General features: G+C 39.9%; 1 protein-coding gene across 21 annotated transcripts; it reads left to right on the top strand.

Annotated features, from left to right (window-relative positions):
* Positions 1-562: 562 nt before the first annotated feature.
* ABLIM1 (actin binding LIM protein 1) lies at positions 563-213,029 on the top strand. Of its 21 annotated transcripts, XM_030030507.2 has the most exons (26): positions 78,899-79,063; positions 79,204-79,302; positions 96,949-97,083; positions 112,615-112,798; positions 115,391-115,500; positions 130,450-130,576; positions 131,752-131,845; positions 155,348-155,435; positions 160,078-160,136; positions 163,123-163,185; positions 165,610-165,657; positions 169,869-169,946; positions 172,800-172,955; positions 177,748-177,783; positions 179,061-179,190; positions 188,472-188,576; positions 190,905-190,952; positions 193,260-193,406; positions 195,617-195,708; positions 195,844-195,940; positions 198,120-198,181; positions 198,488-198,548; positions 200,132-200,139; positions 201,409-201,483; positions 204,517-204,597; positions 205,923-213,029. In XM_030030507.2, exons 2-26 carry the CDS (start codon positions 79,287-79,289, stop codon positions 206,034-206,036), a joined length of 2,214 nt encoding a protein of 737 aa, XP_029886367.1. In that variant the 5' UTR covers positions 78,899-79,063; positions 79,204-79,286; the 3' UTR covers positions 206,037-213,029. The 21 variants fall into 21 exon arrangements, with proteins under 21 accessions (XP_029886368.1, XP_029886352.1, XP_029886353.1 ...); XM_030030508.2 differs by lacking the exons at positions 78,899-79,063; positions 79,204-79,302 and adding an exon at positions 563-686; XM_030030492.2 differs by lacking the exons at positions 78,899-79,063; positions 79,204-79,302 and adding an exon at positions 64,314-64,631.
* Positions 213,030-214,390: the final 1,361 nt, after the last annotated feature.

Genomic DNA, 214,390 nt, shown 5'->3' on the forward strand with positions numbered 1-214,390 from the left:
TGCTATGCTCCGCTGCTGTTCGGTGGGTGAAGTTGTGCCACAGACTTCAGTGTCGGGTCGTAAACGAGCTGAACCGCTGTCGAACAGCCCTGGCAGCGATTTTAGCAGAAGACCCGTCTACCCAGCGCTCGAAGGAGCAGAAGGTCTGGCGGTGCTTTCCCTGCCGTTGCTTTTGCAGCCGGCGCGACTCTCCCCGAGCGCATCGCCGTGCCACGACGCTCGCCCTGCAACAACACCCCGCCTGTCACATTTCCCTAACGCCGTCCCAGCGGCCGGTATCGCCTTATTCCCCTTGCCCGCCCCCCCCCCGCCGCTCCCAGCCCTCAGTCACGCCTCACCGGAGCCGCTGCGGCCGTGGCCCCTCCGCCAGCCCTGCCCCCGCCCCGGCAGGCCGGTCCGCGGCGGCACGCAGGGACACGGACGCGGACACGGACGCGGACGCGGACGCGGACGCGGACACGGACACCCGCGCGGGCTCGCACACGCACCGCAGGGCGCGCAAGGAGGGAGCGCGGCGGCGGCGCGGACCCGCCCGGCCCGGCCCGGCCCGGCCCAGCCCAGCCCAGCCCAGCGCCGCCGCCCCCCGCATCGGCCGCCGCGGCGCGGAGGGCGCAGGGCGGTGCGGGCCGTGCTCTGCCGCCGCCGCCGCCGGAGCTCCGCGGCCGCCTGAGCCATGTCTGCCAGAGGTGGGTCTCCGTCTCCGCCGCGCCGGGCTCCGCGTCCCTGCGAACGACTTGGGCGCGGGCGGGGGAGCCGCGCTTGACCTTGCGCGCCTTGCCGTGCTGCAGTGCCCCGCTCGCTGCGCTTGGGCGGAGGTTGGGGGAGGCGAGGAGATTTTTTTTTTTTTTTTTTTTTTAATTTTTTTTTTCCCCCCACCCCGGCCGGTGCCATTTCGCAGCCGGGCCGTGGAAGGGGCTGCGGAGCGGGCTGCAGCAGGGCTTAGAGCCGCAGAGGAGCATCCTTCGGGGACGGGCACCCCGCCCGCCGCACCTGCCGGGCCAGGCGTGCTGACCCCGCTTCGCCTTTCGCCAGCGCCCGGGGGGGCCGGTGTGGGGGGGGGGGGTGCCAGGGAGGTGCGGGGGTTTGGCGCGGTTTGAATGGTGAGGGGAGCGTGTGTGGGCAGGGGAAGGAATAGGGTGGGGAGGGTGGGCTGAGGGTCGGAACTCGGTGGCCGTTACCGCTTAGGAAACGCTAACTGGTCGGTACTGGTGCGTCTGCAAGCGCTAGCGAGGCATCTGGCTTGTCCTGTCATTTGTAAAGGGAGTGCTCCTCTTCGGGTGTGGTGGTAGATCCAGTCGTCAGATTACACCTCTGGTGGACATTTGCATCCGGCTTGAAATTAACATCTTGAAGTTTTACTTCAGATTTGCATTTGTTTCAATAACGGTCTAGACTCGTGTAGCCTTTGTCCTTTGCGTGCGTTTGTGCGTAGGCTCTGACTCTGCGTTTGGTAATTCTCGGCTGGAGACAAACAGATCAACCTTGTTGACTGCAGATCCTGTCTTGTCCCAAACTTCTGCTTCCAGTATGAGAAACTGATGCAGGTGTGGCCCAAAGACTGGTGCTTTAGTTTTTTTTATTATAGTTAGTACCAATTAAAGGGCTGGAGGCATAAAGTTAAGCATTTTCTGAACGCTGTCGTAACAAAGCAGAAATACTTGTAAGCATCTCCTGAAGAGAAGAAATTATCTGCACAATAATGACAAGTAAAAACACTCCCTGGTTATCTCTGAATTGAAAAAATACTTTGTAAAAATTATGCATTAGAAATTAACAAACCCCTGAATGTAGGGATACGTCCTATTTGTTTGTCCCTTTATTTCTCTGCATCTTCATGTATTAAATACTGCTCAGCATGGACCAGCTCTTTCATTTGCTTGGATTCCTGTTGATGTCCAAATGAGCTTCGTGCACACGGAAGGCATTGTGTGACTGCTGAAAGGTTGTCAGCATTTTGTGGTTAGGACCATATTCCTAAAGCATCACGCCCATTCCAGATATAAATAATAAATGGTGTTAGAGCAGCATAATTCTTCGTGGCACAGTAGAATTCTTGCTTTAGGAAGAAATGGACTGTATTGGTCTCCAAAGAATCAATTTCTGGAAGAACACTTAAGTATATTAGCGTCAGTGGTGTGCTAAGGCTGCATTAGTACTTGTAGGGAAAACCCAGCAAAGCTTTGTAAGGTGGATTAGATTTGTTGTCTTCAAAGGGGTACCTGGATTTGAGGAAGCGACAAAAAAAACTGCAATTTCAGCTTTGCAGATGGCTCCCCAAAACTGAACCACACAGAATGGGAAGCCAGGGAATGTTTCCACTGGCCATATTCCCTTTTCCTCCCCCCCATCCTTCTTTCCTATTCATCTGCACAACACATCATCTTTGATGCCTGCTTGATTCTGCTGGAGAGCTGCCTGGAGATGAAGAGTGAATTCTTTCTCAGGCTCTCCTGTGCCATCTAGTTTTTTCAGAGTAATTAATTGGGGAGAGAGAGATTCCATAGGACTTTATGGAAGTAGTGAAGAAGATTCATGAAAGAGATTAAGATATTCATTTCTATCAATATCTGCTTTTCAGTTTTAACAAATGGACTTAATTGGAAAATGTGTGTCTGTGCAAGTAAATACTCGGTACTGACCAAAGGCTATTTGTGTGTGAAGCAGTATACACCATTGTTATTATTAACCATTTTAAACACTGCTGCTGTTAAAATCTTATGTATGAACTTTTACACACTTACGTGGTATGATGGGTCTTCATGAGGTTACTCACGAGAATGTAGCTCGAATAAGAAGGGAGTCTTTAAGGGATTAGGGCTTTGTTCAAATGTCAGATACGGACCCTTTGCTTCATGGAAGGCAGATTACCTCATGCATATGCAGTCTCATTAAAACCACTGTATCATGAGGGACTGCATGCTCAGCGAATATTGATTGTTAATACTTTATGTTGTGTTAGCTGTCCAAAAGGTGATCATTATTATTCTGAATGCGTCAGATACTTGGAGCTGTCTGCTTGTTGGTTATATACCAAGCATAACAAGAATAGCAAAAGAATTAAACATTCACCTGTGCCATTTTTATTACTAAACTGCAGAAGATATTCAAGGGATAGTAAAAAACATCACAATATTATCAATGTGCAGCTCTATTCATCTCTTTTGCTCCAGGAGGCAGCATGGTCTAGTGAACTGACTGCAACAGATGACAGAAGAAACTCCTGAAATCCAGCGGTACTTCTGTACTTTTGGACCGTTCCTTTTAACTCTTCTGCTCTAGTACCCTGTTGCTGTTTAACCAAAACTACCCATATAGTCAATGACATTATGACAGATTGTAAGTCAATACATAAAGTATAACCAATAACACAAATTAATGTAATTTTGCCTTAAATAGAACTCCAGATGAAGAGTTTTATGCTTCCCCACTTGTACAGTGGAAATAATGGTAGCTAACTTTCTCAGAGGGGTTGCTGTGAGGACTAATGGTTCACATGTGCTTTAAGATGACTTTTCTGAAATTTTCCATTATTTTCTTCCACCCTTCACAGACTAGCTTGTTGCAGTCCTTCACACCTGTCCCTCACCTCTTGCTGTTATGAAGGTGTAAGGTCTCTAACATTCTTCTGCTGCTTTCCTCCTAGTACAGCTCTAGCAGATGTTTTGACCAAACGCCAGGTGAAGCAGCACAGACATGTATTTGCAGAAGCTTGAACAAATAATAATTTTGGAAATCTGGTGATTGAACTGGAGCTGAAACGAACTTTGAAAATCCCTTTTCACTTCTCTCTTAAGTTGGAGTCCTTCCCAGGGCACTCTCACGACCTGCTCTGCAGCCTGTTGGGATCAGTGGAGAGCTGCTGTTGACGTCAGTCGGGCTTTTCAATTTTGCAGTTTGCAAAAGGCTTCATATTCTACTTCCAGCTGTTGTTAAGTAGTTGCTATTGGGACTCATACATGACTGAATTTGGGTGTTGGAGTAAGCCTTATAGATTGTTGCTTACCTAAGGGCTTGTTTGCAGAGCTGTAAATTCTCTGGATGAAAGACATTTTTCTAAAGCCAAGTATAACTGTGACCTACTTGTGCATGTTATCTCAAACTGCTTAAAAACTGTCAAAACTACTTGTTATCATGAAGGTCTAAGTTAATGGAAAAATAGCTTTTTTTAACTGTTACAATCTTCAGTTATCCTAGAGCAAACAGGCACAAATAGTACTGTTTGGTATGGTCAAATATGAAGATCTTTGCTAAAATTTTTTTCTAAATGTTGAAAGAATTAGCATGAGCTGTATTAAGTCCAGTGGGCAACTTCTTCAGGAAAACAAAGGCATGTAAAATAGGAGGTTTGCCAATAGTGGTGTCTTCTCAGCCTTTTTTTGTGCCATAACAAAAATCACTGAACTTTGACAGAAGCCAGTGTTAAAGAAATATTATTGCTGTCTAATATTAACAGGTTGTACTGTGCCACTCTGATGCTGCAAGTGTGGGTGTTGTAGAGAAGGTAATTACATTTTTTAGCCCACTCAGTAGTCAAAGTAGTAGGGTTGTTTAGCTTAAGAATTTATTTTATACTACAATCCTTGTCTTTTCCTATTTGATTTTCTAACAAATGTAGATCGAACACTTCTCATGTCAGACAAATAAATCACCGTAACACTGGTGAGAGGGAGGTTTTGTCATCATTTTACAGGTGAGACAAGAACTAAAATGATTTTTTTCATTTCCCTGAGTCCCAGAGCTAGGTCAGAACAGGGGAATTTCTGCCTTCTGGACCTCTTCTCAGGCTCCTAATTTGTTCTTACACAAGTTGATGATCGATTTCAAACAGAAGGTGATAAACTTCAGCTCATTATGTTTTGCTCTGGTAACAGTTCTTTCTTCATCCGCACTGTGCACGTCATTTGATTGATCCGTCTCACAGTTGTGAACTTTTGTGTGAGAAATCACAGATTTTTCAATGAGAAGTTTACGTACTAAATCTTGAGCTGCTACGTATTCTACCAATAACCTTTATTTTTCTTTTCCAAATTTTCTTGTACTCCTCAGATAGCTGTAGACATGGCTGCTGCTGCTGGCAGTGATGGTTTTGGTTGAGATCTATGCCGGCTGGTTTAAAAACTAGCTGCTGGGAGCTTCTGGTCAATGTTTTATTATGGTCTGTGATTTTCACAGTAATCTTACTCATATCTAAAGGAACCAGCCACTTAAGAGGTGGCAATATTGTCTGCCACATATTTTCTGAAATCTATTGCTGTGTTCCTCTGACTTGTTGTCAGAGGTTTTTCTTTCAGGCATGTAATAACATCCCTAATTTGTGGTTTAACTAGTACGTGGCTATTACCAAATGCTCTCAGGCCAAGCGACCTGAGGAGTGGGGCAGTGTGAGCTGGCTGGACATTTCCTTAATTTTAGAAGTAGAGAATTTTAGCATGTTTGGAGTAGTTAATTATTGTAGCTTCAAATGCTTCCAGTCCTAGTGATTTCCGTTATCTCTGTAGCCTGAAGGAGCATGTTCCTGGCAGGGTTCGGTGCTCTGCAGCATTACCTGAGACAGAGCTGTGTGTGCAGTCATGCCAACACAGCTGTTTCCCACTTTGAATACCTATACAGTGCAGAATTTGGAACTGACTCTGAAGGTTTTTCTCTCCCCAGCTTTTCTCCTGAATTTCTTCAGTACTGATTTCATACTGTTATTTAATCCTATCTGTTTATTTCTTCCAAATACAAGTAATGACCTACGTTTTTTTCTTTAGTTACTTGTTTTAGGGCTTGAACCTCAATTTAGTGGCTTGCGTAGCTCAGGATCAGCACCTGGATCATCACTGCAAGCTGTACTTACCTGCACATGAGAATCAGTAGCTGCAGCCGAATCTTTAGGCCTGGTAGAGCTTTTGTTTTGATGGGGAAGAAGAATATTTTACTGAGGTATCCGACTTAGACAGTAGTATCTGTTTTAAGTTGCTCCTTTTTAAGTTTTGCCTCTTCGTCCCGTCTTTTTTCCCCTCAAGAAAGCTTAGTCTGTGCTGTTTAACTTTAGTGATTAATGAAAATTAGTCCTGAATGCGTGGAAAAAGTTGCATAGACTAATGGCAACAACAAGAGGAAACTGGGACAATGAGGTAGAATCTATTTTAGATGCATGGCTTTGAAAGGAATTGCACAGAAGGAAAATAAGCATCAGCTTATGGATGGAAAAGCCAGCAAAATTGCTTTTAGTCAAGAACACCAGAACCTCATGTGTTTTGTGGTCTCTGAAAACAATCTTTTGGGGATTTCTTCTTTTTTTTTTCTTCCTTTACTAGGTTTGAATTGAGTATTTTGAATTATTTTTAATCTAATCTGTGAGTAAAATGAAAACCACACATGGTTAGTTCATGTGACTGGTGTGGTATTTCTTAGTTTTGCAGTATAAAGGCAGGAACACACAGCGGAAAACAGCCTTTGGTCTGTAAGTTCTGAGACCAGCAAATAGCCCCTAATTTTTTTATCACATACTGTTTAGGCTACAATGTCTTTATAATTAGGTGTTCGTCATTAAAACCCAAAGAAAACTCCTAGACATTATACAGTAATAGGAGAAAAAACCTCTGTGACACGCATTTTTTTATATGCTCAGCCCCTATTGTGGCATGTTTTCAGAAAGAACTTGCACTTTTGGAAGCTCAAACCCAAGTAAGAGTCCCAGTCCTGTAAACATTATTGAGCATTACATTTGGTATGTTTACCAGTCCCATATGTTATGTAGGGAAATCCTTAATTTGTAAACAAGACAGGCTTCAGCAGGGTGCACCTGTGATGGAGGAGTTTTACATTCTCCTTTTCCCATTTGTAAGCTAGAATTAGCGCTTTGGTGAGTCAGTTTGTTCCATGTAAACCATGAAACATGGCCACATCCACAACGCAGTGCCTGCTGTTCACGTGCACACGTTGGAGTTAGACTTAAATTCAGCATGGTGCTGATTCTGTAGAGCTTTAGTGAGAGCTGAATATGAGCTACCTGTCTGAGTACCTACCCAATTTCTTGTGTGCATTTTGCAGCCTGTGTTGACTTCTGTGCTGTTGTGAGCAGTTTGTTGCGGCCGGTCTCAACAAACTCAGTTCTGGTGATGACTATGGTGTAATTACATAGCCTTGGAGTTACTTCCCCATGGCTAGAAAAGATAGCATGCACTTCATGTTTGTTGAAAACTGAATCTGTTCTTCCGAACTCTACGTTTTTGAAGTGGAAGGAGGATCTGTTGTCATCATTGTAAAAAAGACTGATGTGTAAAATGTACGATGAGCCAGGGTGTTCTGTGGCACCAGTATGCTCTCTGCCTTCAGAGAGGAGGTGCTGGGGTTTTCCTGCTGTGCTGGTAGGATTACGGCGAGAGATGCACAGGAGAGATGCCTGCTCCGATGCAGCTGTGACTGAGGGGAGCTCTGGATGGAAGCATGAAATAGGAAACATCCAGGAGACAATGGTCTCAAAGGGGAGGCAAAAGGTTCTCTTTTTCCCCTGTGGTATATTTGCACCACCACATTAGAGGGTGGTGCAAGAAAACTAGTCCAAGCCAGCCAGCAAATTGTGAGGTTCTGACTCCCTGAAGCCTTTATACCTTTAGCTCTTTACCTAGCCTTTAGCTCTTTTTGGAGCATGCTGAAAAGTGCAGTTTGTGTTGCTGTTCATTGATGAAGCCAAGGATGTCTTTTTCTATCTCATGCTCATAGACTTTTTTCTTGGTAACTCATTGGCGTGGCAATTAGCAGTGATCCTTTTGGAGATAGGTCAGAGAAGTGAGTGGTCTTATCACAGTGGACTTTACAAGGATGGCATGATAAGAAGTTCTGGTTTACTGCTTCCTTACTAATAAAGATATTTTATTCTGTTTCTGGAGTGGCAAAACAGGTCATGTATTGTCATAGAGGTGGACACAATCCAAAGTGTGAAGCTGAAACAGTTTCTGTAACATTTTTTTAGTACTTATAATTCCCTTTGCTATACCTGGAACCTCAACTTAGTAATTTCTAATGTGCTCTCATTTTAACTACTGTTTCCTCCAGTGTAAGTCTTGTATGAGTAAGGACTGGGATTTCACTCAATGAAAAGATTCTGCTTTAATTACTGTTATTATAAAGCTGATTTTGTTTCTATCGCATCAGGCTGTATGAGGCATCTTTGATCAACAGAGAAGTCAGCAAAACTGCTGTTCAAATTACAGTTTCTTTTTAACCAGTGATGAAAGCTTTCATTTTATTTTTAGCATTAGAAAGTCTGGGAGACAACCAGGTTAGGTAAGAGTGGAAATCTAGTTAATGATAAAAGGCATATAGCTAAGAGGGTATAATAACAGCTCTGTAAAAGATGTTCCAGCTCTAACTCTCTGTGACCCTACACATACAGAAAATGCAAAACAGTTTATGCCAAAATACTGGCTTTCTCTGGTGTCCTAGGTTGCCACTTCCATTAATCTACATTTGTGGAAGAGTTGGCTTCAATAAAGACTGTGTAAGGTGAATGAATTTCATAGAATTAAGGTGTAAAAGAAGAGATGGATTTAGGACTTGCTCCTTCACTGAAGATAATAGTAAATACCTTATTCAGTGGAACAGGAGTGTAGTTGAGCTGATGGTCAATAGACAATGTAGAAATCAATTTTTTTTTCAGAATGAAAACTAAAAGGAGAAACCCCCTTTCTTCTTGAATGAGAGCACACCTGAGTGAAGCATAAATCTAAGCACCTTTAAAATTAGGTTTAGTTGCAAAAGGAATTGTGCTGAGTATTATCTGTGAAGTAATGTTTTATGCCTACTAATGAAAGTCAACATAATGTAAGTATACTAATTTTCTCTGCTGAGGACTTTCTTCATGCCAGTCAGAAGGGTGTGTACATGCATGAACAGGCTGTGCCGAGCTGTGTGTGAATGTCTCAGTTCCACAAAAAGGAGATCTGCAGTTGTCTTGTTTATAATGAGCAGAGCTCTAAGACCTATTACCTTTCACTGGCATTGTGCCCAGTTTTATTTTTTTAATCTTAATTTCACCTGTTCTCATTAATATCCTCTGCATATGAATGTAGATACACAAGACATGATTTGAATGTTTCTATGGCTTTCTGCTGCTGTTGTATAATTTTCTCTTTTATTGTCCTAGTAAGCCAATAAAACAATTAAATGATAATCGGACAATCTATTAAAAACCTGTGGCATATGTAAACAAGAACAAAACTTATTGCAAGAAGACAATATTGTTGTATAATAATGTGGTTATCCAAAACTGTTTCTTCTACTTTATGAGCTGGAGATAATCCCCAAATTATCTAGTCCAGACTTTGATCTAAGGAGGAATAATAAAACTTTGATCATTGTTGAATTGGCAGCTGCTATAAAAAGCCTATGTCATATTTCTCTCGTAGTTACACTGGCTAAATCCAAAATAACTGATAAAAGAATCTGGTGATGGAAGCTTAGGGATGCTTTCTGACTCGACCTGAAGTAATCTCTGTCCAAAAATGTCTATAAATATTTTTTTTCCTGTTTTTTCTTGCCAGATGTTTTGATATTTGAGATGAATGACAAAATTGGTTTGTGTGCTTAGATAGGCAATACACATTTGGAGTCTAGTGTTTCAGAGAAAGAGGCTCTGGTTAACTGATTATGTTCATACATAATATGATTAACTTACAATAAAATTCTGATGCCATTATCTTGCTTTCTATCTTTCTGAAAATGTCATTTAAAATTTAAAGATTTTAAATGGCTAATGTCTGTGACTGTATTATAGTTACCACAGTGATAGGATATTTCTTTCCATGCTTGCAACATAGTAAATATTTTCCTACACCTTTGTGTGGGAAACTCTGCTTGTGAGGTTCTTCCTTCAGAGTTGCAGCTGGACAGTGGCAATTTTTTCCAGGTTTAATGTTTTAAAACTTGAAGGAGAATGTAAAAAAAAAAAAAAAAAAAATCGAACCTTTTATTCCTCATAAATTGGGATTTTTAAAAACAGCAGAATTGTAAGGATCAACAAAGCTGACAGACTCATATAGTTTCTTTGGTACTTTTGAATTTCTACCCATAATACATTCAATAAGGAAAATGGCTGAAAACTGAGACTCAAATGGCAGTTGATTTTAGGATCTTCAATGTATTTTGTATATCTAGATGTAACATGACCTTAGTCCCTAGGTAATGCAGGGGTTTTTCAAATCTGTGTGGCAGGGGTGTTGAGAAGTTTATGTAATGTTTGGTATGGTGTTTCAAGAGTGAAGTGCCGTGAAAGGGCTACATACTGTTCTTCCTTTGGCCAGGCTGGCATGGCACTGTGCATTTGGCTTGTTCTGGACAGTGTGTGGTGGTGCAGAAGTTCAGCAGGGCAAGAGTCAACCTTCCCCCTCTTTTGCTTCGAGTTTTCTTGCTGGCTGGCTCCCAGCTTGATGCATGCAGATAATCTGCGGATCTAAAGCTTTCTTTAATAACACTGGTCTTGTGTTTTGGGCAGTAAATCCTATTGAGTTAAACATGTTCAAATTTAGGTTTGGGATATTTTGTGACTTTTTGCAATAGCAATTTCCCCCTCTTTCTCTTGTCCTCTGATGGCAGCATTTGTGGATACCGGGAGTTCTCATTTTTCCTTCCTGCAAGGCACGCAGGCTGAGCAGACCAGTACTATAAGATGCACTTTATTCTCTGTCCATTATTGCTACTCCATATTTATCAAAAGCAAAAAGACTATGTGCCTGAAGGGGGATTAAGAATCCTACCATCTTGCTATTTATGATGCTGAGGAGGTATTTTTAGTCGAAGGTTGTTGGCCCCGCTGCCCAAGGGAGCGGCTGAGAGAGGGTAGGTCAGGAGGCAGCCAGCTGAAACTAATGAGTGCTATGGCTGGAACTGCGGGGAAGGGGTAACCCCAGCAAAGATCCCTTTGGTGGTCGTGTGCGTGCGTGTGTGTGTGCACATAAACAGGTCTGGAGTCTACGTATAGAAAACAGCTAAAGAAACTATAGTCGCCTGTGCTCACTGCAGCCATGTGAAGGAGGGGAGGAGATGAATTCATGCGATGTTCCACACAATTCCTCTTCCTGAAAGATTATCGGAGTTACGTGGAATGGTTTCTATATGATACTCGGTTTCCGTAGCTGAACCCTACCTCCAAATGTACAGGTCCAGCAAGATCTGTATGCTGCTAATACAGATTATGACTCAGTTTTCTAAGGAAGTAAGGTCGAGACTGAACCTTGTTCTGCCCTTGTTAAATTTGCTTCCTATGCTTTCTTCTGGAGATTGAGAAGTCATGAGAGCAGTGGGTGAAGGAGACAGTAAGAGCTGTAGAGAGTGGAAGAGGAATAGAAGGGCACCTGAGAATGGTGAGCAAAAGAGACATATTTAAAGCAGAGTGAGGCAAGAGAGAGTGTGTGGAAATCCTTCTCCAAGCTGGTATAGAGGCAGAACTGATACAGACCAGAACTGATGCTGAATCTAAAAAAGATTGAGAGATGGGACTAGAGAACATTTGGAGAGTTACAGAAAGGAGTTGTAAGTGTTCTGATGTCAAAAAGCTTTTTGTTTTTATTTCTTTGTTTTTTGGACACCCCAAGTAGCCTTGCAGTCAGTTAAGAGGAGTGTGTGCTGGAGTAACTGTGCATACAATTGCTGCAAATATTTTTGTGATTTTCTGAAGGAAGCAGAGGGAAGTACTGGCTTGTAATTGCCTGAGGAAAAACTCTTAACTGCCTAAAAACTCTGAACGCTTCACAGACTGATCTAGGAGCTGGTGCACTGCCAGATCCTATTTTTAAGCAATTAGGTTTCTCTCTCAACTTTATGAAGTTATGCTTCTCTAGCAATATCACACGAGCGTAGGGCCTGGAAAGGGAGGGGGGAGCACGTGTGCAAGCATATGACTTTTCAGGGGAAAAATGTAAAACTGAGTTTGGTGCCATATTTCCATGTTTGCATAGCAAAGAGCTGATCTTCTGTGAAACTGAACAGCTCCAGCCCTGGTGCGTTTCCATCCTGCTGAGTTACACAGTCTGTGTTGCTACTTAAAAGTGGAATCTGCTGTTTTCCTTGAATACATAGTTAATTCTTTTCTACTAATGCTTTCTTTGCACTGCAAGTTGATGTTTCAAACAGAAGTATTAAGAGATTTCCTAGGGCAATTTGGAAACCCCATCAGCTGGGGCATGTAAAGAAACTAGAAAGCACAAGGCCAACAGAAGTCCTGTGTTAACTCACTGGGAATGGATTAATTACGAGATCAGCTACAATGTGTTTTTGATTTCTGACGTGTCTAAAGAGCCCCACTGATGCAGCCAGAGCTGATCAAAAGTGTTTTGTGAATGTAACAAGTAGGTTTTCTATTGCAAAATACACTTCATGTAAATGAAATTGGGATGACAGAAGGAGAAAATGAAGTCCACAGGAATCACTGCTGCTACCTAAACACTAGTAATGCTATCAACAGTCCCAAACTTAACAGTTTTAGTCAGACTATATCTTCCTTCATGCTGGCAGGAAAGCTCAGTTTACGTAGTGTGTTCTCATTTTCTGATTTCCAGCAATAAATGTTATATCAAAAGTGTGGCCAAGGGACCACATAAGGGTTAGAGTGTCTGAGATTTTTCCAAGTTCTAGGATAAAAAAATGATGTTTTGACACCAATATGGGAGAGTGTTGGTCCATTTAAAATGCATGTTAGTGTGCCAGCTCAGAATTTCTTTCAAGTGTGCAGTTCTTAGTAAAGCATTCATTGATGTTTCTTCCCCAGTCTGTACTCCAGAAAAAATACTCATCATGGACTGAAATAGTTCTTGACTACTATTAAGTTTCATTTTCTGCCCCACCCCTTAATTTCTGTAATGTGAAATAAGTCAGTAGGAAATCTTTAATTCAGCTTTTCATTCTGTCCAACATTATTTACTGCTAATATTTATGGGTTCTGTAAGCATGCTACTCTTAATATTAATAGTTCATCTTGGGAGTGAAAATGTTTAGCATCAAATTAATTTTCCACTAGGAAGTGGAAGTTAAAAGCCTTTCTAAAATGGTTATTTTCCTCTTTTACATGTCTTGAAAATGTCAGGCAGTACTGTTGGTTACACTTGAGCATAGTATTCTGCAGTATCAGAGGGTGAGACACAGCAATTTGATCTTTCCGAATGCTTCAAAAATTAATCAGCATGCCTTTTATTTCTGATCTATTTCTTGCCTGAATGACTGTTTAGAAACTGCAGTGCTTATTTTATGGGCAAAGAATATATTGACACAAAGTCTTTTTTGGTAGCGGAGCTCTTTGAAGACGAGCTATACTCTCTTGTGTTGTGTAAATCTGGAATAACTGTGGAGGCCAGCAGAGTAATTCCAGTTTTGTACTAATCAGAGAGATGAATTGGTCAGATTTTTGGTAATGATATGAGGTAGAGGAAGACATTGAACAGAGGAATGGTTGGTAGTGACCGTTCATCCTGCCTTGAGGCGGGAAGAGGCACACAGCTTTTTCAAGTCCCTTTCTCCATTAGTATTTTGTAACTTCTAGGGTTCTGTGCTATGGGATGTACGGGTTTATTCAGCTGTGTTCAGTCTGAACCCCTATTTTAGAGACTTTCTTTAAAACAAGTTTTTTTTGCATGTTCATTTGAATATGACAGCAGTACAGAGAGCCTCAACAATATATTGTTACTTAGAAATTTAGATGATAATGAAGACGGTTATACTTTGGCATGTATAAAAGAATGTTAATTGTATATACAGTGACTCTTAAGCTACATGAAGCTGAATAAGTATTCCCCCCATTTGGAAGTACAACGGTAGGCAGTGTGATCTATGGGAAATGGTTCATCCTGGCAGTTACAAGAGTCTAGGTAAAGTCGGTATTTCATCCACAATCTGCTTTATCTGATCTAGGACATGCTAGATAACATGCTATCCTAGAAGGAAGGTGTGAAAATTACTTTTAGCTGTTTCTAGACTGTTATGACTGATGTCAGATGTAGGTTAGTGCAGGGAAGACAAGTTGTATAAAACTGGAAATTGATCTTGCTCTTAATGAGTTCCAGTTCTGTATATTAATCAAAATATTGCAGTCTCTTCCTCCCTCTCTCCCTTCTCCCCTCCAGGCTAAACTCTGCTCTGAACTGAGTAGAATTCTCTTGCCATCCTGGCAGCCACATTGGAAAACTCCTGGAAACACGAGGAACTCTACAAGTTGTATATGCATGTATATAGATGTTTTTATTCAGTTATTTGTGATCAGCTGCTGATGATCATAATTTCTGGGTTAGCTGAACCACAGGCAAGTGCCCTTTTTTTTTGCTTGGTGCATAGTTTGCTTTCTAGTCATGCCTTATCTTCTCTAAAGAAAGTGCAGTATCTGAGTATAGTTGTTATTTAGTTTTAATACCTCTTTGGAATAGCTTGTGTGCCAGTAGAGGCATGGAGGTCTTACCCCTAATCTAGAGCATAGTGGCTTTCTGTCTTGGAGGACATAAACACTGTCGGCAGGATGAAGAGAGCTGAGACGTTGTTCAGTAGCTAGGGGCAGAGATTTATTGCGTGTTTTCATGACCTTTGCATCTTTTCATTACCTTTTACAAGGTAAATACCTTGTAAAAGTGAGTTACAAAAGGGAATGCAGTGTGTTGCATTATGTTTTCTGATGCTGAATTCGTGGTCCCTCTTTGATTTCTTCTGTATTTTTTTTATTTTTTTTTTTTAAGCAGAGATTTGGCAATTGCTGTTTTTCAATTTATTTGACGTTTGGCCATCTGGAGCTGAGCAGAGCTTTAGTCACACACGTTAGCTGTGTTAAGTGGAGCAATGTAGGATCTAGGGGCCAGATTCAACTCTAAAGTAAGCCCAGTAGAATTAGAAAAGTTACATCAGGATTGGACTGGGTCTTTCAAGTGGCTATTTGCTATGCAGGTTACTGAGAAATTTCACCTTGTTTTCTCAGCTCTGAGGAAGCTTGGTGTGAAGATGCCTGGGATGCTTGGAGTAAATTCCTGGGCAAGTAAACGGAAACCAGTCAAATAATTTCCAGTATTTTGTTTCTATCCAAGTTAAAACAAATAATAAGTACTTCTCTCGGTAATGCTCTGTAGGGCACTTGGGACCTGCTAATGTCCCAGAGCTACTGCTTACAGAGCCTGTGCTTTTAGGCTGCATTTAGGGTGCATCTTATTCCTTTGATATCTCCCCAAGCCCTGCATTGCTGTGGTTCTCTGCCCCAGCTTTTCCAGGAGTGGCTCCAAAAGCAGAAGAGAGTGAATACAGCATTATTAGGTGGTTGAATGATTTACTGCTGGTTTGTGTGTTGACTATGTGTACTGGGTACAGGGGATGGTATTGGATTCAGTGCACAAGTTCCCTTATATAACGGTATTTCTATTTCCTTGACAACGAGACTGTCAACACCCTTCTGGGCAAAAGTGTATATTCCACAAACGTTATGATTGGTGAGGTTTCATCCTTCCATGATTGTGATGTCCAGCTTCCTTCTGGGTCACATGAACAGCCCATAACCAGTTTTTGTACCTCCCGTAACAAGGCAGCGATGGGCCTGTGTCTCCAATCTGCTAACTTTAAAGAAGCTTGAATTCTTGTCCCTTTTATGTTAGGAACCTGAACCCTTTGATATCAGTTGTGTGTTTCAGGTGTATCTCCATGTGAGGAAGAATATTACTTTCATGACACTTTCCTTCTTCTTGCAAGTTGGCCTTGTGAGTGTTTTGTTAGGACCAGAAAGAGATTGTCAGTGTTTCTTGAAGGCAGATATCAAGGCTGAGCCTGGTTAGGAGACTGGAAATGGTGCCACGTACAGCAGTATGAACTATTGCTGTTGCTGAACTCCAGGTATGCAGGAATCAAAGCCACCTGTTGCTCCAGTCTACAGATCAGGGGTGCAATTGTAACTTGGCATAAGACATGGCATAAAATCTTTAATTGAGATAGTTTGGGTAACAGTACAAGGGAAGTCACAGTGGCTCGAGTTTTAGGAAAGGACCTATATGTTTTGGTTAATAGCCTGAGCTGAAATCCATACCACTGCGACTTAATTGTTGTTAGTTCCCAAGCTTCATATGCATTTGGGTATGGCTGCTGCTGCTGTGGTTATGCTTTTGATGTGGTTTTAGGCAAGCCCCTGAGATTCATTTCAGAATTCCTCTGTACTTTTTGGTTGCATTCTTGCAAATTTCTACCCAGTATGCTGCCCAGCCTGTCACTGAGTTTTTCTGCATGTGTGGCACAGCTGGACAGAACGAAAACCAGCAGGATTATAAATGTATATAGCTTTAGGTGTTATCTTTATTTTGTCAACATGCAGTCTGGCTAACACTTAGTGACTTCCTTTCCTCTTGGCCTTTGGTTTCTCTGCTGAAGACAGCTGCTCACAAACAGCTGTGTTGGTCCTTTTTATAAAGCTTTGAGGATTAGTGATTTTAATGCACAATACAGTAGAGGAACTTTGTTAAATCAATGCTCCCTCACTTGGTGATCAAGCTCTTTAATCATTAAAATGATTGCCCATAGTGGTTTGCTGCCTTTCCTGATGTCCAGAAGAGCAGTTCTAGGCTTGACACAAGTGCTACTATTCTTGTGCGGATGAGCTGTGGGCTGAGTCTAACCGCTGCCATTCGGTGGGGTCAGGAGCTGCAGAACAACTTCCCTTTCAACAGCTCTGAGAAATCCTCAGGCAGATTGTAGAAGCTGATCTGCAAAATCACCTCACCTGTATTTACAGGACTTTCAGATTTGGTATAAGAGACATGGTTAAGACGTGCAAATTATGGGAGGTGAAGTATCACGTAGCCCACATACAGAATCACTCAGTGAGAAAACATGCTTACCCTTGTGCTAGTGTTAGTGAAGTTCATTGTAAAGTGTCCGGTTAGCAGGCATTTCCTGAGACTTGCGTGCACCATCATAAATTTAGTTGTCGGAAATCAGACTGGGTGATTGTAGATACCTTAAAATCAGTGAATTGTGGAATGAAAATAATTTGAGACAGCAGTCATGGAACACATTTTGAGCATGACCTCTCACCAGCATAGCCATCAGCTGTCATCTATAAGTTGGTCTTTTCCTTTGAGTGCAAACTTGTCATGCCAATCTGGTGAACAGATTGAAGACTTTCCTCAGTGCTGCCACTTCTCTCCTGCTCTGTGATTCAACATACCAGGTGTCAATGGTTAGTGTGATCTATGATGGCAGGTGCAGCTCATGATATAGGAGAGGATGTATAAGATGAAGCCATTATATTCAAGGAGGTTAGAAAGCACAGATGATAGCATAACCTAGTAAAGCTATGTTGTTCCTTCCCTGTTATCTAGTCCAGCACGCTAAGCATGTCTCCCATTACCTAATCCACAGTGGTGCTGTCTCATTTGTGCAAGAAGAACGTTAATGATATTTGGAATAGGCTTAAGTAGGATTTAAGTGTCATGCAGATGTGGGCTAATCCTTTGCATGGGATTGCAGTCAGCCTTTTCTGCAAACACATAGGTAGCCTTTTTGCTCAAATGTAGATAGGTCTGAAAATCAACAGTTTTGAATTACAAATGCAAGTTCTTTTTAAGTCCACTTGGTAGCCCAGGGAGCATTCCAGTGTCTCTGACACACTGTCCTGAAAAGATGTAACAAGCACTTACCACAGCATTTCGTGATGCAAATCTATTTCTAGTTAGGTGTCATGTGATGATAGAGAAAAAGAGGGTTTTTTTTCTTTGAACAGGGTAAGTTAAAAGACAAAATAAAGCTTTCCAGCTTTACTGCTTTAAAAGTAAATATCATCAGGAAAATCTCTGTAAATACATTTTTGCTGTTACCCGCCCAGTCATAAATTGATATACCAGATGATCAACTTGGAGGAAAAAAAGTACAGGATAACTTACAACCAGAGGCTTGTATCAAGGCTACATTAGGGAGCAAAATAGAGCAGGTTTAAAGCTGTGTTTGGATGACCTTCAAATCCCATCTGCAGATTTCTTTTTAGCTTCAAGTTTCAAATGTCAGCTGCAAGTAGATCATTGCACCAGAAACACTTAGGCAATAAAAGATCAAGGATGTCCTCTCTTTGCATTTGTTTTAGAGGAGAGAGAACTGTGTTGCCTCATTAGGAACTGCTGTCTGGGGATAAGACTGATGTCTCTGGGAGGAATTGGGAAATCTTGCACACTGGGTTGATGCATTAATCAAGGGTGAAAATGGGAGTATCTGCACTAGGTAAAACAAAAACAGTAAAAATCCACCATGTTATCATATTATAACATACTGCTTCAGTCTGGTGTTTGGGTTTTATGCTGTGAGGCATGAATATCCATGGCTAAGTGCTGTAAAGATTTGGAGAGTGGGGGAAGAAAGCCAAAACAATGCTAGGGTATAGTTAAGTATATTTATTAAGCATTATGATCTCTTGCCTCCTTGAACTACAGAATTTACCAACAAATCCAAAAGGCAGACTGAATGGAAAAATCTCCCCTCATCTCCCATTTTAGTTCTGGACTTCCCTCTTGTGCTTTCATTGCTTACATGAAAGAAATGGGGATAAAGGGGAAGTATAAACAAGGCACTGTTATTTTACAAGCAAAACCTTAGGTCAGAGGTTTCTGTCGGGCCAGGACGATCCCCGAGTCCAGTAAAAACATACTGAGCCTTAGCTGCCTCCAAGAGGCATTTGGCAGAACTGAAGGATTGCTCAGAGAACTAAGAAGCTGCCCTGAAGTGCTGTAAAAGCTTCAGGAGCTTTAATTGTTACCACTGATGTCATTCAAGCCTGATTCCCACTGGAACTTCCTCTGTGTTAATTATGGTCCTGAGGATGATAACTTGGCAAACGCAGCTGCAGCATTGCTGTTGCATCAGTTAATTAATCATCCAGGCTGGATTGGAGAGAAGATGTGTTTCTTTACTCTCATTATAAACAGCTGTAGAGAAATGGAAAGGTTTTGATGACTGAAAGTCCCTTTTCAGCTGTGTTATGGAGTGAGAGCTGTGGGATCCTAATACTAGTGTGCAGTTGTCATATGTTCATGTTTTCAAAAGCATGGTGGTGCTTTTTCCCAAAAAAGAAATATGAAATACATCAAACTCTACAAAAGCAGCTCATCTGTGACTCCTCAGTACAGCTGTAAGAAAAAGCTTTATGAATGAAATTAATCCCGCTTTAATAACATTTTTTAAAATAACTTTAACAGGTGAAGGAGACAGATCATATTAGGAATAAATTGAAAATACTTGGAGTGGCTTTCTTAGGCAAATGTACAGAGATTATTTCTGGGATGGCTTTGGGAATAGTTTGCCTGCTCTGGTGATGTTGAATTTCACTGCAGGATTGCTAGTCTTTCCTGAGTGCTGCTTGCTGACCTGCTACTTGAAGCAATGCAAACATCTGAGGAATACAGCTCATAGGATTCCCTAGCAAAGCCTCAGCTGTAAGAACGTGGCCTTTGAAGTGACCTCTGCCAGTTCGCCCCTGCAATGATCTGACTGTCTCTTTATCTGGTCCTGTTAATCATAAGGAATATTTATGGAATTTGTTGTCTGAAGTGCAAGGAACGTTATTTCAGCTAAACTTTGAAGCTAATGAGGTGACATGTATTTACATTGCTGAACTGGGTCACTCTTTTTCTTTGGGAAGTTTCCTTCTGAACGTGCTTGGGAGCAGAAGTAACACTTTTCTAACACCATTATTTGGTTGTTTAGGCAGATAAAAGCCTCAAGCTGCTTTGTGTAATGTGCCTCACACATCCTCATGTTGGCTTTTCCTAAGGCAAAAACAACTTCCAGAAATGTCCACAGAGATGTGAAATGATTATTTTGGAGCTTGTAAATTAAACTAACTGCACTGAAGACATGTTCTTTGTATGTGGTGACAGGAAACAGTGATAAATATGATGACAAATTCATAGCGATAAAGATATCCTACAATCTGTAATTATGTTCTTCCTCGTTTGTTAATTAACTGATTTCCATGGCATTCTTGTGGGGAGGGGAGGGCTGTGTTTTATTAGTAGGACAGTGCAGAATTTGGTTTGTGTCCAGTGATTATTCAGGACAGGCTTGTGGCTAAAATAGCGGTCTACAGTGTCTGTCCTTGGGAGCACACCTAAGCCTGGAGTGACCTTCCTGTTACTACCTGGGAAAACCTCTTGCAGTGCCCCGTGCTTGGAGTATTCTCCAGGATGTACTTAATCATGCTACAGATGACCTGCCTTTGTAGGGATAAATTAAAATAAAAAATGACCTGACATCCTGCCTCGTAGGTTGCTGTGAGGTATCTGCTGGAAGGGCCCTGGTATCTGCTGTTGCAAAACCAGTAAGATTTGTAGGAGATCTGTATTAAGTGCAGGCTTCCAAAAAGGTGTTAGGGACAGCTGGTGCTGCATTTCGGGAGCCTCTTGTAATCCAGAGCTAACTCAGGAATGATCCGTTTGCAGCTGTATTGCTTTAGACGTGACTTTCCTTCGAAACAGCAAGTGTAATTTCAGTGTTTTAAGATGCACATGATCAAGGTCAAGATACTAAAAATAAAAAAAAATATGAATTTCCAAACCATTGTCCCTTCTTCGACACTAATCTGATCTATGAAGGCAGTGATTTTCTCAGTACTATCTTTTTTGTTTTTTTGCTTGCATCCAGTTTAGGTCACATGCAGTGAAATGGTATTTTATGACTGAAGTACACCTGACTGCTCTTGGCTTCACTCATAGGGTCATAGGGATTTTGACAGTGATACGTGAGAGAGCGCTTGCCCAGCAGATGAAGAGGCTGAAGATACACACAGTGTGAAAATGCTGCACAGATTGCTTCCTTTGGAGCGGTCAGGCCACCTCAAGAGCCTACAGCTGGGTATGCTCCATGGTGGTCCTTTGCCTGAGCAGTGTGTGGAACCATCGGTCATGGCCAAAAGTGTGCTGCCAATCGTGTCTTTATTCCTGCAGTTGTGGGTTTTTTTCTTTCAGGGTTTTTTCCACTTGCTGTAGCCTAGTAGGGAGGATTGACCATAAAAAGCTTTTCCTTTTACTCCTTGTTTTAATCTTTTATTGTAGGCTACTTCATGGTGTGTTGTGATTCCCTGCATTGAAGTCTGAAAATGTCAGTTGCTGAATGGAGAAATAGTTTTAGTCATGAGATTAACAATTACTGGCTTTTTTAAAGATCTGGATTTTGATTATCAGAAATATACTTACCAGGAAAAGTTTGCCTCATGCATTTAAGAATTCATTACAGAAAATTGGGGAGGAATAATACCATTTTGCTAGTGTCACAAGGTTTCATTTTTGAGGAAGAACAAATGTTTTTGGAAACAAACATGATTTCAGCTCATTTAAATCCATTAAAGCCATTTCCCCCCCACCACCCATTTTTAAAATTGTAGAGATTTCCTTTAACACTAGTTGAGTTGAATTGACCTATCTAAGGCAAGCATTTAGTTTGGGAAATACTTTTTTCTTTGAGGAGACTGACACTAATACATTGACACATGACTGAGGTGGCATTTACGGTGTCTGGTCTGAATGGTTGCTGAGGAGTAAAAAGTGTCTTTCATCCCAAAAGATGTATGACAAGGCTGATATATTAATGTTCGTAGGTACTTTTTAATGTTAATTGGAGAGAAAGCTTTGATGATTTAACGTGGAGGAGATGCTTATTTTTTGGGCAACTACTGATAGATAAGGTGAATCTTGCTCTAAAAAAATGCTTTATATTATTAGACTCGCACTGGGAAGCCCAGTAAGGCTGGGGTGAATGATGGGCATTGTGCCGAGTACCATTTACACGCTGTGAAAGACCAGTGCCAGAGGACTTGCTAATCTAAATAGACAGCAGAAACAGAGAAACAGTTTGTAGCCTTTACTTATTTACTTGTATTTACTAATAAAGCAAGCTATGTAAAGCTTTTTTAATAATTTGGACTCCGGTGAGTTGTTGTAAAGGGGCTGGACCAGCAGGCAAATTGCCAACAGTTCATCAGAGAAGCACAAAAAACCACAGTTCCATCAAATGGATTAACCACGACATATATTGTAGGTACATGTAAGATGCTGAAAAATGAGTGACAGACCCTGAATCAAGTTAATAAAATGCACTTTGGATGGCAGAGCAGTGGATTCTTTGTTGCAGATAAAGGGAGAGGTGCCACTTCTTTTCAGGGAGCGCTTTTAACCGGAGGCACGTGCTGGTGGCGTGCTGCCTTCGCAGGGTTGCGAGGTAGGACTGCAGTATATGTCTAGCACGTTCTTAACGTTGGCCCTTACAGCCTGCTACATAGAGAATCCATGTAAAACCAGCATTTTTAAATCCATTTCTTGACTTTATTCAGATCAGAACGTTGAAGTAAAGCTGCACCTTGCATGATCTTAGCTCTAATGTACCTACTGATCTTTAGCAAGGCCGTTAGAATCACAAGATGTAGGAAATCTGTGGTCTGAAACGTATTTTCCACAAAACCTGAAACCGATGCACGGAGGCCGTTTGCCATCCTCAGACGCTGACCACAAATTAAGGTCGCTTCGGAGCTACGTAAGCATCGAGGCTGTCAAGTTCTGCCAGCAGAACGGGCAGTAGAAGGCACTTCGGAGCTGGCTGCCCGGCGGGCCGGCCCCCCTTCGCCCTCAGGCAGAACTTCTGATGGGCCCGGGGCTGAAGTGAGGCCGGCACTGACGGGACGGGGGGGCAGGTCAGGGCCGAGGGGCCGAAGCGGAGAGAGAACGGCCAAGAGGCAGAGACAGGGAGGGATGGGGGGGAGCGAGGGGGAACGGGGGGCGGGCGGCGGGCGAGGAGGGAGGGCGCGGCGGGCCGCGGTGGCCGGCCCTTCTTCGGAAGGAAGGGGTCCCGGTGCCGGGAGCGGGCGGCCGTCCTCGGCTGGGATGCTGTTCGGTGACCAGGCGAGTCGCAGTGGTGCGCCCACACGCCGCGGGGGAATGAAGGCGGGAGGCCCACCGGTGGAATGAGCGGCTCTCCAGGCAGCGCCTGAGCTTCCCTCTCAGCTTTCCTGCAGGGCCCCACCGTTGATGTTTTCTGCCCTCAAAACCGCAGCCGTGTAGTTCTCAGCTTTTTGGTGGCGTTCGGCTGACGCCGGTTATGCCTTTTTTGCATAACCTCTTGTTCTTCCCGCGTAGTCACCTGTTTCCTTGTTCACCTGTAATTTTTCCCATCTTCTCCAGATACGCTCATCTAAACCACATAAATTGAATTTTCCTCACCTAAAAATAATTATCCGAAAAGATGTTGGGGTACGGTCTATTTTTTATTAACTCCGTTTAAAAAGATCGTGCATTTAGATCAGAAAACCAGGTTTAGAATTGTTTGGATCTCTGTTTTCTGTTTCATAACCACAGCTATGATGTTTGTTCTTGCATACTCTTATGACATGCCTCGAATAGATAATTAATTTTTTTTTCCTAAGTAGTTTGTGATTTTTATATGCTAGTCCCTTCATTGTTCTAAGATCATTGGGTTCTCCTGGTTTGAGCACATACACTGAACATAATGTGCCCCAGGTTTGGTGGGAATTTCCCATTTTGTACCTGTATCCTGCTCAGCTTTCTTCCTGTATTGCCTGTGTGTTCAGCATGGGATGTTATTGAAAGTTGCGGTGAAGGGATTCTTTAGATACTAGACTGCACATACTGACCTCTCAGAGTGTTGGAGTAAACTTTCTGACTGCTCTTTGCTGGTTCTCTCTCTGGTTACTCGGAATAGTCGTTCAGGGTTGAGTGCTTACCTGGTTAAGTGTGGAGCCTGCCCGCATCAGGTTTTTTTCACCATGGCTTTCATTGCAGATGGTTTTTGCATGTTTGTATGCCTCCTCTGTGTCAATCTGCAAGGCTTTTGGATCTCTGGAAGACTGTAAGTAGTTCTCTTAGTTCACCAGATTTGGACTTGTGACACTAAATAGTTGCAGTCCAGTGGTTGTATTTTCACTCAATTTGATCACCTTGCTTTCATGCTGTTCTAGTGTGTAAACAGTTTATCCCTTGGGAACAAATGAACATCTTTGCTGGCAGTTTGTTTGTAGATACCAATCTGATTGGCATTAGCCATCCCAGAACTCCTGTGAGATAGTTTTGCATTCCTAGCTATAAAATGGGTTTGAATGAGAGAAAGGTGAAATGACTTAATGGCAGCTGTCAGACATTCTTGTGTCCAAAGGAACTTGCTGCCTGTAATTCAGTTTCTGAAGTCTTGGAGCTGCATCTACAGGTGGCCTAGCCCTGGAGCAGGTAAGCTTTGGTCTTTTTTGACTCCAGACATCATAGCATTGTAACTGCACTGTGTGACCTCCTTGGAGCACCTCCATCCTTCCAGGTGATGACTCTGGAATTATAGGCTTCACCTGTAAAAGAAACGGGCAAGTCAGTTCTTCTAGCAATAGGTCGATTTTATTTCACAGTGTAGTAGGTATAAGGAGAAATTTTAGGCCCTACAGATCTTTGCACAGTGTTTCACAAGTTCAGTCTTGGTGTGGGGAGTCCACATCCCAGGTAATTTTTCAGTTGTGCTCCCTCTCTGACTCTCCCAACTCCTTTAATCACTTTTCATTTCCCTTGGCAAAGGAGGTCAGTGTCCTAGGGCAGGAGTCATTTTCTACAGCACCTGTGTTTCTTTCCAGTTAACACTGAAGTGTCAGGGTGAGTAGTCTGCCTGGCTGGGCTAGGCTGATACCCTCAACCTTTCCCTCAGTTGTGAAATTGCACATGCTTCCAGGGGAGAGAGTAAGGAAACTGCAGCGAACCTAAAATGAAACACTAGCACTGTGCTGAACTTCCCTATCCTTTACCCATTGAGTTGGGCTTTCCTTTGCTGAAATAGAACTGAGGCACCACATAATGTCATACTGAAGCAATAGGGTGGGGAGGGTATCAAGGTACTTGCATCTCTGTTGCTGTAGTGGTATTTTTTTTCCTTGTTATACTTCCTTTTTCCTGTTGCTATTCTTTGGTGTAATAAAAGCAGCTGGTCTTCAAACAGAAAAGAAAAATGTTCACAGAGTTTCAATAAATAATTTAAAACAATTACAGGTTTTGTTTGGATCTATGTGTATCCTGTTGCTACTGCTTGTGGCAGAGAATAGTGTGAGAGGGATTGTTAAAATCACTTATATTGCTTTTTCTGTTGTCAGTGAGCTGGTGGCCTGCTGGGAACCTTTCTCACATGCCCTCAGTTCTGTGTTATGGGAGAGAAGCAAGCAGTATTTTTTTTGATCTCTCAGTTGGTTAAACACTCTGGCATGGGTGGTATCCCTTTTCTCTGTCTTGCAGCCATTTAACAGTAACTTGTTCTTTCATTCCTCTCAGCAGTGCAGTCTGGAAATCTCCAACTGATTTGCTCTATTTTCCTGCCAGTGAGCAATTTCAGTGGCAGTAAGGGAGCAGGTCCCTCTTTGTTTTGGGTAGAGAAACTTAAACTGCAAGACAGTTTCACAGTAATATGTTACATAATACTGCGCAAAGTGAAAAGTAATTAATGTGGAGGTGGAAAAGATACCCTTACTACTCAGTGCAAAGCCGGCTTTGCCTTTCCGACAAAGATAGTTACCTCCTACCTCATCATTTCCATGAGAGGCTCTCTCAGAATCCCAAAGATAAGAAAAAACAATTGGAAAATTGTCTTTTAATCTTTAGCAGAATCTGGCAATACATGCAAGAGGTTGAGGCTATATTATTCTGTCACCTCAGCTGCTTAGTATTTGGAAACAGTGAGGAAATAAACAAGTGAAAAAAGACCCAGTACCCCCTCCTCAAGGCTGCAGAATTCTACATTTTTCTTCAGACCAGCCACATTCTCATCTTCTGCTGCACTGGAGAAAATCTGAAGTAACCTTATGAAACTAATGAATTTTCCCAGTATGGCTAAAATCAGTGTCGCAGTGTATGGAACTTAGGAAAACTTCAGTCTGTCTACCTGCAGTTACTATTGAGTTACCATTATTATCGCAGAGGCTGAACAGGTGATGCTCTCCTGAAGATGTTCCCTGCCCAAGAAATGATAGGACTGCTCAATATTCTCTGTTACACCCTTTCTTAAGTGGCCCTTCATAAAGATTTGTTTTGCAGCAGTCTCAAGTTATATGAGGCTATGATAACAAGAACAGAGTCTGGCTAAACCTCCTAACTGATGCTCATCTGACTTAGACAATGTATAATCATAGATTAAAAATACCCAGAGTTGGTTACATCCTAAAAATACTCTTCAAAGTTCTTAGCAGTTGTTACTAGAAATAGTTTACTATTGGCTAGGAGGTACAGTAGACGCTGAAAATATAAAGACTAAGTTTCATTTTTTCTCTTAAATACTCATCATGACTTGAATACTCTGTGTTCAGATTAATATCTTTCAAGCACTTGCTCTTCTTAGGGTGCTCATAAGGACCAAAGGGACAAGTAAAAGGGGGTAGGGAATGTGGCGTATAACAAGTACTGTTCATTTATATTGGTTGGTGATTCAGGTTTTCCTGGAATATTTTGCAGTTCTGATTACTTCATCTTAAACTAAAGAGAGTTCAGAAACAGGAGACTAACATGATCCATGCTGGAAACACATGATGAAAGACTAAACCCCCCTGGGATTATTGTCTTAGGCTCCATTCTTCATTCCCCTTCTGTGTCATATCAGTAGCTAAAATTATAAATGGTATAGAAGAGATAGATAAAGACCATCTATTTTCTTTCCTTTTAACAAAAATATCAGGGCACTCAGTTAAATACACTTCATGGGAAACCTGCAGAGGGAAAAAATGAGAGTGCTTGGTTAGACTTTGAGACTCATTGCAATAGGCTTTTGATGAAATCAAGAAATTAATGAAACAAAGTAAGAAATTGAGTCTGTGAGACTAATCTGTCCAAATGCCTAGTTTTACTGACATTAGAAAATCGCGGGTTCTGAAGTCCTGAGTATAAGGTGAGGGGGTTATACACTATCTTAAGAGCATTTTGAGACTGAAGAAAGCAAGGGAAGGTGCTATAGCTGTATTTGGTATTGCATGTTTTTTTAAGTTAAGAATATGTGCTAGCAAACAATTTTTAGATGCCTGTACCATGACGACCCCTGGGCATGGCACCTGTGCTTCTAGGACTGTTGAAATCTGAGCTGCATTTCTTTCTGAAATAAATCCCCAGAGATGCAGTTGATCAGGCCAGTACCTTTTCTACAGATTGCCAGTCCATATTATCCCCTTGAGTAGTCTTCATATTAGCTTTCTTTGTGGAACCTTGAAAACTATGTAATTGTCTGCATCACAAGAAATGCAGTCCTAGAAGTGTGTTTTTCTGCAGAAACACTTTCTGTGTCCTTTTAAAAATTCAGAGTATTGTCAGTACGATATTTTTTTTTTTTGTCTGAAAAATTCTGTACGTCCTTTGCTTTTCTTTTTAAAGTTTGAGGCTTTGCCTTTCATTGTAAGAACTTTAAAATCCAGAAAAGCTGTATATTATGTATTTATATAGTATTTACTTTTTTTAGAACAGTTTTTTCTTCTGTGATTGTTCCCCCAAGACCAAATTAGTGTATATATTTTGTAAATGTCACTCTTACACAATTTTTGCCTTGTGACACATCTTTTAAAACGTGTTATGCTCTTCACAGGTGTGCATGTTCTGAAGACAAATGCAGTTTACTGGTAGACATCCTATAATCCTCTCAGTTGCCAACCCTCTAAATTCACTAAAATAAACTGTATTTTGTGGAAGTCGTGGCAGAAAGTGCCTTTTGTATACAGTAAAAACAGATGATGGCAAGCATGCTAATGACCTTAAAGAACATATTGCTCAGTCAGTGGTTTTGGAGTATTCTGAAGGAGTAGCAGCATTAATCTTGTTACCACCTTCAAATTACATTCACCTTTTGCCTGTGCAAAAGATGCTTCTGTTCGCAGAGCATAGACATGTTGTGGACACGTGTGGACATGAATGTGGTGTACTTCGCATCTGGATCTAAGTGGTTGAATGTGCTGTTAAATGCCTGTTGTACAGAAGTCTACAGGCAGCTGCATTTGCCCAGTGATTCCTCTTCATGCAGGGGCTTTAGGAGTGATGGTACTGCATGGAAATGGGATGCACAGGCTAAGAGCTTATCAACTGAAAGCTTGTATGCCTCCTGGCACTTGGTGGCAGTCTGAAGTGTGTCTTGGCAGTTGGTGAATTCTTCAGTCCCCTCCTATGTCTCCTTTCTCTTTCAGTGCAACGGGGAAGGTGCGCTCCAAACTTTAACTTAAATCTACTAAGATTAGGAAGCTCAGCAAGCCCACCTTTGGTAGTTGCTGGTACTTTGAAACGGTGGTGCCTTCATTCTGTTAGTAACATTTAAGAGTTGCTCATGTAAGGATTCTAAACTTCCACATGCCATCAAATGAAAATCAACTGTGAGCTTAGCAGAAGAAAATACAAAGTGTATTTCAGTTACTTATATGTTCTTCTAGAGGTTAAATCTTCATGGAATTATGTTGTGTGAAACTTAGTTTTAGAAACTTCCTTTTAGCTACTGATCTGTACATATGATAATGTTTGCATCTTATGTCAAATAATTGATGTTGTTAATACTAGCGATGAAATGAACAGGCTTGGAAATGTTGACTTGCCTTTGATTTTGGAAGTAATTTTTATGAATCTAAGGGGCCTAGAATTACAGACATGTAAAGCAGACATACATTTTCCATAATTTCTTATTGACCTTTGTTTGATAGAAGGGAGAAGAGAATAATGTTTTTTTCTGGACTACTTCTGATGCAGAATTATTTATGTATTCTTTTCATTCCTCTTCCCTAAACACTGCCCAGTGTTCTGGTTTTTTTTTTGTTGTTGTATTATTTGCTTATATATAAATTACAAGTATGGTTAGATTGCCATACTGTTCTAGCCCAGGGAAAGCTGCCTTAGTGGCAGATAATGCCAAAAGATGACTTCTCAGCTAGCAAAATATTTGTAAGATTTGGGGCACTTTAAAAATAATTAGTTAAGTTTGTAAAGCTCTCTGGGATTCATTTGGGTGAAAGAGTACAAACATTACATCTGCCATCTGTATCTATTCCTTCTCATTGCAGTTTGTTTCTAACTTTGCAGCAGAGTAGAAGCTTCATGAGAGCTGGGACCACGGTAGACATGCCTCATTACAAGTAGCTGCAATTATCTAACTTGATGTTCTGAATAATTGTTCTCTATAGTATATTACAGTAGGTAATCAATAACATCTTATCTGTTCCTGTTTTTAAAAATATTGAGATTCTGGTTTTTAAACCATTGCGTTTTATTTCATATTGAAACGAGAGTAAGAAGATTACCTTCTTTATTTTTGCACCTGCATGTAAATGAATAGCATTTCCTTTACCAATTATAAAAGGGATTTGGCAAAAGGCAGACTGTACAGTAGCTGCATGGTTAGGTGACAGATTAGACTGACATTAGGAAGATATTTTATTTTTTAAAATTCTTTTTTTGTTTTAAACCTTGTATCTGAGTAATCATCAAAGTCATAAATGAAAGAGGCCTAAACTTTCCTGGACTCTTTACAGCATGGACTGCATAGATGTACAAAACTTACGACAAAAAAGCATTTTCTCTTTTAAAGAGAGTAAGCTTCCCCCGGTATTTTTTTTTCACTGTAACTGCAGTAATTTTTTTCCATTTTGAAAGTTCAAAAGCCTGTGAGTTGTGAAAATTGTGTGTTTAATAATTGTCTTTTTGTTTTGAAAGCTATACTGTGTTACTGCGGTATAAAAACCAAACAGAAAGAGCAGACACCAACGTTTTACTATATAGTTAAGTTTTACAAAGTCACAGAAGCAGCCAAGGTAAAACCTTACAATTCATGTAGGAGAAACAATGCATAAATAGGCAAATAGATGGGGTCACTTAAGGAACGGAAAACCGGAAAGGCCTAAGAATATTCCCCTGCCTCTCATCTGTCTGGTTAAATTAGGCAGACATTGCTTATGTGGCTTTGTATCTGTAGTGCCTATGTTATTTTATCTTGTCTAGAAAATTCACTTGATGAGTGAAGATATACAAGTTTAATGCCAGATTTATAAGACTTTACTTTCTGCTCTTAGAATTCCCTTGCTGTTGCCCCACGGAGTTACCAGAATGCCTGTAACAGGGAGGAGAATTAGACAGTTGTCAGCATCACTTTTCTTCATTTCAGAGCAACTGGCTTGCCATTGTTGATGACTGACTTCTCTCTCCCATTTAAAAAAAAAAATAAAATTGGTGTCTTTTAATTAAAAGAAACGCAGCTTGCTTTAGTCCATCACTACTGAAGCATATAGCTGCTATCAAGTGTGCAGTGCTAATATATCTATAATAGTATAGCATGGGGCTGAGAGAATACGTATAAGCCTGTGTGTATTTTCTCCAAAGATTTCAGGGTATTTTGCAGGATTTAGATTTTAATATTGAAAGCTGCTTTGGACAAATTTGGGTACTCTGGTAGTTGGATACTGCAGTGACAGTGCTATATGAAGTTGTAAGGGAGTAGAGAAGAGAGCGACACTTCACAAATTAAAAAGCTGGAGTACTAAAGAGTTTAAGTAAATACTTGCAAATTATATTTCTGTCAGTATGTGAGTTTTTTTGCCTTGAATTTTGATTTAACTGAAATGGAATGGTGGGGATGGGTCTTTTCTGTCCCCGAAAAAAAATTTTGAAAAACACTTGGCTAATTTCTTTAGGATGCCTATTAAATTTGGGTACCATAGTTTTTGGGTGCTATTTCAGATAATTAGAATTTGATTTTTGAGAGGTGACACACGGACTGTCTTTAATCAGGCAAAGCAAGAGGTTCAGTAATTTGCCTGGAAATTCTGTTTTCCATTTCTGTTGGCATGCCCATCTTGTTCCTTTACCACGCTGCATTGCCTTTTATAAGCAGTATCATGGATGGCCTCAGAAATATGAATATGGTGTTATATTTGGTATGCTTTCCAGGCAGACTTCTCATACAGTCCTATATAAACATTCATTTACAGAAAGTCCATACTTGGTTTAAACTATTTTCTATCTATCTGGATCTGTCAACCTTTTTTTCTAAATAAATAATTCCTATTCAACTGAAACTGTCTCTCAGAAATATCTTAAGATGAATCTGTACCTGTGAGCAGGGTTGCTTATCAGCTTCACCTGAATGCTTGCTGAATAGCGATAAGGTGAAAGGAAGAGCAACATCACATATGTTTTCCTTAATGCAGATATACCTGACAGTCTCCCTTTTTGCCAACGAAGGTGATAAGTACAACTGAGTTTGAATTTGAAATTGATAATAGCAGTAGTGCTTAGAAGAGCTTTTAGAATTTGAGACTTACTAGTAAATTACCAATGCAAGAGTGGAGGAAAATAAAACTTACTGTTTTCTCTTGAGGCCTCGTCATGACAAATAGCATTTTAGTTTCCCCAGGCTTGCTTCTTTCCTTCCTTGTTTAGTCTTTTCAAGAGGAGAAAGTTACCATAAAGTACTGGCGTCCCAAAGCCAGTCAGTCTGGAAGCAGTACTTCTAACAAGTGTTTGCCTGCCCATTGACAAGGCTAGAAATACACTAGAATAATAAACAGACGTGATAGGGGAAGGAAGACATAAAATTCACTCCACTACACAGAACACGTTACTCTGAACTTTTTGTTTTTAGCTCTCACCAGGAAACCGCTGCAAGTAAGGAATATGACGGATACTTGGCCTGTCGATACTGACATTGGATATTTGTCAACTATGCTTTAAAAATTTTAGAGATTTTTGTCTTACTGTTCTCTGTGAATCTCTTCTATCATAGGTCTCATCACCACATCGCTTCTCATGCAATTTTTGTAATGTAAGGCAGTGTCAGACCTGACTCATTCTTGAATAGCTTGGGCAAAGGTGAAAAGGGATGGCTGCCTAGACTTCTGCGGGGTGCAGTCTTCTGCCTGTGTCAGGGCTGAGATGGCATTGCAGTGTATCTGTGAGCTCATTGGGAAGGTGCTGTTTGATACCTTGTGAAAACAAGATTCTGACTGCACTGAAGCTCCTGAAACCATTTCAGCAATCCCAGATCAAATTTTAATGAGGTAGTTTTTATTTGTTTTCCTAATCCACCTATATCTGCTTGCTATATTTTTAGATGTATCACTGAATAGTTTACTTTCTAGATGTGGTAGGCTCTGGTTACTTCATTATGGTACTTTCCACTTCTTGTCTCAGTGTTGCAAGAAATTGTTGTATTCCATGGAAGGGACAGCTTCTAGTCTTAAGCATTACAGTTTGCTTATACATTTATTGCATGCACCACTTTGTTCCCTGTTGTTTTGTTACAATTTTACTGGTAGAAGTTATTCCACACAAGACTGTCTTCCTTGAACTTGTCTCCATTAGGCTATGGATTTGAATGCATGCAGGTAGAACACTCGGCAAAGTGACAGGTCACCTTCGTTCCTAACCTCTTTTCATCTCTGCTTTTCCTCCTTGGTCTATTTTCAGTGGCTTTTTTGTCTTGAAGGGGATGGGAGTACCTGCACGTTTCTGAGAGTCAATATTTGACCTCTTTTCATTTTATGACAAAATGTAGATGGACAGTAAAACAAAGAGAAAAAGTTGTTCATGGTTAAAAGTAATTCTTTCAATCATGCCATGAAGTTCATAGGCTTCAGACAATCTGCTGTGGTCTCAGGGTATGGATTTACCCTCAAGCAGTACTCTCCTACTACTGCATTTGCAAGTCCTATCTCTGAATGTGAAATTCCTCCTGCTCACAGAAGTGGGAGTTCTGTGTGTCAGGACTTTGTATCAGCCTACTTCATATTCCACTAAAGATTGTAAAGTTCTTTGAATTCTTTGGGACAAATGGTGCTACGTGTGTAATTCAGAGGACAGTGTGGATGGATGGCTGGTGTGCATTCTGTAATGCAGCATAAAGTTTGGTCTCTTCCTCCTTCATCTCCTGCATGAGTGTTACATAAGAACTTTCAGGAAACCTACAATTAAAGAAGACAAAGCACTCTTAAGGTTTTATAGGTTTTTGTCAGTCTTAGTGTTAGACCTAAGGCACGTAAAAACAGCCATTGTTTTCCAGTGCACATACATTTTAACATGTGTGAGATAGAAATGATGTGCCCAAGATTCCTCAAAAAGTCTGGCAGAAGTGGGGTTTAAGCTCAGACATCTTGGATGCCATTGCAGGCTTTTTGTTAACGCCTCCTTCTTGCTCTTCCATGCTTCACTCTTGCTGCCTTTCCACTCGGAGCTATGTACTGGTAATATTGGCACTTCCACAACAACGCATAGTGAAGTAATGCTGAAGACACAGAGAATCAGAATCACCCCCTCACACTTAAATACACACACTCAGTCATGCATGCATATTGCAAACCTATAGTAATTTAAATAGGTCGCAACATAAGGACAAATTCTCCTGGGTTTATGCTATTTCAAGTTTCACTGACAGTACAGCTCAGTCTCTGGGGTCCCAAAGGTTTACAGTCATATGAATTTCAAAGTAACTGGTGAAGCCTGCAGTTAACACACTACCACCAGGCTGATTTTCTTGAGGAAGTCAGTGTCACACTGATTTGATCACTGGAATGCTGCTCAACTTCTCCAGTGCTCACTGCTTTACAGATGCATAGGGGGTAAATAAAGATTCTTGGCACATACAAGAAGGCTACTCTTCCAATTAGGCAAAAAAGTTGTCTGACTAACTCTGTTCTTTTAGTAATGCTGTAAGAGGGTAGAAGGTGACTTAAAAATTGTGGTCCTAGGGAAGACGTGATATTTGAGAAAGTGGGGAATACTGCTTACAGCTTGTTGTGGAAAATATTAGGAAGATGCTTGGCAAGTAGTGCGAGTTTCTTCTCAGCTTGTTTTGCCTCCCATCTGTCTGCTTGACTTTGTTCCACTCTGCAAATGTAACTTCCTTGCATTGTCAACTGGTGAAAGGGTGTTTGAAGGAAATGGTTCATAAAAACTTCATTAAAGGTTTAGGGGGAAATGGCAAGAGCAGTAAATCTGTCAAAACGGGTTATTCCTGTCCCCATATGAGGCAGCTGGCAACCCGGGTTATAAGGAAAAGTCTCAGTGCTCAGCAACTGCTACCTGATCCTTGAGCCTATTTCCAGCTCTGAAGACTTCTGTAAAATGCAGGCTGTTTTGGTTCATTTGCTTTGAGCTCCTTCGATAGTCTCTGTATATGGTCTGCACTTGAGGAGAAGCTGAGGGCTGTCAAGTGTAGCTCAAATCACAGCTGGCGTCATCCACAGCATTCAGCTGTGATTGCCTTTGGAGTGAGGCCTGACAGATGCGTCATTTGCCTTTGCTGTTTTTTCTGATGTGAAGGCATGGGACCCTGTCACTTCTGACACCCTGTTTTCATTGTCCCTCACTGACCTCCAGCCACAACCTAACTTCTTCAGGGGACTGGGGGTGGAAGAAAGGCAGCACCTAACTATTGCTGTGGTTGCTCTTCTGGAGTACACAAGGCTTTTGCTGCCAAGTATTCATGGGAAATACTAAACAATTCCCACTTTTCTGTAATGCTGTAGTTGCAGATGGTAGCTGGGTGTGCTGTCCCACGTGTATCAGTATAATCACCAATACAAAACCAGCTCTGGTAATGGGATTAGGAGATAGTGAAGTTGGATGACAGAAGGATTTTAGATATGACAGATTCATCAGTTGTTGGCTGCTCCTGTCATTGACCCGAGACCTTCTTGGGGAGTTACAAGGGCTCAGAAACTTTTGTAGATGACAGAGCCCTAGAGAAGCAGCTAGAATATATGAATGGAACAGCAGAACTGTTGTGTCCAGGCAACCCAGTGGCAATATATCACTTCCAGATATTACTAGGATATTTTCCCTTTATCCAAACCAGTGAGTTTTACAGCCGTGGTTACTTTGGTGTTAGAAACAAGGACATAACAGCCTTGGGCGAGAGCATGTTCTGTTACAGGGGGTTCACAGTGTAATGACCAGGAAGATAATGCAGGAATGTTTGTTTCTTTCTGTTTGTTCTCCAGCCTCATATTTTGACACAGTCTGGTGGAGAGACATAGGAACAATTAGTCCAAATTAAATAAAGAAGTGAATTCAGAGTTGAAGGCGCTCTTATTGATCTTAATTTATTCTTGTAATGAGCTAACTGAAATTGATTAAGGTCACTCTTACTTATGAACGAGAGTGTCCACGAAAGGCTTTAAAGTAGTTTCTGTAATCCATTTCAAAAGTTAATTTGAATTAATTTTCTGAAATGTCTGCAGGCAGAAAACCCATTACAGTCTGTGTGTAAAGACGGCAAGCACTCAAAAATAAATCTACCTGGCTACATGTCCTCAGTGCCACAGTAGGTAATTATTATAAAGAGCGAGACACTGCAGTATCCCAGTGGGTTGCAGGCAGCACAGTATTACACCCAGTGCCATGTCCCCAGTGTCCAAGTCTCTCCTCTGTGCAAAACTGTTGCCTCGAGCCTGCATCAGGGACTAAGGACTCCTTCTAAATCTGATAGATTTTACCCACCTCCTACTCCCAGTACAGTAATTTACATTTGCTTTACCCTGGCTCTGATGTACGCCACCTTCACCCACAGCTGAGAGAGCAAGTCTTTAAACACTTTTTCCAACACTTAAGCCAGAATTATTCTGTGGTTCAGCTGCTGGGTGAGACTAATGCCAGGTTCCCCAAGGAACAAATGCACCACCTGGCCAATGAGCTCCAGTTGTCTGGCTCTGTGCCTTGAGGGCTTCCTGTACTGCCAGATCTTGCCAGTTAGTCCCAGCATGTAATTTTTTTGTTGTCGCTGCTGTTCTTATTAGTGACTCAGCCAAGATTGTTTTGAAAAAGCAGTAACTCCCTTTTTAAATTCAGGAAGGTTGTGAAAAATGAGGAAAGGATGGGTGCATGGGAACTGCTCTGAGCTCTTTGTAATGTTCCCTCTAAATTACAGCTGGAATATCACTCTTAACGCTGTGCCTGTGCCACTCTGCCACATGGAAAAATTGTTTGAGAATATTCTGACACACTCCTTTCTCTGCAGGTTGAAGTAGGATGTTTGTTTGAACACCTCTTCAAATTCAGGGCCCTGTCATACGATATTATTAAAGGATTGTGGTGGTCACAGGCACTAATTCAGCAGCCCAGGAGATCCCTTTTATACTTGGAGCTGCCTAGAAAAGGCCTCTGCTTTTATCGGGTAATTCTAAGGGATATGCAGAGGTGTTTTTTTATCTTCCGTCTTATCAGATGCTAAGTGCATTGGCTTCCCAAGAGTCGCTGTCCCTTGCTATTGAATTGATTGTTTCCACAATAGTCCTGCTGTGGAATATGACAGTAATGAGATACGCTGCAACGAGATGGTGCATTAGGATGGCAAATAAAGAGCTGGCCTCCATTGTTATAGGCACTACCAAGTCATAAAATACTCTACCTTAAAGCCTTGCTTGTGAAGCTGTAGCTACACTGGCCTAAAGACAGCCCATGCATAGAGTTACATATGGAACTTGTCCAGAAGCTGAAGTCAGTGTAGACTGTGGCTGCCCGCTAATTAAGTTGTTTTGTTACTGCAGTGCTTGAGATTTGTGCTGGCAGGCTGTCAGCAGCTGCTGCGTGCCCAGCAGTGGTCCAGGCTGGTTAATGCCTCTCTGCTTCCTAGCATTCTCCCAGAGCATGGTGGTGCTTGCGTAGGTGATTCTCATACTGTTCTGAGGACAGCTAAATCTTCTCTCATGTGTTTCAAAGGCAGAGGCATTTGTCCCCAGTCCTGGAATAGATACTGTCATCTCAGAACATGGTGCTGTTTTTTCTAGTCCTCTGGCCGGGCAACCAGGGACATAACCTGGAGGTCACTTGGACTGGCAACAATGCAAGCTTGTTTGTCCAGCCCTAGTTTGTGAGTCTGTGATTATTTGTTTGCAGAGACCTTACTGCTCCAGTGTGCAATGGAAAGCAGTTTAAGTGGGAATTCATTTAAGGAAAGATTTGGAGCCATCTTCCCCAAGAGTAGTTTTTTCCTTAAATAGAATTTTTTTCTTCTGAGCTGTAAACAAGAGTTGTTGCTACCGGCAGGTCTGGAACATGCATTTCAGCTACTTTTAAATAAGCATCTGTATTATTTAGTTCTAGCAGTTATTTAGTTCTAGGACAGTTAATTACCTCTCCAAGGCACTGGAGCCATTTAAAATATTTCCAAGGTATTTCTAACTCATCTCCCATCAGATTGCCTTACGATAGTTTTATTCATAGTGTGCATTTAAACTTATGAGAAGATGCCTTTAGATTTTGGTGTGTGTGTTTGTGTTGGAAAGGAGCAAGTATTCTGATATGGTAGAGTTGACTAGGAAGCAGTGCCTTCTAGAGATCCAAGATTTTTCATTGGCTTTAACTGCATTATATGCTTGAAGTTTTTTATTTTTTAAAAAACTTCAGTGGGACAGAAACACTTAGGCTTTTTTCTGGTTTTAGTGTGGTTTTACCCAAAAGTAACACTATTTGCATAGAGGAGCAATCTTTTTAATTTCTGACTGTAAAATGTGTATCAGGACATAGGTACACTGATTATTCCCAGGATTAGATTTTTTTCTTTTCTTATGTGCTTATAATTGAAGAAAGATAAGAATGACTTTCTGTGATGACCCAGCTCATTTGTTCAGTTTGGAAGCTGCTTGTACTCTCAAATTTGTTAAATCTGACTTTTTGGAAAATGGGACTTTCATTCTAGAGTTCCAAGAATTACTGCTTTGCAAATTAGTTGATGATAATAGTGAAGAGTATGTCTATATTTGCCAAGACAGATGACTAGGAAGTGAGGGGGGAATTGGTATGGTCAGATCAGTTGGAGATTTTAAAAGACAGTTGTATAAGGTATTGTGGTGCCTCTTGGAATAGGATACGGGTGGCCTGGAGATGAGGAAAATGAAGTCTCTTATCTTTTGATACAAAATGACCTCTTTTGAATATGGAGTCTAAGACTCAATATGGCATTTAAGTTTTTTGGTTTGTTTATATTTTTTTAAATTGATAAGTAACACCATAGTTTTTTATTATTTTAGTGTTTCAGACTGATGAAAAAAGAATAGTAATTGTAAATTTAGTCCAGAGATCACCAGGATAATTTTCTTGTCACTGCAAAAGCATGGGAACTAAATGCACCTTTAAGTACACAATAAAATTAATCCTAGCAATGAGCCAGAGTTTAAGATTAAAAATAGCATTTGATCTGAAACTGAAAATAGTTCTGAGCTGGAAAAATTAGTGACACTATAATAAAGCTATCTGGCAACTGAGCTTCTGAGAATATGTGATCCATGTAAAGGTGTCTACGTAAAAAGGATAAATGCTCAGAGTGGAACAAAGGATTTGTGTTTCCAGTGTAGGTGTCTGTAAGGTATGCGTTATCCAGCCTTTCAAATCTCTGATCAGAGACACGTACTCTAGATGGAATTTGTTTTGAACTGCCTTCTTTGGCAACACAGTTGACCTTGAGTTAGGCGTCTGATTCCTTTTAGTGTACATAATCAACCTGCTAAAAGGCCAAACGATTTGTTGGGTGGGGTGGTTTTTTTTTCACTTTTGATTTGTCATGGAACAAATGTGAAACTCATGATAAAAATTAGTAGAATTAGTGTGTGGGTGTCATCAGTGTGCATAAATTGCTGACTAAGTGCTCAGTTAAATGCCAGCTAAATCTCATTGGCTTGTATTAATTTTTGTTCATAAAATTGTTCCATGGGTTCTCGGATGCCAAAGGGTAGAATTGTTTTCTGATTCATCTGGGATGGATGGCTAACTATAACAGTTAATTCTTTAAATAGAAGAAGCAGACCACATCTTAGCTGCTTTCTGTTCTTTGCAGGAGAGTGGATTAATTAATAACAAGAGAATGAGGTGTTAAAAGGCCTTGCTGGTATCCCTTTAGTGAATAAAATAGGGAAAAAATGGACAGAAGGAGTAAATTGTTACTAGTAATACAGGGGAAAGGGAGGAATTCCCAGTTGGTGACCCAAGTGTTGATCGTTTCCATTTGGGATGCATGCATATGAATACCTTGGGCTTCTGAAAAGATGATGCAGCTTTTCGTAGTTTCACCCAGTGGTGATCACCCTTTAACTTGTTCTGTCTGGACTTTGGTGTCTGTAGCAGGGGTAAAGCTTTGAACTTGAGTGTGCTTGCTATTCGCCAAGCCAGCATAGAAAGAAATTGATCTCGCATAGCATGTTTGTAGTCAACCCGGGGGTTATGGACCAAATGGGTGGACTACAAGGTTTGTGAAAAACTGGCTAGACTGTCAGGCTCAAAGTGTCAGTGTTTTGAAGTCCATCTAGCAGCCTGTGACAAGCAGTGTACCTCAGGGCTTGATGCTGGAGTTACTGCTGTTCAGCATCTTCATCGGTGATCTAGATGGTAGGGCAGAACGCCCCTGTAGCGTGTTCACAGATGACCCTGGGTTGGGAGAAACAGTCGGTGCACTGGAGGGAGAGCAGGGCTGCCGTTCAGAGGGACTTAAGCAGTCTGGAAGAATGGGCCAGCAGGAAACTTGGGACGTTGGGCAAAGACAAACGCGGTCTTGCACATTGGATGGGATAACTGAGCAGACTGGGAGCAGCTGGCCAGGTGGCACCTTTGCAGAAAAGGACTAGCAGGTCCTGATGGGCAGGTTGAATTTGAGTCAGCAGCGTGCCCTTGTGACACTGTAAGCTTACTGCAGAGCAGAGTAAAATTTACGAGGTTTGCAAGAAGGTAGCTGGCAGATCAAGGGAAGCAATTGCTCCCCTCTGTTCAGCACTGAGGGCTTCCTCTGGAATGGTTTCCAGTTTTCTTCCAGTTTTACCCCCACCTTCCTGTGCAAGAAGGATACTGACAAATGAGCAATGGCAGCGGAGTGCTGATTAGGGATCTGGACCTTGTGGCCTACGTGGAAAAGGTGAAGGAACCGGCTTTGTGTGGGCCTGGGGAAGAGATGTCTAAGGGCAGATACAGTTGCTGGCTTCAGTTACCCGAATGGAACCATGTTTACTATATAGCCCCCTTCCCCAACTCTCCCTTGTGCATAGCAAAAGGGCGGAAGACAGAAGTCACAAATTGCACCAAGAGAAATTCCAGCTAAATAGAAGGAACTTTTTTTCACAATGAGTGTGTCTGAGCTCTTGATAAGATTACCCAGAGAAGTTGTGCAATCTCTGGAGATTTTCAGAAGTTGATGGAAGAAGGCCCTGAGCAACTTGATCTGGTTTTGAAAGTAGCCCTGCTTTGGGCAGAAGATTGAACTAGAGATTTCCAGAGGTCCCTTGCAGCTTGACTTATTCTGTGATTTTCATTTAAGACTCTGGGATTCTGATGGCAGTAGACTGCTGAATGTAGGGGCTGCTGCCCTTCAGCGATCCAATCCGCACACAGTGGCCTGCAGTCGGTAGGCACAGGCTGTACTTTTTTTAGGCTGAAATCTTTTCATCCTTACTCATATCTTAAGAGACAGTAAGGATATCAGTGGGCTGCTTGTAAAATAAAGCACTAGCCATAAGGTAGAATCTGACACCAGAAGAGTTTCAGTATTCACATAAGCCATGATCTTCTCCATCCCCCAAGCATTGCTCTTGCTTGTCAGGGCTCTTGCTTTTAAACTCTGTCCTCCTGATGGTGAATGACCAGACAAATGAGTGATGGTCAATGTGAATTTCCATATCTTTGGTCTCTTGTCCCACATGTAAGTCCTGACCAGAATTCTGCTTACTCTAGCAGAAAATTTGGGCAGAACAGAGAAAGGAGTTGCACTCAGATGACCTCTCTGTGCTCCTACTGTGTGGTTTATAATGTGTGGGGCACTGAGTAATAGGAATAGCTATGCGGAACTACTGGTTAGATATAGCAGGTAGCAGTGAAAATGGTTCTCATTTTCCATCCTTGGAAACACAGATAATAAATAAATAATAGAACTGCTGATCCTGCAAGGCATCCCTTATGCATTTTAACTAGAAGCAAATGCCATTGCCCTACTTCTACAGAAAACATGCAGGTATAAAAGCGTGTAAATGTGAGTGTAAAAAAAGAATAAATCGCCCTTTCTTTTGACTTAGCAGGATTAAAATTGATAGAGGTTGTTACCAATTTTAATCCTACATATTTCTGACTGCTTAACTTTACTGCTTATTTGTTAGATAAACTGAGTGCAGATACTCCTGAGGTCTGTTATGCTAGCAGTTTCAGTTTTCTTTGCATACCATAACAAAATAAGAACAACAACAAAAAAACCCCAAACATTATTTACTTAGATTCACTAGTGGTTAACAGCCTGATATTTCCAGTGAGGCTATTGACTAGACAGGTGTTGAATTTAAAGTTGTAAAACCCCCTTTTGTTTATGTTTCTGTATCACCTTGCTTTAATCACTGTGATAAGAAGTTTTCTTGTCATGGAGCCACATCTCATATGTAGTAATTTCAGTGGTAATAAAATTTTAATGAAAGAATTTTTAATATAGTCCAATAGGCTGTGATAAAAATTGCCTTGCAGAAGAGAGTTACAAGGCATCATTTGAATTCTTCCAGTCTTCTTGCCTATCAACTGTGCTTTATACTTAAAGCACATGGAGGTCTATAAAAGCCTTTAGCTGTTTCAGATTTGCCCCTTCTAGCAGATTTTTGAGCCTTGGACTTCAGATATATTGGTGATTTATCTAAGCAACAGTTATCATAGAGATAATTATATTTTTAGTTGGATATGTTGTTCATTTGTTCTCATTTTTAATATTCCCATCAGGCACATCTGTACTTAAACAAACAAACAAACAAAAATGAAAAACTGTCTTGTGGGTTCCTGCCTAGAGTGTTCTAAGACCTCTAGGTTCTCTGTCTGGCTTTGCTGGTGATTTGTGGTATGCAAATTTAGAGTAATTAATTCCTTTCTTTCTATGTCCTCATTTTGTCTCCTGTCCAGTGGTTATCTCACCTGTTCAGATTTTAGTTGGTACAGGAACGTTACTATGTTTTTTACAGATCTTAGCCCAGTAGTGTCTTACCCTCAGTAGAAGCCTACAGGCATTATTGAAATAAAAGTGAAAATGGCTATACTTCTTGTTTTTTTCCTGAAACAATGCTGGAAATGTAGAAGATGTCAACTGAATTGAACACTCATTTGAAGAAATTCTTAAGGACAGAACCTAACTATTGGTTTGTTTTTTTTTTTTACTCTGGGTACAGAGTGCTTTTGACCCAACTTGAGCCACCAGAACAGCTTAGTGCAAGAGTGACTGATAAGGGGTCTTTTTTTGATGTGGTAATATAAAACAGGGCAAATGAAATATGGACAAATTCATAAGCTTGAATATTTTTTCTTGAGAAATTACTAATTAAGCTGCAAGAGATTACAGTTCATACATGAGTTGTAAGGTGGACAAGAGAAACATAGAGGTCTGCTAATGAAGTGTACTGGTGACAGACATTTGGGAGGTATATTCAGTGTCAAGTGGGGATTAGCATATTGTACAGAGGGGTTTAGGGCAAGTCATAGAAAAAGGTTGAAATTCAGTTTTACTAAGTAAGAGACCTTTGTGTGCTTGGGGACTAAGAAGAATGAATTTTGCTGTATGGTAGGAGTTTACCGGGAGTGAATGACAGCAGAGAAGAATGTTGATGCCTTGTTTGATGACAGGATGGTGGTGGTTAGGTCTCTAAACAAGGATGTGTTGCTTCAGCCTAACAAAAGAGAAAATGTACCTGTTAGGACATACATCCAAAAGTAAATGACGCTTGTGAAGGGAGAAGAGCTATTTTAACTAATGGATGATGTTGTCGCAAGAAAAAAGTTTATGAACATCCAATTAACAAATTTAGTATAGGAGCTAGAAGAAAATTAATCCCTACACCAGCCTTCCAATGGAACTTGTAAATGTTACATGTTTTAAGTTGGAGCTTGATCAGGTTCTGTAAGGAGTTGTGTCAGCTTGTGATTGCTGACAGCTAAATGTGATACACTGGAAAGTTGTGTCCATTCCTTCCATCTGGATATGATATTCTTCTGCTCAGTGCCACACCTAAATTTCTTATAAAAAAGAACAGTGAAGTCTTCATTTTAGAGATTGCATTAGCATATTCTTTTCATTCTGGCAAAGGATGTAGTATCACAAAGACACTGGTAAATTAAATAAACTTCCATTTTAAGGACTCCCACCAGGTCATGTGGGAAGCCAGCTGCTGAGAATGGGCATGGTCTCAGATACCCGTATTACTGAATATGCTCATGTCCTCATTTATCATGTCACAGACTGAGGAGTTCCTGAGCTGACAGTCAGGTGTAATGTATTGTACTAAAAATCCTGACACAGATAATGCTGCTTGTGTTAAGGCTGAAGAAGAACATTTGCAATATTGACTTCTGCTTATCACTGTTTATGCTGTGTGCTAGTAACTTCTACATTTTCATGCAGGTTTTTATAGAGAAAATTGTTTTTACTTCCCTGTTTTTCTGTGTCTCTTTGCAGAGCATAAACAGAACCCTGCCTCACTCTGAACAATGCTCAGAACGTAAGAAAAAGTTTTCACTTGACATTAAAGAAAAAAAGTGGACAGGAAAAATGGAGGCACTGTTTAAACTGTCCTCTCTTAAAAAAATGCTGTTGTGCTTGCAATGACGTACACTGAAAGTAGTCTTTTGCATTTCTGGTCTGTTTTAGCTTGCTGTAGCAAACATTCACTTGTGCAAGATGCGTGTGTGAGCATCAGGAGGTTTTCTTTCATGCACAGTGCTTACAGGCCTAGGCTTTATTATAGTGTAATAGAGACCAATTTTTTGCTTTCTGACAATCTTTACAACTGTTAGTCATTGTGAATTAATCCTTCAGCCAGGCCTTTCATTTAGGTCTTAGCTGACTTCTTTGAGGGTTGAGTCCTCCTTGAAAAAGTCAAGGATGTAAATATTATTCTGCCACTGGCAGAATGTAAATCTTTTTCTTTTCCTTGAGAATTGTTTGGCAAGTGGATCACAGTTGCAACCAACCTGTATCAAAATTAGGACCATTCAAAAAAATCTGTAGTAAATTTTTCAAAGGCAATGACTGAAACAACAGATCAGGATTTCAGTACTGTAGTACATAATTTAGTAACTCCCCAAAGTTGAAGGAAAAAAGATGGCAAGAAATTAGGGTTCAGATTGTCAGCTGCTCTAAACTGATCCTCCACTAACATCATCTTTCTCAAAGAAGGTGGTTTTGTTTTTTAGTATCAGGGAGCAAAATCAACCGTAACTAGTTGAGGATCTGGCCCAAAGTTATTTATTGTAAAGATCTGTTAAATGCCAGCCTCTGATGGTACTAAAAATCACTCTTTAAGCTTAACACACTTCTGAAAGAAAAAAACATTTGCTTAACCAACAAGATGCCAATAAAAAATGGAATGATAGAAAAATTAATTAATGGGATGATTTTAATAGGTCCTATTTTGTTTCTTGGCAACAGAAAGCATATGACAGTCAAGTGTCTGCCAAATGTTTTATCTTCATGTTATCCATTTGTGATCCGTTGCCTGGCGCCTGAATTAAAAGCCAAGTCAGGGGAAAGCAGTCAGTATCAGCAAGTTCCCAAGCTGCCTTTGAGTGTGGAAAAGCAGAGGGAGGTTGCACGTTATTGTAGCTTTGCAAACACTTAGCTTAGCTTAAGGAAAGACAAAGTTGTTAAGTAAATCTTTAAATGAAGTGTAATGGGAGACTGCCATTTTAGTCTTGGAAACTATTTAAAGCTCAGTGTATCACAACTGAAATATTTGCATTTCTTGCAAGCGTGCTTTGAAATCCCAGTAGAATTGACTCAGCCTCCTTCCTTCCTTCATGGATATGTTGGGGACCATGCAATTTACTCCTTCTCTTTGCCTTCTGATAATGATTGTAAGGACAAGGATGTCTGGGCTTTCTCATCAGGGCTGTCACTAGCTCAGTGTGTGACCTCAGAAAATAACTTGGCGTCTATATGGGTGGAATTTGTAAAACTAGCTGCCTAAAATTAGACATCTAAAAATAAACAGCTTGTATTCTTGCAGATGTAAACTCTTGTTTCAGATTATTTTGTTGGAGAAATTTAGCTTCTGTTTGTTTACCTGTAAAACTGAGTGGTGTTGGGAGGCATGATAAAATATTCTAAAATCTTTGTGCAGAGAAAGCATGTAGAGAATGATTCTTTATTTTATTTTATTTTTTTTTTTCCTGAGGATGTAAGAATTTTGGCCTCAACCCAATCAAATCAGCAGGTGACAGGCTTAAAAGCAAAAAAAGCTGTTTTGGAATTGTTTCTTCATATAGCACTGGAATACAGGATGGAGCTCACTACTTCAGAGTGTAAAGCAATGAAAAGGAGGGAGATATTCCAAAAGGAATTTGAAGAAAATATAGAGAATGGGTGCACTGGTAGCTGTTAAACACTGATCTGGAGGCAGTCTCCAGCTAAACCACCATTTTGCTGCGATCTAGAAGGATCGCTCAATATTTGCCCTGGTTCATATGCTTTTTCCCTTAAGCACTTCCTCTTGACTACTAGCAGAGGCATTGCAGGTTTTAGATCTTTATTTATGCCTTACCTAATTAAAATACTGTACAAGTTAATTAATGTGTTTCAAACATTGAGATCATCAAATGAAATGGATATGCAAGAATTTCAAATGATGTCTGAAGGGGTAGGGAAGGTCTTTATCTAACTACAGAGATTCAGTGTTCTGCCGTTGGCCCAAATCTCTCTCATAATGAATTTATCTACAGGCTGCTGCACTGGATTCTAGAAATGTCTGGGTACTAGTAGTTCTGTATTAATATAGGCCTCCTTTTAAAACCATGTGACAGTTTACAAAATGCTCTGGGATACATTAGGATGAAAGGTGCATAAATACATGTAAAATGCTATAATTAAGATGCAATTAGCAATGCACAAGAAAGGAGTGTTTGCCTGGCTATACTTTCTATGTCTATAAAGTTTCATTTTCTGGAGCACAGAATACATAGCATAACACTTGTTCTAAATGGTTACATTCGAAAATAATTGCTGTGCACAAGCTCTGGGGAAGTTACTGTAAATTCATTTCTGCCGTGAGACAGAGGCATTGACAGTGATGCAATAATTTCACAGGATAGGGAAAAAATTCTGGAGGAGTCACCACTGGAAACTGTAAATGAGAAGAAGAATTACTAGCAATCAGGAGTCTCAGCCTAGATCAGGAGGTGAGGGAAATTGTTTGCTGAAGTAACAAGGAAGAGTCTACTTGTAATTTTCCTCCTGTGATCTGTTGGTTCTGCTGCCGTCACTTAAGAACCAGCTCTGGTGAAAAGGCTGTGGCATCCGCAGAAACTGTGTAGGGGCATTTTCTATTATGTGGGACTTGGAGTGAGAAGAAATAAGGAGATAAGCTATGAAGGAACAGGGTAAGTTAATTTCCTTTAAGAAGAGCTTAATGGTCTCCTTTAAAGTCTCTGTCTTTTTTTTCTTCTGTGGTTTTGTTTTACTTTAAATAAATAATTGTCTTTAAACAGAAGGTGTAATGGCTAGACCATTGGGTTGGGATTCGTGAGACCTAGACTCAGTTTCTAAGCTGGGCATAGAGTTTTCTGGTTCTGGACAGATCACTTCTTTTGCCCGATGTTTTCCTCATCTGTAGTATGGAAAGAATATCTCAACAGGTAAAATCTTCCAGGGAGCAGGCTGAGCTAATACGGTCTAATGTTGTCTAGGAGGAACTGCTTTTAAAACTTGAAGGAGAAATTGTGATGCCTTGCGTGTCTCCCGCTAGACACAACAGGAATGTGCTGCCTCATGGATCCATGGCTGTCTGAAGCAGCCGATAACATTCTTAATTAGTAGGTTTTCCAATAGTAGGTAGTTTGTAATTGTGGGTGCTTCTGTTTGGGTTACATGAAGTCTGGAGGGAAAAAAAGGCATTAAAAGAAAATGAAAAGCACACAAATGAACTCTTAAATTTAAGAAATGTCAGATTGTTGGTCTGTGTAATGGAGTCATGGAGAACACTGTTGTCTTTCTGTTCGGCTGGCACCAGTGTAGTTCTGCATATCCCTTGCAGCACGGGGATTGATTATTCTCAGTCACTTTGTAGGAATTACAATAGGCCTGAGAACTCTGTAAGCTAAATCCGATGGAATTGCTGGAGAACTAATAGCCAGCAAGTCTCCGCTGAGCTTTAATAGCAAACAAAAACATCTCTCTGCTGAGCATACTAGACTGTAGTATTTCAAAGTCTTCTCACTTGGCGAGATTTGTGTGGTTTTTTTCATGGGAATAACATACAATGTTTATGACAGCACACTGGCAGATTTCAAATTCTCCAGAGCTTCTGGAGGCCAGACCTTCAGCATTAGGAAACGTACAGAAATTACTGAGGAGAGACACAGGGCTAGTACAATGTGTGAGAAGTGATCACTTCTTACATGGTGTACTAAACTACTAGGTATGGTCAGTTAATTTAACATAGATGAAAATCAACATATAATCAGTTGTATTACAGAGGTGATGTGTATATGCATACATAGCCATATAGAAGACTTAAGTTAGTATGTGGCTCAAATATAGCGTCTAATGCTGTAGCTACTAATAATACATAGCTAGTGTGAGTGTCATGACTTGTACAATATGTAGATGTATATTGAATCATGCTCATCTTCTGTCTCTTTCCTCTCTTCACTTAAACAAAAAAGATATAAATGTGGTTAACTGCAGAAGTCACACTGGCACACTCCAGGAATGTGTCTCTTAAAGAGGACAGAAGAACCTTATTTCTGGACCCGCAGAGCTCCTCTTCACAATTGTATCTGAGACAGATACACAATATGCAATTGTATCTAGGAGCAGAGTAAATAAAATAAATAAATGCTAGTGGTCAGCACTTCCTGGGAATATAGTGCTTTAATTTTTTTGTCTGTAGAACAGGAATAATTCTATCTGCTTACCACATCAGAGTGGCAGTAATGGTAATTAAAGTTTGGAGTGCTTTGATTATTAAAAAGAAAAATGGGACAGAGAGAAAGCAGTGTTTCTGATGAGCTAATCATTTTCAGTCAGGCACGTTAAAGTCCAAATGGAGTGAACGCCCTGTCCTGCACTCCACTTAATTTGGCAGCACATAAAAAGTATAAAGCCAGAGGAGGAGAATGCCAGACTGAGAATAAAGGTAGAGAGACCAGATTTTGTGCCTGTGTTTACATTTGTCTATGTGTCTGCATGAGTGTGTATTTTTAACAAGCTGGCTGAGAAGGTGACAGTTCATTGTGGGGAAAATGAAGTCAAGAGTTCAGGAAATTCAGGATTTAGTGTTTGAAGCAGGGAATTAAAAGTAGTTGGCCAAAATTTGGCTGGAACCCAAACCCAGGAACACAAAAGTTTTTGTATGTTTCTGGCATCTTTTCATAAATGTTTAGAGGAGAAATAGTGTATTTTATTCTCTAAAGTGAAATCTTAGGGATAAAGTGGTATTCTTGTTACAGCAGCATCTCTCAGTCCATAATAATGTACAGAGTACAGTAAGTGTGTTCTAGAGAGGGCTTCAGGTTGCAATTTGTCAGCTTCTGCACCTTGTTTTGGCTGCTTTTCAGTCTCATTTCCTAGGACGTGAGGGTTATACAACTGCTCTGTCAGCCTTCCCTCTCTCCTCCTTTCAGGGAAACAGAACTTAAAGATAATAACCAGTAGTTGGAGTACAGGAGAAAGATGAGAGAGTGAAAGAAGAGAGAGTGCAGTTTAGAAAGTATGGGTGGAAACTGAAGCTACTGAAGCAGTTAAAAGGAAGACAGCTTAAGGGTTCTGTGGATGGATTTAAAGGACATGGAGAGGAACCAGGAAAGCAGACAAATGGAAAGGAACTGAAAGTATTTCTGGGAACGGTATTGCCAGGAGGATGTTACATGGAAGTAGGGCAAACCCGACGGGTGTCGAGACACAAATCTGTCAGAAAAAGAAAGATTCATTAATTCAGCTGCTCATGGAACAGTTTGTCTCTGGATATGTACAACTGCGTAGAAGGAAATGCCTGGAAGTCTACACTTAAGAGTCAGCCTAATTGCCTCTGTCCGGGTGGGGTGTTGTGGGAACCTGGGGAAGATGCCTGGGACTTTGGCTTTCCCTGCTGTAAGTGTGTGTGGAAAGTGGTAGCAGTGTTCCTTTGATCCCCATCTTCCACAGGCTGTTACTCTTTTGTTTGCGTGCAATATATCCAAAAAGGAAAAGCAGTGGAGTGGAGATGACACACAGAGTAAAATAGAAAGAAAATATCTCAGGACAAAATCAAGTCTGTATTTGCCGTCAACCTTTGAGGCTGGTTAGGATCCTTTTGTATGAAAAAGAAAGTCATCAATAATATTAGCTACTTTGAGATGGTCAATACATTGGAACATGTCACTGTTTGAAAGACAACATACTGTGGTCCTGATGACTAATGGAATATCTAGAGGAAAATACTCACTCTTCCTTTAAACTGTTTGGGAACACAGACACACCTATTTTGCTTGGGCCACTCCCTTTGGTACTGTTCAACCCAGGAAACACTAGGAGTAAAGCCATAAAGTGAGCCACCTCTGAAGGATCTCCGTTGTTCCTCCAGCGTGTCATCTGTACTCTGAAAGGCTGTAGCTTTTGAGGTCCAGAAACATTACTGCCCGAGAGCACAAATGGAACTAGAAATACATCAGAGCTCCGCAAACGGCAAAGGTTTGTCCTGGGCTATAGCTCTGCAATGTAAATCTCTATTGATAAATTACATAGGTTAAGCCATCCACAGGGCATTAGTTCTTGGAATTACAAAGGAAAACAGGCTGAGGAAGTGCTACTGGACTGAAATTGGGATGTTTGTTGATAGAGCAATTTCTTTATTTTAGTATGTTTTTCTTTACTGATTTAACAGTTAAACACCTTCCCAGCCTGGTGTATTTTGTGAACAGTGGACTTTGTTACATGGCTGAACAGTGTGTGCATGCATCCCTGTGTTTCTCCCCTGGACTGGATTTTTTCATATAAGGAGCAGAGCACAACTCGGTGGCATTAAACAGGCTTGTTATCCAGCTCTGACTCCATGTGTATTTTTGTGAGAGGTACTTCACTGCTCTGTTTTGCATTTTCTCTGTCTTCTAGGTAAAGATGACGACAGCGTGGTATTGCTGTGGGGTAGGTTCTGTATAAAGAGGTTTTAGATTTTCATAGTGGAAGATGGCATAAAAGTTCAAAGTATTGTTAATTAATGCTTTGAATGAAAAGCTGATAACTGACCTGTTTTAGGGTGCTCCCGAGGGCAGCTTTTAACCTGAGGAAACGTTGTTGTACAATCAGTGACTTACTGACTGAGCACACCTACCACTTCTTGGCTGTCCTGCAACCGTCTGTCACTTCTGTTTGCTTTCACAGAGAGGCAGGCAGCAGGGTGTTGAGCAGCTGTTGCTGGTGAGCAGCACTTTTCCCATGTTCAAAGGTGCTGCAGGTATGACTGTGCAGTACAGAATGCCAGCGTGTAGCAACCTGCAGGGAGTTACTAGGAGATGAGACTCAAAGCATTTTGCTTCTCAACACCAAAAGCACATTCAGGACAGTTTTGGTGGTAAGTTACAACAAAGTGATACAAAGCGGATATACTCTTTGCATCCAAGAGGTATGCAAATCTTAGTTTGCTTAGTAAACATTTCTGGTTTTGTATACCACAATCTTAGAAAAAGGTGGGGGAAGAGGTGTAAGCATAAAAAGATATATTTAGCTTTTTTGGTAACTCAAGTGTGGGTAGTTGCTTTCTCTGTTACGCTTGGACAGGTAAATAAACCCTTTGGATACCGATTTGACTTAAGGGGTTAGCTGGAAGAAGTAAAGTCTTATTTTTTTCTTTGCATTTTCTAATCCAATATTTGTCACTTAAAAATAATGTCTTACACAGATATCATCTATCTTTATGAGTCTGGAGCTTAAAAAAAGTGCAGGTAGACATACTAAGGAACTGTGTAAATCTCTATATGAAAAGTATCACTTTAACTTAAAAAAACCCCCACAACCCAAACTCTCTACCAACTGTTTATAACAGCAAAAAATTATTTTTCCATTGCTAATTAGTCTTTGTAGGCCAAACACTTAACCTAATGTTTAACTAGGTATAACAGTTCTATTTCTGTTGTTTCTCTCAATGCGTGCTGACTTCGCTGTGCAAAATTACTTCTTTTTCCCTCCTTATTTCTTTACTATTTTATTTTCAAAATACTATTTAGGATTTATTACATTAATATAAATTAATCTCCACAGAAGTACAATACCATAGCATTTGGTTAAAATCAGCTGTTTCTGTATTGTTGTTGTGATGTGGGAAACTACCATATCATTATGTGAACGTAGTGATCAAATGAACATTTTTCCAAGGCCCGTGGGGATTCATTACAGTGAGGTTGGGCTGAATATCTCCATTCCTGACCAGATATACTGAGAATTGGATAAGTCTTGCTTATATCTCTGCCTGCTTTGGCTGGTGCAGGTGACCTCTTGTGCGGATATGGAAATCTCTTCTCACTGTTGAGTCCTAATACATAAATTCCTGACTGCCACACTGATAAAGCACAGGAGAGAAGATTGATTACTTCTCCCTGCTACTCTGTAGGCGTTTGCACTTTCTCTTCCCTAGTGTTAGGAGGAGGTTTTGAGTCTAGCTCTTTTGAAATCGAATATATAGAGAGATACTTTTGGGGATATACGTTTGTCATTTCATTGAAGTGGATAATGAAAACAGATTGTTTTGTTTTACTTTTGTTTTTTATCAGTTTCACATGCTGGCTTTCACATTCTACAAAAGTCATCCACTTATTCTTTTTGCCAGCTGGCTATTTTTTGTTGGAAGGCCTGACCTTATTCTGATAGTAATCCAGTAAGCAGCTGGAGAACTGAAATTTTTTACTTCTTCAGAATCAATTAATTGATTCTAGGAAAAGTACTGGGAAGGTTTGGATTCCAAAGAAAGCATAAATGCGGTGGGAAAAACTCAATAACAAACCAATCAGAAAACCACTAGAAAACAATGTATTATCTTGTAATTCATTCATAGTTAAAAAGGAAATAACTGGAAGCTGCCAACTAGTTTCAGTCTGAAAATATGCACAACATATGTTTATAATATAAGGTTCTCTACTGATAAATCCTGTGGTGGTCAGCACCTGTTTTAACTGATTCATCTGAAAATATTGCTTAGCGCTACTAGAAGTTCATCAATCAATTTTTATTAGCACAGCCTGACAGATTGGCTGGCTTGCCTACTTTCTTTAGTTGTTGTTGTTTTGCTATTCTCAATTGCAGAACTATTCCTAAATCATACCAGGGTAAAACTCCTACCAAAAAATTGAAGATGCGTAGAGAGCGTTAATACCAGAAGGGATGTTGAAGCTGAACTGCATGGAAAAGGGATTTTCTTTTTGGTCATTTATTTGTGTCAGTGGTAAATCTGTATATTAAACAAGTACCACAGTGGTAATGTCAACATAAGTAAAAGAAAATTAAGCTTTGCTCTACATTGAGGGAGTGTTTACACTTAAAAAAACCCCAAACAAACCAACCTCCTAGCATGTGCTGGTAATAGTTGTTTGCACACTACCTAAAGAATCAGACCTCCCCTTGTGGAGTAACTGTCTAGCTGCAACATTTAATGTATCTTAAGTACCAGGAAGTCTAGTACTTAAGTACAGAGTCTGTATGTGATGATGACTAAGAATGCAGCAGCAGATTCTCTCTCAAAGATGGCCAGGGCCATCTTGACTTTACACTATGTTTTAGTTACGGTTTATTTAGAAAGAATTAAAAAAACCACACTTTTGTTTAAAGTTCACCTCCTGGAAAAACTACTTTTGTTAGTAGCCCACGACACACATGACCTTAACTGGCAAAACCAAATAACCTCAGTAGATGGCATTTGGTCAAGCAGTGGCAGGATAAGATCAAGAAATTCTTGCTGAAGAAATACTGCTGTAAATTGTTGTGGCAAATATAATATGGTAAATAGCAATCAAGCAGTCGACATAGTGGTCTTAGATTCTTTGTAGCTATTCCATTTGACTCATTCACCATTCCTGTAGTTTATGATACCACTGGAACGATTTTTCCCAGTATTGTAAGATCTTATTTCCTACCTTCTATTCTAAAATTGTAGCTTGCTAGATGCCAAACCACTTCCACTGCAGGATCAAGACTCTTGATTTAGTACTATCTTTGGATAACTCTCATAGGATTTGATAGGCACAGCTTCACAGTGTTTTACATGTCAGGGGAGTATCATAAGATAAGGCCTGTTCTGTGTTGAGTGGCACTGGTAAAGAACAAACCCAGCTGTACCTGTTGTCAAGTCAAGGACATGTTTTTCCTTTTTAATGTCCTGTCAGCTTTGGAAGTTTGGTGTGTTTCTCTGACTGTTGCTTTTCCTGTTGGTGCCAGATTGCGGAGCTTATTTGAGTAGATTCTTCTTAACTATCAAGAAAAAACAAGCAAAATGAGACCATGGGATACCTAAGAGGACCAAAACCTCAGTTTATCGAATGCCAGTGATTATATGGTATGTTATATGTCATTTTCTGTCATGAATAAATTGAACTACATTCTGAGCCTTTCGTCTGCCCCATCAATGTATTTTCAGATGTGTCCAGGCCTCATTTTTGCCTGTACAGAATGTGATCCCTGTGTGAGAAGTGAGCTGCTCATAGAGTCATAATTTTGCTTAACTGACAGTTTCTTAGTTTTTAACATGGCTCTTGATCACTTGTGTGTGTGCGTGCAGCTGATTTAACCAGAAGATAGTGCTGACCACAAGAGGAGGGGTTCAACAGTGCTGTAGGATTTATTTAATTACAAAACAAAGATTAGCCAACACAGCATATTTAAAGCTGCTTTTAGAAGGAATGCTGGCAGTGGATGAACTGATCTGATGTCATTTCTGGCATCCTGTAGCAGTGCCATACTTTCCACTTTGTAGAAAGGTAACTTCCTATTCTTAGTTTTGACAGACATGGACAAAAAGTTTCTACTGGTTTCTGGTAGGAACTTAAATTAGTCTTTATGGTATGCAAAGGAATCTCTTTTAGGGCTTCACTGAAGCTAGGAGAGGGCAGTATGACTGCAAAAAGTTATCCTTTTAGAGTTATGCCATGCTCCAAGAATGGCTATGATATTGGAGACCTTGAGGGTTTGATGCAGCAAGAGAAATACTTAATTTTTCTTACGATCATGTATGCTGGTTCTACCTCTACAGTAGAAGATCCACTGTCAGGAGAGAGTGGGGAGTGTTAAAGATGTTCAGAAAGTCCTGCAGTGATCTAGAGAAGACTTTCTTCTAATATAATTCTTTGTTCAGTGTTTGAGTGAAGTTGCTGTGTATATTTCTGTAATCATGTGACTTGTCAGGAGAGTATAATAATATCCAGGTTTTTTTAATACATAACAAGAGGAGTGGTGCTTTCTTCGATGTCATGCTTGTAACATATCGCTCTTTATAAAGGTACAAGAAATAAACACAAGGATTGAAAGAAAACTGAGCTTTCAACTTTGATCTCTTTGCTTCCCAACTTATTTCTGTCTCAGTTACTATCAAGTCTACATTGTGAAGAGAATGTTACAAAGAGTTTCTCCTTTCAGCTGGAAGAAAAATGTCAAAGTTCAAGAAAGGAAAAGTAAAGAAAAAAGTCTGATTAAAGGAATTACATTTATCTTGAAGGTCTTTGCTAACTTGAAGCTACCTTTGTGATTGTCTGGAAAAGCAAAATTAATATGAAACACAATGGGGAGCTATTTTAATGAACCATCTCTAGCTCTTGAGGCCTCTAGCTAATATAATTTAGTTTTGATTTTTTTACTTATTTTGATTGTTGTTCTTTAAGTGGTTCCTTACAGGCTATTACAGGCTGAACTGTTACATAGTAATGACCACAACTAAGTAGAAGAAAATTAAAAATTTTAAATGTTTTTCCACAGTACTTACTTGCTTCTCAAATATCTGTTTAAATAAAAGATGCCTAAACATTGCTGAGGAGTAGAAAAAAAACAGTTTCCTACTGAATATCTGAAGGACTGCCAGCTTCTGCCAGGATCCTTTTTGCTAATTATTCCCTAGAGTGGCTTAGGCGTCTCTTTAACTTCAAGCATAGTGCGCGGCCCCACGGAAGTCGTGGGATTATTTATAAGCTTTGAGATAGGCAAGCACTTGAATTGTGTTATTGAGTCAGTTGTTCAATCATACAGAGTCTTGGGGGTGCAGCAGTTTTTATATTTATATTTCATATAGCTCACAATATCCTACCTATAAAATTGCATCAATTGTCAGCAATTGCAGTTGGTTTTTTTTCCTACATGTAAGTAAAAAGGATTGGTTTTGCTGTAAGAATACAGGGTGCAGTGTTCTTGACATTATAGATCAATAGATTAGCCTTGTGCTGCCAGGAAATAAAATGCTGAGCCACCTCATCTTGTAATAATGCAATAGACAGATCCATTAATGCACACACTGTTATTTTGTGTCTGAGAATAGTCGAGGACAGAGATTTTTTTTTTTTCCCATGACTAGTCTGAAATAAACATTGGAATTGATAAAGTAAGGTAAATAGCCTTTGGTTGAATCATGCCTTTCGTCATAACCTGATAACTATGCACTCTTCTAGTCACAGCAACCAGAGTAACAGTCATTTTGCTTGTTTGGGGCAGAATAGCTAAAAATGGAATTTTCAGATCAGAGAATATGTACAGAATTAGTTATGTCAGCCTTATCTGGTAACATGATTCTCCAGGGGAAATGAGCACTTTTAGCGTTAAATAAGGGCTGCAATCTATTGGAAAATCACTTAAGAAGTATGGTAATGAAGTTGGAAGGTAATTAAGATCAAGGAGAAGCACTCAGCTATGCTTTATATGACCTCTTTTTTTAATGCTGACCAGTTACTCCCTAGTGTTGTTATCTGTGGTGCTTCTGTAGTTCCTATTATCGTAGAATCTTAAAACTTCGGTCTTTAATGTACCTATAGTTACAGATCCCTTGGGGGTGGTGGGGGTAGGGAAGCGATATGGGAAATGCAATGGAAGAGGTTAAGGGAATTGCTCAGGGACGAAGAGCAAGTCTGTAGCAGAGCAAAGGCTTGATGTTTCTCAAATCCCAGGTTAGCATTCCAGCCCTTCTATCTTACTTTCTTACTATTAATCTCACTATTTATTAATAATTTGAATAATTGATTACGGAAGCAGATACTTTGGTAGCTGTGATGGCATTAAATGCTAAAAATGGATTTCAGCAAATAGTTCTGCTGCTTATTTAAATAGAGTAGAGTAGGATCTCCATAGGCTGTTCTGGATATGGCAGTAATTCATCTGGGTGTTGGTGACATTCTTCACTAGTACTTGCCTTAAGTGTAGCATCGTAACCTGAGGCCTTTCGTCATTAACAGGAAAATAAATTGGCATTGCAGGTGCAGTGCCACAGAAAGTGCACTTCATTTCTGGGTAGTGGCAGTAGCCAGCCACGAACAGTGCACAGTCGTAAATGGAATGGAGACCTTGGTCAAAAATTGCCTTTAGGCATAGGTGTTAGAAAGCATGGACGCTTCAAGATTCAGTAAATGTAATTTTTTTGTTTTGTTTTGTTAAAGGACAGCTATAGCCAGAATTGATTGCAGAATTCATTTTGCGTGAAGATCAAATGATGGAAAGGGAGTGATGAAGCCGCTTAGTTTGGTTCCTTTGGCAGATTGAGGTCCAGTTCTGAATATATGAATTTTCAGCTTTCTGCCTCCAAAGACACTGCCCATTTTGTATCGCAGGTGGGGATTTAGTTGTCTCAGCTTTAGCTTTAAACGTGGTAGAAGAAATAATTAAAAAAATGAAACTGGATAACCTTCATAGATACCAGCTTCCTGCAGAAGGTAGAAAAATCATTTGAGAAATCTGTTGGTAGATTGTAAAAATGTTTCAACTGGTGAGTTTGGGAATTACAAGGAAAGTGAAAAGTGGGGCTTGTTTTTTTTTTTTTTCTTTCTTCCAAGTTTCACAGAACAGTAATGTGCAAAGAGTTAGTATTTTGTTTTATGTTAGTAAAATTGAAGTTTCTTGCTTTTAAATAAGCTTAATAGATGCTTTTTAAAAACAATTTATGTTTGTTTATTTGCAGTATTGTTAGTGGATTATGCAATACAGAAATGATGTAGTTATGAAACTGATTTAAACCATTCTGTCATTTCCAGTGGGTGTGTATCTGATCCCTGACAGTGGCCAATACCTGATGCTTGAAGGGAATGTTTTAAGGCTTCCAGAGGTAGTAGGCAGTACTTTGCTAACTGACATTATTGGGTTTTTTTTTCCCCTAACATCATTTAAATATTTCATTTTGTGATTGATTTTTCTGTGTACTATTTCAGCCCAGCTAATAATTGCACATGATGGTAAATGACTGGTGTTGCTCTCTTTTGTCCAAGAAAAAGACGATTAGATGTAATCTCAAGCATATTGTTTAGATATTTTTGTTTGTTTAATCTTTATGTGCACTGCTTCACTGAAGGATAAACTTGGTGGATGCTGGGTTTAGGGAAGTGAGTCAGATTCAATTTCTGAATGTACAGCAAAGGGAAAAGCATTCCCAAGAGCTTGTTATGCTGCCTGTCCAGCTTTTCAATGCACTGCAAAGCTGGTCTTTTGTTATCAAAGGCTCATGTGCCATGAAAGTTATCATACATAGTTGATAACAGGAAGCTGAGCACAATGCTTTAATTCAGCTGAAAGATTTTGCAAATGTCATCAGTTGGGAAAGGAAATTGTCACCATGTGGTCTTAGTTAAGTCTGAGATAGAAATGTAGTTGTGTTTTCTCTTGTGGTTTTTCTTGGTTGCAAATTGTAATGGAAGAATAAAGGGCAAAGCAATGTTTCATGTATGTTTTGGAATGGACACCAAGAAATCAATACATAAATTAACATGTGCTTTCTTATTCTGAATTCGTTTAGCAAAATAGTTTGTGCATGCAAATCTTGCTGTTAATGTATAAAACTGAGATCTAATTTGCGTTGCGCCACCTCAGGAGGTCCCCAGATGGGTTTTCAAAGAGTTGGTGTTTGATGCAGTGTAAGATGATACAAATGTAGCTTCATTTTATTCAGACTTGAACTTGCTACTGCCCTTTCATACAGACATTCACAGACTTCATGGACTTGACAGACTTCATAACAGTTCTTCAATACTGTGTTTTGCATGCGTGTCCTGCAAAAACAGGTGTTTTTTCGATGGAATTTGGCTAATGATGAGTTGAATGTCAGTTCTAATAGCAGTGAAGAAAAAAATCTTGACTTGGCAGCTTAATAACAAGCCTATATGGGAGACTTGTGCTTAATTGAGTTGCTCAGCTGAGTTATAACACAAATCGTTTTACCTTAATATCACTTCAACCTGAGTTAGCTGTTTTCAGTAAGCCACTTCTTTTTTGCCAGTATAGAGATGCCCTGTGGCTTTGTGGTCTTTATATTCCTCTGGCTGTAGGCAGTAGTGTACGTTACCTTATAGAAGCTTGTATGGGTTGAAACCGGTAAACTAACTTGGTAGAGACCTGCAGACTGTAAAATCCTTATCTATGTGGATCCTTCATAGCCTTTAGCACAATAAAAGATACCAATGCCCCTGAGTTCTTTTTTAAATATATCTTATGCTTTTATAGACAATAAATTGTTGAAGTAATATTAAATATTAATAACTAGGCTTTTCAGTCTGTTGCGAGTAAAATTTACATCCAGATGTACTAGGACAGATCTCTTTTTAAAGTGTCTACTTAGTAGTAACAGTGCTTAATATGGACATCAGCAGTCATGTGATCTCTACTAAATATTTTTTCATGCGTGGATATGATCTTAGTGAGGAAGCAGCAAGCGTTAAGTGAATGGAGAAAAAACAAGTGTGGTGGACAAGGAGCAAATCTGTTTATGAGGAACACCTATTCTTCACTGGTAATGGTCACCTGAGTCAAGAGAGTATAGCCAAAACCATTCTGCAAGTATTTAGCTAAGTAGGTGTCATTGATTGTGTGATTTGTAGTGGATTTTCTTATGCTTTTTCTCCCCTAGTTATTCTGATAGCACTCTGCCTTTGTCTCTGAAGAGCAGAACAGAGACAGGTATGTGTGGCCACTGCAGCTGGCCCGAAGCAGGACCACTAGAGTCAGTTCTCATGTATTTTCTTCTCAGCCAAGATAACAGTGAGATTAGATGGGCTTCATGCTCCAGTGAGTGAGCTGAGAAAATACCCTCTTCCTGTTGCTCCTGGCTGTGGTGCCTTCGTTCTTCTGAAATACATTGTGCTAGAAAGTACCGGAAAATATGATGATGCTAGTACCTTGGCTTTTTTTTTTTTTTCAGTCCTCAGAAGATATATAGCATTGAGGAGTGGTGCATGGTAATACATGATGAACTAGTGGTGCTCTTATAGCAGTGGATATGTCTGCTTCCTGGAGTACGTTATAACACATTTCAGTAGTGGTGGTAATTCTGTTTCTGGATTTGAGCTGGGTGAATATTTTAAGTGTCTCACTGGTCTGAGCATAGTCCCAACAATATTTCCCCTTGTGCAGCAAGAGAATGGATTTTGTTGCAATTTGAAAATATTTTCTGTAAGCTATTGGAATATAGTAAGCTGAAGTACTTTTTAAGGACTAAAACATGATTACTTCAAAAGCCACAAAGTAGCTTTGCACTACCGGTTTTTAAAGCTCAGCAAATTTTATGTAGTACCTGAATTATTAATGGAGATAAATGGGAAGAGGAAGCTCTGTTGTTTTATCAGTCTCAAGCAAGTAGTTGGTTGACTTTGCAGAGAAAGGCAGCTCCTTCTGAAGCAATGAGTGAACAGGTCCTTGGTGAGGAACCCTACAGTGAGAATGGCTTGTGTCAGTATGCCCAGAAGATGACTGCCTGTTTTGGACATTTAGGTAAAAAAATTAAAGATGTGCATGTGGATTTTTTGGTCCCCGTTATGTGGATGAAGTGTTTTCTGAAGTTTACAGTAAACAGCTAAGTGTTTTGTACGTCAACCTGCAGTCTTGAGTAAGTAAATTGTGGTGTCAAAAGTGAAAAAGGTGTGAGTATGGAGTAATGTTACCACATGTAGAAAGCTTTTGTTTCTTTTTTTTTTATCTGTGTGTGAACTTGAATGTTAGAATGATATTTTGCTCTCTCTCTTGCTATTTTAGTTATTTTATAGCTTGGATAACTATAGTTCTTGTTATAAACAGGCATAGTGCTTGCTCATTTTTCATTTATCTGAAGGGCCCCTTTTTTTTTTTTTTTTTTTTCCTTTCTCCTTACTCTCAATATCTTTGAGAATTCTTACATGGGAGAAGAAGATAATCCTGTCCTGTCGCCTTCGACAGGTGCATGAAACGTTATTTGGGGCTATCTACCTGTGCAATAAATGTGTTACCCTCTGAAATGGTATGAGGGAAAAGGGAAATTTTGTTTTGTTTTACCTTGTTTTCTGTTTTTATTTTGATTTTTCTTTGCAGGTAGGTTTTGCTGAACTAGTATGACTGACTTCAATTTCTTGGTTTTTTGGTTGGAGTTTTTATTGCTTTCAATGCAAGAATAAAGTCACACTGAAATGCATTTGCAGGAAGTTTAATTCTGATTGCAGAAGCAATTAAAGACAACATTAATGCACTACACATTTCTGCCCTTTATTTAGCTGAAGAGCCAGTTTAATCCTCAGTGTTGTTTGGGAGGATGGAGGGATATTTCTTCTACTATAATTTTAGCCCTTGATGTCTAATTTTTGCTATTATTCAGTGCCTGCTATTCTGTTGTGCAGTTTATTTGTGGATTGCAGTCCAATTTTTGTTACTTCTGTTCTAGTAGTGTTAATACAGAAACCTCTGTTCCTGGTTGTATATGAAACACATATATGTATTTTTATCATCCGGACAACCAATTGGTTTGGTGAATTCAGAGGGAATTGAATAGGAAATGGTCTTGAGATGGCTGCAAATATTTATAAATAAAATATTTATGAAGTTGGGAATGAGATAAAATATTTAAAGTAGCTAGTCTGCCTAATTTCTGTGTCATATCTAGTCCCTTGTGAAAACTGTCAGTCTGGAAAGTGTCCATACCTCAAACTGTGCTCTGTGAAGGCTCGAGCCCCCAGCACTGAATACTTGGGTTAGGCACGGCTTTGAATTGGCAGTGATTTAAAAATATTTTGCTGCTTGGCAGATACTGAGGAAATTTCCTCAACACTGCTGGGTTGGATGCCCTGGATTCCTGAGAATGTCTTTCAAGAAACATAAGGCCAGGGTTGTGCCCTTGTGTTTTCTGCCTTTTTCTTTTCTCTTCAGCAAGAATATGAGAAATCAATCTTTTCCACTTAATCGAGTGCTTGACTTAAGTGGTAGGAGATCGCCACTGTCTTTTTGATTCTGGCTAAGGCTGAATCCCAGTGCTTGGTAACAGCGTGTTGTACAAGGCTGTCTCAGGCCTTGTCCTTTACTTTGGACACAAGGATCTGACCCTCGGAGCCAGCTGCTCCAAACAGCCCTTCGTCTGACGTGGGAAGCCACTGTGACGCTTCCCGGACTTGTTTTGCTTGCTTTTACTTCTTGTCCTCTTAAACTATGTATTAACAGGATGGAGGCTCTTAAAGGCATACCCTGTACTTAAAAACCACTAACAACAAATCATATTGCTTTGTGTTGTAAGCAGCAGCTAGCATGTGGTCTTTGAGACTGTAGTTATCAGACAATGACAGCAATAGGCAGGGCTGGAAAGGGGCATCATTAGAGGAGTCACTCTCAGAGGAAGGAGGACCTTATTTTTAATTAAGCAGGATGCTTCTGCAGTGACATGTTAGGATCACTAAACGCTAGTCTAAACTGAGCTGCTGCCATAGTCCCCCACCAATCTCATGTGTCTTGCTGGCAGAAGGAGACTGGATTGCACTTCACTATTTGCAGTAACATTGGACCCTTCTACAGAGGTCACAGTCTGACTGCTTCTGTAGTGGAGATACTGTGGGAAAAGGGCACTGATCTCTGCTGCCTCACAAGCTAACGCTGGAGTTGCTGTACCTGAAGAAGTCGTGCCTGCCAAGTGCAGGAACGGATGCCTGCATGGGTGAAAGTGGGTTCAGCCTCTTGTGCCTCTGCTCTGCCCTTTCACCTCTGTCACTTAGTGGCAACTCTTCTGGGCAAACTGCGAGTTAACGGAGTCGACAGAGGCTTTATACAGTTTATATGGTGTTTGATTATGTGGGAGAAGACTGCGGTTTCTTCTGACTACTGCTGCACAACAGATCATACAGGTTTAGTACTTACTGCAATAGCTGGTGTAACGACTGTCTGGGTGAATAGAGCTGGAAGGTTGGAATTGGCATGGCTACAACAGAAAACCGGCAGTCGGTCTTAAACCAGTGCATTCAAACTCCAAGAAGGACAAGCTTTTCTTCTAGGATTTAGGCAGCCCAGCTGTAGCAAATGTTGCAACAGTCTGAAAAGTTACTGCAGAGCTCACCTTTCTGCTCTCTGAGGATTAACTTGTGCAGCAGAGTTAATGTCAGGGCAAAGTGTGCTTTTGCGTCACCTACCTCAAAGGGCAAAGTCCACCTTGATGTGTTGGTGAGGCTGGATAGTTGGCACTGCTGTTGTCAGATTATCAGCAATGTCACCGATTATCCAGCAACAAATGATACTCTTACACTAAGCTGAGAGATACTTGTGTTAGAGTGCATCCAGCCGTCTCCTGTGAGTCATCCCTCTGCTTTAAGCACAGAATGGTGATCCACCTTCAGCTGAAGTGGTAGAGTTTCAGAAGATCTGTCTTTTCCACTGAGTGACTGTGGTGTGCAGGTCAGTAGGTTGTGAAATCTGGGCGAGATTGAAAAATTGCTGCAAAGCTTCATTTCCTAGGGGGAATACTTAAAACATAGCATTTGCTGAGATCTCTGATCTGATAGAAGATACTCTAAGGCAGAACTCGAATAGCTGTATTTATTGAGCCTGCTCTTCCTCAAATATACATTAGCATCACCCCATTAAAATTAGTACAGTGGTGCAGATTTATTCTGGCTTTGTCTCACTGTGTCCATGATTGATTTTAAAACCTAGGAGAATGGCTGTTTAGGGGGAACTTTGATTTTGGGCTTGTTTTCAAGATAAAGTAGAAGTTGTACTACTTGAAAAATAAAAAGTAATTGACCTCATAGGAGGTGTGTAATAATACATGATCAAAGTCTGGATTTGTGAGATGATAGCTTCTCTTTAAAATAGTAAATAAAGCAGTCTTCTCTTCAAAGCCTGTCCCCATCTGTAGATAGTACTTGAACTCTGGGTTTTGAGGGAAGAATTAAATGAGTTTCTCACTGTGCTCAGTAAGCCTATTGGTGGTTTTTTTTACCTTCTAATTTAGCAAAAGCCTTACTGGAAGCAGTGCAATTATTACACCAGGTCATTTTGCAGCTATAGCTAACTTCTGTACGTTAAGGGGAGTTGAAAGCCTGGGCCAAACACTGCGCAGTTGTCTCTGGGATTTTGGCTGAGTAAAGAATCTGAAGTTGTCTCTGAGCAGGTCCTGGTCTGAGGTCTACCTGTAACTTTCTCTTACAGATGATGAATGTTGTTTTAGGTTGGGGTTGGTTTTTTATATCTTTCGCTTTGGAATTTCCTGTGACTTTCCAGTGCCCAGTTGATGATTAACTCTGCCTTTACCCAGGGAGAAATATTCATTAGATGATTAGATTAGCAAGTCACTGGAATTGGATTAATGTAAATACTTCTTGTAAGTGAAGCAGGAAGGGTTGGCACAGTGTCTGCAAAGCTTCTCCTGGCAGCCACACAGGAGAGTGGAGAGGAAGAGCATAAGCGAACCAATCCTTAATAGTTAGAGGAGAGCTTATGTGCTTTTGTTTGGAATAGGCAGTGAAAGCTGCAGAAAGGATTTCTCCAAAGAAATCTGCTTATGAAGTAGTGCTAGCCAGCCTTTGTACTCTCCTCAAAAAGGAGGACCAACGTGCTCTACCTTTACTATAACGTTTTTGCCGTAGCTCACGTACAGACCTGGCATGGAACAGGGGCATGGTAGATTAAATGCACAGATGTGCATTTGTAGCTTATGATGATGATTCTTCCATAATAAGATTTTTGACAAGCAAGGTTTTTTGACTTTAAACTAATCCTCTTATATAACTCAGTTACGTTCTCTCTCTTGTCCTGAATATTAATCTGATTTTCAGATACTCTTTATGGTTTTGCTCCTGATTTTTGCATTCCCAGGGATGAGTTGCAACTGATTACAATAGTTTTAGATGGCAGTCACCTGATCAAGCATACTGTCATAATCTCTTGAAGATAATCACTAAAAATATATCTTTCTTAATCTGCTTTGCTGGATAAGAGAAAAAGAGAAGGATTGGTAAGGGCAGTGTGCCCGTGAGTAGTAGACTGACTACATGCACTACAGGTTGCTTTCCCTAGCTTCTTCCAAATAGAAATGCCGTCTTTCCCCATCTTAAACAGCTTTAGGAAGCTGTGTGGATCAAGTAAAACTGAAGAATTGGTGCTGGAAAGGGTGAAATTCCGAAATTCAGTCAAAAGGATGTCAATTATTGAGGATGGGGATATTGCAGAGGTCTTGTATCTCATTCCTAAGCAGAGCTTGCTGAAGCAACTGCCCTACTTGAATCCAGATGACTACTACTTATGCGAGAGGTTATTTGACACTCCTGAAAATCTGGGTAAGTGAGGACTGGCATCCGATCTTGATTTTTGGTTGAATAGGCTAAATTGCTTTACGGTTAACTTATTTTTTGTGTAGCAGCAAGATGCTTTATGGCAGCAAGTGTGCTCAGGTGTGGAGAAATATTTCTGACAGAGAGGAGGGAAAGAAGAATAAAAAGCCAAATTAGAATCTGAATAGCAAAAGTACTTGATGGATATAGGTGCAGCTCTCTCTACATGGCCGTCCTGGGACAAAGGGGGCCTTAATCTGCAGAAGTACTCAAGCTAGAAAAATACCTTTTGAAAGCACAACATCCTGTGGTAGTGCGTTCCAGAGTTTTCCTATGGGTTTTATGAAACTATGTTCCCTTTTGTTTGTTTTAAACCTATTGCCAAGCAGTTTCATTTGAAGTGGCCTCATTTTTTAATTGGAAGTGGTGATTAAAAGTCTGTGTTCACCACCTTCTTGTCACTTGTGAGCTTGTTAGAATTCTATTGTATCTTTTATCCAGGTACCTCCTTTTCTAGGATAAGCAGTCATAATTTATTTAGATGCTCTTTGTGCAGGAGCCAGTCCATGCCTTTGATTATCCTTTTTACCTTCATTTTTCTGATTCTACTATAACCCTTGAAAAATTTGGGAATAGAACTGTATTCAACATGTAGCATAATGTGGGTATATGTACAGAGTCATAACAATCCTTTTTGTTCCTCCCAGTAGTTCCTAAAATTTGGTTGGTTTGAATTAATATTGAACACTAGTTTATTCCTTCATAGAACTATCTTAAGGTGGGAGGACTTATAACTGGAATTCATCAGCTTAACTGATTTGTTACAATCCATTAAAAACATAAAAAAAAAAAAAAAAAAAAGTTTTTTTGGAAACTCCAATCTATGAAATTGGCTTTAAATGTTAATCTGAAACTTTCAGATAAATTTCAAAGATACTCTATTCCAGGACTTGCTTTATGGACCTCAGTTTTGATAACCCAAACTGCTTATGTGCTGGAATTTTGCCTGTACTTAGCAGATTGAGAAAACTGCTACATACTTGTCACTGCCCAGCTCCTCAAAATGTTAATACTGAGTGATTGTATATGGTAGGCAAGTATTTTTCAAAGATCTGCTTTCAAGTTTGTTTGTCAGCACCAGATAACACTTTTTCTTCTGTGCAGATAGCTTTTTGCTAGTCAGCTCTGTACCAAATGAACTTAGAACTGTAAGAGTAATACTGGCCAAACCCATATGCTGGGTTTGGATAGTTACTGCTTCTGAGTAATCAATTATTTTAAAACTAAAATGTTAATTAAGGTATTGCTAAAACATGAGGCAAATATATAATATGGCTGTGAACCAGAAAAAGCAACTATCATTCTGCCTTGCCAGCCTCCCCAGTTGGTATTCTGGAGAAAACTTCTACAGACAATTTAGGTATTTTTATAAATCACAATTTAGGATAGAAAATTAATTGAATGAACAATGACCAGCTATATGATCAATCCATTCAGGACTCCAAAGAAATTCTTCGCCATTGTAGCAGGCTGGGAGCCACCTTTTTGCACAGGTGCAATTTTCTTCTAATTTATATAGGGCTCAAATCAATCTAGAAATCTGCAGTTTTGCAGTTCTTCACTCATTTGTAAGCAATCACAAAGATAGTTGGACAGGTTCTGATTACCATTATGCTGCAATAGATAATTCAAATAACCACTGGGGCTTTTTTTCCTTTCATCCTACAATTTGGATATCCTATTCAATAGGATGTGTATTGTGGTCCCGCATTCCAGTGCCATGAATAATACTAGCTGAAAGGTTGCAAGGTGTCTGGTGTCTCAGCTTTACTTAAATTACAACAATTGGAATCAGAATCTCACCTACTTAAAACAAAAATAGTGGAATGATTATTGAAAACAGACTGGTTATAAAAGCTGTATGTGACTTTAAGACGCAAAACGCATGAGTCTGTCTCTTAGGCCATGTGCCTGCTTGGGGATTATGGTGCCTCAAGTACTACAAGATTTAGCAGCTTATATACCCTCCTGAAAGACAGTTTGCTGTCTGTATTTGGCTTTACAGACAGAGATTAGAAATTACCCTATTAAAGGCATTTGGAGACTCACTGAATATTTTCCTTGCTACTCATCAGTGGAATCATAACCATCAGGAAAGGCCCATATTTTAGGTTTTTGGAAGGTCAGGAATTATCAACAAGTGCAGAGCTATTTAATATTCAGGAACTGAGTCTCACCAATTTAACCCATGACTTGGTTTTACTTAGCACTCATATCATGAAATTCCATCCCCTTCATAAGAGGAATGTTGGTGGTTAAACTCATCAGGTTAAATGGTGGCGTGATACTGACAGTTAAAAGTACTCTAAACATTGAAGAAAACTTAAAAAAGAGGAGTTCAAAAGTGACTTTGAATCACTGAAAGGACCCTCATTCTGCATTGCCCTTGAGTTCATTTGGCCAAGGCCTGATGAGCCACTTTCCGTCCCGTTTCTAGGGGAGGTGGTAAGGGACTGATTACCACGAGAGGGATTGCCGGCCATGTGGTTTGCTGCAACAAAATCTATCTTAGCCTAGAAGGCCTGGTTCAGCACATGGCTTTGGTTCTCTGGAAGCCAGAATCTGATACAAAGGATTCTGTGGAAAAATGTCTGATACTCAAGACTAGCAAAAGTTGAAAGCTGGTTGCAAAAGAGCAGTGGAATTCTAGAGAGAAAATTGGCTTGGAACTGCGTGATGTTGCTTCTTGTATGAGATACTGTCATCTGTTGCGTGTACAGGTGACACCTTATGCACTCCTCCTGGATGCGACAGTGCTATACACCTGAGGGAAAGGAGATATATACCATATTATCTAACTGACCTCATGTATGAGTTTAGTAACTGTTTATATAACAGTCTTAATTTAAAGCAGCACTTGTGAGAATGACTGCTTCTGTTGGATTAGTTAGATGTAAAGGAAGATGGAAGGAACCTGAGAGGATGAGAAAGGCATGGGGAGAATCCAGAGAGCATGAAAACAGCTCAGTGGTGAGCCAGGGAGCAGACTGGACTGGTGCAGGAAAACTTATGAAGGCTGAGACCCTATTTACTCTTCACTGGGTTAAAAACTGGCTGGATGGCCAGGCTCAAAGAGTTGTGGTGAATGGAGTTAAATCCAGTTGGCGGTGGGTCACAAGTGGTGTTCCCCAGGGCTCAGTATTGGGGCCAGTTCTGTTTAATATCTTTATCAGTGATCTGCACGAGGAGATCGAGTGCACCCTCAGTAAGTTTGCAGAGGACACCAAGTTGGGCGGGAGGGTTGATCTGCTCGAGGGTAGGAAGGGTCTTCAGAGGGATCTGGACAGGCTGGGTCGATGGGCCGAGGCCGGTTGTATGAGGTTCAACACGGCCGAGTGCCGGGTCCCGCACCTGGGTCACAGCAACCCCACGCAGCGCTACGGGCCTGGGGAAGAGCGGCTGGAAAGCTGCCCGGCGGAAAAGGACCTGGGGGTGCTGGTCGACAGCCGGCTGAATGTGAGCCGGCCGTGTGCCCAGGCGGCCAAGAAGGCCAACGGCATCCTGGCCTGGATCAGAACCAGCGTGGCCAGCAGGAGCAGGGAGGTGACCGTCCCCTGTGCTGGGCACTGGTGAGGCCGCACCTCGAGTCCTGTGTTCGGTTTGGGGCCCCTCACTGCAGGACAGACATGGAGGTGCTGGAGCGTGTCCAGAGAAGGGCGACGAAGGTGTTGAGGGGCCTGGAGCACAAGTCTTGTGAGGAGCAGCTGAGGGAACTGGGTTTATTTAGCCTGGAGAAAAGGAGGCTGAGGGGAGACCTGATCGCTCTCTACAACTGCCTGAAGGGAGGTTGTAGTGAGGTGGGTGCTGGTCTCTTCTATCAAGTAACAAGTGATAGGACAAGAGGAAATGGCCTCCAATTGTGGCAGGGGAGGTTTAGACTGGATATTAGGAGAAATTTCTTCATGGAAAGGGTTATCAGGCATTGGAACAGGCTGCCCAGGGAAGTGGTGGAGTCACCATCCCTGGAGGTATTTAAAAGACCTGTGGATGTGGTGCTTAGGGACATGGTTTAGTGATGGACTTGGCAGTGTTAGGTTAACGGTTGGACTCAATGATCTTAAAGGTCTTTTCCAACATAAATGTTTCTATGATTGTTTTGCTCTCTACAGCTTCATGAGGAGGGCAAGTGGAGAGGGAGGTGCTGACCTCTTCTCCCTGGTATCCAGTGATAGGACCCGTGGGAACGGTTCAAAGCTGCGCTAGAGCAGGTTTAGACTGGACATTAGGAAGTATTTCTTTACCGAGAGGTTGGTCAGACACTGGAACAGGCTTCCTAGAGAGGTGGTCGATGCCCCAAGCCTGTCAGTGTTCAAGAGGCTTTTGGACAATGCCCTTAATAACATGCTTTAATTTTTGGTCAGCCCTGAAGTGGTCTGGCAGTTGGACTAGATGATCATTGTAGGTTCCTTCCAACTGAAATAGTCTATTCTATTCTATTCTATGAGAAATGGGAGTCTGGGGAGAAGAAGGTCTGATTTTTCTGTGTGTATGTTTGCAGGGAGGAGGGGTCCAGGAGATGAACATGGTGATGTGAGGGAAGACACAGAGGTAGGGTGTTCTTGAGAGGAATGGGCTTTGCAGATTTAAAGTAAGAGGTCCGATTATAAAATACTAGCTGCAGCATAAACATTTGAATCTTTGCTCAATGTTTTACCTCTAAGCTCCGACACATCAGCTTGCTTGCATCAGTGGAGTTTTCTTGCTGTGTTATGGCAGGAAAGCTAGCCCCCCCAGCTAGGGAAATGAACAGGCACTGTTTTGTGCCCCATTGCTATTTTCCATTCTTAATACGAAGGAGTGCCCAAGAGCGGGCAGTCTGAAGACTGCAGTGCCTGTTGTTACCTGGACAGAAAGGAGGACGGCACAGATGGAAAAAAAGAATTCTTATTTTAATCTTTGGTCTTACCTGCGGATGGTATTCATAGTAGCTCCCCACAGAATGTGCACTTGATGTGACCTACAGCCATAGGATTTTAATGGTGCTGTGTGAACTTGTCAGGTGTCCAAAGCTAAGCAATCTTGAATGTGGCGAGTGGTGATATGAGAGAGGAAAAACCAGGTTCTGTTGGCATTGTAGTAGGTGGTACTCTTCAGATGCTGAGAGGTGCTGAACAGACTGTTCATGTACTTCAGATAAGGTGGTTCTTCTTTTTGATAGCTTTTCAAATTGATTCCTTCAAGTGAGCGATCCCTCCTGGCCTCAGTCCCTATAATTTTTTTTTTTTTTATAATGCTGACTTATATGATTGAATAGGGAGCATGCTTTTGAAGTCTGTGGTAATCCAGGTTTAGGAGCGTTATGTCATTCTTCTGCAGGACAGTGTCTCAATTCGGAATAGTCCTGATAGGTCAGCTAGGTGGTTTGAAATCATGCAGTTGAATTTCAGTGACTAAAAGTGTAAAGTGTTGGACTTGCACAGATAAGAAATGGAAATAACTAACACTACTCCAGAAAAGTACATGGAGGATAATGATACTTATCACAATGTAAATATAGATCAGTTGTAGAATACTGCTGCAAAAAAAGCTATTCTTTTTCTGGGATGTGTTAGCAGGAGATATGTATGGCAAGGTAGATAATTTTTCTCTGTTTCTCTTACTGAAGAGCACTCTGCTGGATACTGTCTCTAGGTTTGGACATTGCATTTTGACAAAGATACTGATAAATTATAGGGAAACTAGTAGAAGGCAGAGAGAATAGTGTTAGGAAAAAAGACTTATGAGAAAAGATCAATAGAATTAGGTTTGCTCAATCTAGAAGAGTGGAGATAAGTGAGGGATTTAGTCAGTCTTCAGATGAATAAGGGGTTGTCAAATGGAGATGTGTTCTGCATTGTCCTGAGAAGCACAGACAAATATGCTTGTGAAAAATACTGAATAGTGGTTTTGTGTTTGAGTAAGAAATATAGCTGAAACTCCCTGTCTGTGTTAGGCCCTAATAATCTTTGCTTCTGTAAATATGCAGAGTTAGCTTGATTTTTTTGTTTTTTAATTAAATTTAAAAAGTAATCAGTTAGGACCAGTTCTTCATCCTCTGCCCATTTGCAGTATCTCTACTCCAATTTCATCGCTGCCACATTTTCACTTAAAATATTTGAACATTTAATGTTGTCTTAAACCTTGGCTTCCTCTTTCAGATTTCCATTTGCTGTGGGACAAGTTGTTGCCAGTGTTCGAGATCAATCCGAGCTAATTTGCTTTGTAGTACATCAGCGGTTTAGCTTTAATCTGCATTAACGTAGCGTGGTTTAGAGCAACTGAATTCACCTCTGTAGGGCTCACTGCTCCCTCTCTGCCTAAATTCTTTGTTATCTGTTATCCAATAAACAAGAACAAAATTGCAGTTCCTACTGTTATTAGATGCTAGCAAGAAAGATGAGCTAAATCAGCTTTAAGTAGAAAGAAATAATGACAATTTTGTGGTTTCCTCTGTGGCTATGTGCATAGGCAGTAGCAGTAGTGTGAAGGTCGTTAAGGGGAATTGAAGCAAAGATCTCACTTGCTCTGTAACTCCATAATACTGATGGGTGCAGGTGGCTCTGACTGGAAGGAGCATGTTGTGGCTACACATCCCCCACTGTTGTTTACAGGGAGTCCTGCTTTTGTTCTGTATCTGATTGAAACTTCCTCTCCTGTGTCCCTCACTTGCAGTTGTATAACCTCGGTGTTTTAATCAAACAACCGAGAGAGAAATGCAGTCCCCTTCCTGGGCAGGGTTGAAGCAGGACAGCAGATGTGGCTTGCCCTCCACCGCTTCAAGTGGCAAGACAGCGGCCCCTCTTCCCAGAGCCACCTCAGCCTCTTGCAGGCAGGCAAAATACAGGTAAATCTGAAGTGGAAGCTGGTTTCAAGCTGAAGAAGTTCTAGCCTTTCTGCCAGTGAGTAAAATACTCGTGGCACTGGATGGGGAAAAGAGAAGTAGAAATTGCTATTTCTTCTCCTCTGAAAGCCATTCCTTGGGCCTGCTCTGCTTATCCCAAAGGTGAAAAAGTGGGAAAACTTCAGAGGAGGGAGAAAGGCATAGGAAATGGCTGTCCTCACTCACTCCGACTTTGACTTTGGGGCATGGAGGGAGTAGAATAGGAGAGAGAAGCTTGGTACATGGCCTTTTCCCTCGCTTCATCCACTCCCATACGTCCTTCATGTACTGGTTGAGGAGAGGATGAATACTAATTGGTGCTGGCTCCTTCTCCCTTATGTCTGAGAGGTGGGGGTACCACGAAGTATACTTTTGTATACAAGGACCTTAAAAGGGGCTTTTAGTTTGAGAGATTTTTTCAGTAAAACGGCAAATAGTTAATGGGAGGAGAAGGGAAGAAAGGGAAGCAGGAATCTTCTTCACCCAGGTGATGCAGACAAGGTGCAGCTGAGAGGGAAAAAAAGATAGTGTAAGAATGGGGGAGTGTGATTACAGTTTTTGCATTATCCTGCTTTTCATTTTTCAGTTATTTTCCTTTAAGAGCGGGTCTTTATGGTGGGATGCAAAAATACTATGGTACCAGGGAATGTTTATCGCTGGTTTGTTAGCACGTGAATTAGACAGTGGAGCTGTCTGTGCAGTTTTCAATGTAAAACATAGAAGCATTAAACTGTAAAATGCAAAAAAATGTAAACCCAATTAGCTTATCAGTATACATCAATACTTGGAAGGTTCAATATTGTTTGTTTATCTTTTATGTTGGCAAACTCTCCTTTAAAATATGTGACTCTTTCCTTTGGAGCAGAGGCAGTAAGCCATCCGGTTTGGTGTAAACTAACTGTGAGCAAACCTTCTTATGGAGCAGCAGCAGCAACAAAATAGCTTTTGTAGTTATCTTTTAAAAATTCCAGTCGGTGCGGAAGTTGGAATGAGTTATGCCTCCTCTGTTTTGACTATCAGTTTGTTGTATATCTGCTTAATATTTTTATGATGATCCTACTACTGAAACAGCAACAAATAATTTAAAAAAAAGCTTCAAAGTTATAAATCTTTACATGCTGAAACAAGTGACCTCCCTAGCTAGCAGATAAAATCAGAGCCACTAACAGAAAAGTTCCAGAAGCTGGAGTGAGGTGATAAAAAAAAATTTGTTGTAAAAGCTTGTTTGAATATATGAATATTACGCTATGTAGCCAAGTTGTATTTACTTGGAAAGCATATTTTTATCTTTTCTTTGAGGTCCTCTGTGGTTCATTTGATAGGACACTGGTCTAGGAAATAGCTGTTGGGAGTGAGATACGTTTTCAGGACAGATTTAGGTGCCTTTTTTAGAGTCCTATTTATAGTTTAGTATGGAATCAGAAGAGGAGGAATTTGTCATTTGGCACAGTGAAAATTGGTTAGTCTAGTTTAAATGTAAGGGTGGTATGTATCTAGTGTCCACATGATGGGTTGCCTCATCTTCAGGGATCATGGACTTGCATTGTTGCATGCTTTGCTGTATGCTGTATTGCTGAGGCATATGCTAAAGGTTAATGCTTACTGAGATATTCTGTCACATCTCTTGAGATTGCAAAACGAACTTGTTTCTTTTCTCTGCAAATTAACTGATTGGGTGGAAGCTGCTTTGATCTGGTGTTTTACGGACCTCTTATAGAGAAGCTCTTTAGACTAGTGAGTTTTACTGCATTCCTGCTGATTTCACTGAGTCAAAACTCCCAAGACAGGCTGTGGGGGTTATTCTGCAGAGTTAATCCAATTCTGAAGTGGATTATCAATATCAAATCTCCTTAACCTTAGGCATGCACAGTAAAGCATGACACTTGCATATATGCTTTCCTGTTGGGGATCCCTGCCTTCATGCAAGTTATTTGAGGTTTTCAGTAGTAACTGTGGTTACTGTCAGTAATGGTTACTGACAGTACACTCATATTTTTATCAGCAACAGTACTGGTTGTGGTCATGATTTGGATAGATGAATTCAATTTATAGCAGGTGAATAGTGATGATTTTATATGGTAGTTTTAAAAAAAAAATTGCTGCGTTTAAACCACTATCACTACAGCATATTACTGTACTGTATCTCAGTTCAGTGCCAGGGGTGTGTGCATAATGTAAAAGTTTGCACAGGTGTTAAAAAAGCATGATCTCCTTTCTAAGGATTAGCAATAGCATAAGCAGTTTGGAAGCCAGTTGTGGTATCAATAATATAAATGTGTTCAGAGGTAAATGTTTGTACATACCTACAGTCAGAAGATTACCCATCAGTGAGGTTTGTATTTTTGGGACCACTGCAAGGAAGTATAATGTAACCATCTTGTCTCATCTGTTTCTGAAGATGATCTGGAGGTTTCAGGTGCTTTTTACGTAAGCATGTGTTTTTACAGGCTTCTTAATGTTTAGAGCAAAGCCAAGTGTCCTTGTTCCCTTACTTTGTTCTGCAATAAATTAGATGTTGCTCTTACTGTTCTCTTTGTATTACCGTTACACAGAATAGCAGCCTACTAAGAAAATCTTGATTGCAAGATCCTCAGAAAATCAAATTTTGTTTTAAGAAATCCAGACCTCTTAAGAGATCAAAACCTGAGAAATGTTTTATTCCTGAGGAGTCTAATTTGAAAGAATATAAAATGGTTCTATTAAAAAAGCACTAAACCCCCAAATCCTGGCAGATCAGAATGAATATACTGTGTAGTTTCCTGAATCAAGTGATTGATGTATTTGCTAAATTTTAATTTCATTTACTCTAAATGAATGATGACACATGATTGTAAACACCAATATTACAGACTGATTGTATTCAAAATAGCATGACACAGGCTACAAAGAAAAGCCTGGCATAATGGAAAAGTTGTGGGTAGGACGCGGGCCATCAGGCATTATTTGCTTGAGGATCAGTCTTATCAGTAAGGGTAATGGGATTATCTCAAGATGTAAGATTGCAGGACCGTAGTATGTCCTAAGAAAGAACCATATTCCTCTCTGGTGGGTCTGTGTATGGTCCTCCAGACCGCTTAAAACTTGTGAAAGGGCAACATAGAGGGTCTGAGGTGGTGAGGTCAGTCTGTGGGGCCTTCATAGCTCCCTAACATTCTGCTCGTTCCACACAGGGCAGCGTGGTGAGGAGATAGGGTTAAGGAGAGGTTGGCAGCCTAAGACAGCTGCGCAAGCTGCAGTATGAAGTCATTACGGACCAAAAACTGTGTGGAGGGTATGGAAAGGCTATAGGATGACTGCCATAAAGGAACTTCCCCTGCAGCTTGCCTGCAGGCTTGGGAAGACCGGTAGATTTACTGAGGGGTACTGTAAGAACCTGGAGAGACAGAAGAGCAACACATGCAAGAGCAGCCTTACTAAAAACCTTATGTTTTCCTTCAGGAGCAAACACCCAGCTCTTGCACTTAGTATGGGGAACAGTTTTGTCAGGCACAGGCTGAATTCCGCTCAGCAGTGTGCCTGGGTGAATCTGAAAAACTCCACCGACGTCATCAACTTTGCCCGAGTCGGTTGCCTGCCGCCTTTTATACTACAGTCCTTAAGAAGCACTGCTGCTTGAGCTGTTTTCAAAACATGGAAAATGTGTCAGTTGTCCAAGTGGCTGAGGGAGAGGCATCAGAGGAGCAGATTGCTGGAGCAGGGTATGTTCAGGAGAAACAGAAGCCAGGAAATACTTAATCGTATAGCTTTTGAGAACGCTAAAACTGGAAATTGTAGGCTTTCCTGTCAGGGCAGTGGGACCACTGCTGGGTCACAGGTCTTTTGCAAGAAATCCCACGTTGACATTATTGATTTTCCTCTGAGCAGGCACAGTTAAGTCAGGATAACAATTAGAGCAGGTCATGAGAGCGCGGCATTTCCTTCCTGGAGAAGGGAGCATTTTGCAAAATGCCATAATCAAGACTTTATATAAGTGATAGCTCTCAATTGACCTAGGTTTCGTAGTGCTTAAGATGTGGAGCCTGTGGTGGCAGGCTTTCTTGTCAAAGCTGTTTGTGCCAGGCTTTTTGCTGGAAGCAAGGACATTAAACAGAGGGTATTTTCCTGGATGTTATTTAATAGAACTACTTCTCCCCTTTCCCTTTCTGTTTTCTAGCAGACTGTTTCCTTCACTGGTTGATGAACAAGAGGTATCAGTCAGTTTTAAAGAAATTGTATAAAAACTGTGCACTGATACTTCTAAGCTGTGATCTCATCTGTGGAGAATGAGAGCAAGATAAAAATATGAAAGCCAGCTTTTAAAATGAGAATAACAAATCTTAAGTCATGGCCAAAGTGCTTAGTATCTTACACAAACTTTTTCAACATTATTAAGGTACAAGAAAAAAGCAAACCAAACTGGTTTAACTCTTTCCCTTTGTGGAGTGATCTCAGTATGGCTCTCATGCCTCCTGCTGAATGCACAGGATATTTTTCACCAGAAAATAACAGTAACGTAAGCATGTTGTTTAGCTATAGAGTACTCATTGTGACTCTTCCACCTACACTGTGTTCAAGGGAGATTATCTATTTAATTTATACAGTGAAAAAAGTTATTTAAAGAAAAAAGGTTATTTTGCTTTCCTTTAAAATACGCATCTCTAAATAACAATAAGTACCAGGGATTTGTTTCTAAAATTGCTATCTATTCCTCTTTCATCTCCAGTTTAGGATATCTGAGTAGATTCTGAATTGGTCAGCAGGGTAAATTTTAGTCTTCAGGCTTAAAACAATAAGATTAAAACCAAAAACCATCCTGGTGTAAAAAGATTTTATTTACAATACCAGCATCTGCTCTTTGTATCTCTTTACTCAGGAGTAAATTACATTTGACTCCTAAATCTCCAGTATAATTTACTGCAGCTTGTATTTTTAAATTTATTTTTATGTGCATGCTGTAGTTTTAACGTTGCAGCTTTCCATGGCTGAATGATGTGAGGAAAGGCTTCTATTCAGCTATGGGTGAGATGAGATACAGCAGTGCTAATCTCTAGCACATGTGAAAAATGGAGGTAATGAACTCAGAGAACAGAAAGTCCAGATACCGGCAGGCAGCTTCTGTGTCAGCAGCTGCTGGAACAAAAAATGAATGATAATCATTGCAAGCCTTTTGAGGTTGTTTGAGGATCACAGGAAGGGGTTAACAGTATCCATGTGTGTGTATACATAGGCTGTGCTCTGCACATCAGATCAAATATTTATGAATGAAGGTCAGATATGCCCCTTTCAGGAGGCTGTCCCCTAACTGTTTACAAAATACTGTTTGAAAAAGAACACAGCCAGGTTGAGTTACAACCCGACATCTCTAATGTGTCAGAAATGTGACATAATGGATTATGCCTCAGTGTTGGTGGGGTTCAGCCTGGCTCCCCAGTTGAGCCTCACATGCTATTAATAGTAACACACTGAGTCATAGAAGCAAGAATGTCAGACTGCCTGAGCTGTGCTTCTCTTACACGTTAGACTGCTAACAATAGAAAGCCAGCCTAGATTTGTTAGAATAGAATAACTATTTTTTTCCATGCATGTGCCTGAATCTCTGTCTCTCTTTCTCTCTCTTTTATTTATTAAAGAATGTCACTGAATAAGAGAGATCTTTCGGGTGAGGCAGACTGGCTTGTTTAATTTCTTTCTGTTGTTCTGGGTGGCATTTATAGAAAACATTTAGAATTTATTTACTGCAAATATTTTTAACACTGCGTGCATGCTCTGATTTTTTTTTTCCAGCAGGTATCAGCCATCTGCTGCTCTGTCTGGCTGATGCCTACAGCTTGTTTCTTTACATTAATTTCTCTCTCCCTACATATAGTAGTAGCATTGAGAAGGAATTCCCTTGTGGAGGTGTGAGCTCCAGCTCAAGTCCAGCCCTCAAAAAATAGGGGTTCCTCTGACTTTGGGCTGAACATAGCTTTTGCTTTAAGGTGCAGTATAAATGTCATTGCACCTCCATCATATAACCCAAAGCACATTTTGCACTGAGTTGTGGTCAAGTTGAAGCTATAGCCTAATGAATCTGCCCATAATCTAGCCCAGAATATCTTTATATTTGACCCAGCTCTCTACTACTGAGGTCATCTCTATCTTGGGCAAGTCAATTCATTTCCCTTTGTCATTTTCTCCACCCCTAAACCACAAATACTAAAATTTACTGTCCAAGCAAAGGCATGACGGCATAGGTTGGTATCTGTGAAGTCACTGGTAGCTAGCTAAAATAAGGAATGAAGTCATTTATAAATAAGGGAAGTGTGGCATATAGTAGTAGTGATAGAGGTTCCCCAAAATCTTGATACAGGCAGTATATACATATTAAAAATAATACATATTAAGTGGTTTTTAATGGGCATTCAGGGTTTTGATGAATCATATTTCCAAGCTTTTATTCATAACTGTGAATAAACATATGCTTATAAAAGAAAAGCTTTGTTTCTCACCTGTCTCTGACCTGTATCTTTTAATAGAAAACAGAAATATTCTGAATCTTGCTATAAAATGATGAGACTTGACAATATGGTAAAGGGTTGGTTGGTTTGTTTTTTAACATCAGCTCACTGACCAGTCCTTTCTCAGGTAGAGTTTAGTGCCTGGAAAATATAAATTGGGAGTTCAGTTTGCCCAGATCCAACACTGGTGCTTTGTCTTGTTGGGGGTGTGTTGGGGGGTGAAATTCATGTGTAAGTGATGCTGTTTCAGTACGGTACTCTCTTCTCAGTTCCATGAGTACTCATGGCTGTCATCTCAAAAGGAGTAACATAAGAGGAGTTGTAGTTTACAATTATTTGGTATTTCAGAATACAGCGCTTACCTTGACTCACAGCAAAAATTTCATCTTTGGTACTCCCTGGCTATGCTTCTAAACCCAGGTGCTCACTGAGTGGTGACAGTTCTCATTTTTATTATTTTTATTGTTATTTCAAGGTAGTGAATAGAGTCAGTATTCCCAGTTTGCACAGATTATATGTTACTGTCTTCTGTACTATGGTCAGAAGGGACTGAGAGACTATTTATTAGCATGCTTTGTGGTCTAGTAATTGGCATTTGGTAACAGCTTTAAAGTAAAACCAGGAGTGGATAAACAGTGCTCATCACAGAAAAGCCACCGTGCCACAGCCTGCCTCAGCACTTGCCCGTGTTCATCTTGTATTTCCCCTCTTGATCCTGGCTCAGTTTGGGTAAATAAAATAATAGGGAACTCATAAATACCACTTTAGCTTTCTGTTTGTGTTTGAACAGCTCTCCTGTTCTCTCTCTCATCTTCTCGCTTGCAGTCTTTTGCCAGTCATTTGGGAGCAAATTACATTGCCAGCTCAGTTCTGCGAGGGCAGAGGAATGCAAGGTGGTGTCAGTGGCTGGAAATTAGGGACGGTGGAATTCAGCATTTGTTCCACAGCAGCAGCTGTAGCTGGTTGTTTCAGCACAAGAGGCAGAGTCCGCAAGCAGGGTATGAGCTGCCATTAGCCATAGGAAAAGACCACAGTGGAAGAAGGTAAGAGGCACAAGAAGAAAAGAGTCAGTGACGAGCAATTGGACCTGATCAGCTCTTGTGGGAAATCCGACTAAGGAAGATAATTATCTGGAATAAGCTGCTTTTTTTTTTTTTTTTTTTTTTTTTTCAATCCACCTCAGCCAAACACTGCTGGAAAAGAGATTGTGTTTAAATTACTTCAGCTAATTCTTGCTGCTTCCACTACGAAGAAAATTTGTTTGCCATGGTGAAAGAAAAAGGTAATTATGTTTATTGATGGACTGGAACTGAAATGACCTAACGTGCCAGCCATAATCACCTGAGGTTTAAACCTTCAAATTTAAAATGAAGCATGCTTTGATTGACAGTTGCTGTTTTCCTTTCTATAAAAGTGATGTGCCAAAACCTGCAGTGGATTGCATTGATTGTCTTTGTACCTGTTTTAATAAGGGTAGAATCTGGAACACACCTAATTTAGTGTGTTTGCACAGCTGGGTTCCTTCTGTGTGTACGTGTTTTTGGTTTTTTTTTTTCATGTGATTTAACCCAAATTTGCTGTTGACTGTTTTGTACCTGTATTTGCTACAGTTCAAAGAGCTTTGACCAATGAAGCAGTTAGCTTAAAATTTTAAAGATAAACATTGATAAATTCAGCACGTCTGGACTTGAGAGGGTCATAATTTACCTTTTAATGAAAAAATGGATTATGTGAGATTTTGCATAATGTTTGAATTTTGCAGCAGTAAATTAGATATTAGTTTCAGTTACCTATAAATAACGTTTTAAGCCTCGTACCGAAGCATTTACTAGTCAAAGGATTTAGAAATGTTTGTGGGGTCTTTCCTTGCAGCAGTATTGGTCTGTATCATTTATTGCATTATGAAGATGTGAAATACATTCTGAATTGTATTTGAGTAGTGGATTGGATGTGGTTTTGGAGCATTGCGTTGTCACAGATATATTCAGACTTAGTCTCTGTTTTGTGAAGAGGATGATCTGTGTTCTTTACTTTCGAGGACTCTGTAAAAGATAATGTGGGATAAATTCAAACTAGGGAAGAAAAATAAGTAGTAGTAATGTTGAGCAAGAGTGAGCAGTTTTTCAAGTCTGAACACCCACATTACGATTTTTTTTTTTTTTAATGCTGTAAATGAACTAAATTGAGTGAATTTAGCTTGACAGATGTTTGGATTGAAGAGAGCAGGACAAATGCCTCGATAGCCTTCCATAGTGTGTCAGATGTATCAAGAGAGTTATAGTCATAACCATTATACAGTCTACTGATAATTTTTGTTAATGAAAAACAGTGGCCCAGCATAGATAGTATTGGCTACTTAGCAGATTTGAGATCCATTACTTCAGATTTACAGGATCTTTTTCATAATGTTAGTGGTGAACTGTTGACCTGCTACCGGTATCAAGCCATACCGGGGATGCTTAACTAGCAGTTTCACTCCAAATCCTTGAAAGTGCAAGTTTCAGAATCATTTGAATCAACTATGCCACTCACCTTTTCAGAAAAGTAAGTGTATTATCATTCAGCTTATAATTGTTGCTTGTTTTCTAAGATACATTTTAAAATTGAGCTGCAGATTTTCTTGAAGTGTACATAAAATATGTGTACCCTTTTTAGCTGTGCATTCAGTTTTGATCCTTTGATACATTTCTGCTCTCCACCCAGCTGATGCTCAGTTTGTTAGGCTCCCTGTGTTACATGGGGCTGTACCTTAGCAGTACTCTGTAAATACAATTTTAGCATCTTACACCATGAAAGGTGTCCTATACCTGTAAGAAAATGAAAACAAGCCCATCATTTTTATAAAAAATGCGAGGGAGAAAACCTTCTGGAATAGTGTGAAAAGTTGACAATAAGTGGTTGAAAATGTGCAAAAGACTTGTGTTTAAATTGCTTCTTTTCCCCCTCCCCACCAAGTTTAATGCATTATTTACAATGGGTATTAATATTGATGTTGGATATAATTATTTTTTTCTGTTCACACAGATAATGGACTATAATAGGACTATAATATCTAAATGCCATCTTTAATTTTGTTGTACAATTACTGATATTTCATATCTCATGGCTGCAGAATGAGAAAGGGTAGTATCTGTTTAGTATTTTGCTTTTCTACCTTATTGCTTTCAAATAATTTCTCCAGCAAGGTTTTGCTTTTTATTATTTGTTTCTTTTGTTTCTTCCTTGCTTCGCCCTCCCACCCCTTTAGTGAGAGGTCAAGAGTTACTGCTGTGTTGAAGCTGCTACAAATATCACTGTCTAGAGTGATACTCTTGCAAAATGCAGGCCAGTATAGTACAGCTGGTACCCTCCCTTCTAGCCACTGCTTGAATTGCTGTTTGAAGAAGCTGAAAATGCATTCAGTCCAGTGTCATTTCATAAACATGTTAACTGGTCACTGGAGGGGCTGGTTTCAACTAGAAAAATGCAATTCCAATTCACTGAATTGCAAAATGGTTAGTAACAGTTTTTAGCAAATTAGCATGCTTCATTATGCTCATATTGTAGAATGATTTCAGTGTCTGCCTGGTTAGTTCATACACAAAAAAAATCCTGAGGCCAGGGTGTTTTCTGCTGACACCAAATGGCGCTTCCTAAATTATGTCTGACTGATACCACATTTTCATGTCTCTGACTGTGTATTTATCTATTCCCAATTACGAGCCCTTATTATCTAGTAACTCCGCTAAATTATTGTCACTGTGTTGCATCTAAGGGTACTTTCTCTCTTTATATCCTTTAACAGAAAGAAAGTTTCCATATGCATGCTGTCTTATTAGTTCTCTTCTGCAATTTAAAACCCATATTGAATTGTCTGCATTCTTAGTGCTTCTATGTTGAGGTTGATGTGTGAATCGTGAGCCTGCTATATATATAAGTGTTGTAGCTTCATTTTTACCTCCATTAGTTCACATGAACTGAGGATTTGGCCCCAATTCTTCATTTCTTGACCAGTTGATAAGAAGGCTGTCCTAGCATTCACATGTTAGTCTGTGAAAACCTGTTGGGAATCAGCTTTGTACCTTTGGAGTGGATCATACATGGGCAAACCTATGAAAGTGGATTAGTATCAGTTCATGCCAAACTTCTCCATGCTTGGAAGGATAAGAGGAGAAAAGATGAAGGTTTGAGGATTTTTTGGATTAAGGAAGCAGGTACAGAGGCTTTATGATTTCTGTTCTTCACATACTGATTCTGTTGAAAGGTAGGTGCTGGCACCTACTGGGTACCAAGTTGCAGTAAGCTTGATTGTGTTTCCATGTTCTCACAACTGTCTCTGTGGGTATTCACTTGGTGCTGGCTTTCCCAGTAAGCAACACAGAAGATGTAGTTCACCAAAGTGTTAACATTTCCTGCATCGTTTGGCCTATGGTCTACTTCAGTCTTGCAGAGAGATTTAGTTCTCTGTTGTTTTTTCTTCGTACTTTTGATAAAGCATGATACTGATACCCCTTAAGGTTATGACCAAGAGGACTGTTTTTATGCTTGGAGTAGCTCCAGTCTTGTCTTCTCTTCCATGCCCATATTCCAAGAGCTCCAAAGCAGCTTCTAGTCTAACTTTTTCTTTTGTTGTAAATGGAACTGCTTTATATGGGATTATCCTTGAAGAGCATGCAAAATGTTACCTATGTGTTAAGTTAAAGGTGTTCTCTCTCCGGAACACTATCTTTCCAGTGCTCTGTGTATTTGCAGTGTGAATTTATTCCCAATGTGAATCAAGAAAATGTTGAATAATGGGATTTGAGTCCTGACACTGTCTCAGTGTCATGGTGGTTAATGAAACATAGTCTTGATCTGAACTCGATGACTTTGGAACTTTTAACCCCAGGTGACCTGGGAAAGTCTCCAAGTTTGTTGCTTTTGGAGCACATGACAAGATTACGTAATCACACATCGGCAGGGGGAGGACAAGGGAGTTTTATTTTCTTTTTGCTTCGGTTTACTTAGTTTTAAATTTAGTTCTGCTTGACAGTTTCCTTTTGGGGCTGGACATTTGGGGTTTTGTTTTGATTAAGTCAATGTGCTACCTTGTACAAGCCACAGAAAAAGCATTTTATAAATATGCATAGTTGTAGATGTTAAAAAAAATACTCTTAAAGTACTAAACTATAGAACAGTTCTGTGTTAGAGACTCTTAAGGTGACCTTGGGGAAGTAATTTGATCTCTCCTTGTGTTAATCTGTAAAATGAGGATAAGAACATTCCTCTTGTCTGCCTTGATTATTTGAATTAGAGGTCTTTGGAGCAGAGAGTTTCTTTTACTTTGTTTCACAGCTATGACAAGGAAATCTTAGTCTTGGGAGTTAACTACTTCCACTTGTACAAAAAAAAAAGAAATCCAGTGGTATGTGAATATCTTATAAACATCTTACTACTTTTTAAAATCAAAACAACTGTAAAGGGATTATGTGTTTATTGGCAAATTTATGGTCTTGCTTGTTCTGTACTTTCTCCTTCTAAATTTATTTTTAATATTAGGTTTCAAATTGCAGTTCTGGTGTGCAGCATTGATACTGAGAGAAACAAAAATAACGAAGGAGGTGCCAGCTCAGGCACTGCATGTTTGCTGGAGGTTTGGGTTTTTTTGTTTGTTTTTTTTTTTTTTAAATAGCACTTAGTTCACATGAGGGTATGAATATTCATATCTGAAGAGTCTGGAAAGCACAGTGTGCAGTCCTGTCATGCCCAATGGCTTCCCATGTTTCCCAGTAGTGAAATTCCATACATTCCTTGCATCCCAGCTGCGGGTAGGAGCCAGATCTCTGAAGTACGATGGCAGCTATTTTATATTGAGAAATGGGAGAACTTTTGCTGTTGATCTCACTGGAGGGGAGGGCTTAGTGGTTTTAGTCATTAAATTTGAGACCACAGAGTTCATGGGTTCAGATCGCGGTAGAGGCAGTTAAGCTGTTCCTCCATCTGAAACAGTGAGTGTTGTGGGCCAAAAAACCCAGTTTTGAGTAGGGGAGATTCAATAAATTTAATTTATTGGCAATTAATAAACTTTTAATTTCTGATTCTGGAGTTGAAAATAAAAGCAAGCAAACACATGCTTGGAGAAACACACCTTGGCTTCTCTCTGGACACTTCTTCCCCGTCCTGGTCTCCAGTCCCCATATGCTATACATTATACTCTGTACCTTTGGTGAAGCGAGGGTGGCACAGGAGACTGGAGTCAGTGCATTGTTGTTCCTTTCATTTTGATGCTTCTTTTTTCTTACTCAGTTATTTCACCATGGGTTCCTTTGCTGGCCACGGTCCTTTTAGAGTCATACCTCCTCCTGAGTCTCCTCTCTGTCCCTGCTTGGGGCAGCTAGTTTGCCTCAGCATTTCTTCTGCCGTGCTGGCTCTCTTGCCCTGGCATTGTTTTTATTTCTCCCTTACCTGTGCTTTGGTGTCTCTCCTGCTGTGGCATTGTCTCCTGCGTCTCCTCCATTCTTCAGCATCTCTGGTGCTCTGGCATCTCTCTTGCGTCTCCTGAGTGTCTGTCCTTTCAATGTTTACTGCCTGTTTTTATGTATAGGTTTTTGCAGAGGTGCTATTTGCTTCTCTGGTTCTGTTTTGATGTGCAATGAGTCCATTTTGTCCATTGCCGAGCTGGCTGGAACCAACTGTGACCCGCACACTGCAGTCCATGACCACCTCCTACACAAGTCACCACTGCAGCATCCTCACTACCAAAGCCCTGCTGGTTATGTTGAGTATGAGTGAGTAGACTGCCAATTATGTGGTTGGTTTTCTTGGATGCAAATTCAAAAGGCAAGGCTTTTAAAGATAGAGTCTTGGCATAGTGAAATTGTACATGTTTAAAATACATTAAGCTAGGGCAAAGAAATATTTTTTCCAGAGAGGAGTTAGGAAGCTTGGTAGGAAAGTACTTGCGAGTTAGGACAATAATTTGGCCTGCCACTGTAGGAGAGTCAGTTCTTTTTGTGGAAAAATTAATGCATACCAGGGGAAAAGACCAAGTTCCACTAATCAAAATGTGCTTGCCCTTTGAGTGGGAGAAGCCAGAGAACAGGATTTCGTTGTTTCTGGGGGCAATCCATAACTAATTTAAAAAGGATTATTCATAACAAAGTTGGTTTTCCACCTAGAGAACAGTCAGTATCCCCAAAAGGATGATTAATCCTTGCCTTCATTGAGCCTGGATAGCTTTCAGGCTAACTAGGGATCTGGCTGAGGAGAACACTTAGGCATTGTCTTAAGCTTATTCTGTTCAGCAGAGTATCTTGTTGAGTCTAATTGAATCACTGGGATTTAAAGCTAAGTAAGTGCTTCAGTGTTGTCTCAAAGTTGGACTCCATTTTTGGAGGCTTTGTGATATTTTTGCAGCAAAGTCATGTATATTATTAGTGGCAGTCATTGTGTTGTATGTTAGCTGCATTGTTGTGTAAGAGACGAGAGAAATAATACTGGCTTTTATATGGTTTTATCATAAAGTGCTATAAACCGAGAAATGATAGATGCCTTCAGTAGCTCAGTCGTGTATGTTATCTGTTATTATATTCCATATAGACAGAAAAACAGAAGCAGGAAAGCTGAGGAATCTCCTCAAAGCTGCAAAGTAAGGGGCAAGTGCTAAAATTAGGGTCAAATCAAGTAATGCCAGATGTTCAGAAGTGACATGTTGTTGCATTTATGCTATGTGAGAGCCTAATATGCAAGGTTCTATAAACAGTGTCAGTGGGATAGCTCCCTAATTCCCAGCGCTGTTAGCACCAGTTTGATATCACAGATGTTAGTATAATCTACATGGCAGTATTGTGGAACTTTGTATTAGTTCAGGATCTGGTACAGAAGCAGGATCTTAAAATAATATCAAATTAAAGAAGTGATCCAAATATAAATGCAGCCTTGCAGAACAGTGAGGGTTATCTTTTAGTACTGCTGAGTCAAACGAGTCAATAAATGGCTTGTTTGTTCAAAGAAGCTGTTGCATTTGTTGGTTGGGGTTTTTTCTCTCCAAAGGCACCTCAAAACAGTATTTGATGGATTTGAGAGCATCTATTTGCTATCCAGCACTTGAAGTGCTAGCCAGAGGAACAGACTATATTCAGGAGGACTGTATCAGTCAGTGCTTTCTATATGATAGTCCATTTACCGTATAGTGTTAAAAGTTGATAGACTTTCAGAACACACCGTTATTTGTTGTTGAAATAATATACCCCAAGGAATTTACTTCTACGCTGCAAATGTTTGTAAGGTCTAGGTGCCAACATGGGCAGTTAACCACAGGGCAGGGCCTCTGAAATGTCAGGTTTATCAGCTCTGTACATGGCAAACTATCCTGGGAGTCAGGAGCCACGTGAAGAGTTATGTTGCTCATGAACGTGGCTGTCTAGTTTTACTTTAAGGCTGCGTAGCTCAGTCCTTAGAAATGCCAGAAGTGAGGGTGGTACTGAATGATGGGCATTTACAAGATCCTTGACTGAAGGGGAGATTCGAAGTGTGGGTGACAGAGCTTCCATGGTTTAAAAACATGTTTTTAGAGGACAGGTCTCTGCAAGGTTCTTGCACAAAACCCTTGGTGAGTTTGCTGGTGGTAACTGAGGGGAGATTTTCCTACAGATTCTGTTTTGAAAGACCTTTATGACAGGCCTATTTCTGTGCAGGCTTTCCCTTATTTTTCATACACACATCAAACTGCAGCAGTGATACATCATTATGAAGATACCAATAGCTATCTCGGAGACCACTGTCTTAAATAGGTCAGTGGTCCTCCTCAGATAATCTCAGGGTAAACAGCAGGAGAATTGGTTTTTAAAATTAGCATTTTTATATCAACTTACCTCAAAAGGGAATTTAATTCCTTTTACTGTACGAAATACTTTTGGCAGCCTCAAAAAGGAAGCATGGGGGAACTCTAACTAGAGTTTGCTGCTGATGATTGAAATCCCCACGTGGGTTGCTGTTAAGGTAGCTAAGAGGCCTGTTTGACATTTGAGTGCTATTAAGGGTAGCTACTACTCATCAGTAAGCCGGAATTTCCATGCTGTCTGGAAAAAGCAATTGCTTTTTCTGCTAACTTCAGCAACTTGCTTTCGTGCAGCCTTGAGGATCCTTGAGGATTTTGCAGTGAATAGTTTGACACTTCCGTTTATTCATTGTTTTGAGTAAGATTTTGATATGGGCATCAAGTGATGTGTATGAGATGGGTGCTCAGAGTATTCTTAGGAGCTCTTGAATTTCTCACTACTGTGAGAAATTACTCACCTGTCCTATGTTAGGAAAAAAAACCCAAACAAAATACTCTCTTGAAATAGTGACTGGATCTTCCTGTGTATGGCTGGTGTGTTGAAGGCATAACTCAAAATTATTTTACCACTTACCAGGCTGATAAAGAGTTGCTACATGTTACAGACTTGCAGATGTTAGGTGTGAGAAACACATGCTTAGCATGATCCTCCAACTCCTTCAGGAAGGAGTTTTGAAGGGTGAATTGACTATCTTGAAATACTGTCCCTTACTAAGTCGGCTGAGTAAGTAAATGCAGAGAACTTTTGCAGGTGTGATGAAGATCAATAAGGGTGTTCTCAGAACATTAGATAAGACAGTCTGGGTTCACTATATTTTTATCATGCAATTTGTATCATGATCTGTTTAATGAAAAATTACTCTGTACTAATGTAGAAATATGGCAGACTAAATTCACTTTATGCTTCTTCCCTTTGGTTTGCTAACCACTCATCAGTAATCCATCTGTTAACAATCATGTTGAGTAATGCAGTTTTTGATTCAAAGACTGGCTTAGCTCAGTCAACATTTGTTTCACCATCATCTGTTTCACAGCACGTCTTAGCTTGCTGCATACTTCATTAAAACATTAGTGCCTTTTCATTACTGAAAATAGTTTTAAAACTGCCTATTGCTTTCCCCGTTTGAGTTTAAAACAACTCCTGATCATGCTCGTTAACAAGCTGTTCATAACTCTTCTTTGAAAGGATTATGATTTTTCTTAAACAGTAATTGTCATATATGTCATGTAAAAAAAAAAAAAGGAATAATTTTGTCAAGTCATTTTGTTTCTACAGTATAGATGTTACAGAATGTGCTCTTGTTCACCTACCAAGTGACCAAAGGCAAACGTGTGGACAGACATGGTAGAAGTCATTGTTGCTCAGCAAATGAAGTATGGTACTGGTGCTGTTTTAGAGAATGACAAATTCTTCTAAATAAGCTCTGATGCTTTTGTATTGAGAACAGTATCAATAATACTGCTACAGTTTAACTGGATTGTAGAACTGAGTTAGCCGTAAGGTGTGTTTGTACCTGACAAACTGAGAAGGCGCTCAGGCTCCTGATGGGTTTGAAGCAAGAGTAGAATATCCCAAGGTGCCTAGGTAGTCGGGCATAAGTGCCTACTGAAAACCAGTAAGATTTATGCTTTGTCACTGAGAAACTGTGAAAATTGTACGCTAAAGCTATAGAATACCAAAATCTGTGGTGTAATCCTCAGTATGTCCAGATAAGGTTATAACCCTTAAGTAAATGTAACCAAATTTTCTTAATCTCTCCATCGCCATCAAAAGCATGGTAAGCTGGATCCATCAAGCACATTTATTTTAATCACAGAACAATCCCAAGATTTATTCTAGGACACAGACTTTTTGTGTATGTTGTAGAAGGTGATCACTTTTCAGATAGGATCAAGCAGGTGCTGGTGTTAAATACTTCCCTTAGTACTGAAACATTCATATGCAGAAATCTTTATAGGGCTGAGGCCTTAGGCCCTGATCTTGCAGGCTGTTCTGTGGGGAATTGATTGCAGTATCAAAGCTCTAGATAACAGAAGAGGGGTGGGAGAAGGGTAGAAAACAGCAGGCAAAATATAGAGAAAATATAGCAAAAAAGCATGTTTCCAATTGTGTTTTAAAACTATGAAACATGTAATATTTTTTTCCCCTGCTATATTTTAAAGCTCATTATTTCCTAGCCTTTTTACACATATGTATGTATGTGGCACAAAGCTTTTTATTTTTCTTTGTAAATAACATAGGAGACTTCTCACTTTGTTTTCAAGTTACAGTTGTTAATATTTTGGGTTATTACCTGACACTTTTCTCTCTAAATTTTTTATTTCACTCTGTTAGCTGCATTAGTTCTATCCATATGTTATGCATGCTTACAAATATTTAGGACAGTATTTAAATACTGGCTTTCTTATTTAAAATAGTGTATGTTTCATCTTTTCTTTTTAAAACTTGATTTCTGGTATTGAAATCTTTGCATCCTGTTTTTGTGCAAATTAAGTTTGATATCTTTACTTACAATATTTTCTCAACTGTTTTCTTATTAACTACCCTAACCTATCATCCTAGTTTAACTAGCTAAACTTGTTAATGTCTTTATAGCTTATTTTTCCTTTTAAAGAATCTATTTCTCAAGATAGCAATCCAGCCCATTTCTAGGCTGGACATGTGCCTTGTCCTCTGCTTAGTGTTTTGTGAAAATCTTTTAGTTGCTACAGTACCTGCCAAGAGGTTTGGGCATATGTGGAGAGAATTGATACAAATCTGTTCATTACTAGGTTGTAGTCAGCCCTACCTCTGGCCATGAGGTGCTATTTTGAGGATAGATATTTCTGGTGTACTTTGTTTATTCTAGCGGAAGAACTATGGCTGGGAAGCATACATTATGGTGATAATTGAGTAGGATACATAAGAAAAGTGTCAGTTTTTCTTAGGTCTTCTCTTTGTTAAACAAGTAGAGAATAAGACCAGAGACAAAGGACTGGGGGATTAGTAGTACTTCTTTCTGGATCTAAACCAGAACAGACATTGGGCTATGCTATCCATCTTTACATGGCTATCTCGTATAATCCAACCTTCTTTCCTTCACTGTCCTACTTGCTAAGCTTTAACTTTCATCCCACCAGCAACCCATAAAAAGGAGTGTGAGTTAACATGGGGGAGAGCAGCTGGTGCCTTGCCCTATCAGTATGAATGCACTGGCCAGCTACTATGCTCTCACATATATGTGTGACCATCATGTATCACCATGATTAGGGCACTAGCTTCTATGGTGCCAAAAGAGATACTGTCCAGCAGTGTTCTGATTGCTACTGTGGTCCTGTTTGCATCTGCTGTTTTCAGCAGCAGGCTAACTGTAAGGGGAAAATAATAATACTTTTATGGAAAATACCAGAAAACATTTTAAAATTATGGCAAATAACTAGAAGTTTAAGATTATGTTTTCCTACCCTTTTAAAAAATAGCTACTTTCATTATATGTAGACAGCGAAAATAGTTTTAAGACAAATTGGCACACTGTAGGAGTGATACAGATAAATTTACAGGAAGAGAGAGTTTTAAAATGATTCTTCAGATTATTTGAATGGCAATAATAAGAGCAAACTACAGTCTAGGATTTTGCCTTAGGCTTTTTCATACATGTGTAGGCATGCAGCTTATTAGTATCTCTTTATGGGAGTGCCTCCTTCCAGGATATCCTGGAATTTCTGAAGATTCCTGTCTGATACCTGTGGGTAGTGACTGCAGTAACTTCTTTATCTGTCCCTGACAGCTGGGAGGTTTGATTTCAGTCTCAGTCATGGTTTGGTCACCTTAGCTGATAGGATTCTTAAAGATTTAAGATTCAAGAACTGAGTCTGCAGATAAGCAAAATGACACTGCATTTTTCATCCCTTCTTCTTAATAGCTAGTTCAGTAACTCCTCAAGGCTCCACTGTGCTGGGCTTTTCCTCAGAGAGTGTACGGGCTATAGACGGACAGGCTTTACAAACCAGAGGTTACAGACATTCACCTCTGCGAGAAACACAAAGGATGGGAGAAAATTACTTCTTCTCCTCTCTTTACAAAGAGAGCACGGAGAAGAAGTGATAAGCCAGATCTGGTTCTTGAACTTGATTCTCTGGTTTCTCTCTAGCGCCTTTCATCCCAGAACAGCTTTTTTCACAGTTTGTCGTCCTGTGCACAGTGCCTACCTGCCTACCTCTGTCCTGTCCCAAGCAAGCAGCTGCCGAGCTGGAATAACTACAGCCACTTGACAGCATCGGAGGCTGAGGGAGTTTTGATTCTGAAACCTTCAAGTTTTGAACTTCAAATCCTGTAAATTAATTTAAGAAATGATGGCCTCCAAAGCCATATCAGGTATTACGGAGAGAGGTGGCAAAGAGCGCTGTGGCCTGTAGGAAGATTTGGTTGCATTTACTGTCTTGGCAGTCTCTAGCACAGTCATTTTACCTTCATTCCCAAAACCAGTAAGGAGTGAGGAAATCTAAAACAGACTAGCAAAAAACTATGCAGTAGTTTCACACTGTTAAATCTTTGCTTTATTTTTCCTTCTTAATAGTCTTCAGCCAAGAAAACACAGCAGCCAATTGAAATTTAGCATTTCAGAGCGTGCTGTCTGTATTAGGCCACTTTTAAGATATAAAGGACACGGCTGTGAAATCCTGAGAGTCCCCTTGTCCATCCTGCTATGGGCACAGCATGATCTCAGTGCTGTGCAAAAGAGCCAAGAGGTTGTGGAGCTAGAAGTCACAGAAGTTATATATCCCAGCATGAAGTTTGAAGTTACACCTGCTACAACATGGTTAGAGTTGACTGAACATAACTCCAAGTTTATTTGTGAAGGTAGGCTTGCAAATGTGAAAATGACAAAAATTCACTTTTTAAAAGAACAATAGCCCTCCTGTTTAAATTTAGACGAAGCTGCTTTTTACTTTGGTTTAGAGCAGAACTGAACCCAGCATATTTTACTGTGACCTCTGATTTGCAGCATACGCATAGCAAGGCGTTTCCCAGAAGCTTCTTTCTGACTTCCAATAAAAAGCTGAAGTATTCTGTGGCTTGCAGCAGAGACATGGAGTCTTGCCAGCAAGAATCTGCAACTAAGAGTCACTTAGCCTGAGTCTTTGGTTTCCTAACAGTTCTATGTTCAGGGAGAGAATCATCAATAAGGGAGGCTGCAGTATTTATTTTCCTTGTTTCCTTTTATTCAGCAACTGTTGCTCTTCAGGTAGTTGCTGTAATTTCCATTTCAGAAGGGCTTGGTATGAGTACTGCGCTCCTTTTTCTGGCTGATGCAGCAAAACATATAATTGCTCTTAAACCTTTGTACAATGGTCTGCTCTGCATAAAGCACCACTGACAGGACAGTATTAAACTTTGCACAGCAAATTAATTCCTTCATTTTGCTCAGAAAGTGCCTTAGGTTTCTCATACAAACATTGGGTTGTTATTGGTCTTTTCTATCTCTTTTTCTTTTTAATTGTTTATTTTTCTTTGCAGATCTGAGATTATTTTGAGATGTTTTGATAAAATGCAGTAACAAGTACTCTCAAGCTGGTAGAGTTGCTTTGAATTTACATCGATACAGTGCAGTTGCAAAATTTAATGAAAGCAACGTTGCATGATTCACAGGGGAATGTAAGGAATGACAAAAATCATGGTGATATGTCTATGGAGTGATGTTAGCACAAAGCAGTACTCCAGTGACAAAGACTGTCTTCCTCATAGAAGAAGGTGCTATTGATGTTTGGGTTTTGGTTTTTTTTCCCTCCTTTTCCCCCCTGAATTAAACAACATAATCCAGACTTTCCAGTTGTCCCAGTCAGTGAACATGTTACTCTGGGTAAATTGGATATTTAATGGGACATTGATTTGTCTTATTGGAAACCCAAATGAGCTTAAGAAAGCATTAATTATTCATTTAAGCTGGTCTTGTAAGCAAGAGTGGAAGTTTCAACCTAGCTTGTCTTGAAAAGTTCTTCTGTGTATACCTCATGTTATACATCTTTACATGGCTCACCTTTACATATCTCATGTATGTTCATTAATAAAGAAAACAAAAATGTCTTCAGGCAGTGCCCAGCAACATTGCAAGTTAGAACTGTTATGAGGCAACCTGAAACTTTGGAAATTTTTATTGATGATCTTTTGTAATTAGTCTCCATAAAATTGTAAAGACTATGACAACTTAGACTTCTATAAGTACTGTAGCTTTCATAGTTAATCTTGAAAAGTGCTGAAGGAATAAAAGTAAGACTAAATATTCAAAGAAATTGTTGCATCTGTTTGATCTGTATGCCTGCTTCCAGCACCCCTTTGTTCAAGTGTAGACACTGCACTAGTTTAACTAGAGCCAGTTTAAAAAATCAGTTCACTTAGTAGCCTAGGTGCTTTTGATGGAATGACATTTGTTTGAAACTAGATCCATTGTGTTAGTAGGTGTTTGCAGCTTGCTGATGTGAGCTAGAATGATACATTGTGTATAATCTTACACAAAGAGATCCATGCACATCATTATACTGGTTGGGCTAAACTGATATAAAATCACATCTTGACTTAATCTGACATGTAGACAAGTTATCAGTTCACATCAGTATACTGGAACTGGTGAATACTTGACTTGTGTTCATATTGTACTACCCATGCAGTAAGTGTGTACTTTATGGTATGAAGATAATTGTGAGCCTTAGTACTGAACCAAGAATGTGTTGCTCTGGTAGCATCTCTCCCTCAGAAAGTTGTTAATTCATGTTCTTTTAATTTGGAAGATGGTCATGGTGTTAATATATTTGGATCTGAAACTTCATTAAAGGCAACACAGCTCCTCAGGTTAGTGTTTGTCCACTCACACACTTTTCAATGAATGCTGCTTCCAGAAATATGGCAGGTGTGGAATATGTAATCCGTCAGGACTGACTTACTGTCTTAGGTACTTACGCGTCTCTTGCCATCCCAGTGCCCGGGAACCTTGTCATCTGTATTTATTCTCACAGTGGGGTAAGGCTAAAAGTGCTGTTACACCTGGTTTACAGGCAGGGGCACTCAATACACAGAGAAACTAAAACATTCAGATAACCTGATTTTAAGCTGATAGGTTACAGGCTCAGAGACTTAGCTGAACTTCACTGTCTGACCTTAGTCCTTTAAGAGTTAAGGGCATGCCATGCAAAGAGCCCAGATATCGGTTGTGAAGCAGGAATTGGAACCTGGGTTATCCAGATCCTGAATTAATGTCCTGTCACTAATTATACTGGCTAGAGTCTGTTACTGTCTTAGTCGTGATATAGTTTCCTTACTGCACCACTGCTGCTGGTGCATAATGCCTGAGAATATATCCTCTAGCATGCAGTTGATATTGGGAGGGTTGGAGCAGGCAGAGCCTGAAATAGTTACTGTCTCAAGATGTGAAATCCTTGTAAGGAGGTGAGCCTAGCTCCTAGCTCAGGGTTTTCAGACCCAGAGGAGCTCGCAATTTACATGTCCAGTAAACTGGTTGGACTTCAGCCACAAACATTTAAATAAGTTGCTTGTAAAGGTATTTGTCTTCCTTTTTCTTTAGTTCCCTGTTCTGTCGTCACTGTTCTCTATAAAGGGTCACCTCTGCCACTGAGAAGCCTTGTGTGTATTGCATATATCCAAAGGAAAAAGCTTACAAGCAATTCCTTGCAAAAGTCAATTACTGAATCTTGACCTACAATGCCAGATTGAGGCCAGTAAGACAAGCACCGTAATTAGCTTCACTTAAGAGATCAGTCTGGAAATAGCAACTAGCAGTATTTATATTCATTTAAATGGCTGTAAAGGCAGAACTGGAAAGAAGTTGTATCATTGGACCAGTCTTGAAAACATTTATCTACTCTCTAGTAAAGAGCAAAAACTTGTCTTTCAGATCAACAATGGAAGATCTGGATGCTGTCATGCAGAATATGTTAGGGTGTCTTCCACATGTGAGTTTGAGAGAGCAGAATCTTGCGGGTACAGATTTCACACTGCAGCATTTACAACCTAGAGAGTGTTTGTCCAAATCCTTGATCCAGTTCCTCATTTGAGCAATTTTAAAAATTCTGTTACCTTTTCTTCAGTTGGCATCAGGCCCATCTCAGGCTGTCTGGATCTGAGAGGGAATTTTCCTCATAATAATTTAATTTGCTAGCAGTTGTCTCTATGTTTGTCTCTTATTTTCTTTCTTTCTTTCTCATTGCATAAACTATGTGTTTCCTTGGTTACAAGTTAATAGTTAATACTCTTGTTTGGAAGAATAATAACTTCCACTCCAGAAATAGTATTGCACTGCAGACTATTAGGTGAGGTTCACTCAAGGCAAGGCATTTACTGGGCTCTTATTTAAATGGAGCTGCTAATTGAAATACTGGTTCGTATTGCCAGCTGCATTCTGTTCACCAGTATGGGCTGAATAACTGCTCAAGGGAAATAGTTGAAATGAGGCTAGCAGAGGAGGAGGTATTCAAAACTTTGAGCTTGAGTAGAAGAATTCAGCCATTTTCTTTGAAGACTGGGGGGGGTGGTGTATGGGGGTGAAGATCAAAATAGCAGCTGCCATATTAGTTTGGCTAGACTTACAGCAGAAATTATTGCTTGGAATATTTGTTATCCTCTATTCTTGATGCTGTTACTCCTGTAATCACATATTAGGCTTTTTTATTATTAATCTTGCATTTATATAGTGCAGAATGATGACAGCATTTCTTCACTAGGTCATTTATAAAGGAGAGTAATATGGAAGGACTTCATGAAGCGATGGGGCTTTTTCCCTAGAAGTTCATTGAGGAAGGGGAGGAAACTGGTGCAGTAAATATGAGCAAGGTATCTGTTATGCTGCTGCATAAGCAGTAACCTGAAAAAAAAGCACAATCCTGGCTAGGGAGATGTTAGGAATTGATCAGGAAAGGAAAAGAGTTCCAGAAAAGATAAAATAATGAAGATGATTCCCAGTGACAGTGAGAGTAATGTATGTGTATCAGCAGTCAGTCCTTTGCAGGCCAGGAAGAGCAGGACAGGAATGGTATAAAGACAGAGGCGTGGGTAGAGAGGTATGTTTTCTCTGAAATGTTCTGATGAGCATCACTAGTTTGAGAACAATATTACAAGGAGGACAACTTTCTACTGCTAGAATGGGATGTGGGAGGGAGGTTTGAAGGAATGTTGTTTTGTTCAGGAACATTCTGGGTAATATTTTCCACTTCAGACAGTACAGCTGAGACTCAATCTTGCTCTAGCTTACACCCATGCATTTCTATTGGGGCCTCAAGCTGCCACAAGACACATCTGAAGAGAAAGTAAAACGCTTTTTGCGGAAGCCAAATGTGGAGCAATAAAACTTTTACTACGACAATGAAATATACAATAAAGCTGACACAAACCTTTCCTGTTCCTACCCAAGCTCTGCTCAGGGCTGTGGGATAGCTGATCAATTACCAGCACCTGGAAATTTGTTTCCCTGACTATATTGCAGATGCTTTGGTCATTTCTGTCTACTTACAGTATCTCTAATTTGCAGGCAGAGAGTTGTTTCTGCTAGAATTAATGGGAGTAGAAACAAATAATGTTGGCTTCTTTTCTCTTCAGATGTGCTTTCCCTGTGTTAGGTATGTGCTGTAGCAAAATGGGGATGTTTGTAGTTTGTATTTAATATAGTCATTTGCATGCAAAGTCAGGCTGCCTGGTTCATCTGGTTTCCCCAAACATGATTTGGAATTGCTTTCCTTTCATTCTTTTTGCTTGGATTGTATTCTTTCTTGGATTAAAATAACCCAGTTCTTGTTGCCTCTTGTGCTCATTGAATGGTTTGCACACACTCATGTTCTTGGAAAGAAAAGCTTAGGTATTCTGAATGCATAAGTACTCTGGCACTGAAACTGCAGAGGCAATTTTTGCTCGTCTTTCTGTGGCAGCCTCAGTGGAAGGAAGTAGTAGCTGATGTGAATGGCTTAAACTACTGGTTTATGAAAAGGCTATATTTAAAAAAAATGGTGGTGACTTTTTAGATCAGCGTAAAATGTGAACAGATACATTTGTATCGTGATGAAAAGTGTCTGAGAACACAGATTTATGTGTGTACAGGAGAAAGTACTCGTTTTGTCTGGGTTTAATTTTTTTTTTTTTTTTTTTTACAGTGGCCCATCCTCAGGAGCCTCACCACCCCTCTGAAAAGCCAGTCATCCACTGCCATAAATGTGGGGAGCCATGTAAAGGTGAAGTACTCCGTGTTCAGGCCAGACACTTTCACATCAAATGCTTCACCTGCAAAGGTAAGACCTCGATATTCTTCTGTTAGAAATGAGTCAATTTGCGCAAATGCACCTTGAACCAGTGATGAGAGGTCACGCTTCCTGCAATTGGCCAATTACAGGATATTTTTGTTGTTCGGTGTCCGAAGAATTTGTGGGCAGGAAGGGTAAAGAATGGGGGGTGAAATGGCTGAATAGCACATGTACAAGCAGCAAGGTGAGCAGCACCACATAGAACAAATTCAATATGCAAACATCTATGATTTAATTGAAAGGAAAGGTTATATGAGGTGTTTGATTTGGGGAGGGGTGTGATAAATTTGCCACCACTAGAAGACTCAAAATAGCACATTCTGGTCTGAATACTTATGCATTCATTCCTTTTCTTTTCTACTGTTCACTGGGTACAAGCTACACAATAGATAATTATACCTGAAAGAGATGGGGAAAAAAAAAAAATCTTGGCTCTTTTTAATATTATTTTCAATTTTATTTGCTTCATACAGTTCTATGTAAACAGTCAGTTTCAGATATTTCCCAAATAGTAAATTAGGCCATAATTAGACTCTGGCTGCTTTGGTGATTTTTTTTTTTTTTTTCTGTTTGTTTGGGAAACAATGGAACAACACTAAACATCCAAGATGAAGTGCTTTATGGAGAGTCACAAAAGATAGGAAGACAAAGTATAGCCCTAGCAGCCACTCAGAAATCCAGTGTAAATATTTGACTTGGTTTCAAATGTTGTGTTGTATGTATTTCCTGTTATTTTCATATATGGGGCAAGAGTATGTTTAGATTATGCAGTGTGATGGGGTGAAAAGGAATATAGCATAAGAATACTTAAGAAATTTCTGTCTTTTTGTAGTTTTTGTTCTAAGTGCTTTTTCAAGGATTTGAATAATCTGGATAATTATTTTTTTAAACTGTTAATAGCAACCACTGCCTTTCATTAGGGATAGTTATGAAAATTAAGTTCCTTTTAACTGAACTGATTGCTGAAAGTAAGTACCTGCCTTCAAAAAAACCCACCAAAAAACTGCTGATGGATACTGACGTCCAAGAGAAACACGCAGGGTGGTCTCAGAGGAGTATGTGCTGGGGCGAGGGGGAGCCTTAGCCACACGTTTTAGGAGAGGTGCCTTCAGCGAGCGAGCAGTGCAGAGGATTGTTACAAAAGGGAAGGGAGCAGGAGACAAGGGATATCTGTAGCAGCCATGCCGATACCGTGTCCCTCAGAAAAAGCCGAGCTGGAGCTTCTAAGCTGAGTGGCCGAAAAAATTTTCTTTACTTGCTTTTCTCGTGGTTCGATTTTGCCTAAGTTGGAGAAATAGCAGTATGCGCGCTGACGCGCACACTGTGTACATGAGCGTATCTGTACATACTTGTGTGCGTAAGTATATGCATACACGCGCAGACGCGTACTGGGGGCCTCTGTTTTGCTGGGCCTCCTCTTCCTCGGTGTGAGCCTCCCCCTCTCGCTGGGTCTGCGCTCCCTGGGCCTCCCCTCCCAAGGGCTGGGATTCTCCGGGCATCCCACTCTTTTCGGCCTCCCGCCCGCCGTGGGCCTCCCTGACTCCCTAGGTCTCTGCCTCCATGGGACCTTATCCTCTCAGCCTCCCACCACTTCAGGCCTCCCTGTGTGAGCCTCCCTCCCTTTCTGGCTCCCCCTCGCTTGGTCTCTCATGCTTTTGGGGCTCCCTGACTCTCTGGGCCTCCCCTTCCATGGGCTGGGATTTTCTGGGACTCCCAGTTTTAGGGAGGGCTCCCCTTTTTTGGAGCCTCTTTCACCGGGGGGCTCCACTTGTGAGCCTCCCACTCGCTCAAGGCTTCACTGACTCTCTTGTTCTCAGCCTCTGAGGGCTTCAAGTCTCTGAGCCTCCAGTTTTTTGGGGGGCCTCCCAACAATTTTGCGCCACCCAACTCTCTACAAGCCTCCGCTGTGTGAGCCTCCCGTCTTTTTATTGGCTTGTCATGCTTTCGGGCGTCCTGCTCTTTCTGGGCTCTGCTCCCGCCCCACCCTGCAATGGGCCTCCCACACACACTCATCGGTCTCCCACTGTGTGAGTCTCGCCCCTCTCACTGGGCCTCCCCATCCGTGGGCTGCCATTCCCTGTGCCTCTCCCTTCCTTTTGGCCTGGGCCTCGTAATCTCATGGACCTCCACCGTGTGAGCCTCTCCCTCCCTCTGGCCCTGCCCGTCACCGGGCCTCCACTCTGAGCCTTGCCCTCAGATATAAGTATCTCTATATTTCTATATTTGTATTTATATTTGCCTGAAAGAAGTAAGAAAGCTGCATGGCGGGCAGCTGGGTTCCTGGCAGAGCTTTGTCTCCTGTCAGGAGAGGCCTCCTGTCAGCCCCAGTTCTGCCAAAGGGTTCTGAGGCTTTGGGTTGTGGAGCTGCCTCGGGAATGGGGAGAGCCCTGCCCGCTCCTCGGAGCGAGGACCTGAGGGGCTCTCAGCAGCTCCGGCTCATGCCACTGAGCCCTCTGACCACAACAAGGACTCACTGTGGCTTTTTACAAAAAAGAGGCTTAATGAAGTGTTAAATAATGGTAAAACTACTTTTTCTGAAATCGTCACCTGTGAAGTTGGGCGTTCTGAAGCAGGAGGCAATCCTGACTCCGTCATGCAGTTTCTGTTTAATGGACAGCAATACAGTTGGCTGAATTAAGTAACCATAGTACATAGAATGACAGGTAAGAATATGGAGAAATACAGAGTCCTGCGTGAAACAAGGGAAGAGTTGCATCTGTACAACCAGTGTATGCTGCCTTCAGTCCTAGCATAAAGTAGGATAGATACAATTGAGGTGAATGTGGTGGAGCTGGTGCCAAACATGGAGAAAGGTGCTGGAGTAAATCAGAGTAACTGAGTAACTAAAACAAAGTAGCAGAATCTATACTATAGAGCTTTTTGCTTCCTTTAAAGCCAAGTCATCTTTTCTGAAAGTCCATGTCTAGCATGTATACTGCAGATCCAGATTTTGAGAAGTGCCTCAAGCCTAGTGCCTGAGTTTCAGTTACATTTTTCATGTTCCAAATACAAGTGGAATAGTATAGTAGTGTGATTGCTGTAACTCTGTTCTTCTGCTTCCTAAATAGATGGGATATAGCAGAAATTAGAAATACCTGTTTTCCTATGTTACTAAAGTTTTTTTTTAAAAAGTCACTTGGGTTATTTGCATGCAATGAACGGCAAGAATCTAAGACATTCTGTGTTTGTGTTACCTGTGGTTTTTAGTTAAATTCAGCTAGATAGCTCAAAAAATACTGAACTTTCTCCTGGACATTGATGTCTTTCATATGTGTCAAACTGGAATGGTATCAGCCTATCATGGAAGGCAGAGGGGAGCACTACGTGCACTGTTCCTGAAATGCTTGGGGTAATGGAAATGCATCCGTCTTTCTGTATTACAGTTGCTGTATTTCAGGCAGTACTTGGTCTTGTATAAGCCCTAAGCAGTTCAAAACCAGCAACAAGTTGTTTCTTTTACTGTTTCTACCCAAAGTGAGTCGTGGTCTCAATTTACAGAAGACACTGGATTAGGGTGTTTCCAGCAGCAGACCAGCTGAGACCCTTTGAGTCATGACGAAGAATGGTAATTCAGGCCAGGCAACAAACAGCATGCTTGGGACCTCCCGAAAAAGCAAGGGAGCAGATGGAATAGGGGTCTGGAATTGCGCTCCTCCTGATGCACCCAATTAATCTTGCTAATTTTGGGGGGTCTAATTTCTTCTTTCACTTGTGTTTTAGTTACTTAGTCATACACTGCTTTTGTGCTTTGACTATTCTGTTGCAAGGCTGGGTTTACAAGGATACTCCCCTGCCCACCCCAGGGCAGTATCTAAACTTGTTGTGGCTTCTGTTTATGGATATATTTCCAAGCTGATGACAGTTTAATATTCTCCAATATTATTGACCTCATGACTGCTTGCATGAAGATCACCAGAGAAAGGAGAGCTGTAGAAATACCTCTCTCTGATAGAATTGAAACTGATTTTTATCATGAGCTTGTTAAGGAAACTTTTCGCTTGTGGAAGCTGACTGGTTGCATATGTTCACTTATTATTTAGGAGAGGGGGGGTAACAGTGTAGCTTCTGCCTGTTTGCAGTATCTGCACATCCCAGTTTGAACTGAGAGGGCCAGTGCTGAATCTTAGATACTTTTGCTGTTCAGTCAGTCTGCGCCTTATTAGTTGGGTTTGCCAGCAAGTGAGTGTCATCTTTTCTGTGTCCATTTGTCTTTCACTGAGAGAAAGGAAAGGGGTATGTATAGGAGGTTGCTCCAAGTCCTGTTTCAAATCTTATACCTAAGCTGCAGAGCTTGTTTATTGTTGGCCTCTCATATTTAAGTGAATGCAGTTTTTGTTTAAACCATATAGTTATTTACTTATATTGCATATTGTCTGACCATATGGTTCATACAAGTGGGACACAGATGTTCAAGTAATTTTTTTTTTTCCTCTTAGTCTGATGGGTTTTTAATCTGACATGACTGTGACTCTACAGGAGATGGAGTTAGACCCCCTCAGTTTATACAGCATGTTGTTAGCTAGAGGAAACAACTGATACTGGGACCAGAGCGTATCAGCTGCATCTACAGGTGGCTTGGTTGTCTTTCTCCTTTCTGTATACTAAAGTTTGCTCTTGAGACTTCAACTCATACATCTACAGTGTGAAAGACTTGAACAAGCTTGTATTTGTCTGACTGCTGTCATACCTCCTGGAAATGTTTAAGTTTTTACCCGTACACTTGGTCTGATAGTCTAGTGAAGATTTGGAAAAAATCCATTCCCTCATAAAGCTGTCACACTAGTTGTATAGTAGCAGAGTTGCAGTGTTTTCGGTGTGATCCTGTTCTTACTTTGCTCTGTATGAGATTCCTTTTTTTTTTTTTTTTTTTTGTCATCCATGCTATCAACTTTGTGTTTACATCATACTGTTAAGCGTATTTGATATGATCATAATCCTGCTTCCCTAGGTTATGTCAGAGACACATAGGCCCTCTGTGATTGCTTGGCATGCATGTCAGTGGTCGTTGTTGCACTGCAGGCACATGGTGACTTAAGCCTCCATGCTGCATCAGCCAGCTCAGGACATGCTCATGTGTCATGTAATGTGATCAGACGGTCATCTATCCCTGTAGTTTGGTGCTGCGTCCATCTCTAGAATCTTTCTCAGAATAGAGAATAACTGCTTCCTGACAAAGATGACAAGTAAAACCTCCACCGATTGATGGGTTCCCATACCCCCATGATAAGATGCAGCTAGCTGTTACTCTCTGCCTGTTGAGAACCAAGTGTATACAGCTGGTTTGTCCTATCTGCCTGGAAAGGCTGGCTAGTTCTATTTGTGGCTCCAGATAAGAGCTGATCAAAAAACAAAGAGCTGAAAATGGTGTGGCCTGTCCCCCAGAAGGTGAGCTCTGCTGGCCTCCTGATAGGCAAAGAATCTCAGGCAGTCAGCAGCTGACTTGGAGCTGGAGTTAACAAGGGAATGATGGACAGGGGAGGGATAGGAGACATTTAAGAGTGCAGCTCCAGGAGCACTGTTCAGAGCGGTTGTCTTTGGCTGTGTTATAACAAAGTCACTTACCTTGCTAAGGAATTACAGTGTGTTACAAATGCAAGTTTAATTGGATTCTGCATTACCTCCAATTGTAATAAATAAGTCTTAATTTCTATTTTACCAGGAGCATGCTACTCTTACATAGCAAATTGCTAATGATTACCAGGCAATGGAAGCAGCAGGCTGAGAGGAGGGAGGGTTAGATGAGGAGGTTGAAGGGAGAACAGACTAAGCTGGAGACCTCATTGTTTTACTTTTTGTCTTTAATAAGCATTGACATTAACAAGAATGAATTAGTAGCTTATAAAGAGGTAAAAAAAATTTCTTGTAAGCATCTATGTACATGAATAACTTTTCTGGAAAAACTAAGGCTATTCACTGCAATGTCTGTTACATATGTAAATGTGTGTGGGATCAGGCCCTAAATTAGGATGTGCATGAGCAGAGATTTTAATATCTCCATTTAAATTTTGATCTGATACAAATGAAAATTTTCTGTCATTGTCAGTTGATTACAGTTCATTTTACCCTATTGCATGTACTAGGAGAGGAAACTTTGAGGCTAGCAAAATTGTTGTAATAAGACTTTATTATTAAGCCTGTGATTCATCCTCTGGGTTAGAGGGAAATGCTGTTTCAATACACTGTATTGCTTAACAGAACAAGCCTTAAGCTTTCATAGTAACAATGTAAAAGTTTACATAGCTTGATTTTGGTACATGTAGAGATTGGTTGCATTATCTTAACAAGGTAAGGTAGTATTTGTGGTAGGAATATTTCAAATAGTAGACAGTGTCCCTGTTCTTGATGTCAAATATAAATTGGAAAACATAGTTTGCTTCCATGTGGTAGCCTAAACTAAAACAAAAAAACCAACTCATAAATAAGTAATCCTGCCATGAGAATATGTATGGTGTCCTAAAGTTTTCTAGTCCTCACTATGTGGCATAAATGTCTGTAATGTGATTAGGCTATGCCAGGTGGAAATGCTTCACTGTGTATGAATGTTTTACATACTATAGCGATATCAGATATCAAAAGGCAATTGCCAGCTAATATTCTTGGTAATTATAAGGCAAAGCCAAGTCTTGGCATACAGGAAGCATTCCACAAACCCAGAGTATCCCACGGAGAAGAAACTTTTAGCTTCTATTAAAGCATTGTTATAAATCAGCATAAAGCAGTTTCTTAATTATGGAACAAATGTGCTCATTTTCCTCTTTTGAGTTAGCTGTCTTTGAAGCTTATTTAGGAAAGCCCCACATCAATATGTACGTCCAGGATCCTTTGTGGTATGTTTAGGTTCCAGGCACGGGTCTGTTTCTTTTATGTGTTGACTTTTCCAAGGCTACAGCATCTGTAGTTCAATGAGCTTGACAGGGAAGGGGGAGGGTTCCTAAGTTTGGATTTTGGGATGCTCTGTAATCTTTGACTTTGAACTGGATCTTCCTCCCTTGAAGGACTGGGAAGAAGTTAGGGTCATGTAAGCAGACACTGTATCAATAGGCTGGAATGTGTTTTAAATCATTAGTTCTTTGACCTTTGATCTGTCATCAGATTCCTTCAGTGGCAGCAGGAGGAGGCTGCAAACTGGCTGCTGGGTAGTTAGTGCTATTAATAGTTAGGTGTCAGTGGATGGAAAGTTTATATATGAGGACATTCTTGTAGTAGATATCCAGTGCAGTGTTTGAAAAGATCTCTGCATTACCACAAATACTTCTGACACAGAGACTGATCTGCGGACACAGTATCTGGTGGATAGAATGTGCTCCTTCCTGAGCGTCAGGAAATTATACGAGATCCCCTGAAGCTCTGAATCACTGAACCAAAGAGCCTTCTTCATCTAAAAGCTCTCCAGGCTTGTAATTCTCTTTCAATACACCATGGTACTGCTTGCCAGCTTGTGAACTTCCCTTTTCAGCTTGGTTATTGAAACAGCCTTTAACATTATTAAGTGTTTTGATTTTTCTCAAGAGTGTTTGTATTTTCATTTTTTTTCCTAAACCTGAGTATCTTGGCTTTCATTTACAGAAAAGGGCATTTCTAGTCATTAAAATAGAAAACCTTGGAAAAATGTGAACCTGAAATGCTCTAACAAACAGCAGAATACAGATAAAAAGGACAGAAATATTACAATATCCTGGTTTGGACCATCAGGACTTTGGGGATCTGACTCAAGATCTTGAAGGATTACAACTCTGCATCCTTTACCCATGGTAGAAAGTCCGTGGAAGGGAATGAGGAAGAGTCAGTTGAGATTTTAAGGGTGAAAATGAAAGAGAAGTACTTGTTGCTGAAGAGATTAGTACACAAATAAGTGAAAAAGCAAAAAGGGGGTCATGCTGTTATCTGTGCGCACAGGGAGACCTAATAAGGGACAGTGAGAACATGTTTAAGGACAGCAAATCAGGCTAGAACAGTTTAGAAAATCCAGGGAGCAATGGGATTCTGCTGTTCCTGGGAAGCGAACAGAGGTTAAAATTTCTCCCGTGACAGGAAATGGGATTCAGATGTGAATTTATGCATTCAGGTAGCTTGATATGAAAACAAGCCTCAGTCGCAGCTGTGAGAGTAACTGCCATTTCTGTAGTTGCATATCTTAGCTGCTGTGTCTTGAAGCCTGTTCTTTTTCTTGCAGTGATGCTTATTGGTGTGTCACTTCAGGTTCAGGTGAGGGCCTGGGAAGTTTGCTGTAAGACAGGCTGGTTTCCTGCAAAATGACCCTAACCCTCCCGTAACCCATAAGCAGCAGGGAGAGCTCTGTCTCATTAGTGGTAGTAGCCTTTGGGATGGCAATGGGCTGTTTCAGAGGTGCAGCAGATTTTAAACTATATCCAACCCCTTGGCAGCGAAAGCTGCCAGTCAGCCTCCACACTTGTGGAAAAGAGTCTCCATAAGAATTCCTGAGGATCCCTTGCTCCCTGCTGAAGAAGCATGGTGGGTGAGGTCTCTGTGGGCTTTGACAGTAGGGCTCAAGCTATACCCATAGATCTATCTCACGCTGCTCTCCCATCCTCTGAACCTTTCCTGCCCTTCTACTTGTTTTCAATAGCAATGTCTTATTTTATTTGGGTCTTTTTTCCAAATTATTCTTTCCATTTTCATATAATACACTGAATTGTTAATTTTTGCTTTAGATGTTGACAGGAAAAAAATTCCAAGCAGTTTCATCCCATTCTGAAGTGGATCCTTGGTTTGCGCTTGTGGTTTTAATGCTATTAATGGCAATTGGTTGACACTGATCTTAGTTTAGTTGGGCCTGAAGTCTCTTTCATATAAACGTTTGACAGGGAATGAAATTAATTGCACTACTTGGCTGATGTTGATGAATGCTGACAGATGCCATGTCAGATTTTAACAAGCTACTGGATCCCTTTGAAAGTAGAGGGCCAGCAGGATGCTTTACAGGTGCTTGATGACTGGTGCAGAGCATCCTTATGAAAATATGGAAAGTTGCTTGGGTTTATTGTCAATGTATCTTTCATTTGCCTGGCTTGGATGAGGTTTATTTTTGTTCTATTCTTACATCCTTGGATTGCTTATTTATAATCTTTTTAGAGAGATCTCTCATCTAGATAGTTACAGCCAAGCTATACCAGGCTAAACTTTGACATTTTTCCACTGTTTGCATTTTCTTCAAGGTTCATTTCCCACAGACCCATAAATGACTTTGATCTCCACCTAGTGCTTAGTTTAATGTGAAAGGTGTTTTAAATGGTTGAATGATTCTTGCCATTGTTTCCATCCTGGTGCACAAAACACTGATATTTCAGTTGGGAAGCTGTCACATTGCTACATTATATATGGCTGTTGTTTGCTTGCTGTTGAACTCAGGTACTAGCTATTGTCTGTTAGATTGCTAGAAAGACTGAAATATATGCATGTCAGGTGCAGACAGGAAAGTTTCCCTGTGCAGTGTTGTTGGTATCTCCAGTGTTAAGGAGAAAACCAAAGCAAGCTGACCTCGTAGGACTAAAGGCAGTGTCATGGCATTGACTGGGAAGTTGATTAAATTAAAACTCTGAGCTCATCTGAAACTCCGTGATCACTACTGGTTTCAAATCAGTGAATGAATGCTTGCATTAAATGCTTAAAGGTTTCACTCAAGTACCCCACTGAGAATTACTTGTGTCATAATGACAGTGGCACTCAGTAGTCATGCAGGCAAGGTGTTTGAAATGGAGAGTTAAGGTTTTTCAAGGGAAGAGGAGAAGGGCCTGGCTGGAGGCTAGAGGATGCTTCTCAGGGGGATCGCAGACTGATTTAGGACATGAAAGAAATGCAGCCTCATCTTTTGCTCAGGAGGTATTTTAGCTGCTAAACCTTTCATCCAGCTGGTCACTAGATAACAAAGCAGATTTTAACATCACCTGTATTTGTCCATGTATATAAAGCTCTTTTGACTTCCCAGGGTTGTTTTTAAAGTCAATCTGTTGCAATGAGAAGAGATTCTAGAACCACTGGAAATGCTGGACACAGTTCCAAATAGCTTGGATCAAAATGCATCTCTCATCAGTGTATGGCAAAAAAAAATCTCCAGTGACAGACCGTGACAAACAGTTATCAGGATCTCTGTTACAGCTTTTGCAAAAAGCTGTATGCAATTTCTTAATGGTGGCTTGTAATCTTTCTGCAATTGTAGTGCTGCAACATGGCTTCTGAGATTTACTGTTCTTGTGGTCTTCTGATGATACTTTGATGTACATTCATTCTTTAAATGATTTATGCCATCAAGAAGTGTTGATAAGAGGAATAAAACAAAGGCAGAGAAAGACTTAGTTCATTTGAAATGTAGAAACTTTAAACTTTAATAAGAACATGAACCTTGCTTTCATCAATGCAGGATTTGTTAAGCTCTCTCTTAGGCAAAAAAAACCAACCAGATTTTTCCTGTGTATTTGCTTAGATGTAGGTGATAAACTGAAACATTGCCAAATTCGTTTCTACTTTCAAACAAGAAATCCAGTATGTCCTAAGAAATAAATGTTGTATGAACATTTCCCTACTTGAGAACAGCACCATTATTCTATGAAGCTTAGAAATATAAGAAAGGAATAAAACCCCAACAGGAAATTGAATTTGCACCTTATTTAATGCATGGTGACAAAACAGATAATTAGACTTTTCTTAATGAATAGCACTCACTTATGCAAACTGAGAGCCCATGCTTGTAGTCTGCTTGTGTGGTTTTGTTTCTTCAGCGTTGAAACAATTTTGCAATTTTTAATGAACATCAACATGGAGTTACTTTATGAAGGGCCTGGTTTTTCAACTCTCACTGACAATAACCCTATGGAAATCCTACATATAATGCTCAGTAGGATCAAATTCTGCTTCCATTCACTTTGAAAAAATCTGATCTCTTCATTTTCATCATCTGCGTTAAAGCTTGGAAGTGACTCAGCTTAAGAATCATCCTGGTCCCTTGGAGATCCCAGGCAGTTGGATTACCCTTGAGCAGCTACATTTTGTCAGACCCTGTAGCTTTGAGAGCTGACAGCAGCACTGACAGTATCTCCTACCTTTTTGTGCTCCAGGGATGCAAAATAGTAGCTCCAGAGAGTAGTTCAAGAGAGAAAAAGCTAGTAGGTTGGTGTTTTCCATACAGTGGGAGGCAGAACTGTGTTCCAGCTTATTCCATTCACAAGAGAGGCAGGATCATCTGTTTGGAATATGAAATTCTTTGATATACAGACTCTGAGAAAAAGGCTGAGTTCCTCCAGGAGCTGTTGAAGATAATGGTTTTCTTTTTTCATTTAAAGAAGAATGCTGATTTTTTTAAAATCTCTATGTTTGTGGTACCTCAGGGAATAGAAATGCTCCCCAGTGTCTCCTGTTTCAGAAGGGAGGTTCTGGTCATGTAAAATGGGATTTCTTCCATCACATTGAGTAGGAAGGGTCTGGGGGGAAATGTTATTCTCCTGTAGAACTATTTCCATGTGACGGATGTTTACAGAATACCTCTTGCTTTTTGCCTTCTCAAGTATGATTTGTGCATCACTATTGGCTCCACGAAGTAATTCTCTTGAAGTTGTTTTTCCCATCAGTATAGGAAAAAACCAAAAGAACATAATTTGATGTTTCCTATAAACTGTCATCATTTTGGTATTAATTTTTCTTTGACATGATACTTGCATTACAGCACTTGCCTAGATCACACTATTAGGATTTATTGTACGTACGCAGCAATCACAGCTGCTTTCTCTTCATTGCCTATGCTGTCTGTGGCATGAACGATGCTGGGCAGATGGTCTTTTTTTTAATAAAAACAATCACAATTCGTCATCCATCTTTTCTGTGGTATTCCTACAGTGGTCATAAATATGTGTGCTAAGGCAATATGTTTAAGCTTGAGGGGATTTGTTGTCAGAACCATGACTTGTGCACTGTTGCAAAAAGGAGAAAAAAAAAGAAAAGCTGTTTAAATCCCATCCTTGTTTGTACACCGCATTGTACACCAAGTGTGGATACAGTCATGTTCATCCTTTCTGATTTGATCTCTGAGTCAAAGTGAAAGCAGCCAGCTGGAACAGCATTTTTCTAACCATGGATGTTAACACTCTGGGTGACCCTTGTTTCACCCATGTACCTTAAAGCTGTGATTAGTGATAGGAACACATGTACTAAATTGACTGCAAAAATCTGTTGTAATGTGGGGTTGCCAGGACTTGTCCTTAATTCTTATAGATTGGTGTGTGCTTCCTGCTGTGAGTGTGCCAAAGATGATGCATCTGCTGGTGGTTCACATCATAAGCAGTTCTGGTTGTGCCTGAACTCATGACTTGCCAGTATGAGAGAATTTAACTCATTCTGAGTTATTGACAAAAAGAATAAGAGATTGGGTGGAAAGGAGACTTCCGAAAGAAAAGAGCAATGGAGGGAGCTTCTTTTTAATAATAGCAATTAGGGTCATTAAAAGACTTGCCAAATAATTCTATCCCCCATTTTCATCGCTAGGCTTGAATCCCTGTGGCCACACAAAAGGGATAGAGCTTAATAATTGTGAGTGCACGAACCCTTCCATTCAAAGTTTGTAGTAGTTTTTGCAAGCAATGATCTGCCACAGACCTCCGTATGATACGTTGAAGCTGGATTTTTCAGAAGAAGCTAGTACAGAGGTTGCGTTGAAAGTTACTTTTGATCATCCTACCTCATCAGACCCATTGCCTAGGCAGGTAGAGAAGGCCATAATGACTAAACGAGTTTTTCAAAAGGTGACTCATTGGTAGAACTGGGGACCATAGTAAAGAGCCAGAGTTCATATATGCAGCTTCTGAGGCAGATCCAGCAGCATGCTGAGTGTCTTTAGCTTGAAGCTGAAGTATGTATATAGACTTGGACGTTAAAGCTACAAGCTGAATTGCAAAGTGTAATTTAAATAATCGCATAGGCGCATGAGTACTCCGTAGCTCTTGATGAAATTTAGCAGCTTCTGAAGCATCTAGTATTGACCACTCCTTGACAATATTCCAGTTCATACACTGTAAACACAGGATCTAACAGTCTGAATACTGAAGTAATCCCTAAAACTTTTTAGACATTAAAGTAGAATTCTCAGTTACTCCATGATTTAACTGTAAGGATCCACCAAAGGTAACTTAGAAAACCAACCTGTTGTAAGTAGGCTTAGGTTTCACCTCTGGACCTCCAGTGGAAAATGACTAGATGGCCCACAACTCAGGAAGAGTCTAAGATGGTGAGGTGTAGAGGTCACAGTATCTTTTGCCTAATGGTTACATGATATTGTACCATTAGTTTGAAAATAATTTTTTAAACAAAATGGAGATCAGTAGAAGAAAACGGAAGAATGAAAGATGTTTTTTTTCTGGAGGTGTACCTGAAAACCAGCTTGGAGCATTTTGCAGCATTATAATAGAGCCTTAACAATAGTTCTCTGTAATTCTCCTAAGTCATTGATAATTGAGTTTTGGCTGCTTGTGGATTTAATGCCACCATGAAATGTAATTCGTTTGCACATGGAATATTAACACTGTTTTATGCAGAAATATGAAACCAGAGAAATGCTAGTACTGATACTGCTTTTATTCTAAGCTGCATTTTAGTGCATTCTTTTTATTGCTATTCTGTTAATTATCGTTACAGGAACAGTCATTAGACCTCCAGGGCTTGGCAGCAGGCAAACAGAGAATTTGCAATCCCTGCCCCAAACACATTGCAATTTTAATTTTCAGGGCAGTAGTTAATAAGATATTAACCAATTATAATGGGGGAGAGAACGAATGTTGTGCATAATATCATGCTTGGAATTTGTGGCAGAGAGATGAACTGAACTCAGTTCCCCTGAAAATCTTTCTGTATTTCATATTTTCATTTTTCAAGGACTCTGTAACTGCAGGGACCTAGAATCTTGCTTATTTATTTTTCCTTAATAATCAGAATTTCTGATATTCAATATTTCTGATATTTGATCTGAATATACTTGAATGTTACGAAGAGGGATGAGATGGAATTGCTTGCAGAGTATGAGTTAAGCTAGCATCCTAGACTGCTGTGAAGAGTAGTTTCTGTTACTGAATTACACAGGTACAGCAGTATACAGAGGAGCAGTAGGTGTGGCTGAAACCAAAATGCCTGGGAGCAGCCATGTATATATTTGTTTAAGAATTCATCTAGCAGCTCCTATTTATGCTTTCTCACTGAGGTGAATAAAGAGAACTTTTTAAAGCTCGCATGAAGCAAGTAGTATTTTTGGTGCTACTGTGGGATGTTAAATAGGTAGGTTCAAATCCTTTGTTCAACTCAAGCTAAAGCCGAAGTGTGAAATTCAGTTTCCCATCTCCTATGGCACTTTCTCTTCATAAGAGTTGGCTGTTATAGGATGGATTTCTTTGTCTCCTGTGTCGACCAGAAATGCCAATGTAATACTATGAATATTTTCTTAAAGCAAAACAGGCACCTGGTTTTGATGTGTTTTGGTTTGGGTGAATAAGCATTTAACAGTAGAAAAACTGCTAAGTCACAGAAATCCTTAACTGGTCCTTTATCCTTTTACTGATATAATTATTTTTCCCAATAAAGTTGTACATGGCCACAAGTCTATATCCAAATATTAGAGTTGTTTATCTAATTCATGAAGGACAGGGAGTATAGTATGTAAAAGACTTAACACAAGATCAATGCAGATTAGGTACTCAAAGGTAGTAGTAGTTCTTAGGACATTAATTTGTTCAGAATACAGGTGGGGAATAGTCTTCCTATTGGCTTTATTCAGTGTCCAGTATACTGTTGTATAGTTTGGCTGCATATATCATGAAATGTATATATAGTGGAGATGTGGCTATATTTTTAACGCTTGATTGTCTCTTCACTGCAGCTTTCTCCCAGTATTTATGTCTAAATTAATACTGTAAAATCACCCTGAAGGTTTGAAAGATAATACTTTTTAAAGCAAAACGAAAAATATTGATGCAACGATGGTGAAGCAACTCAGTGTTATCTGAGGACTGGAAGAGTTAATCTAAACCATACAACATTTCTAAAGTATTCATTGTTTCAAAAAGAATGAGCACCTTGAAAGCTTCTTAAAGCATATGGTTGCAGAAGAATGTATGCTAGTGTATAAAATAGTAAAATCTGTTGTATTTATGGAATCACGTCTTTTCTTCTGCTCACCTCCAGTCCCAGAAGTGAAAGCAAGATTGCATTAGTACAAATAACTGATAACAGCATTAACTGGGTGACGTGAGGTAACTGAGGTCTTGGCGAGGACCAAGTACATAAAAGTTGCAATAATGTAGATTCCTCCAAGGAAAGTCTTTATTACAAGCTCTCTTCTAGCCAGAGAATACCAACTATCTCCTGGGATGTCAAGGCATGTAGTGACAGGAGGAGAAAGCAAAAAATCTGATAGCAGGGAGCAAGACCACCAGGGTCATCTCATTTGTCGGCAGCATAGACTGTTGCTGACATCCTTAGTAGGTATATTTTTCCAATCTATCTGTGTGGTTTTTTTTTTTCTTCCAGTGTGTGGCTGTGACTTGGCACAAGGAGGCTTTTTCATTAAGAACGGGGAATATCTTTGCACCTTGGATTACCAGCGTATGTATGGTACCCGCTGCAACGGTTGTGGGGAGTTCGTGGAAGGCGAAGTAGTGACAGCTCTCGGAAAAACTTACCATCCAAGCTGTTTTGCCTGTACTGTTTGCAAGTAAGTCATCCCTTTCAACTAACATGGCGTAAACCAGTACAAGGAAAACGGGGAGAAAGGTATCACCATGAGACATAAGTCTCAAGACATATTTCTCTTTGGGAAGCATTTGGTTGGAAAAGATCTGCTGCAAGTCTGATTTTGAGGGTCTTCAAAATACCACTCATTTATTTGGAGGGGACACCTTCTCTGTTACATATAGTTCCCTGTTCTCAGAAAGTTACTCTCACATATCAAAGAATTGAGTATCAGGCTTACATGTTGAGATAATGGACATGGGTTGAGTTGAGTTCAGATGATCAGCCGAGCTTGATGGGAGAAATGAGGTAGAGCAAAATTCTGCATGCTACAATAGAGAAGTCATTTGGGCTATAAGAACAGTTAAACAATTGAAAACATACTGGAGACTCATTTTCATATCGTGTAAGAACACATGGCTTTGGGACAACTGTGATCCCCCTCTTCTTCCCAGTTCTACAGGGAGTAAAAAGAAGTTAACTGAGGCTGGGTGGATGGGCCAAAAGGTGGCATTTTTAACTTGTATTTTTGTTTAAAGTCTCACTAAGATGTTAATTCAGAATTTAGGAGACTACTGGACAGATATTCCACATGCTCTCATAGCCTGCTCAGTTCTATACTTGAAAATCTCAGCTCAGCTTTACAGCCTGAACTCAACCCAAAGTCCCTGTGCATAGTGTTCTCTATTAGCTGTCTGTAGGCACTGAGACTATGCTAGAATTTAGGCTGTCTTAGCATGCACCTTATTGCTATGGTGATCACTGTAATATTTTGGATACGCTAGGGGAAATAAAACTTCTGTAGGTTTTTATAGAAGTGGCACATTTTTATAGTAGTAAAAACAATCTTATAAAGCAGAAGTAAAGTGATATTATGGTGCCATCATGATTTCTACAGAGAGCCAACTGTGTTATGTGTATAGTTACTATTTACTAAGCTGGAATTAAGATGGCCATCAGGTTGTTAATTTCTGCAGTTCTGAGCTCTGGAAGTAAAACAGAAGTTTTCTTAAATAAGTTTCAGTGTAATGGTTGAGGGACACATAACAAGCATCAGATGCAGATGTAGGTAGATTTCATAGAGAGGGACAACCCAAAAGACAGGACCTGTTCCTTTGTAGTCTTGGAGGGAGATAGTGGAGTACCCTAGAAGTCAGAATCTGACAGCAATCGAATTGTCTGAAACTTAATGCAGGAGGATGATATGAACAAGAAAGGCAAGAACCTACGTTCTGAGATATTATCTTGTTGGAGAACCCATCATATGACACGCCTGAGTATTAGTGTGGCAGGCTTGCCAGCTGCTACCTTAATCTTTCATAGCTATCTCTGATGAGTAGCACTTTGTCCTATAGCCTGGTACATTTTTCAACACCTTTTCTATTGAAAGTATTTTGATCATTTTTCTGTTTGGTTTTAAAAAGTGTGTGAATTTCTGCATGTTGGTAATCATATGATGTGTATGTTTCCATTTTATTTTCCCGAGGACAGTGTGAAAGTAGATGATACAGTATGAAACATGATATCAATCTTCTCTACATTGACTTGCATCCATCTTTTTATGTTGAATGAACAAAAGATGAGTCATTGGAATAGATTCATGAAATGCAGTATTGCTGCTGATTTATTTATGGCCCGCTTAGGAATGCCAGTGGAAAGGAAACTGGAATAATGCCTTAAACATTTTATATTGTGGAAACAAGCAGATGTTCATTTGTTAAGCACAGTTTTGGAGTGAGGTGTGGTGTAGGGGGGTCTGTACTCAGCAGCTGAAGCTACTTACTAAAGGTTTGGAGTTACTAAACCTTCTCATTTTAGTGAAAAGCTCATAAAAAACATTGTTCATCCTCTGTTTTATACACCAAATAAGAGTTAACAGCAATGTCAACTTCTGCCTAACACATTTTGTTGGGTTAAGCAAATCCAACGTTTTGTTGGGTTCAGCAAATAATCTCAAATTTCCATAGTGCATTCAGCGTTTACCTTTCTCCTAGCACCATCTGTACAGGTAGCAATTACAGTGGTGGTTCTGTAATGTAGATACCTATTTTAAATTTCTAGGAGAATGAATGTGGATAACATCTCAATTTTTTTGCAAACTGCTACCTCCACTGTAATGTAGTCATATATTTCGTTGCTGAATACAGATGAAATTAGTGTATTTATGAGTGACTAGCTCCACATTCCTTCACTAACCTCAAGACCAATTCCGCTTCTTCCTTTGAGTTCTCTTCTGTACCATTTGCTATCCACGACATCATGCTGAGACCATCATAAATGTAGCTGTTGTGTCTAAGCGGATTTCACTGTCGTCTACTCTTTAGATAAAGTGTGTTTGATAACTTTTGAAAACCAAAATACAAGGCAAGTCTAACCTCTGCTCTGCTTGCATCCACAGATTTGTTTTCTTCCAGTGCCTGGCTTTGCCAAGGCCACACTGCAGAAACTATTTGGTCTGAGTTTCTGTAAAATACTGATTGCATTGGCGAAAGGCAGCAAACTCAAGGCATAGAGAACAGAGGAAAATTTCTGGCATAACCTTTGCTAAAATACATTTTTCTCTTTAACTCTCTAGGCGTCCATTTCCACCAGGCGATCGAGTTACCTTTAATGGAAGGGACTGTCTCTGTCAGATGTGTGCTCAGCCAATGTCCTCCAGTCCAAAAGAATTGTCTGCCTCAAGCAGTAAGTATACCATCTTCTTTCTGAAGCCTCTCACTTTCCCAGGTTCATCAGCGTTTGGTTGAAACTAACTTAATGCAATCTTTTGGTTTGGTTTTTGTTTTTTTTGTTTTTTTTTTATTTTTCCTCACCTTTAGAAATGCAAACTATCTCTGAGAACCATTGTTTTTTCTTTCTTTTTTTTTTTTTTTTCCTTCATTAAAAGTGTCTGGTACTACAGGTGGGAAGAGACACTTACACATTTCAATATGAACAAATGACTTTTCCCCAAAGACTGGGTTTTTAAAAGGCCTGATTTTCCTTTATAGGCACTGGAAAAGTATCTTGTTGATGAAATCTGAGGTTTCAGAGTTGATAGATTCCATTTTTTTTCATGTATAATTGCACAGGTTTAAGTATTCAAAGGAGGACAAAGTCAGAGGAAATTAATTTTCTTGTACTATTTAACACCCTAATTTAATTAAATTATCCTTTAAAAGGAGTATCACCAGGGTTATGCTTCCAGTAGACTGATACCACAATGATACTGTGATCAGAACCTCAAGAAACCTTTTTTAAAAAGAGAGAGCAAGTTAAGGGGAAAGAGAGAGAATGAAGAAAGTTTGGGAGGGAAATTAACTTTGTTTGCTGTTGGGTTTTAATGCTTTTAAAAAATAATTTGTAAATTACTGATATTAATCTCTGCCTCTGGTAGTTAATTTTTTTAAATCTTTGGGGATTTCTGATTCTTTCTGTGACTGCTGGATTGTACTCAGCACTCTAATCTATAACGATTTACCCAGTATAGTATTATAATTCAGAATGGCTAGAGATTTCCTTGGGATGCTAGGTTGTTTTCCAACAGTGTTGGTTTCCTTCAGGAAGACACTGTGTATTTTGTACTGGTTTGAGATCCTAGGATTATAAAGTGCAATGTGAAGGCAAAGTTGGATAACGTTTGTGCTCAGTGGGCAAGTCAAGTGAATCTCAGGTTATCTGATTTGCCTGAGAACATGTAATCAGACACTTAGCAAAATGGAAAATGAGAGCCATTTTTTTGTTACCATGCCTTTCTGTCTGTTAAGTGATACTTTTCCGCTGTAACTGTAGATTTGGAGCTGAAAATGCACAGGCCTAATCACTTAAGGAAGAATTTAGGAACCTGAAAAAAGCCTTACAAAACTTACAATCCAACATAGAGGTGTATGAGGTACTTCAGGCACGCAGAGAATCCTTCTGAGATAAAGGAATGATGTGGAAATTGTATTTGTTTGAATTACTGATATTTAGGAGGCGTAATTGGCAGGGAAATGCCAGGCATAGAGGTATTGGACGGTACTGATGTTCTTTTTCTAAGCGTGTCACAGCACTGATTCCCAAACAGCTGGTGTTCGGTGATCGAAGTGGTTGGATCACACTACATCTGGTTCTCAAAAAGTGGCGCACTCGTCCAGCAGTGTGGCGGCTTCCTGGATACGTGACTCCAGGTGCCAAAATGCCCCCTAGCAAATGGTGGGCTGAAGTTGTCTGATAGTGAGCAAGTGAAAGAGCTGGAGAGTCCATAGCCTCTGCTTGAATTGAGTCTTGGGTTTCACACTGAAGCCATAGGTAGCAAGGATTATAAAACAATCTTCCCTGATACTTGTGATAAGTTTTGGGGTTTGGTTTTTTGTTTTTTTTTTGGGGGGGGGGGGGGGGGTTGGTTTTTTTTTTTTTTTTTTTTTAAATCAAGATCAGGTCCTGCTGGGCAAACTGCCTTACCAGTACACACAGCAATAGAGCTCCTGCTCTTAACAGTTTACAAGTACCTGCCACTGTGCATCTTGTACTTTTACAGATAAAGACTTGTAGAAAGCTATAGCATAGAGTTTCTTGTCATTTTAGAGCAAATGTCTGTCCAAAACAGACAAATAAAAGTGAGACCAGCATGTGTTTATGAGTTGAGAAAAACTCAATTAAAAGAATACTAATGAAGCGTCCTCTGTCTTCAAAGATATGCCAGCTACTGCTTTAACTTTGTGCAAAAGTTGACTTAAGATACAGAGAAGTCTTTCTTGCTGGCACTGAAGAATAAATTTTCATTAGTGTAAGCTGTTCCAGATTGCTTCCATGTCTCTCCTGCTGGCTAAATCAGACACATCAATTTTTTCTAATGCTTTGCCCTTTTTTGACAGGATTTTTTTTTTTTAATACAAGTTCTCTTAGAAGAGAATCTCATTCATGTTGTGCATCTATTTTATATCCTGTATTGCTGTCAGTTTCCCCTGATTACTTCCAAGTAGATTACTAGAGCGGGCTTTCCTTAAAACAAAGAAAGTTGGATGTGAGGAAATTCAAAAGACTGAAGGTATATCAGGTTTGATTGGCTTATGTAGTGTAAAAGGAAGCCTTCTATCCACTAGAATGTCTGCATTGATGTTGACATGCCATTTTCTAATGTCTGTTACTTCACATAAATGAAAGGCTTATTGACAGCTTTTCTTGGATGATTTCAAGGAAAATCAAATGCCTCTAAATACAGGGGTTAACATCTTGAATAACATGAACCTGAATATTGTTACACTCTTTTATAGTGCACACTAATGAAAGCCAGAAGCAAAAATACCGGATAATTAATTTTCCTTTTTCTTTGTTTAATATTATTTGTGTCCGTGGTACTTATTTCTGTTATTTATATTAATAATTTATTTCGTTCACTGCACATGTATTACCTGGAGTAGTTATAGCTATTTTCTTGAAGAACCATGTCAGTGACTCCTTTTTTATTCTAATTTGCTGAGACAGTCTTTTTCAGTATACAGATGCTATAGAGTAATTATAATTCACAATTTAGTCAGCCCTGTTCCTTAGACACTGCTAGAAGTACACAGTGCACTAGGTTTGGGATTTTCATTCATTCAGCAGGAAATCTAATACCAAATACCTGTAAATAGCTTTGCAGACAAATGAAATGGATGGTGTTCATTTTTGTTATTGTTTTATTTCATATGACAGCTTGATAAATGAGATGTGATCTGTAAAGCAAAGTGACTGGGACAGATGTAGAGCAGCACAGAAGCAGGGCACAACTAGACAACGCTGACTAAAAGTGTGATGTTGATGGCTTGGGTAGTTCAGGGTTTTCAAGATTCTGCCAAAGACAGGAAGTTATTTTCTTTGGAGCCCAGTAAAGGAGTAATATAAGTCGTGTATCCTGGTAATTACTATTTATGTTTTAAACAGTGTCCAGGTTTTGTATACAACATCATGATTGCCTGGTTTGTACTGTTTTAAGCTCTTTCTACTTTCCGTTGTGTTCTAGCTACGTGATAGCACACCTGTGTTTGTTATGGGCCATACTGGCTTTCCAGAGATGCAGTTGTACAGGCATCTATTATTTCTGAATTTTAGGCAAGACTGCAACTTGTGTGCTTGGCTATTTGGTGATGGGTGCCCTGCTTCCCCCCACCTCCCCTCATTTTACCTTCTATTAATTACTGTCTCCTGTATTGTATCTCTCCTCCATACGTGACAGCCTTATTTCATTGGCCCTCAGCATTTTGTATCACGTATTCTGTAGACTGTTTTCGAAGGCCACCTTTAAAAATCTGCAAATTATATGGGGTTTTTTTCCTAATTTCATGCTGTAATTTAGAGTGAAAAAGAGTCAAAGCCGAAGTCAAACTTTTGAATTTTTGTTGTTGTTATTTTATGTTGTTTGGGGATTCATGGTTCATTGTTTCCATGTCGTCAGAGGAATGTTTATCTAGTGGTTACTTCCCATGCACCTGGGAATTGTGAGTGTAGCTTTCTGGGTTTTTTTCATACATATTTTATATATCAGGGTTGGTACTTAAATTTCAAGGGGTGGTTTTCTACCAGCAAAATGAAAAAATAACGCTAGCTTACTAGTATGTTGTGGTTATAAGCAATTTGAAGATGGTATGGTGCTTAGATGATGCAGTCCTAAGTACTGTACTACTGCCTGACCCTTATCTATTGATGGTAAAGTCATTAAAATTAGAAAATTTGTGTAGTTTTAACTTGTGTAAGGAGAAATTCAAGAACCTAAGGTCTTCCTAAATCCTTGTTCTTCATCCATTTTAGGGTTAGGTACCTTTGAGAGAATAGTGTGAGCTTTATTATATGTCTTTCCAGGCCCCAGCATCTCAAACTATTTTGTTGCCCTAGTGGCCAAATGTGCAGTGACTGATGGTACACACTCTGGATTTCTATTAGCATTAGCGTGTGAAGCAGAGGCAAGTAGGCTGCCCATGTTAACAGGCTTACCCTCTTTCATACTTCTTCGTTAGGGGATTTAATCAGTGAATTCTCACCAAGGCAGCTGGTAAGTGAACTGATGTGGACATTTGAACAAAAAATTCCCTCATTTAGTCAGACCTTCATTTTTAAAAAGTACCACGCCAGCTTGCGTTTCTTCTTGAATGCACAAGAGGTGTCGTGAAAAGTACAGCTGAGAGCAGAGCAGCCGTAGAGAGATTCCCTGCGCTTGGGGTGGGCATGTGAGTTGGTGCCACCAGTCTGCTCTGGTGGAACTCGAACCAGCAGTCTTCTGGCTCAGGGGTCATCTTTGAAATTCTGAAGAGACTATGTGTCTTTGACCACAGTTTAATAAATTTCCCTCTTCCTCAAACAGAGATTTTTCCCTTAGGCGTTCCGCTTCACTATTTCCATGATAAAGCACTTCAGTAATAAGAGTGTTATGTTATTTCCCTACCTGAGGTTGAGACATTTCTCTGTTGGTTCATTGTCTGGGTGCTGGTTAGGAAGTGTTAGTTATTTCTGATTACCTTTTTGCTGAAATGTTGGATCATTTTAGTGATGTGCATGAACTACTTAAGAAATGACATTTCAAATGAAAAGTGGGCTTTCTAGATGGATAGCAAAAAACTCCCTATCCAAAAGAAACTGAAGCGTTGCAATCACCTATCAAGAGTTTTCATTTGAAAAATTAATCTTCTTTTAAAATGATGGTGGAGACTTTCACAAGTTTCCTCTTCTGCAGTGAAATAGATACTTGTGTCCTGTATATGCCAAGATATCCAGTGATGATACTGTTTGGAAAGAAGCACGGGGAAGATATTTCATCTCCCCTTTCTTTGTAACAGCCTCCCCAGTGAGTTAAGAGCATTACAGTACAGCCAAGACGTGGACCAGAGTTTTCAAAATGACCAGTGTTACATGTGCATAAATAATCTTTGGTGCAGCTGTTCCCTGACCAGCCGGCATCCACGTGGAGATTTCACAATACTGTTTTGCATGTTTGTCCTTGTCTGTTTTGCACATTATGTTCTGGTTCAAAGAATGTAAGTTCTCTGGGACAAATGTTTTCATGCCCATCAGTAGAGTCTAACAGAGTTGGATCCTGGCTCACAACTGGGGATCTTAGCTCTACTGTGATATAAATAATGAGCTTAATGCTTAATGAACTTGTGGGAGAAAGGTATCTTTGTTAATTATTCCATAGCCATATCTCTTCAAATAACCTGCAGCTAAGCTCCCAGTAAATATCTGAAACTTCGAGCAAGGTTTCTGGTAATGTTGAAGTAGAGCAGAGCCAACATACCTTACCTATTGAAGAAAATGGTGGCCAGGAAAAAATGAGAATCTTCTTTTTCCTCACTGCCCCAAAAGTCGGGGGGAAGTGAGATTGTTTTTGAAACAATGAAGGATCAGAATGGAGAGGCAGCAAATTTGCTTTGCAGTCCTCCTTCAAAGACTCTCTAATTCTTAAGGCAGTTTTATATTTGGGACATAACTGTCCTTTCATTAGATAAAGATATAGGTGACTCTTGCCAGTATTCAGAAATAATGTGTGAGCTGATTTATAGGCATCACAAACTTCTCCATTAGAAGTTAACTGAGTGGATAAATTGGTTGCAAAATTCCTTTTAATCTTAGTTCTTGTGAAAAGTCTGCAGCTAGATTTGTAACTGTTTAGCCACATTTGACTCAGTTTTCGTTATTTTGTTCTTTATCCTTCTTTCCTAAGCTATCAGAAAATTCCTTCAAGTCCATAGAAAAGACTTAAAAAGTGAAGGGGAAGAGTTGGCTGGCTATTTGTAAGCAAGCTATCTGCAGTGATTTTTGTCTTTAAAGGATATTAAGCAACACCCAACACAGGATTTTGAGCTAATTCTTAGGAAATATCCTACTATTTCACACTGTGTGTCAAAGCTACGTAGTATATATAGGTATAGTACAAATACTTGGCACAGATGTGGACAGGCCTTAGTGTAAGACACTGAGCCCAGTTTTGCCTTAATACACACAATATCCATAAACTTCAGTGAATGCACTGGGGAACTTAGACGGGCTCAACAATTATGGTTTTGAACATGCATTTTAAAAATGTAGTTTTTAAAATCCTCTGTATAATTTTGAACCTTAAGGGTTTAATATTTTTTGTGTGCTATAACACAAAGATTTTCTTGTTTCATAATTCCTGGCTTATTTGCTAAAGATACAGAAACACTCACATACCTCTGTGGCATTAAAGCCTGCATACCTATGTTCAGGTACTGGAGATTCAGCTGAGGATTTTGGGGACTTGACAGAAGGGACTCCTGTCTTTTTTAATTTACCATAGAATAAAGACATACCACAGACATCATTGTGGATTGATTTCAAACACTGTGATTTAAATCACTGATTCTAATCATGGTTTACCTGAGAACCCAGGAAACCTTGATTAGAATAATTGATTTTAATCTTGTTTTACATTTAGATTTTTAATTCTAAAAGGCTAATTGATAAGCATGGGGATATTCCATATCTCTACACATTTACTTAAACTAATATAGCTCCGCATAAATTTGTCATATTCTTTAACATCTATATTTTTCCCTAATGACTGTTTTTCCTCATGATTTATGTCAAGCTCTGTTTGAATGGAAATTGAAGTTTAATTAGAATGCATAAAATAGCATTTTGGATTTTTTTTAATTTAAGAAACTACCTGAAATCTGCTAGACACATGAAGAAAGTAAATGCATTAAAATATATTTTAATTTTGGAACTGCTGGTTTGTCAAGGGTCTGTAGCTTATAAAACTATTTACTTTGGATCACCATGTTCATAAAGATTTTTAAAATGGCAGATGTTATCATTCCTGATTTTGTTAGGAAAAGGAAAACAAGTTTCTTCTCTCTGTTTTCAGATCCCATTTGGATTTTTAACTTAGATTTAATTAAAATTAAAATTTAAAATTCTGATTTAAAATGAAATAATTTATTTTTAAATATCAGTATTTAATTCTCCTTACTTTAGTCTAAATTTGATTGTAATAACCTTGCAGAGCAGCTACATTTATGACTTAATATATTGAGCATACAGTGGGTCTAAAATTTTGCCCTGCCCCCCTTTTTAAGAATAAAATAAGCAAATCAATACGCATGAAATGATACAAAATTCAGAGAAATTATGCAAACCCAAGCACAGTTCCTTCCTGGCAAAAGCGTTTAGATTACACCTAAGAATATGCAGCTCTTCCTTTGATAAATCCTTCCAATGACACAGGCCCATTTTTATGATTACTCCAAGAAGATTTATTCTTTTGAAGAATGTTTGCAATTTTTGAGGCATTTTCATCATTTGAATTGCTTTATTGGATTGATTTTAGTCCTCGCTTATATTTCATAACAATAGCTAAATTACTTCAGTAGCCTCCATTTACTCAGCTATTTCTTATTTTACAAGGATGGGTATTTTCACTGCTGCTTTGTAAATTGCCTTAGATCCTTCTCTGGAGGTGTATAAAGCATTGTTATAGAGTAACTTTTGGGTGATAGAGACAGAGCAGCAACTGTATTAAGAATATAGTTGGGGCAGGGAAGGAAGTTCTGATTTATGAGTTTTCTATCAGAAAATGTTCCTTCACAAAAATTGCTGTTTTTCAGGAAGGTGTTTTCAGTCCAGTTTGCCCATTTTTTTTGTATACTTCTGTGTTACATGTAAATTGGGCAGAAACAATTATGAATAGACTATACGAGTGTACTCAATAAGTATTGGTTCTTATTTGTCTAAGTGTAACCCCATCTTGAACTTGGAAATTGAAACATGTCCATGTCCTTAGCTTTTACCAGAGAAGTACTAATCAAAAGGTAATTCCAAAGAAAATTCTGGGGAAATTGCAAGAAATTGCTCAGTAAATGGGTGTTGCATGAGGAGGCATCACTAGCTTGGAAAACACAACTATAGGAGGAGATCCCCAGAGATAAGAGTATCTGGGAATTGTCATGTTCAGAAAGTCTTCCAGGTAGTCACTTAAAAAGAATGTGAAAACTGAATTAGTTGTTAGCTAGACCTTAGTTTGCCATGGGTTATCAGGCCATAAAAAACTTCCTAAAAGTTGTCATATGTTTCATTCCAATTGTTGGTGGTTGTACCCTGTTGGAATTGCTTGTTTTCCGAGAGTAACAATTGAAAATTACCCAAAATAGTCTGCAGATGAAGAGACACAATGTGCTATCCATAAGCTGGGTGTTAAACAGTGAAGCTCATTTACTAACTGAGCAACTCACTTGGGGTACTGTGACTTGGAATTGTGAATTTCAATTCAGCTGGAACCGAGTACTGAAGTGTGGTAAAAGAAATAACAGGGTAAAGACTAGCCTCAGCTTAGACATACCTGGCTGTGGTTTATCCATCAGAGTAGTTTTACAGCTGGGATTCTGGGGCTGCTAAGCTGGGGAAAAAAAATTTTTAAAAATCTTTATCTTTCCTTTACAGGACAAGTAAAAACTCTTCTCAGTTTGTAGCATATCTGCTCATTCTTCCTCCTCCTATTTCATTCACCCTTCAGTTTTCAGTTCAGACACCTGTATGAAAGCTTGGGTTGAAGAAGGGACTGAGGTTGATGTTATGGCACAAGGCTAACCTGGTAGTATGTTGCTTGCAGGGACAGTTTGCAGGAGTAAGAGGTTATGAGGTCAATTGGTTTGGCCTCCTTTGGGAGGGAGGAATAGAAATATGTGGAAAGAAGGGAAATACTGTTTCTTTTTCCTGTGTAGAAGACTAACACAAATGCTTACATCAATACAGAGGGAAAAAATAAAAACTCCTTTGATAAAATAATGTCGTGTTAACAAACTACAGATGGGGAAGAGCATTCATCTTTCCAAATCACTTTAAATTACATCAGATGATGAAAGAGCTATTTACAGTAACAATACATCCAAGATGTATATTAACCTGTTTCTTAAAAAGGCAAGTCAATGTTAGGCACTCACAGATGGTTAACAGGGACTTGTGTTGCAGGCAGAGAATGCCAGTTCATGCCATTGTGATTTCTTTCCACATTTAATCAACTAAAATAATTTTATTTTCTTTATTTATTTTGAATATATCAATTTTTGCAAACTTGCCATTTATAATAAACTGTCAAAGTTGTACTCCACTTCCCATGGGACATTTATTTCCCTCCATTGTATCTGCCCAGCCTCTTATTGTTAGATTTCAGGAGTACAAGGCTGCCCGCATGGGTTTGTTTTGCCTTTAGCAAAAGGGCAATAGTGCATTTTGTTCTAACAAACATTTCCCATCCTTGTGTTGGCAAAGAGGAAGGGTCTGGCAGCAGATTTCTTGAGTTACATACTGAGATCTAAATCCTGGATGTAAAATTCCCAATACTCTATGTCCTTCTCTGACTTCCAGAACTCATCACTGCCCTGATGATCGAATAGTTATGCTTTAAACTTTGAAAGCATTTATCATACTGTAAACCAACGAAGTGAATTTGTATTTTCAGCTTTGACAGAAATATCTGGATGATCTGGAAAAGCCTGTGTGATATCATCAAAACTTTTAATTTTAAAACGAGGCTTTAAAAAGCATTGCCTGATCTGTGGTTAAAGGGTGACTGAAGAAAAACTCTGGTCTTCCTAACTTTATGAGAAATTATAATTGCGCAACCTTCAAATTGCCACAGAAGAATTATTGCAATCTAAGTTGTTTTTCAAGGTGGCTAAGAGTTATTTATAATTAGAGATTTCTTGACCTTGACTCCAGTGATAATATTTGCCTCTTTCTTCACTTCCAAATCACTGTTCCTTGTAACTTGCTCTTTAGGTCCAGCTATGTTTGACAATGTATTTCTGTGGAAGTTCAAAGAAAACTTGTTTGTTTCTTGTAAAAATTAAAAAAATAATAACAATAAAAATCCCCCCCATTCTGCCCTGCTTTACCTGTTTCATGGCAGAAGCCTGCTGGTGTTGTCTTTATAAAACTAATGTTATCTGTGTTTTAGAGGGAGGGGAGCAGCAACAAAAGGAATGTAATAAGAGCATTATTCCTGTGACTGGTAGGGGTTGTGGCAGCTTCAGACTTTATCTAGACATGTGCTACTAATGGCCATCAGGATTGAAAGGAACTTTTTGGTGACTTAATTATGCATAATTAAGTCAGACTGCTATTAACTCTGTTCACAGAGCTAACCCTGTGTGGAGCAGAGTTGGTATGCTCATGCACATGACTTTGCATAACCATATTCATTAGGACAAAAGCAGGTAGAGAAGATTTCCCTTTCATAAGTTATATGGGGTGAGCAGAGAATGCGAGATAAAGGTATATTTGCTAGTAAATTTTCAAAGCAATCCAAATGGGAGTGGGTAAAGTCATATGCAGTGTGGTTAGGGTTAATACAGCTGTATCAGCTCTGAGCCCACCATCTGTGCTGTGATCAGGGCTCTCTGCTATTGGCTGAGAGCAGGGGAGGAAGGCAAAGGAAGAAAATCCACCGCTTAATTTAGGCAGTGACGAATGGGTTGCTGTGCAGGATGCTTCACTCCTGGATGTCTGGGGTGATGCAGACGCTAAAAAGGGAAACGCATTTTCTCATCATATCTTTACAAGCAAGGTGTCATGAGTGGCAGCTCACCCTGGCCTACATCTTTTAGTGAGGCTGCTTAAGGTGCTTGGGGGGGGGTAGAGGTCTTAATCATGTATAATATTATAGTGCCATGCTACTTTCCCTTGTCCTGTCCCCCCACTTTTCCATGCTTTTGGGCTGGCTGACTCCACATCACAGCCCTTTTGTCCAGGCATTGGCATTTGCTTTTGTATCTGGACACAACAAATATGACACCCTTCTGGGCTATTTTATTCCAGAGCTGTGGCTTAAATATGTTAGGATATATCTTCAGATTGAGCAGGCCTAGCCAGAGTATGCAAAAGACACAACAGGTATGTTTAAGCATCTCTGGCAGAGAATTGTGTAAGAAGCTTTTGCTTGGCTAAAAAATGGTGCTGTCAGCTAATGCTGTTATGAGAGAGAGTGAATTCAATTTTTATACACAATGTCTGAGCAAGTGGACATTGCTTGTGGAGGCTGCAGCTGCTGGCATCACAGGCAGCCCCGGGGGACTACAGCGTGATTTGGGTAACTATATTTCTAGAGCTCACAGGTACAATCTTCTTTTCCCCTGCTTAGGATGAATTTTGGGGAATACATTATTTTCCTGACATTCCTGGATAACCTTCTTCTGATTGGGTCCTTATTGAAGTCGTACTGCCATGCTTTTATTGAGAAATGCCTGTCATACAGCTGAAGATTCTAGGCATGGACACAACACATATGAACATGTGTTACTTCTCATTTATTTAAGATTCCGTGCCATGGAATGGCTAGTCTTAAGTCTTCCTTCAGATCAAATGTAATTTCACAGTGTTTTTCGTGGTATGCTTTTCTTTAGATCTTAAGTGTATATAGGAACTGTACTGCTCACTGCATTTTAACCAGTACACTGCACTTTCCTCCTCCTCCTCTTCATTATCCTGGCACAGCTGGATGTGTGGATGTGCAAGGAATGTGGGTAGGGAAGAATTTGGGTTATGTGACAGAAAGAAAGCACAAGAAAGCTCAGGGTCAAGGGATGCAGTCTGTTAGACCCACAGGTATGAAGCCAGAGGGAACCGTGGTGGGAAGCATTGCACAAAACTTTGGGAAGGGTTTTCAGATTTTTTGGTACAAGTGTGCTCTGGCATATGGCTGTGGACCACTAGTCTTACCTCATGGCCCTTTTATTTGCAGCATGTGCTGGTTATAGGTTAGGCTGATACAGATTGTGCTTAGTGTGATACTGAGATCCTGCCTGCATATATGTGTGCTGATGACATTCAGCCAAAGGCTTTAATGTGCCTCATGCAGGCCTGAGATCATAAATGGCTTTTATTTGTAGAATTTGGATGAACAAATGGTCTTTTCTTAGCCCAGCCCAGCCTCATTTGCTTTCTATTTTAGGAGATAATGATAATTGCTAGCTTTTCATGTATATACCCAACTGTTTTGCCAGAGTTAAAATCAGGTTTAGTTAAAAGCCATCTCAGCCTAATAAGACAGTACTGGGCTATTAGTTTACTTTGATTGTAGACATTCAACGTATCTGTGATAGTAGCAGAATGGAAATAATGATGTTAATTTACTCTTGCAAAATACTTCAAGGAACCCAGAAAGAGTAAGTAAATGTCGTTGTTGCTATAGAATAATAAAAGCATGTTGTCACACATGAGCACAAGAGTAAGTGCGGCAGCACCACCTTTGGCTTAGAAAGAAGCAATTAAACAGGTAGAGATACTTCATGGATCCCTACTTCCTCCACGTAACTAGTTTTGGCACCAACAGACATGAAGATACTGGACTAGGTAGACCTTTTGTGTAAGGCAATTTTTCTATTCTGACTGCTTCAGAAATTCAGTTAGAAGCAAAATTAAGTGCTTTAAAAATCTCTTTCTTGGTTCCATATCTGAGAAATTTCAGCTTCATGGAAGTCTTCTTGGATAAAGCTGAAAAAAAGATGGAAAATACAGCAGCTTTTTTTAGGATTAATGCAACAGGGAATAAATTACAGTTTGGCAGGACCCCAGGTCAGGAATGTGGAAGCTGGCACACTACGGAGAAGCAGTAGTGCTGGAAAGCTGAGAAATGGGTGCTGTTTAAAACTGCAGTTCAGCACCCACTGAGACTGGAGGAAAGATCCCATTTGTTGTCACAATCGAAAGGCAAATTGCATGGTTTCAGATTTAGCATAAGAAAACTGATAAGAAAACAGGCTGAAAGGGACCTCAAGAGATGATCTGTCCTCCCAAAACCAAAGACAAGATCAGCATACCAAAGCCATCCTCACAGATGTTTGCTTGTCCCTTCCTCAGCCCCATGCTGGAAATTCCAGAGCCTCCCCTGGTGACCTGTTCCAGCCTTTGCTGTCATTACAGAGTGGCATGGAGCCCTGAGCTGGCACGGAAGAGCCTGGAGATCCATTACATGGTGTCAGTCTTTGTCATTTCATGATTTCAATTTGTAACATTTGTCCTCTAGAGCAAAGTCCCAGTATTAGGACATCTCAGGATTGCTTTTCAAGTCCAAGTCATGTCAGCAGTCTGTGACTTGCATTTTATCACAAGATACCACGGTGCTTAGTCCCTTTTTTTTTTTTTTTTGTCTTTTAAGGGATTTGAGAATAAGAACACTGACAGAAAGAGGGATGTGCTGCAAATAGTGACCTGGATAGCAGGAATGCACAGCATGTATTTGGGGCTTTCTTGGCCCATTATCCAGGAAACAAAAGTCAGGCCCTTTAGTGTCAAAAGGAGTGACCCTCTTCTCATTATCAGTTGTGATAAAGAACTTGGACTTGCCCTTTTGCAAGGTGTGATGTTGCCTGGGCTGTAAACCCAGGAGGAGATGAAGGTTTTCAGGCTGTACCTGTTCAGTCAGCTTGAGCAGTGCAGCCAGGATGATTTTTTCCTGGTGCCTGGGCTTTAACTGCTGAGATTGCTCTGTTCCTGTTGGTCTCCGTTTGTTGCTATTTGTTGATGTTTCAGGACTGTGGAGAGGACGTTACATTGACCAAAGGAACACCGAGTTTGGGGATAACAAAATACGGAAAATGCTTTGTTCCAGGCTGTCTCCTCTGTGGCTTCCATGTGTGCCTTGGCTGATGGGCATTCCCTTTCTGCTTCACTGGTCTTCCAGGCCTTCCCTTCCCTCAGTCCCTCTGTTCCCTGAGGCTGGGCACAGAAGCTGTAGCACAACCCTTGCAGTTCAGTGCTGTCTGCCGCATCAGTCCCTTCAGATCTTACCATGTGCTGAATTGCCCCTTACCGGGAAATCTCTTTGAGTATTTTATGTTTGAATGGAGAGGAATGGGAGCTTGGGGCTGAGCCAAAGATTTCTTATGTGACGTGAGACATTGTGGCATCCTCTGGGACAGAGGGCATTCAGTGCTCCTGGCTTCAGGTTTGCATTCTGCCATCAAAGAGTCTTTCAGAATCGCAGCGAAAAGTGAGTGTCGACTACCAAGGTAGTACCAAAATCCCTGAGCGAGAGTCCTTATGCCGATTAGAGTCCATGAGAACTACAGTTTACCATACCTGCAGGTGGAAGACAATATGCCCTGCCACGCAGCCTTCACTGCTGTCATACTGCTGTCACCCGTGCCTTGGGCTCTCCCTGAAAAAAGGTGTCTCCCCCTGTTCCTGGCTGAGATGTGCCACCGCCCCTGAGCTGGATGGACACATTGGGCTTTGCTGCCACCCAACGGGGAAGTGCAGCATCCTGATGATGCTCACTCAGGCCTCCTATATTTAGTTTCATGTAAGCAGTCAAGACCTTGCTAAAAACAAAACTAGAAATAACACTGATTACTTTAGAAGACAGCAGCTTTTTGCAGTGATGATTTTTGTAGCTCGTTCCTAAAAAAATCTGAAGTTTGTACAGAGCTTGCCCGGCAGTCTTTGAATCATAAGCAGCATGAAAAACAGAAGAGGTATTTTCCGTCTTCTACTGAGTGTGTATAGGATGCCGAAGACCGAATCTTTGTACAGGACCTGGGAAGTGTTTGAGGAAAGGAAGATGTACCTTTTTGATTGCTGTGCAATTCTCTCCTTTGGTTATCAAGCCTTGCAGTGGGTGTGTGGTTAATGAGGGTTAATGAACCAAGTAACTGACAACAAATGCATTTGTTTGTTTATTTGCAGATTGTGCTGGCTGTGGAAGAGACATAAAAAATGGACAAGCATTGCTAGCTCTGGATAAGCAGTGGCACCTTGGGTGCTTTAAGTGCAAGGCCTGCGGGAAGGTCCTAACTGGGGAATACATCAGCAAGTAAGTAACCTCTGCATCTCTTCTGCACTCTTGGCATGAGTTCTTGTTGCCAATGAAGAAGAACTTGCAGCAAAGTTCACCTTTTGAAATCCAGTTTTCACCGCCTTTCCGTATACACCAAAATCTTTGTTCCCAGTGAGAGCTGAGTTGGGAAAGGAAAGTAAACTGAAAAGTGCAACTGAAAGGTGGTGTTTACTGATAGTAGTCTATATTTAATACCAATATGGAAGAGGATATATCTCCAGGTTCCCACAAAGGATTAGGTGAATTCCTGCATGTGTTTTCTATGTTAGCCACATAAAGCTTTGTGTCATTTTGCCTTCCAGTGTGTGATTTTGAGGAAAAAAAGTAGGAACCTGTCCATTGCTTGCCTTTGCTAGAGAGTAGAGTAAACGTGATGATGTGATTGACCTCACACTGTGTTTCTTATCTCCATATAAGAAACTAATGAAGAGGGTTTTGAGCGGAAGGAAGTGTAGAGGAAGAGAATGGGGAAAAGTGGTGTAATGATAAAATAGAGGGAATGAAGATACAGTCTCTGTTTCCCCCCTGCAGGTATATAACAAAGAGAAAAAATAGGGTAACAATGTTTGTTTCACAAACCTGTCATTAAGGGTTGTATAATATCTAATAAAAAGTAGCATCTGTAATTTCTCTAAAGAAGTTCAGTGCCTTGAGAAATACTACTAAGATGACTAGTGCTTCCACTTTTACTCTATGTTCCTTGTTCATACTAAAACACTATATAACCTTAAAAAAAAAAAGTGACTGCTTATGCTCTTGCAGACTACCAAAGAATTTTTTGCTGAAGTGAACAAAAACTACCTGCCTATGATAAAGACTGTGATCTCCTCTCATCCCCATAGACATAGTTTCACTGATTCCCTAGAATTGCACCACCTGTAGGTGTAGAGAGTCTGTTCTAAAGAATGAGTTTTACTTCAGTGGTTTGTACTGGATGCCTTTTCTTTATGGGAATTTAAGGAATAATTCTAAGAGGCACTGATGAGAATATGAATTTTTTTCTTCTACTACAAAATATTTCCCTTGAATTCTCTCCCATTTGCCTATTCCTGTGTGTAGGAGTTCCAGACTGAAGACAAGGGAAGAGTGTAAGTCATGCTGTAACCTGTTTATTAAAGGGTGGTTTGTAATTCGTGGATTTTCTTTTTCAGAGATGGTGCTCCTTATTGTGAAAAGGACTATCAAGTTCTTTTTGGAGTCAAATGTGAAGCATGTCACCAGTTCATTACTGGGAAAGTCCTAGAGGTAGGTGTTTTGTAAGCTAGAGTTTAGGAATTGGGCCATGTCCCATTATGTCTTCATGCAACTGCAGAGAATACAAAAATTCACATAGGAAAGTTTTTTCTGCTGATTTTAGAGTGAAGTTGCTGATTTTCAGAAATACTTTCAGTGTTTTAGCTTTGCAGTCATCAGGAAAACTGTGATAGGGAATTAATTGCACTAGTTTCTATGGATCTGTGGTTTCTATGTTTCTCTTTTAATGGTGATATGCAAAGTCTATTGCACTGCTTATTCTGTGTCAGATGTGATATATTTATAGAGGTAATCTGAGTATTGGAATCACCTTTGGCAACCATAAGTTTGCCAAAACTAACAACATGAGATTTCTCTTCTTAAATGAGGCCAGATGATCTGAATGATGCTGAGAAGGTGAGAAGGAGAAATGTGCTGGAGCGGTAAATTATATGTTCAGAAACAAGAAGGCAGAAAACATCTGAACCATCTCTTTTGTTGACTCTTAGTTGGAGTCCTCAGCGTTCTCATTGAAACTGACCAAATCTTTATAAAGATGTGTATCTTTTGTTGTCACTACTGATCTCCATCTCCTATGTCTGTCATGAGTCCCCTTTGAGCTGAAATCCTTGAACTATGCGTGGATCCCTCTGTGTCATCACTGAAATGTTTAAGGGGCAAAAAATGCAGAGGACCTTCCTTGTCACACTGTCATTGAGATATGAGAAGCAAAACTGCTAACTCGCTTCTTTGTAGGAAACTCTGTTCAATGGAAAGAACCTAAGCTTTGAGCCCAAGTCTGGAGCTGGGCTGTGTGGCTTGACTCCAGCTTTAGTGATTTTTAATACTCCACTTTTCCTGGGAAAAAAGCCTTTACATAATAAAGTTTGTGGAAGAAATGGGGAACCACGAAGGACTTTGGTTACAGGTGTATTTTGTGAAGAAGAAACTGGATGTACTGTATGTTTTACAGTGAATAACAGAAAATAAACCTGAAAGTGTTATGGAAATAAAAGTAGCTGGAATTTGCTAGTGAATGTGTATTACAGGTTCTCTTCTTTGTGTCCCATTTGCTACAGATATAAGACTGTGTCAGCAGTCATATGAGAAGTTTCAGGTTTGACATAAAGTGGTAACAGCTTGTGGTTTTAGTTCTGGAGGTTTCTCTGGCTCAGTATTCAGAATATTAACCAGGATGGTAGCCACCAAATGAGGGACTCGGAACGCGTGTGGACACCTGGTGCATTTGTCACTGCATCTACTGGGAGGAAGTACAATTTTTTAATTAGCCAGGCTCTTAGTCTGCCTCCTTTGCAATGTGTATCTAATTCCTTTGGAAACCCACATAGATAATTAGTGAGAACAGTCTGAGTTTTTCCTTGAGGAGGAAGGCTGTGTCCCTGGCTTTAATCTAGTGGTCTGCTACCATCTGCTTACCTATTCCCGTCTACTGATGAGTTTTTCAATTTAGTACTATGTATTGGTGGCACCATAGTTGCATCTGGTGCAGGAAGCACTGCAGGAGAGAAGTAATTGGATTTCTGAGATTGGGAAGCATAAAATAATTCTAAAATTATTTTAGATGCACATGATAGGTGCTCTAACCTACAAGTAATGCAACCTATTCAGAGGCATGGAGATGAAAATTATAAAAAAGAAGGTTATTGGAGTCTGTGAGAGCTGGGAAGAAATAAGCTATTCTTATTTGGAGCCTTTTGTGTAGTGGATGTGAATATAGCAAGGCGGCACTCATGTTATTCTTCCTAGCATCAGTGAGAAAGAGACCTAGCTTTTTGAGAGGTTCATGAGCTGTATCCTTTCAGAACAGAGTAAGTTGAGACTAAGCAAAGATTAGTTCAATTGAACTAGGACTTAGCTGTCCGTCATAATCTAAGCTGAAGTTCATGTTATCAGAGACATTGTGTCCTGGGCAGAACCCTGATGCAGTCATTTTGGCCCCAAGGCTGCTTTCTCACTCCATAGTTCTTACTCTTCTGATGGCTATTTATTATCAGAAGAAGAGCAACATTTTGCTGAAGCAATGAAACATGTCCATCCTCTTGCAAGGATCCACCTCTTCTAAGAGTCAAAATAGGTAAAAAAGATAAAGATTTTTCCATTTGACCTAGCCCCTGCAGAATCAGAATATGCTGATGAATTAGAAACACACCCTATGAATGATCTTATCAATATATGGAAATATTAAGCATGCTAAGTTCTGGGTAAGACTAGAAATTTTGCTTGAATATTTGTGGCTCTCATTGATAATCAGAGGCACAACCCATAATAATACAGTAGAGGGCAGCAGTAGTTCTCGATATGTAACTAAGACCAAACTCCTCTAAAGCCTGTAGAAGTTGAATTACTCATACAGTGCAATTCTTGAAGACTGACTGCTCTCTGAAAGGTGTAGATGGGACAAGTCCTTAGAAACTTTCACCGAAAAAATAAGTACTGTGTAGTCAGGGAAGCCATTCAAACATTGGCTTAACTGCGTTACAGTATGTATGAGCAGCCTGGATAGTCTATGAATAGAGTTCTCCAGGTATCATCTGGGAATGCAGATGCAGGAGAGACATTCAAGCACTTTCTGTCATTAAGTGGTGCTTGAAAAGGTTAGAAGATACAGGTGAGCAGCTAACATTCAATAATCAGAGCAGTTTATCAGAACCATGGGCTCATCCTAGAAACCTTTTACATTGTCAGAGATGCACAGTTCCAAAGGGGCAGTACTAATGCCTCTAAATTAGACTAAAGGAACTAATAAGTCAAAACTTAGGATGAGAAAATCATGTGTCAGCATGTGTGACCCCTTTGGGCAGAAAAGGTAGTCTAAAGGATGGGGTCAGAGCATGACATAAATCCTCTGGTAATAATGGAGGTGACAGATTGGAAGCAGCCACAGGGCCATGGAAGATAATTCATAAAGCAGGACGCCACAGTTCAGGGAGGGCTGCAGACCTATTTGAGGCAGGACAATTAACAATCTCCTTATCTTGTACAGGAAATCACCCACAACCTTCCAGTACACCTGAAGTTTTAATTTAGATGAAGCTTGAAATTCTCACAGGAGGATTACTGTCTTCCGTTTTTGTTTTCTTTGGCAACATTTCTTTTGATCTGTTTCATGTGGGTCATCTCTTGTCCTGCTGCCTCTCTTGGGAAGGAAACTACATTCTTGGTGTGAAGCAGCACCATTATAGGAACTGTCTAGGTAGGGGTTATGGCATCACTGACTAGCCCAAGTTATCCTTACTGACAACCAGTGGGAGAGAAAACAAAACACTTTGTACTTTGCCTTTGTTAATAAAAATGGTAGTAGTAAATTCACTGATCAGTATCTTTCATTTTATTTGTCAATAAAATAATTTGTTATGTCAGGAGCAGAGTGTACTATTTCATCATCTTCATCCAAAGAAATGATTAAAAGAGATTGGAGGGAAGTATATAGTACATTGTCTACAAACACTTTCTTCTAATGGATCAGAAGCGATGAGCAGCATGCCATTGTAGTCCTGCTTTATTTTCTGCTTATTTTTATTACATCTGGGACAGTCTAAAGAAAAACTGAAAAACTGAAGGGAAATGAAAGCATGAAAGTTAGCTTTGGGTTCACAGAGGCTGGTGCTATCTATTTTTCCAATAAAAGATAATTTTTTTTATTTAAAGAGAAAGTGAGATTCTTTGCAACATTGCAGGCTTTCAGCTCCTGCTCACTTTTGTCCCTCAGTATGGCTTAGGACCTCTGAAAAATCAGGTTTTCAGTCTTCTGCAGCGAGCAGCCAGCAAGAGAGACAACCACTCCTGATGTGGACCTGAGTCTTCATCTCAGAAGCAGCTATGCTGTGCCCCTGGTAGGCACCTTCAGCAAAGCCTGTCAGAAAGGCCAAGGTTTGAGTTCAAACCTTGAGATTCAAGCCTTGAGAGGATGGACTCCCTCCAACCATTCTGTAGAGGTGATCCCTCCCCTTTGCTCAGTTAGGAAATGCATTACTCAAAAAACAGTACTCATTTTGCTAATATCCACATATCATGGAAGAATGCTCTTTTTTCTAGGCCATAGATCTAACAACTTTCAGTAGCCCTGAAAATATGGAAGAAGAATACCATGTGCATTTAAGTCAGTTCAAATATTTCTCGTGTATTATTTGACAGAGAACTTTGTGACAAATAGTCACAGATGATAGATGAGTGCATGCTAACACAATAAATGTGGTATTATGCAATATGAAATAGATGCTGCAACTTTCTTGAGGATACCAGATACTTTAATACTCGAGTATTTCAGGAAATGTTGTCAAGGCAACAGAGATCAGTGTTCTTCCTTGGGTTTCTCCAGCAGATAGGAATCTTATTTATGAAAAATTACCCATTTCCCATTAACTCTGGTGAAAAACCTTTTTATCGGGCAATAACGGCATAGTGAGAGTGAGGACTTTTACATAGACTTTCCACTAAGCTATTGTTTTCATAGCTTCAAGGCTTGCCTATTGAAAGATGCCCATCTGATCCTAATCCTGCAAGTTTCTGTGTAGACATGTGTAACTCCACAAATCTAAGTAAACTTCAGCACATATTTAGCTATTTGAAAGATGCTGGCCTAAATCATTTTTGTCTAATGTGGTTAACATACACAATATAACTATTCCTCCAAGGCTTAATTCAAAATATGTTAAATCAATGAGAAGCTTTCCATCGACTTCAGAGAATGGTGGCTCATGCCTACATCCATGTATTTTGTCTTTGCTTATCTAAAGTGATTTACAAAACTTCTATTAGTATTCTTTTAGTTCTGCAGAAAGAAGACATCAGGTGGATATTTTGCATGAAATCATACAGAAAGCCTGAGAATAAGATTTAGGTCTTAATGATTTTCACTTTTTTTTGGCTGTTACTGATACGAACAGGATTTGATCTCATGACCTAGAGATAGAGATGTATATATCTGTTATCAAATCCCCCAACCATCTTGCTACTCTACCCGTTTATTTTTATAATACTATTTGCTTAATATTCATTTGCAAATAAAAAGCCATTGTGTGGTTTCTCCTGACTGTGCATAGCTCAAGTTCCTGTTCTAATGGGCTGCTGCCTGCCCTGTGTTTGTTTCCTGTGCACTGTTGAAACTTGCACCCCACCTTGTAAGCAGTGGCATAACGCCATTTTAACAGATGGACCTGAAAAGAGAAATGCCAGAGCACCAGAAGGCTCCCTTGACTTCAGCCTGCAAGGTCAAGTTCTAAATGTGTTTTTGATATTGTAATTTATACTGAGCTTCCCCTGATTTTAAAGAGGAGTAGTAATTTAAGATGTGGTATCTAATGTGAAGGAGATTTAGTACTTGTAGGTACTATTACTGTAATGTGCCAGCATTTTAAGGTGTCTCATCTGTGCTGCAACTAACTCTGAAAGATTTCAATTTTGAGATGCCTTGACTTCTGAAGTTAGAAATAGATAACAATAATTGGGGGCGGGGGGGGACACAGGACAGGGACGACATGACCAAACAAACAGTAAAAGTTGCTATGGTTGTGTAAAGAAACTGTATCCATATTTAAGAGGCAATGAATGTGAGCCAGAAGAGCCTGTAAGTTTCTTCAAGTATTGTTTTCAGAGCTAGATTTAGAAACCTGTGCTGTCAGGGGTTCAGAGAAGTTTCTGCTGATTCTTTACATGTAAATGAGTCTGTTCTAAATAAATAAATAACAAATAGATGACAGAACATTGCTGGTTCCCATACTGTAAATGATTTATTTGAACAATGCCTGTTTATGTTGTTCAAGGATATGCCTTCTGCCAACACTTACCCATGCAAGCAACTTTGCTCATGTGAGTATTAGTATTCGGATGCTTCAGTTGATTGACTTTCAGGGAAGCTCAGTAGCCTACACGTTTAAGTAATTTATTTTAAGGAGATTTAGGCTCATAGCTTACATGAAAACATCACCCTTCTCTGCAAAGATCCATGCAGTACAGAGTTTAGTTAGGTACTTCAGTACATTCATGCGTCTGGTCCTGTGTTTTAATAACAGTACACTTTCTAGATTGAGGAACCGTGTAGAGAATCTCTTAAAACAAACAGAGGTTTCTTTCAATTCCATTCAGAAATGTTAAATGAAAGGCTAACACATATTCTTCTGCTGAACAAAATACTTAGCAAGGCTGTTTTCATAGTAGTTATGCAGGAAGTATCACAAAATGTGTCATTTACTGGATTTTAATGATGCAGCCTGTACTGGTAGTACAGGTTGAGGTGATGTAAAAATTCAAACACTTTTATAAATGAAGCAGTTGAGCTGAACAAAGACTGATGATATGATGGATCCAAATGGGTTTGGTTTTGGTAGTATGTTAAAGTTGTGGTAAAATAATAATCCCTGAAGAATGTACTACCATTTTGTTTTCATAGCACTAGGCGTCTGCTGGTTTGGGTGTCTCACAGGCTTGGGAGAGTCTTTGCTCTCAACCATTGTCATCTTCACACACCATAAAAATACAGGGGAAAAGACTACGGAGCAAATGAGAAGAAGCAGTGGAGTTTAGTGCATGTTTTGTTAATTCTGTGATTTGCTTTGTTTGTGTTTAATTTTACTGCTGTTACAATAAATGAGAAAAATGAACATGTTGTTTGAATGTCCCAGGTAAGTGATAAGAAAAAGCAGACGCACATGATGTGATTGTTTGCCCTCTTAGTCAGACAGATATGTACAAGCAGACCACAGCACCTTTTTCATTATGGAAAATACCTGTTGAGAGATCAGATAGGGCCAGTGCACAGGGCCCACTGTAAATTCATCAAATGTTCATAGAGTGTGTCTGAAGCGTGATCTCACCCAAAATGTGCAAATAGGAGAAAGGGATACATGTACCAGTGTGGGAAGTGGCTCCAGCACTCTGCCTGCATTAATCTGAATTGGACTAGAATACAATCTCAGTGTAACTAAGTGCTTCTGACAAAACTAGACTAACACCCAGGAGGCTGTATAAATTCTTCAGAAGCCACGGAAGTAATAACTTCCAGAGAAAGAGAGGCTAATTTCATACTCAGGAGACACCTCTCCCCAAGGGAAAAATGTTCTGAGTTGTATCAATGTCAAATAGTGACACACAAGTGATGAGAAATGGCCCTGCCCCTGCCTGGGCCGGTATTCATCCCCCTTTTCCTTTTTCAGAATGGGTTGGCCGAGTTACTGCCGGAGTTGGTTTAATGTGCAGGGAGGATTATTTGCTTGGTTTGGTGGGTGTGTGCAGGAGAGTGCGTGAGTACGAGCAGAGGAGGAGTGAGACTCAGGGCTGGGTGCAGTTACAGGCACTTCACTGTGGGCTGGTTCAGTGAGAGCACGAGCGGTCTGCACATCGCTTCTGGTAGTGCTCCAAATTTGAACAGAGGTGGAGGGAGTCTGCCCGCCGGGCTGAGGAGGGAATGGACTTAGACTGAAGAATTATTATCAGAAGGTAAACCCTTTCCTGTGAAACTAGATCTGAACTGGAAGGTGTCATGGCTTTCTTTTGGGGGGGAGAGAGGAGGTGCAACTTTGTGATGTAACTGAATAGCTCGCCAGTGGTATCATAATAGGGTACTTGTACTTTTGTTCCTGTGCACCAGAAGGATTTTTTTTAAAAGGCTGTGTGTAATTCTGTGGTTTAGATAAAGGGAGTACAGCTAACATGTTTCTAAACTGCCAGGAAGAGAGGAGAATGGCGCAGAGCTTGGGCTGTTTCTGATTGCAACTGATTGCTGGTGTATGGAGGAACAATACAATTCTTCATCTCAAATAATTCTAGATATAGTTTTGTTGTCTCTTTTGATCACTTCTGGACATTTGTTGCATAGAAATAAGGTTAGAGTTTGTTTCCAGTTTCCCTGCCTTTTTGCTGAGAAACATGCTTTATCAGTTATGTAGAAAGCTGATTATTTTTTTTCCTCCTAATGTGGGGTTTGTTTGCGTAAAAATGGGGAAATGAAAAGTTTAATAATAACTCAGGATATGGGTAAATGGTTCAGACAGATTGTCTATGTAGCTGAGTAGCAGCATAGATTTAACTTAATTTAGACTACTATTCCCTGATGAAAAATATGCTAGTGTAATTGCCTGGAACACCACACCTTGCACAGGGTCAAAAATCTAGAATAGATATATTTCCAGAAAAATAACATACATTGCTTCATGTAAAAATCTTTCTAAGAGGAGTTTGGTGATTGCACGTGCCTTCCCCCGCCCCCGCCCCTGCCAAAAATTCAATTTGGCAAGAGGGATATCTGTAGTTGGGAAAGACTTGACATATAAAGATGACAAAAGAGTATCTGAAGTTGACAGAGCCCTAACAGAAGTTCAGTTGCTATGGCAGCATAATCACAAGGCATTAACTTCTCAGCAGTGGTTTGGAAACCATCCTTCAGTCAATTTGAACATCAATAGGAAGGGAAGGAATGTTAAGAGGATGTAGGGATGGTGAATAAGAAAAGCAAGTTGTAACAAGTAATTTAAAAAATAACCAATTAAAGCTTCCTTATTGCCACAAAGGGATTTGCGAAATCTTGCAGGTGCTTATAAGAATATGGCTTATCTGTATAAATTGCTTTTGTGAGTATGGTGCTGCTGATTAGGATCTATATTTCCTAGCACAGCATCTTTAGCTTGTACCTTTTTGATTTAGTTAAATATTCTCTAGTGTGTTTCTTGCACTAAGTATTACTGAAAAACTTTAGCAGGCTGATCAAAATACTTTAAAATGACATTTCAGTAGAGTCATTTATATTAGTATAAAGTTTCTTGCCACCAACAGCAGCCCTTGTGATATATAGCCATTGCAGGTATGCCAGTAACACACAACGGATACTTAAGTAGCTTTTTCATGTCTTAGAGGTGCATGTAACACATACCAGTTTTTAGTAGAGGAGTACCTTACCTGCATGACTTTATTTTTCTTGTTACATAGCTGTATTAAGAACTCAGTTGCATGGCTGTCACTGCCAAACAAGTCTTGTTCTCTTCTTGGAACAGTCTGCTTTAGGGAAAACATAATACTCTCTTTATTTTGTAGCTCCCATTGCTACTTCTGTTCATCTTTTAAACCTTTGCATTGTGCTAGTGCTACCTGCCACAATCCCTCACAACAGTGATATAAAATTAATAATGATCCCTGCACCAAAGTACTTAGACTGAAAATAAAAGTTCCTCGGTGTCAAAGTCTCACTGTCAATTGGGATGTAGTGATAGGGGAATGTGAGAATGTGCTCTGTAGCAATATGGAATTATTTCAGCCAGTTATTTTTTGTTTCTCCCAGACGGAGATCACAATGAAAAATGGATTAAGTTGTGAAATACTTTTTTGCAAGATTGTGATCTTTCATTTTTAAGTCCTGCTTTAAGTTCTCCTATCAGTGGAAAGTTTGCCACTGACTTCTAGAAGAGCAGGATAGGACTTAGACCTGTCACCCGTAAAAAGTAATTGTTGGGAATAATGCAGCAGTAACATGTTTGAAACTTGAGAAGTGGAGAAGAGCCTGTTGGGACAAGTCTATAGCTGTCACCTGTTTGTAAGAGGCTCCATCCAGGTATTGTGCTCAGGACTCAGTTCCCTCTCTCTTTTGTTTGCTTTGTCAGGGTGCTTTCGTGGGACGGGAGGGAAGGAAAGAAAAAGCAAAACCAAAAGATATGTCTGGAATCTTTAGGGACTTTGAAGTCCACAGAATTAACATGTGTGTTTACTGAGCAGGTGCTTTACAGATGAAGAAATATGGTACACATGGGTATTTTGTGGGTGATTAAATGTTTGAAATGACCACCTGGAGCACAAAAGGGGTACATTTTAATTACATGTTCATGCTACATTAGAAGATCATACAGGTCTAATAGTTCTTTGGATAGATATCTGGGATGTATGGGATTTATTACAAGCCTTTTTCTTTGTAAGAGGTAAAAATAGCACACAGCAAGAGATGCACCTTTTCATCACCAGCAACAGAGATACTCTGGCATTTCAACTGTCTGTGAAACTAGCTTGGGATGTTTTGTGGTTTGCAGAGGTCTCTGAAATGAGCATCATAAATCATGTGAGTATGAGTTAAAATGTTAAGAAACTGACTTTTACATGTAGGATTTGGAGAGAGAGATTAGTTATGCATACAGATGCATCTGCTGTTGCTTTGAATTCTGTAACATAGTTGCATGTTGGCTGGAAAATGTTTTCTCCTAGCAATGAGGAGAGTAACAACAGAGGCAGCAGTACCCTTGAACTACTGCTGTTGAGGCAACAATTGTGGAGACCCTGTACTCGGTTGAAAACTGAATGGCAGCAAATTATGTTAGGTATCCCTTTCTGCTTTATGTCCATCACCTCTTTGCTGTTCATCGCCATAGTAATATGTTGTATCATAGTTATTTTGTTGGAATAGTTTTCCCTTGGTAACTAGAAATCTGGATTTTATACACAGCTGAAGAAAACAAGGTAGGGAGTAAAATCCCCATGTCTTGGCTCTGACAAACATACTCTGATGGGATGTTTATGCCAGCTAGGATTCAAAAGTATGCTTGCATAGTTTTGCATCTCTAATTGGAAATCCCATGTATCAGCAGTGAGAAAACTGACAAATAGGATAAAAAAATGGACTTCTGCCAAAAATAAAAGGCTCTGCTTTTAGCAGAGTACATGTTGGTGGTCTGACATTTATTCAAAGTGACTCTATTTGAAAAAGAGACAACTATTTCTCTGCACTATCTATCCACTGGTTACCTTGAAGTCCTTTGAAATTTCCATTTTAAATTTAATGTAACATAAACATTTTGGCCGGAATTACAAAACAAGGATTCCTGAGAAATGCCTGGATGTAGTTAAGTCCAGGCTCATAATTATATATGGGTGACTATGGAGTTAAGAGCAATGTGATTGGGAAGAAAAATATTTGAAGAAAATCTGTCCCTTTCCTAGATTGTCATCTGTGGCTTGATGTGACCTCTTGCTGGAAGAGATTTCCAAAGGTAGCAGGTAGCATTGCAGTTAATCAAGGATAAACCCCATTCTTTAGACTTTTTAAAGCATGACAGTGACTTTTAGGATCAGTTTGCTACAAGAGCAGGCTCTAGTCACTAAAAGAAAAAATATTCCCTGTTTTCCTGTTAGAGCAATCTGTGAGTCTACCAGGTACAAATTATCATAAATTGAGTGCTTCATGTCTACTTTGTTTCTTACGGGCTACCTTTGTTTTATATTCTCTGGTTATTTTCTACGGATGTACTGCGTCTGACCTCATGCTTAGTTTCTTTCCCCCCTCCTTTGGCCTTTGCAACTTGAACTGTTGTTCTTGGGGCACTCCCTCTGAACTGAATGCAGACGTCAGAATGGAGACCAGAGTTTGCTAAATTGCATGCCAAAGGTTGCGTGGTTCCTGAAACAGCCTTCTGACAGAAAACTGGAAAGACAGTTTTGTGTTAGATGAACGAGAAAATCAGCTACAGTTATTTGGATCCAGTGGTGTGCTACACAGAGGTCCGGCAGGGCTGGGAGTCTGAGAATTTGAGTTCTCTGCTTGGCTCTGCTGCAAGCATTAATTTTGATCCAAGGTGAGTTGCTTAACCTCCCAAGCTCTCACTTGCTTCATCAGTTAGAAGGTGGTTTGCACTTGCCTACTGAATAGGTTAACATGAGTTTTGCCTAGTGCTACAGTGACCTGTTTTCTCAGCCTTCCCCATGCTACAGAGCCCTGTAACAGTGCTGGACGTTCTGGCTCAGTAGCAATTCTGGTGCTGGTGCAGCACACCCTACACCAGAACTTCTCCTGGCGCTTCACGTGAACTCTCTGAACTACAAGCCACATCAACAAAGGCTCCCTTCTAGCAGCAAAGCCCCTGCTATACCAAGAGTTTTGCTGGTTAGCCAGGACAGGTCTCAGTGAACTGCTTTAACTCTACTGGAAATTTTTCCAGTGTAACCTTAGACTCTGACTCTAATTATTCTGCTGGTTTGGTCCAGACCTGTGCTCCCTAGGAGCAGCCTGATGCATGTATAAAAGCTTCTCTCTATGTAAAGCCCGTTGGAATGGTTTTTAAGGTCAGAGGAACTGCTAAAATCATCTTGCTTGACCTTATCTTTTCAAAATCATAGAGCTGTTCCCTAGAAACCAAATGAAAGCTTATCCTTTGGGAAATTATCTTGCCTTGTCGTGAAGACTGCAGAGTGATTTTAAGGCCAAAAATTTTCTCTCTTGCTGCTTAAATTACCTTTACTTTTTAGAAACTTCACCTTATTTTGACGTTAAATTTGTCTAACTTCAGCTTTTTGATGTTGTCATAGTTTTTTCAATGGGATTGGAAAGCTCATGCTCTTTCCTGCTATTATCTACTTTCTTTGCTTTTAATCACCTGTCTGTTGCGATCTAGCCATCTCTGAAGCCTCTCACTGAATAAGGGTTTGACTCTGAGTCCTCCAGGTTCACAGCTGAAGACTCACATTGTTTTGATGGTTCTCCACCTAACTCTGTTCTGTAAATCCACATGTATGCACTCATCAGTGTTATAATGGTGATGTTGCAGTATCTGTAGTCAAAAGCAAAACCTTTTTTCTGCTTTTCCTTTATATTCTGTGTATACATTAAATGATAAGAAGAGCCAGCCCTTTCAGGTACTCTGAGAGCATTTTCTGGGAGATTATTAATGATGTTCTCAAACCACCTGCCTCAGTTGCTGTTGCCCACATGGCCCTCAGTCTCACAGGGCCCCAGTTTCTTGATTTGCAGGCATATTACGTTAGACTGTTAAAACATACTTGTTGGGTTTACATAGCTTAAACAAGCATTGTCTTTGATTCATCAGCAGATTTCCCAGGAAAGGTTTTATATTCTTGTCTTGGCCAGTAGTAGAAGTACCTCATGCTGTGGGTAGAAGGAAGTAATCTCTGAGGTATCTGGTTCACCAGAGCCTCCCCTGCTAACACATCCATCTGTCAGAGAACTGCCTAGCTATAGCTTTCTGAAGACTCTTAAGTACAAATTATTCAAGTCTCCCAATATGTAAATGTTGACTCATGGCAAACACTATTTAAATAAATCTTGCTCAATAAACAGTATCAAACAGGAAAAATATGTCTTTCGGCATCGTCAAATGCAGACCAGAAGGATACACCTCCTGAATACTCCTGCCTTTTCTGTGTTCTCTTTCATCATTTTTCATCTACTGCTCACAAGACATCTTTGCCTGGTCTGTGATTTTGATGTTGTTTTTTTTTCCCCATCATGCTTTAATAAAGACTCTTATTGTCTTTAAACATGTAGCCCGTAGTTATTTCTTTGGTGACTTTAGCCTTCTTATCGGTTATCTTTATTTCTAACTTAATGACTTAGTCATTGCCTTTTTTTTTTTTTTTATGTTAATAGTATCTCAGTTCTTACAATTTTTCTGTGCATCAAGCATATGGACCATGATAACTTTTTGTTTGTATTTTAGAATACAGGAGTTGGGACGTTCAGTAGGATGTCTTAAAAATTCCTGGGTTTATCCTTTTATGGTTACTTTAAGATCTAGGAAGATGTGTGTTCCTTTAAAATTCCACATACACATATATATGTATATGTATGCACATATAACACTGCTCTTTATTTCTGTCTGTCTACAAATGCAATCAAATCATGATCAGAATGGAGATAACTGCTAATTTTTGGAATTGCAAATAACCTTTTTATGATAGGATGACGTCTAGTATTTATTATCTGCTGTCAGGTGCAAGGCTTTCTGATTTATGAAATAATTCTGTTGGGGGTTTTTTATGATACAAAGGAGATATGCTACTGACTTCTCTAGCTAAATTTCAGCAGGTTGAAGTCAGCTGTAGTTCTACTGACTGAGAAAGTTGTTTCTTATTAAATAAACTAGTAATATCTCAGTCTTCCAAGATACTTCCCATTGTTTTGGAGGTATCATTGCAGCACTGCAGATACAGCTTCAGTTAATGTGATCTGCTAATGCATATACGTCAAGCTCTGTTATTCGAAGTTCAGCCAGAGGGACAAGTCAAGGGACTAACAGTCACTTCATGCAGAGTGTTAAAAGGAGAAATGTGGTTGTGTTTCACTCTTGAACTCACATATTCCTGATAACTCAGTGGTCCTGTTATCACCTAACGAAAGAGAACATGAAGATGACTTGGAAAGTGGAATATTCCTGTGTTACGGAAGATTGCATATCGTATGCATCCGGTACATAATTCATTCACAAGATTCCATGCTGTCCCTTGACCTGTGCCATACAACTAACACTCAGCAGCAAACCAAGCTGAGGGCTTTACTTTGCTTTCAGCAGGCTAGAGGCTGTAGCTGGAAAGGCTGTCTCGCCTTGCTGCAGAGAGACCGATCGCTCAACTGTACAGCTCAGCAGACCTACACAACACTCTCGGTAGTCAGTAGAGGTGTTTTGCTGGCTGGTTGAGGCAAAGTTATAGTTATGCCAGTATTAGGCTGTTTGAAAAGGCCCTTGGCAACATGGTGAAGTTACTGTAAAGTAGCTTTGCTGGTTGATTCTGGTTCCAAACTAATCCAGCAGTATGAATGTGGCTGTAATCAGGTCCTTTAGGTGAAGTATCTTTTCATGTCAAAAATCCATGCTGGACAAAATGCATACAAGATAAAGGAATGTTTAGTTCTGTAATACTTTGTGAAGCCTAAAGATTACAGAAGATGTAGAAAGTCCACACCTGTACTTATAAACTGGACCTGCTCCAGCATTGTTAAGAAATAGAGGAGGGATTTGTATCAGGCCTTGCCAAATACTTGCTGTTGAGAAGTTCAAAATTAAAAAAAATAATCTGTACAATACACATGGTTTAAAAGAAAATTAAATGCCGGATGCTGGATTTTGCTCTCATACGCACCTAAATAAGGGTAATGAAGGCAGTGAATTCAGATTTGTATTGTAATTAGATTAGAATGAAACTTAATAAATTCTAGTACATATATTTCCTCTGGATTGTTTCTGATTAACTACATGTTCAGTCACTGGAATTAGGTTTCTCTGTGCATAAATGTAACCCAGGATCCTAACAGAGATGTTGCTGAAATCCTGGCAATAGGCAATAAAGCTGTGTTTGCTGTTGCTTTGCTCCTCTCTATTGACCACAGTATTCTAACCAGCCACTTTGCGCTACGGTGGGTACATTTCTTAGTTAAGTGGAATTACCCTCTTTGTACTGACCTCCTGCTGTTAACTGTGTAGCTAATGTAAGTTCTTAACATTGGTCCTGTGTGTAGCAATAGGTGGATTTACCCCATGGAGACAGAATGAATAGCTCCCATAAAGACCGTAGTTGGTAGTTAAGAATTTCACCTGTGTGTGCAACTTGCTCAACATTGGATGTTGCAGGAAAGTAAGCACTCAAAGCAGAGCTGACAGTGCAGTGAAAAGTAACTGCTAGGATCTTACTAAAGTAAGTCCAGTTGATTCTCAGCTGCCCTGAGAAGTTTTTCTTCATGTCAGCAGAGCAGTTGCATAGCTGGGAATTTAGCCTGAATCGTTACTTGCATCTTTGCTATAAGGAAAAATTATATTCCAAGCAGCTAATAGTTGCATTGCTATTAACAGCAACTAATGGGTACAACAATAGTGTATGCAGATGGATTTAACACTGTGTAAGATACAAAGTTTATTACAGTCCATCTGTTAAGGAATATACTAGCATGAGATTGGCAGTCACTGTTGAAATGCTGGGAAGTATTTTTGTATAAAAATCAGAAACTGGACATGAATTAACAGTGCAGGTGTTCATAGCAACAGGACAGCTGCAGTTTTGGCTTACCCAAGGCAGCACAGCAATCAATGGAAGACTCTGAGGGTCTTCCATGTCTCTTGCATGCACATTGTCATTCAGATTTACAGTCACGGCCTCACGCTCCATTTCCCACTTTCCCTCAGTCTTGTGTCTTGTGTCTTGCAGCCCCATCAGCCTGGGAACTGCCAGTGTGAGCTCTGCTTCCCGCTGCTCCATCCTGTCTCAGGTTGAACAGAGGCAGAGACTGTGCTGAGAGCTGTTGCTATTGAGATGTTGTGACAGTAGTGTTAAAAACAGCTTTAGAAGGTCCTAGTTTTAAAGATACATATCAAACAACGATTTATCAGGCTAGAATATTTTCAATGTTTAAATTTTGTTACACTTTCCTTCCTTTGGCAGTAACAGAAAATTGTGGTAGATTCTGAAGTCCTTTGGAAGCAAAGGATCTGCACAGATATCTGAGCAAAGATATTTGTAGTGACTTGCTAAACAGATAAGAGCCTGGGAAAAATGAGTGGACAGTTTGGGTCAGGATGTTATTAGAGGCCAGTTTTGGTCTTCATAGTGTTTGTGCTGTTCCAGCCGCTCGTGAGATCACAGAAGCCTGCAGAGAAGGAAACAATGGAATTTGATGTTATACCGAACATCAAACAGGGTTGAAGGTTCTGTGACCTCTGCAAGTAATTAAAATAAAGCTTCGCTGGAAAATGGTAGGCTACTGCCACAGTTCCTGTTTTACAATTCACGACATTCCTTAAGGGATTTCAAAGATGAGTCCGAGTTATTCTTTGTGCTGCTCCTTAGTCCTTAAGAGAGTTAAGAAATCAGGTCATTCTCCTCAGAGTCGTGGTAGAACTAAATATTTGATTAGGTTTGGCCATCAAATGGGCCCATTATACCTGTTCATAAAAATTTAAAAAAAAAGAAAAGGGGGAGGGGCTTTTACTCTTAAAGGTACTCTTTCAACTACATAGCAGGTTTTGTGCTATTAAAATAGTATTAGAAAACTAAAGCTTTCTACATGTTTAATAGCTGTTTGTCAGGTGACTGCTGAGATATCTTTGAATGGAGAGTGAGTGCAGCTGTGCAAATGTAACGCAACAAATATGCACTTAATTGTGTCCTTTGGCCAGCAGAAAATGTCTGTTGGTAATTAGTTCTTCCTCTACCAGACCCACTGGCATGTGAGCTCTCCTAGCGGGATTCTTGTTATTGTTCTCTCTGGCTCTTGTTCACTGTTGTTCTGGAAGGAAGGACAGAACTGAAGGCATGAGTAATAGGAAATCTTAAGCTCTCATGTTCACCAAAGAGGAAAACATTTATTTAATCAGACTAGAGCTCTACAAGCACTCAGAGAATAAAAGTTAGTCTTGTGGCAAGTGGGGACAGAGGGGATGGACTCAGAAAATACAGTCTTTGGCTTTTGAAGTACTATTACCATGGGGTTAAAGCTGTATTTTATGCTGGGTATCTGGGGCACATTGTATCAGCTTGCATGCAGCTGTATTTGTAGCTCCCAGGTTAGAATCGTTCTTGCAATATCCACCATTGCCTTCCTTGACACCTATGAGTAACAGTACAGTTTTGGCTTCAGGAGGTCCCCAATGGCATTTTGATAAAGTGAAGGCAAATGAGTGTTGTGCACATTTGTGAAAAGGTTGGAGCATCAGTGGTGTGAGAAAGGGTTGTAGAGGAACTTGGTGCGTTGTGTTTAACTGGTGCTTCAAGCAGCACCCTACCTCCCAGCCTTTTAGCTTACCTTTTAAACTGCAAGAGGTCTCTAAGCAAGATGCATGCAGTGTGTAATGCAATGACTGTGTTCTGCGACCTTTCTCATACTGGACAATTGTACAGGGTTATTACCCCCCCATTAGAGGGAGCCTTCAAAGCCCTCTGTGAACAGTACACAGTGGCTTTTAAAATGGCATTGCAGACTGGTTTAATTGGCTGAGGAGGATTTGTATGTCCCAGTTGAAGTTATTTATGAGAATAGCATGCTGGAAGAAGGCTGAAAATTGATAGCTGCTGAGTCTGAAAAGGTGATCTAACGAAAATTTGGTGTCGCTTATTTTTAAATATTATTATAGGTCTTGGTATTGTTATAATACATAATAGAGCTTGTACTTTTGCTAATGTTACTTGGGACATGTCCTCTGCAGAATATACACATCCAGCTCCCCTACATAGCCCATCATCCGTGAATCCTGACTACTGAACCTCTAACTGTCATTCATAAGCCTTAGAGGAGAGGCGATTACGTGGATTTATCCTCAGGACTGGTCATTAGGAATACATTCTGTAATGGTTTTCCTTGGTAGTGTTTCTCCAAAGTATTTTATGAAGGACATTAATCTTCTTTGTAGATTGGGAATCTGAAGCTCAGTATTGCTTAAGACTTGATTCCAGTATGGCTTGAAATTACCAGAATAAATAGAACCTTAATACTTTGTAAAATCATAGAATCATTTAGGTTGGAAAAGACCTTCAAGATCATCGAGTCCAACCATTAACCAAGCCCACTAAACCATGTCCTGAAGTACCCTGTCCACTCGCTTTTTTAATGCTAAAACCTATTTTCTTTACATGAATATGCATATAATGCACATATTGTGTGTAGTATATGTATTTAGTAGTATATTGAAAATAAATAGAATGCATATATCACTGGTCAACCACAATTCAGTGAGACTTGCAGAACCATGGAAAGCTACTTAAATTTAACATCAGTATATTTAAATTTATAATTACACTTATAATATACCTTTGGCCACTGTTCCTTCATTCTGCTGTTCTAAGACTCTGGAAGTATTTGGTAAATGAGAATATACTGCCACTTTTTTAAATCTAAATTTTTCTGTCCACGGTGTTCAAATGAGATTTAATCTGAGAACCTACTTTAGATTTGTCAGTGTGGGTAGAAGATAAATAGGGAAGTCAGAAGAGTTTGTATCTTGTTATAAATTGATAACTGATGTTCTTTGCTTCTACTCAAATGCAAGTGCCAGCTGATTTAACAGAGAATTTATAGGCAGTGACAGTAACACGTAGGTTTAATATTTTATTTGACAAGAAACTGCTGTCAATTCATTCAATTCCATTTAAGAATTTGTATGCAAAGTAAGAGCAATAATGTTCAATATTATTTTGGTTGGTTTTAGCACTTCTAGCTAAGCAAAACCAGGGTATTTACAGCTATTAATTCAGCTTACTCAAACTTAGTTTAGGGATGGTCCTCTAAGGCATGGGTCATAGTTTGCACTTGATGGTTTGGATTGTCCTGAAGACCTCAACTAAAGCTGAAATAATTCAGAAGAGATCGTAAGCAATATGATAGATCAAAACCTAGTGGCTGAATAGCTGTATTTTGAACAGAAAAGTGTTTTGTTGCTGCTGCCAGGGTGCAAGATGCCACTTGAGAAGTCCTTGTGTAGCAAAGCTAACTGTAAAGGATTTCTGGACGTGAAGTGGACTTGAGAAGGCGTAAGGAGAGCTAGGAACAGCGAGAAGGCAAGTGCTTTTAACCCTCTTGCACCTTAGCTGAAGGATGTTCAGGGCAAATGTGCACTGAATTAATGTTTCTTGTTACTGCCAACATTGGATTGAGATAGAAACCTTACAGTCCACAGCACAGTAGCATAAGATTACAGGAAACTGCACATTGGACATACTGAATGAGGGTTTAGTAGCCTGAGAGCAAGATGGACAAGACCAGATGTCTAAAAAGTGTGAATATTTCATCCCCTTGTAGATCAAAAGGTTTTCCTAATACATTGTAAATGACTGACTTTCAGCAACTAGTTTTCTCAGATGATCACAGCAAATAAAGCACAGCAAGATTAGCCCTAAGTTAGTTGAGATGCAGATTGTTTTCCAGTGCATACCCACTGAAGAAAGGCTTCCAATCCTGAGCCGTAGAAACATTACTGAGGTGGAAAACTCATGAAACTGGTTTGGAAGCATTCAGCAACAAGTGCAGCTGCTGTGGTATGTAACTCCCCCAAAACCTCTCTTGTGCAGGATGTATTAGCACTTCCACTTAGCAAGGTTGTGTTACCTGGGGCATGGTGGTCATTCGTCATCACTCACACTAGGCTAAAATTTGGAAAGTTGTTTCAGCCTTGGGGAAAGATCTGATAAAATTGGTCTCTTTTGAAGAGACAGGTGTACATTGTTTAAACTGTATTCTCTTGACAGTAGCGTATCAGAAGTTTTTCCAGGAAAAAAATCTTCAGAGGCACCACAGGTCTACACATAATATTGTGATGAATTCTGGATTTGTTTCTCCTATAAATAGCCTGGCTTTTAAAAACATGTAAACTGCTTATAGCAATTAACAGGTGAGTACTTGAATCCAGGTGCCCTTTTCTAAAGGATCCTCAAGAAAAGCTTTGTGTTGAGGAGAAAAATAAGCGGAAAGTTTATCGGATGATCATGGCAAGTGAAAGACTCATCAATATTGGCACTAGATGGACCGGATACAGACCCTTTTAGGACAAAGTATGGATCAAGCTAGTAGAAGTAACTGACCTGTGAATTAACTGCAAAACAAGGAACAGGAAACTCAGAAGCCTGGGGTAGGACAGCCAGAGTAGCTGCGCAAAACCCAAAGGATTGGCACCTTTTGCTTATGATAATGAAATGCAGCATTTGATTAAAACAGAGGTGCAATATGGCTTTCTTGTTCCTAAACAAAACCCAACCAACCAAAACAAAACCCTCAAAAACCCCCAGGCCAAAACCACCACACCTCAAAAGCCAGACTGGAAGAAGAGAAGCTGAAACTGTATAGGTGTGAATGCATGATTTTCTTTGTTCACATGCCATGGTCCTCTCAATATAGATATCTCTGCTGGATCCTAACTACCCTTCTTAAAACTACATTTGCCTTAGTTGAGCATCACGGTGCTTGGTAGGGAATTATTTCTTTATAAAACCTCCTTCATCTGGTAATACTTATGTACCAAGGTTTCAGTCTTTTGTGTCTGGGAATTTGGGAAGCATCTCAAAGGACACAATCCCACCTCAGATGGGATATCTCAGAGGTTAATTAATAATAATATAACAGGCCCTGTACTTTTTCCAGTTCAGACTACGTAGCTACTCAGCTACCCTACTGAATAACTTTTGAGAAGTTATTAATTTTATTTCAGAAAAATCCATGTGTCTACTGAAAATTTGAGCTCTGTTAAGCAGGAGCAGTTATGCTGCAGAGATATTCTTTAGTTGGATGAGACAGGCAGAGCCCAGAAAAGATTCCTGTTTTATTATTTCAAATGTATTTTTCAATTATTGTCTTCCTGTTTAGAGAAGATCCTTTCTGGCAGTGATTCAGCCACCTTAGGAATTTTTTATATCTCATTAACTGGGAGCAGTTCCCAGGACATTAGATTTGCCATCATCTTTAAATCAAATATGTCTGAAATCACTTGTGACAAGCAGCTCTGTGGGCCCCATTCTGCTGAAGAACTTCAGGAATGCTCAGAAGTTGGGATTTTTTTTACCAAACACAGATAAAATTGCTGTTCCCCTGTATGTACAGTATTGTTTTTATGAGGCAGAAAGTACAGAAAAGGATGTTGGCTTCTGCTGAGCGCTGAGCTGTCTGAATTGGAGATCCATCTTTGAACCCCGTTCAATATTCACAGCGCTAAGCTGCATATATGTACAAGTACCTGTTCTTTGCACGTCTGCATTCAAGATCAGAATAGCTGTGGTTTGATGCCAGCATTACATTTCAGATACAGAGTTTCTTCATTTTCTTTTTCTTAAATTCCAGTGTTGAATGGAACTGATGGGACACCTCAGGGGTTAAATAATTGCTAGAATCAGATTGAAGAAGACAGCCAATAATGAAAATGATAAAAAGAGAATAAGCATTAACTGTGTTTTTCCTTCTTGGTTCAATATTGGTTTTGTTGCTGCAAGTCAAGCATCAATTCTGCATTTCCTCCCTCATTAGCTTTTCTTCCCAGAATAGGCATATCTTGTAGTGACCTTTCATTCTCCCTTTTACCAGAGCCCCTTTTTTGCCTGACAGGTCTAAATCTGCTGTGCAAAAAATAAATACTAAATCACATTAGTCTCCCAGTCTGGTGGATGCTGCCCTCTAAGGAGCGGGAATCAACAGCAAAGGCACTCTCTGAGTAAGAGAAGTGTAGGTTTTTTGCAACTGAAGAGTGACTGCATGGTTAAAATAACAACACAGTGAGACCTCTTCTCTGGCCTTGTATTGCTGAAATTCGTTGACAGGAATTGGTCTTGGTGATAATGAAAGATAAATAGTCATGTCCACAAACACCACTGTCTCTGTGAATAGCTACCTTTCCTGACCTTCCCTAAAATCAAACCCAGGTACTACACTACTAGGGCAGGAACAAATGAGAACATTAAAATTAAATGGTACAACTTTACCTGTAGAAGGGCTGGATGGTAGACCTGGTTGTCTCGTAGTTGTCAGGTACTTTAAGCCATGTACTTCGTCATCTCATATAAATACTTTTAAATACTAAGCCTGTATAGTCAATGTTGAATGCGAACCAAAAATATGTTGTTATTCATCTCAGTAGACACAAGGAAAGGTTGAATTTAGTAATGTTACAGTCTCAAGTATAATGAAGTAGGAAATGGATTTGATGACATTTTACAAGTCAGCTACAGGGTAAACAGGTATTTTGTGCATATAACATCTCAGTTGATAGGGAATATTTTGTGAAAAAGGATTTGAGGTTAACTTGTTTGGAAAGCCAGATACAATTTTAAAGACTTTCAGAATTCATTATTTGTCACTATTAAGGGTTTTTTAGGATTAATTACTTTTTGATTTAAAAAGCCTGATGTGGTCATTGCATGCTTAGTTTCTGATGCAAGGAAATGAATACATTGGTTGCTTTGGTCTCCTAAGGAGAAGAAATCACATTAATATCTGTGCCTTGATTTTTCCTGTCTTTATAGGCCTGAAATCTGATCAGCTTTGTTTATTATGGGTATCAATGTATTTAAGAGAATGAATGACTCAGTGGATTTGGATTTGCGTAACAGGATCTAGAGTATTTAGCATCTTTACATCAAAAGTTCAAATTCAGCTCAGGCTGTCTGTGCTAGTGTAGCTTCTCAAGTCAGGCATCTGTGAATTAAATTAGTGGTCCCAGAAGTGGCTCTAGAAAGCTCTCTCTATTAATGCCCATACCAGCAGTGTCAGGAGGAAGGCCAAGAAATGAAATGGCAGGTTGAAAACTGTTGTTCATTGTCTAAATTCATCCATAACAATGGAGCAATTGAGAAAATACGTTTGACACAATGAGGAGGCAGCAGGTTTACACAAATATCTAACAGCAGTGTGACATTAATTGCCTTGGACTGTTGGATAGGTGGATATTTAAAAAGGTGTTGGGCAAATCATGAAGAGTAGATAGATTTGACATAGCCTCCAGTCAGGAAATCTTTAAACAACTGATTACTTGAATGGGAAAGTGTGAAGAGGAGAGACTGTTCTGTATTGTCTTGTTTCTTACAGCCTTTTACCCTAAGTAGTCACTGCTGGCCTCTGTTGAGGACAGGATACTGGGCTAGATAGACCTCTGGACTGAAGCAGTATGGCAGATCTTACATTCTCGTCGCTATTGTCACATCATGAGGGCAATGTTGTATCATAACAGGTGAACTAAAAGAAAAAAGGCAGTGGTCTGTTAGCAAATAATGAGGGCTCACAAAGCAATGCAATGTGTTGGTCACTCATTTCCCTTTTTTATTTTTGTTTAGGCAGGTGACAAGCATTATCATCCAAGCTGTGCACGATGCAGCAGGTGCAACCAAATGTTCACGGAAGGAGAAGAAATGTATCTGCAAGGTAAGGATGTCTCCATTCCAAAACAAGAAAATTGGACTTCGTAATTTTTCTGTCACAGACCTCAGGAGTTTATAAACCATCCCCATGTAATAAAGGCAAAGAGGACTATAGCCACCCTCTCTTCAATAGTGTTCTCACTTGAAACCCTTTCGTTCTAGTAGGTGGCCATAACAGTGGCATTGCAGTGACTCTACACCCTAGCTGAGTCAGACTGTTTTCAAAAGCTGTGTAGCAAAAACGAAATTTCTTAGGCTGCCTCTGAATTTGGCATCTCATGGATAGCTTAGTACCCAGACTGGTATATGAGATCCCAAACAAAGTGAGAGGGTTTCCCCTGAATTCTGCTGATCAGTTTCTGGACCACACTCCAAACTGTAAAAGACAATGGAAAAACTTCCAGAGGCTGCAGTGAGCTTGTCTTGAGTCATGGCAGATCTCATTCCCCATGCGCATTGACATTGTCTCCTCTGGTTCTTAACCATATTTGCTTGCCTTGCCTGTTTCCCTTTTATCTGGTCATGTCTCTCTTTTTATTCCCATTTACTTTATTTTTATGTCTTTCTACAGTCACTTCTTTCTTGTATGTTCATTTTCATCTCCTCTTTCTTATTAACAGTCTCACACTTGGTATTGCCAAGCACATTTTTTTTCATGATCTTTTCACATAAAAAAGAATGTGCCCTTTCCATTGATTGAAAAGTATCCTTGATCTGAATTCCACCTACTCTCCCAGAAGGTAGCATGTTAACTATTAAGCTACAGTTATTTTTATTACTTGCTGTAGTATTACTTAATGTTGGTAGAAAGATGTATAATACACATTTATGCAAGCCAGAAATCAAAGTGAAAAAGGCAGATACATGTTGGGATTTTATATATTGTACTTACGTTAGAAAACTTGCTTGGTATACCTGAAAGGACTGTAAAAGAGTAGGAAGGAAACAATGAAAGTGTGGTGGCAGCCATCTCTTGAAATTCTGAGGAGGGATTCCTTCTGGAGGAATTCCAAAATTAAGATAATACTGTTAAGGAATTCCTTTGAAGCTAACTTATTATTTTGTAGTTTTTCTTCCCTTGCAGTCCATCCCTCTCATCTCTCACTGACCTTATACCTTAGTCATCTTATTCCAGTGATGCACAGAACTGGATGTTGAGTTGTGTAGCAGCTCTGCATTGCAAGAGCAAGGAGAGGCTGGAAGAGGCCTGAGTAGGAAGTACTGCTTTCTGATGGCAAATTGGAAAGACTGATTTGAAAGCAGCAGTTACTGCATCTGACAACTGGTAATCTTAGTTTCCTCACATCACAGTATGATAAAGTACAGACAGAGTTCAAGGTGAGCATCAGTTCATCCTTTGCTGTTATTAATAACAGCTGTTTGCAACTGAAGCTGTTTGCACCAGTCTAGCAGAGAGTGGGCGTTCATGTTGATTGGGCAGGCTGTAGTGTAAATTTCTGCAGATCCAAATAAGACAGAAGGTATTGCTTCTCGTTAAACAAGGCTAGGTTTTGTCCTGGCCAAGTTCAGGTGATGTGAAAGATGAGAGGAGAGACACCTGGCTCCTTGATCTGCCATCGTTCTCTTCTTGGCTGTATCTCCCTTTCTGTGGTTGTGAATTAATGTTCTTCATGCTCACTCTGTCTCAGAGGAGGAGCAGCCCAAGTTGCATTGCTTTATTGTCCACAAGCTGTTTTCTGACTAAATAATGTTATTGCTGAGTGTGTTCCAGACTGTCTTGCCAAAGCTTTACTTGCTGAATTCAGCATGCTTGTAAGTGTAAGGGACCTAAAAGCCTTTCCTGTGCAAAGCTCTCAGCTGAAATGTATATCCTGTCTCCATCCAAATCGTTTACCCTAGGGTGCAGAATAACAGCATTCCAAGCATTTCTCTGAAATAAAAATGCAACACCACAACACTAAAGCTAGAACAAAAATCACATTATTGATAAAATATATGAAAATAGGCAGCTTAAATCTCACTTCTAATTGTCCTCTCCACAGGACATGAAAGCATTGTGTTGGTATTGCTTTGTATAATAGAGGAGCCTGTCAGGTTTGTGGTAGCTACTTGTGTTAGAAGGGTGTGGAAAACCTGCAAAAGGAGAACATGGGAAAACAAGCTGTCTATTTGGGGGCTTTCTATGTTAAGGATGGTTTGAATAATGCTAGCAGAAGCACTCTGGCTTTGCCCTGCTCCAACACAGGAAAAAGAAGCAGCATCAGAAACTTTCTCTTTCCCATTAACTTCCTAGTAATATATTACTATATGGACTGCCCCAGAAGACTGTTGCTGAGCTAGGATGTTGCTCAGCATTTAAAGGGATGCTTCACTTGATTCTCACACAGGCTTTCAGCCTTATTCAGTGTGTCAATAATAGCCCGAGTTACTGATTTTTAGAGTGCTGTATGTTGAAACAATGGTATGTGCAAAGTAAAAAGCTGAATAAATGAACATGTTGGTTGGTGTCTGCCAAGTGAGCAAACAAACATATGTTAAGAATGGGAATAACCACAATTTGCTGAACTGTTTACGGTAGGAAAAAGAGGGACAATGCAGCTTGAGAATTTGCACTGTTCCACGCATTTCGAAATTCATTGGCGTGTTTGGATGAATAAAATCTACAAGTTGTAGGTGGCTCAGAATTCAAGATCATGAAAAATATTTACATTTAACTTCTTAAGCCTGCTCTATCTGATTGGTTTTTTTAATTTCACATATTTCAAACCTCTTACTTTGTGAAAGAAAACTCACAACCGTTAGCTAAGTTGCACCCTGAAAATGACATGCAGACTCTCTTGCATGTCTCATTCACTTCCAGCAGCTGCAGCATCCTCCTGGGGTGTCCCTAAAATTGTGCCAGTTTGTGCTAAATACTGCCGAAAAATGCAGTGACAGCTTTTTCTTTGATGGTGGGTATAGCTGAATGGAAAAGAAACTGAGGTACAGAGGAACAGAGATCATTTTTCTCGGGGTCACACAGGAAGCTCACAGCTGAATTTGAGAGTTGAAACTAAACCTTCTGAGTCTTAGTTCATCAGCCTTATAACATGAAGTCCCTTCCTCCTGAGTGCTTGGATCCATCTGACCTCCTAAACAAATGCACAGGGCATGCTTCTCTCCTGATCTTGCAGGCTCTGTGGGTTCCTGGCTCTGAGGCTGCTGTTTGTTTACAGAGAAGGCTGTTGGTACACTTCTCCCTGTTGTCTGGTTGTTTCCCCCTGCCAAATGCACAGTTTCTTCTTCCTCGGCTTAGACTCAAAGCCAAACATCTCACACCCTTGATCCAGAGTCACGGCGTTCTCTCCAGTCTCCTGCTGATGATTATACTGTGTGCTGCTGAGAAGTGAAATCATTCCTGCTGGTCTTTACTTCTGTACTGAGCCATGTAAGGGCTCGTTAGAACAAAATTTCCAGGGGCCCTGACCCGTACCTCTCCTGGGCTCTGAGGGTGGGGTTTCCTCTGACTGCACTTGAGCTAATAGTCACCAGCAGGAGACCTGGACTTTGCTCTGTTTGGTTTCTTTGTGGAGCGAGTGAAGAGGTGACATTCCCTCCTGCAGACAGACAAGGCTCTGTATTGGCTTTGCGGTGGCTGGAATGAAGTTTGAATTTGACTGCAGCTGCAGTCAGTGTTAAAAATCAGCATTAGCTTCTGCTCCATTTCAACTTGGCTAATATGTGCCGGGAGCTTCCCAGCAGTGACCACAGTTTACACTCTGTTCCAAAGGAGAACTGAAATGGGATGGAAGTGCTCCTTGCCCCTGACACTGCTCAGCCCCTTGGGGACAGCCAGATATTTCCATTTTTACAGCATAAGAGAGAATCCCATGTTTTGGGACACAAACAGCAGAGACCTTACCTTTTTTAGTAGGATGTGTAGCTGGAATATGCCATGTGGAAATGCCAGTGCAACACATGCCACTGACTTTGCAGAGCAAGGGGTAGAAATGATATGTGTGCCAATGGCAAGTATGGTACACTGTGATCTACGGAGAGGCTCTTTCACATACTGCTTTGTACCACTTGTGTCATACGGGCTTCTCTAGCCTAGTGCAGTGGGTGAGATACAGCCCTGACTGCTGCATTGTGAATTTTCTAATTTTGCTTTTCCTGTTGCATTTTGCATAATTGCAGGGAAGAGGTGATCTGAGTAATGCTTTACAGTAACTGAATATGACACCTATTGCTCAAGGAAGTCATAGGACTTTCCCAGTATTAATGGACTTATAATCAGAACTTCCTTTTTACGTGCAGCGCAGTATGTAAGGGGAGAACAAATCAGGTAACCATGGCCCAGTTCTTTTGCTCTTACCCTCCATCCTGCCCAGAGGAACCCTCTGTCTTTCAGTTCCTCCAGCTGGTGCTTGCTGACTTCCTTGCTGCTTGAGGCTGTTTGAGTTTTAATTAAGAATGTGTGCAAAGTGCTTTGACAGCCTCAGGAAGATGCTGCTGTAGATGGGCCAAGGATTTGAATTCTTTTTTGTTTCACTTGTACTTCTCATGAGCTAGAATTGAATGTGAATTACTTGCATAGTTCATACACATTCACCATGCAATGAAGGGATTCTCTTTAATAACTGACTTATCATGACCAGAAATCATCTGCTTTGCTCTGAATAAAGATGGGTTTTTTCCTCCATCAGGTTCCACTGTCTGGCATCCCGACTGTAAGCAATCCACTAAGACTGAAGATAAGCTACGGGTAAGCCGAATTCATGGCAATGACACACGAGATATTTTGCGCACACAATAATGGAATGTTGTTTTTAAAAGAGTGACTTTTTCCATGTGTTTTTCACATAGCTGTCACCACACTGGCAGAATAAACAGTGGAGGCACTTCTGAGGTATTGCTCTGATTTTTAGGCTCACCAACCTGCACATACCTGTCTCAGTGCACTGCCTTAAAGGTAGTGTAATTTACTGACATACAGACATTGCAAAGTCTCTAAGACACTTCATTTCATATCTCAATTATTGTGAGAGAGACTCTTAAGGAGAAGATGTGAACAGGGCAAATGCTATGATATATTTTAGTATTTTTGCACATCTGTGTAATTGCTCTATAGTTACCCCTGTTCTGCATGGTTATTTACAGCATTTAGATAATATGGACTCTTCTTCCTTTGCCATCCAAATAAACCTCAGCCTAAAGTGATCCTAATTTGAATGCCAAGAAGAGCCGCAGTTACCCTTGGAGTCACCTCAGCATATCCAGACAAACTTTCTGGATCAAATACTTGATGGCGGTAATGCTGCACTGATAAATGCTGGAGCCTGGCTTTTTGCATGCACCAGGCAATTCTAAGCCCATATTCACTAATTCATCTTAGAATCATAGAATCATTTAGGTTGGAAAAGACCTTCAAGATCATCGAGTCCAACCATCAACCATGCCCCCTAAACCACGTCCTGAAGTGCCTTGTCTACGTGCTTTTTGAATACCTCCAGGGATGGTGACTCAACCACTTCCCTGGGCAGCCTATTCCAATGCCTGACAACCCTTTTGGTGAAGAAATTTTTCCTAATATCCAATCTAAACCTCCCCTGCCGCAACTGGAGGCCACTTTCTCTCGTCCTATCACTAGTTACTTGATAGAAGAGACCAGCACCCACCCCGCTACAGCCTCCTCCCAGGTAGCTATAGAGAGCGATCAGGTCTCCCCTCAGCCTCCTTTTCTCCAGGCTAAACAACCCCAGTTCCCTCAGCTGCTCCTCGTAAGACTTGTGCTCCAGGCCCCTCACCAGCTTCATTGTCCTTCTCTGGACACGCTCCAGCAACTCAACGTCTTTCCTGTAGTGAGGGGCCCAAAACTGAACACAGTACTTGAGGTGCGGCCTCACCAGCGCCGACTACAGGGGAACAACCTTCTGGACGATTTTCTCTTTTTGATGTTTCAGCTGGTCCTTTGAACTTCGCTAATTTTTCTGGATATGAATATTAGAGACTGCATATGAATAAAATGTCTTTCAGACAAGGAAACTAAGAGGTACTGCCATGGAGATACCTAGGATATCCTGTGGGTTGTGTTCTATGTGTGGCTTATTCACAGGAAGCCACGCTCTTCAGAATTTATTCAGGTGCACTGGTCTGTAAAACATCCCCTGCAGAGAATTTACTATGATTGTAGGTAATGTGCAGATAAATTTTTGTTGACCAGAGTTCATGTTAGTGTGGGCTCTGCTGGTAATACAGAATTATAATTGGCCCTAGATGGGCATGTGATCTAGCATGGCCAAACGTCACTGTAGGTACCATCCAGCATTTGCACATTGTTCTGTCCTGACTTTCCATAAGAAAATGGAAAATTATGCCGGACCGGATTTTCTTCCTCATTTAACAGTTTGAATGTAAGACAGTGTTTTGGCCCTGCTTAAGCGTCAGAATGCTTGTGCTTTGTAGTGAATAGTTGGGGTACAATACCTCCCTTTCACTTGGATCCAAGAGTCTTATCAAAGCACTCCTGGCTACATTTTAGCCCTTATGAACATTCTCCAGCTGACCTTATAAATCAGTTGGCTTATTTCCATTCCCCATGGAAATGGCCAAAGTCCTCTTCAAATATTTTCCTTTTTTCCATCACACATTCAAGCATGTCAGTTGTCTTCTCCCTCAGCTAATTTTAATTGAAGTGAGTGAAGTAAGTGAATTCATCCACCTGCAAGACTTTGCTTAAGTGAGTTCTTGCAGGAAAATGAAGCGAAGCGAAAGAATGCATATTAAGGGAACATCTGAGAAATGAGCTATCCAAGGTCGCATTTTCCTAGATGAGAGCTTCTATGCAGAGGTTTAATATCTTTAAAAAGCATTGACAAATGCACTGTACTGTAGCTAGCTGGAGAGATGGAGAATTTTTAGCTTCAGCTGTCCATCACAGATCATCTCTATCTACTCCAATGCAAAGTCAGACACCTTATTTTAAAATCAGTTTGAGTTCACTTTGCTGACGTTGACACACATTTCATTCTGCTGACTCAAATGAAGGCAATAGCAAACAGGTAGGTACAGAAACAAATGAAACGGGGAACTATGTGCTATTTAAACATGTCACCACTAAATTACGAACTGTACTTTCGTTGACTTTGTTTCTTATGACACACATTTAGATCTGATGTGAGAATTGGAATCTGCTTTATGAGTTGACAAATATAGCCACTTTCAGGGTCAGGCCTAGATTTTCTGGTGGTTCTGCAAAAAGCCAGTGATATGGCCTATTTGCTCTGCTAAGTTTCCTTACCCTATAGAGCAAAACAAAACAAAAAGCCCTTTTATCACTGAAGTCACTTCAGAAGTTTTCAGCAAGTTCTGTTTTCTCTCAGTAACTGAATTGTGATATAAACTGATCGGCATTCTAGCTGGTCAAGATCTGAGAGGGAGTTCATAAAAACAATGGTTGCTTTAGATCTTCCCCCCACTGGATATTTGTGGAGGATTACAAAGCCAAAACAAGCAGAAAATAAAGCAACCATATATGTGTTACAAAAATATATGTTGCTTAGGGGTTTTTTTTACAACTGTCTGGCTGTTCGTGATTCTGCGGGGATCAGTAAGTAATATAGATATTATAATGTACAGATTATTATCTAGCAAGTAGATATTAGTAATTTGATTGAAAAAAGAGCTTGACCACTGAGCTGGTGAGACTGCTTTCCTTTTCACTCATTTTTCCCTTTTGTTTTTCATGACAGCATTCCTCATCTGAGTTCTTTTATCCAAAGAGTCTGGTTCTGCGCAGGCCACGCTCTGCAGAGGTTTGCTGTTGTGTTTTCATAGTGTTGATAATGGTCTTCTTTACTGAGAAGATTCTTCATTATTGTCATTTGCTGTGCTTGCTACTACTTCTGCCACACAGCTTTCCTGCTATCACTTGCCACCAGGGGCACTGACGCTGTATTTTGCATCATGTGGTGCAGTGTTGTTTGTTAATTCTCACATTTTTTATTTTGCTTAATGAAATGCTTTAAATTAATTTTTTTTTTTTAGATTCAGATGAGCTTTTGGGGGCTGTAGTATTGTTCTTCCAGCGTTACAGAAAGTTTTTCTTCTAAAACGAAAAATTGGAGTGCAAATATGAAGCAAATGAAAATGGTGAAAAGCATCTGACTTTAAAGTGATGGTTAAAAAGAAGTAGTTTTCATGAACAACGTCTCATGCTTTTAGAAAAAAAAATGCCACCAGTTAAATAAGTTCCTTTTTTATATGTATTGACCAACTACACATGAATACTTTAGTTGAGAAAATATTTACAAAATTCCAGGTTTGGACATGTTCTGTGTGCTGCCCAAGAGCATTTGCCCCTCTCTAATCTGGGGCACATCCACATCCAAGTTGGGAGATCCTCCCTGTCCTCTTGATTCTGGACTACATGTCTACTTCCAGACTTCCTTGAGTTTGCTTAGCACCTCCAAACACCACCCGCTTCCATTTCTTCTCCTTCAGGGCAGTTTATTCAGGGCTTATTACTTGTGTCTGCTGTGGGGGCACATGTGGCTGTACTGCATGCAGGCACACCTGAGGTAGCTTTCAGCTGATAACGAAGTAAGAATGTACTGATACGGGCTTAGTACAGGCTAGTGGTGGGCAGGCAGGCTGATAGAGTCCGTGCCACTGGATTCCCATTGTGTCTGCTGGTGCTGCCTTCACATCTCTAATTGCAAAGTAGATGTAGTCATATTATCAGCCAGGACAGGATATTTGTGTTAGATTGTGTTAGTCTGCAGGGTAGCATTATATGGTTGAATCCAATGCTGTGATTCAGTGGGAGTTAATGCAAGCCCTGTGCCCTTTGTCCAGCACAGTACTTCAGTCAGTTAACTTAGGATGTTGCAGTGTATTAACCACTCTTGAATGCTGTGCGCTCTGTTAGCTACAGAAATATGTATCAAGAAAATACAGCTATAAAGATGTGTTATCAGTGCTCCTAAGGAGGGCAGTGCCTCTGCAGTCCTGGGCTTTATGGAATCGAGTGTTGGAGTTGCGAACAGCAAACTGTGGGACCATCTCAGTCATCTTTTAGGCAAGCGTAGTAGCTTTTTGTGTTCAGCTTAGCATGCACAAGTCTTGAGTTTCTGGTGCTGAAATCCAGGAGCCTTAGGATTAAAAAAACAAATCCTATCCAATGTATTAGAAAAATATGCAAGGCCAAATAGGAGCAGCCCATGTCAAAATAAAGGTATGTTCTTTTTCCTGATTTGTAGACTGTGTAAGATACAAATAGCTTAGGGTCAGATGAATGTACTCTTGTGTAAATTCAGTCAGTATTAAATTCTGTTTAGATTTACATAATCATTATACAAAGTGTAATTCAAGGCAGATTTTGGCTTCGAGTGTTCTTCTGCAGAATAGACACAAAGATACTATCATTGCTGTTGCTACAAAGATGGGCCAAAGGCTTGAATCTATGTGAAAATTGTAGGTTGAAAATTGCGGGGTGAAATCCTGTTAATTCTCTGAGAAGTTTCCTGTTGAATTCAGTATGTTCTAGGCTTCCCACTTTATTTTCTTCTGCTTTCCACTTAACTTACCCTTGGTGAAGGCTACATTTGCATGAGTAGTCTTTTAAAAGTTTGTTTGGTAGCAATGTGCCTTCAATGATTATGTGTTGAAAATTCATTCTCCTCTCTAGCCTTTGTGTCTGGAAAGGAAGAAAAATTAGTTGTAACCTATTAATATGTGTGTCTGTGTGAGTTTGAACTAACCTGTTCACTAGTTTTTGTCTTGATGCTTACATAGTGTAGACTTTTTAGGCAGAGAAATAATGAATGCATGCATTAGAAGGAAACACTCTTGTAAGGAGAAGGGTACAGTTAAACTAGCAGACAGGCACAATGAATGCTGTAACACTGAGGTGCTTTACTGGTCTTGTACACGGCCACTGAAAATTACTGAAATCCATAGGAAGCCTGTGTTTCATGAACCCTGGTTCCAAGTCCTAAATAACTGTAAAACCTTGCAGTTGATGAAGCAGGTAGTCAGAGTAGTAAGTCTTGTACTGAAAAAGCCAAATTCCTTGCTATTGCAAAATTGTGTCTGCCTAGTAGAATAAATTATATCGTAGTCTTCTATTAGTTTATTTTTAAACATGCTTCACTTAAAGCAGCTTCTGAGGTTTAGAGAATTTGCTTAAGCTATAATGTTAAATGTTATTAAGTGAAAACATATTCATTCTTCTGCAGCTATTATCACCGCCTTGCATAATGAACTCTATCAAAAAACTAAGGCAGGTACTGTAAACAATGCTGACAATGCCTTTGTTAAACAATAGTGCATCCATTTGGCCAGATGTTCTTGGGATCAGTTTTGATCTGGTTGCCTGCACTTCTAAGTTTTTATAGAGCATGATTCTGAACATCTGTACTTGAGAAAGCCAGAGCCACCACATTGTAGCAGCATCTGGACAATGTGAATGGCTCTAGCGTGGATATTTTTTTTTTTTAAAGTTATTTATTTAGATGATGTGCCATGCATGATGACATGACAAACTGAGGTAAATGCAGATTAACATCTTAAGCTTTGCAATCTAATATTAAATTGAAAAGTTAATCAATTTGGGGCATAAGCATGGGTGACACGATAATTCATGTCAACCTGATAGGATGAGCATGACGGTGTTACCTGTGCCAGTCTGCAAATGAAGTTCGTAAAGAACTTTTGCACTCAAGACAAGTGCATGGAATGAAGAACAAAAACATAAAGATAAGAAGTCTGTGATAAAGTGGAAAATAACTGAGAAGTCTTGCAGATACTTTAGATGCTTTGTGATCTGGTTCTTTCCTTTGGCTCCTTTAGTGACTTGCATGAATTTCTATTGACTGAATTTCTATCGATTTTTTTCATACACTTCATAGACTTCCTGTATCTGGTACAGAAATCCCATATTGATATATTTACTACTGTTACATCTCTTTGGGTGGAAGAGGAAAGAAAAAAAAGATGACTTTTCTACTGTCAGAGAATGTGGAGAAAGGCCATGCACCACAAGAAAAGAAAAAAGATTAGTTGTAGTTCTTCATAGAAGTTTGCTTTAAATTTCTCTGCACAAAGGTGGCATTATGAAAAGCTCTATTTGAATCCTTCAAGAACAAGAACAATCATATAAAGAGTGTTCCAGATCTGTTTGTAGAAGAAGTAAGCAGCTTAACTTGTTTTGTTGCTGGGAGTGTAGTGCCACAGGACTATTGTGATGGAAGGAAATACCTCTAAATTAATGCATTCATATTAAAGGATGTTTCCTCTAATTTCTTTACCTGTCTTCTTCCGATAATGTGTGCAAGAGATGCTCACATGGTATCTCTACTGAAGGTTAAAGGTTAAATCAGGGATAGCTGCTATTCCTGTTTCGCCTGTGCTCTGATCAGCTGTCCTCTAGGGTGGAATTTACACCCCACTGCAGTTACATCAGTAGAGAACTTGACCTCCAGTGTGTCTCTTGCCACCTGTTTAAGATATAAAGTCACAACAGTGGTACGCAGGGTCAGGGATTCTCGACTGCTAATGAAGATGTAATGTACAATCTAATAAAAGCCGTACATACCCTGTCACACTTTTTCAGTCAGGAGCTGTTATAGGTCTGTTAGGAGAGGAGCCAACCACAGCAAGTAAAAGTATGCCAGAGGAACAGCTTATATCAAGGAATCTTTAGTGTATATTTGTTAAGGCAGGCAGCACAAATGTTTTTAAGTACAATGCAATTGTCTTTAGGGGAAGGTGCAGAGCTGTGAAGGATTCCAGACCATATGGGAGCAGCAGAGTAGGAAATAGCCATCTGTGATGGAAACAGCCTGTGTAATTCAAAACAAGAAATAGGGCAAAGTGAGGCAGGAAGGGTGAGAGGAGATGTAGAAGTTCTCTTTTTCATGCACTGTCTTCTGGGGTATGTTGTGAACTTAAGCAAGATACAGGACTGGAGGTGAATAGAGGAGCCACAGAGTCCCAGGTCTGCTTGGATTAAGCTCCTCAGGAGAGGAACGGTGTGTGCTTAGGCAGTGGCTGGCAGGCTGGCATCCTGCCCAGGGAGTGCGGAGCTTTGCGATAGACGGAAGGTAAAACTGATGTAAGCAGGAAGAATTATAGAAAATAGAAAACTGGTTTTAAAGGCTCATGTCATATCTGGCTCATGGCTGTGTTAATGGGATGGTAATGAGGAGCTTGGAGCAGAAACACAGTGAGGAAATGAAGAACAGATGCTACAACTTGCCAGTCCATCTGACAACTGCTCCTGTACTCCAGGGTTAAGAGCACCTAAGTAAGTTGTTAGTTAGCAGGATTTGGCTGAAACTATCTTAAGGTCTCTAACTTTATTTAATAAATTCACTGAAGTGATAAATACAAGTGAATTTTCCTTTGCTGGAAAGGTTTTTAGTAGTGACACTAAGAGATGAGACTAAGGAGATGAACCAAGGGCTGAAAATTTCTTGTTTTCTGAAGTTATTATGAAAGATCCAGAGTGAAGAGCAACCCAGAGGGCCTGCCAGGTGGGAAGAAGCCATAACTGCCTCTAACGCTTGTTTTCCTACAACAGGGAGAATTGAGCAGACAGAACTCTTAAAGTATGTCTGCCACAAGCCAAAGGTAACAGAGAAACCCCTAAAAGTACCTCAACTACTTAATACTGTTCCATATGTTGTCATGAAAACAATTGTTTTCCATAGCAACTGCAGCAACATGTTACATGTGTCTCCACTCAAACAGACAGTGGTGTGAAATGGCAGAATGGAAGGGAGAATAAAGTGTTTCTCAACAACAGCCAGATTTTCCAGCTTAATTCTTGTAACATTTCCATGAAACAGGTGGTTGTTGTTGGTTTTGTTGCTTTGATTGCATCATGGGAGGAGCTTAAGGGCAGCTGAGAAATTTCTGTTCCCTTCTGGGATGTAGGAATTTGCAGCTACAGAGAGAAAAGGAAAGAAACACATAAAGGTCCAGCTGAGAAAGTGTTCTCAGACATGCTCTGGAGAGGATTTGTGATTGTATCAGTCCATGGCCACATCTGCTCTCTGATCTGAACCTTCATGTTTTTTTGGTGGAACATGTTCAAAGCCTTTTTGCCTCTGATCCTCCCTGAATGTGGTGATTTCATTTCCACAAATGAAGTCAGAGAAAGCCTGCTAGTCTTTCTAGTCTTCAGCATTTTTTATATGGATGGTTCCAATAGCTTTCCTGGCTATGAAATAAAAAGTAGAAAGACTCTGAGGTCGGTTGAAAGATCCTTTCAGGAAATGCATGCTGTGAGATAAGAAAGGTCCAGTAGCCTTGCATTCAATCTAGATATTTCCTAAGAAAAATCAGCGAGCCAGGCTGTCAAGTTTTGTTTCTCTTCAGTGTGTGCCTGAAGGTCCCTTAGTTCAATGTCACAAGCTGACGAGGTAAGGACTATTTACCAAGATTTAATTTTCAGTGACTTTGAAGTATCCCACTGCAGTAGTGTCATCAGAGTCATCTGCTGATGCATTGCTTTGTGATGGGGATTTGGTCTTTGCAGTCAATTAGGGAGCAAAAATTGTTCATGGTTTCTCAGTTGCAAGTGGGATATCGTTGACTACTCTTCTGTGTCTGCTGCATGCCAAGTTTAGGAGTAATGGCCATGGTAGCCTGGGTGATTTTTGATCGACCAGATGTTTTTCAAATTCACCAAGTTTTCAGGATCCCCACATCTCAGTGATAAGTCATTTTGTCTCCTCTCACAAAACTTTCCCCAGGGAATCAGTGTCTGCTTAGTCCTGATGAAGTGTTGGAAAATCTACTAAATGTGTAAAAGCACTGGCTCTGTAGGAATGTGCCTGTTCTCATGAATTTCAGTTTGTAAGACGTTGTCATTAAACATCAGGACTTTCGTAGTATGGGGAATCATGAAATTTCAATCAACAGTCGAGCTTTCATGTTGCATCTAGATTGTGCTGCAGATGTAGGAACAGCTCCAAGCCAAGGATTTCTGGTACTTCTACTTAGAAGGACTGAATTCAGTTCTGTATTTGTAATGGAAATCCAGTGATTGAACACCTGGAAAGTGATAACGTGTGTGCTGTGCTCCTCTCAATGGTTTTGTCTGCTGAACTGCTGATACCTCTAGCTGTTTGTGAACTAACATTTTGATAAAATGAGCAGCAGGACTATCCTGGGTCGTACTTTGTATGGCTACTTGCAGTGTCTCTGGCAGGTGTTGTTTGATTTTGTTCATTATTATTAATGAACAGTCTTTTACATTGTATGATTTAGAAAACCTCTTTGCCCTCTCACAGCACTCCTTCCCCTACCAAAAAGAAAAGCCTACTTGCCTCACAAGATTGTGAAATTTGCCAGAATGCTTGCATTTGTGTCAACATTTTTTCCTAAATTCAGTTAATTTCAAGATGTATGCAGATTTCTTCACTTAAAACCCAAATTACCAATGTTAATGGCTTCAGGTTGCTCTGAAAAGTTACTTTTTGTTTTGCAGCCTACAAGAACATCATCGGAAAGCATTTATTCCAGACCAGGTTCCAGTATACCTGGCTCTCCAGGCCACACTATCTATGTAAGTATGCCTTCTGATGAATAGGCTGCCGATCCCTTGCTTGCACGTAAAATACTTCATGCTGAAATAAATCGCTTTTATACTGATGCTAATGCCTTTATTCTAGTGGTTAAATTGTTCAGACTCTCTCCATGCAGTTTTTATAACTACAGAATTTCAAGAGCAGGGTAGGCCTTTTCCAGGTCACATTTCCCTTAGAAAGATACAGTAAATCTCTTGAAGTCATTTGGTGGTGTGAAGAGGGACAGAAGGCAGACAGGTCGTCTGACTTTGTTAGGGGTTATGTGAGGAGATGTGTGCACCTCAATATGCAGTTCTTGAGAGATCTGCTGTCTGCAGTTGGAGGACGTGGGGAGGAGGGTCAGCTACACTAAAAGAAGCCTGGCTGGTACAGCACCTTCCGTTTCAGAAGACAGATGGTTTGGTTGTGGAAAGAAAGGTGTTTTTTATTTAAGAACAAAAATGATACTAAGCATCCTTCTTTTACTAAATTAACAGTGCTGAAAATGCAAAGCTATTGATATACTATTTTATTTGTGTTTACCTGAGATGTAGAGTGTTAATATGATTCCTTCAGTAATTGAGCCTCCTCTTTCATTATTTTAGAGGATCTCTTTCACTTCTTGGCCTTATTATTGGTACCTTTTGAGCCCATAGGATCTTAGAAATTGAAATTGGAAATACATCAGCAGAAGGTTGGCCCCAAATTTTCAAAGGAATAATGTTTTTCTCCTCTTTTCATACCACTTTTCCAGGCATTTCAGTGTTGTAAATGTCAGTACCTTTTTTTTTTTCTTGGCAAAGAAGTCCACAGGGTCAAAAAAAAAAGTCATCTTTTGTGGCTGTACTAAGACAGTTCTAAGGAGGAAGAAGATCAACTCACATGTACTTGGGTGAATAACAGAACAACTCAGCCTTCTCAAACTTGCTGTATTTCCATGCATATAACCTACACTTCCAAAAACTCACATCCATTTAAGAATCCTGTTCCTTGAAAGTCCATATAACCTTTGTCCTCATATAAACCATGCTCACAGATAACCTGCACAAAACCCGAGGTAGAAGTGGAAGATAACAGCTAAGGAAGAAAACCACAGGAAGACAAGTTAGTGAGAGAGAGTCCCTTATGAGGGGGGCAAAGATGAAGGTATGCTGGGAAGAAGAGGCAGACCACAGGGCAAACTTTCTTTTCTGTTACCTATGCATAATGCTGAATCACAGGTGAAAATGTAGTGTAAGACACAGAAATTTATCAGTTGCTTGTATAATAATGCAGAAAAATTACCAAAATTACAAATCTCAAGTCCTGAGTTTGAGTTAAATACTAGTTCTTCAGTGTATTTCAGCAACAGCAACAAAAATTATCTGATATATTAAAAATGTTCACACTGCAAGTATCAAAACGCAGAGCATGTCCTGGAGAACTGCTGGTCTGCTGGTACTATCAACTTCATAAGCTGTAGGTTATGAAATTTAACTGCTGCTCAACAGCACAGTCTGTAGGGCAACATGGTGGCCTAGACCAGGATCTACAGAAATATCTATGGTAATTTATATTGGATTAAGAATATCCAGACATATTTGCAGCTCATTAACAGACTGTGGTAAAAATATTACAGAAATAACATACCTTAATATACCTACATATTTTAAGGGTTAATTCGCTTAAGGTATTTTGTTATATCTGGTGAACAAAAACTGAACAGATTTGAGGCTATTTTTAGAACGTGTATTTCCTAACTATTTCAAACCTTCCTTCTCTATCAAAAAATGTTTTGTGTTGCTTCTAATTTATGGCATTGCTTAAGAACCACCAAGACCAGTGGTTGTTTTGAGAGCTTGGGAAGGCAAATGCACTTTACTCTGAAAATACTAGGTGCTAGTACTCAGCAAGAATGGAACTGAATGAGAGTAGAAACAGATCAGCCTTGTTTCCTTGTGCAGCTTGCTATGAATAAATAAAATATCTAGTAGAAGAATTGAAAACCAATTTGAATATTCCCTTTCGGTTTTAATCATCAAATCTGTTTCTGTAAGGTGCCTAAGAATGTATGATGATTTTTTTAGAAGCCTTTTTTAAGTAAGGAAAGATATTAGCTATCTAAACTATATGCAAGGTCTCTTTCTAGCTTCTTCTAATGGGTGCAGCTGTCTTTGGAACTGATTTCCTACTTCCATTTTTTAACTAGTCAAGAGGTCCTTGCAGTTTTAGTGGAAAAAATAGTCTATGTTACTACTACGTAGTATGCAGTTAGTAAGCAACATATGCCTTAGTCAGAAGCTTGGGTATAGGTTGAGCGATGAGTGCAATATAATAATTTCAGTTGGAGTTTGGATACCCAGTCCTGACAAATAGTCCTGCTTGCCTTTTTATTTCCTTGTAATAAGTTTTATTTCCTCTCGTGTGCACAGTTGTAAGTTGAATTTCTGTCTGTGGTCTTCTGCATGGAATCCTCTCATAATCTCTGTAATCTGCAAACTAAATTGATGTTATCACACATTTTACATATGGGGAAAACAAGAGCAGAAAGGTGAAAATACTTGCCTGAGGCCACAAAATGAGTCATTTGCAGAGCTGACCTTTACAGCTGACTACGGGGGATAAGAAACTTTTGTATTAGATCTGTATATGCCATGTTCTTTCTTTCCTAAACTGAGAAAACACTGTGTGCTTTTGCAGAGGAGGCTTGCTGGAGAAGAACAAGAAGCAATCACTTCGCATGTAGAGTGCCAAAAAGGGTTTTCCGTAGCAACAGTGTGACAACAAATACACAAAAATCATAAATTCTGTGTAAAACAAAAATTACCAGTGCATTTGTGTAAGTTAATTTATCTTCTGTCTTTGACCTTCAGGCAAAAGTAGACAATGAAATCCTTGATTACAAGGATTTAGCAGCCATTCCCAAAGTCAAGGCCATTTATGACATTGAACGTCCAGACCTAATTACTTATGAGCCATTCTACACTTCTGCCTACGAGGACAGACAGGAGAGACAGAGTCTTGGAGAGGTAATGAACCGACAAGCAACTCATTCTGCTATATGCTTTATTCAAAGGCTGCTTCGCTTCTATCCTCTTTTGAAACAGTTTCTAATTGACACTCCTAGATATTGTTGCTGCTGCTGTTCACAGTGCTTTTTGTCTGTTTGATCTGGGTTTAAATGGGAACAATCATGATGATGCCTCATGTGTGAAACTGCACAATTAAACACACAGTTAAACACCTACATTAACACCAGCCACTGGCAGAGGAATGGCGGGGGAGCAGGGGGAGGCTTGCAGGCTGTCTGTAGGTGCATTCTTGTAACTCACATGGATATCCTCGTCTTTGAGTACAGCGAAGTCCAGAATGTGAGGCAAAACCCAAGCTTGTGGTGTGTTGTGGAGCACTGATATTCACAACAGAATATGAGGAATACAGGGCAGTAAAAGGATTAAGAGCAGCGGGATGCTTTCTCTTACACATATTGAAGGGAAATATATTTCCAGAGCACTTTGCTAGACATACTGGATAAAATCTGAACTGGGTCAGAATGAAGTGCTCTTCCATCTGGGATAGCAGGTTAGTTGTATTATGTAAATAGCTGCCTCACATTTAGTAAGGATTCTTGTATCCTGCAATGATGGAAAAAAACCTATTTAATTTATTCTCTTAAATTTGTATTTAAAGATATCTTTCAGGTTTTAAGGTCCCCCAGTTTTCTCAGGTGAACTTCCATAGCTGCAATTACTATTTATATGGTTCCAGTGCAGATAGTGAAGCAGGTTTTGTCATGTAATACCATCTGACTGTAAATCAGACTTCCTGAATGCAAATCTAAATAGACATGGAAATGGATTTACTTTCTTGCAATCTCAGTGACTTTACTGACTGTAACTGAATGGAGTATGAAGACAAGCTGAGGAAAAAGGAAGTACAGTAAATCATTCGCACCAGTGGTCTGAAGATGCCCAGATCAGTGACTGACAATCTGCTTTCTTAGCAAAGTGTTCTGCCCACCAACAGATCAGAGCTGCCTCCGTTTTTCTCCTTTGTTCTTTAATGTTTCATAGGCTTAGTCTTTTGAATTGTAACATGAGTTGGAAATTCAAGAGACTGTTCAGCTCAGGAATAAGATAAGAGAATAACAGGTCAGAATATTACACAATTTTCCCCCTCAAATTTATGTTGGTAGTGAATCAAGCTGACATCTGGTTCAAAACTACTGTGAGATTCATTGGTGACCTCTGACCAGTTCCAACAGGCCTGACCCATTCCACAAAACCCTCTACAAACACAAGTCTCTTGTTAGTCACAGAAGAGGAACTAATCTCACCCAGAGAAGGCGAACTATTTGTTAATCCTTAAGAGGAAGCTTCTCACTGACAAAGCAGTATGTTGGAAGTTGTTAGCTGTTACTCTTGTTCTGGGGATAAGCAAAAGCCTTTGGGGTTTTCTTACCCCGTATTTTCACCAGCATTAAATCCAATTAATTTCTGGTGACTACAGAAATTTGTTCTGGAAACAGAAGGGCTCTCACCTTCTTTTCAGAACATCTGGGTTTTCCACCCAATGCTACTGCTGCCTTCTGTCACCTTGGGCAAGTTACCTCACCTCTTTGTACCTGTTTTTCCTCCCTTCCCTTGCCCTAATGAGAACACAAGCCCATTGGGGTGGAGTGATCTCTTACTTTGTGTTTGTGTTGTGGTAATTGAGTGACAACAATCTTGGTACATCATACATCAGTCACCATCATCTTTAAAAAGCAAAGGAGGTGACATGTTTAGTCATGGCAGGGATTTGCAGACTTTGAGTGATTTAGCCTGCCATTCTCTTTGCAAAGTGTGTGTATGTGGTGGTGTTAAATAAAAGGGGACCCCGAGTTTAAGCTTATACACTAGAAATGCCCTTCACCATGATTTAAAAAAAAGGAAAAAAATCACTAAGCTCGGCTAAGAAAGATTTCTGGGTGTACAAGGGAGATGTGCAGGAGCCACCAAATTCAGTAGTGGAGACAAACCTTAATTACAGGGAATGGGCTACAAGAAAATTGTATACTTTAGGCATAGAAAGTGAGAAAACACAGCATGAGACTTTCTTCTTTATTGCAATGGAAGGGACATGCTTTGAAAAATTTCTCACTCTCGTTCAGTTAAATCCCAGTCTTGTTTTTCTGGAAGTCTGTGATGAAAAATGTTTTCACATAGCACCATCTAGTGGGACCAGGCATTTTAGTTATAGACCCACCAGCAGTTAGCGCGGGAAAAGGAGCTCATGAAGAGGTGGTTTAGCTTCTGAGATAAAAGAGATTAAGAGATATGAAATGAGATCTGTAAATAAATTTTCTGCTACTGAGGCTGACCCTTAATGTAGTGATAACGTTTCCAGAAACTGTCAGTTACTCAGGTTCTTCATGTCCTATAACTTCTGCCCTGCTAGCAGCAAACTGATTAGGACTGAAATTGTCTTTTCTCAGCTCTGACTTTTGTTGCATAAATACTGAGAGAAGCAGCATTTTACCTGCATGTCCTTTGTTTCTAGTATTCTGTCTGTTGAAAGCACTGAATGTGTGTAACAGCTTTCAGGAAACAAGCTGTTGAGAAAAGGATTTTTTCTAATGTGATACATGTTTCAAAGTGGAGCATCCTACCTGGTAGTTCAAGAAAAAGACAGTTAAAATGAGGTTGGTGTGAAATGCTGGAACTTGTGTTATAAAATGACACCTGTAAAAGTGTGCAGAAATTTCCCAGGGCACAAGAAGACCTGTATGACTTAAGGTATTAGAGCAGCCCCTTAGATCTCAAAGTGGTAGAGCATTGAGCCTGTTGCAGTGAGTAGAAGTTTTACTGTAAATTTAGTCAGAACAGGCTCTCTACCCAGACTACTTCTTCACCCCCCCCGCCCCCCCTCCCCCAATCTGGAGTCATCACTCTGTATTTCCACTGGCTTACTATTCTGTTTCTTCTCAGTCAACTGCACAGTGTGTTTTGACCTGACTAATGTAGACTTCTGTGATAGACCAGATTTTAAAAGACCTCATAAACCCTGAAGAAACAAGCATTCCTTGGCAGACTCAGAGTCTGAGATACGGCAGTTCACCTGTGCATGATAAAGCAGTAAGTTGGCTGCAGAGTGTGGTTCCATTTCCCAAAAAGCAACAAGGTGATGTCAGATAGCAATGGAGTAAAAATACATGAAATGTTAGTCATGGATTCAGCACGTTACCTTCTGGGATGCCTTCCCAGTCTTAGATTCCTGTGACTACCTTTTACAGTAGTCATTACCTTAGCATCTAGGCAACCACTGCAGATTATGGAAATTTATTTACAGTAACACATAAATTACTAGTAGAAAAATGTGGGAACGCGCATCACAATATGTGCTTTTTTCATTCATATTGAAAGTTTTAGATTAGCTCTCAGGTTTTGTGGAGAATGATGCTACAAAGCACTGTGTACGGTATGTTTCATGTGGAGCAAAGTTTTTATAGATGCTGCTGTTAGATCTATAATGAAAGGGTGGTTTGCTGTATAGAACTTGTGCAGTTAAAAGGATTAGGAAGACAAGAACGTAAAAGACATTCAGGGCTTTGGTGGAAACAAATGAAAGCAGTCTTTAAAAAGCTTTATGGAAACTTGCTGAAAAGGGGATGTTCTATACCCAAATAAAAATGTCACTCCTTTTTGGATACTTTGCATTCACAGTGTCACCAGCTCCATGAGAGTTAATGGTCTCTCAATGCAAAATGTATAGCTGGATATTTATTACCAGAAATTCTGCATATGTTTTACAATACTGCTGTTGTACAGTATTGCAATAGTTGGACCAGAATCAGCAGTTCTGCTTCTGAGACATTACCTTAATAGTTGTATCATTCTATAATAATTGTGGTCTTATTTAAAAGCATAATCTCTTGCCCAGTTTATTATGGCAATTAAATAATATTGAAGTTTAGTGCATAAAGAAAGTAATTAAGTCCTGATCTTCCAGCTTCAAATTGTCTTGTGATTAAAGGGCCCATAACTGGTAATTATACATAGTCTTTATTCTTGTTTGTACCATCAACGTATGCATAATCCTATGTTTGATTTCTAAAGGTATTTCTTGTCTCAGTTTCCCTATCTCTGTAATAGAAATTTTTCATAATATTGTGCATAATATTTCTGCCCACTGGCCTTTGCGCAGTTCTTTCAATATACATGCTTGTAATTCCTGTCTGTTCTCCTTATGTAACCATGGAAGAACACAGAGATTAAAAGGAGATCATATCAAAGAAATGTTGATCACAACTACATACTCCTTTGCATGGGTATGAAATGTGAGGCCTTGGGGAGAAGCACATTTTTGCTGGAGTATGTGTGCTGGAGGAAAAACATGCTTCATCCTGGAAGTTGTTCTGTATTTCTGATTTTCCTTGCAAAGCTCTGAGTTAAGATTATTTACTTTTGATTTCCACTTTAAAGACTTCTTCATAACAGGCATGGTTATTAAATTAATAACCCTTCTGATTTTGATCTTTACAGCTATTTTTTAATTACCGCAATGATTAGATGGCTGAGAGATGATGTTGCATGATATTTGACCGAATTAATCATGCTTATAAAGATTCTCCCAGAAACTTTAATTGCTTCAATGATTTATGGACCAGTTCCAGAACAATTCGGAAGAAACAAGTTCCAGTGCTGCACTGGCCTCAGTAATTTGTGCATTGCCATTTTACGTTGCCATATATCAGTGTATCTTCAGCAATGTTTAGATTACCGTTTTCTGGCCCACTACACGCAAAGATGTTTTGCTAACCTTATTTTTATGTCTTTGCAGTCTCCAAGGACATTATCACCTACCCCTTCTGCAGAAGTAAGTTTGGTGGAACCTTTGGGGGAGCAGTATCTTACCGTGATTAGAATTACTCACTCCAGCAGGTGTTGATTTTGTTATCAGTCTGATCCATCTCTGTTTGCCACACAGACACTTTTTCTGAATATCGAAAGTTAACAAAAATTAACTCTAAAAAGAAAACATTAAGTTCTTATTGACAGATTGTACACAAAATGAAGCTACCACTCCTACCCGTTTGTTGTCTATAAAGCAGAGTAATTTGTCCAGCAGAGGTCACTTCTTGTACATTCATCCTTCTTGTGGCATAGGCGGACTCAGATCTCAGGAGCTGGGTGATTTACATGAGCTAAAATGCTGCTCTAAGCATCTAAGTAATAAGCCATGTTTGCTACTAAAACATTTGCAGTTTTGTCTTGAAGAAAGCATAACTATGGTTTGGTTTGGTTTCGCTTTTCCCTAGGAGTTAATTTGAACATCACAATAACATGAAGCATTTGGAAAGTCATTTGTCAGGATACAATAGATGCCATTGCAGAATAATTATCATTTTGGGGGTGGGGAGCGTTGTTTATTTGCAATGTTAAAGTTGTAGTAGTTGTTACATGTTAAAAAAGTTACTTAAAATTTCTTGTAAATCTTCATGCATTAACATCAGTCGTGCCCCTTTTGTCCTGGTTTGGTTTGCTTCGTGGGGCTTTGGGGGGGGTGGGGGAGTGGGTTTGTTTGGTTTGGGGTTTTTTGTTTGGTTTTTTATTGGCTTTTTTCCCCCAGGAAACCAAGTAAATTGATTTTTGCTATACAAGAAGGTGTCATGTTTTCAGATACAACAGGAATTTAATTTGGATACTAAATACCTTTTGATGTAGCTAGTTGACACATGTGGTAAATTAAGCTGCAGAGAGCTATGTGCTGCAGCTATTGGATTCTTGCTGGTCTCCAAGTTAGCTAGGTGAAGGCTAGCTCATGTATCTTGTGCAGTATGCTGCAGGAGAGATACTCTGAATGCAGCTTCTCTTATGGAGTCACAGGAATGTGGGCAAATCTGGGATTATATAGAATTTAATAGAAATTACATTTGGAGTTGGTACCTTCCAAGACTGAACTCTGACCCAGACTATAAAAATGAATTGGAGTCTTTGGAACAGATCATTAGAGAACAGTAATAATGAAGTAGGTTGAAATCTTAAGGGATTTTGTTATTTCAGTAGCTTCTGCTGATGATCCATGAAAGTTAAGTGCTGCTAAAAATGTGTAATGTGCATTTACATTTATTAGTGAATGCTTCTATTCTGCAGGGTTATCAAGATGTTCGGGATCGCATGATTCACAGGTCTACTAGTCAGGGCTCCATTAATTCTCCAGTGTACAGTCGTCATAGCTACACACCCACCATGTCACGTTCCCCTCAGCATTTCCACAGACCTGGTAAGGGCAACTGCGTTAGAAGTATATGTAAAACTATTGTTTCTTTATTATGTCACTTAGTGGCACAGTGAAGCACCTGTTTCTCTTAGCAGTGAAAATTAATTGAAAAATTGTTCCATATTTTACTATCTGCTTTTCTACCTGTTTTTTGTTCTTGATTGATGCAGTCTTTTGTACTAGGCTGATGCGTGTTTCTTACATCATAAATATGGATCTTCTGGGTTTGTTTCTGATTAATTATTTTTTAAATCTTTGTATGTTTCTGAAAGCGAGCAAGTATTTGCAGCAGCAAATCACAAACTTCATTCTGGAATTTGAGAAACGTATCACATATTGGAAACAAAAGTTATGGCTTGACTACACAGAAGTTAGTAACGTAGGATTCCTCCCCCCTAAAAACCAATTCATTTAAAGCTTGGTGCAGCCATAGAATATCAGATTCAGCAGCAAAACCCCCAGATATTCCAAATTGCTAGTCATTTTTTGAAACATAGATTCATGGTTCACAAGTTCGATGTACAATATAGAAAATGTACAGGTCATTCAGGTTCCCAGCGTGTTCAAAATTACTGGTTGTGTATATAAAAGCAAGATATGAAAATGAACTGTTCATGCACACCCAAATGCATAAAAATGTATCTCTAAATGCTGTTCATTGAAGACTTTTCAAGACTGATTTTATTGTTTATGGTAGTGAATTAAATCTTTGTGATCTGTTTTTAAATCAAGTGATACAATCGTGCAGTTTCATCTTCCTTGGTGATTACAGCTGAACAGTTGGGATGCCAAAAGCCCATATACAATAGGAGCTGCATTTTTAAAATTAAAGATTTATAATAGAGCCACCACTGTGGAACTTGAATGCTGTAGCCATTTCCTAGTGGGGGTGGACTGAAAGCAGCTAATTGTGTCTGTCAGTGAATGCCTTATTTAAAGGACCCAAGGGAGGTGGGACAGAAGCAAATTGTGTCTGATACTTAGTGCTGACAACATGACTGTGTTTTAAGATGACGTTACAACTGAAACCGAAAGAGACTTAAAAGCGTGAAAAAGCTGCAAACTTCTGTCTCTTGATTCTGGCAATTCTGAGGGGATTTTTCCATTTCTATCAGTTGTATCAAGGATATGAACAAATCCAGGCCCTATTCCACACTTTACTGTAATTTGAGTTTTACTGTCTGTGTTCAGTCAAGGACCTTCCCCAGAAGCAGTCTCCGTTTATGTAACTTGTGATGGGCAGATGGGCTCAAGCCAGAGTTTGGATCCAAATGTAAAATCTGCAAAAGTTCGCAGCCTGAGGGATTTTCTGAGAAGATACTTGTTCAAACTTATCTCTATTCAGATGATCTCATCTTTGGCTCACCTGTTTCTGTTTCTTATATGACACAGAAGTAATTCTGTAGAACTCATCATTTTCATCTTTGCTACCCTGCTTTGGGGTAATTGTTAATGCTACTTTATAATTTTCCTACAGTAATTATTCATGTTGAATAATAGCACATGCATATTTACCGTTTTTCTCCTAATGGCACTTCTTATCATCATGTTATTTGCAAGAATAATTTCTCTATGAATAAACCCAGTGGCCCAAGATAACTTCTCTTTGGCTCCCGGTTAGCCCTTGAGAGAGAAGTGAACCACTGTGTTGACATTGTCAGCATAAGGTTCTTCAAAAATTTGAGTGCTACAAGTTTTGAAAAAGTTTGCAGCCTTTTCCTCCCACAGTGCCCTAGCTGATGTTGGCAGCATTTTTGGAATGTCTTAAAACAATAGAAAACAGCTTGCATGCCTCTTGACTAACATTTTTTGGTCAGGCACTTTTCAAAACAGCTGCTTTCTTAACTAATTGAGCATCAATGTTTGTGATGTTTGCATGGTGGTAGCAGGCTACTTTTTGGTAACAAGGCATAGATCAGAAGCTCATTAAGCCAATAAATGTTATGCTAAATTAGTGACGCAGTTAAAATCTGAGCCTCTCTTCTAATATTTCCTGTAATTTTGTCTAACATTTATGAACCCTTCGGTACGTCTTTAACCTTTTTTTTTTCTCCTTCCTTCTTTTCAGAATCCTAATTGTTCAATGCCTTTTTTTTTCTTCCTTTGAAGCCTCCTTCCCTGCCTTTCTCTTATTGTTTTTCTTTGTTTTCATTTTGTTCTGCCCCCCGATTCCCTGCTGCCGCAGAGCTGCTCTCTACTGGTGTGCAGCGGTTGTCATACCTGCGCACTAGCAGTCTCAGCTCCTCTCACCATGACTCCCGCCCCAACTCCCCCTTCCGACACCACTTCATCCCCCATGTCAAAGGTAAGGAGCCAGGCCTCCCCAGGGAGTACCCTCCAGGCTGGAGGTTTATTAGCCTTCTGTCAAAGCTAATAAGGTGTATCTCCGTAAGGTTGTCATTGGCTGTATAGCTGAGCATGCCTCGAAATGTGCCGTTACACTTAAAACTACGTTAGAATAGACATAATGTCCTTTTTTCAGAGGAAATATGTCGTTTCTAAGGGCCCTAGTTGAAGAGTCATCAAGCAATTACCTATTAGAAATATACAGGAAAGCATTATCATTTACTATTTAGAACCTGTATGTGCCTAATTTAGCTTTTTTCTAAAGCAGTACGTAACAATCACTACAGCAGTTAGCATATCAAATTTAATTATTATTTCCACATTCGTAAAACATTCATTTAAAAATTGACTACATATACTGCCTGGGTGAGAACAAGGTGATCAAAAATACGGAGAAGAAAAAAAAAAGATTATGTAAAGATCAATGGCAACAAGGAAGTTAATAATTGTTAATCCCATTGACAATAATTAGTGCCCAACAAAGTAAAATTAAAAACTCTAGGCCTCTCCTCAACTAGTGAGAATCAGCAGACTCTGCTGAAAGCAGTAGAGTTGCAAGGATTTACACTACCTGAGGATTTGGTCATTTCTCTTTTTTTCAATCTGTTATTTTCCATGGTTTGATTTGGGGGAGGGTTGTTCTTTCATTGTGTTCCTTCAAGGGGCTCATTCAGCTCAATAAGCTTTTAGTTTTGTTTCTTGCTTTCTGTGAATGTGGTTTTACTTTTATTTCTATTAGAGCACTCTCTGGCTGTGCCATCTCTTCTGTTGGGGAGAAGGTCATAGCTTATATCACCTACAAGAGCTCAAAAAGACAGTTGAGTAAGTTGAACATAGATTCTATTCTGGCACCACTGATTAATGTAGATAATCAAACTGGAGGTAATCAAAAACAGTTGCAAAGAAGTTGTTGCCATGAACTTTCAAGAAATGCTAATAGATCTCAATGTTACAACTCTTCAAGCATTCCGATCACCATTACTAATTTTACCCCTGAATTTTCTTAGATGATTTTTGTGAATATGCACTTTCAACTTTCCTATTTTGTCACTACATAGAAAAAAATCTCACTTCAAACTTAAAACATTGGGACCCTTAAAAATAGATACACTGCTCATTTCAGCATGCAGTTAATTCATAATCCTTGCAATTTCAACATTTCTTTGCTGTAAATACAAATCAATGCTCACACTCTTTCAAGTGGCATTTTCATTCTTTTTCTGTTGAGAAAATAGCTTCTTCAACAGATAAATCAGAAGAACTATTGGAAATCCATGCCTATTGTTTTCAGATTTCAAAGAATTACCTGGCATGTAGATTAGGTATGTATCTCAGTTATTGCTACAGAAGGCCAAGTGGGATTATAAGCACTGTAGACAAAGGGGTGGGTATGGTTCTTATCAGATATGTCACATAAGACATTGTAAGAATCCATGATTTTCTGAAAAGAAACACTGCAGAAGCTTCAGAGAAAGACCATCAAATAATTCTAAATCTCATAGTGAAAAAGTTATGGCTGTTAATGGATTAACACTATGAAATGGAAGGATTTGGTAGTGATTTATTCAGTGTCTATGTACCTGTGTGGTAACAGAAGGTTCTCCCACAGAGCAGGCAAAGATACAATAAGATCCTATGTTACACTTAAATTAGATAAAAATCGTCTTTATTTCTATGACTTGTTTAAGGCGAAGATAAGTAGCTACTGAAACAGCTTAGGAAAAGCTTTTGTCTTCCCATTAATGCAAAATATTGAAAGGTACAAAAGGTCAAAAGGCCTGAAGACCTTTGTAATTTTTCCAGCATGTTAAGTGATCAACGAAGTGCTCACAAAACATTAGACGAACAAATGTTCATAATGTTCCCTAAGTCAGAGCAAGCTCTGGCTTGTCCTCTAAAAGGAATATGATGGAAGATAGTTCTTAATAAGATATACTCTGAAAGTACATATAGTGTGTATATGCGTATATGTACCAACAGTGCACATGCACTTAAAGAAAGACAAGATGATAGGGACTGGTAATATTTTTGTTAAATAAACCTCTCTACTATTACAACTTGTAGGTGTAAGTGGTTTCATAGGAAGCGATAATACAGCTTGTTCGGTATATAATTCGAGGGGGTTGTGTGTTTTTTCTTTTTTAACATTTGAGTAGTGTTGAGTGAAGTCCAGTTGTGCTGTATTGTTTGTCCTCTTCACTACTTCATGTTCATAAATAGATATTTTGTTATCAACTGATGAGGTTAATCTGGGTTTCCCACATGGTTCTTCATTTATCCTCCTTGCATACCACATTTGCCCAAGTACCCCCTTTTTATGTCTGTGTGGCAGAAAAAGGAGATTATTCTGGCACTGGCTGCATCTAATGCAACTCCTTGATATTCTTATCCATAGGGGTTTGTTTGCCTTGGGTATTCTAGGTGTCTGTTTTCAGTTTAAAGAACTGCATTATTTTAGCTTCAGAGTAGCATTTCTGTGTCTACTAGGGAATTGGACCCTTGTGAATATATCAGAAATGAGAGCTAGAGCACTGTCTGGGATTAATTAGATGTGATAGATACATTTGCAGTGATGCGAAGAAGAGGCATCATGTGATCTCCTTTTCACTTGGTCAGCCTTTCTTAAAGCCACTTATACTTTTAGCAGGAAGGTGAACTTGGTGTAAGTTTGTAAGAAAGATTTCATAAAGCTATAGTTCTGGGTTTTTTTTCCTTTAGGAGTCACATAATATGGATCATGCCAAACATAATTTCCAAACAGCATAATGATAATGAAAGTGGCATGACATGTTATGTCTCTGTTATTTTGTATCATCAAGCCACAAAAATAGACATTTAGACCAGTTTCAGTGTGTTTTCATACAACATAATGCTTAAACAAGCGTAATGCTCAAGCCTTGTAGACCAGGCCAAATGTAGAGAACTTTGAGGAGTGAAAGGGCTAAATGTGCCTCAGAAGGTCTTAATGAGAGTTTGTTGATGTAACATATATGTTGAACGAGCTGGAAGAGGGTGTAATATGCATCAGCTCAGACTTCATTTAATCTCCATTGAATTTGGTGTTGTCTCAATAAAGCACTGTCTCTGCTATGAAAGAATCAAAACAAGTCCATGAACGAAAGAAACCCTGACGAAATCAGAGACAAAACCCTCATTGAGAGCCAGGATTGCATCTCACATGCCTAGAATTTTTCAGAGGCATTCAAGAATATTGCAAAGCCCCTGTAAGACTTCCGTGTAAAAAGAGCTCCGAAGTAATGTGTATTCCTCTGCTCACAGACCTTCCTATAAGGAGTCTACCCACCTTCGTAGTGATTTTGGGCCTTGGTTTTCACAGGTTCCTGCTTTCTTTTCCTGAGGCAGGTCTCTGAAATCAAATGCTCTCTGTGTGTGATCACTATTTCCAGGGTTTTGTGGATGCAGCTGAAAGCTCTGCTCTGGAAAACAGACGTGCTTTGGCTGTTTCATGACTTTCGGTTTTGTGTGGGAAATAAGGGCTACACATCTGGACAAGATGATGAATGATATCATTCAGAACAAAACCTGAATAGGACTTAGGGTTTCAGGTGGTGTTGAGCTCTTTTTCCTACATCTATTCAGAAACAGCAACTAAATTGCAAGTTGACAGAAGGCTCAGTGTTGGTTGCAAGTTGACAGAAGGCTCACTGTTGATTGCATATGGGTTTTTTGGCCTGATCCTGTGAACTTACCTTGTGAATCACACAGTGAGCCCAGTGGTGAACACTTCAGAAGGCAGCAGGAACCTGCATTACACAGTGCTGTGTATAGGCAAGCAATTATATTCCTGACTGCTAGGGGAACCTGCTTAACAAATGAAGCTATAGAAATTGGGAATACCTGGTGGAGCAAACAGAATGAAAGAAAAAAAAGGCTCTGAATTTCACTTCTGAGGCTGCTGTGTTCAAGTGATTGATTTTTATATTAAACTTACTCCGTTATCTCTTAAAATCCCCCACCCACCTACACACATGCATTCAACTTCATGCCAGGGGTGTGGGAACCAGTTTTTCCTACAGTGTTGGCGAACTGGAGTGCTTGCTGCTTTGTGGAGTTAGCACTAGTTATGGCATATCTGAGATAGTAAGAGAGACTTACCTGTGCAGGCACAGCAAGGAACCCAAATTCAGAGCATGCACAGCCACTACTTTTATGTAAAGCTGCAAGCAGGCTGGCCATGAGGCCCTGGGAGGCAAGTGCAGGCAGTCTAGCAGCTCTGCTTTCCTGTGTGCATATGCACATTCTACAGAAGTTGGCACTGCTTTCATAAAATGTGGGTGATTTTACAGCTGCATCTGAAGCACTTAAGCCTTGTTACAAGAGTGGGTTCCTCAGGGATGGTCTAATGAGAATCTAAGTAGATGTACCATTGCCTCCCACAGTGGTTGGAGGTAATGAGACTGCCATCCTAGAAAGTGTAAAGGAGAGTCATTTGTCAGTACTAGTAGGAGTCATTACAAAGAGAGAGACTGCACAGGAACCCCAGGAAATACAAGCCAATGGAGACATCCATAAAGCAACATGTGCAGGATTATACCACACTAATTGCCTGCCTGGTACTGTATGCATTGTACAACATTACCAGTTCTCTCTTAACAAAATATCTAGATACAAGATGAGCAAGCATACGTTTATGGGTATGAGCATACTTAGTTGTGTCTAGTTGAGATAAAGAGGGGGCTATAAGAAGGGTTTCTTCCCTGTATTTGTAGTGTTGGTGATAGAGGCATTGTAAATTGAACACACCCACATTTTGACTACCAGTTCCCAACAGGTAAAATGTATTTGTGACTCCTCTGTTGTGACAAGTCCACAGGTCAATAAATCCCTTTTGATTCTTCCCTTTCATTGAATATGCTAATTGCTAATGGAAGCAGAAAGGCAGAATGACATGTCTTTATAAAGGCTATATATTTTACAGTTAACTATATCTTGAGGCCATCTCAATATTGATGTTTTTTTCCCTATAAAACGATGATTTTGCTGAAAAGTAACTTCTAGTTTCTCAATAGAAGCAAAAGACATAAGTAAAATCAGCTTAACCAAGCTAGGTGTTTCACCATCACAGTATCTCAAAGGCTGGACAAGTAGAACTCAATATTGGAATTGCCAAGTAAAGGACCATAGATTGAGATATGACAGTATTGTTTTAACTAATTGTTCATACTGCTTTTCAGAGTTAGTAAACCTAGCAATTACTGTTACCTGGCCAGAAGCTCAGCATTGCTGCACCCAAAATAAAAAACCATCATCAACTCATGTGGTTGAAAGAACATCATGTCATTTAGGGCTGAAATATCCAAGTGGTAAATGAATTTTGCACATGCATTCTTCTGGACAAATTTTTTACAGCCAAGCCCCCTGAACTGTGCATGTAATTTTTAAAATGTGTATGCAGATGGATTAACTTGCATACTGGCAGAGGCCTCTGTGGCACATCTCTCTCAGTGAGGTTTGTACAGAGCTTTTTGGTTTTTCTCCCTTTTGGTGCCTTTTAGATTGACAGATGACCATTCAAGTAAAAGAGGAACTTCTGTGTAAAGTGTAAAGACAACTTCCTTTTTCCTTCCCCCTCAGCCTACCTCCACCCCTCTGCCCCAAACATATAAATAAGAAGCGTGCTGAGTCCAAGGCTTTGGGTCCTCTAATGGGACATAGGAAACCTGCAGCTGAAAGGAGGCCTGCAGTTTCTTTTTTGTTGTGTTTTATAGCCCTCCTGTACTTGTGCCATCCCTGTCCCCCCATTTTTTTTCCTTACTCTGTTAATCAGCTTTTCTAGGGTTTTTTAAGCCATTGTGCATACCTGAAAAATGGAAGGGGTTTGATGCTCCCCTACTTCTCACCATTGTGGTCACCCACACCCATGTGAAATAAGCACCCATGTGGACGGTTTTTGCTTGCGTGAGTTTGCACTAGTGTGAAGAATGGCACAGAGTAAAAGGCAGCAACATTATTTTATGGTACACACAGAGTCATGTGTTTGGATATCTGGCTGTTAAGTCTTGATACTTGGGGATCAACCAGCATGATTCTGCAACAACCCTCTTGCCCTGACAGACACGGGAACTTTCAGGGCTGTTGGATTGCTGTGGTGGATTGTTAGGAGGCAAAGAAATAGTCCTAGTAAGAGCGATCCTACAAATGGAACAAACGGTGTGCGCAAAGTGGAACTTAAGTTTTTAGACATTAGATTCAGATTTGCTAAATCAGCAGTGGTGAAGTATTGTCACCAGAGCCAAATTTGGCATTGACAGAGATTTGGGGTGGCATCAACGATATGGGCTCAGCCACCAGATGGGCTGCATTACTTTACAAATGATTTTGCCATATCAAAAATTTCCTACCAGAGAGCTAAACCAATGAAAGAGTGTGTAAGGAACAGTTTTGCCTTTTGATATGGGCTAAGTGACCTAACAGCTGTTTTCCATCTCTAGCTTCTGTATGCTTTTGGTTTAGGGAACTGTAGTAACTGCCAGCATCTGCTTCTATCTGCTTGGGAGTTGGTTTCATTTTGGGTTTGCGTATCAACTGCTATACTTTGTGTCTGCAACTTTTAACTTCAAATACGAGTCTCCGTACTAAATCATTGCCAAGTAACCTTCCATTCTTCTTTTCCACGCTGCCCATCTAATCACCAGCTACGAGCACACAGCTCCTGCCTGCATGCCGTCAGAATGAGTCTGAGCTGCTCAAACCTCAACTCCAGCCTGAACATGAATTTTTGTCTCTGCAGGAATATCAGGGAAAAAAAAGTCACCAGGGCTACCAGTTCTCGTTATTGTTTGTATTTATATTTTTGGTTCAACTTCTTTTCTCCCTGGACGTTTTGATTCCACCAGTTTTGTTTGGGTTTGATTGGGCTTGCTTTTTTTTATTGCTCTCCCTCTTCTCATTTTGTTTTCTCCATTCTTTCATTGGAGGCAATGAGCCGTCCAGCGGTCGGAACTCCCCTGTCCCCTATCGGCCCGACAGCCGCCCTCTCACTCCAACTTACGCTCAGGCCCCTAAACATTTCCATGTTCCAGGTAGGAGCTGGCACTGTATGTGTCTCGGTGTCCTGTCACAGTGTAGAATGTAGCCTTTGTAACTTCTGTCTTGTCTCCATTGTTTCACGCTGTTTACCATGGGGTGCACCCTCAGGGTTTGGAACTGTTCCTGGGCTTGCTGAGAGGAGTAGTGCATTAAGAAATGGGGGGGGTTCATTGTGATTTTTACCTATTCTGTTGTTCAGGTGCTTCACTGTTAGAATGCCTTGGTTTTCAGGGTCTGTTGGTGGCCTGTGAGCTGGATATGAGCTATGCAGGGCTTGATTTTTCTCCCAGTTGCACCAGCTGAGCACCAGCATAACTGCTAACTTTGGAGGAGTTGGTTTTGAGTCACATGCGGAAAAGAGTTGACCAGTGAGCCATTACATATGTTTTTCATTCAGATTGTTGTAACTTGTTTCAGTCTTGAACCCAACAGTTGTAGTTTAGTGTTTCCTTTTTTTTTAAAGCAGATGAGGATGTTTCTTTACTTGTTTTGTGCAATGGCTTGGTGTCCTCAGAGAGACCTGCAGATCCACAAGGATATGTATGCCTTAGGATGCCCTTTCTATAAAGGGCAGGCTTTGTTTTGAAGTGAGCTGCACAGTTCTTCCAGCCTCTGAGAAGATCATCTGTCTTGGATTTTGATGGGATGAGGGTGTTTGTCCCTAGCGTTGTGGACATGCATCTTCTAACTGCATCAGTGCTAGCTGAAAGCTTTATTGTACCCAGTTATTCTTCAGGTCCCCTTCAGTCTAGTATCCCTTCACACTGCCAGAGGTTACTGCTCTTCCTCCTTTCCTCAGATCTGGCAGATAAACTGTTTGTGGGAACTTCCCTTTAAATAAGTGTGACCTGGCTTGGCTAAAGTAGGCTGTTTTAACTGCTTAAGCTAACCTGGCTCACTTTGACTTGCGTAAGCTAAAGCTTACTTACTTGCATGAATAGCTCTGAGTAATAATCTCTAGCATGGTGGGAGAGCTGTCCTCTTCAGCTGGCGCAGTGCAGCCACAGAAGGAGCTGTGTTCCTATCCTCCTTAGAGCTTTCTGGTGTAGATGTGCGCAAAAGTACTGCATGACTACCCTTGTAATGTTTATACCTGTTTGCTGGTCAAGTAGCCATAACAGATCGCTAACAAGACACCTCAGTGTCTTTGTGTGCAATGAATTTGCCTGTTTAGTCAAGGATGTAGGGTTCTGCAGAGTAAGATTTGCCTCTGTTTCAATAGAGTTTTAAAGTTAGCTTTCCTTAATGCCAAAGGCTGAGTTGTCTCCTGTAGCACTTTAATTGGATCTGTGATAACAGCATGTACTTCTAAAATGCTTTTCCATCTTTCATTCTAATATAACTGAAAACTTTTTTCAGGCAGTATGAAGTAGCCAAATGGGTTTCTGACATAAATTTTCTAGTTCCCAGTAGCTCATTTTGGTCTTCTAATAAGATTTTGACAGATTTTTGCACTGTAGCACTGATTTTGGATTAACTTTTGTATTTGTAGTTGTGCCGAATACATGAAGTGTTGGGCTTGGGTGGGAGGATAGTTTAGAACAGACTGGTTCCTGTCTTAGATTATTATTTGTAAAAATATGGTATCTTTAGATATGTTGTAGATTTACTGCATTAGAGTTCTGGGAAGTGCTTTTATTCTGATTTACATTGATAATGTGCAGCGTGGTAGGCCTTACAAAAAAAAATTACAAAAAAGAAATAAAATCTATCCTTGTGGTTTGAGAATTAGTAGTCTGTTAGTTAACAGTGCATAAAGCATCCCTTCGACTCCCTGAAGTATAGCTGTTGTTGACTGTTCAAAGCAGTGTATTAGGCAGCCTTTTTGTTCTCTGGATTTTTAAGTGAATTGTAGGCTCACTGCATTCTCCTCTGCTCAATCCAGCCAGTCAGATGGAAAGAAAATTGAGCTGTTATGACTGAAGCACAATTTTCCACAAAAGTTATTTGGGGTAGTTTTCCCCAAATGGCTTGTATCTTCACCATTGAAATGTCTTGCTTGTTTGCATTTCTTCTCTAACTTTTATCCCACTGATAATCTTCTGAAAGTTTAAAATTAATGGTTCATGACTTGGATGCATCCACATGTTACAGAATCAGCTCCAAAGGACTTCATACCACATGTCTTTGACTTTTCACTTGTTCTTATGTTTTCTTTTCTTTAAACAATCTGATTTTGTATAATACTAGAAATAGCTTTCTGGCTTTTTCTTGTGCTACATCCTTGATTTGGTCTGTCTGTTGTTTTAGTGTTGGAGTTATCTTTATCTACAACTGAAGTAGTTTTCATATTCCCATTTTTCTGTTTCTCAATTTCACAGATCAAGGTGTCAACATTTACAGAAAACCACCCATCTACAAACAACACGGTAAATGATCTTTCCCTTCTTATTTCAAAACTGGAGTGTCAACTAAATTAAAAGGCATGCAGACTAGTGAAAAGCATTCAGTTTTTACTTTGTAAGCATAAAAAATTAGTAGTCCAAGCTTGAAACAGCTGTTATTGCATGTCCTGCTGAGTGTTTATGTTTTAAAGCATGTTGTTTCATTTGGATCATATGGTTTAAATCTTGGCCATGCTGATATTAATGGCAAAATTGCCATTAACTGGGATTTTCCTGTCTCTTTAGCATTATGATGCCTTCCTGTATTTCACTTCTTTAAGTTTATGTTTTCAGAATACAGGTACTGATCATGTTCAAATGGATTAACAACAGACTGTTCTCTGACAGGGACTTCATGGAATATCCTTATTTTAAACAGACAAAGTACAATAATTTATTTCAACAGCAAAGATGGAGATGTTATTATCAGACTGGAATTCCAAATGTACCTATGGCTTTAAATAAGAATCTTTAATTATTGAAGATAATACAGGTGACTTACCACTGGCAGGGCTAATTTGATTCTCAAGCCCTGTGATACCCTGTGATACAGCTCAGGTAGTACGCTGTACTTGTTTTTCCAGGTGTTAGGATTCTGAGTTGGACAGTAGTGTTAGTGCTCTAATCTTTTCGGTGTAGACGTCATTATAGCAAGTCTGAAATGACAATGATGGCGGAAGGCCACTGCCTTGCCAGTCTTCAGTACTGCAGAGCAGGGTCCCCCTTATAACGGAGTGTGTTCACTCTTCCCTTCTGCTGTGAACAGAAAACTTTGAATAGGAGATGATTTTTATGTAATGGGGTGAAAGAAGGATGACTGCTTTTTAAAGACTGAGTTTGCATCCCTTTGCAGACCCTTTATCCAATGAAATGTATTTAGGGGTAAGTCGCAAATTAGCAGTACTACAGGGTTTAGATGAAGGGTTGGCTGAGAGCCACTGAGCTGAGATGATTAGGAAAGCCCGGGATGTCCATTCTCTAGTCAGGAACAAGCATTGCAAATAACACTGCTGTGGTATTATGTCAGGGTTTTTTCCTCTTTTTTTTATAAGTTTCAAACCATATGCTAATTTTGGGAAAAGTCTTTTAACATTATTTTTGTTTATTTTTATGGTTTTAATGTATCTCCTCACCTCCCATTAACATGTGAATGTTTAACCACTGACATCACCAATTCTAATACGTAAGTACTGTTTGAAGTCATGCTTTTGTAAACTCTGACCAGCTTCCTCCATACCTGCAATTATGCTTAGAGTTTCCCAGTCATAAAATGCTCAGAATTCCCAATGACACCTAATACTGATGTTCCTAAACTACCCTGAACATGTTGGATGAGCAACACAGTGCTTCACTTTGTTAACAGAAGTCTTTCTGTTTAAAGAAAAAGAGATAAGGGAAAAAAAAGTCCAGAATCCTTCCTTCTGATCCAATAGCTTCATATAAGAGAAGGTGATTTGAGCTAACAGTTTGCAGATAAGAGGTAGTTAAGGCTGGTTTTAATGTAAATTGAATCCTATTGGAATTTTTTTTTTTTATGTCAAGAAGTGAAAGCCATAATGCACATCCTCACATGCTTTTAAGAGACTTTGGCTTAGACTGGAATCTTAAGTGGATGCCCCACTGATGAGATATTTTATTGGTGAGGTTCATTTCATTGCAAGTGCCTTTCCCTGCCAAGTTGATCTGAATGGAGTTTAGTATTTATTAATAAATTCACATCTGCTTTTACTACTACTGCATGCTAATAAGCAAGGGCATGCAGCAGAAAAAATCCACTGGTTAAATAAACATATTTGTTTCAGATTTATTTTTTGTTTGTTTTGCAGCTTTTCACAGAAACATAGGAAATAATTAGCATCGGTAGAGTTAAAATTAGTGCTCTTCCTTTGACGCATTTGTTTTCTTGCCCTAGAGGGAAGGCAGATCAGTACATATATCTGGTTTCATCTTCATTAATAATCAGTTGTCCTTAGGAGATATTGGCAAATACTGTTAGACTGAATTTTCTCACTCTTGCCTAATCATTCTAACACTGTGCAACCCTAGTAAAATCCAAAGCTGATTTGAGGTTATTTTGGGGGTGGGGATGAGGGAAGATAGGAAGGTTTGATTCCAATCTATTGGCAAGAGAAAGACATTACTTTCCTTCAAACTGCAATTAGAAAAGCAAAACATGAAAATGTTTGCTTTTGAAAATTAACTTCTTGTAAAGTATAAAATTTTGCCAAAATAAGGACAACCTTTATATAGATACAGATTATTATATAGCTAAGTTCCCTGATTGCCATCTAGATGCAGCTGCTTTGGCAGCACAGAGCAAGTCCTCCGAGGATATCATCAAGTCCTCCAAGTTCCCAGCAGCTCATGCACCAGCACCCAACGAGATACCAAAGATTGAGACGGACCACTGGCCAGGTCCTCCCTCCCTTGCGGCCATAGGTATGCAAAAAAAAAATTGATACAAGCGATGCGGCTTAAAAGGTACTGGTAACCAAAGTAGATGAATACTGGAGCTGTAAAAATGGGTAGTGAAGAATGTGTCCACTCCAGGTGTTTACGACGAAGTGCACTTCTTCTGGTGAGACCTCTGAGTGTCTGTGAATTTAAAACTCTTGAATAGCGCTGAGTAGAAGAGGTTTTGCTAAAGGACTGATCACACTGATATTAACCCATAGACAAATTATGTGAACTGCCGTGCAGTAGCTTAAAGAACGTGGTGTGTCACACAAGCCTGACTTCTTTCAGTCATTGTCTATTTAATCCTTTAGTCCTAAGTTAATAGCAAATATTCCACAGAAAATCTGATTGCTTCCAACAAGAAGCAATGACTGAATTGGAACAATTAATGGACTAAAAAGGTCTTGATTTTCAGAGTTACTGTTTCTACAGACTTTGTATTTTTCTTCTGTGTTGTAGCACTACAGGTATCTTATTTTCTTTTCTTTAAATCATGTGCATCATCATTTTAAAATTTTTTTTGGTTTTGTACTTTTTTCTCTCTGTTAATTTTTATTGACCCCTATAGCATAAAATAAGCTATCTAACCTAGTTCTTTTATGAAGTCATGTCTGAAACACTGAACGTGTTGCCTGTTTCAGGTTTATCTGAAGGAGTGTATGGTTTTCATCGCAATGGGATTTTCATAGAAGTGCTAAGAGAGGAGACAGAGGGTGGGAGAGCTCAATGACCAATTGAAGGGGCTGCTTATGCAGCGGCAATTTTTTGAAGATGTCCTTTATATAGGATTGCAACCTGACAAACATTACAGTCATGGTGATAACATCTGCATACTTGAAAGTCTCCTGACAATGCTTGTGTTAACTACAGCATTATTATGTTGTATGTCTGAGGTAGAGCCTTTGTTGGAAATTTTGGCGCTCAGCTCAGTCTCTAGGCAGTGGATGACAACTTTTAATTGTTTCCAGTAAAACTGCTTTGTATATTGGCTATCAGGTGATTTTGTTAGAGAAACTAAACAGGACTGGTTGGACACTATAAAGATAAAAATGTGCTCATGGAACTATTTTATTCAGAAATAAGAAGGTATCATACAAGATTGATCTCTAAAAAACAAACCCACAAGCCCCAGGTTTTTCGGCTTCTTGTCTGATTTTCTGAGTGTGATATTTTGCTTACAGAGCTAGAATGAGCTCAACTGTCAAAAAAAAATGACCATTACTGCCGCTGTATTGAAAAGTCTTGCAAAAGCCTGAGACACCAAAAAAAAAATTTAAATACAAACAAATAATTTCTCCATAACCTTATGTCTCTCTCCATATTAGCATCAATTTAACACTGCTGTACAAAACATTTAATTGATATAAACCTTTCTGATACTTTAGTTGCACAATTTAGTTTTCATTCAAATAAAACACTCAGTTTGTCTAGCATAGGGTAGGCGAATAACTATATCAGGATATAGCCTGTGCGGAAAAAAAATACAACTGCTGTCTAAATGCTTGCAGCAATATCATATTCTGTGCACTCATGGAAGTGTCCTGGTGTCCAAATTGGACTATTTCATAAGAATATTCAAGAAAATAAAGATTATTGAATAAAAAGTAAGGAACTAAAATGTAGAACACCTGTGTCTTAATTAACTCAACTTTATCCAAATGGATCAAATCAGTTTGCTTCATTTTAGACTAAAAATAAGGCCTTGTTTATTCCAAATATGAGTGCCCATTTAGGAGATTAATGTAGTTTAATTTTCCATTTGAAATACTAATTCAGATTTACTTTTCTGAGTCTAGATAGAAGTATAAATGTAAATCAGACTTTATGTTTCCAGCCACTGATACAGTTACTGGTGCCATTAAACCCCATGGTTCCAGAACTAGCAATCTGAGCTCCTTTTTTCTATTACATTGATTCATGGCTTTTGTGTCCAGGACTGTTGCTTGGTTTGGAACTCATGTGCGGTTTAACTTCTTAATGTTATAAGAAGCCTGATAGCCATAGGGCAGGCTATCTGAGTGAGTTTTATTAAGAGTGAGTTTTGAAAAAGTCTTTTTGAGTCTGTGAGAGAATACTGTTTTGTTTATTCAGTAAATCAAACTGACCAGTACTTTGAACTAGCATTGAAATCTTCAAGCTGCAGTTGAACTGATACACAAAGCTCTCTCTGTACTGTGGTTTTATGGAAGCAGGAGCTGACATGAGACGCAGATCAAGTGGAAGAGAGGAAGATGATGAGGAGCTACAGAGACGCCGGCAGCTGCAGGAGGAGCAGCTCATGAAGGTGGTTATAAGCTTGTCTTCATGCCGTTTCTGAACACCACCCAAAAAGTGCCCCTTTGTTTTCTGCAAGCAATTTCTACTAATGCCCCAATCAGCTTTATTTTATTGATATATTTTTTTAATTGCCATTTAATAGCTCAACTCTGGTCTGGGACAACTGATACTGAAAGAAGAGATGGAAAAGGAGAGTCGCGATAGGTCAGCCCTTTCTGCCAGTCGTTACGATTCTCCAGGTAATACATGTAGGCAATAAAGCTAATAATGAACAGTGGATAACGAACACCACATATACACATATCAAGCAGTCTCCCAGAAGAGATCACTGGGAAGACGGCTTCATATGTGTATGTGTGGTATTCTCCCCTCAAAGAGTGGCCTAATTTATTAGCTGGTTTTGGTGACAGGAGGAGTGTTGTGGTTGTTTTTTAATTAGAAGAAATATGAGGTTGAGAATTTTCAGGCAATTTTGAGGAGAGAGATTTTCCAATATAGATAAGCAGTGAGGTAAAATATTCAGTGACTATCACATCACACACATGCTAATAGGCTGGGTTATTAAATTACAATAACACGTTTTGCTTAAACTGGTGGTTCCTATCACCGTTTAATCTCTCCTCCCAGGGACAGAAAATCAGCAACATTTACCAATGGGGCTGCATATTCTGAACACAGCTAGTGTTTCGGCCTTGGCTGACATTTTGATTGGGTGTATTCTGTTCCAGAGCAAAAAGCACAAAAGTCAGCTTTGGTTAATTGGTGGCTCAGATTCTTGGCCTCATTGCAGATTTTGATATACATCTGTGGCCTTCTCAGATCTCCAGAGAAGGGTTTGGGGGTTTTATTTCACTGTCTTCATCCACCTGCCATTGTAGCACAGCAACTGTACTTCGAGCCAAGAAGGGACAAGATGAGTCTCTTTGGAGTCATCCACTGGAGTAGCTGCCAAGCAAACTAAGATTTCCTTGTGTTCCCTGTTGTATAAGTGTGTTGCCTCTATTTATGGTCTTGGAGAGAATGTCTGTGGCTCTCCCTCACTGTCTGTAATTTTTACAGGGCTGGAGTCTACCTGCTCAACTCAGAGCTTATGATTTTTTTTATTAACCTTAGCACAGGTTGGAGAACTCCTTTATTGGAGATGTGTCCATCCCTCTTTGCAGTCATAATCAGTGCAGTCATCAGTTGCCTTTTGTGGAATCAGTGGTACCTTTCCCAAAGCTGCTTATTGCTGGCAACATCAGTGCCTCAAGTTCTACATTCCATGCCCTTCTGTCGTAAAAATAACATTTAAAAAACCAAAAATTGCATTCCTATATGGAGGATCTTGTCAGAAGGAGCTGTATTAACTCTAGAGGTGCTATTGATCATTATGCTGACAATCCTTCTATTTATCCATCTTTTTATCTGTATTTGAAAACACACCCTTGTCATTCCCACGTTGTCTTTGTCTTGCTCATGCAATGTCTGAGGTCAGTGCAAATACTAAGTTGAATGCCCCTACGTACCTTATTTCATTTTCATTTCAGATGAAAGCAGGGGTCACAGAGCTCTGTTGAATCATGTCATGTTTTCAGAAGTGTTACATGTGCAGAATAACTATAATTTCGGATCAGAATGCCAAATTGTCAAACTTGTTTGAATTCACTCAGCACTGCCCATTCTGATCATTCTCCTGTTGAAGTCAGTACCAAAACATCTGTCAATTACAGTGTTACAGGACTAAAACTAATAGTCTTTTCTCCTTTGTAGAAAAAAATAGCAAACTGAAACATGTGAATACAGAGAGGATGTAGTATGCTAGTCATATGTATCTTGGCTTGTGCTGCAGCAGAAGCTGGGAGCATGAGTGCAATAATAGTTGCAGTAGAAAGAATAGAAAGGAAATTCATGAAAGATTCAGAGGGTATAATGATACATAAACCACGTGTGCCACTTATGAGGGTGGAATTGAATGGACCTGCATGGGAGACTTAACAGGGAACCTATCCAGTCAAATACTGCTGATCTTAGATTCTCCTTGTCCTTTACCTTGGTCCCATTATAAGATGCACAGCAATACTTTATCTAGCTAAGGACTAAAAAGTTATTTTGCTCTTTTTTCTGATCCTTGAGCATTACTTTCAACTCAGTGGAGACCACATTGATTTTGAGCCTGGCAAAATTACAGTGTCCTTTCTTGATGACCTACCACCATGGCATGATAAAGCTGCATGTAACTTTCAGAATGTGTGGAAGGTTGTGATGTGTTTGGGGCTGAGATGTTAGTTTCTTAAAGTCAGTGTGTCTTAGTTGGTTATGTATATGCTTAGTTCTTTTAATTGTGTTTTTTATGCCAGTTGATTCCTCAAATGTTATTGTTTGTGAGTTTTCATGGGATGTTTCCAGTAAAAGATTTTTCCCTTCCTCATTCAACAGCACATGCTTCAGCCTCCAAAACCTCTTCTCTCCCTGGCTATGGAAAAAATGGACTTCACAGGGTAAGGAGATGGTGATTTTGAGAAGCAAAGGTGGATTTAATTATCCATGGTATCTATTTCCATATTAACTGTATTGGATTTTCAGTTTGATCAAGGTTTTTTATAAGACCATCTGAAGTCAGACAAAACTTAATTTCCCTTCCTACAAACTATATTGTTAAAAGGCAAGAAAGCAACGCAAGAAACATTGTGAAAATTGAGGGGGAAATAAAAGGCTTAAAGGAATTTATTTCTCCCCATATACCAACCTGCTTGTGAAGTCATGAAATGTGAATTTATGTGCATGTCCCTCTTTTCCTGTTACAGCCGGTGTCTACAGATTTTGGTCAGTACAACAGCTATGGGGATGTGAGTGGTGGTGTTAGAGGTAAGGCTAACTTTACCTAAAAGAGGAGCCTTTTTAGATGCCACTTCATTACTGAACATGTTTGATTATTTCTGCTGTTTTATTTTAAGGTTGTGGATGTGGTTACTTTGCATTTGCTCAGTACATTGTAGCTTCCTCTGGTAAACTCAACAATTAACTCAAACTCTGCAAATACCTATTAAAAAGTTTGGGTTTATTTTGATAAATCTGCTATGTGGAGCTGATCCTTGTTTATGCGAAGGGAGTGCTTTAGCATTGGTGCACATGGAAAACAGGTAACATGTATATTATCAGGAATATGTACTCAGTTCTGTTATGGTGTTTTCTTTCTCTGAAAATTACCATCCACTGCACAGTCTGAAAGAATGTGCCACAGTGAAGAAAGGAGGATAATGCCTTCCAATCCCTGTTGCTGCTCATGATTTTCATTATGACTTTGAGCTAGGTATCAGTCATTGCTTAATAAAAACTGACCATTAATATTTATGAAAGTTATGAAACTTTGAGAGTTAATGTTTTGAAATGGTTTGAGCTGAGAGAGAGGGAGGCTAGTTATCACCAAAGTGAGATTGATCCCAACCATCTTAGATACCCTATGATCAGGCATCTTCTGTTGCTGCTTGTGTCTCTGTCGTGGTTTAACCCCAGCCAGCAACTAAGCACCACACAGCCGCTCACTCACTCCCCCCCCCACCCAGTGGGATGGGGGAGAAAATCGGGAAAAAGAAGCAAAACCCACGGGTTGAGATAAGAACGGTTTAATAGAACAGAAAAGAAGAAACGAATAATGATAATGATAACACTAATAAAATGACAACAGCAATAATAAAAGGATTGGAATGTACAAATGATGCGCAGTGTAATTGCTCACCACCCGCCGATCGACACCCAGCTAGTCCCCGAGCGGCGATTCCCCGCCCCCACTTCCCAGTTCCTACACTAGATGGGACGTCCGATGGTATGGAATACCCTGTTGGCCAGTTTGGGTCAGGTGCCCTGGCTGTGTCCTGTGCCAACTTCTTGTGCCCCTCCAGCCTTCTCGCTGGCTGGGCATGAGAAGCTGAAAAATCCTTGACATTAGTCTAAACACTACTGAGCAACAACTGAAAACATCAGTGTTATCAACATTCTTCTCATACTGAACTCAAAACATAGCACCGTACCAGCTACTAGGAAGACAGTTAACTCTATCCCAGCTGAAACTAGGACAGTCTCTTTATAGGCTGTGGAGGAATCTAGACAGCTACCTGATGGAGAGGTTAGGTGAGGTGAACCCTGCTCTACACATTTGAATTTTAGTTGGCTATTTAATCACTTGATTGTGGTTTTGTGTTTCTTAATATTTCAAAAGTGACTTGATTTTCCTGAATGAGAAGCCTGCTCGAAATGAAAAGGGCTGCAATATTTGGAGCGTTTGACTTTTTACAAAGTCCAAAAGTAGGAAGGTTGCTGGCCTTAGAGAATTGGGTGGGATTTTGAAAAGATCAGGTGAAGCAGAAGACACAAAGATTATCTGGTAGATTGTGACAGATTCCTGTTCTTCCACACTCTAAAACTGATGAGATTTCTCTTTTGCTTTTCAGATTTCCAGGTAGAGTACGGGTTTTCATCAATCAACTGACAACAGAACTAAAAGCATCTACTTTTCTTGTTGAAGTCTGAATTTCTGCTGCAGGGAAGGGTTTCTTAAGACAATAGCTTTGATTTTCCTGCATGTTTAAGCATAATCACCAATGTAGATTCTTATCAACAGAAAAACAGGCACAGCCTCAGATTATTCCTTGTTACCTCCCCAGAGCTGGGTTGAGACAGTTCACACCAGTTCTGTGACTTGCTCTGTAAAATCCACTGTCTGTTGATACATGAGTTTTCTGTAATAGTCCTCTCTGGACAGCTGAGGGTGGGTTTATTGCCAGCCTCTCATACCGACCCCAGAGACATAAAGTCTCTTCTGGAGGCAATTTTCTTCCATACCAGGAGCCTTAAACTCCTCATTTTTACCCTGAAATTTGCTCTCCAGACAAGATGGCTGATCAATAGTTTTCTACAGTGCTGCCATTACAGATGAGCCAGTAAGAGGTGTGCTTTCAAATATAAACCCTTTTATTCCAAATCCTGTCCGCAGGGCTTTTTCCAGAATGGTTTGAGTCTGGCTGGCTCCTTAGCACAATCACAATATAAAATGGCAATTTAAGAAAGGGTTTAATTACTTGGATAATTTTGTTAATGGTGTATCAAAATCATGATGATTGGAAAGAGAATAACATTATATGAGGAGAGAGGAGTTGTCCATGTATTGTGCTCAAAATGTTATTTCGTTAGGAACAGAACCTGTGTCAAAACAGGACCTTTTTACCCTATGCCTGTTTGTGGTCATAGTAAAAATGTCCCATTGTAGAGACAAAAAAAAAGTATCTCAGCTGATACAGTAAGTGACAGGAAGGAAAGCCCAGAGGTGTTAAGAGTGCTTTGTATGCTGTTGGGTGGGATCTGAATTAATACTTCTGAGTATTTGTCCAGAGAAGAACCCTACTTAGTCACTGGGGTGGGAAAGGGCCCACCACTGTCTTGGGGTCCAGAGATCTACCTGGGAAGTGATGTTGGTAGGCTCAGTGGGGAGCTATCGCTAGCCTTAGCGGCGACAGAAGGCTGTGGTGGCAGAGAGGATGGAAGGATCCCTCCGCATGCCTCACAGCAGTAGTAAACAGTAGCCATGGCAATGATCTATATGATAAGACTAAATATTAAGACTTGAAGGAAGTCTTACAGCGAAGTCACCTTTGTTTTCACCACTACTTGAGTGCCTTTACCCTCTGTGTGTGTAACCTGTGTGTCTGATGTATACCTGTATCTGATGCAGTCCCTTCCGGATGGTCATGTCCCTGGAATGAGAATGGACAGAGGAGTATCTATGCCTAACATGTTGGAGCCAAAGGCAAGTGCAGATGTTATTCACTTTCCTTCAAGACAGTGAAGATTTGACTGTGAAATGCAGATAAAATATGGGAAATATCTTAGTTCCCCTGTTTTTCTTTACCTCACCTCAGTCCCTGCTCCTTCTGTGCCAAACCTCTCCCTTTGTTCTGGACTTTGCCTGTTACAGATGTCAGTACTCAGGCAGGCTGAGGGCAGCCCAGGTGTGCTTCTTGGGTTAAGGAGGCTTTTCTAGAGACAAAATGAAAATACTGAAGATGCTCAATAGCTAGTTCTCTGTCAGGCTTTCACTAGCCAAAACAGCAGGCCAAACTTGATGGGAAGGTCTCAGATCTGTCAGGCTGGAAAAGTGATACAGAATATTGTGGCTCGCAACATGCTGTTGAGGCTGTCTTAATTTAAAAATTAATGAAATACATGGATCTTTGTTACAAATCGGAAGTTAGATACCTACATGTCTGTCTGGATCTGTTCTTTAGCTCTCAGCGCTGTTAGCCTGACACCTGTCAATAATGTTGAATTCCCTATATAAGAAATTCTTCAGGAGATTTATTGGAAAAAGAGGCAATGATGTCAGCTGAATATAATTTAAGATATAAATTAAAATGGGTTTGCAGCTATGTCTCAAGATATCTGAGTCAAAAATGAGCATAATATATAGAGGGGATTCAGCCAGGGCTGTGTTTTAAATCTGATAACTTTCTCTGTTGCTGGTGAACCTTCCAAGAAATCATGATTTTGCCAAAGTTACAAAGATCAGCATTTCTGCAGTTAAGGGAGGAGCTCGTTTTGCAAACCAGATTACTATTTGTGCTTCCGAGTCACCTCCAGACAAACTGTACAAAGCAATAACCCTAGCTTTATGAGCTGAGACCCCAGTACAATATATATTAACAAGTGTTTTTATACATTATATAAATAAGACCTCGGGGACATCCTCAACTCCTGAGATACTACTTTTTATTCCAAATAATTTCTTTTTCAGTGCAATAGAAATTCTTAAAGCCACTACTGCTGCTGCTGCACCTGGTGATTTGGAGTGTTATTTTGGGTGACAAATTCTGTCAGTATTACTAGTGATAAAATTTATGGGAATTTTCATGAGACAATAGGTCACTTTCAGTTGATGTTTATAAGGGTGATGCCAGACCTTCAGCATGTGTGAATTGGCAGTATTTTTATTCATGTCAATGGTCCAACGCTATCTTAAACCTGATAAAGTAAAAGAAGCCAACTCAAAGTCAGCATGAAACACATGAAAATCAGTAAACTTAAGAATGACCAAATCTTACCAAACAGTTCTCCAGAAAGGACAGAATTTGTGCATCCTGCCACCCCAGATTGAGACATGCCTTGTTGTGAATATCTAAATATAAAATGTACTTATGACCTTAGATTTTGACTTAAACTCTGCCTGTTTAAATATGAAAAGTTACATTTTAGTTTCCTATAATGCTGTATATGGTAGCCATTTCCAGTATCAAACATAAACAATGTAATTCAAAGTATAGGCTTAATTGTACAATTGTGACAATGTCAGAATCTCCTAAGAATCTTATCTTACAATTGGTATGTAAGCACACGTTATTTAAATTATTATTACTTACAATAAACTCAGTGGTGTGTTCATTGATGCCTGAATCTTATTTATTATATTTCTGAAAAGTTCATTGGGATAATTGTTGACAATGGAATGAGCTTAATTGCCTACTACTGCACAAAAGTTGATTAGGTTCAATTTTTTCTGATGTTAAAACAATTGAATTAGTAGCATTTGATAATAGCTCAACTATCTCTCGAGGAGAGTTTTGGTGTCTCGCTCTTGTTCCCAGTGGGCAAGTAAAACAAGACCTGTAAATAACAGTAAAGGCTGAGCCAATTGCCACTGAAGTCTGCAGAAAAACTTCATTGACTTCAGTAGGGGTTGGACAAGGACCTCACTGGGAATGCTGTTTTCCTACTCGGCAGAGACATGCAATGAGAAGGGCTATAGAGGGGCTCTGTCAGAACATGAGCTCTCCTAAGTCATTCCAGGCATTTATGGAGGTGTCTGCCCAAGGAAAAAAATCCTAAACCAGAGTTTTATTTGCCAGGGATGATTCCAGAAACTGATTTTAAGGCACATGGTTTTCTGAAATCCTTTCTAAGCAGCATTCTGTTGGATTAGACTGATTTGAGACCCACTGACAGTAAACATTTTACTTCAAACAAAGAACCTGTACACGTAAAACAGAAGTAAAATCATTTATGCTTTCAGGATTACGTTATTGGCCAATAACTGATATGTTTAAGTTCTGGACATTCTTTGCAATGTGAAGGGAAATCAAGGGAAACGTTAATGGGAAATGTGCTAGACGCATACTTTTCTGAAGCAGATGAAGGTGCATAAGACAAATATGTCTACAAAAGTATCTCCTTTAATCTATGTATGTATGGCACAGCCAGCAAGCACAGTGGGCAGTTGTTTGATTTTTTTAACTATCCAAAGAGGCAAAGAAAATCATGCGATGACTTCTCTTGAATGCCGTAGCCCACACGAATTAATATCTTGCTTATTTGGAGTTGCTGCCTTTTTTAATGTACTTCCATCTATTTCATCTTTTAAAAGTCCACTAAGTGTCTGTTTCCTTAGAGCTGTCCACACTTTGGCAACCATCAGTTAGACCAGTAAGTGACAAATACATTTGCCTTAATAAACTTACACATTGATGGATGAGAAAGTATATTGACTAGAGAGGACTCTGTCTGACCAAAGCCAGCTGATGTAGTATATACACCATAAAAATCAGCGGAATGGGCAAGTACATAGTGGCTCTACAATATGAGACAGTTTGATACTGAACAAGTTCTTGCTATGTCCAGATTGGCTTGTCTTTTGTGCAACTTTAGGAAAAAAAGAAAAGAAAAAAAGCTGTGATTTCCTTTGAAAAAGAAAACAAATGTTTGTGTGGTTATGAAAATGAGAGACATTTTGTTCTTTCTGCTTTAGAATATAAATACATCTCTTTCTTCCCCTTTTATACGTTGTTAACAGATTTTTCCATATGAAATGCTCATGGTGACCAACAGAGGGCGAAATAAAATTCTAAAAGATGTAGACAGAACCAGGCTTGAGGTAAGAGAAGCAAGTTCCTAAATGCTCTTTCCTGCTGAAGTTGTTTGTTGTTGCACACTTGAAAGCTCAAACACTGAAGTGTGGGTCCTTGTTAGACTGGGAAGATTTCTCAGCACTAAGCAGGGAAAGAGGAGTCAGACAGGGGGAGGAAGCAGCTGGATCTCCACAAACAGTGCTGGGCCAGGAGTCCGACATCTCTGTCTCCCTGCTTATGGACTGAGCTTCTCACACCCCCCTTATGTTTTCAAGCAATTAATTATATACTTGTAAATTTGTTAAAAAGCCCAAAATTGGGGAAGTGCTTTGTAGTCATAGGATCCATGTTGGAATGGAGCAATACTTTGTTTGATCTTGGATCATCTCTTAGCTAAGAGTCAGTGTCAGCCATCCTGGAGGATCAAAAGTCTAACTTTCTTTAACACATCCATAAGTCCTGTGAGTTAGTTAGACTGGCTGATATCCAAAAAACCGAGGATTTAAATCTCTGCTAACAGATAAAAATTGTTTACAACTTTGTGGATCAGAAAAACTTAACCAGCCTAGTGGAAGGCTGGGGATGTTTAAGTCATTTGTAGTTAGTTAATCTTCTGTGGAGGTGAGTGGAAGGGGCCACAAAAATTTGGGTAAGTAACCATTTATGCACATTTTATGCACTAGTAGATACGTGATCACTAATCAGAATTCAACAGTGTATTACATTAGTGCCACAGGGAGACACTTTCCCCATCCAGTGCACTTTAAAGTGGCTGAACAAGAAATAACTTGTGCACAAGACAGCACCAAAAAGTGTTTCATTGGCGGTAGAGAAATGTGCTGGACAGTTAGTCTGGCCAGACATCTTCCTTCTCAAAACTTTAAATGTAGCTTGTCAACCTGCAGCCCCTCTGCAAAGCTCTCCTGAAACCCAGTGTCTGTTTGAACTTCCAGATGTAAGCAGAGGTGACTAGCCTAAAGCCTGGGACAGGGGCGTGCAGGAGCTGGTTTTGTTCTCTGGTCTATCACTGCTTGTTGGGTGACTTCAGACAAATCATTTTTCTGTCTCTTGCTTATTCAGCAACTGAAATAGTTCTTCTGATTTCCTTTGCAAACTTCTCAGACTTAACAAATCGCGAAATTTTATTGATTCATTGAGCACAAGAGTTCATGAGGACTTGGATATGGGTATTGCCAAAGCAGCATTATTTCCTGCAATGGCTCTTACACAGTGATAGTGACATGAAATCCCTAAGGCACTCCTATCTCCTGTTGTGTGTCTTTAGCTTTGACTGACCATTGCCTTTTCTCCTTTTTTTTTTTTCCCTTCCCTTTTTTCTTTTGTTTTAAAGCGTCACTTAGCACCTGAAGTTTTTCAAGAAATATTTGGCATGACGATACAGGAGTTTGACAAGTTACCTCTCTGGAGACGCAACGACATGAAGAAAAAAGCAAAACTCTTTTAATCTCCCTTTAAACAAACCAACAAAAAATGATATTGTATCATACAGTCCAAACTATTTGGAAGCAACTACTTATCCACCAAAAAGGGAAAATCACATAATGGCACCTCTGTACACAGCAATTGAACAAGATGAACATTTGCCCTCCTGGAACATAGGGAGAAAATATCTGGGCTCAGAAACAATGATAGTTTTCAGAGGTGTCCACCTGTTACATGATATTGTACAAGATAGGAAACTGTTCTGTTCTTCTCCCTCAATGATATTCCCTTTACTTCTCTCCACAATATGATGGACTTTATTGCTAGAGCCAGGAAGTGCCCTTAGGATGCCTTGTAGACTAAAGTAGTTGTAACCACTCTAAGAACTGGAAAAGAATATATATATATATAAAAATATATATATATATGTATGCGTGTTTGCGTGTGTGCGCACATGTATTTATATCTATCCATCTATCTATGTGTGTGCGTGTATGTATGTGTATATATGTGTATATATATGGAGAGGAAGATAGATGCTCTGTAGTGAAGGAGAAGCCCTTTGTAACTTATCTACATGGTCACACTAGGTCTTTCACGCAACGGTTTCTTAATTGGCACTCTTTTGAAATGGCATCTTCTTCGTGTGATACAATCTGCAAATGTGGGCACTCTGCTCACTTACAGTACATACCAGTTGAATTTCTGGAAAATGGACTCCTTGTATATATTTGCTAGGATATAGGAAGTGAATTGCTGTGTGTTGTCAGTCTTTCCTCTTCCACACTTTCTGCTTGAATTAATAAGGCTGGAGCTTAACCAGTCCTTTGAATAATTTAAGATCATTTAAGTAATGGGAATGGTGGAGAAGAGTCAGTTTTCTTGTAATTCAGTCCAGGAGATGGGTGGATGGGGGTGGGAGTGACAGAGTGAGAAAATGCTTTTTTAAGTGTGCCCTGGTTTGCACCCAGAGATTTCGGGACAGACTCCCTGCTAGTAATTACTAGTACAGCTCATCAGACTGCAGTGGAGTCGTAGGATTTTACATCAGCAGGGAAGATGGTTCTCTGCAAGCTGACACACAAATTCATCCCTCTTAGGGAGGAATGTTTATGAATTAAAAGGTACCATCAAGGTGCCATGCTCTGCCAATAGAGGCTTTTTGATTAAATTGCAGTTGCTGTTGTCAATATGGCACAGTGCATGGGGCCAAGCACTCTTTTTAGTTAATGTAGTTTTTCACTTGTGCTTGGAATAGAGGGAACAGGCTTTTTTTTTTTTTTTTTTTCCCCTCTCTTGAAGTGTCAAAGCTCCAGCCTTGGTTATTTTTATTTCCCTTTGTGCCTGACTTGGTTTTTGAAGACAGAGTAATCATGCAAGACAGTTTCTGAGCTGCATTGAACTCCTTATTGCTTTCAGTCTTCTTCCAATATGCTGCAGCTTAAAAAAACTGCCTGTATATACCTTAACTGCTTCTGGGCAAGTCCTATACAGAGGAGGACATGAGCACCAAAGTAATTGAATGAATTCATTGCGGCTGCAAGGTCAGCTTTTTCTCTTCCTTGGTGCTTAACTGCCAATGTATACTGCACTAATGAGCCCGTCTCCTGATATGGGAGAGGGTCATTTAGGTTCTGTGTCTGTCAAAGAATATCAAGGTTTCATTTTTAATGCAGAAACTTTTGGCACTGGAGACATCAGAACCTTTGTATTTTCTGTTATATGAGACATTGGTGTTAAAATCTGGAAGTCAGGAAGGGGAAACAGTCCCGTGTAGTTGTGAGATTCAGTACAACTGTGTTGAGCTCTCTATATCACCAAATGGCATTTCACCATGAAATGTGCAGGACAGCCCAAATCCTGCCTCTTCTTTGCTGGTTTAGGAAGTCCTGTTGCAACAGATCACTGTGGTTCTTTTGATAAAATCTGAGTTGAAAATTCAGTATATGAGAGACAGATACAGGGGGTCAGCACCTGCTCCATGTCCCTAGACATAAGGGAATGGTGAGTCTATGGGACAAGCTGGAGAATATGCTACTGTGCAGATACAGCATCACGGTTCCCACTGAACAGAAGAAGCCCTCAGTGAACACTGTGACACACTCAGTTGTGAGTAAGCTCTCTGGACGTTACTGAGATTGCAGCGAGGATCAGTTCAACATGTTTTCCTTCATTTTTCAGAACAAGTATCTGAAAGGGTTTTAGAGAAACACTGAGAAGTAAATGAGAATGTTAGGGGCACTGGCAGTTTGAGATGCATTTTTAAGTGACTACTGAAACCAAATCCATACAACAAAAGAACAGCAGTGTTTTACAGTCACAGGCTTTGAGAATGCTGGAGTCTCAGAAATTCGGTGTTTGTCACCTGCAAGGTGTGGCTTAACTTTGAGATGGCTTAACTGAGTTTTAATGCACTTAAATATTAAAATTCTCCAAATTTTGCCAGCCCACATCCTACAGACAGTACTGTGCTTCTGCCTCTCAAACATAGTAGGCATTACGGATCTTTTAGCCCAAGTCACCTTGACAATAAACCTTTTTGATCTGAAGACTTGCTCTCTCAAGGATGTGAGCTGCCAGTCTGCGTTTTTCTGTCCCCATCTCTAGATCACTATTGAACTTCTCACAGCATGTATGAATACACTACCCAGTCATTTCAGAAATGACTAAGCCAGGTTGTTTTCTCTCCTCTCTCTCCTCTCCAAAAGAAAAAAAGAAAAAAAGAAAAAATAATAAAAAAAAATAAATAAAAAAAACCCAAAACCCAAACTCAACCTCCTAGCCTGTGAAGAATGACAGGGTAATTTGTATCTGCTTCATCAACTGAGAATTTAAAGCTGCAATTGCGGCTTGGGAAGGAATGAAGAGAAGCCAGTTTAGATGCTGCAGAAACAATTAATCTCTAACTGGATTTTTGGGCCACTGCTGGTTCACATCTCACTGGAGTGGAGCATACTCAGTCAGTTCACAGCCCTCTGCACTAGACTTAATACTGCTTTATTTCTGATTAAGAACATGAAGGGTTTTCTGAGCTTCAATTTCATGCCCATAGTTAATTCCCCTTAATTATCCCAACCATCTACATGTAGACACACGCGAAGAGATCGCCTGTCCATAAAAACCATGCTGCATCCAGCCACAGGGTGTGTGTGTTTTCTGCAGTGGGCTGTTAGCGATTGTCACTGCAGCATTTTCTGTTCTTTCATCTGGTCTTCCCACCTAATAAAACCAGAAATGTAGCCCCAGGGAGAATTTTCTATGTAAGCAATGAATCATTTTCCTAGTTATCAATCGAGTAGCATTTTCTTGGGCAGTTCTTTGTAATTCTCCTCTTCAGTATAGCCTTGAGACATGTTAGGGGTTGGACTAGATGATCTTTAAAGGTCCTTTCCAACCCAAACCATTCTGTGATTCTATGAATATGCCTTAAGTACATGCTTACATTCTTCTATCTCCTGCAAAGCATTTGAGCTTCTGATAAAGTCCCATCAAACTCAGTGCTGTCAACAGAATGTCATTGCTAAGAGGACTGAGAACTGATTGCTTTTGTCTTGGTTTTTCCCCCTTTTCTGCTTTAGGAGTGATGTAAGAGCAAAGACCTGTCAAAACATTGCAAAATAACCACACGTGTAAAATGGGATTATGTACACATGCAGGTTCTCAAACACAGGTGCACATGTAGCACGCACACTCCCCATTTGGAGTTGAGATACTATGTGAGTAGTTAACCTGGAATTTCCAAATAGTGTGTAGTGTTGAATAGATAGTGGTCCATTAAGTTAGAAAGCTTGTCACTTCCATCTGTGCTTGTATCTGTGGGGCTTGTGGATACCTGAGATGTACTGAGTGTGCAAAAGGCAGGGTCAGTTTCCCACATCATGGAAGTCCCAGGTTGGCCACAAGTGATATCATTTAAAAGGCCTCCTCAGGCGTATGTGACGATTTGCAGCACCCATCCCTGGCACTGCTTAGATGGAAGGGTAATACCCTGTGCAGTAGTCTTCATATTAACAGGGAATCCAGGGATCTGACTTACTCGGTTTTGTGCCCACTCCAGATACTGGTCTGATAACTTCCATATGAACAAGTAGAGAACTGTTCTGTGTTACAGTGGGAACAGCTGGCCATACCCTCTATACCCGTGCCTTAACTTAGCATAAGCTCCAGCCTACCGCGAGTCAGAAGTTGAAATAAATATGTTGTTCATCATCTCTGAAGATAGTAGAATTAAGCCAACTTGAAGAGCAGATTTGGAAATTACTAAGCTTTCCACTATTTCTCAATGAAGCAATGTGATCTATTGTGGCCTCGGTTCAGGAACAGCATCTCAACTCTGCCAGTGTCCTATCCCAAACCTACTAAACTTTCTGTACAACTAGAAGAGTTAAGTTCTTGTGAAGTTTGCTCACAGAATTTCTTTTTTTTTTCTTTAGTTGTTTATTATCATCTTATGCTGGTGTCATTTAAGACAGGTTTTAGAGGCATCTCAGAAACATATTTGTTTTCAGTTTGGTAAGTAGCCTTTCATTAAATATGGCTTGTGATGCATTATGGACATAGCTGCAGTGTGCTGTGAAAGGTTAGACTAGGAGAACAGTAAGTTTTTTAATAGCTGTATGTGGGACAAGATAGCTCTGTGGCTCCAGTAGTGCTTTTATTTCTGTCAAGACGGATGTCATCTCTCCTTACAAAGTCCTATAGTCCTAAGTCTGTGGGCCTAGCACTGAAGTGCTTGCTGCCCTTTCCCTGTTGCAATTGGGAAATCCTTTCTCAGCTGTGTAGTTCAGAGGTCCTGCTGTTCAGGGGAGGTCATGAGGAGTCTCTTTTGTAAAAGTTTGTTATGGTGAAATTAGACACATTTTAAAGTGAAATGCCTTTCTGCAAGCCATGCTTCTCCTGGTCAGGTAATATCAATGGATGGAGAAGGATTGAGTTCTGGGAAGGAGGAGGGCTGGCATACGCTCATTTCTCCAGCGTTTGCCAGGGTGGTGTTTAGCAGACTTAGAGGAAGATGCGGGCATGAGCCTGCGGTTCCTATTTCAAATTGTGGGGAAGTCAAGTTTGGAGCCCATGGCTAAGGAGCATCTATGCTGACATTAATGGTATGAAGCTGTTATAACAAGTGACAGAAAAAATTAACTCCCAACCCAGTAAAAACATGAACATCCTCTAAACTCCTCTTGGAATGACTTATGTTGGCTCACCCTGACTTAGGCGGAGATCTTGGCATATTTGGGCCGTGGCCTCGTAGAGCAGACTAAATGGAAACCAGCCTTTCTCCCACTCCACGATTCATTGCTTTCCTTCAGAATGTGTTTGTGGAGGAGGATGTCCACGTCCTGGAACTTACCCATGGCAGTGAAAAATACCAGTCAATGATAATGATGATGCAATAGAACACGTGCAGGAAACAGGAAAATGAACTAATCTGTCCTGAAAAGCCACTCATCTTTCCATGTCAGAGAGACACTTAGGGCTTGACTCCACAGCCCCCTTCCCCATTCAGTTAGCCCCAGGTCATGGTCCAGTTCGTGCCCTGTCAAACTTTTTGGCCCTGTCAACACACCTGCTAGAGTCCAGCGTAGTCTTCAGGGTAGATGCATAGCAAGGGCTGGTCTTGACAGTATGTGGTATGTTTTTACCCCATTGCTATGTAACGAAGATCTAGAGAGAGCTACTGAGCACTGTGATAGTAGTACAATGCGCCTTTCTCTTTTGATGTAGAAACACCCTTATCACTGTGGGTTGCAGGACTGCTCTGGCTGGTGAGTTTTGCCTTGTGATTTCTCCCGCACACCTTTTTTGTGCTTAATAAGATAAGAAACAAAAAATCTATCACAATGCAAAGATACAGAGTTTTTAGTCAGACAACTCTGCTGGCAAGAGCTATGTCATGCCCGCATTTGGCAGGGAGAGAATAAGTATTATTAATTTTAATGTAAGCATCAGTGCAGGAAGTGGGAATGTAATTGGCCATTAATGTTGTTTGCCTGTATGCAAAATGAATTATTTGTTGCCCAAAGGGCTTCCAGCAGGGAAATAAGATTTCTGCTAATGATTTCCTAAAAAATGCTTGTCCATGTGAAGAGGTAATACTTCCACGTGCATTGCAGTCTTTCTTTTGAGGTAGAAAGAGATGACTGAAGGAAAACAGTAACCTGTTTTGTCAGGATCACCACAGTTAATACAAGTGTTGCTCCCAGGACTTGCAAAGCTGAGTCCCATGGGACCTTGCTCCTAGGCATTAGGAAATGAAGCATTTCAAGCAGCAGAAGCAGCTACGGGAATTCCAGCGGTGCCTTACCAGGCTGAGTCTCTAGCTCCCTTAGGCGCTTTGACAGGTCCCACTGGACACTTGCCTGGGCTTTTGTCACTGAACACCCTCCAGAAAGCACTTCCCTCCCGATGCAAAACACTGAAATCAGTGGAGCTTCTCACTGACATCTGCACGCTTTGGAGCAGGCTCTTTCTCAGCTGGCTAGCCCAGGTAAGTCTCTGACTGCTGGGTATGCCCACAGCAAGGAGCTCTGTATTGCATTACCGGATCAGTCCTGTCCAAGCAGTGCAGCTTGGTGGTTGCTGACAACTCCTCCTGTAAGGGGGCCTTACAGCTGGGGGCTGGTTTTTTTTAAGCTTTGGAAACTGAAACTAATTTTTCAAAGGTGTATTTCCCTTTAAATCAGTAGATTTTGGCAATAGGATTTTTTATTATTTTATTTTTCTTTTCTCCTCCCTCCACGTGTTACAAACCAGCGTTTTGGGGAGGTGTCCCTGTGTTTTCCATTCATCTGTGAGACAGCTCTCTTTCTGAGTCTCTGTAAAAGTGAATCAATGTCTTGTCTGTACAGTAAGTCTGCTTGTAAGCATAATGAAAAGTTGAGCTGGGTTGCTGTTCTGTACAATTAGTGTTTCCACTGTCATACCGCAAACAGCACATATTGCACTTCTGTGCCACTGTAATCTGCATCACTGTTGTATTCAAGTCAATGAATAAAGTTTGGAGCTTTATTCTTAATTGCTGGATTCGTGTTGCCTCATTTATTTGGCTTTTTTTTCATCTTGCAGAGTTATATCAAAGTCCTCCTGCAAAACAGGATGTGCTCTCAAGAAGGAGAGAGGTGAGATATGCATGACCACAGCAGGACAGATGAACAGTTACCAGCTTCAGTGAAGTTATCACAGAAGGTTTGAAAATGGTCACAAGGCTTCTTGTAACTTTGTCACTAGAAATAGATATTCATAGAAACCACTCAGGAGTGTTAATTTTGTGTGGTCAGTTTGTGGTTTAAAAGGACCTGAGATACCAGCGATGTCAACTAGGACATGCTGTTACCATCACCTTCATAGGCTAAATGGTTTCCTTTCTTTATCCTTGCGAGTTCAGCTAAAATTTTAGTCCCGGACTTGAAAAGATATTTACATGTCATAGTATTAAAGTTAGGTGTTTGCTTAATTACCTGGAACCTGCCCAGCCTTAGTCTGGGTGTAGAAGATAGGGGACGATGCCGTTCAAGGAAATAGGGCTATAAAACACCTATGAATGTGCTGAACGCCTGGGTCTCCAGCAGACCATAGTAGCAGCAGACCTAAGCACACTGCACCTCAGAGGAATCTGTACCAAGTCCTGTCAGTACCTCAGAAGAAAGACATGTCAAGGGACTTCACTCGTTACTGCATGTAGATGTCCCCTGGAAAAGAAGCCGCTCATACACAGCTCTCTAGATGACCTGCTGAACATCATCGCTGAATTAATTTGAGCCTCCTGCAGTTACGGGACCTGGAGCAACCAGAGCTGGAGCCTCATTAGGATTGGCCTCTGGGCTTGTTAGTTAAAGGGGAGGCGAGGTGTGGTGGTGTTACTATTTGAAGTGAAGCCACCGGGGATCGATCCTAAAAAAAACTCAAAAGGGGGTGGGAAAGAATCTTGCCTCAGGCTGTTGATGATCTGAGCTGCAGCTCTCTGTTCAGGGGCAGGAGCGATGCAGCACACATCCTGCACAGCGTCCTTGAGCCTACAGAACGCCCCTGCAGCATCAAGATCTGTGCCCCGCAGATAACATGTTCCCCATCTTCTCTTCTGCTCCTCAGCCCTCTGAGACTTATCCCTGCCCTTGCCCTACCTCGATACTCTACACAGGTTCTCCCTCACAACAAAGGTAGAGGTTTCCCCAGGGTTTTAATTCAATATACTGTGTTGAGTATATCTAAGGACTGAGTCTCAGATGAGATGGGGGCTCAGGTTCCTGCTTGGAGAGCAAGAGGTGGGGAATTCAGCACCACCATGAAGTTGGCCTTTAGCAAAGTTCGTATCTGCCCCATTCACTTCCCAGGCCAAGCCTAGATTTTTGTTGTGTTACCTGTGTGCTGGAACTTGCA

The sequence above is a fragment of the Aquila chrysaetos genome, chromosome 11 (genome assembly GCF_900496995.4).
Source record: "Aquila chrysaetos chrysaetos chromosome 11, bAquChr1.4, whole genome shotgun sequence".
Lineage (NCBI taxonomy): Eukaryota > Metazoa > Chordata > Aves > Accipitriformes > Accipitridae > Aquila > Aquila chrysaetos.

Coding starts and splice junctions, on each gene's coding strand:
- ABLIM1 (XM_030030492.2), top strand. CDS start 64,388: ATGCCGTCTTTCCCCATCTTAAACAGCTTTAGGAAGCTGTGTGGATCA. Junction 64,632..96,948: donor TGACACTCCTGAAAATCTGG/GTAAGTGAGGAC, acceptor TTTTTTTTACAG/TGGCCCATCCTCAGGAGCCT. Junction 163,186..165,609: donor GCAGGCCACGCTCTGCAGAG/GTTTGCTGTTGT, acceptor ATTCTTCTGCAG/CTATTATCACCGCCTTGCAT.